This window comes from Anolis sagrei, chromosome 8, assembly GCF_037176765.1.
Source record: "Anolis sagrei isolate rAnoSag1 chromosome 8, rAnoSag1.mat, whole genome shotgun sequence".
Classification (NCBI taxonomy): Eukaryota; Metazoa; Chordata; class Lepidosauria; order Squamata; family Dactyloidae; genus Anolis; species Anolis sagrei.
Window position 1 is genome coordinate 31,705,656 of NC_090028.1, and position 288,358 is coordinate 31,994,013.

Genomic DNA, 288,358 nt, shown 5'->3' on the forward strand with positions numbered 1-288,358 from the left:
GGAACTCCCTGCCCCAGAGTGTGGTGGAGGCTCCTTCTTTGGAGGCTTTTAAGCATAGGCTGGATGGTCATCTGTCGGGGGTGATTTGAATGCGATTTTCCTGCTTCATGGCAGGGGGTTGGACTGGGTGGCCCACGAGGTTTCTTCCAACAATGATTATATGGTAAGATGTACAGATGGCCCTCCACGTTTGCAGTTTTGGTTTTGCAGAAGTAATTATTTATGGATTTGATTAAAAATGTTCTTTGAATCTCTAGGTCCTCTAGTGAGCCAAAGGCTGTCTATTACTGACAGTTCCAAGAGCCAGTAATTGAGTAACAGACTATTCTTCAGGGGCTGAGAAGGATGAAGTGTGAGATGTACAGGCCTTTCACATTTGTGATTTTCACTTCTTGCAGATATTATTGTCATGTATTTGATTTAAAATGTTCTCTATAGCAATCTCCAGGTCCTCTAGTGTGCTAAAAGTTGCCCATTTCTGACAAATCATTTCCAGGGACCTATAGTTGACTAGTAGTTAGCCTATTGTCCATGGTTGAGAAGGATGTTGATATGAAGAATGGTGAGATGTACAATCGGTCCTCTCCATTCGTGGCTTTGACTTTTATGGATTTAATTATTCATGGATTTGATTAACAGCATTCTCTGTATGAATCTTTAGGTCTTATAGTGAGCTAAAGGTTGCCTGTTTCTGACAATTTAGTTTCAGGAGCTATAGTTGAGTAGAAGTTAGCCTATTCTTCAAGGACTGAGAAGGATGAAGTGTCAGATGTACAGTCACTCTTCCACAGTTGTGGTTTTGACTTTTTGCAGATTTAATTTTTCATGGATTTGATTTAAAATGTTCTCTATAGCAATCTCTAGGTCCTCTAGTGAGTAAAGTCTGCCCATTTCCAATACAAATCAGTTCCAAAGACCTGTAGTTGACTAGTAGTTAGCCTATTCATCAAGGGTTGAGAAGGATGTTGACATGAAGTATGGTGAGATGTACAGTTGGCCCTCTCCATTTGTGGCTTTGATTAAAAAGGTTCTCTGTATGAATCTTTAGGTCCTCTAGTGAGCCAAAGCTTGCCCATTTCTGACAATTCAGTTTCAAGAGCCATGGTTGAGTAGAAGTTAGGGTTCATCAATAATGATGAAGTGTGGTGAGATGTACAGTCACCCTTCCACATTTGTGGCTTTGACTTTTTGCTGATTTAATTTTTCATGGATTTGATTTAAAATGTTCTCTATAGCAATCTCTAGTGAACTAAAGGTTGCTCATTTCTGACATAAATCAGTTCCAAGGACCTATAGTTGAGTAGTAGTTAGCCTATTCGTCAAAGGTTGAGATGTTGATGTGAAGTATAGTGAGATGTACAGTTGGTCCTCTCCATTTATGGCTTGGACTTTTGTGGATTTAATTATTTATGGATTTGATTTAAAAAGGTTCTCTCTTAAGAATCTCTAGATCCTCTACTATGGTTCTATAGTCAACACCCTCTAATTATGTCAGAGGACCTAGAGATGTCTAGAAGTAACATCTCTCTCTCTAGGTCCTCCAATCTGATTCTATGGTCAGTCTTCAGTGGAAGTCATCCATAGCTTCATACTAGAAGACTCAGAAACTCCCAGAGAGCTTAAAACAATCATGGCTTTTCAATTGTGGGGGGTCCAATGCCCCTAACCCCAGCAAATGTGGAAGGCTGACTACATCTACTCTTCTAGCCAAGTGCAGAGAGATAATGGTCTACACAGCCTGGGTCAAAATGTCCCTTTCCCAAAACTACGTTTTTGAAAAACATATTTCTCTGTGGTGCATCTTCCTGGTTAAAGAGATAACTACTCCTTTCGCTAGGAGCAATGTGTTTGCAAAAGGCGATAAAAGTTTCTACATATTCAGTTGACCACATTTATTGCCAGGTTTCATCTCTGAAGCACAGACATTCAGAGACATTTTTGCTTAATCATTACTTGCTAGAGCCTTTTGCTCTCAATTATGTTTACCCTGCTGTATAATGTTAAAAAAACATTCAGTTTGGTCCATCTTCTCCACGTTTCAGGAACGTTATGCACATTTTACTCTTTATACTGACACAGTTGAAGACATCAGAGGACCTTCTTGGTGGTTCCACCTACTTCTGGTGGAAAAGGATAGCATTTAAACTAGATTTTGGCCTTGACTGATGCAGAAGACGTTGCACCGTTTCCTCATTTGTTGTGTTTTAAATGCCCTTGGTGCTGTTTTTAACAATTGGTTTCAATATTGGTTTCAGTTGCGGGTTTAGTCTATGATGGAAACCACTTTGGACCCCTTTTTGGAGATGAGTAGGATGCAAATAAACTATAACCAGTTTCCAAGTTACATCTGACTTACAAATGACTCATAGTTAAGAATCAGGACAACAGGAAGTGAGTGAAATCTACCCCTCAGAAGGGAAATTCACTCCTGGAAGAGTTGTTATCATGGGGGAAAGCGGTCTCCATTGAAGCTTTCTCCAATCCATGTTCCCACAACAAGCTATTTTTTTTCCAATTATCACAAGGACAGAAAGTGAGCTGAAATCTTCTGAACAGGGGCACAGACAGAAATACAAACATGACGGGTCAGGGGTGTTAACCCTTCCCTATGCTATCCAGAGCTATATATATAGCTGGAGTTATACTTTAAAATGCACCTATTCCGACTTAAAAACAAATTCAACTTAAGAATAAACCTACAGAACCTATCTTGCACATTACTTGGGGACGACCTGTATTTTGTATAGTTTCTGTATGCCAGTGTTTCTCAACTGGGGGTCGGAACCCCAGGGGGGGTTACTGTAGGGTGTCAGAGGGGTCACCAAATACCATCAGAAAACAAGAGTATTTTCAGTTGGTAATGGGAGTTCTGTGTGGGAAGTTTGGCCCAATTCTAGGATTGGTGGGGTTCAGAATGCTCTTGATTGTAGGTGGACTATAAATCCCAGAAACTACAACTCCCAAATGTCAAGGTATATTTTCCCCAAACTCCATTATGGTCACATTTAGGCATATTGGGTATTTGTGCCAAGCTTGGTCCAGATCCATCATTGTTTGAGTCCACAGTACTCTCTGGATGTGGGTGAACTACAACTCCAAAATTCAAGGTCAGTGCCCACCAAACCGTTCCAGTATTTTCAGTTGGTCATGGGAATTCTGTGTGCCAAGTTTGGTTCAATTCCATCGTTGGCGAAGTTCAGAAGGCTCTTTGATTGTAGGTGATCTATAAATCCCAGAAACTACAACTCCCAAATGTCAAGATCTATTTCCCCCAAACTCCACCAGTGTTCGCATTTGGGCATATTGAGTATCCGTGCCAGGTTTGGTCCAGATCCATCAATGAGTTGACAGTGCTCTCTGGATGTAGTTGAACTACAATTCCAAAACTCAATTTCAATTCCCTCCAAAACCTTCCAATATTTTCTTTTGGTCATGGGAGTTCTGTGTGCCAAGTTTGGTTCAATTCCATCGTTGGTGGAGTTCAGAATGCTCTTTGATTGTAGGTAAACTATAAATCCCAGCAACTACATCTCCCAAATGACAAAACCAATCTCCCCAACCCCACCAGTATTCAAATTTGGGGTATCGGGTATCTGTGCAAATTTAGTCCAGCGAATTAAAATACATCCTGCATATCGGATATTTACATTACAATTCATAACGGTAGCAAAATGAAATAGCAACGATAATAATGTTATGGTTTGTGGTCACCATAACATAAGGAACTGTATTAAGGGGTCGCGGCATTAGGAAGGTTGAGGAACACTGCTGTATGCTAACAGCCAACCTGCAAGGTGGGAATCTGCAGAGACAAGAATTTCTTATTCCCGAAGTAGCAATAAAACAACTCCTAAATTATGAAGCTGCTATGCATGGCAGACAATGGCACACATAGAAAACCATAGTTGAACAGCTTTCGGTTTCCCACTAGCTGGATTGGCAAATAGTTACATTGCAGTGAAGAAGTTGCACAAATCTTTTGACTGTATTGCCAAGCAATGGCCAGTGAACTAACAGGACTGTTAGAAATATCATTTTGTCAAAGGGAAGTAGTTTTGCAGTGTTTGGGCAGCATCCCTTCACCTTGACCTTGATATCGAGCTCTTTTGGGGGGGTCTTCCCAGCGGGGAAGATCCCTGGAGATCGCGAAAGGGATCTTTGACCTTGGTGAGCTGCCAGCAAAAGCCAATCCAAAGCGCAAAATATTAAGAATTAATCCCACCAGAGGCTGAAGAGGTATCCAGTGACCGAAGCGTTTATTTAGCGATTCAGCTGAAAAGGATGCATTACAGGGATATTTCCTCTATAAGCATACAGTACAGTGAATTTCAGGCATATTTATACAGGCAAAACAAAGAAATCCGGGTTTGAATCCCCCGCCCGCCTCCTGTCAGTTCCTTCTGTCCTGATTGGTCGGCTCCGGAACAGCTGGGAGGAGGCTTGGCCGCTGGTCCCACCCTCCCTCCAATCGCCGGCCGCTGTTGCCTCCAGAGGGCCAATCAGAGCCCTCGGAGCGCCTCCAGAGATTGTCCAATCAGCGGCCAGGAGGCGGGCTCTAGTTTGACAGCGCAGAGGGGCGGAATGCCTGGGAGGCGTCTGCCAGCTGATGGAACACCTTTTGTCTCTTCACGGCAGGGAGGCGGATGGGGAGAACAAGGGATTTCCTGGGTCCTGATAAAAGATGTGTATAGGCAAAAAGGGTGGCTATGGGTGGTGTCTGGATCTTCAACCTTGTGGGCAAAGAGGTCCTTTGTCACAAGGGAGCATGCACAAACACCGTAATTGATGCAATCAGTCTGTTTTTCCGGGCTTTTGGCTGACAAAATCTCTGACTTTTGTTTGTCTGAACTCTGAAAAACAAAGCCATAGATTTGCCAGTATTTTCCATGCAATGTCAATATGAATGGAGCTTCTTCCAAGGAAATTGGATTCCTTAAACTGTAATCCCCAGGTCACATACTCTTTTGTAGGGCAAAGTTCAAGAGGGGAAAGGCAAGGAAGGGGGTGAGGGTACATCTTGTTTCATTTCATTACATATAGTTCATATACATTCTTCATAAACCTTCATAAGCTCATAGATTTCATAAAAAGGGTCCCCATCCCACCCCCATCCCAGTAAAGTTTATTAGAAAACCACAGCAATTGATGGAGATAAGCAGCAGAGTTCCTGAGGTATGATCCTTTGCAACAAGGGCATGCACCCACAGGCGGGGGCCATGCTTCCCAAGCGGCTTGGCTTTTGGAGTTCATGGAGGAAGTCCGTGATGCTAGGGCACCAAGTCAGTCAGAGAAGGCAGAAAAAGTCCGTAAAGAGTCCACAAGTGGTGGAGAGTGGGGCAATGTCCTTTGGGGGAACTGCATTTCCCTGATCAGGGGCCAGGGTCCAGTGCACAAGCCAGAGAATTCACAGAGAGGAAACAGGAACCCAGTTAGGTGTGCTGGGTCAGGGAGCAGCAGAATCCATTTTCCGGCCCTTGGCGAACTACAAATACTTGGGGGGGGGGGGGGATGCTCTGCATCAACCTGAAAGCTTTTTAGCTTCCCTCTTGGAGACAGTTTCGACAACAGCAAATGAAACAAAAATCAAACTAAACTAACCCTGATTTATTAAATCCCAGGCCAAATTTGGCTTGTAAGAAATCCTAAATGTGGGAAGAAATGGTAGTAGGCACATGGGGAAGGGTGCTGACTACAAAACCCCTCCAGATTTGTCGACATCTGGTTTCACGCCCCTTTAGCCGCTTTCTCTCTCCCTCCAGAACAGACCATTTGTTAAACACATTAGTGACCAAATTTGTTTCTTTGTGTTGATTTTGCTCAGTCTGAGGAAGCTGATCCATTTATTGGCTTGGTGATACAAATATTTATTAGTATACTAGCTGTACCCGCTATGTGTTGCTGTGGCCAACCTTCCCTCTCTCTTTCTCTTCTTTCTTTCTTTTCTTCCTTCCCTCCCTGTCTCCTTCCTTCCTTCTCTTCTTCTTCCTTTCCATCCCCACCTTTTCTTTCCCTTCCTCTTTCTCCCTTTCCTTCCTTCTCTACCTATTCTTGGACTGCAACTCCCAGCAGTCCTCCTGATTGATCTACCTACCTATCTCCATCTAATCTGTCTATCTGGAGGATTGCTGGGAATTGCAGTCCAGGAATAGGAAATTGGAAATATGCAGGGATTGGGATGCTCTCAAAAAGATCCAAGGAGAAGAAAGCTTGCATCTTGGAAGCAATGCATTTGGATTATCCTCCTCTTCTAAAGGGCCTTGTCTAGGGGATGCTGGGAGCTGTAGTCCGGAAGAGAGTGTGGATATGCTATTGTGTGTTTTGTTTGCCGGGGGGAAGTCATTTTTGCACTTGCGCTGTAGCATCTTTTTGCTTTTTTGACTTTTAAAGTCCCTTCCACTGTGTTTTTCAGTGTTTTTATGAGTGATGGTCACTCATTGGCCTGATAGGTGTATTGTGTCCAAATTTAGTGTCAATTTGTCCAGTGCTTTTTGAGTTATGTTAATCCCACAAACGAACATTACATTTTTATTTATATAGACTAGCTGTACCCGCCACGCGTTGCTGTGGCCAACCTTCCCTCCCTTTTTCTCTCCTTCCTTCCCTCTTTCCTTCCTTTCCTCTTTTTCTTTCCCTATTTCTCTTCTTTCTTCCATCTCTACCTGTTTCGTTCCTCCCTTTCTTTGCTCTTTGGTTACATCCTTTCTTCTCTCCTTCCCTCCTTCCCTCCTTCCTTCCTCCCTTCCTCCCTTCTCTATCTTTCGTTCCTTCTCTCCTTCCTTGCTTCTCTAACTTTCTTTCTTCTTTCCCTCCCTCCTTCTCTCCCCCTTTCCCTCCCTCCTTCCTTCCCTCTTTCCCTTCTTCTCTTGTTACTTCTTGACTGTCCCTTCCATTTAATATTGTATTTATATCTTACATAGAAAGAAGGGAAGGAAGAAGGAAGGAAGGAGGGACAGGAAGGAAGGAAAAAGGAAGGGAGAGAGGGAAGGAGGGAAAGAAGGGAAGGAAAAGAAAGGAGGAGGGACAGGAAGGAAGCAAGGAAGGAAGGAAGGAAGGAAAGAGAAGGAAGGAAGAAGAAAGGAAGGAGAGAAAAGAAAGGAGGGGAATGAAGAAAGGAGGGAGGGAAGGAAATGAAGGGGAAGGAAATGAAGAAAGGGAAAGAAGGAGGAAAGGGAGGGAGGAAGGGAGGAAAAGAAGGAAAGGAAGGAAAGAAAAAAGGAAGGAGGGACAGGAAGAAACGGAAGGAGGGAAAGAAGGGAAGGAAGGAAGGAAGGAAGGAAGGAAGGAAGGAAGGAAGGAAGGAAGGAAGGAAGGAAGGAAGGGAGGGAGGGAGGGAGGGAGGGAAGGGAGAAAAGAAGTGAAGGGAGTGAGGGAGAGAAGGAAGCTCCTTCACTCAAGCACCATCGACCTTCCTCGCCTCCTCCTCTTCCTCTTCCTCCTCGTTTAGGTTGTGGGGTTCTCCATGGGATTGCTGGCTGCTGCTAGATCCGCTCAGCTGAGAGTGGCTGTCATTGGTCCCATTAGTGCCCAGAGCAACCTGCGGAACTCCCTGCTGCAGGTCGCAGTTGTCATCAATTTACAAAAAGGGGAGGAGGGCTTTGTTTTGGGTTCGATAACAGACACACCCTAAATGAAATGAATTTGAAACTACGCTCGACTCCATTGACTGCCATTTATCTTTGCTTATTAAAACAGGCTTCCAGTTATATCAACGAAAAACATAGCTGATGAATCTAATGATTATTTATAGTGCAAACATTTGTGACAAAAACGGAGCCTTCAATAAACCTTCCAAAGGTTTTTGAGCATCTTGCCAGTGTGTCCTGAAACAAACCCATTTGTGATCTCAGCAGCATTCCAGTATTTTTAACTCATTTCCTTCGCTCTATAAATCTTGTAATCTAATCCAGCCCAGTTCACATTTCTTTCACCCACACAAGGAAGAACCTTAGATATTTCTCCCCTCTTCAACTTCCTGCATTTCTCCTCCTTCGCAGCCATTCGGACTATCACCAGGTGTTTTTTCCTTACCATTGTGAGCAAGGCTTACTTATATAGTCCTTTGCTTTTCATTAAATTATGCAAGCCTTGTGTCTGTTGCTACACAGCCCTATCTTTATTAGGTTAATTGCACCGGGAAATGGCAGGTGAGCGTGTACCAGCGATACACGGCGTGAAGATAAGAGCTGTATTTTTAGGCATTGCCATCTCTTCTATGCTTCTCATTTACCCAAATGTACCAAATCTCCATGGACACTAAGCGAGACTATATATACTATCGTGGCTGCATTGCTTGGGCATTCTAGGTTTATTAGAACACAAGCAGGGAGAGCCCGTTTGGACCGGTGGTCTGAACGTTGTCATGACTTGAAGTCACTGTTCTGTCGCACGCTGGGCCTGTAAAGAATTGTCTTTAGAACAGGACGTGCAACCTTTGCCCAGCAGGAAGCCAGGGGGCCCAAGGAGAAGTTCTCAGAGGTTTTCCACCACAAATGATCTTTAGATGGCTTGTGAAATATAACAAAGTCTTTTATTAATGAACAATCAAACAGAAACTTCTCTTGTTTGAGTCCCACTAGTGGTGAGAAAAGCGGTATAGAAATACTGTAAATAAATAAATTGTCTTCAGAAGGATAAACAAATGATTTCAGGCTTTTATGCAACTGGTAGCTTCCTAAACTTGCCCACGAAGGACAGGCAACTGTCTTCAATAACTTCTTCTTTACTTTAAATGGAAAATCCCCTTTTTAACTTCTCCCAGGCTGACTGTAATCTAATCCTTACTGATGTGGGCTCCACTACCGGGTCGAACTGCTTTTCGAACGCCGAGTGGACCTACCAGTAAAAGCTTAGATGTTCTCCAGCTGGAGTTCTTTGGTCTTTAGGGCTGTTTCCCTGGAAATCTTTGGAGACTCTTAAGACTGTTCTCCCCCAGAAGGTCTTAAGGGTTGAAGCTTTTGTACAGGGGAAGCTTGCACACGTCCTGTACATTAGTTTTCCTTGCTGAGACTAACTAAAAATGGCTCCCTTCCCTTCCCAATCACCCTGAGCAAGGGGCAGGACCAAAACTTAACGATGATGGACAGGTGACTTGCCCTATGAATGCAACCGAAGGAAGGCACCTATCTGCAGAGTCCCTGAAACCCAGTGCTGCAAGCAAACATTTAATACAAAGCAAATAAGTTTGGAGCTCCTGGTACAGCCGTACCAGAACAGTCACGCAATAGCACTCTTCAGTTATCCCAAGTATGTCATCGGCATAGGCCCTTAGCTTATAATCTTGACCTTGTAATCTTGCACCTTGAATTTCTTTATCTTCCCTTATTCTATCTAGTAGTATTTCAAGGCTTAATATAAATATGAGAGGTAATATAGGACATCCCTGTCTCGTCCCTTTCTGAATATTTATTGATTCTGTTTCTTGATGGTTAACAATAATTTTAGCTTTTTGGGATGTCTGACTTGGCCACGGTGGCCCATGCTCTGGTTACATCCTGAATAGACTACTGCAACGCTCTCTACGTGGGGCTACCTTTGAAAACCTCCCAGAAGCTCCAATTAGTCCAGCAGTCGGCGGCCAGGTTGTTAACTGGAGCTCCGCACAGGGAGCGTTCCACTCTTCTGTTGCGCCAGCTCCACTGGCTGCCGATTAGCTTCCGGACACAATTCAAAGTGCTGGTTTTAACCTTTAAAGTCCTGAACGGTTTTGGCCCAGATTACCTGTCCGAACGTATCTCCTGCTATGAACCATCACGAAGCTTAAGGTCATCAGGAGTGGCCCTGCTCTCGATCCCACCACTCTTGCAAACGCGGTTGGTGGGGACAGGAGACAGTGCCTTCTCGACAGTGGCCCCCCGTCTGTGGAATTCTCTCTCTAAGGATATCAGGTTGGCCACCTCCCTCCTGTCCTTTAGAAGACAACTGAAGACCTGGCTCTGGGGCCAGGCGTTCGATTAGAGGCCAGCGGCAATAGGAAAAGGAAATTTGGATTTTGCAACATGGATTCTCCTGCCTTGGCTTGGTTTTTACTGGCACATTAATCTATTAATTTATTGTTAAATTTTACTGATGATGTACAATGTTTTAAAATGATTTTATTGTGAATTGTAATTTTTATGGTATTTATGCTGTTAGCATCCTCTGATGCTCATGTGAGGCCGCACTGAGTTCCCCCTGTGGGGAGAAGGACAGGATATAAATATATGAAATAAATAAATAATAAATTTCGTATATTGCGCCAATTATGTTTTTGAAACAGTGTCCCATGTTCATCTCCCTTATCAAAGTTTTAATAAAGTTCCAATTTACGTTATCGAATGCCTTCTCGGCATCTAAGGCCAATAACATTACTTTCTTTTGGTTTTTCATTTCATAATATTCTATTAAATCAATGATTGTTATTACGTTCTTTTTGATATCTATTGGGTAGAAACCCTGTCTGTTCTTCTTTTATTCTTTTACTCAATATTTTTTCAGTCTTTCTGCCATTATATAACCAAATATTTTATAATCTATATTTAGTAATGATATTGGCATATAATTCTTTGTTTTTTTCTGGATCTGTATTTTCTGTATGTATAATGCAGATATTCGACTCTTTCCATGATTTAGGTATTACGTTTTTCCCTCTGATTTCATTCATTATTCTTTTTAAGTAGGGTATTAGTTCTCGTTGAAATGTTTTGTAATATGCCGCCGAAAGTCTGTCTGGTCTGGTTGCCTTGTCTGATTTTAGATCCTTTATTGCTCTTTCAATTTCCTGTTCTGATATTTCCTTGTTTAGCTCTTCTCTTTGATCATCTGAAATTCTTTGTATTTGTTTTTCTCCTAAGTATTTAAATATTGATTCTTCTTCAATATCGTCTTCCTTATATAATTTTTTGAAAAATCCCCTGAATTGGTTTTTTATATCTTCACCTAACATGTATGTTCTTTCGCCCTCCTTCAATTTAGTTGTATATGTTGCTTCTCTTTTTTTCTTCAATTTATTTGATAACTATCTTCCGAGTTTATTTGCGTTCTCAAAAGGAACTTGTTTCATAAATTTTAATTGTCTTCCCTTATCTTCTAATCTTTTGAAGAGGCATTTCTTACTATGCAATAGAGCAGCGTTTCGCAACCTGGGGATTGGGACTCCTGGGAGTGGGGGGTCGCGACGGGGATGTCAGAGGGATCACCAAAGACCATCAGAAAACCTATATTTCTGACTAGCCGTCCCCTGCCACGTGTTGCTGTGGTCGTCTGTGTATATGTGTTTTGCGTGTGTTTATGTGTGTGGATGTATTTGTATATATGTGCGTTTGTGTATATGTGTGTATGTGTGTGGTTTTGTGCATGTACTGTAATTTTTTGGCTTTTAAGTTCCTTCCACTGTGTTTTTCAGTGTTTTTATGAGTGATAGGCACTCGTTGGCCTGAAAAGTGTATTGTGTTCAAATGTGGTGTCAATTGGTCCAATGGTTTTTGAGTTATGTTAATCCCACAAACGAACATTACATTTTTATTTATATAGACTAGCCATCCCCTGCCACGCCGTGCTGTGGCTGTCTGGTGATCTGGAAAATAAAGTAATGGTTTTTAATATATGTAATTCCTTTATGCTTGTGGATAAACAGTATTTCTTGTTATTTCTTTGTCAGTGTTGATGTGGAGATTGACTGGTTTGCCTACCCTGGAACATGCAACATATCATTGTTCTTCTTTAGGGGTCCCTTTCAAATCTATGATACTATATCTGTGTGTGTGTGTGAATCATATATGTCTCTATCTATATCTATGGCTGGATGGCTCTTTGTCAGAAGGGTTTTGATTACATTTTCTTGCGCGGGTGAAGAAAGTTGGACTGGATGGCCTTAAGTATTTTCTGTTGGTCATGGGGGTTCTGTGTGGGATGTTTGCCCAATTCTGTTGTTGTTGGGGTTCAGAATGCTCTTTGATTGTAGGTGAACTATAAATCCCAGTAACTACAACTCCCAAATGTCAGGGTCTATTTCCCCCAAACTCCATCTGTGTTCATATTTGGGCATATGGAAAATTTGTGCCAAGTTTGCCAGTCATCATTGTTTGAGTCCAAAGTGCTCTCTGGATGCAGGTGAACTACAACTCCCAAACTCAAGGTCAATGCATACCAAACCTTCTAGTGTTTTCTGTTAGTCATGGGAATTCTGTGTCCCAAGATTGATTCAATTCCATCATTGGTGGAGTTCAGAATGTTCTTTGATTGTATTCGTGTAGAGTTTGGTCCAGATCCATCATTGTTTGGATCCACAGTGATCTCTGGATGTAGGTGAACTATAACTCCAAAACCAAAGGACACTGCCCACCAAACCCTTCCAGTATTTTCTGTTGGTCATGGGAGAACTGTGTGCCAGGTTTGGTTCAATTCCATCGGTGGGGTTCAGAATGCTCTTTGATTGTAGGTGAATTATAAATCCCAACAACTACAACTCCCAAATGACAAAATCAATTTTTTTGAGTGAAGGACATACATTGGGTTGTTAGGTGTCTTGTGTCCAAATTTGGTGTCAATTTGTCCAGTGGTTTTTGAGTTCTGTTAATCCCACAAACGAAGATTATATTTTTATTTATATAGATGGTCTTAAGAACCCCTTTGGCAGAGAAAGCTGACAATCTCTCTGCCTGTTCTTCCTTTTTGGAAATGGACAGCAAATCCTCCCACCAAATGTCCTCCTCTTGCTGTGATAGGCCAGCCTCTCAGTCAAGGGGAGGGCTGTTTCTGACACTCAAAGCGGAGAGGAGAGAGCAGGCGTGCTCTGCGCATGGCAGCGTGGTGCATATGTGCTGGTGACGGAGAGTGTGCGAGGTGGGCAGGAGGCTCGTGCTAACAAGTCCCTTCCAAATGACACAATCAACTCCACCACTATTCTTTTGAGATAAGAAGATAATCTGGGATTAAAAGTTCATCTGGGATCAGATCCTAGGACATAGGGGAGTCTAGATCCAGCCTACACTGCCATTTAAAATCTAGATTATCTGCTTTGAACTGGATTATATGGCAGTGTAGGCTCATATAATCTGGACTATCTGATTGAATAATTTAGATTATATGGCAGTGTTGATCCAGCCTCATATAATCCAGTTAAAATCAGATAATGTGGACAATCTGACTTGATCACCTGGATTATATGGCAGTGTAGATCCAGTGAAGTCAAAAGGAGTAGCCAAGTTTGGGAACGGTGCTCAACCTTCTTCCTTCTGATGACGCGAATTGTAGCCATGAAAGTTTACACAACAATCCGGGACCACAATACCCTTTGTGTTTTGTTTTGGGACAACAAAACCATTTGATTACCCATCTCTAAACACAATATTTCCTGGAGTGCATTGTTTTATGACATTTTCCCCATTGACAAAAGTCGAGAGCCAGTGCGACATCCTGGTTTGAATGGTGGACTATGAATTGGTTACAGTGTCATTTGTTTATTTTATTATTCTTCCTCTCTCTCAATATAGGGACTCAGGATGACATTGGAGAGCAAGGCCTGACTCCCTGCTCAGCCTTGGGAACCCACTGGATTACCTTTCTAATGCCGTGATCCCTTAATACAGTTCCTCATTTTGTGGTGACCTCCAACCACAACATTATTTTTGTTGCTACTCCATAACTGTAATTTTGCTACTGTTATGAATTGTAATGTAAATATCTGATATGCAGGATGTATTTTCATTCACTGGACCAAATATGGCACAAATACCCAATGTGCCCAAATTTGAATACTGGCAGGATTGGTAGTTGCTGGGATGTATAGTTCACTCACAATCAAAGAGCATCCTGAACTCCACCAACAATGGAGCACTGTGGATTCAAACAATGATGGATGTGAACCAAACTTGGCACGGATACTCAACATTCCGAAATGTGAACGCTGGTCGAGTTTGGGGAAAATAGACGTTATTTACTTATTTATTTATTTTATTTAAAACTTTTATATGCCGACCTTCTCTAAACTCCGTAGAGGGACTCAGACCGGCTCACAACAGAATTCTATAATAACAATACAATATAAAAACATCATACAATAACAACAAGTTAAAAATACATATAGATTAGATATACCAATAAGCCAAATCGCCAAGATAAAATCATGTCCAATTCAGTCCATGTGTGTGATCGATAACTTTGTTCTGTAGCAGGTCTCAGCCATTACTCTGGGAATACTTCCTTCCATAGCCAGGATTTCACCAGCCTCCTGAAGGACAGGAGGGAGGGGGCAGATCTGTTCTCAATCGGGAGAGAGTTCCATAGCCAAGGGGCCACCATGGAAAAGGCCCTGTCTCTCGCCCCCACCAGATGCGATTGCGAAAGTGGCGGGACTGAGAGCAGGACCCGACCTGAAGATCTTAATTGTCTTGATGGTTTATAGGGGAGAATACGTGACATTTGGGAGTTGTTGCTGGGATGTATAGTTCACCTACAATCTGAACTCCACCAATGATGGAATTGAAACAAGCTTGGCACACAGAACTCCCATGGCCAACAGAAAATACTGGAAGAGTTTGGTGGGCATTGACCATGAGTTTTGGAGTTCTAGTTCACCTACATCCAGAAAGCACTGTGGACTTTAACAATGATGGCTCTGGACCAAACTTGGTACAAACACTCAATATGCCCAAATGTGAACACTGGTGGAGTTTGGGGGAAAATAGACCTTGACATTTGGAAATTGTAGTTGCTGGGATTTGTAGTTCACCTACCATCAAAGAGCATTCTAAACCCCACCAATGATATAATTTGGCCAAACTTCTCACACAGAAGCCTATGCCTTGAAAGGACTTGCTGGCATGAGCCTCCCTCCTGCCTCACATGCCTTTTACATGCGCACCATGCTGCCATGTGCCGAGCACACCTGCTCTCCCCTCCTCGCTTGGAGTCTCTGCTGTGATTGGAGGCTGGCCAATCACAGCAGAAGAGGGCTTTTGGTGGGAGGATTCACCATCTGTTTCCAAAAAAGGAAGAGAAGGACAGACGGAGGGATCTTCAGCCTTCCGAAAGGGGTTCCTAAGACCATCAGAAATATATGTTTTCTTATGATCTTTAGTGACCCCTCTGAACCCTCCTCACAACTCCCAGGTTGAGAAACGTTGCCTTAAGGAGTCACACTCTCTCAGCCTTTCAACTAATCTTGCTAAGAAAACCCTGTGACAGGGGTCCCTTCTGCACTGCCATATAAAATCAGATTATCTGCTTTGAACTGGATTATATGGCAGTGTAGACTCATATAATCCCATTCAAACAGATAATCTGGATTATTTGCTTTGATAATCTGGTATATAAAATAGTGTAGAAGTGGCCAGAGTCACCTTAGGCTCACCGTAAGCCAGAAACAAAAGCACACCACAGCAGCACATCTTCAGAAGAGTCATTTCCTGCTTGTGAAATAGAGGAAGCTTGTTACTTTTAGTTGCACAAACAGCTAAATTTAAGGGGAAAACCTGCCTGACTAATCAAGCCTAGCTTTTTAGCCAGTTAAGCATTCTGTAGACAATTAAGCTAATAGTTTTAACTAAACTGCTTGATCTTTCTGGACTAGATTCCCCAAATGAATTGCAAAAATCCTAATTATTCTGAAGGTACCAGATTCAGTCTGAACTTAGAAACTAAGTAGGGTCAGGCTTGCAGTTATTGGAAAGATTGCTAATGATTTCCAGGTGTGAATGAAGTTGAGGAGGAATTTAAAAGGGTCTGGCCCTGAAGGAGAGACCCTGCGGACCCACCAAAGAGGGCTCGCTACAATGGTGAGCAAAGAGAAGCCACAAATTAAAAGATTTCCCTAAGTTCCCAAAAGAATCACAAAGGTTGAAGGAAGCGCCACCGAGTTGATTTTATTGCGATCCAGCTGGAAAGGATGCAAAGCAGCAGTATTTTGTCAAGCTGAGCATAAAGTGTACACAAATAAAGGCCTTTTATACATAAAACAGAGCTTTCTGGTTTGAATTTCCTGCTCCCTGCCCCTCTGCCAGCTCGACAGTGATTGGCTGGTGCTCTACAGCTGGGATGAGGCTTGGCCACCTCCTGAGCACCTGAGCCAATCGCTGAGCTTCTGCCGCCTCAGTGTCCTGATGAATCAGGAGAGAGGGAGGCAGGACGAGGGGGAAACAATGCATTCTTGAGTGGATTATGGAGATATGACATGTCCAAGTGGCCAGCAAGTAGATAATTTGTGGGTTGTGTTTCTTCATCAGCTTCCCTATGCCGTCAGTGGTTCCCTTGATGTATGGCAAGAACACTTTTCCTCTGGGTGGATCTTTATCTTGACTCTCGTGGCTTGTTCTTGGCCTTGCAGCTCTTTTGATGTCTGTGGTGGAGTCTCCATTGGCCTGTAGAGACCAGGTGCTGTTGGTATAATTCAGAGAACAGCAAAGGCAAGCCTTCTAAAACCTTGCCAAGCAAACCCTAGGGTCACCACAAACTGGAGTTTCCCATTCCCTTGCTCCTGTATGCAGTCAGCCATGTTTTACGACAGTTCTCTCCATAGGTTATTGGGCACTGTTTTGAGCTTAAATTATTGTTATTTACTGATTTATTTATTTATGACATTTATATACCCCAAGTCCCTTCAGGGAGATGAAGGCAAGGTACAAAAATAAAGTTGTTGTTGTTGTTATCATTTAGATCAAATTTATTTAGGCTGAAGATTTAAATGTAAGTTGTACAAATGTGACCTCACAAATCCTTCTGGCTTAGTATTCCCCTTAGGCCTAACTAATATAAGGAGAGCCAGCATGGTATGTAGTCTGAATATTGGAATATCTGCAGCTTTGAAACTCAGAGGAGTCTTTTTCTGAATATCTCGCACCTTTTCATAAGCCGTGCCTGATTGATGGTGTTGTTGTACCTATTGAGCTGTGTTGGCGGTTGGCCTCTTCTTAAGGCTATTTTTGGGTTGTAGGAAACAAGGCAGTGATGAAAGAATTATACTTATTTATAGAGTGTTGTAGAGCCGGTGTGGTGGTTTGCGCATTGGACTACGGCTCCAGAGACAAAGCAAAATCCATTTCAACAAAACAAAATGAATGCCATCCTTTAGAATTGGGTCACATTTCCAAGACATCTAATTGGGCATGTGCAAATACAAGCAGCCTGCAAATTGCAAACAAGATAGGTTCTGTCAAAGGTTTTCATTTATTAATTATGTATTTGTATTGTCGAAGGCTTTCATGGCTGGAATCACTCAGTTCTTGTGGGTTTTTTCGGGCTATATGGCCATGTTCTGGAGGCATTTCTCCTGACGTTTCGCCTGCATCTATGGCAAGCATCCTCAGAGGTAGTGAGGTCTGTTGGAACTGGGGAAAAGGGGGGTTTATATATCTGTGGAATGACCAGGGTGAGACAAAGGGTTTTTGTAAGTTGGGCTAGGTGTGAATCTTTCAACTGACCACCTTGATTAGCATACAATGGGCTGACTGTGCCTGGAGCAAACTCTTCTTGAAAGGTGATTAGATGTCCCTGCCTATTTTTCTCTCTGCTGTTTTTGCTGTTGCAATTTTAGAATTTTTTAATACTGGTAGCTAGATTTTGTTCATTTTCATGGTTTCTTCCTTTCTGTTGAAATTGTCCACATGTTTATGTCATTTGATGCCATAACAATATACAGTTAAAACATTTAAAACAAATTTGTAAAATCCATACCATAAAACCATTTAAAACACATAAAACCAATGCCTTCACTGTTAATCTTGTTCTCCAAAATCATTGTTTGAGCTGTCCCACAATTCAGTATCACATACAAGTTCCTCGTAGTTCCGTGTTTGTCTATTGTACTGCATTTCCAAAGGCTTGCTTGAAAAGCTAGGTTTTTACATTTTTCCAGAGGTCAGGAGGGAGAGGGGTGATCTAATATCCCTAGTGAGGGAGTTCCACAGCCAAGAGGCCACCACTGAGAAGGCCTGATCTCTTGTCCCCACCAGCCACAATTACGAAGAAGGCGGGATTGAGAGTGGGGCCTCCCCAGCCGATCCTAAGCTCCTAGATGGTTCTGTCAGGTAAGTTGGGCTGGAACCATTTAGAGCAGTGGTTCTCAACCTGAGATCCCCAGATGTTTTTGACCTTCAACTCTCAGAAATCCTAACAGCTGCTAAACTGGCTGGGATTTCTGGGAATTGTAGGCCAAAAACATCTGGGGACCCCAGGTTGAGAACCACTGATTTAGAGCTTTATAGGCTAAAGCCAGGACTTTGAATTGTGTCCGATAGCAAACTGGAGCTAAGTTCAGACTGAATCTGGTGCCTTCAGGGTAATTAGGAATTCTATGGAGCTGACGCAACAGAGGAGTTGTATGCTCCCTGAACGCTGTTCCAGTGAGCAACCTGGCTGACGCCCACTGGACCATTTGAAGCTTCCAAACAGTCTTCAAGGCAACCTCATGTAGAGCGCGTTGAAGTAGTCTATACGGAATGTAACCAGAGTGTGGACTACCATGGCCAAGTAAGACTTCCCAAGGTACAGGTGCAACTGATGCACAAGTTTTACCTGTGCTCCCCTAGCCACCACTGAAATCAGGGGTTCTGGGCTCAGCAGTGAGTCCAGAAGAACTCCCAAGCTGCAAACCTGTATCTTCAGGAGAGTGTAACCTCATCCAGCACCTGCTGTAGCCCGATGCCCTGTTTGGCCTTCAAACTGACCAGGAGTACCTCTGTCTTGTCTGGATTCATTCCATTTGTTTGCCCTCATCCAGACCGTCTCAGCTGTCAAGCTTAGTAGCAGGTGGAAAAGAGTGATAGAGTTGAAAGTCATTTGCATACAGGTGACATCAAACCCTGAAACTCTGGATGATTATGGCTGGAATCACTGGGTTGCTGTGAGTTTTCTGGGCTGTATACAGCCCAGAAAATTCACAGCAATCCAAGATAGGTTCTGCAGGTTTGTTCTTGTTGGGTGACAAAGGCCCTCCTCATAAATGTACAGTAGAGTAACTTAGCAGCAGCAGCGTGACTCAGCACCAGTAGCCCAAAGTGATAAAAAGAATCCTTCCATTGTAAATCTGAGCAACTACAACTCCCAAATGACAAAATCAATCCCCTCAACTCAACCAAAATCAATCCCCTCCACTCAACCTCACCAATATGCAAATTGGGGCGTATCGGGTTTTTGTGCCCAATTTTGTCCAGTGAATGAAAATACATCCTGCGTATCAGATATTTACATGACGATTCAGAACAGTAACAAATGTACAGTTATGAAGTAGCAACAAAAATAATGTTATGGTTGGGGGTCACCACAGCATGAGGAAATGTATTAAGGTCTCCTAGCATTAGGAAGGCTGAGAACCACTGTTCTAAGTGGTGTCAAACTGCATTCATGCCAAAGTGTTGATGCAGGGAGTCTCTACTTTCATCCCAACTCTGCCCAAAGGCTCCAAAAACCCAAACGCGCCCTTGGGCAGCATTTTAGAGAGTCCTCTCTCCCCAGGATTGTTCAGGGATGCAACCCAGCCTTCCTTGCCCTCTGTTTCACTCGATTGTGGGCTTGGAAAGGCTCTCTTTGGGCGAGGCGGGGTTTCCTCGACGCCCCGCCCGGGAACCACCTGCTCGCCTTTTGCAGGGAAGACGGCAGCAACTCCAGCTCTTTTTGGCTTTTCTGCGGCCGCCTTTGCGCAAAAGCTGCCGGAGGCTCCCCTTGTACTGGGGAGGCGAGGCTGGAGGACAGATTAGGGGGGACCCCTTGGAAGGGTTTCCCCTTGGACCCCGTTCCCCCCAAACAAACCCGAAGCCAGGAGACGGAGAGAAAGGAAGCAAGGAGCAAGCTCTCCTCCGGAGGTGAGTCTAGCTCGCAGGATTCGTGCGTCCGAGGGCGCATCGGTCTCCGCGGTAGAAATAACGCCCTTCGAGGCCACTTCCAAGCCAGGGTTCAAGGCTATGGCATCCTGGGATTCGTAGTTTGCAGTGCCAACACTCTGGGGAAGAGAAGCCTTTGGAGATCTACATCTCCTCCACGTTTGGAGACGCCAGAAGAGCCAAAAAAGTCGGCAGGAGATGCGCAATGCCCTGACTTTGGAGAGGAGAGCGCCTCCAAAGATAGATTTGGATCTATAGCAGCGTTTCTCAACCTGGGGTGTGGGGAGGGGGGGCGGTCACCAGAGCCCATCAGGAAAAACAGTATTTTCTGTTGGTCATGGGGGTTCTGCGTGGGGTTCAGAATGCTTTTGATTATAGGTGAATTATAAATCCCAGCAACTACAACTCCCAAATGTCAACGTCTATTTCCCCCAAACTCCACCAGTGTACACATTTGGGCATATTGAGTATTTATGCTAAGTTTGGTCCAGATCCATCATCGTTCGAGTCCACAGTGCTCTCTTGATGTAGGTGAACTACAACTCCAAAATTCAAGGTCAATGCCCACCAAACCCTTCCAGTATTTTCTATTGGTCATGGGAGTACTGTGTGCCAAGATTGATTAAATTCCATCATTGTTGGAGATCAGAATGTTCTTTGATTGTAGGTGAACTACAACTCCAAAACTCAAGGTCAGTGCTCACCAAACCCTTCCAGTATTTTCTGTTGGTCATGGGAGTTCAGTGTGCCAAGTTTCGTTCAATTCCATCGTTGGTGGAGTTCAGAATGCTCTTTAAATGTAGGTGAACTATAAATCACAGCAGCAGCAACTCCCAAATGTCAAGGTCTATTTTCCCCCAAATCCACCAGCATTCACATTTGGGCATATTGAGTACCCATGCCAAGTTTGGTCCACATTAATCATTAAGTTCTTGTGGGTTTTTTCGGGCTATATGGCCATGTTCTAGAGGCATTTCTCCTGACGTTTCGCCTACATCTATGGCAAGCATCCTCAGAGGTGAGGTCTGTTGGAACTGGGAATAACGGTTTATATATCTGTGGAATGACCAGGGTGAGACAAAGGGCTAGAACATGGCCATATAGCCCGAAAAAACCCCACAAGAACTTAGTGATTCCAGCCATGAAAGCCTTCTACAACACATTAATCATTGTTTGAGTCCACAGTGCTCTCTGGATGTAGGTGAACTACAACTCCAAAACTCTTAAGTCAGTGCTCACCAAATCCTTCCAATACTTTCTGTTGGTCATGGGAGTTCTATGTGCCAAGTTTGGTTCAATTCCATTGTTGGTGGAGTTCAGAATTCTCTTTGATTGTACGTGAACTATAAAACCCAGCAACCACAACTCCCAAATGACAAAACCAATTCCCACCCAACCTCACCAGTATTCAAATTTGGGTGTATCGAGTATTTGTGCCAAATTTAGTCCAGTGAATAGTCCTGCATATCAGATATTTACATGACGATTCAGAGCAAAATTACAGTTATGAAGTAGCAACGAAAATAATTGTATGGTTGGGGATCACCACAACATGACGAACTGTATTTAGGCGTCGCAGCATTAGGAAGATGGAGACACACTGATTTATAGTATATGTTGTCAAAGGCTTTCATGGCCGGAACTACTGGCTTGCTGTGAGTTTTTCAGGCTGTATGGCCATGTTCCAGAAGCATTCTCTCCAGACGTGTCACCCAGATCTATGCAGGTACCCTCAGAAGTTGTGAGGTTTGTTGGAAACTAGGCAAGTGAGGTTTATATATCTGTGGAATGATGTCCACGGCAGGAGAAAGAACTCTTGTCTGCTTGAGGCAGGTGTGAATGTTGCAGTTGGCCACCTTGATTAGCACTGAATGGCCTTGCAGCTTCAAAGCCTGGTTGGTTGCTGCCTGGGGGATTCTTTTGTTGGGAGTTGTTAGCTTGCCCTCACAACCTCTGAGGATGCCTGCCATAGATGTGGATGAAACTTCAGGAGAGAATGCTTCTGGAACATGGCCATACAGCCTGGAAAACTTACAGCAACCCAGTGATTCTGGCCCTGAAAGCCTTCGACAACACATTGCCATTTCTTCAATACTGGGAGAAAGAACTCTTGTCCCTTTTGAGGCAAGTGTGAATGTTGCCATTGGCAACCTTGATTAGCATTGAATGGCCTTGCAGCTTCAGAACCTGGCTGCTTCCTGGCTGGGGGAATCCTTTGTTGGGAAGTGTTAGCTGATGGTGGCACAATGGGTTAACTGTTAAACCCTTGTGCTGGCAGGACTGCTGGCTGACAGGTCAGCGGTTCGAATCTGGAAAGAGTGGGTTGAGCTCCCTTTGTCAGCTCCAGCTTCCCATGAGGGAAGCCTCCCACAGGATGGTAAAACATCAAACATCTGGGTGTCCCCTGGGCAACGTCTTTGCAGACAACCAATTCTCTCACACCAGAAGCAACTTGCAGTTTCTCAAGTCGCTCCTGACTTGAAAATAATAATAATAATAATTATAATTATTATTATTATTATTATTATGTTCGTGTCAGGAGCGACTTGAGAAACTGCAAGTCGCTTCTGGTGTGAGAGAAATAATAATAATAATAATAATTATTATTATTATTTAGAGACTCTTGGCCATCTATTGGGAGGGCTTGGATGGTGCCTTCCTGCCTGGCAGGAGGTCTATTCTCTCACACCAGAAGCGACTTGCAGTTTCTCAAAGTCGCTCCTGACATGAAAAAAAAAAGCTGGCCCTGATTGTTTCTTGTCAACAACAAAATCCTTTAGGGAGGTGACTTTTTGGAATGACATCTCCCTGCTGAATAGGTGTTTTGAGAAAAAAACCTTCTCAAGTATTGTTTCTCCAGTGTGATATTTGTATGCCACAGTAGGTCCCTTTCTGAATCTCTCCCTCTCTCTCTGGCATTTCCCTCCTCCACCAAAGTGAAGGTGGAACGCCTCTTCTGTAAGGCACTGTGTGAAACCAGCCCTCTTTATATAGGCTCCTCTTATAATTAATCTCCTTTTAGCTCACACTCCAGTCTTCCTGTGGTTAAGACTGATTTTAAAGCATTTCTTTTCCATGGAACAACCAGGTTTTTAAAGACTGTGCTCTTAGGCTTTGACAGAGTGGATCACAGAGTGTTTCCTCCATCTCAACTTGCATAGAATTATAGTCCTTAAGGTCTTTAGGGCAGCATTTCTCAACCTGGGGGTTGGGACCCCTAGAGGGGTTGTGAGGGGGTGTTAGAGGGGTCACCAAAGACTATCAGAAAATATAGTATTTGCTGTTGGTCATGGGGGTTCTGTGGGCGAAGTTTGGCCCAATTCTATCATTGGTGGGGTTCAGAATGTTCTTTGATTGTAGGGGAACTATAAATCCCAGCAACTACAACTCCCAAATGCCAAGGTCTACTTTCCCCAAACTCCACCAGTGTTCACATTTGGGCATATTGCGTATTCATGCCAAGTTTAATCCAGATCTTTTATCTGTGTTCATATTTGGGCGTATTGAGTGCTTGTACCAAGTTTGATCCAGATCAATCAGTTTGCATCCACAGTGCTCTCTGGATATAGGTGAACTACAACTCCAAAACTTTAGGTCTAAGCCCATCAGACCCTTCCACCATTTTCTGTTGGTCATGGGAGTTCTGTGTGCCAAGTTGAATTTAGTTCCATCGTTGGTGGAGTTCAGAATGTTCTTTGATTGTAGATGAACTATAAATCCCAGCAACTACAACTCCCAAATGTCAAGGTCTATTTTCCTTAAACTCCACAAGTGTTCACATTTGGGCATATTAAGTATTAGTGCCGAGTTTGATCCAGATCAATCAGTTTGAGTCCACAGTGCTCTCTGGATATAGGTGAACTACAACTCCAAAACTTTAGGTCAAAGCCCATCAAATGCTTCCAGCATTTTCTGTTGGTCATGGGAGTTCTGTGTGCCAAGTTTAATTTAATTCCATCATTGGTGGAGTTCAGAATGTTCTTTGATTGTAGGTGAGCTATAAATTCCAGCAACTACAACTCCCAATGACAAAATCAACCCTTTTCTGACCCCATCAAACTGTGTGCCAAGTTTAGTTCAATTCCATCATTGGTGGAGTTCAAAATGTTCTTTGATTGTAGATGAACTTTCAGTCCCAGCAACTACAACTCCCAAATGTCAAGTTCTATTTCCCCCAAACTCCACCAGTGTTCACATTTGGGAATATTGAGTATTTGTGCCAAGTTTCTTCCAGATGAAGCATAGTTTGAGTCCACAGTGCTCGCTAGATATAGACAAACTACAACTCCAAAACTCAAGTCAATGCCACCAAACCCTTTCAGTATTTTCAGTTGGTCATGGAAGTTCTGTGTGCCAAGTTTAGTTCAATTCCATCATTGGTGGAGTTCAGAATGCTCTTTGATTGCAGGTGAACTGTAAATCCCAGTAACTACAACTCCCAAATGACAAAATGACAAAATCAACCCCCAACTCCAGCAGTATTCAAATTTGGGTGTATCGGGTATTTGTGCCAAATTTGGTCCAGTGAATGAAAATACATCCTGCATATCAGATATTTACATTATGATTCATAACAGTAACAAAATTACAATTACGAAGTAGCAACAAATATAATTTTATGGGTGGGGGTCACCACAACATGAGGAACTGTATTAAGGGGTCGCGGCAAAATGATTCGTTGATTATTTTGCACAGTTTAGGTTTGGGTGACACACCTACACACTGCAGCTGACACACTAATATGTCACGACACACAGTTTGGAAAGCTCTGAAAGAAGGTGTGGTGCCTGGAGGGGAGGAATCGGGGTCAACTCCAGGGCGGAATAGTCTCAATTCTGTAGATTTATTTTGCTGGTGTCGACAATTCCTAGATAGAATAAGATATCTACTAGGATAGGGCTGTGAATAACAGTAAGGAGTTGGAGTTCTGTATTAGGCAGAAAAAATGAAATGCAGAGATACAGAAAGGGGAACGCATGGCTAGAGAGCAGTACATGTGAAAAAGATCATGAGCCAAAAATGTGATGTGGTGGCAAAAAAGGCCAATGGGATTTTGGCCTGCATGAATAGGAGTCTAGTGTCTAGATCAGTGGTTCTCAATCTGGGTCCCCAGATGTTTTTGGCCTACAATTCCCAGAAATCCCAGCCAGTTTATCAGCTGTTATTATTTCTGGAAGTTGAAGGCCAAAAACATCTGGGGACCCCAAGTTGAGAACCACTGATCTAGATCTAGGGAAGTCATGCTAGCCCTCTATTCTGCCTTGGTTAGACCACACCTGGAATATTGTGTCCAATTCTGGGCACCACAATTGAAGAGAGATATTGACAAGCTGGACTGTGTCCAGAGGAGGGCGACTAAAATGATCAAGGATCTGGAGAACAAGCCCTATGAGGAGCGGTTGAAAGAGCTGGGCATGTTTAGCCTACAGAAGAGAAGGCTGAGATGAGACATGATGAGGGCCATGTATAAATACGTGAGAGGAAATCATAGGGAGTAGGGAGCAAGCTTGTTTTCTGCTTCCCTGGAGACTAGGACGCGGAACAATGGCTTCAAACTGCAAGAAAGGAGATTCCATCTGAACATGAGGAAGAACTTCCTGACTGTGAGAGCTGTTCATCAGTGGAACTCTCTGCCCCAGAGTGTGGTAGAGGCTCCTTTTTTGGAAGCTTTTAAACAGAGGCTGGATGGACATCTGTTGGGGGTGCTTTGAATGCAATTTTCCTGCTTCTTGGAAGAATGGGGTTGGACTGGATGGCCCATGAGGTCTCTTCCAACTCTAGGATTCTATGATTCTATATCTCAGAGCCAAGATGAACATTACTCTTCTGGCTCATCCTCTCACCAGGGTTGATGTAAGATTCAGCTGACTATCTGTCAGACTTATATTTTAGGAAATGGGAAGAGATACTGGGTCAGGAAAAAAAAACTTCCATTTCAGTAGTCTGAATGGGTTTCAGTGACTTATTAAAAACACAAGTAAAAAACAGAAAAACAAGGCTAAATTGTCTGAAAGGACATCTCTTTTCTCAGTTAATCAAAAGATCCTAGATCGATGAATTCACTACATCAGACTCTGTTCTCAGACAGTATTTCCAATGCATCAGGATTGTGGAATGCGTGGTTCACCAAATCCCGACAGACTGGAAATTGCATCAATCTCCACAGACTAGAGTTTGACTCAGTTCTTTACCACTGGCTGTGCTGGTTAGGCTGATGGGACCTGAAGTCCACACACATCTGGAGAGCCAAATGTTCCCCACCTCTAAATGTCTACTACTGTGTTTCTCAACCTTCCTAATGCCGTGACTCCTTAATACAGTTCTTCATGTTGTGCTGACCCTCAACCATAACATTATTTTCGTTACTACTCCAAAACTGTAATTTTGCTACTGTTATGAATCGTAATGTAAATATCTGATATGCAGGATGTATTTTCATTCACTGGACCAAATTTGGCACAAATATCCGACACTCCCACATTTGAATACTCGTGGGGTTGCAGAGGGATTGATTTTGTCATTTGGGAGTTGTAGTTGCTGGGATTTATACTTCATCTACAATCAAAGAGCTTTCTGAACTCCACCAATGATGGAATTGAACCAAACTTGGCGCACATAACTCCCATGACCAACAGAAAATACTGGGAGGGTTTGGTGGGCATTGACCTTGAGTTTTGGAGTTGTAGTTTGCCTTCATCCAGAAAGCTCTGCAGACTGAAACAATGATGGATCTGGACCAAACTTGGCACAAATGTTCAACATGCCCAAATATGGACACTGGTGGAATTTTGGGAAGATGGACCTTGACATTTGGGAGTTGTAGTTGCTGGGATGTATAGTTCACCTACAATCAAAGAGCATTCTGAACTCCACCAATGATGGCATTGAACCAAACTTGGCGCACAGAACTCCTATGGAAACAGAAAATACTGGAAGGGTTTGGTGGGCATTGGCCTTGAGTTTTGGAATTGTAGTTTGCCTACTTCCAGAATGCACTGCAGACTGAAACAATGATGAATCTGGACCAAACTTGGCACAAATGTTCAACATGCCCAAATATGGACTCTGGTGGAATTTGGTGGAAATGGACCTTGACATTTGGGAGTTGTAGTTGCTGAGATTTATAGTTCACCTACAATCAAAGAGCATTCTGAATCCCACCAACGATAGAATTGGGCCAGAGTTCCCACGCAGAACCCTCATGACCAACAGGACATACTATTTTCTGATGGTCTTTGGTGACCCCTCTGATACCCCCTTGCAACCCCCCCACGGGTGGCGATCCGCAGTCTGAGAAACGATGCTCTACAGATTGACAACGAATTCCAGTTTTAACACGTGATACTTCCTTTTATCTCTTCTGAGTCTCCAACAATTCAAAGCATGATCTTAGATGCTATTTTCGTGAGAGAAGAAAATCCCCTTTTTTTCTTGGCAATGTATTTGTTGAGCAATGCAACTCTGAAAGTGGGGCAGGAAAGGAACTCGCCCAAATTGTTCACATAACTCCCTGAAGGACAAATGTGGCAACCCATCCTCCACTTTGTATTGTGAGAGGAGAAAGTGAAAACTCTGTTTAGTCACTGAAAAAATATAAATATGTAGAACGAGACACTCTTCCTCTCTCTGTTTACATGTATTTCTCCAGGAATGTAAGGGAGTAGACCGTTTGGGGGCATTGCATCTGTTGGCCAATCTGTGCTATAATCTATTCAGTGTGTTGCTTTCATTTCCCCTTTTCAAATTCATTTCCTTTTGGTGCACTTGCTTCTGCATTTTGTGAGCCTTTTGCGATTATTACGAGGGACTCAAAACAACAGAATGGAAAATAGGAAGAAAAACATATGCACATTTCTGTTAAAAAGCAGAGAGGAAAAAAGAAGCGGGATCACTGGCTAATACACATTTTGGTGCCTCAAATGTTATGCCTGATTCTGGGTATATTCTTGCAGGGAGGGGTCAACCCTCCTGTTTAAGGAGCTCCACTGGCTGCCGTTCATTTTCCGGTCCCAATTCAAGGTGCAGGTTCTTACCTACAAAGCCCTGAATGGTTTGGGACCCGCCTACCTGCGTGACCGCATTACTGTGTACGAACCCACACGATCTCTCCGATCATCTGGAGAGGCCCTGCTCACGCTCCCACCTCCTTCGCAGGCGCGATTGGTGGGGACGAGGGAGAGGGACTTCTCGGTGGTGGCCCCTCAACTCTGGAATTCACTCCCCAAGGATATCAGACATGCCCCAACGCTGGCAGTCTTTAGGAGGAGCCTGAAAACGTGGTTGTTCCAGTATACCTTCCCAGACTAAGGAAAAGTCTTAGCAATTATGTCCTCAAATGCACTTTAATATTGATTTAGGATTGTCTGCGCGCCCTCATCTTTCTCTGAAAACCCTATCCTAGATCACCTCCTCGCTCATGTCCAGCACTTTTAATTTTAATTATTACATTTGGCCTGGCCATAGGTTTTTAAATGCTGTATGTTACTATTGTTATTGTTTATTGTGTATTTTTGTTTTTGAGTTTTATTTTATTTTAATTGTTGTATTGATTATTTGTTATTGCCTTTGTTTATTGATGTGCTGTGGGCTTGGCCTCATGTAAACCGCACCGAGTCCCTTGGGGAGATGGTAGCGGGGTACAAATAAAGTTTTATTATTATTTATTATTATATTTGACCAGCAGATTCCAAAAATGGCACCAGTTCTCCTCCTTCAGCTCTAAGTTTTGAGACAGAGAACATATGTCATCATCTGACATAAAGGCCTTCAACAAGGTCCCCCGTGACCTTCTGGCAAACAAACTAGTCCTATGTGGGCTAGGCAAAACTATGGTTAGATGGGTTTGTAATTGGTTAAGTAAACGAGCCCAAAGAGTGATTCTCCTCAATGCTTCCTCTACATCCTGGAAAGAAGTGACGAATGGTGTGCCATAAGCAGGTTTCCGTCCTGGGCCCAATCCTGTTCAGGATCTTGATTGATGATTTAGATCAGGAGTCCTCAAACTAAGGCCTGGGGGCCGGATACGGCCCTCCCAGGTCATTTACCCAGCCCTTGCTCAGGGTCAACTTAAGTCTGAAATGACTTGAAAGCACACAGCAATAACAACAACAGCAATCCTATCTCATCACTGAAAAGCAGACCCACACTTCCCATTGAAATACTAAAAAGTTTATGTTTCTTAAAATTGTGCAGTTTAACTATTGTATTGTTTTAAGTGTTTTTGCACAACAAATAAGATATATGTAATGTGCGTAGGAATTCATTCATATTTTTTTCAAACTATAATCCGGCCCTCCAACAGTTTGAGGGACTGTGACCTCTGTTTAAAAAGTTTGAGGACCCCTGATTTAGATGGTTAGAAGGCATAATCATCAAGTTTGCAAACGACACCAAATTGAGAGGGAGAGCCAATACGTCAAAAGACAGGAGCAGAATTCAAAACGATCTTAATAGATTAGAGAGATGATTGGCCAAAACTAACAAAAGGAAGTTCAACAGGGACAAACGCCAGATACTCCACAGAAAAAATGAAAGGCAAAGATACAGAATGGGGTATGCATGGCTCAACAGCAGTACGTGTGAAAAAGATCTTGGAGTCCTCATGGAGAGGAAGGTGAACATGAGCCAACAATGTCATGCGACAGCAAAAAAAGCCAGTGGGATTTTGGCCTGCATCAATAGGAGTCTAGTGTTCTGAACGGTTTGAGACCCGTCTACCTTCGTGACCGCATTTCTGTGTACGAATCCACACGATCTCTTTGATCATCTGGAGAGGCTCTGCTCTCTCTCCCGCCCCCTTCTCAGGCGTGATTGGTGGGGACGAGGGAGAGGGTCTTCTCTGTGGTGGCCCCCCGACTCTGGAACTCACTCCCCAAGGATATCAGACAAGCCCCCACATTGGCAGTCTTTAGGAGGAGCCTAAAAATGTGGCTGTTCCAGTGTGCCTTCCCAGAATAAGGAAACAATGCCCTGCTCTGACCAGTTCCCTGCAAAATGTCCTCAGAAGCACTTTACTATCTGTTGGGTTGGTCTCCCTACACTATCTTTTAAAACCTCCTGCTTAGAGACATCCTACCTCTGTTCACACCCAGTGTTTATTTTAAAAATGTTAATTTATTACATCTGGCCCGGCCATAAGGTTTTAAATTCTCTGTGTTATTGTTTATATGTATGTTATATTAATTGTATTGTTTTATTTGTTTATAGCTTTGTTGTTTTTACTGATGTGTTGTTGGGCTTGGCCTCATGTAAGCCGTCCCGAGTCCCCTTGGGGAGATGGTGGTGGGATATAAATAAAGTTTTATTATTATTATTAGTGTCTAGATCCAGGGAAGTCATGCTACTCCTCTATTCTGCCTTGGTCAGACTTGAATCACACTGTGTCCAATTCTGGGCACCACAATTGAATGGAGATGTTGACAAGTTGGAATGTATCCATAGGAGGGCAACTAAAATGATCAAGGGTATGAAGAACAAGCCCTATGAGGAGTGGCTTAAAGAGCTGGGCGTGTTTAGCCTGCAGAAGAGAAGGCTGAGAGGAGACATGGTGAGGGCCATGTATAAATATGTGAGGGGAAGTCATAGGGAGGAGGGAGCAGGCTTGTTTTCTGCTGTGCTTGAGACTAGGACATGGAACATCGGCTTCAAGCTACAGGAAAGGAGATTCCATCTGAACATTAGAAAGAACTTCCTAACTGTGAGAGCTGTTGAGCAGTGGAACTCTCTGCCCCTGAGTGTAGTGGAGGCTCCTTCATTGGAGTCTGTGTGGCGATCTGTCGGGGGTGCTTTGAATGAGATTTTCTGCTTCTTGGCAGAATGGGGTTGGACAGGATGGCCATGATAACCATATCTAAGAAACAAGAGTTGTTGCGGTCTATCCAATGCAATTTTATGAACCAGCGCCCCAAATAACATTAGAAATAGGTCTAAAAGTTTTATTTTGTTGGGCTTTATTGTAGCATCATGATTTGTCTCTTTAGTCCTGATCCACGTAATTTTCTAAGGATTGCCTTGGAAAGTGTTTTTTTTTTTTTTTTTTTTGTCGTGTCAGGAGCAACCGCTCCTGTTGTGAGAGAATTGGCCGTCTGCAAGGACGTTGCCAGGGGACGCCCGGATGATTTCTGATGTTTTGCCATCCTTGTGGGAGGCTTCTCTCTTGTCCCCGCATGAGGAACTGGAGCCGATAGAGGGAGCTCATCCGCCTCTCCCGGGATTCGAACCTGCGGTCTTCAGTCCTGCCAGCACAGGGCTTTAACCCACTGCGCCACCGGGGACTCCTCTTGAAAAGCGGTCATCCAGACTTATATTAGATCTGCATTATTTTGCATTTTGGAAATATCGTTCTAAACAAAAATGAGTGCGTACTTTGTTTTATGGCCTTATCTATGAGGGTTTTCAGAGTCTGGCTCATTGCGTCTTACTGGAGCCTCTGTAGCTCAGAGAAGTCTTTTTTTGAACATCTTGCACCTTCTTATAAGCCATGTCTGATTGATGGTGTTGTTCCTTTTGAGCTGTGTTGGCGATCAGTCTCTTCTTAAGACTATTTTTGGGTCTATTTTTGGGACTATTTTGGGATCTCAAATTCTGGGGTGGGACGTAGAGGGAGATACGTTTGGACAGATACGCAGGACCAGAACCTTAAAGGGTTTTGTAGGTCAAAACCAGCACCTTGAATTGTGCTCGGAATTGAACCGGCAGCCAGTGTAGCTGACACAGCAGGGGGGTGGTATGCTCCCTGTATGTCGCTCCAGTAAGCAATCTGGCTGCTGCTCACTGGACCAGTTGGAGTTTCCGAACAGTCTTCAAGGGCAACCCCACGTAGAGTGCGTTGTTGTTGTTCATTCGTTCAGTCGTCTCCGACTCTTCGTGACCTCATGGACCAGCCCACGCCAGAGCTCCCTGTCGGCCGTTACCACCCCCAGCTCCCTCAAGGTCAGTCCAGTCACTTCAAGGATGCCATCCATCCATCTTGCCCTTGGTCGGCCCCTCTTCCTTTTGCCTTCCACTTTCCCCAGCATAATTGTCTTCTCTAGGCTTTCCTGTCTCCTCATTATGTGACCAAAGTACTTCAACTTTGTCTCTAGTATCTTTCCCTCCAGTGAGCAGTCGGGCTTTATTTCCTGGAGGATGGACTGGTTGGATCTTCTCGCAGTCCAAGGCACTCTCAGAACTTTCCTCCAACACCACAGCTCAAAAGCATCGATCTTCCTTCGCTCAGCCTTCCCTAAGGTCCAGCTCTCACATCCGTAGGTTACTACAGGGAATACCATGGCTTTGACTAGGCGGATCTTTGTTGCCAGTCTGATGTCTCTACTCTTTACTATTTTATCGAGATTGGACATTGCTCTCCTCCCAAGAAGTAAGCGTCTTCTGATTTCCTGGCCACAGTCTGCATCTGCAGTAATCTTTGCACCTAGAAATACAAAATCTGTCATGGCCTCCACGGTTTCTCCCTCTATTTTCCAGTTGTCAATCATTCTTGTTGCCATAATCTTGGTTTTTTTGACGTTTAGCTGCAACCCGGCTTTTGCGCTTTCTTCTTTCACCTTGATTAGAAGGCTCCTCAGCTCCTCCTCGCTTTCGGCCATCAGAGTGGTGTCATCTGCATATCTGAGGTTGTTAATGTTTCTTCCAGCAATTTTCACCCCAGCTTTGCATTCATCCAGCCCCGCACATCGCATGATGTGTTCTGCATACAAGTTAAAAAGGTTGGGTGAGAGGATGCAGCCTTGCCGGACGCCTTTCCCAATCTTGAACCAGGCTGTTGTTCCGTGGTCAGTTCTTACTGTTGCTACTTGGTCCTTGTACAGATTCCTCAGGAGAGAGACAAGGTGGCTTGGTATGCCCATCCCACTAAGAACTTTCCACAATTTATTATGATCCACACAGTCAAAGGCTTTAGAATAGTGAATGAAGCAGAAGTAGATGTTTTTCTGAAACTCCCTGCCTTTCTCCATTATCCAGCGGATATTGGCAATCTGGTCTCTCGTTCCTCTACCTTTTCTAAGCCCAGCTTGAGCATCTGGCAACTCTCGCTCCATGTATTGCTGGAGTCTTCCTTGCAGGATCTTGAGCATTACCTTACTGGCATGAGAAATAAGGGCCACTGTACGGAAGTTTGAGCAGTCTTTCGCATTTCCCTTTTTTGGTATGGGGATATAAGTTGATTTTTTCCAGTCTGATGGCCATTCTTGTGTTTTCCATATTTGCTGGCAAATGGCATGCATCACCTTGACAGCATCATCTTTTAAGATTTTAAACAGTTCAGCTGGGATCCCGTCGTCTCCTGCTGCCTTGTTGTTAGCAATGCTTCTTAAGGCCCATTCAACCTCACTCCTCAGGATGTCTGGTTCTAATTCATTCACCACACCGTCAAAACTATCCTCAATATTATTATCCTTCCTCTACAGATTTTCCGTATAGTCTCGCCACCTTCTCTTGATCTCTTCAGCTTCTGTTAGGTCCCTGCCATCTTTGTTTCTTATCATACCAATTTTTGCCTGAAATTTACCTCCAATGTTTCTAATTTTCTGGAAGAGGTCTCTTGTCCTTCCTATTCTGTTGTCTTCTTCCACTTCCATGCATTGCTTATTTAAAAATAGTTCCTTATCTCTTCTGGCTAACCTCTGGAATTGCGCATTTAACTGGGCATATCTCCCCTTATCCCTGTTTCCTTTTGCTTTCATCCTTTCTTGGGCTGCTTCCAGTGTCTCAGCAGACAACCATTTTGCCTTCTTGGTTTTCTTTTTCTTTGGGACGTACTTTGTTGCCGCCTCCTGAACAATGTCTCGGACTTCTGTCCATAGTTCTTCTGGGACTCTGTTTACTAAATCTAGTCCTTCAAATCTGTTCTTCACTTCCACTGTATATTCGCTAGGAATGTTAGTGAGATCATATCTAACTGGTCTGTGTATTTTCCCTGATCTCTTTAGTTTTATTCTAAATTGGGCAATAAGAAGTTCGTGATCTGAGCTACAGTCAGCCCCAGGTCTGCGTTGCAGTAGTCTATATGGGATGTAACAAGAGCGTGGACCACTGTAGCCAGATCAGACTTCCCAAGGTACGGGCGCAACTGGTGCACAAGTTTTAATTGTGCAAAAGCTCTCCCGGCCACCGCTGAGACCTCGGGTTTCAGGCTCAGTGATGAGTCCAGGATCACTCCCAAGCTGAAAACCTGAGTCTTCAGGGGGAGTGTAACCCCATCCAGCACAGGCTGTAACTCTATACCCTGTTTGGCCTTACGACTGACCAGTAGGACCTCTGTCTTGTCTGGATTCAGTTTCAATTTGTTAGCTCTCATCCAGTCCGACACAGCAACTAAACACCAATTCAAGGTCTGGACAGCCTCCTTGGTGACAGGTGAGAAGGAGTGACAGATCTGGACATCATCTGCGTAGATTTAGGACAGTGTGTATAGTGGGATGGGAAACATGGGATTCTCCAGATAGCCTTTATTGCAGGTCCCATCATCCCCTAGACAGCAAAGAGGACCATATTATCCCCATCCCAGCATATGCAGATAGTATGCACGTTCATCTAGTCAACTGTCTCTGCTCAGAGAAGCCACACTTGGGTGCAGTTTCCTGTGTGCATGCAGTACATGAAAGAGTCCTCATATAGTTGAAGCCCTTTTTCTGTACGTGGGAGTATAGGCTACGCAGGGAAACCGCTCTCGCCTACCATAATTTTCTTTGTACAAGCTCTTAAATGAAAACCTCATAGAGCAAGACATTGGCCTTGTAGGCAAATAAAGTCAACGTTAAGCTAGATGGACAAGTATTGCGTGATTCACACCGATGTGTTCGGTGTATGAGAAATGACACATAACAGGACAAGCTTCACCCAGGAAGTCGGCCTGGAGAAGAGGATGTCGTTCTTGCCAGAACTCGTTTCTGAATATGAGTCGTGACCTCCAGTTGACACATTTGTGCGTAAAATTGTGCAAACAGCATATGTCAATGTGGATGATGGTGATGTACTTCTCCGGAATGAGATGAGATCTGGAAATAGGCGGAGAGGATATCTGGATGGGCTTGCAGAGGGCTTTGGGGAGCTGTCGTGAGAAGGAAACACCTCTGCTTTGCAAATTATCTGCAGCAAGATCGGCTTGTCCGCTTCCTTTGCTGCTGCTACTTCTCATTCCTTTTAGAAAGTGGATTTGGGTGCAAAGTGTCCAGCGTGCAGAAAGCAATTGTGTTCCTGTTTCTGAATATGACAGCTGCAAATAACATGCTGCATATACTCATGTATAAGCCGAGAGGCTGAATACCTCCTTAGGAATCTGTAAGTCCTTCGATGCACTTCTGCGCAAGTTGCCATACAGTTGTGTTGGAAAACCTACATAAGAGACAGTAATTTCTTTGTGTATTTTCACTTTAATTGGGATCCATGTCTCCAACCCCAGCAAATGTGGCAGGCTGGCTGTAGTTTTATTTATTGATTTACCATATTTGTACCCCGCCCTTCTCACCCAAGGGGGACTCAGAGTGGCCTTACACATCACCATTAATTCAATGCCATCAAAACAATATATGAGGGGTATTTTTTAAGTAAGGTCCGTTTGAACATAAGTACACAATGAAAGTTTATTTCAAAAAAGTAAATTTATTTTCAGAAAGTACATACTTCACTCTATTTTTGCCAAATTTGTTCAAACACTTATCATATCTCTGAACCAATTTTAAAATACCCTCTTCATAAAAACATGCCGCCTGCTCCGATAACCAAGAGTTCACTGTAATCAAAGAAGGGCGACCGGAGCGGTCCTCATCATGGACGTTGTCACGGCCATCTTTGAATTGTTGTACCCACTTACGCACTTTGCTTTCACTCATAACAGTATCACCGTACACTTCACAAATCTGTCGATGAATTTCTGCAGCAGGCAGGTTCCTCGCTGACAAAAACCGTATCACTGAGTGAACCTCACATGCGGAGGGTGAGTTGATAGTCTTAAACCTTTTTAAAGCACAGAACAGAACCGTACAGGTTAGTTACAGAGCGGAAACTGAGCACAGTTGTTCCCGAGGCATGCTGGTACACGACGCACGTGCTCGTTGCGGTATGCGCGTGAACTACTAGTGTCTACAACAAAACAGACCTTACTTAAAAAATACCCCTCGTACAATCAAAACAAGCATTTACATTAAAACCAAATAATTAAAACATCTAAACATTACACCGGAGCCCCCGGTGGCACAGTGGGTTAAAGCACTGAGCTGCTGAGCTTGTTGACCGAAAGGTTGCAGGTTCGAACCAGGGGAGCAGCATGAGCTTCCGCTGTCAGCCCCAGCTTCTGCCAACCTAGCAATTCGAAAACATGCAAATGTGAGTAGATCAATAGGTACCACGCCGGTGGGAAGGTAACTTTGCTCCATTCAGTCATGCCGGACACATGACCTTGGAGGTGTCAATGGACAACGGCGGCTCTTTGGCTTACAAATGGAGATGAGCACCAACCCCCAGAGTTGGACACGACTGGACTTAGTGTCAGAGGAAACGTAGGGAATGTGTTCCTTCTCTGGTTTAAAACTGGCTTCTCTGTTTTGACCTGGGACCAGAAGTGGGGAAAAGCTGAATCATTTCCAACTCACTTCCTGAGTCCAAGGCTTTGCCCAAAAAGGGGAGATTGGAAACTGGTTGAAAGTTCAATTGAGTGGGATCTAGTGATGGTTTTGTGTTGGTTTGATAAATTGGTTACACTTCTGTACATTCTATACACCCAAGTATTTCTTTGGGTGTTGAAGTAATTGTACATTATTAAATTGACACCACTCTAACTTCCATGGGAATTGCAGTTTTGCAAGGCCTTTACCCTCCTTTGCCTCACCAAGCTCATTTCTATTTGTGTTTTGCCAATCTTCCAGTGATCTTACTTTCTTCTTCAGGTCAGATTCAGAGAGAGAGAGAGAGTAACTGGCTTAAGATGAGTTTCATGATTCAGTCGGGATCTCCCGGTTTCTGTTAAATTAATAATTATCCCTCTTTCAAAAGTGTTTATGAGGTGAGGATAACTTAATTACTTTGGAAATTTCCCTTGCAGCTTAGACAGCTCTTTGTTTAGGGAAAGGGACTTGCCCAAGTCATAGCATCACACTTTAGTTAAGTGGAATTGAGTGGAAACGTACTCTGTTGAACTTATTTGTGTCTATGGGTGCATTTGCACTCGAGATTTAATGCAGTGTGACACCCCTTTGACTGCTATGGTTCAGTACCTGGGACTTGTAGTTTGGTGAGGCATCAGGACTCTTTGCCAGATTAGGTAAAAGTACAGCTCACACGATTCCATAGCCTGGCAATTAAAATAGTGTCAAACTACATTAATTCTACAGTGTAGACCAGTGTTTCTCAACCTGGGGGTCGGGACCTTGGGAGGGTTGTGAGGGGGTTTCAGAGGGATTGTCAAAGACCACCAGAAAACATGTATTTCTGATAGTTTTAGGAACCCCTTTGGTAGAGAAGGCTGAAGATCTCTCCAACTGTCCTACTCTTCGTTTTTGGAAACAGACGGCGAATCCTCACACTAAAAGTCCTTGTACGCTGTGAATGGCCACCCTCTCAGCCTGCTTCTCAGCCAAGGGGAGGGCTGTTTCTGAGACTCCAAGTGGAGAGGGGAGAGCATTCATGCTCAATGTATGGCAGTGTTGTGCGCATATGTGGACGAGGGAGAGTGTGTGAGGCTGGAGGGAGACTCATGCCATTGTGTCCCTTCAAGGCATGGGGGTTCTGTGTGGGAAGTTTGGCCCAATTTTATCATTGGTAGGGTTCAGAATGCTCTTTGATTGTAGGTGAACTATAAATCCCAGCAACTACAACTCCCAAATGACAAAATCAACCCCTCACAACCCCATCAGTATTCAAATTTGGGAGTATTGGATATTTTTGCCGAATTTGGTCCAGTGAATGAAAATACATCCTGCATATAATAATAATAATAATAATAATAATAATAATAATAATAATATTTTTTTTGTCGTGTCAGGAGTGACTTGAGAAATTGCAAGTCACTTCTGCTGTGAGAGAATTGGCCATCTGCAAGGACGTTGCCCAGGGGACGCCCAGGTGATTTCATAGAATCAAAGAGTTGGAAGAGACCTCCTGGGCCATCCAGTCCAACTCCCTGCCAAGAAGCAGGAATATTGCATTCAAATCACCCCTGACAGATGGCCATCCAGCCTCTGTTTAAAAGCTTCCAAAGAAGGAGCCTCCACCACACTCCGGGGCAGAGAGTTCCACTGCTGAACGGCTCTCACAGTCAGGAAGTTCTTCCTCATGTTCAGATGGAATCTCCTCTCTTGTAGTTTGAAGTTTTTTTTTATCATCCTTGTGGGAGGCTTCTTTCATGTCCCTGCATGAGAAGCTGGAGCTGATAGAGGGAGCTCATCCACCTCTCCCCGGATTTGAACCTACAACCTGTCGGTCTTCAGTCCTGCCGGCACAGGTTTTACCCACTGCGCCACCGGGGGCTCATAATAATAATAATAATAATAATAATAATAATAATAATAATCAAACTTTATTTATACCCCGCCACCATCTCCCCAAAGGGGACTCAGGGCAGCTTACATGTGGCCAAGCCCAGTAGTGCATTACAACAAAATAAAACCAAAAACACAAAACAAACAACGCATCGAAGAGATCGGGCAGGTTTATGGAAGGAGATACGGTCATAAAGGTAGGTGGTTTCCAAACCATTTAGGGCTTTATAGGTGATGACCTGTACCTTGAATTGGGACCGGAAAATAAACGGTAACCAATGGAGCTCCTTAAACAGGGGATATTTACATTATGATTCATAACAGGAGCAAAATTACAGTTGTGAAGTAGCAACGGAAATAATTTTATGGTTGGGGGTTACTACAACATGAGGAACTGTATTAAGGGGGTCACAGCATTAGAAAGGTCAAGAAATACTGGTGTAGATGCATCTTATAGTACGGTTTGTTTCAGGTCAGGGTTTGGGGGAAATCAGAAATGTTCTGTTCTTTCTTTGTCTCCCCTAAGATATTTTAGTTCCGCTTTGGCTTTGATATGAAACCATAGACCTTCAGGCCAGTGACGAAGGCATCATTTGCCATTGTTTCCATGTTCCTCGCTGGTGTTCTCATGCCTTCTCTTTTCCTTTTCGTAATGCCTTACCTCACTTGCTGATTTACCCGGAGTTTCTTTGGAGCTAATTGTGAGGAGTTTGTCAAAAGCCCTTTGAAAGCTTGAATAAATTACTCCAGCTGGTTCTCTTTATCCTTTGCTTCAACTGGCATTTTAGTAGATGGGAGATATTTTTTCCCCATTGTGTGAGACCTTAATGGATTCTCTCCCCCCACCCGCTTCTGTGTGTGTTTGCGTGGAAAAAAAGCCTACTAAATTCACTGTAGCTTACTTACTTCCAAGTAAATGTGTCTAGGATTGTAAGCCAAATTAAATGTGTGGCATTTCCTCCTTTTTAGAACAACCACGTCTTGTGGTTTTGGTCCTGGTAGGATTGTTCTCTTCCAAATTGTACATAGGAGGAAAACAAGCAAAGGAGGGCAGCTGCTGCGACTTTTCTTGAATGTGTTGACCTCCATAATATGGTACAACTGTTGAATGAAAATTAATGCCTCCACCTTTGTAACTCCTCAACAGATGGCAGTACTGATATGTGGCAGGTACTGGCTTGTTCAGTAGACTGTCCTCTACAGTTCCATTGTGGCGGGAAGCTTTAGCATTGAATGGTTGTGTTGTTAAAGTGTGAAGCATGGAACCCTTCACAGATGGTCGGTCAACGCGACTTATGCGATGTGCATTCATTGAATTCTTGACAGCAGAAGGTGTCACCCCGAAGGAGATTCATCAGAGAATGCAAGCTGTTTATGGTGATCGTGTTGATGTGAGTATTGTGCGTCGTTGAAGTAAGTTTAAAGATGTTGAGGTGGGAACATCTGAGTTGCGTGACAAACAAAGAGTTGGATGTCCTGTGACAGCAACCACCGAGTTTCACAAGCAAAAGGTTGACAGATTGATTCAGGATGACTGCCATATCACTCAGAGAAAAAAATCAAGCATAATCGGCATTTCACAAGAACGTGTGGGTCACATTATTGCTTTGCTTGGCTATCGGAAGATCTGTGCACGATGGGTACCCAGGATGCTGACACCTGAAATTAAAGCGCACAGATCTCACCACCGTACGACATCCTCCATACAGTCCAGATTTAGCACTGTCTGACTTCTGTTCCCGATAATGAAAGAAGATCTGCGGGGACATCATTATGCTTCTGATGAAGACATTGAGAGAACTGTGAGACGCTGGTTGCAGAAACAGTGTCAACTTCTTCCATGACGGCTTCAGAAAACTTGTTCATCATTGACAGAAATGTATCCAATTGTCTGGTGTTGATGTGGAAAAGTGAATAGTGGTAATTAAAGAGCACATTCTAAGGATTAATTCTGCATTTGATTTATTAAAATATTCCCATCCAAACCCAAGTAACAAAGGTGGAGGCATTACTTTCATTCAACCCTCGTATATAAACTCAATAATAAGTCAACTACAATTGTAAGTGAAAGTTTGGATTTTGAAAGTCATTCCACAGAGAGGGAAAGGTGGAGATAGTAGAAGGAGTTGATGCTTCTATGGGTTCTCATGGGCCAGACTAAGCTCTGCTATTTTGCTGCTCAATTCAGGGATGTTTTTTTCCCCTTGGATATTTATTTATTGTGTCAGAAGCAAATTGAGGCTATGGTTATAATGTATTTAAAAACACAAACAAAGTTAAAAACATGGCATTATGCTAGATTTCCTTTGACCAGAAGCTGACAACTTGGAGAGCCTCTGGTGTCACTATGAGAAGGTCCTCCATTGTGCATATGGCAGAGCTCAGGTTGCATTAGGTAAGTGATCTGTGGTTTACTCTTCTCCACACTTGCATGTTGTGGACTCCACTTTGTAGCCCCATTTCTTAGTGTGGCTCTGCATCTCATGGTGCATAGAGCACAGTCTGTTCAAGTCACCCAGTCTTCTGTATGGTAATATTATGAGTTGCTTTGTGTCTCAATCTTCATCGCTATGATACTTTGTCTTGCTGATGGGAAGCTTCCCACTGGAGTGGAAATAATCTGTCGGACAGATGGCAAGCTATTTAACCTCAGCAGACTGAAAGCCAAAATCAAGGTTACAACAACATCTGTTATAGAACTCCAGTATGCTGATGACAACGTCATCTGTGCGCATTCAGAAGAAGACCTACAAGCCACTCTAAACACCTTCACAGAAGCATACAAGAAGCTTGGCCTTTCATTAAACATCAAGAAAACCAGAGTGCTCTTCCAGCAGTCACTGGCCAAGCCCTCTCCAACACCAGAAATACAGCTTAATGGTGTAACATTAGAAAATGTTGACCATTTCCGCTACCTTGGCAGCCACCTCTCCACCAAAGTCAACATTGACACTGAAATTCAACACCGCCTGAGCTCTACGAGTGCAGCATTTTTCCAAATGAAGCAGAGAATGTTTGAGGACCGGGACATCCGTAGGGATACCAAGGGGCTTGTTTATAAAGCTATTGTCCTCCCAACCCTGCTATATGCCTGAGAGACATGGACAGTCTACAGATACCACATGCAACTTCTGGAACGATTCCATCAGTGCTGCCTTTGGAAAATCCTGCAAATCTCTTGGGAAGACAAGCAGACAATGTCAGCATGCTGGAAGAAGCAAAGACCATCAACATTGAAGTGATGGTCCTCTGCCATCAACTCCGCTGGACCGGCCACATTGTCCAGATGCCTGACCACCATCTCCCAAAGCAGTTGCTCTACTCTGAACTCAAGAATGGAAAACCAAATGTTGAAGGACAGGAAAAGAGAATTAAAGACAGGCTCAAAGCCAACCTTAAAAACTCTGGGATAGACACTGAGAACTAGGAAGCCCTGGCCCTTGAGCGCTCCAGGTGACCAGCAGTACTGCAGAATTTGAAGAGGCACAAAAGGAGGACGAAAGAGAGAAATGTGCCAAGAGGAAGGTGCATCAAGCCAACCCCGACCAGGACCACCTTTCACCTGGAAACTGATGCCCTCACTGCGGGAGAAGATGCATATCAAGAATAGGGCTCCACAGTCACCTATGGACCCACCACCAGGACACCAATCTTGGAGGACCATCATCCTTGGACTATGAGGGATTGCCTAAGTAAGTAAGTAAGTCTTGATCAAGAGGTAAACATGATATAGTAGTAGTAGTAATAGTAGTAATAATAATAATAGCCGGTCCCCACCATCGCAAAGATTTTTGCAAACCAAGTTTAACTAAAGTGCAGCAGTGCCTGCAGGCAAACTGGTTTATCCAAGAAACCTCAATCATTTGTTTTCAAACATAGACTTAATCCTCTCTTGGCTGTTAGCCAGGTTGGATCGGCCAGCTATTTTATAAGCTGGTTTTACTGTTTGGTGACTAAAGATAAACACATTTGCTAAGGTTACGAAAAGATAAAGGTTTGCCAAAGCTTCTCTCGGCAACAAGTGAGAGTGCAGAAGCTTAATTGGTCTGTCTACTGGTGAGCTCATTCTGTTTAGTTGTGTTTCTATTTTGACTTTTTCCTTATGGGCTCAAGATGGCTTAGGAAAAAGAGAAATGTTTTACGGTTCTAGAGACATGATACTAAAAAGAAATAATGAGGATGGCAGAGAAAAACGAAGACGGGAAAAAAAGCCCAGTATCCTTTGTTGGAACAGCGTTTACTTGGTGTTACATTGAAGTTTCATGTTTGACTTTTAAATTAATTAGATTCCTTCCACCACTTTATTCCAAGCTTCAGGGCAGGTCACAACCATTGCACAAGTCTTCTGTTTAGTAACAAACTTTTATTACTCCCTTAGTTGTTTTTACACAATAGAAAGACTTAAGAATAAGAAAAAAAAAACAAGACTGCATTTGTATTGCCACAGATATCGATTCTCTGATTAATAAGGATCATGGTGGTTTCTTGATATGGAACTATAACTCCCAGCATCCAAGATCAATTCCCTCCAAACCCCACCAGTACTTAAAGTTGGTCATGTTCAGTATGAGTGCCAAGTTTGGTCAAGATGTGTCGTTGGTGGGAGTCACAGGGTTCTCTGGATGCAGGGTGAACTATAATTCCCAAAATCCAGAGTCAATTTTGTTGCACTCAAGTGGGTTTCGGTCAGGTCCAATGCAGAAGACACAATAACATTGCACCCAGGCAAGAGGAAAATGAACAGAATTTTTTTTCTCTTATCAGCAGAGATAAAACATAAACTTGTAGTATTGCAAACAAAACAAACAGTGCAACAAACTTACATAGTCCTTGTAAGCAATACAGAATAAGGCTTCTTCAACTTCCTCCAATTGAGAGAGCAGTACAAATGGTTGAGCAAAATGCCTGAACAAAGGCTCCTCAGAGCAAAAGCTGAACTGTATTCTAAAATCCATACAGTTATACCCCACCGGGTGTAGCCCAAACTTACTAGTTGACCTACATTAGCAGCTGCACATAATAATCAACAGTATAAGGCAGCGTTTCTCAACCTGGGGGTCGGGACCCCTGGAGGGGTCACAAGGGGGTGTCAGAAGGGTCAGCAAAGACCATCAGAAAACACAGTTCTGTGTGGGAAGTTTAGCCTAATTCTATCATTAGTTGAGTTTGGAATTTGATTGTAGGTGAACTATAAATCCCAGCAACTATAACTCCCAAATGTATTTTCCCCAAAATCAACCAATGTTCACATTTGGGCATATTGAGTATTTGTGCCAAGTTTGGTCCAGATCCATCATTGTTTGAGTCCATAGTGTTCTCTGAATGTCAGTGAACTACAACTCCAGAACTCAAGGTCAATGCCCACCAAAACCTTTTAGTATTTTCTTTTGTTCATGGGAGTTCTGTGCGCCAGGTTTGGTTCAATTCCATCACTGGTGGAGTTTAGAATGCTCTTTGACTGTAGGTCAACTATAAATCCCAACAACTATATCTCCCAAATCACAAAATCAATCTCCCTGCAACCTCACAAGTATTCAAATTTGGGTCTATTGGGTATTTGTGCCAAATTTGGTCCAGTGAATGAAAATACATCCTCAGATCAGATATTTACATGGCGATTCATAACAGTAGCAAAATGACCGTTATGAAGTTGCAACGAAAATAACGTTATGGTTGGGGGTCACCACAACATAAGGAACTGCATTAAGGGGTTACGGCATTCGGAAGGTTGAGAACCACTGGTATGAGGTTTTCTTTAACACACACACATACTTGATCCTGTTACAACTTACTATAACAAACTCTCCCCACACCCATCCAGTGTTTTCTGTTGGTTATGGGGTGTTTGTGTGTGAGGTTTGATCCAGATGCGTCATTGGTGGGAGTCACAGTGCTTTCCGGAAGTCGGAGCCGTCTTGGAAAATGCCCACAAACATAGATACATACAAGGTACCCACCCATCCATTCACATACATGCAAATATATCTCCTTTAGCCTCTCAGCTAGCCTCTCAGCCAAGGGGAGGGCTGTTTCTGAGACTCCAAGTGGGGAGGGGAGAGCAGGCGTGCTTGGAACATCTGTGGTCAAGGAAGAGCGTATGAGGCTGGAGGGAGGCTTACTCCAATGAGTCTCTTCAAGGCATGGGGGTTCTGTGTGGGAAGTTTGGCCCAATTCTATTGTTGGTGGGGTTCAAAATGCTTTTTGTAGGTGAATTATAAATCCCAGCAACTACAACCTCCAAATGTCAAACTCTATTTCCCACAAATTCCACCAGTGTTCACATTTGGGCATATTGAGTATTTGTGTCAAGGTTGGTTCATATCCATCATTGTTTGAGTCCACAATGCTCTCTGGATGTAGGTGAACTACAACTCCAAAACTCAACATCAGTGCTCACCAAAGCCTTCCAGTATTTTCTGTTGGTCATGGAAGTTCTGTGTGCCAAGTTCGGTTCAATTCCATCATTGGTGGAGTTCAGAATGTTCTTTGATTGTAGGTGAACTAGAAATCCCAGCAACTACAACTCCCACATATAGAGATAGAGAAATAGATCGATTTGCGAATTAATACATGCAGAAAATGCACTGAGTTTAGATGAAAGTGTAGAAGCTTGGTGTGTGTTTACTAAATCTTTAAGCCACTCATTCTTTGCAAGTGATACAACTAGCTAACTAGCCAAGAATGTAGTGCTACCTGATTTTATGTAATGAGTCTTGTGCAGTTTAGTTGTTAATATGTAGCATTCTCCTGGTCTTTCTGGGGGAAAGAAGTTTAAATCGGTTTTGATCTGGAGTGAATAATATCGCTCAGTTTGGAGACCTGTTTTTTCCACCTCATCCAGAAACTACTGTAGTTTACAATTCTTTCCTACTGTTGTAGTTAATTCAAAAGCCTTGCAAAATGATGTGGATTTCGTTTGTTTTCCCTGCAGCTAAGGTTTGTGTCCTAATTTGGGGAGAAAAGGGGTGTCTTTCCTTCCCAAATTGTATTCCTATTATGGGATTGTAGGCTTCCCATCTCCTTTATTTTTGAGAAAATAAAGGAGATGGCTAGTTGATAACATTATTCAACTTTCTTGAATGGTATCCTGTCTAGACAAATGAAGAAAAAGTATTTGTTGGCTGGACTACATTCCACGGATACTTTTTTCATGCAGTTGTTCCTGGATACACTCCGTGATAACATAATAACAATGTTAAACTTCAAATAGGGAGCCTGTGTTTTGTGGAAGCCAGTAAGATGTGCACATGTTGTGTTCTTTGAGGCTGTTGTGGGTACTATCACAAAATTGTTATCAATGGGACTTGTAACCAGTCCTAAAATGGGTTGCTGAGAGCTTTCTGGGCTGTTTGGCCATGTACCAGAAGCATTATCTCCTGACGTTTCGCCCACATCTATGGCAGGCATCCTCAGAGGTTGTGAGGTTTGTTGGAAACAAGGCAAGTGAGGTTTATATATATGTGGAATGTCCAGGGTGGGAGAAAGAATTCTTGGCTGTTGGAGGTAGGTGTGAATACTGCAATCACCTTTATTAGCATTGAATAGCCTTGCAGCTTAAAGGCTTGGCTGCTTCCTGCCTGGGGGGACCCTTTCTTAGTAGTTGTTAACTGGCCGTGATTGTTTCTTATCTGGATTTCCCTTGTTTTTGAGTGTTGTTCTTTTCTTTACTGTTATGATTTTAGAGTTTTTAAAATACTGGTAGCCAGATTTTGTTCATTTTCATGGTTTCCTGTTGAAATTGTCCACATGCTTGTGGATTTCAATGGCTTCTCTGTGTAGTCTGACATGGTGGTTGTGAGAGTGGTCCAGCATTTCTGTGCTCTCAAATAATATGCTGTGTCCAGGTTGGTTCATCAGGTGCTCTGCTATGGCTGACTTCTCTGGTTGACTTATGCCTTTCATATTCCTTGATTTGTGTCTGGGCAATGCTGCTGCGTTTGGTGGTCCTTCTGTAGTCTTGTCCACAGCTGGATGGTATATGGTAGACTCCTGCAGAAGTGAGAGGATCCTTCTTGTCCTTTCCTGAATGTAGCATTTGTTGGAATTTCTTAGTGGGTCTGTAGATAGTTTGTAGGTTGTGTTTTTTCATCAGTTTCCCTATGCGGTCTGTAGTTCCCTTGAGGTAGGGTAAGAACACTTTTCCCCTGGTGGATCTTTGTCTTGACTTTCTTGGGTTGTTTTTGGTCTTGCAGCTCTTCTGATGTTTGTGGTGGAGTCTCCATTGGCCTGTAGAGCCTGGTCTTAAATGGTGACTGTGGCTTTTGTGTTTCGATGTGCCTTCAATTTTCCTGTTAATTTGTGATGACACCATTAATTTCATAGGTTTTTCTTTGGCAAGGAACCCTCCAAGATGGTTTTGCTAGTTCATTCTTCTGAAATATAGCCTACAGCATCCAAGAACTAACCTGTTAACTATCGAGATCAGACTGGATCTGGTGCCTTTAGGACAGCTTTTCTCAACTTGGGGGGTTGCCAGGGGGTTTCAGAGGAACTCCTTTGACAGAAAAGACTGAATATCTCTCCACCTGTCCTTCTCTTTCTTTTTGGAAACAGGTGAAGAATCCTCCCAGCAAAAGCCCTCCTCCACTGTGATTGGTTGGTCTCTTTGCCGGCCTCCCAGCCAAGGGGGGGGGGGGGGGCTGTTTCTGAGACTCCCAGTGGGAAGGAGAGAGCAGGTGTGCTCGGCGCATGGTAGCATGGTGCGCATGTGTGGGCTTGGGAGAGCATGCGAGGCTGGAGGGGGGCTCGCGCCAGTGAGTCCCTTCAATGCATTGTGTGGGAAGTTTGACCCAATACTACAACTCCCAAATGTCAAGGTCTATTTTTCCCAAACTCCAGCAGTGTGCACATTTGAGCATGTTGAGTATTTGTGCCAGGTTTGGTCCAGATCCATCATTGTTTGAGTCCACAGCGCTCTTTAGATGTAGGTGAACTACAACTCCAAAACTCACGGTCAATGCCCACCAAACCCTTCTGTTGGCCATGAGAGTTCTGTGTGCCAAGTTTGGTTCAATTCCATTGGTGGTGTTCAGAGTGCTCTTTGATTGTAGGTGAACTATGAATCCCAGAACTACAACTCCCAAATGACAAAATAACCCCCCCCCCCCCAAGCCTGCCTGTTTTCAAATTTGGGTGTATTGGGTATTTGTGTCAAATTTGGTCCAGTGAATGAAAATACATCCTGCATCTCAGATATTTACATTACAATTCATAACAATAGCAAAATGACAGTTGTGAAGTAGCCATGAAAATATTGGTATGGTTGGGGGTCACCACTGATATCGAGCACCACCACATGGGGAACTATATTAAGGGGTCGTGGCATTAAGAAGGTTGAGAAACACCGCACTACACCTCCATTATAAGTTAGTTGTCTTTCTTTTTTGGAGTTTTTGTAATTTTTAGAAAGACAGGAAACAATTTCATAGAATCATAGAATCATAGAATCAAAGAGTTGGAAGAGACCTCCTGGGCCATCCAGTCCAACCCCCTGCCAAGAAGCAGGAATATTGCATCCAAATCACCCCTGACAGATGGCCATCCAGCCTCTGTTTAAAAGCTTCCAAAGAAGGAGCCTCCACCACACTCCGGGGCAGAGAGTTCCACTGCTGAACGGCTCTCACAGTCAGGAAGTTCTTCCTCATGTTCAGATGGAATCTCCTCTCTTGTAGTTTGAAGCCATTGTTCCGCGTCCTAGTCTCCAGGAAAGCAGAAAACAAGCTTACTCCCTCCTCTCTGTGGCTTCCTCTCACATATTTATACATGGCTATCATATCCCCTCTCAGCCTTCTCTTCTTCAGGCTAAACATGCCCAGCTCCTTTAGCCGCTCCTCATAGGGCTTGTTCTCCAGACCTTTTATCATTTTAGTTGCCCTCATCTGGACACATTCCAGCTTGTCAATATCTCTCTTGAATTGTCGTGCCCAGAATTGGACACAATATTCCAGGTGTGGTCTAACCAAAGCGGAATAGAGCATAGGGAGCATGACTTCCCTAGATCTAGACACTATGCTCCTATTGATGCAGGCCAGAATCCCATTGGCTTTTTTTGCCGCCACATCACATTGTTGGCTCGTGTTTAATTTGTTGTCCACGAGGACTCCAAGATCTTTTTCACACGTACTGCTCTCGAGCCAGGCATCCCCCATTCTGTATCTTTGCATTTCATTTTTTCTGCCAAAGTGGAGTATCTTGCATTTGTCACTGTTGAACTTCATTTTGTTAATTTTGGCCCATCTCTCTAATCTGTCAAGATCGTTTTGAATTCTGCTCCTGTCCTCTGGAGTATTGGCTATCCCTCCCAATTTGGTGTCGTCTGCAAACTTGATGATCCTGCCTTCTAGCCCTTCATCTAATTTGTGTACAATATTTGTCCCTAACCTTTAGTTATTCTGCTTCTAAATACGAATCTCTCTCTCAAAAGTGGTTTGGCATCTGTGTTCATTTTGGAAACGCCTCGGGAGTTTCCTCTTTCAATGCATCCTCAACAGGCTTAATTTCCTATCTTATTGCAGAATCAACATCCATTTGTTACTGTTGGCATTGCTTCTGCCCGAGTGCATCATCATTAACTTAGCCGACAAAAAGAGAAAGAGATGCCTCTCTCCTACATTTGCCCAAGCGACGTCATCACTCTTTAGAAAAGCAGTGAATTAAAAAAAAATCCTGCAATTCGCAGAGGGAGGCGCGGGAGTCACGACTCTGCTTAGAATTAGCAGCAGCTTCTGTTGTGAGAGCAAGTATTTCAATGCTTTTCTGTGCGCTCTCTTAAGCAACATTTGTCTGTGTTTGCTTTTGCATAAAGGAAGGAAAAAGGCATTATGATACTTGTGTAACACAGAGAATAGGCTTTGTCGAACACACCTGAGTCCAAGTTGCAGGCAGGGCACAATCCCTGCAAAAGGGGGAAACCATGAATGATTATCTGTTATTTTTTGGGTTGTTGTAGGTTTTTTCGGGCTGTATGGCCATGGTCTAGAGGCATTCTCTCCTGACGTTTCACCTACATCTATGGCAAGCATCCTCAGAGGTAGCGAGGTCTGTTGGAACTAGGAAAAAGGGTTTATATATCTGTGGAATGACCAGGGTGAGACAAAGGACTCTTGTCTGCTGGAGCTAGGTGTGAATGTTTCAACTGACCACCTTGATTAGCATACAATGGGCTGACTGTGCCTGGAGCAAACTTTTGTTGAGAGGTAAATGGATGTCCCTGCCTGCTTCCTTTCTATTGTTGTGCTGTTGCAATTTTAGAGTTTTTTTAATACTGCCGGCCACATGACCTTGGAGGTGGCTATGGACAACGCCTGCTCTTTAGCTTAGAAATGGCGATGAGAATCACCCACTAGACTTAATGTCAAGGGGAAACCTTTACCTTTTGCCTTAAGGTATGCACACAAACAAACCCACAATCCAGGTGAAAAGATACTTCAGTTTATCCATAAACCTGGTGGATTCTAATAGGTAAAGTAATATAGGAATCTTGTTCTAAGTTGGATCTTTCCCCCTGTCTTAACTAAAAGAATGGGCATCATATGGTTCTCTAGATCAATGTTTCTCAACCTGGGAGTCAGGGCCCCTGGGGGGGGTCACGAGAGGGTGTCAGAGGGGTCTCCAAAGACTATCAGAAAACACAGTATCTTCTGTTGATCATGGGGGTTCTGTGTGGGAAGTTTGGCCCAATTCTGTCCTCGGTGGGGTTCATAATGCTCTGTGATTGTAGGTGAACTATAAATCCCAGCAACGACAACTCCCAAATGTCAAGTCTATTTTCCCCAAATTCCACCAGTGTTCACATTTGGGTATATTGAGTATTAGTGCCAAGTTTGGTCCAGATTCATTATTGTTTGAGTCCACAGTGCTCTCTGGATGTAAGTGAACTACAACTCCAAAACTCAAGGTCAACGGCCACCAAAACCTTCCTATGTTTTCTGTTGCGCATATGTGCCAAGTTTGGTTCAATTCCATCATTGGTGGAATTCAGAATGATTTTTGATCATAGGTGAACTGTAAACCTCAGCAACTACAACTCCCAAATGACAAAATCAATCTCCCCCAACCCCACCAGTATTCCAATTTGGGCTTTTCGGGTATTTGTGCCAAATTTGGTCCAGTGAATGAAAATACATCCTGCAAATCAGATATTTACATTGCAATTCCTAACAGTAGCAAAATTACAGTTGTGAAGTAGCAACAAAAATATTTTTTATTCTTGGGGGTCACCACAACATGAAGAATTGTATTAAGGGGTCGCGGCATTACAAAGGCTGAGAACCACTGCTCTAGATGTTGTTATTGCACTGCAACTCCCAGCAAGCCTAGACAGAAGTGAGGAATGAAGGGAGTTGTAGCCCAATGCATTTAGATTGCTGGGATTGCGCCCCTTGGTATATACAGAGATAGAAGAAGGTTGCTTTTGGTGGCTTTTAGTGACTGTGGCATTGCAATCATTGCTTTCTAGTGCTTTTCCCTCTCCCTCCCCCTTGCCCGCTTCTTGGCTTTGGCCTGCCGGCTTCTCAAGTATCATGCCTTGAGGATAAGCTTTATGAACAGATTAATTAACATAATCTGCCAAAGGAGAGCCAAGAAAAATAAATTACTAAGGCGCTTGAGGAGCTGTCCAGATAATTGGACTCGAACTCCAAAGGGTTGACCCTCCTTAAGATGTCTGTGTGCGATATCATGACATATTAGCGGTGTTTTAATGTTGCAGTTCAAGGGCGAATGGCACATAAGCGCAACTTGGCATCCATCCAGGGCCACACATGAACAGCTTGCTTGTGCCCCTGGGGCACATCTCTCCTTGTTGCTGCGTCAGACTTTGGAGCAGAAATTGGAGAGAAGGGGGAAAGGGCTATGTGCCTCTTAAATCCAATTGCTGTCCAAACTGTAGTAGAATCACTGAAGCAAGTACGGAATCTAATCGAAGTGCAATTGAATCAACACTTATTTAAATCCCAATTATTCGTTTGCTTTGGGTATTCTTTTGCCAACATAATATCTTTTAAGATATATACTGTTTTTATGATATAGTGAAATAGTAAAAGCATGTTGCATTAAGTTTACTCGCTTTTAATTGCTGCATTTCAAGATGGTAGGGGATCAGAATGCTCTTTGATTGTAGGTTAACTGATTGGTGAACTTTGATTGTAGGTGAACTATAAATCCCAGCAATTACAACTCCCAAATGTCAAGGTCTATTTTCCCCAAACTCTACCAGTGTTCACATTTGGACATATTGAGTATTCGTGCCAACTTTGGTCCAGATCCATCACTGTTTGAGTCCACACTGCTTTCTGGATGTAGGTGAACTACAATTCCCAAACTAATTTTCAATGTCCACCAAACCCTTCCGGTATTTTCTGCTGTCATGAGAGTTCTGCGTGCCAAGTTTGGTTCAATTCCATCATTGGTGGAGTTCAGAATGCTCTTTGATTTTAGGTGAACTATATATCCTAGCAACTACAACTCCCAAATGTCAAGGTCTGTTTTCCCCAAACTCCACCAGTATTCACTTTTGGGCATATTGAGTATTTGTGCCACGTTTGGTCCAGATCCATCATTGTTTGTGTCCACAGTGCTGACTGGATGTAGGTGAAGTACAACTCCAAAGCTCAAGGCCAGTGCCCACCAAACCCTTCCAGTATTTTCTGTTGTTCATGGGAGTCCTGTGTGCCAAGTTTGGTTCAATTCCATCATTGGTGGAGTTCAGAATGCTCTTTGATTGTAGGTGAACTATAAATCCCAGCATCTACAACTCCCAAATGACAATATCAATCTCCTCCTAACTCCACCAGTATTCAAATTCGGGCATATCGGGCATTTGGGCATATCTGGTATTTGTGCCAAATTTGTTCCAGTGAATGAAAATACATCCTGTACATTACTGTAGCAAAATTGGGATGTTGTAGGTTTTTTCGGGCTATATGACCATGTTCTAGAGGCATTCATGGCCATATAGCCCCAAAAAAACCTACAACAACCCAGTGATTCCGGCCATGAAAGCCTTCGACAATACAGTAGCCAAATTAAAGTTATGAAGTAGTAACGAAAATCATGTTATGGTTGAGGGTCACCACAACATGAGGAACTGTATTCAGGGTTGCGGCATTAGGAAGGTTGAGAACCACTGCGCTAGGTGTTCATGTGTGCCTGTTTACACAGAAGTTAGCCCTGTTATATTCAGGACTACAGCACTTGCGTTCAGTTAAGCGTGCCAAGGATTGCAGCCCTAATACAAGTGACGGCGGAGTTTATGTTTGGTTGTGCCTAGTATACAAACACGTCCCTTGATTGTGGCTGTCGTTCCTGTCATCCGTTCTCTATAAATGACTTTGGTGAGCGTGGAAAGCAACCTTGGCGGAAGAGAGGCGAGGTAGAGGCCTTTGTTACGCAACGCCTCCAATGTTCTGCAGTCGGAACGAAATTGGCCCCTAGGCTGTTGCTACGGAAATGGGTCCCTGTGGTTTGTGCTGCGTGCAGGAGGGGATGGTGTGCTTTTCAAACTCAAAAGATGCATTTTAAAAGGGCTTTCGCATTGCTTTCTTTTTCTGGCACTCTCCCACTCAGAAGCAGCAAGGGGCAAAACATTGCCGAATTAGGTTTTTTTTTCTGGTTGGAAAAATTGCTGTTTTGGGGTTTTTTGGCTCCATGGAATCATAGAATCATAGAATCAAAGAGTTGGAAGAGACCTCATGGGCCATCCAGTCCAACCCTCTGCCAAGAAGCAGGTATATTGCATTCAAATCACCCCTGACAGATGGCCATCCAGCCTCTGTTTAAAAGCTTCCAAAGAAGGAGCCTCCACCACACTCCAGGGCAGAGAGTTCCATTGCTGAACGGCTCTCACAGTCAGGAAGTTCTTCCTCATGTTCAGATGGAATCTCCTCTCTTGTAGTTTGAAGCCATTGTTCTGTGTCCTAGTCTCCAGGGAAGCAGAAAACAAGCTTGCTCCCTCCTCCCTGTGGCTTCCTCTCACATATTTATACATGGCTATCATATCTCCTCTCAGCCTTCTCTTCTTCAGGCTAAACATGCCCAGCTCCTTAAGCCGCTCCTCATAGGGCTTGTTCTCCAGACCTTTTATAGGCACAGCATATGCAGGGTATGCAACTCACAACATGTTTTCCTCTTTCAAATGCCCTGCAATTCATGGCCTTGCCATAAGTCCATAGCCAATTGGAAGGCCATTGTATTATATGTGCTACTTTTAACAATAGTGATACTATTGTATTGTTGAAGGCTTTCATGGCTGGAATCACTAGGTTTTTGTGGGTTTTTTCGGGCTATAGGGCCATGTTCTAGAGGCATTTCTCCTGACGTTTCGCCTGCATCTATGGCAAGCATCCTCAGAGGTAGTGAGGTCTGTTGGAATTAGGACAATGGGTTTATATATCTGTGGAATGGCTGGGGTGGGGCAAAGAGCTCTTCTCTGCTGGAGCTAGGTGTGAATGTTTCAACTGACCACCTTCATTAGCATTTGAAGGCCTGGCTGAGCCTGGGAAAATCTTTTGTTGAGAGGTGTTAAGATGTGCCTGGTTGTTTCCTCTCTGCTGTTTTGCTGTTGTAATTTTAGAGTTTTTTTAATACTGGTAGCCAGATTTTGTTCATTTTCATGGTCTCTTCCTTTCTGTTGAAATTGTCCACATGCTTGTGGATTTCAATGATTCTCTGTGTAGTCTGACATGGTGGTTGTTGGTGTGGTCCAGCATTATGGTCCTCAAATAATATGCTGTGTCCAGGCTGGTTCATCAGGTGCTCTGCTATGGCTGACTTCTCTGGTTGAAGGAGTCTGCAGTGCCTTTCATGTTCCTTGATGCGTGTTTGGGCAATGCTGCTGCGTTTGGTGGTCCCTATGTAGACTTGTCCACAGCTGCATGGTATACGGTAGACTCCTGCAGAGGTGAGAGGATCCCTCTTGTCCTTTGCTGAACGTAGCATGAGGATGCTTGCCATAGATGCAGGCGAAACGTCAGGAGAAATGCCTCTAGAACATGGCCCTATAGCCCGAAAAAACCCACGAGAACCTAGTGATACTATTGTTGATATTGTAATACTTTAACAATATAGTAAATGTAAAGGCTTTTCCCTGACATTAAGTCCAGTCGTGTCCGAATTTGGGGGTGGTGCTCATCTCCATTTTTAAGCCGAAGAGCTGGTGTTGTCCATAGACACCTCCAGGGTCATGTGGCCGACATGATTGCATGGAGTCAGAGGCGGCCCTAGGTAATTTTCAACTGTAAGCAAACAGTATTTTGCCCCCTCCCCCCCCCCAAACCAATCACTGATATATATTTTCTGTTCGTAGTGGGAGTTCTGTGTGCCATATTTGGTTCAATTCCATCATTGGTGGAGTTCAGAATGCTCTTTGATTGTAGGTGAACTATACATCCCAGTAACTACAACTCACATATGTCAAGGTCTATTTCCCCCCAAGAGCGACTCAAGAGCGCCCCTGGGCAAAATCAATTGTACTGCAAATGCTTGCTTTGCGTAATGGGTTGAGCCGCCCCTGCATGGAGTGCCATTACCTTCCCGCTGGAGCTGGAAATTGATCTACTCAAATTCGTATGTTTTCCAACTGCTAGGTTGGCAGAAGCTAGAGTTAACAGCAGGAGCTCAGGCTTTTCCCCAGATTCGAACCTGTGCCTCTTTGGTTAGCAAGTTCAGCAGCTCAGCGATTTAACCCACTGCACCACAGGGATTCCATATATAATACTAATGTTGTGCTATATTAAGTATAATACTTTAACAATATAGTAATATATAATACTAATATTGTGCTGTGCTAGTAATATAATATATTGTATATACATATATACAATATCATATTGATAATAATATTATAATGTAGTACAATCTATATAAATAAAAATGTAATGTTCGTTTGTGGGATTAATAGAACTCAAAAACCACTGGACGAATTGACACCAAATTTGGACACAAGACAGCTAACAGCCCAATGTATGTCCTTCACTCAAAAAAATTGATTTTGTCATTTGGGAGTTGTAGTTGCTGGGATTTATAGTTCACCTACAATCAAAGAGCATTCTGAACCCCACCAACGATGGAATTGAACCAAACTTGGCACACAGTTTTCCCATGCCCAACAGAAAATATTGGAAGGGTTTGGTTTTGGAGTTGTAGTTCACCTACACCCAGAGATCACTGTGGACTCAAACAATGATGGATCTGGACCAAACTTGGCACGAATATTCAATATGCCCAAAAGTGAATACTGGTGGAGTTTGGGGAAAATAGAATCTTGACATTTGGGAGCTGTAGTTGCTGGGATTTATAGTTCACCTAAAATCAAAGAGCATTCTGAACTTCACCAATGATGGAATTAAACCAAATTTGGCATGCACAACTCTCATGACTGAAGAAAATACTGGAAGGGTTTGGTGGGCATTGAAATTGAGTTTGGGAATTGTAGTTCACCTTCATCCAGAGAGAAGTGTAGACTCAAACAATGATGGATCTGGACCAAATCTTGACATTTGGGAGTTGTAGTTGCTGGGATTTTTAATTCACCTACAATCACAGAGCATTCTGAACCCCACCAACATAGAATTGGGCCAAACCTCCCACACAGAACCCCCATTGGGATGGCTAGTTGATAATAATATTGTAATACAATATAATACTGTAATGCAATATAAACTGTAATGATGTAATGTTTTTATTGTACTGAGTTATACTATTTTAATATGTAATTATTTGTATTTGCTGTTTTTATATGATTGTATTTGATATGCACTGTAAACCGACCTGAGTCCCTCGTCGAGGTTGAGAAGGCCGGTATAGAAAACCTCTAAATAAATAAATAATACTAATAATAATACAATATAGCAATTGTATATTATAAAGCACATGTAAAATTACTAATAATATTGCAGTTTAGTGGTGTAGTACAATATAATGATATATAATACTAATGCTATGCTAATACTAATACTAATGATATATAATAATAATGATATATACTAATGATATATAATACTAATGCTAATACTAATACTAATGCAATGCTAATAATATAATATATTGTATGTACATATCGTTTGTAAGCCTCTTTGAGAAGGACGGGATATAAATGTCATAAATAAATAAATAAATAATAGTGACCATGATTCTTTTGTTTGGACAATAACCTTCCCTGTCCTCGAAGCTTTGGAGAGAACGCCTTGCCCACTTTGGGTTGGAAATAGCATTTGGCTTGCGGTGACGTATTGGTTTGTTCGGCCACCAGTTCTACTTACTTCCGTAATGACATTAAAAACCATTATGGGCATCTGGAATAAAATTGCAGCACAAATAATGTTGAACGGAGCTAACAAATGTGAGGCTGGATAATTCCTGACCAATTAAAAAAAAACACACACAAATCAGTAGTTGATACTGTTACTGATTTAAGAGGGATGGTTCTTCCGTGCTTTAGGTGGCAGATGGAAGGAAATTGGGACGGTTGGCACCACATCTGCATTGCCATTGCTTTCCTGCTTTCCATTGAATACAGGCAGTCCCCAAGTTGCAAACATCCAAATTATGAACGACTCATCGATACAAACAGGGGTGAGACAATAGGAAGTGAGAGAAATCGACCCTCGGAAGGGAAATTCACTCCTGGAAGAGTTATTATCATGGGGAAAAGGTGTCTCAGCTCAATCTTGAGCACCAATCCATGTTTCCACAACAAGCCAGATTTTTCAAAATCCAATTCTCACAGGGACTAAGAGTGAGGAGAAACCTTCTCAACAAATAGCAAAGAAAACTTTTACGTGATGTGTTAGTTCCCTTAGACCAGTGTTTCTCAACCTTTCCAATGCCACGACCCCTTAAAACCCCTTTCTCATGTTATGGTGACCCCTAACCATAAAATTAGTTTCGTTGCTACTTCATAACTCATTTTGCTGATGTTATGAATAGTAACAGATTGGGGCAAGGGATTGATTTTGTCCTGTGGGAGTTGTAATTGCTGGGATTTATAGTTCACCTACAATCAAAGAGCATTCTGAACTCCACCAGCAATGGAATTGAACTAAACATGGCACACAGAACTCCTGTGACCAACAGAAAATACTGGAAGGGTTTGGTGGGCATTGACCTTGAGTTTTGGAGTTATAGTTCACCTATATCCGGAGACCACTGTGGACTCAAACAATGATGGATCTGGACCAAATTTGGCATGAATACTCAATATGCCCAAATGTGAACACTGGCGGAGTCTGGGGAAAATAGGCATTGACATTTGGGAGTTGTAGTTGCTGGGATTTATAGTTCACCTACAATCAAAGAGCATTCCGAACTCCACCAACGATGGAACTGAATCAAACCTGGCACACAGAATTCCCATGACCAAGAGAAAATACTGTGTTTTCTGGTGGTCTTTGGTGACCCCTCTGACACCCCCTCGCGACCCCTCCAGGGGTCCTGACCACTAGGTCAGAAACACTGCCTTAGACCAACGTTTCTCTACCTAGGGGTCAGGACCCCTGGGGAGGTCATAAGGGGGGTTTCAGAAGGGTCACCAAAGGCCATCAGAAAACCCACATTTCTGATGGTCTTAGGAACACCTTTGGCAGAGAAGGCTGAAGATCTCCCTGCCTGCCCTTCTCTTCCTTTTTGGAAACAGACGACGAATCCTCCCACCAAAAGCTCTCCTCCACTGTGATTGGCCAGCCTCTCGGCCAAGTGTAGGGCTGTTTCTGAGATTCCAAGTGGAGAGGGGAGAGCAGGTGTACTTGGCACATGGTTGAGTGGGGCACGTGTGGGCAAGGGAGAGTGTTCGAGGCAGGAGGAAGGCTTTTGCCAGTGAGTCTCTTCAAGGTATGGGGGTTCTGTGTGGGAGGTTTGGCCCAATTCTATCATTGGCGGGGTTCAGAATGTTCTTCAATTTTAGGTGAACAATACATTCCAGCAACTACAACTCCTAAATGTCAAGGTCTGTTTTCCCCCAAATCCACCAGTGTTCACATTTGTGCATATTGGGTATTAGTGCCAAGTTTGGTCCACATCCATCATTGTTTGAGGCTACAGTGCTCTTTGGATGTAGGTGAACTACAACTCCAAAACTCAAGGTCAATGCCCACCAAACATTTCCAGTATTTTCTGTTGGTCATGAGAGTTCTGTGTACCAAGTTTGGTTCAGTTCCATTGTTGGTGGAGTTCAGAATGTTCTTTGATTGTAGGTGAACTACAATTCCAAGCTCAAGGTCAATACCTACCAAACCCTTCCAGTATTTTCTGTTGGTCATGGAGTTCTGTGTGCCAAGTTTGGTTCAATTGCATGATTGGTGGAGTTCAGAATGCTCTTTGATTGTGGGTGAACTATAAATCCCAGAAACTACAATTCCCAAATGACAAAATCAATCCCCCCAACCCCATCGATATTCAAATTTGGGCATGTTGGGTATTGGTGCCAAATTTGGTTCAGTGAATGAAAATACAGCCTGCATATCAGATATTTACATTAAGATTCGTAACAGTAGCAAAATTACTGTTATGAAGTAGCAATGAAAATAATTTTATGGTTCTCACTACAACACGAGAAACTATATTAAGGGGTCGTGGCATTAGGAAGGTGAGAACCACTGGGTTAAACCCTTGTGCCAGCTGAACTGTTGACCTGAAGGTCGGTGATTTGAATCTGCAAGATGGAGTGAGCTCCCATTTGTTAGCTCTAGCTTCCCATTTGAGACATGTGAGAAGCCACCCACAGGTAAAACATCCGGGCATTCCTTGGGCAACATCCTTGCAGACAGCCAATTATCTTACACCAGAAGCAACTTGCAGCTGCCATGAGTCAAGAGATGATGATACGATTTCTGTTTTGCCCTAAACATGAAGAAACATTTACCTCTCATTTAGCTCTGTCCAAAGCAGAGAGTTTTTTTTAAAAAAAAGCCTTCCTGTTTAGAAATCTTAGGATTCCTTTAGCTAATCAGATATGAAATCTATCTCGATTCAGCTTGACTTGCTTTGAATGCCTGAGGTGCCAGTGATTTAAAACAAATAGTCCAATTGTAGGAAGTTTATGTTCACCAAACATTAGCCAGTAGTGACCTCATGTCAGTAAACAGATTGTGATCTTATTATCCAGAAGGCAGCCAAAGTGATTTTACTGTCTGTGAATGAACGTGGAGGAGGTGTTCCTTAAGGCATCAGCAGGAAAAATAATTAACAACACATTGCAAAAATTACTCTTTGGACTACAACTCAAGATCCCACAGACAGCTAGGCCAGTTGTCATGCAGATTTGGAAGAATGTTGAGAGATATAAGACCAAGCAATATTTATTTTGATTTATTTTGTATAATTTACCATAAAATAAAAGTATATATGAATATATTCTCAAAAAATCTCCCAGATTTGCATAACTACTGGGTTGGCTAATAATAATAATAATAATTTATAGAGATAATCTCCTGTTTGTTAACTCTAGATTTGAACCCAGTACCTATCTAAGAATTGTACATCAAACATAACCAAAAGCTTTTGTGATATTCACTTAAAGAAACCACTACGCATTTCTACCAGAAGAGTTTAAGCCTGTTAAATAAATATTTTGTTATAGTTAACACATTACAACAGCCTGTGTGTGAACGTCATTGGTATTTAAACCCTCTGAGAAAAATAAACACCATAGTAACACAGAAAGGTGTTACTAAGTATCCTCTCCACACATATAACACAGCCTGAATACTAAACAATAAGGTGGCAGCGTACCCCAATTGAAGAAACAGTTACAAAACCTCTCAGATCAGACATCATTAAAATATATCTATACACAGTTATATCTTTCCCTGTCTAATAAATTCAAATTATTTAAAATCTTCTCTACTACCCTTCCTTTCCTGGGGTAGTCCTTATAGTCACATATACAATCTAAGAGCATTCTGAATCCCACCAACGATAGAACTGGGCCAAACTTCCCACACAGCAACCCCATGTCCAACAGAAAATACTGTGTGTTCTGATGATCTTTGGTGACCCCTCTGAGTCCCCCTCATGACCCTCCCACTGTTATAGGCTATTCAGACCAGCATGTCAGTGCTTCTGATATTGTAGAACAAGAGGCCCAAAGCAGCATTATAAGGAAAAGGCCACCTCTTCGTTGAGGACGCTGTGTTTGGAAATGTAAAATAGGTCAGTCGAAACTTAAAAGTATAATTGAGGTATTGATTTGTACTGTGTTGAGATCAGTCGCAAGTTTGCCTCTGACTGGAGAAAATCTATCTGTGGGGGCATAATGAGGAGCCTGGTGATCGGGAACGGATCGTACATTGTGAGCTTGTGAAAGGCACAAATTATAACTGACTCCTTCACTGGTGCGATTGCCTCCATTGCCCCCTTGGTTATGAAAAATCAGCCTTACGAAAAGTCATTCTGTTCTTGTTGGAAGCAAATGGTGAAGTTAGCAAGTTGAAGAGTGTGGAACTTAAGCTCAGCAATCTTGTCTTGGTGTTAACTTGAGATACTTGGTAGGGCACTTTGGCAGTTCATTGCAGGTCAACACAACTGTGACCAAAGTAGTTCTTGAGCCACTTTGAGTCTGGAAGAAACTACCCTGAGATGTGCTCCACCACGCTATTGTGGGGTATCTGCTCACAGTAAACCAACATGGTGTAGTGGTTTGAGCTTTGGAGGAAGACTATGAAGACCAGGGTTCAATCTTCACTTGGGCATGGAGTGCAGTCTCTCCACTTCAGAAGGAAGAATTACAAATTTTTAGGTTAATTTCTTGACTAAAATGTCCAGACATCTGCATGTGTGTTTGTATGCATATACATATGTATATTTATATGTATATGAATATGCATATGTGTATATATATTACGGTCAATGACCAGCACTAAAAAAAATGAACAGTATATGCCAATATGAGGAGTCCCAGTGCTTAACTTGCTGATCAAAAGGTCACAGGTTTGAATCTAGGGAGTGACGTGAGCTCCTGCTGTTAGCCCCAGCTTCAGCCAACCTAGCAGTTCAAAACCATGCAAATGTGAGTAGATCAATACGTATTGCTCTGATGGGAAGTTAACAGCACTCTATGCAGTCATGCCAGCCACATGACCTTGGAGGTGTCTATGGACAACACCGGCTCTTCAGCTTAGAAATGGAGATGAACACCAACCCCCAGAGTTGGACACAACTGGACTTAATGTTAGGGGAAAATCTTGACTTTTTAACTTCTGCCAGTACAACACCAACATAGTATAAAAACCCTGCCACCCTTGCAGTAAATGCCAGAGATACAGCTTAATGGTGTAACATTAAAAAAAGTTGACCCTTTCCGCTACCTTGGCAGCCACCTCTCCACCAAAGTCAACATCGACACTGAAATACAACACCGCCTGAGCTCTGCAAGTGCAGCATTTTTAAGAATGAAGCAGAGAGTGTTTGAGGACTGGGACATCCATAAAGATACCAAGGTGATTGTTTATAAAGCTATTGTCTTCCCAACCCTGCTATATGACTGCAAAACGTGGACTGTCTACAGATGCCACATGCAATTCCTAGAACAATTCCATCAGCGCTGCCTCTGGAAAATCCTGCAAATCTCTTGGGAAGACAAGCAGACAAATGTCAGCATGCTGGAAGAAGCAAAGACCACCAGCATTGAAGCGATGCTCCTCCGCCATCAACTCCCTGGACCGGCCACGTTATCTGGATGCCTGACCACCGTCTCCCAAAGCCGTTGCTCTACTCCGAACTCAAGAATGGAAAACGGAATGTTGAAGGACAGGAAAAGAGATTTAAAGACAGGAAAAGAAAATTAAAGACGGGCTCAAAGCCAACCTTAAAAACTCTGGCATAGACACTGAGAACTGGGAAGGCCTGGCCCTTGAGTGCTCTAACTTGAGGTCAGTTGTGACCAGCAGTGCTGTAGAATTTGAAGAGGCACGAATGGAGGGTGAAAGAGAGAAACGTGCCAAGAGGAAGGTGCGTCAAGCCAACCCTGACCGGGACCGCCTTCCACTTGGAAATCAATGTCCTCACTGTGGGAGAAGATGCAGATCAAGAATAGGGCTCCACAGTCACCTACGGATCCACCACCAGAACACCGAACTTGGAGGACCATCATCCTCGGACTATGAGGGATCGCCTAAGTAAGTAAGAAGACTTAATGTCAGGGGAAAACCTTTACCTTTTAACTTATACCAATACGACACCAACATAGTAGTAAAAACCCTGGCAGTCTTGCAGTAAATGCAAGGGAATTCTGTTTTTAGCTCCTTCACAAGCAATGCATCGGTCTTGTTCTACAAACTTTCCAGTCCTGAGTTCATTCCTTGTCAGGTCATTGGGATGACAACTTCTTGTGAAACAGGAAACATGTACCATCATGAATCTCCTCTGATAACAAATGAGTGCTGTTTGTTTTTTGTGCCGCGAAGCTCTCTTTCCTGTCAAATCACCTTTCTCCCCCTTCCTCATCTGAAATATACCTCTCAATTTGTATCCCAGTTGGCATACAAATACAATAGCGAGGCTAATTATGGGCTGTCAACATTATCTTCTAGCAAGTAGATACTAGAAAAATGTGAAATGTTGCACGGAAGTTAAGTCTTTCTTTCCCCTGTTTTTTCTTTCTTTCTCTCTTTAAATATTTTAGCCCAGGAAGTCACTTGATTTGAAAAACAACAACTAGAAATACAATGCATGCCATACATGAATGTGAAATACTTAATGCAAAAGCATACTTTTACCAAAACCTATCACTAACGCAAGTATAATTGTTCACGGACAAGTATTAACATTAATACATTGGTACAACGTAGCAGCCAGGCTCCTTACTGGAGCAACACTATAGGGAGCATACAACGCCCCTATTAAAACAGCTTCATTGGCTGCTGATAAGTTGCTGAGCCAAATTCAAGATGCAGGCAATGACCTATAAAGCCCAAAACAATTCGGGCCCCACCTATCTCCGCGATCACATCTCCTTCTATGAACCGGCGAGACCTCTAAGATCTTCTGGGGAGGTCCTCCTTTCACTCCCACCACCGCTGGTGGGGACAAGAGAGAGGGCCTTCTCGGTGGTGGCCCCCCACCTCTGGAACGCCCTTCCAAGGGAAATAAGACAGGCCCTATCCCTCCTCTCCTTTCGTAAGAGCTTGAAGACCTGGTGGTTTCAACAAGCCTTTGAGAATGACCAATTCTAGTCCAGCCCCAAACATTGCTAAACAAAATACAATACTCCCGCCCTGGTCATTCCACAGATATATAAACCCATTTTCCTAGTTCCAACAGACCTCACTACCTCTGAGGATGCTTGTCATAGATGCAGGTGAAACGTCAGGAGAGAATGCCTCTAGAACATGGCCATATAGTCTGAAAAAACCTACAAAAACCCATTGTTAAATATGGCCTTGTACTTCTTATCTATTACCCCATTCATTGTTGTGACTTACCTGGAACCACAGACTGATAGTGTTGTGACTCAAATGGGGTCTCAGAGTGACTCTGACGAGGATGATGGGATTCAGGTTCACAATCAGGTTCAAAATGTTCCTGTTGTAGACAATGAGGAACAGGGTGTGCAAGTTCAATTTCCCACAGCAGGGAATGATGTTTTTGATACTGAAACTAGCTAGATTCAAATTGACTCAGAAAAGGAGGACAGTTCTCAGTCTGATAGTAGGCAGGAAGGCCACCAGGCTGACATTAACGAGCAGCCTGACCTTGACGAAACGGAAATCTTAGATCGGGCTGACCGTTTGGAATTCAGAGTTCGAAGGAGTGTGAGAATAGCCAACAAGAAGGAGATCAGAGGCCAAAGAAATGCTTTCATGTATTGCAAAGGGTATTAAGCAGTGCGTTTGTAAACAAACCTTTATCAGAGCAACTTCTCGCTCAACCAAGCAGCTTGTGCTCGTTTTTCCTGTGTCCATGGTCTTGGGATTTTGTCATGTTCTCATGGGACTTTGTTTCATTGGTGCCATTTGGAATTCTGCTTTACAGTGCTATGTTTTATTGATCTTTGGAACATTGTTTGCTTTTTAAACTTTTCATCTTTACTTTTTAATAAACTACAAAAATTTGAGTCTGTGTACCGTTCTGTGCAGACGGCCGGTCAATGCAACTTAAGCAACGTGCAGTCATTGAATTCTTGACAGCAGAAGGTGTCACCCCAAAGGGGATTCATCAGAGAATGTAAGGTGATTGTGTTGATGTACTCAGTGTCATTGGGCGAGTAAGTTTAAAGATGTTGAGGTGGGAACATCTGACTTACGTGACAAACAAAGAATTGGATGTCCTGTGACAGCAACCACCGAGTTTCACAAGCAAAAGGTTGACAGATTGATTCAGGATGATCGTCGTATCACTTAGAGAAAAATTTCAAGCATAATCAGCATTTCACAAAAATGCATGGGTCACGTTATTGCTTTGCTATCAGAAGATTTGTGCATGATGGGTTGCGGAAACAGAGTGCCGACTTCTTCCATGACAGCTTCAGAAAACTTGTTGATCGTTGGCAGAAATGTAACCAATTGTCTGGTGATGATGTGAAAAAGTGAATAGTGGTGGTTAAAGAACACAGGATTATTTCTAAGGATTATTTCACAGGATTATTTCTAAGGATTATTTCTGCGTTTGATGTATTAAAATATTCCCATCCAAACCCAAGTAACGAAGGTGGAGGCATTACTTTTCATTCAACCCTCGTAGTTTATGTTTAAAGTGCAAAGAACTTGGAATGAAGGGGTTTTTGAAGGCCCCAAGTCCTGTGGTGTTGGTTCCATAGAGCAGGATCTGCAAACATAGCACCAATATTGTTCGGAAAAGGCTACAGGTCTCTTCTCCCCATCCTGAGGTCCTGGCAAGACTCCTTGTGTTCGAAATTAAACAAGAAGTTCATTCCTGGCCACAGCGATCTTGGTTCTGCATGTGGTAAGCAGGCGATTGATGGGGCGCTTGGAAAAGATTATGAAAGAGGGCCATGGAGGGTCAAATTCAGCATGAGGCATGTTCCCAAGACAGTGGATAAATATCTGGTGTGATAAATGTGGGCTGGAAATCAAATTAAAACTTGTGGAGTATTGTATTTTGTTTGACAAACATACAAGGCACTTGGTGGGGTGTTTGCCATAAGGAAAGAAGACTTTTTCAACAGAAGGATCAGCAATATACTGGAGTGTGGCTGCTCCTTCTGGTGCATATCGTCTGTGAGATAAAATGGCTAGATGCAGCCTGTGGATGAGAGACCTCCATGTCCCCTGCCACCGATAGCCCTGCTCAAGTCTTGCAGAGAAAGTCATAGGGAGGAGGTAGCAAACTTATTTTCTGCTGCCCTGAAGACTAGGACTTGCCATGTCCGGGGTTCGCGGTCAGGCCCTCAATTGGTTCAACTCATTTCTCCGGAACCGGAGCCAACGTGTGGAGTACATGGATCAAGTCACTGATAGATCCCCCCTCCTATGTGGGGTCCCCCAAGGTGCAATTCTCTCTCCTCTTCAACACCACGTTAGACCCCTTGCTAGTTTGGCTCGGAGTTTCGGCCTGGACTGCGACCAATATATGGACGATACCCAAACCCTACGCCTGGAGCCTGGAGCAACGTCAATTCCATACAATTTCACCCTATGTCTGGAAGCTCTGTCGAACTGGCTACATGCTAGCAGACTGAAGGTGAACCTGGAAAAAACTGAGATTCTCTGACATGGCTGCCCGGCAGGTCTGACTCATCCGTTACCCACCTTCGATGGTGCCGCCCTATCTCCATTGACCACTGTCAAGAGTTTAAGTGTTGTCCTGGATTCGCAGATGACAATGGAAGCTCAGGTCGCTGCTGCCAGCAACAGGCCTTTTTCCATCTACGACAAGCAAGGAAACTGGCTCCCTACCTATCTGACGAGGCTCTGGCAGCTGTCATCCATGCCACGGTCACGTCTAGGCTGGACTATTGCAATGCCCTGTATGTTGGCCTTCCGATGTCTACGACCCGAAAGCTCCATATTGTTCAGAATGCGGCAGCCAGGTTACCCTTAAGAACGCCCATGAAATGCCATATAACACCATTGCTGCAACATTTATGTTGGCTTCCAACTGAGTACCGTGGCGTCATGTTAGTTCTGACCTTTAAAATTCTTTATGGCCAGGGTCCATCGTACCTTAGGGACTGTCTCTCTTTCTCCCATCATCGGAAGTTGCAACAACCAGCCCAATACAACTTACTCTATATACCGGGTCCTAGAGAAGTGCACTTGGAAAGTACCAGACGCAGGGCTTTTTCTATTTCTGCCCCTGCCTTATGGAATTCCTTGCCACCCTATATGAGAGCCACGCGTGACTTAGGGCCTTTTACTCTAGCACTTAAGACCTGGCTTTTTACTAGAGCATTCAATCTCTGTTAATTTTTAAATTCTGTATGTATGCATTTTATCTTTTATAATAAAGCTGTAAATCGCCTAGAGCATTCTCGGATGGAGGGCGATTAATAAGTAATTAAATATGATGATGATGACGACGTAGAGCAATGGCTTCAAACTACAAGAAATGAGATTCCATCTGAACATTAGGAAGAACTTCCTGACTGTGAGAGCTGTTCAGCAGTGGAACTCTCTGCCCCAGAGTGTGGTAGAGGCTCTTTCTTTGGAGGCTTTTAAACAGAGGCTGAATGGCCATCTGTCGGGGGTGCTTTGAATGCAATACTCCTGCTTCTTGGCAGGGGGTTCGACTGGATGGCCCATGAGGTCTCTTCCAACTCTTTGTTTCTATGTTTCTATGAATACCCCACTATGTATCTCTAGGCTTTCCATCCTGGGTGCTTTGAAAAAGTAACTTTCCCAATTCAGTGCATACTCAGGTGTATGAGAAAGGGGTAGGGATGGGAAGGGGCGGAGAATCCCTCTCCCAAAACAGAGTCAGGACATCCTTTCCTTTCATCTTTTCCGTTTGGGTGTTGACAAGGAGCCTTTGGGGCAACTCAAATAAGGCATTGTAAGAAGATCAAAACGAATTGTTGAAGGTCAGTAAGACTTTGCTTTAATCAAATGTCAAAACATTTCACCAAGTCTGGGCAACTCCCTGTACAGTCTAGCCTTGTCCTGCTTTGCTATAAATAGCTGATGTGTGGGCTTCTATAGCTCAAGAAAGTCATAATAAAAGTTATACCTCTGCCTATTAGGAGCACTTCGGGTTTTGTTTCCAGATTTCTTGTAAGTTTAGCACTCCTCTTTCTATTGAATTCAATGCTGGTACCACCCACAGCCTAGAGTTCTTGATATTTGTGCACCTGTGCATAGTTTTATCCTTGGATTCATTTGAACAGGTATTGACTTAACACCTGGCCTTGTGTCAAGCTCAGGGATCAATACAATCCAGTGATGTTATCAACTCTTTGGTTCTTTGTAAGGCAAGTGTAATTTTATGCCTTCCTATAAAATAAAAGAATGCTCAAACTTTTGTACAGCAACACTTATTTCAAATGCTAGTAAGGCAGTGCTCAAAATCCTGCAAGAAGGCGTGTTACTTTCTTATTTAGGTGATCCCTCGTAGTCTTCCAAGATGGGTGTACTGGAGATGGGTCCGTAGGTGACTGTGGAGCCCTATTTTTGATCTGCATCTTTTCCCACAGTGATGGCATTGGTTTCCAGGTGGAAGGCAGTCTTGGTTAGGATTGGCTTGATGCACCTTCCTCTTGGCACGTTTCTCTCTTTCACCCTCCATTCGTGCCTCTTCAAATTCTGCAGCACTTTTGGTCACAGCTGACCTCTAGCTGGAGCGCTCAAGGGCCAGGAAAAGAGATTTAAAGATGGGCTCAAAGCCAACCTTAAAAACTCTGGCATAGACACTGAGAACTGGGAAGCCCTGGCCCTTGAGCATTCCAGCTGGAGGTCAGCTGTGACCAGCAGTGCTGCAGAATTTGAAGAGTCACGAATGGAGGGTGAAAGAGAGAAATGTGCCAAGAGGAAGGCACATCAAGCCAACCCGTGAACGGGACCGCCTTCCACCTGGAAACCAATGCCCTCACCGTGGGAGAAGATGCAGATCAAGAATAGGGCTCCACAGTCACCTACGGACCCACCGCCAGGATACTACACTTAGAGGACCATCATCCTCGGACTACGAGGGATCGTCTAAGTAAGTAAGTAAAGTAAGTAATGTACATTAGAAGAGTTTCTTCATTCTTATCAAATTCTACCTTTGTAGAATTTTTTAAGGGGTATTTTTTAAGTAAGGTCCGTTTTGTTGTAGACACTAGTAGTTCGCGCGCATACCGCAACGAGCGTGTACGTTGTGTATCGGCATGCCTCGGGAACAACTGTGCTCAGTTTCCGCTCTGTAGCTAACCTGTACAGTTCTGTTCTGTGCTTTAAAAATGTTTAAGACTATCAACTCTCATTCCGCACGTGAGGTTCGCTCAGTGATATGGTTTTTGTCCGCAAGGAACCTGCCTGCTGCAGAAATTCATCAACAGATTTGTGAAGTGTATGGTGATACTGTTATGAGTGAAAGCAAAGTGCGTAAGTGGGTACGACAATTCAAAGATGGCCATGACAACGTCCATGATGAGGACCACTCCGGTCGCCCTTCTTTGATTACAGATCATTTGGTGGCTTCAGTTGAAGCGAGGATTCGCGAAGAGGGCATTTTAAAATTGGTTCAGAGGTATGATAAGTGTTTGAACAAACTTGGCAACTATGCCGAAAAATAGAGTGAAGTATGTACTTTCTGAAAATAAATTTACTTTTTTGAAATAAACTTTCAAACGGACCTTACTTAAAAAATACCCCTCATACGTTTCCGGTCAAATTTGGTATGATTTGTTTAAGATTTTTTGGGTTTCCTCGTGAATTCTATTCCAATACTTCTTCGCTTTCTTACACGTCCACCACATATGGTAGAACGATCCTTCCTGGAAATCCCATTTCCAACATTTGGATTGCATCTTTTTTTAATTATTAATTTGGCCTAATTAAGACAAGGGAAGAGACTTTAATAGAAAATGCAAAAAGGACAAAGAAATGGAAAATGAGATGGAATATGAAGGCTCATAAGAGAGAAAAAGACGGCATTACAAATCACCAGAAAAAAATGGCTTAAGGAAGAAAATGACAATGGAGAAAAGACAAGCCCTGACTAACTTGGAGGAGACCCAGGAAGACGAAGAAGAAGAGGAAGAGGAAAAAGCCTCCAGATTTTCTTGAGATTCTTTTTTCTAAACAATTCAGTGGGGATAGAGATTGGAAAACAAGGGAGCCATGCTTCTAGCGTGAAGCTTTTGAAATACCCCAATACAAAAACCTACGTGCAATTGTCGTTCCCCCTTTTTTGTCCACTGACTCCCTTTTTAAAGAAAAGCTTCTCCTGGTAGAATATATTTAAAAGCCATTATCAGAAAACTGCAGCTCATTCAGCTATTGTTAATTCCTTCTAGCTTAATGGTGTTGTCACCATGGAAGTAATGCTACGTCGGATACTTGCATTTTCCAGTCTGATATTATTATTTTTTCTACATTTTCAAGGCTTTCGAGCATCACGCTTCATGCTTGGCATAGCTGTGTTGGCGTAGGATGTCTCCACTGTCCTATTTTTATGTCTTTGAGTGATGCATGCATTTCTGCAGAGATCTGCATACTTAATGTATATAATGACTCCTGTATGTAACTCTGCAGAGATGCATTGTACTTCATTATTATCCACTAGCCGTCCCCTGCCAAGTGTTGCTGTGGCCCAGTCTGCTGATCTAGAAAATAAAGTACCGCAAAAGTGTTGGTTTCTAATATATGTAATTTCTTTATGCTTGTGGGTAAACAGTATTTCTTGTTGTTTGTTGTTTTATGTAGGGATTGTCTGGTTTGCCTACTCTGGAACATGCAACATATAATTGTGCTTCTTTAGGGGTCCCTTTCAAATCTATGATACAATATCTCTCTGTGTGTGAATCATATCTATCTATCTATATCTATGGCTGGATGGCTCTCTGTCAGGAGGGTTTTGTTTATGTTTTCTTGCCCTGGTGAAGGGAGTTGGACCGGATGGCTTTGAGTATTTTCTGTTGGTCATGGGGATTCTGTGTGGGAAGTTTGCCTCAATTCTGTCTTTGGGGGAGGTTCAGGATGCTCTTTGATTGTAGGTGAACTATAAATCCCAGTAACTACAACTCCCAAATGTCAAGGTCTAATTTCCCCAAACTCCACCAGTGTTCACATTTGGGCATATTGAATATTCATGCCAAGTTTTGTCCAGATCCATCATAGTTTGAGTCCACAGTGTTCTCTGGATGTAGGTGTACTACAACTTCCAAACTCAAGGTCAATGCCCACCAAACCTTTCTAGTGTTTTCTGTTGGTCATGGGAGTCCTGTGTGTCATGTTTGGTTCTATTCCATTATTGGTGGAGTTCAGAATGCTCTTTGATTGTGGGTTAACTCTAAATCCCAGTAACTACAACTCCCAAATGTCAAGGTCTAATTTCCCCAAACTCCATCTGTTTTCCTAGTTGGACATATGGAATATTCATGCCAAGTTTGGTCCAGATCCATCATTGTTTGAGTCCACAGTGCTCTCTGGATGTAGGTGTACTACAACTCCCAGACTCAAGGTCAATGCCCACCAAACCCTTCTAGTGTTTTCTGTTGGTCATGGGAGTCCTGTGTGTCTTCCATGACCAACAGAATTCAATTCCAATTCCATTGGTTCAATTCCATCATTGGCGGAATTCAGAATGCTCTTTGACTGTAAGTTAACTCTAAATCCCAGCAACTACAACTCCCAAATGAGAAACTCAATTTTTTGTAATGATGGTCACTCCTTGGGTTAGTAGGTATCATTTGGCTAAATTTGGTGATAATTCATCCAATGGCTAAATTTGGGGGCAATTCGAACATAATATTTTTATTTATATAGATAGCAGGTGGAATCTGGTTTTAATATTATGATTGATACTATTAATATCATCAACCGCTTTGAGTCACCAAGGGCTGAGAAAAGTGGTATATAAATGAAGTAAATAAAAATAAATAAATAAATCGTGGTTTAGACTGCATTCCTATAGATGGCTAACTAGGGGTACGTCTCATGGAAGTCGATACTGTTCTGTTTACAATCCTGTAAACACTTACTTTAGACTAAGACCCATTGAACACATTGGGGTTGAGTTCCAGGTGTATAATAATGGCTTATAATAACTTTTTAGGGTACATTTCAGAAAAAGCTATGTAAAATGTAACCTATGTCTTTAAATGTAACTTTAAGGGATTTTGCAGAAGCCCTGAACTCTTATGGCCCTTATAGGTTCAGCACCTTGGATAGTTCAAAACCAAGAGTGGATTCATTGCCTCGCAGGCTGACACTTCTTTGAAACAGTTGTTTTGACAGATGTGGGTAGATGGTCAACTTAGAGCAGTGTTTCTCAACCTGGAGGTCATGAGGAGGGTGTCAGAGGGGTCACCAAAGACCATAAGAAAACACAGTATTTTCTGTTGATCATGAGGGTTCTGTGTGGGAAGTCTGGCCCAATTCATTGGTGGGGTTCATAATGCTCTTTGGTTGTAGGAGAACTATAAATCCCAGCAACTAAAGCACCCAAATGGCAATGTCTATTTTCCCCAAACTCCACCAGTGTTCACATTTGAGAATATTATTTGTGACAACTTTGGTCCAGATCCATCATTGTTTGAGTCCACAGTGCTGTTTGGATGTAGGTGAAGAACAACTTCAAAACTCAATGTCAATATCCATCAAACCCTTCCAGTATTTTTTGTTGGTCATGGGAGTTCTGTGTGGGAAGTTTGGCCCAATTCTATCATTGGTGGTGTTCAGAATGCTCTTTGATTGTAGGTGAACTATCCCAGCAACTACAGCTCCCAAATGACAAGGTCTATTTCCCCCAAATTCCACCAGTGTCCACATTTGGGCATATTGTGTATTCGTGACAACTTTGGTCCAGGTTTGAGTCTACAGTGCTCTCTGGATGTAGGTGAATTACAATTCCAAAACTCAAGGTCAATGCCCATCAATCCCTGCCAGTATTTTCTGTTGGCCATGGGAGTTCTGTGTGCCAAGTTTGGTTCCATCCCATTATTGATGAAGTTTAGAATGATCTTTGTTTGTAGATTAACTATAAATCTTAGCAACTGGCAACTATAAATCTGTTATTATTCATAACAGTAGCAAAATTACAGTTGTGAAGTAGCAACAAAAATAATTTTAAGGTTGGGATCACCACAACATGAGGAACTGAATTAAGGGGTCACAACATTAGGAATGTTGAGATCCATTGACTTAGAGGTCCAGAAGATTCAACACTTAAAGAGTTTTTGGATTAGGTGACATCTCGAATGTGTCTGTCAATGTGCCTTGTAATCCTGTTGACTTATGGCAACTCCATGAACTCCATAGCGTTTTCCTAAGCAGATAACTGAGCCTTCAAAATTGCCAGCTGGCATTTTTCTACTATATTAAGAGATTGCATTCCCATGTTGACTGCAAAGGTAGGGAAAGAGTCATCCAGTGTCAGCAGGGAAATATGGGCTTTTAATTTATTTTGTGTCAAAAGCATTGCATAAAATAGTTTATCTAAAACTGATAAATGTGAGTAGATCAATAGGTACTGCTCTGGTGGGAAGGTAACGGCGCTCCGTGTAGTCATGCCAGCCACATGACCTATGAGGTGTCTATGGACGACGCCGGCTCTTCAGCTTAGAAATGGAGATGAGCACCACACCCCAGAGTCAGACACGACTGGACTTAATGTCTGGGGAAAACCTTTACCTTTACCTAAAACTGTTAAAATAAAGGGATCACAAGCTGCTAGATAGTTTTAGACCAAAAATGAGCAACAGCATCCGCCGTCTGTAGCTTCAAACAATTCTTTCTCTGTGCATGAGGCAGGGCATTGTGGGCAGGCATACAGATGCGGAGTTGTTCTGCTTCACAGTCAGACAAGGAGGACGATTCTTCTAAGTAATGCCATTTTGCCAGGTTGTTTTTTGATCTGCCCACTCCACTTCTGAGTCTGCTCAGGGACTTCCAGGTTGCCCTTGCTTGGTTTGCGCCTGGAGGAAGACCCTCATGGGGGGCTATCCAGTTGGAATTGCCAGATTTTGCTGCCCACTGGGATATTTTTGCTGTTGCTGGAGGAACATTAGAATCATAGAATCAAAGAGTTGGAAGAGACCTCATGGGCCATCCAGTCCAACCCCCTGCCAAGAAGCAGGAATATTGCATTCAAATCACCCTTGACAGATGGCCATCCAGCCTCTGTTTAAAAGCTTCCAAAGAAGGCGCCTCCACCACACTCCGGGGCAGAGAGTTCCACTGTTGAAGAGTGGTGGTTCTCATGAAACTTTTCCTTGATTTGAGTCTACTGGGAGGAGGCTGGTAGCCATGCAGTGGGTGGCTTTCACAATGTTCAAGCTTATTTCTCTCACAGTTAGCAGCAACTTCCCATCGCACATCAGGGTGAGCAAGGCGAGCTAGCTTGTAGTCTATCAACAGGTGTAGGTTTAAGACATCCTGTGTTGTTCCACATGTCTCATTCACCCGCTTCGTGTGGGCAGATTTATGCCAGACGGGGCAGGCATACTCAGTTGAGAAAGACAAGTCCAGGGCTGATGTTCTTATTAATTTTGGGTCTGCATCCCGGGTGCTATTAGTAAGTTTCTGCAGGATGCTATTTCATGCCAGTACTTTGTGCTTGATGTTTGCACAGTGTTTCCTAAATGTTAGCCTTTGGTCTAAGGTGATGCTGAGATATTTAGGGTGACAACAGTGTTCAAGCTCTTGGCTTCCCAGGTAACCTTCAGTTTCCTGTTGGCTTCACAATTACATAGATGGAAAGCACACACTTGTGTCTTGGTAGGGTTAGGCTTCAGGTTGTTATCTTTGCAGTAGCTGGATAAATCTTTCAGGGCAATCGTAAGTTGGTTTTAAACTGTTTCAAAGTCTTTTGCTTGTGTTGTTAGGCCAAGGTCATCAGCATATACAAAGTTCTTTGTAAGTGGTGGTTGTGGCTGATCGTTAGTAAAGATGTTAAACAAGGTTGGTGCAAGAATGGTGCTTTGAGGTAGACCAGTGGTTCTCAACCTGTGGGTCCCCAGATGTTTTGGACTTCAACTCCCAGAAATCCTAACAGCTGGTAACTTGGCTGGGATTTCTGGGAGTTGTAGTCCAAAACACCTGAGGATCGACAGGTTGAGAACCAATGAGGAAGACCTTTCTTTTGCCTCCTCCATCTAATCTTCCTGCCCTGAAACTCTTAGTTGCATGGCATCCCTGCATGGAATTCCTGCTTGCCATAAATGAATCAGGACCTCATTAAACCCAAAGCTGTCCTAATATTTCCTCTACCCTTTCGGGTTAATCTACATAAATATAGAAGTCCAATAATGTGCATCTGCTTGTCTGTTGGTACCACAAACACTGTTGTTAGGTGAAGTGGCCCTTTGTGGTATCACTGGACTGGCTGTTGCTAGGTAAAGTACCCCTCTGTGATGTCACTGGACTGACTGTGGAAGGATTGACTTCCTAGGTGAAGGACTTACTTGCTAGATCCGTGTTTCTCAACCTTCCTAGTGCCGCGACACCTTAATACAGTTCCTCATGTTGTGGCGACCCTCAATCATAAAATTATTTTAGTTGCTACTTCATAACTGTAATTTTGCTACTATTTTGAATTGTAATGTAAATATCCGGCATGCAGGATGTATTTTCATTCACTGGACTAAACTGAGCACAAATACCCAATACACCCAAATCTGAATACTGGTGGGGTGCAATTTATTTTGTCATTTGGGAGTTGCTGGGATTTATAGTTGCCATCCAAACAATGATGGATCAGAACCAAACTTGACACAAATCCTCAATATGCCCAAATGTGAACACTGGTGGAGTTTGGGGAAAATAGACATTGACATTTGGGAGTTGTAGTTGCTGGGATTTAAAGTTCACCTACAATCAAAGACCACTCTGAACTCCACCAATGATGGAATTGAACCAAACTTGGCACACAGAACTCCCATGACCAAGAGAAAATACTGGAAGGGTTTTGGTGGGCATTGACCTTGAGTTTTGGAGTTGTAGTCACCTACATCCAGAGAGCACTGTGGACTCAAACAATGATGTATCAGAACCAAACTTGGCACGAATCCTCAATATGCCCAAATGTGAACACTGGTGGAGTTTGGGGAAAATAGACCTTGACATCTGGGAGTTGTAGTTGCTGGGATTTATAGTTCACCTACAATCAAAGAGCATTTTGAACTCCACCAATGATGGAACTGAACCAAACTTGGCACACAGAACTTCCATGACCAGGAGAAAATACTGGGAGGGTTTTGGTGGGCACTGACCTTGAGTTTTGGAGTTGTAGTTCACCTACATCTAGAAAGTACTGTGGACACAAACAATGATGGATCTGGTGCTTTGAATGCAATTTTCCTGCTTCTTGGCAGGGGGTTGTACTGGATGGCCTATGAGGGTTCCTCCAACGCTATGATTATATGAAAGCAAAGAGGCAGCGGCTGTTCTGGTACCTGGGCAACAGTCAGTATATATGCTACTATAGTATACCAGTTACAACATTGCAGATGAATAATGGTTAGTTAACAATCGTTTGGTTACCGCAGTGTCAAACCATATGTTGTTACACTAAGAACATAATGTCAAAGGGAGGTTTGTGGGTTCTTCTCCTGTGCGAAGAGGCTGGCTTCTTCCCTCCTACAATGTTTACCTTGGGTCTGCGGAACGTACACTTCTTTTTAAGCACACTTGCTAGGGAAGTCTTTTTTGTTGTTGTTTAACATCACCCTCTGTCTTCTTTTTTTGCTCTTTCCCTGTACAGTTTTGCCCCGCAGAGCACTCCCCTAAGCGAATTGCTGACAGCTCCTGAAGGAGACGTTTGAATGAATCAGGCAAAACAGCCCAGTGGCCTCCCTCCTGTCAACAGCACAAATAGCAATCAAGTCTTGCAAAAACATGTGCAGAGCTGTTGATGAGTAGCACATGGCTTTGGAGAGGAGGAAGAGGAGGAGGAGCAGGAGGGCGGAGGGCGCTGCTCTTCCAATTTACAGCAAGATCCCGAAGGACTTCATGCTTATAAGACGAGAGAGATGCTAAGGCAGAAGCCGGCTCCACAGATGTGGCCAAAGCAGGAAGATCCGGCAGCCGATTGACCGGTGGTGCTAGCCTTTGCTTCTTGGAACGGCACAGATCTGCTTAGACAAAAAAAGAGCCCGATCCACAAGCAAAACAGGACTTAAAATGCCAGCTAAGGGCAAATACTTCTTCAACGATAGCGAAGGCTGCAAGCTGGCCGACCCTTTGTATGAGAAGTACCGCTATTCGAGTCAGCAGCACCCGCTCCTATTCTTCCTGCTCTTCATTGCAATTGCCTACTGCATGACCCTCCTCATCGTGGTCCTTAGCTACAATGTGAGTATACAGCGCAAGGCTTTTATTTATTTATATACTAGCTTGGGGAGTCAGCAGTGCCCAGGTTATTAGAAGAGGGCATTGTTTAGGTTCTTGTGGGTTTTTTCGGGCTATAGAGCCATGTTCTAGAGGCATTTCTCCTGACGTTTCGCCTGCATCTATGGCAAGCATCCTCAGAGGTAGTGACACCCTCACTACCTCTGAGGATGCTTGCCATAGATGCAGGCGAAACGTCACGAGCAATGCCTCTAGAACATGGCTCTATAGCCCGAAAAAAACCCACAAGAACCTAGTGATTCCAGCCATGAAAGCCTTTGATAGGGCATTGTTTGTTTTGGAGTATTTGATATAATAATAATAATAATAATAATAATAATAATCATCATCATCATCATCATCTATATAGGAGCTCCCGGTGGCTCAGTGGGTTAAACCCCTGTGCCGGCAGGACTGAAGACTGACAGGTCGCAGGTTCGAATCGGGGAAGAGGCGGATGAGTTCCCTCTATCAGCTCCAGCTCCTCATGCAGGGACATGAGAGAAGCCTCCCACAAGGATGATAAAAACATCAAATCATCCAGGCGTCCCCTGGGCAACGTCCTTGCAGACGGCCAATTCTCTCACACCAGGAGTCACTCCTGACACGACCAAAAAAAAAATAAATCATCTATATAAATAAAAATGTAGTGTTCGTTTGTGGTATTAACATAACTCAAAAAACACTGGACAAATTGACACCAAATTTGGACACAAGACACCTACTAACCCAAGGAATGACCATCACTCAAAAAATTGATTTTGCCATTTTGGAGTTGTAGTTGCTGGGATTTATAGTTCACCTACAATCAAAGAGCATTCCGAACCCTACCAATGATGAAATTGAACCAAACTTGGCACTTAGAACTTCCATGACCAACAAAAAATACTGGAAGGTTTTGGTGGGCATTGACCCTGAGTTTGGGAGATGTAGTTCATCTACATCCAGAGAGCACTGTGGACTCAAACAATGATGGATCTGGCCCAAACTTGGCACGGATATTCCATATGCCCAAATATGAACACAGATGGAGTTTGGGGAAAATAGACCTTGATATTTGGGAGTTGTAGTTACTGGGATGTATAGTTCATGTACAATCAAAGAGCATTCTGAACCCAACTAACAACAGATTTGGGGCAAACTTATCACACAGAATCCCCACGACCAATGGAAAATACTCAAGGCCATCCAATCCAACTCCCTTCACCAGGGCAAGAAAACATAATCAAAGCCCTCCTGACAAAGAGCCATCCAGCCATAGTTGTAGATAGATAGATAGATAGATAGATAGATATGATTCACACCTACACAGATATAGCATCATAGATTAGAAAGAGACCCCTAAAGAAGGGCAATTATATTTTGCATGTTTCAGAGTAGGCAAACCAGACAGTCTCCGCTTTCTCATTACTTTTCCCGATCACCAGAGTGGGCCACAGCAACGCGTGGCAGGATATTATTTATATCCCACCACCATATCCCCAAAGGGGATTCGGGGTGGCTAACATGAGGCCGAGCCCAAAAAACAATACAGCAAAATAAAATACAGAATGCAGACAACAAAAATCACATCAGAATAAAATACATACAGTAGCAAAATAAAATAAACAAAGCAAATTAACACATTATAAAATTGAACAAAATGGCAGGCCAAATGGACGAGGTAAAATGATAAAGCCCTGGATGAGGTAGGAAAGAAAATATATAATTGAGGGGAGCTCTAAAAGAGTAAACAGTGGGGTAGGCTTTCAGTATAGGACGGGGGAAAGTGCATCATAGGGGCAACACTATAGATGGAGCAAACAGAAATGGGATAAATGGTCACTCTCCAAAGGCACATCGGTAGAGCCAAGTTTTCAAATTTTTCTTGAAGGCTGCTAAGATGGGTAATTATCGGGTTGGTAATGTGTAACACTATTTATTAGGAAAAAGTCAGTCTTTACTTTTGTTTTTTTATGAATGCTCCCATTGGAAAAAGCATTTGTGTGCTCATTTAAGTGAACTACAATTCCCAAAATCATGTGTTTGTCCTCCCAAAAACCTGCCTGCATCCAAAGTTGATCATGCTGGATCTGTGTTTGGTCCAGATCTGATGTTGGCTGAGTTCAGGATGAACTACAACTCCCAGATCCTAGGTCAATCACCCCCAAAGCAAACCTGTATGCACAGTTGGCCATGTTGGATGTGGGTGCCAAGTTTGGTCCAGATCCGAAGTCAGCTGGGTTCGGTGCTCTCTGGATAAGGGTGAACTACAACTCCCAGAGACAAGGTCAATCACCCCCAAACCACTGTGCACCTGTACGCACAGTCATGTTGGTTCTGTGTGCCCACTTTGGTCCAGATCTGATGTCGGTTCAGTGCTCTCTGGGTAAGGGTGAACTACAACTCTCAGAGCCAAGGCCAATCACCCCCAAATCCCTGTGCACCTGTACACAGTTGGCCATATTGGGTCTGTGTGCCCAGTTTGGTCCAGATCTGATGTTGGCTGGGTTCCATGCTCTCTGGATAAGGCCGAACTATGTCTCCCAGAGCCAAGGTCAATCATCTCCAAACCCCTGGGCATCGATATGCACAGTTGGTCATGTTGGGTCTATCTTCCCACTTTGGTCCAGATCTGATGTTGGCTGAGTTCACCTCAAACCCCTGTGTGCCTGTGTGCACACTTGGCCATGTTGGGTCTGTGTGCTCAGTTTGGTCCAGATCCAATGTTGATTGAGTTCAGTGCTCTCAGGATAAGGGTGAACTACAACTTCCAGAGCCAAGGTAAATCACCCGCAAACCCCTGGGCATCTATATGCACAGTTGGTCATGTTGGGTCTATGTGCCCACTTTGGTCCAGATCTGATGTTGGTTAATTGCTCTCTGGGTAAGGGTGAACTACAACTCCCAGAGCAATGGTCAGTCACCCCCAAACCCCTGTGTGCCTGTGTGTACAGTTGGCCATGTTGGGTCTGTGTGCTCAGTTTGGTCCAGATCCGATGTCAGTTGAGTTCTGTGCTCTCAGGATAAGGGTGAACTACAACTCCCAGAGCCAAGGTCAAGCACCCCCAAACCCCTTTGTGCCTGTATGCACAGTTGGCCAGTTGGGTGCTTGCCATAGATGCAGGCGAAACGTCAGTAGAGAATGCTTCTAGAATATGTCCGCATAGCCCGAAAAACCTACAACGCACTTTCAGAGTTGTTCTTTGATAGTGGTATGACATATGCTATTCACACAAAAAGCTCCCAGGGTTTGATTTTGGGCATCTTCAGAGAGAAAGATCATGTAGTACGTGGTCCTTATTGTTCATGTGTGCCTTCAAGTTGTTTATGGCTTTTGGCAACTCCAAGGTGAACCTATCACAGGGCTTTCGTGGCATGATTTGCTCAGATGGGGTTTGCCTTTGCCTTCCTCCAGCACTGAGGGAGTGGGACTTGTCCAAAGTCAACCACCCCAAAACTGAACTTCAGACTTTCTGTTGGGATTAGAAGGACATTTTGCCTGAGATCCTGGAGAACAGCTTTTGGTCAGAAGAAAACAATATAGATCAGGACCTACTGGTAGATCTTTGTGATAGGTCGGTAGGGATTTCTGACTCATAGTTATTTAACAATCATAACTCCAAAGTCACTCATACCTTAAGTTGGTGGTATTGAAATAATAATAATAACAAATAATATTAATTATTATATTATATTATAGTAATATTAATAATTATTATTATGTTGAAGGAAACATGAGTTTGGTTTCAAATTGAAGCATTTTGAGGTACTTTCAGTTCTTTGGGTCACTTCTTATGATTATTTAAGTCTAAATCAGCATTGCTCAACCTGGGGGTTGGGACCCCGGGGGGGGGGGGGTTGCAATGGGGGTGTCAGGGAGCCGCAAAAGACCATCAGAAAGCACAATACATTCTGTTGGTCCTGGGAGTTCTGTGTGGGGAGTTTGGCCCAATTCTATCATTGGTGGGGTTCAGAATGTTATTTGATTGTAGGTGAACTATAAATCCCAGCAACTCAAACTCCCAAATGTCAAGGTGTGTTTTCCCCCAAATTCACCACTGTTCACATTTGGGCATATTGAGTATTTGTACCAAGTTTGGTCCAGATCCATCATAATTTGAGTCCACAGTGCTCTCTAGATGTAGGTGAACTACAACTCCAAAACTCAAGGTCAATGTCCACCAAAACCCTTCCAGTATTTTCTCTTGGTCATGGGAGTTCTGTGTCCCAGGTTTGGTTCAGTTCCATCATTGGTGGAGTTCAGAATGCTCTTTGATTGTAGGTGAACTATAAATCCCAGCAACTACAACTCCCAAATGACAAAACCAATCCCCCACCCCCCACAACCCCACCAGTATTCAAATTTGGGCGTATTGGGTATTTGTGCCAATTTTTTTCCAGTTAATGAAAATACATCCTGCATATCAGAAACTTACATTACGATTAATAACAGTAGCAAAATTACTGTTACGAAGTAGCAACAAAAATAATGTGATGGTTGGGGGTCACCACAACATGAGCAACTGTATTAAGTGGTCGCGGCAATAGGAAGGTTGAGAAACACTGGTCTAAATGTATAATTTTTGATTGATGAGTAAATGCATGCACCAACTCACAAAAGAAAAGAGAGAGCTGTTCAGTCACCTTTCCATGTTCCTAATATTTACCAGGTTCAGGTAGATCCAAAATTGCAGATTGCTTAGGGTCAACTTCATGACTATTTCCCTTTTGCTTTCCCTTTCACAGGACCCTCGCGATCACCTTGCCTTTGTCATTACAGTGAGCGTTGCTCTCATGATCTTTATCATCATGTATGTACTGGTTTACATTGAATACTTCTTTTGGTGCCAGCTGAAGCTGTTTGCTATTGTGATTTGGATCTGCTTGCTGGCCATTGGATACGTGTCTATTTTTGGCAAGAGACATACGACTCAACTTTCGGCATGGGAACAGGTATTTGCCCCATCTCTTCATCTTTATCTCAGTCCTTCCTTTCAATGTATTGTAGATGACAACATTCTCTAACTTGGTGTCCTTAAGGTGTTTGGGACTATCTATCTTACCATCTCTGACCATAAATCCAAAACCAGTCTGGAGAACGTGATATCTATGTCACCCCAACCTTATTTGATCCTTCATCCTACCTGAGATGAAGGATCAAATTCTGCCTGTCTCCAACTTGGTGTCCTCAAGGTGTCTGGAACTATCTACCCTACCATCTCTGACCATTAGTCCAAAACCAGACTGGAGAATGTGGTATTTATGTTCACCCCAACCTTATTTGATCCTTCATCCTACGTGAGATGGATTCTGCCTGTCTCCAACTTGGTGTCCTCAAGGTGTTGGATACTATCTGTCCTACCATTTCTGACCATTAGTCCAAAACCAGGCTGGAGAATGTGGTATCTATGTTCATCCCAATCTTATTCGATCCTTCATCTTACGTGAGATGGATTCTGCCTGTCTCCAATTGCTGAGAAAGGCGGGATATAAATATGGTAAATAAATAAATAGATACATGAGATGGATTATGTCTGTCTCCAACGTGGTGTCCTCAAGGTGTTTGAGACTATCTATCCTACCATCTCTGACCATAAATCCAAAACCAGGCTGGAGAATGTGGTATCTATGTTCACCCCGACCTTATTCGATCCTTCATCCTACATGAGATGGATTCTGCCTGTCTCCAACTTGGTGTCCTCAAGGTGTTGGATACTATCTGTCCTACCATTTCTGACCATTAGTCCAAAACCAGGCTGGAGAATGTGGTATCTATGTTCATCCCAATCTTATTCGATCCTTCATCTTACGTGAGATGGATTCTGCCTGTCTCCAACTTGCTGAGAAAGGCGGGATATAAATATGGTAAATAAATAAATAGATACATGAGATGGATTCTGTCTGTCTCCAACTTGGTGTCCTCAAGGTGTTTGAGACTATCTATCCTACCACCTCTGACCATAAATCCAAAACCAGGCTGGAGAATATGGTATCTATGTTCACCCCAACCTTATTCGATCCTTCATCCTACATGAGATGGATTCTGCCTGTCTCCAACTTGATGTCCTCAAGGTGTTTGAGACTATCTATCCTACCATTTCTGACCATAAGTCCAAAACCAGTCTGGAGAATGTGGTATCTATGTTCACCCCAACCTTATTTGATCCTTCATCCTAGATGAGATAGATTCTTCTTGTCTCCATCTCTATATCCATCCCATATTCGATGGATTCTGAAATGGAGAGAGACAGAAAGTTATGCAAGAATCTGAGTTCAATGGCTGGCAAATTGGAATTCATCTTCAAGTTTCCAGTCTTAAGATGGACATTCTGATAGCTTCCCATAATTTTTCTATCTCTGCTGTGCTTATTTAAACTCATTTTCAAATCTATCCACCATGTTTAAAAGAATGGAAAAATGGCTTCCTATTTAAGGCTGACTGCCTCTCCCTAGATGCTGCTCATTATGCAAATGAGCCTGGCTAATCACCTGCAGGGTGGGGAATCATTTAATTATGACATCAATTTGCAAAACTAATAGTTCTTTGATTGTGGGCAATTAGGGGCAGCATAGAGAGTTGCAGCTGTGGGTGTGCCTTAGAGGAATGATATTCAAGCTAGAGAGAGAGAAGGCCTACGTGGTATGGATGGGAAGAATATGCGCAATGCCCCTGTGTGTGTAGGTTTGCATGTGACTGAACTTGATGATTTGGTCTCTCTGGCTTAGAAACAGGTATCATCACAAAAGGTGTAAAATGGGACATATTAAAACACGAGGAAGTAAGCGTAAGAGGGAGTTCCTCTTGCAGTATGTTCCGAATGAAGCAGAGAGTGTTTGAGGATTAGGACATCCGTAGGGATACCAAGGTGCCTGTTTTTAAAGCTATTGTCTCCCAACCTTGCTATACGCCTGCGAGACGTGGACAGTCTACAGACATCACATGCAACTCCTAGAACGATTCCATCAGCGCTGCCTCTAAAAAATCCTACAAATCTCTTGGGAAGACAAGCGGACAAATGTCAGCTTGCTGGGAGAAGCAAAGACCACCAGCATTGAAGCAATGGTCCTCCACCATCAACTCCGCTGGACCAGCCACGTTGTCCGAATGCCCAACCACTGTCTCCCAAAGCAGTTGCTCTACTCCGAACTCAAGAATGGAAAATGGAATGTTGGTAGACAGGAAAAGAGATTTGAAGATGGACTCAAAGCCAACCTTAAAAACTCTGACATAGACACTGAGAACTGGGAAGCCCTGGCCCTTGAGCGCTCCAGCTGGAGGTCAGCTGTGACCAGCAGTGCTGTCGAATTTGAAGAGGCATGAATGGAGGGCGGAAGAGAGAAACATGCCAAGAGGAAGGCATGTCAAGCCAACCCCGACCAGGACCACTTTCCACCTGGAAACCAATGCCCTCACTGCAGGAGAAGATGCAGATCAAGAATACAGCTCCACAATCACCTACGGACCCACTGCCAGTACACTGATCTTGGAAGACAATCCTACTCGGTCAACAAGGGATTGCCTAAGGAAGGATGTTTGAACAAAAACGTATGCAATTATACGCATTATACAAAAACGCATGCAATTATAACGATCAGAACATTCTGCATTACTATTACAAGGACAACTATATTTTAATCTATAGTAGCACCTCTACTTTTGCAAGGGTTGGGGTGCAAGATCCCTGCAAAAGAGGAAAAACATGAGAGAACAGCTGTCTGGGAATCTCTAAGTCCTCCAAGGCAATTTTATGGCCAACTTCTGCCAGAAGCTATCCATGGAATCATTCTAGAGCACCTAGAAATTCCTAGAGATGTGTCCTCACTAGACATTTGTAGGGCCTCTAGGGTGACTCTATGGACCTTGGGAGGAGCTAAATATTTCTAAGGAAAGTATTAATCAAATCCACCATAGACTTTTTCTGGAAGATCTAGACAGTTTGAGAGAGAATATAGAAATCAAATTACTTAAATCCACCTTCCTAATGTCACAACTCCTTAATACAGGTCCTCATGTTGTGGTGACTCCCAACTGTAAAATTATTGGGTTGTTGTAGATTTTTTTGGGCTATATCGCCATGTTCTAGAACATGGCCATACAGCCTGAAAAAACCTACAACAACCCAGTGATTCCAGCCATGAAAGCCTTCGACAATACGTTGTAAAATTATTTTCATTGGTACTGTTATGAATCGTAATGTAAATATCTGATATGCAGGATGTATTTTCATTCACTGGACCAAATTTGGCACAAATATACGATATGCCCAAATTTGAATACTGGTGGCGTTGGGGGTGTGTGTGTTGATTTTGTTATTTGGGAGTTGTAGTTGCTGAGATTTATAGTTAACCTACGATCAACTAGCATTCTGAACTCCATCAATGGTGGAATTGAACCAAACTTGGCAGACAGAACTCCCATGACCAACAAAAAATAACATACCGTTAACTGCAGTAGGTAGGACTGGAAGTCACAAAGGAACAGCTCTATTTAGTCTTTCGTCACTAGTCTCTTACCTCATAGTTTTAATTCATTTCCTATGAACAGTTCTGTCACCTAGCTAGATAGTTTTAAGATCAACATCTACTCATAGGTAAGTCTGGATTTCTCTCTCTCTTTCTCTCTCTCTCTCTCTCTCTATATATATATACTAGCTATACCTGCCACACGTTGCTGTGGCCAGCCTTCCCTCCCTCTTTCTCTCTTTCTCTCCTTCCTTCCCTTTTTTCTTTCCTTCTATACTTCCTTCCTTCTCTTCCTCTTCCCCTCCTTCCCCTCCTTTTTCTTTCCTTTCTCTCTCTCTTCCTTTTCTACTTATTCTTGGACTGCAACTCCCAGCAGTCCTCCTAATTGATCTATCTATCTATCTACCTACCCAATCTCCATCTAATCTATCCATCTGGAGGATTGCTGGGAATTGCAGTCCAGGAATAGGAAATTGGAAATATGCAGTGATTTGGGATGCTCTCAAAGAAATCTAAAGAGAAGAAAGCTTGCAGCTTGAAAGCAGTGCATTTGGATCACCCTCCTCTCCTAAAGGGCCTCATCTAGGTGATACCGGGAGCTGTAGTCTGGAAAAGAGTGTGAATATGCTATTGTGTGTTTTGTTTGCCAGTGAAGTTGTTTTTTTGCGCATGCACTGTAGTGTCTTTTTGCTTTTTTGGCTTTTAAGCCACTTCTGCCGTGTTTTTCAGTCTTTTTGTGAGTGATGGTCACTCATTGGCCTGATAGGTGTATTGTGTCCAAATTTGGTGTCAATTCGTCCAGTGCTTTTTGAGTTATGTTAATCCCACAAACTAACATTACATCTCTTTTATTTATATAGACTAGCTATCCCCTACCACGCTTTGCTGTGGCCCAGTCTCATGAGCTGAAAAATAAAGTAACGAGGAAGTGTTGGTCTCTAATATATATAATGTCTTGATGCTTGTAGCTTGTTCTTTCTTTGTCATTGTTGATGTGGAGATTGACTGGTTTGCCCACTCTGGAACATGCAACAAATAATTGTCCTTCTTTAGGGGTCCCTTCCAAACCATTGATACTATATCTGTGTGTGTGTGAATCATATCTATCTATCTATCTCTATGGCTGGATGGCTCTTTGTCAGGAGGGCTTTGATTACATTTTCTTGCCCTGGTGAAGGGAGTTGGACTGGATGGCCTTAAGTATTTTCTGCTGGTCATGGGGGTTCTGTGTGGGAAGTTTGCCCCAATTCCCTCATTGGTGGGGTTCAGAATGCTCTTTGATTGTAGGTGAACTATAAATCCCATTAACTACAACTCCCAAATGTCAAGGTCTTTTTCCCCCAAATTCCATCTCTGTTCATTTTGAGCATTTGGAATATTCAAGCCAAGTTTGGTCCGGACCCATCATTATTTGAGCCTGCAGTGCTCTCTGGATGTAGGTGAACTACAACTCCCAAACTCAAGATCAATGCCCACCAAACCCAGTATTCTGTTTGTCATTGGAGTTCTGTGTGCCAAGATTGGTTCAATTCCATCATTGATGGAGTTCAGAATGCTCTTTGATTTTAGGTGAACTATAAATCCCAGCAACTACAACTCCCAAATGACAAAAAAAATGAGTGATGGTCACTCCTCGGGTTAGTAGGTGTCTTGTGGCCAAATTTGGCGGCAATTCGTCCAGTGGTTTTTGAGTTATGTTAATCCCACAAACGAACATTACATTTTTATAGATATAGATGCATATCAGATATTCACATTATGATTCATAACAGTAGCAAAATGACAGTTATGAAGTAGCAACGAAAATAATGATAATAAAGAAACATTAGAAAAGAAGAATGGAAGGAAATTTGGTTGAAAAGATTAAAATATTCTTATGCGGTAGATCTTAGAGAAAACTGGGTCAAGATATCACAAAGGTGGTACATGACCCCCCAAAAATTAGGCAAAATCTATAACAACACGTCCACCACATGTTGGAAATGTAGGCGTAAAGAAGGGTCATTCTTCCACATGTGGTGGACGTGTGACAAAGCCAAAAATTTTTGGAGGATAATTCATAAAGAAACCCAAAACATGTTAAAAATACAGTTACCCTTGAAACCGGAGATATTTTTGTTAGGAATGTATGACAGAAACCTGGATAAGGACAAGGATAAATTATTATTCCTGGCGCTCACAGCAGCAAGAATGTGTTACGCCAAGATGTGGAGACAAGAAGAGATCCCAGAGGAAGATGATTGGGTTATAAAAATATTAGATATCAGGAACCTGGACAAATTAACCTTCTTGCTGCTGAAAAATAAAGAAATCAAAAGAAACGAAACAGACTGGAGTGAAGTCACGGAATATTTAAAAAAGAAATAGTAATATGAGAAAAATAAATTAAGACTGAAGCACGATAAAAAGAGGGAAGGAAGAAAAATATGATCATCAAGTTTGCAGACGACACCAAATTGGGAGGGATAGCCAATAGTCCAGAGGACAGGAGCAGAATTCAAAACGATCTTGACAGATTAGAGAGATGGGCCAAAACTAACAAAATGAAGTTCAACAGTGACAAATGCAAGATACTCCACTTTGGCAGAAAAAATGAAATGCAAAGATACAGAATGGGGGACGCCTGGCTCGAGAGCAGTACGTGTGAAAAAGATCTTGGAGTCCTCGTGGGGAACAAGTTAAACATGTGGCAGCAAAAAAAGCCAATGGGATTTTGGCCTGCATCAATAGGAGCATAGTGTCTAGATCTAAGGAAGTAATGCTACCCCTCTATTCTGCTTTGGTTAGACCACACCTGGAATATTGTGTCCAATTCTGGGCACCACAATTCAAGAGAGATATTGACAAGCTGGAATGTGTCCAGAGGAGGGTGACTAAAATGATCAAGGGTCTGGAGAACAAGCCCTATGAGGAGCGGCTTAGGGAACTGGGCATGTTTAGCCTGAAGAAGAGAGGGCTGAGAGGAGATATGATAGCCATGTATAAATATGTGAGAGGAAGCCACAGGGAGGAGGGAGCAAGCTTGTTTTCTGCTTCCTTGGAGACTAGGACGTGGAACAATGGCTTCAAACTACAAGAGAGGAGATTCCATCTGAACATGAGGAAGAACTTCCTGACTGTGAGAGCCGTTCAGCAGTGGAACTCTCTGCCCCGGAGTGTGGTGGAGGCTCGTTCTTTGGAAGCTTTTAAGCAGAGGCTGGATGGCCATCTGTCAGGGGTGATTTGAATGCAATATTCCTGCTTCTTGGCAGGGGGTTGGACTGGATGGCCCATGAGGTCTCTTCCAACTTCCAGGAAGCATCTTTTCTTTTCTTTCTTTCTTTTTAAAAAATATTTTTAATTTTAATTTTAATTTTTCTTTATTACTATTATTATTTTTCTCACCTTTTTTTCTATTTTTTTTCTTCACATCGGTGAAGCTGGTGTCTTTCTTTCTCTTTGCTTGTTTGTTTTATGAAAACTCTAATAAAGATATTTTTTTTAAAAAAAGAAAATAATGATATGGTTGGGGGTCACCACAACATGAGGAACTGTATTAAGGGGTCGCGGCATTAGGAAGGTTGAGAAACACTGCTCCAGGTTCTTCATTCTACTTCTCTAGTTATCAGTAGATCTTCCATCAAGATTCTGAGATCAACCATTTATATATTTATTTATTTATTTGCTTTATTTCTATACCGCATTTTTCAGCCCAAACAGGCGACTCAATGCGGTTTACAAGGTACAAGTTATCACAACACTGTCAGTGCAGTTAAAAACGCAACAAATGCAACAACAAAATCAACAACATTTTTATTTACTTTGCTTGTATACCGCAGTTTCTCAGCCCGTAGGCGACTCAACGCGGTTCACAGCATAGCAAAAACAGTCATAACAAAATAGCAGAACGATTTAAAAACCATGAAAGCACAATATACAATAATGGCACATCAACAACAACACAACAACGTCTCGTAACTAAAATCGTGATCCAATTCGTCGTCTATAATTCCGTTCCTATACATCAATCAACAACAATTAACAAGAACAAACATAACGCCTCAGTGAAATCAGATCCGTTCTCATAATCCTTGTGCCATTCCTATGTTCCATTTACCGTCTTCCTATGTTCAGTTGCACTGTTTAACCAAACGCTTGTTCATAAAGCCAAGTCTTGACCTTTCTCCGAAACGCCAGCAACGAAGGTGCCTGTCTGATGTCTACCGGTAAGGCATTCCATAGCCGAGGGGCCACCACTGAGAAGGCCCTGTCTCTCGTCCCCGCCAGACGCGCCTGTGACGCAGGCGGGATCGAGAGCAGGACCTCCCCAGACGATCTTAATGTTCTAGTCGGTTCATAGGTGGAGATGCGTTCGGAGAGGTAAGTGGGGCCAGAACCGTTTAGGGCTTTATAGGCTAAAGCCAGCACCTTGAATTATAAGCTAGATATATGTCTTATTTTATATTGTTTTCGGAGTACTGCTTCTTTTATAACTTCTCCTGATCTCTTGAAACTTTTCTCATGACTGTCAACAATATCCAAATGCTCTCCTTCCTTCTTTTTCAGGTGCCATTTTTTCTGTTCATCATCTTCACCGCTTACACCATGTTACCTTTTGGAATGAGAGATGCCATAATCGTCAGCACTATTACGGCATTGTCGCATATTATAGTCCTGAGCATTGCTTTAGTGGAACGCAACAAGCAAAGTCAAGTGACCCTTATTTGTCAGGTAAGGCCATAAAATAATAAAAAGTTGGCCAATGACTGTAATGACCAGTTAATTTATTAGCACTTCTAAGAAAAGATTCATGAACCATGACCCATTTTTTATCTAGAGCAGACATGTTGAATCCATTGAATTTCCTTAAGTGTTGATTTATTCAATTCCAATTGAGTCAGTAAGTGTGATTCTGAATATAACCTTGTCCTGAATATTACAGAAAATACATTTCACTTCTTAAGAACAGAGGGAAATGGCTTCTTCTAGAACAGTGTTTTTCAACCTGGGGGTTGGGACACCTGGGGGGTTTGGTGTCAGAAGGGTCACCAAAGACCATCAGAAAACACAGTATTTTCTGTTGATTTCTGTGGGAAGTTTGGCCCAATTCTGTCATTGGTGGGGCTCAGAATGCAGAATGCTCTTTGATTGTAGGAGAACTATAAATCCCAGCAACTACATCTCCCAAATTTCAAGGTCTATTTCCACCAAACTCCACCAGTGTTCACATTTGGGCATATTGAGTATTTGTGCTAAGTTTGGTCCAGATCCATTATTGTTTGAGTCCACAGTGATCTCTGGATGAAGGTGAACTACAACTTCAAAAGTCAAGGTCAATGCCCACCAAACCCTTCCAGTATTTTTTATTGGTCATGGGAGTTCTGTGTGCCAAATTTGGTTCAATTTCATCATTGATGGAGTTCAGAATGCTCTTTGATTGTAGGTTAACTATTAATCCCAGCAACTGGCAACTATAAATCCCAGCAACTCCCAAATGAAAAAATCAGTCCCACCCTACCCTACCAATACTCAGATTTGAGCGTATTGGGAATTTTATTAATTTTTATATAGATTACAACAAAAGAGTGAGAACAATAAAGTATAGGAAAGTTAGGAAATAAAGAAAAAAAAAGAGAAAAAAGGAGAAACACAAAATTTACCAAAATCCCAAATAACCCCTAAAAAAAAATTCTACAAAAATACACAAAAAACACAAAAAACACAAAAAAGAAAAAAAAAAGAAAAAAAAGATGACTTCCATTCCATCTTCTTGGATCATATCTTCTTAATATTCAAAAATATAAAATAAGTTCAAAAAGAAATTGTCTCTCTTGTTTCTTATTTTCCCAAATTGTCCAGATATTCATGGAGATTATCCCAATTCGTTCTTCTTAGTATCATACCTGTATTGGGTATTTGTGCCAAATTGGGTCCAGTGAATGAAAATACATCCTGCATATCAGATATTTACATTACGATTCATAACATGAGCAAAATTACAGTTATGAAAGCAGCAAAAAAATAATTTTATGGTTGGGGGTCACCACAACATGAGGAACTGTATTAAGGGGCTGTGGCATTAGGAAGGTTGAGATCCACTGTTCTAGAATGACAAGTCTTTTTCTTCTGTTTTGTCAATATGAATTTTTTTGTTGATTTAATTGACCAAAATGCAAGAGAATTCATTCACCTTTTAAAAATGGTTAAGCTAACAAGAACAGCTTCTCTCATGTGTGTGTGTATATATATATACACACACACACATACATATACATACACACACTAGTTGCCCCCTGCAACACATTGCTGTGGCACAGTCTGTGTATATGTGCTTTGTGTGTATGTTACTTACTTACTTACTTAGGCGATCCCTTGTTGTCCGAGTAGGATAATCCTTCAGGGTGGGTCCGTAGGTGACTATGGAGCCCTATTCTTGATCTGCATCATCTCCCGCAGTGAGTGCATTGGTTTCCAGGTGGAAGGCGGTCCCAGTTTGGGTTGGCTTGACGCGCCTTCCTCTTGGCACGTTTCTCTCTTTCACCCTCCATTCGTGCCTCTTCAAATTCTGCAGCACTGCTGGTCACAGCTGACCTCCAGCCGGAGCGTTCAAGGGCCAGGGCCTCCCAGTTCTCAGTGTCTATGCCAGGGATTTTAAGGTTGGCTTTGAGCCCATCTTTGAGTCTCGTTTCCTGCCCACCAACATTACGTTTTCCAATCTTGAGTTCAAAGTACAGCAACTGCTTTGGGAGATGGTGGTCGGGCATCCGGACAATGTGGCCAGTCCAGAGAGTTGATGGCGGAGGACCATCACTTCAATACTGGTGGTCTTTGCTTCTTCCAGCACGCTGATGTTTGTCCGCTTGTCTTCCCAAGTGTGTGTATATATTTGTGTATATGTGTGTTTGCATTTATATATGTGGTTCTGTGCATGCGTTTTAATGTAATTTTTGTTTTTTGGCCTTTTAAGCCTCTTCTGCTGTGTTTTTCAGTGTTTTTATGTGTGATGGTCACTCGTTGGCCTGATAGGTATATTGGGTCCAAATTTGGTGTCAATTTATCCAGTGGTTTTTGAGTTATGTTAATCCAACAAACAAACATTACATTTTTTATCTATATAGATATATAGATATATATCAATATGAAATTTTATGTTGATATATATAATATATATAACAATATTTTACACACACACACATACAATGAAAATAAGGACATTGTGGGAACTGGCTGTTTCCCATTTGGAAACTTCTTAGCAAATCTTAGATAAATCTTTTATCAAGCCATGTAACAAACTTCAGAGGAAGTCAAGCTATAAAAGGAGTTTGGTTGTGTCCATGAAAAGGCACATACTGCTGGATTGGATCATAGCTATTGACATTGCTTGGTTGAACCAACTGATTAGCCTTTGTTTGCAGAGGAGAACCTTGTTTAGGGGAAGAAATGAAGAGGGGAAAAAGGTGAGGAAGGCATTCACATTCTGAATTTGTGCAGAGAGATATTAAGTTAAAGCAGTATTTCCTGACGGCGAAGCCTAAGCCCTCCTCTGCAGTGATATAACTTGTGCTAAATTCCAGAGAAAATATTTGGCTTTCTGTGGGAAGGGTTGGGTGTGTTCCTAAATTCCTTGGAAAACGGGGGGAAAAGAACTTCCCATGGTTTTGTAAGCGGGAAGGCTGTCCACATCTTGCACCACGCCAGTGGATTTTCACAATTGTTTGGCAGGGATCGGTGGCCTAGACATGCAGTCTTTAAAATCTGATAAACATCTCCATGCACAGTGGCAGAGCCTCCCTGATTCGGGATGCACATCGTTTCGACATTTGCGTCACGTCTGGGGAGTGAGGTAACACTCTTCCTTCCCCCAAATGAAGGCTTCTTGGTCCAGCTGAGGCAAGCCCTTTCTTTTATTAACGCTTTGCTTTCCTTCCATTCTTGGAAACCTCTCATAACTTACAAGGAAAGTTTTGACTCTCATGTTGGACAACCAGCACATTCTGTGAAGCATCTCCTCTATGTTGACATGTTCCTGTTTCACCTTGACTTGCATTAGATTCATTTCAGTGTTTTAAAATCCTACTATGATCCTTGGCAGATCATGGAGAAATATAATATTGTATTGTCGAAGGCTTTCATGGCTGGAATCATTAGGTTCTTGTGGGTTTTTTCGGGCTATAGGGCCATGTTCTAGAGGCATTTCTCCTGACGTTTCGCCTGCATCTATGGCAAGCATCCTCAGAGGTAGTGAGGTCTGTTGGGATTAGGACAATGGGTTTATATATCTGTGGAATGGCTGGAGTGGGGCAAAGAGCTTTTCTCTGCTGGAGCTAGGTGTGAATGTTTCAACTGACCACCTTCATTAGCATTTGAAGGCCTGGCTGAGCCTGGGAAAATCTTTTGTTGAGAGGTGTTGAGAGGTGAAAAAGAAAATGAAAGAAGACTGACTTTTCTAGATGTCCTAGTTATCCGCAAACCAGATCAACAATTGGGTCACACCGTCTACAGAAAACCCACACACACAGATAGATATCTACATAAAAACTCCAACCATCGCCCAAGTAAAAAAAGAAGCACCATTAAAGCCTTGGCAGAACATGCAAAAAGAATCTGCAAAGCCCACCTCCTCCAAGGAGAAATGAACCACCTCAACTGGGCTCTCCAAGCCAATGGAGACTCCACCTCAGATATCAGAAGAGCTGCAAGCCCGAGAACAAGCCATGAGAGTCAAGACAAAGATCCACCCAGAGGAAAGGTGTTCTTGCCATACATCAAGGGACCCACTGACTGCATTGGGAAGTTGATGAGGAAACACAACATACAAACTATCTACAGACCCACCAAGAAAATCCAACAAATGCTACGTTCAGCAAAGGACAAGAGGGATCCTCTCACCTCTGCAGGAGTCTACCGTATACCATGCAGCTGTGGACAAGTCTACAGAGGGACCACCAAACGCAGCTTTGCCCAGACACAAATCAAGGAACATGAAAGGCACTGCAGACTGCTTCAACCAGAGAAGTCAGCCATAGCAGAGCACCTGATGAACCAGCCTGGACACAGCATATTATTTGAGAACACAGAAATGCTGGACCACTCCAACAACCACCATGTCAGACTACACAGAGAAGCCATTGAAATCCACAAGCATGTGGACAATTTCAACAGAAAGGAAGAGACCATGAAAATGAACAAAATCTGGCTACCAGTATTAAAAAACTCTAAAATTACAACAGCAAAACAGCAGAGAGGAAACAACCAGGCACATCTTAACACCTCTCAACAAAAGATTTTCCCAGGCTCAGCCAGGCCTTCAAATGCTAATGAAGGTGGTCAGTTGAAACATTCACACCTAGCTTCAGCAGAGAAAAGCTCTTTGCCCCACCCCAGTCATTCCACAGATATATAAACCCATTGTCCTAATTCCAACAGACCTCACTACCTCTGCTTGACATAGATGCAGGCGAAACGTCAGGAGAAATGCCTCTAGAACATGGCCCTATAGCCCGAAAAAAACCACAAGAACCTAAATATAATATTGAAATATACTGGAGGTACTGACCATAGTCATGTGATGATGTTGCCCATTGTTACGAGGGTTGAATGAAAAGTAATGCCTCCACCTTCGTAACTCCTCAACAGATGACAGGACTTGTATGTGGCAGGTACTGGCTTGTTCAGTAGTCTCTCCCCTACAGTTCAATTTCAGCAGGAAGCCTTAGCATTGAACAGTTGTTTTGTTAAAGTGCAAAGTGTGGAACCCTGAACAGACGGTCGGTCAATGCGACTTAAGCAACGTGCAGTCATTGAATTCTTGACAGCAGAAGGTGTCACCCCAAAAAAGATTCATCAGAGAATGCAAGCTTTTTATGGTGATTGTGTTGATGTGAGTACTGTGCGTCGTTTGGGCGAGTAAGTTTAAAGATGTTGAGGTGGGAACATCTGAGTTGCGTGACAAACAAAGAGATGGACATCCTGTGACAACAACCATTGAGTTTCACAAGCAAAAGGTTGACAGATTGATTCAGGACGATTGTCGTATCACTCAGAGAGAAATTTCAAGCATTTCACAAGAACGTGTGGGTCACATTATTGGTTTGCTTGGCTATCGGAAGATCTGTGCACGATGGGTTGTGGAAACAGTGTCGACTTCTTCTGTGACGGCTTCAGAAAACTTGTTCATTTTTGGCAGAAATGTATCCAATTGTCCTATGATTATGTGGAAAAGTGAATAGTGGTAGTTAAAGAGCACATTCTAAGGATTATTTCTGCATTTGATTTATTAAAATATTCCTGTCCAAACCCAAGTAACGAAGATGGAGGCATTACTTTTCACTCAATCCTCGTATTCAACCCAGGTGGTGCGATACCAGCTAAACAGTGTAATTTCTCCAGTGGTGTGGGGCGCAGGCACCCGTGATAATACGGCATGTCTCATTAAGAGCCACATCCACTGTTTTAGCATGGTGTGATGTGTTCCACACTGGGCATGCATACTCAGCAGCAGAGTAGCAAAGCGTTAGGGCAGATGTCTTCACTGTGACTGGTTGTGATCCCCAGGTTGTGCCAGTCAGCTTTCGTATGATATTATTTCTAGCACCCACGTTTTGCTTGATATTCAGGCAGTGCTTCTTGTAGGTCAAAGCACGGTCCAGAGTAACTCCCAGGTACTTGGGTGTGCTGCAAAGTTCCAGTGGGATTCCTTCCCAGGTGATCCTCAGATCTCAGGATGCTTGTCTGTTCTTAAGATGAAAAGAACATGTCTGTGTTTAAATGGGTTAGGAATCAGCTGGTTTCCCCTGTAATAGGCAGTAAGAGCACCTAGAGCTTTGGAGAGCTTCTGTTCAACCATCTCAAAACTCCCTGCTTGAGCAGTAATGGCATGATCATCAACATAGATGAAACTCTCTGTCCCTTCTGGCAGTGGCTGGTCAGCTGTGTAGATGTTGAACATGGATGGAGCAAGCACGCTCCCCTGAGGCAGGCCGTTCTTCTGTTTCCGCCATCTGCTTCTTTGGCCCTGGAACTCAACAAAAAAGCTCCTGTTTTGTTGCAGATTTCCTATGAGGCGGGTGAGGTGGCAATCCTTTGTGATATTATACATTTTACTCAGGAGGAGGTGGTGGTTTACAGTATCATAAGCCGCTGACAGGTCTATGAAGTATCACAGTAAAGGGTCAGCACTAGGTGAAGCGTAAACAAGGGGAAAACAGATAGAACCCATTCACACAAATGTGAACGGGTTCAGAACTGAACACTTTCTACATGTTTTCTTTGCGTCGTTAGTCATAATCTGCAAAGAAATTGGATCTGAATGCGGCCCTCTGCTTTGGGATGGATTTCAAAAGCTGGAGGATGATGCCATGTGCTCTTTTAATTTAAAGCCAATACATCACCCGACCACTAATTGCATGTACTCATTTGTTTCAAAAGTTTTCTCCAGCCCATTGTGTAGTCATTTGGGGATTTAGAGGAAACTCCGGATCAAATGAAATGAAATATTTTCCTTTCTAGTTTCTAGTAACCACAGATTTACTCAGCCTTACATCACCCCTGCAGAGCAAAATGGGTGGATAGAAAAAACAAATGTTGGAGTTGTTCAGTTTTTCCCCTCTCCCCAGTTGTTACAAACTTCAGTGGGATTTTACTTGACAGTATGAATGGCCTGGAGTTTCCCCCATTCTCCTTTCAAATGTTCTGACAAGAGCCAGAACGTGTATATTTTTGTACTCAGGTTCAGCTGAAATATCATTAAAGGCACTTAACCATGGTTTGGTATTGTTTCTGGGTTATAAATCCCACCATCCTTAGCCAAGAATGAGATGGAGAGTTTGATGGAGTTCAGAATGCTCTTTGCTTGTAGGTGAACTATAAATCCCAGAAACTACAACTCCCAAATGACAAAATCATAATTTTTGAGTGATGGTCACTACTTGTGCTGTGAGATGTTTTGTTGCCAAATTTGGTGTGATTTCGTTCATTGGTTCTTTTGTTTTTAAGGTACTCTTTATGCACAGAGCATTTTTATATATATAGATAGATTATCCTTCATGTAATTTATACTCTGCCTTTCTACTGAACCAAATTGAAAACAATGCACTGGCTATACCGGTTCACAATTTTCTGGTCTATTAGTAGTTTATACACAACTGTTATGCTTGGAAACAGTGGTTGTACTTTTTATGTCCCTTCTGATTTGGGAAGACAATGTTTTCCATGTTCTTGTTGCTTTAGACAAATTGGTAACACAGAGAAAAATATTATTGGAATATGTCATTTGCTTTTCTACCTGAGGTGTTAGGTACACATTGCATCTCCACCTGCATGCACTTCACAAGTTGATTTCTCATGGCCAGCTCCAGCTTGCTAATATGTGTTGCTAATATGTGCGGCCCTTTCCAAAGCTCATTTTTGACTTGTAGGCACTTGACCAGAGCAAATGGAGTCAGTTAATTATTCCGCCCCCTGCTCAGCAAGCTTTCAACTTGGCAAACACAATCTTTTTCGTAATTTTTAAATGACACTTGTGTTTGCACCAGAGCGTCAAAGTAAGTACGCTCTGTGTTCGCAAAGTCTTGTTGAAAGAGAAATAGACATTGCACTGAGAAGATGGGGTTATTGGTTGGAAATGAGCTGAAAAATGTTGAAAAATTAGGATCAATCAAATGCGGTGTCCCAAAAGTCTCCATACAGAGGAAAATTAACCAACTCATATATTAGGTTCTTGTAGGTTTTTTCAGGCTATAGGGCCATGTTCTAGAGGCATTTCTCCTGACGTTTCGCCTGCATCTATGGCAAGCATCCTCAGAGGTAGTGAGGTCTCTTCTTGTTCATACAGGACAGAGGAAATGGCAGCAAGGAATACACATTTTTCTTGACTCCAGACCTCTGGATGGACCAGGTCTCATATTTTATGAAGGCTGGCTATAAAAGGAAAGGTTGAACAGATGCCAGTGAGACCATCATGAAACCTTATCTCTAACCCAGTTCTGTTGTCACACACAATGTTCCTTATTTCCAATGTGAAATAATCCCACCATCAGCCTTCATAAAATATGAGACCTGGTCCATCCAGAGGTCTGGAGTCAAGAAAAATGTGTATTCCTTGCTGCCATCTCCTCTGTCCTGTATGAACAAGAAGAGACCTCACTACCTCTGAGGATGCTTGCCATAGATGCAGGCGAAACGTCAGGAGAAATGCCTCTAGAACATGGCCCTATAGCCCGAAAAAACCTACAAGAACCTAGTGATTCCAGCCATGAAAGCCTTCGACAACTCATATTATATTATATTATATTATATTATATTATATTATATTATATTATATTATAAGGAGTCACGGTTGTGCAGCGGGTTAAACTGCTAAGCTGCAGAACTTGCTGATCGGAAGGTCAGTGGTTCAAATTTGTGGACAGGGTGAGCTCCTGTTGTAGGCCCCAGCTTCTGCTAACCATCATTGTTTGAGTCCACAGTGCTCCCTGGATGTAGGTGAACTACAACTCCAAAACTCCAAAACTCAAGGTCAGTGCCCACCAAACCCTTCTAGTGTTTTCTGTTGGTCATGGCAGTTCTGTGTGCCAAGTTTGCCAAGTTTGGTTCAATTCCATCGTTGGTGGAGTTCAGAATGCTCTTTGATTATAGGTGAACTATAAATCCCAGAAACTCCAACTCCCAAATGACAAAATTATAATTTTTTGAGTGATGGTCACTCCTTGTGTTGTGAGACGTTTTGTTGCCAAATTTGGTGTGATTTCATTCATTGGTTCTTTTGTTTTTAAGGTACTCATTATGCACAGAGCATATATATATATATATATATATATTGTAAGGAGTCACAGTTGTGCAGTGGGTTAAACTGCTACGCTGCAGAGCTTGCTGATCGGAAGGTCAGTGGTTCGAATTTGTAGACAGGGTGAGCTCCTGTTGTAGGCCCCAGCTTCTGCCAACCTAGCAGTTTGAAAACATGCAAATGTTAGTAGGTCAGTAGGTACTGCTTCTGCAGGAAGGTAACTGCGCTCCATGCAGCCATGCTGGCCACATGACCTAGGAGTGTCTATGGAAAATGCCAACTCATCGGCTTAGAATTGATGAGCACCACCTTTCAGAGTCGGACATGACTAGGCTTAATGTCAAGGGGGAACCTTTAATATTTATCATATACTAGCCATCCCCTGCAACGCGTTGCTGTGGCCCACATGGGGGTTCTGAATCGGCGGTTTGGCCCAATTCTATCATTTTTGGTATTCAGAATGCTCTGTGATTGTAGGTGAACTATAAATCCCCACAACTACAACTCCCAAATGTCAAGATTCTATTACCCCCAAACTCCACCAGTGTTCATATTTGGGCATATTGAGTATTCATGTAGAGTTTGGTCCAGATCCATCATTGTTTGAGTCCACAGTGCTCTCTGGATGTAGGTGAACTACAACTCCCAAACTCAAGGTCAATGCCCACCAAACTTTTCCAGTATTTTCTGTTGGTCATGGGAGGCCTGTGTGCCAAGTTTGGTTCAATTTCATCATTGGTGGAGTTCAGAATGCTCTTTGATTATAGGTGAACTATAAATCCCAGCAACTACAACTCCCAAATGAGAACATCATAATTTTTGGAGTGATGGTCACTCCTTGTGCTGTGAGACATTTTGTTGCCAAATTTGGTGTGATTTCATTCATTGATTCTTTTGTTTTTAGGTACTCATTGCACACAGAGCATTTATATATATATATAGATTACATTGTACAAAATAAATTCTTGGTATATTTGTTTTTCGGCCTGTTCCTTGGGTTATTTAGGGTACTGATTAAGAGAATTGCATTGGATATGCCGCTTCATGTCTAGTTTCTTAGATAGGGTTATCATGACTTTCTGTGGGTGAGCAGATGGTGACTAGTAGGTGGCATATGTTCTGTTTCTCAATACTAGAGCTGATAAGGGGAAATTGGTGCCGTTTTTGGAATCAGCAGGTCAAATGTACTCAAAAACAGGGCTAACATTTGAGGCACCAAAATGTGTGTTGGCCAGTGTTTCTATATTATATTACAATTTTTAATATTTGTATATTACAATATATAATTTAACAATTACAATATAAATTATATCGTCTATATAAATAAAAATGTAATGTTCGTTTGTGGGATTAACATAACTCAAAAACCACTGGATGAATTGACACCAAATTTGGACACTATATCCTTAACAGATCAACAAATTACCAACAGGAAAGGAAGGAGGGAAAGAGGGAGTGAAGGAAGGAGGGAAAGAAGGAGAGAAAGAGGGAGGGGGAAAAAGAAGGAAAGAGAGAAGGAAGGATGGAAGCAAAAAGCGAAGGAAGGAAGGAAGGAAAGAGGTAGAGAAGGGAGGAGAGAATGAAAGAAGAAAAGGGAAGGAAGGAGGGAAAGAAGGCGAGAAAGAGGGAGGGAAGAAAAGAAGGAAAGAGAGAAGGAAGGATGGAAGCAACAAGCGAAGGAGGGAAGAAAAGAGGTAGAGAAGGAAGGAAGGAGAGAAGGAAAGAAAAGAGGGAAAGAAGGAAAGAGGGAGCGAAGGAAGGAGCGATAGAAGGAGAGAAAGAGGGAGGGAAGAAAAGAAGGAAAGAGAGAAGGAAGGATGGAAGCAAAAAGCGAAGGAAGGAAGGAAGGAAAGAGGTAGAGAAGGGAGGAGAGAATGAAAGAAGAAAAGGGAAGGATGGAGGGAAAGAGGGAGCGAAGGAAGGAGGGAAAGAAGGAGAGAAAGAGGGAGGGAAGGTTGGCCACAGCAATGCATGGATACAGCTAGTATTTTAATATTAATATGGTTTAAAATTTTAATACTTTCAGATATACAACACATAGAGAATATTTTGTAAGGAATATTTTCTAAATAAAGGTTATTTTCACTACGATTTTCCATTTTCCCTTTTCTTGGTGACCTTTGGGACTCCTTATAGAGATGGTAGTTTGGATCTGTATCAAGGCAAGACTAAATTGAGAAAACCCCAAATGTACAGAATTGGGAGAGATACAATACAATACAACACTAAACCCAGATTTCTGCTCTTATTTCTCTCTCTGGTTGTGTCAATTGTTTGGCACAGTAGAAATACTGTACATTGAGATATGTGAAAGAACGTATCTCTAGGAATCGCAACGTCTCCCACTTTGAATTTATGGTCAACTTCCTGCAGAAATCGATCAGTGAGTTGCACTGGTGGACTTTGAGATTCCTAGAGAACATACAAATCGACCCTTCAAGGCATAGAGCCCTAAAGGAGAAACAAAGCAAGACTTCCCATCCATGAATGTCATCGGATAAACACAACAAGCACCACCATTCAGTCAAATTTGGATGGTGTTTATTGTTCTGGCCAAGGGGGAAAAAAGCCTCGTTGATTTACAAGGTTGTGATTTTTTGGGGGGATATTTTCTGTATTTCTTTAGGTGCTGGCCAATGTTTTTATTTTCCTGTGCGGTAGCTTGATGGGGGCATTTCATAAGCACCAGATGCAGGATGCTTCGTGGGACTTGTACCGATATACATTGAAATGCATCCAAGTCCAAATGAAACTGAAGATTGAAAAGAGGCAACAAGTAAGTGGATGAGTCTATTTATTTATTTACAGCATTTATATGTATGTATGTATTTATTTATTTACAGTATTTATATTCCGCGCTTCTCACCCCGCAGGGGACTCAGGGTAGATTACAATGTACATATACATGGCAAACATTCAATGCCATACACAACATATATAGACAGACACAGAAGCATTCCAGCTTTTCTTGTGGGTATTCTGGCAACCAGGGGAGTTGTCCCTCACCAACCATTTCTGACACTGATGAAGTACTTCCTCATTCTTTGCATGCTTGCTGGAGATTTTTATGGCCTTGTAAATTAGTTAAATTTACCTCCCTGCATAAGCGGTACCTAAATTTTGTACTTGACAGATGCAACTGTCTTTCGGGCTGCAAAGGTCAACAGTAAGCTACACAAAATTGGTCGGAAGCTCACTCTGACCTGCCCTGGCTTTGAATTCATGACCTTTCAGTCAGTAGTGTTCTTAATGCAGCTGCGCCACAGTCCCGGTGTAATATTCTGCCTTTCTCACACTGAAGGGGACTCAGGGATGGATCACAGAATGCATACACGGCAAACATTCAGTGCCGTCAAACAGATAACAGATAGAGGTATATGTTGGCATTTCCCCCAACTTCGGCATCCTGGAGGCTGTGATCGATTCCGGCCACAGGAGGGTGCTGCCACTCCATCCTCTATGACAAAGACCCCTTGATCACAGACTTCCTCCTTTCTTTGATTGCAGGCATTTTCTGATATTTCCTTTTTATGGTGTCGTAAAATACCTCCCCGCTTAAGCAGTGCCTAATTTCTCTACTCACAGCTTACAGCTGTTTTCTAATTGCTTAGGTGGATAGTAAGCTGGGCTGAAGATCAGGTGCTCACCCCAACCTGGGCTTCGACCTGCCAACCTTTCTATTGATGTGATCTATTGCTGTTGGCGATTAACCAACTGTGCTAAAGCCCAGCCCTTACTTTTATTTTACTTACTTTGGTTACACCTTTTAATGCTTTTTAAAAATAAATAAATAAATGAATAAATACATTTTCAATAAAATTGGAAGGAATGCCATCTTATTCTTTGCACTCATTATTTTAGCTACCTGATTTTGATCCATTTTGAATGATATTCCGAACCCATATATATTCATCACGAAATTTGTTGAAATAAGAGTGAAATAATTCAACAGTTTCAAAATACAACCATATCGAGATAAAACAAAACCATTAATTAAATCAATTTAAAATACAACCAAAGATTTAAAAAAAATATTCAAAATATGATATAGGGTTCCGCATTTCAACCATTTCCAGTCTTTGACAAAACTTGTTGGATAGTCTGTAGGGACGATATCATTGCTGGATTATTGTATAACATACCTGTAGCCTAGGAATTAATTCTTTGAAGTTGTATGATCCTTTTATTTATATTACTCAGAATCCCCTCCTTTTTCTTAGGAAAGCTTGCTTCTGTCCATACTGCCAGCTCATATTTCCATGGGAATGAAGTTAGCTATCATCGAACGGCTAAAAGAAACCAACGACAGGAAGAAGCATGACAACAATTTCCATAGTCTTTATGTCAAAAGGCACCAGAACGTCAGGTGAGCTGTAACTCGTGGTTCCCAAAACTGTTCTTTCTATGGTGCCAATGTTCTAGATGTGCCTTATTTTGCTCTTTTGGTGGATTATTCTGCTTCCTTGTGTTGATTTTGGAAAAATGCTTTGCCTTACATCTTTTCCAAACAAATCCACGAGTAGCTTCCACTTTATGGACTTCCTTGTTTACTTGATTCCATTTTAAGTTGCTTTCAAATGGACTTCAAAGATTTTGTTTTATGTTTCAGTCTGCTTTCATTTTTAGTGCTGACTCAAAATGTCAACACTCTTCCTGCTCTCGTTCTGTTTCGTCTGATCTAAATGCAGATATTTTAAATATTAATTTAATAATAATAATAATAATAATAATAATAATAATAATAATATACTTTATTTATATTCTGCTCTATCTTCCCCCGAGGGAACTCGGGGCTGAGTACAGAACACATATATGGCAAACATTCAATGCCATTATACAATTAACAAGGACAGACAATACATAAACAGAGGCAAAGGCTTTCCCATCTTTTTCCATCTCTGGCATCTGGAGGCTGTGCTCGACTCCGGCCACAGGAGGTGCTGTTGCTCCATCTTTCATGCTGAGGAGCTTTGTTGTCTCTAGATCAGAGGCGGCCCTAGGTAATTTTCAATGGGAAGCAAACAGTATTTCCCCCCCCCCCCCCAAACCAATCACTGATATATATATCTCCTGTTCGTCGTGGGAGTTCTGTGTGCCATATTTGGTTCAATTCCATCATTGGTGGAGTTCAGAATGCTCTTTGATTTTAGGTGAACTATACATATGTAACTACATATGTAACTACAACTCACATATGTCAAGGTCTATTTTCCCCCAAGAGTGCCTCAAGAGCGCCCCTGGGCAAAATCAACTATACTGCAAATGCTTACTTTGCGTAATGGGTTGAGCCGCCCCTGCTCTAGATATCCTCCCAATCATCATCATCATCATCATCATCATCATCATCATCATCATCTTTAATTACTTATTAATCGCCCTCCATCCGAGATGCTCTAGGTGATTTATATGCTAAATTGTAAAAGATAGAAATACATACATACAGAAATTAATGATTAACATAGATCAAATGCTCTAGTGAAAAGCCAGGTCTTAAGTGCTAGAGTAAAAGGCCCTAAATCACACATGGCTCTCATATAGGGAGGCAAGGAATTCCATAAGGCAGGGGCAGAAATAGAAAAAGCCCAACTACATCTGGTTCTGTCTAAGTGCACTTCTCTAGGACCCCGTATATAGAGTAAGTCACGTTGGGCTGGTCGTTGTGACCTTCGATGCTGGGAGAAGGAGAGGCGGTCCCTAAGGTACGATGGACCCTGGCCGTAAAGAATTTTAAAGGTCAGAACTAGCATCTTATACAGACCATGGTAATCAGTTGGAAGCCAATGTAAGTGCTGTAGCACTGGTGTTACATGGCATTTCATGGGCGTTCTTGTGAGTAACCTGGCTGCTGCATTCTGAACAATACAGAGCTTTCGTGTCGTAGACGTCGGAAGGCCAATATACAAGGCGTTGCAATAGTCTAGCCTAGATGTGACCGTGGCATGGATGACTGTTGCTGAGTCACTGGTTGTTGCACTCCAGAACAGGAATACCCTCTGGCTTTAAACACCACACGTTGAATAGGAAAAAACAATCCTTTTATTGAGGATAAGTAAAAAGCAGCAAAGTAAAAAGCACTTTGAAGAAATAGGTAAATCCAATTAGAAAAAGAAGCAGAATAGGAGTTGTCCATGTCCTTGCATGGGATGGGTATTATTTTTGGTAATTCTCAGCATGTTTGAAAGAGACAACTCTCTGAATAAAGAAATGAACTGTAAAATTATGTTTTATTGATTTTTATTTCCATGTTTAGCATCCTGTATGCGGACATTGTCGGATTCACACGACTGGCCAGCGACTGCTCTCCCAAAGAGCTGGTGGTCATGTTAAATGAACTTTTTGGAAAATTTGATCAAATTGCAAAAGTGAGTAGCTTCTTTTCTGTCATTTAATTGTCCAAAGAATAAATGTTTATACAGTAGAGTCTCGCTTATCCAGCCTTCACACATCCAACGTTCTGTATTATCCAATGCAGTTTGCTTCCCGCTCAGATCCATAGCTGTTTCAATACGTTGCGATGTTTTGGTGTTAAATTCGTAAATACAGTAATTACTAGGCTGGTTTATTTAACCAAAAAAGATTAAAACTCGTTTCGGATGCAGGGGGTGGTGGTGGTTCGATTCTAAAGTCAATTCTGATTTTCACAAAAAATGTTCAAAACATTTTGAAATTTCTGAGACTTCCGAATCCTTCCTTAATGGTTTGAAAGTGTTATTTCCTGTTTCATTGGGTGGTCTTTACTTTGAAAGGGAGGAGAGGGGGGAAGCAAAGGAAGGAAATTCACCCACTCCTGTTTAAAACATTTCCCAGGCTCGAGACAGAAGCGAGGGGAGAGGAGAGGGAGGAAATTCCTCCATTCCGTTTTAAAATGCTTCCCAGGCTCGAGACAGAAGCGAGGGGAGAGGAGAGGGAGGAAATTCATCCACTCTGGTTTAAAATGGATTCCCAGGCTTAAGTCGAGGCCAGGGAGCAGAAGCGGGGAAACGCTGAATCATTTCCGACTCACTTCCTGCTTCGTAACAGAAATGGCAGAAAAAGCTTCGGAAGGGCAAAGGGACTTCCGGTTTCCTTAAAAACTTTAAAATCGCTTCAAAAAGCAAATCTTTCCAAATTTATTCCAAATTACGAAGATTCCGACCGAACCTAACCATGCCCAGTAATTACTACATAACGTTACCATATATTGAACTGTTTTTTCTGACGATTTGTTGTAAAACGTGAGGTTTTGGTGCTTCGTTTGTAAAATCATAATGTAATTTGATTTTTTCCTTAATCCCACTTTATTAACCAACATTTTTGCTTATCCAATGTTTTGCCGGCCCATTTATGTTGGATAAGCGAGACTCTAAATGTTTATACAGTAGAGTCTCACTTATCCAGCCTTCACACATCCAATGTTCTGTATTATCCAATGCAGATTGCATCCATAGCTGTTTCAATATGTTGTGATGTTTTGGTGTTAAATTCGTAAATACAGTAATTACTAGGCTTGTTTGATAAAAAAAAAAATGATTCAAATGATTCAAAACTCGGCTATGGAACACCCTCCCTAAGGAAATTAGATTGCCCCCTCCCTCCTAACATTTTTTTAAAAAGTTAAAACCTGTTTTTTTGAGCAAGCATTTGCAAATGCAGTGTAATAGGCTAATTTAGATCCACTGAACGATTGGATGATGCGACTGGAAAATAATTTTAGTAATGAGATGCTGAGGACTGTATTTTATTGTTTTTATATGGTTTATATTATATGTTATTGTTTTAATTGTATTTTATGTTGTTGGGGGCATTGAATTATGCCGACTGTAAACCGCCTTGAGTCGCCTTCGGGCAGAGAAAGGCGGTGTACAAATACAGCAAATAAATAAATAAATAAATAAATAAATAAATAAATAAATATTATTATTTCACACAGAATGGAGCAACAAAAAATATTGTTTTATTTATTATTTATTTATCGTGTCAGGAGCAAAGCAAACCAGTTGTGTTGCATTAAAAAACAGACAGACAAAACACAAAATTTGCAGACTTGGTATTCTGTTAAATGTCCTTTGACCAGTATCTGGCCACTTGGAGTGCTTCTGGTGTTGCTGTAAGAAGGTCCTCCATTGTGCATGTGGCAGGGCTCAGGGTGCATTGTAGACAGTGGTCTGTGGTTTGCTCTTCTCCACACTCGCATGTCATGGATTCCACTTTGTGGCCCAAATTTCTTAAGGTTGGCTCTGCATCTCATGGTTCCAGAGCTTAGTCTGTTCGGCAACTTCCAAGTCGCCCAGTTCTATGTGCCCAGGAGGGAGTCTCTCATTTGGAATCAGCCATTGATTTGAGCCTGCCACTTTTGGACTCTTGCTTGCTGAGGTGTTCCAACAAGTGTCTCTGTAGATCTTAGAAAACTATTTCTTGATTTAAGTCGTTGGCGTGCTGGCTGTATCAACCCAGAATCCAACAGCATACCCACAAGCATTATGAAATTACATATATTAGAAACTATCCCTTTCTTTTTTTTTTCTTTTCCATTTAACCAGACTGGACCACAGCAACGCATGTGGTCCAGTCTGTTTAAATGGATAGTATAGATATATACTATGGTTAAATGGATAGTATAGATATATAATTGGTTAAATGGATAGTATAGATATATAATTGGTCTCATTCAATTGTCTATTTAATGATTCATTGGACATTTGAGAATTGGAAGCTGCAAGAAAGGATTTGCAGACTGGTTCCGATATCAATCAGATTTTCCGTTCCAGGCTTTGCATGGCTGTCATCCAACTTTTGCAACTGAAGAATCCTTGCTCAACTGTTCCAAGATTCTCTCCTTTCTGCCCTTGTCTCCACCAGTTCCTTAAAAGATGGATGGAGAACTGCTGATTCAGACACACTCAAGATGACTGATGTGTTTGTTCTGCAGGCTTAAACCATATGATTCCCGTCATTTAAGAAACCTCTCCGCTAATTTATATTTACACTGTCTTCTGATGACTCACGTTCTGTTTTTGTTTTGCAGGAAAACGAATGCATGCGGATAAAAATTTTGGGAGACTGTTATTATTGCGTTTCGGGCTTACCCGTGTCTTTGCCAGTGCATGCCAAGAACTGTGTGAAAATGGGCCTTGACATGTGTGAAGCTATCAAGTATGTACTTTTAAAAGAAATGTTGTCAAAGACAAGAAAATAAAATTTTCTAAGTTGTGGAGTTGATGCAGTTTGACATCACTTACACTACCATGGCTCAATGCTATGGAACAGTTATGGACAAACTTGGGTTCTCCAGGTGTTTTGGACTTCAACTCCTACAATTCCTAACAGCCCCAGGCCCTTTCCTTCCCCCCCCCTCATATTTCCATATCCTTGAGTTAGTTAATATGGTTTCAAACTGCATCAACTCTACAGAGGAGATGTACTCTTAAGTTTTAAGCGTTGTTGTGCTATTGTTAATGCTTACTGCTTGTTTTTTTGTTTAAGAGTTTCATTTTATTGTTTTGTATTGCTGTTGTTGTTGTTTTGCTGATGTATTGTGGGCTCGGCCTCATGTAAGCCGCACCGAGTCCCTTGGGGAGATGGTAGCGGGGTACAAATAAAGTTTTTATTATTATTATTATTATTATTATTATTATTATTATTATTATTTTCAACTTGTGAACCACACATTATGAAAAGCAATGTCATAACCAAATGGAAGTAGAATCCAATGATGTGTTGTCAAAGGCTCTCATGGCCAGAATCACTGGGTTGTTGTGTGTTTTCTGGGCTGTCTGGCCATGTTCCAGAAGCATTCTTTCCTGACATTTTGCCTGCATCTGTGGCAGGCATCCTCAGAGGTTGTGAGGTCTGTTGGAAACTAGGAAAATGGGGTTTATATATCTGTAGAATGTCCAGGGTGGGGAAAAAGAGCTCTTGTCTGTTTGAGGTAGGTGTGAATGTAGCAACTGGCCACCACGTTGTTTGATGGAGCCCATCACACAACGCGGGTTTAAGGAATTTCACCATTTCTAAAGTTGTTTTTTTCTGATGATTCTTAAGTCTCTTGTCAATCGACTTCATTTTTAATTCCCCGCATAGAGGCGGATAAAATTGTCAATAATAATAATAATAATAATAATAATAATAATAGCAGCAACAACAACAATAAACTTTATTTGTACCCCGCCACCATCTCCCCAATGGGGACTCAGAGCGGCTTACATGGGGCCAAGCCTGAACAACAATCACAATAAAGAACGACCGAACGCAAACTGAAAACACAAACAAAAAACAATAAACGACATCATAATTACAAAAAAAACATATGAATATACAACAATATAAAATTACACTAAACACAAACGCAGTGTCAATGGGTGGGCCACATGTAATAGTTAAGAGAAGAACTAATTAAAACTGGTTAAAACTGGTTTATTTCACCTTTCTTTTGGGACTGAGGAAGAAGGAATGATAATTTATATCTTGTTGTTATCAATTTAAATTCAATAGAGTTACTTTTCAAGTTGAGATGTATCTGTACCTATAAAGAGAAAATATAATATACGAGAGTTGAATGAAAAGTAATGCCTCCACCTTGGTAACTGCTCAGCAGATGGCAGTACTTGTATGCGGCAGGTACTGGCTTGTTCAGTAGACTCTCCTCTACAGTTCCATTTTGGTGGGAAGCCTTAGCATTGAACAGTTGTGATGTTAAAGTGCGAAGTATGGAACCCTATGCAGACAGTCAGTCAATGTGACTTAAGCAACGTGCAATCATTGAATTCTTGACAGCAGAAGGTGTCAACTCAACATCTTTAAGCTTACTCACCCAATGACGCAGAGTACTTATATCAACACAATCACCATAAACAGCTTGCATTCTCTGATGAATCTCTTTTGGGGTAACACCTAGAATTCAATGACTGCACGTTGCTTAAATCACATTGACCAACCCTCTGCGCAGGGTTCCATACTTCACACTTTAACAACACAACCGTTCAATGCTAAGTTCCCACCCAAATGGAACTGTAGAGGTCTACTGAACAAGCCAGTACCTGCCACATACCAGTACTGCTATCTGTTGAGGAGTTACGAAGGTGGAGGCATTACTGTTTATTCAACCTTTGTATAATAATATAGAATAGAAGAAATCTCGTTTAATGACCTTGCATTAAAAAGTACTTCATTGAGAACAAACATAGAGGATTTCCTCAAATAAAAGAAAGTGGAAGGAAACTGTGGGAAGAGAATGATATCTCCTGTATGATGGGAAGGCAAATGAATAATTTAAAAAGAAAGCTGGAAAAAAGTGATTTGGGGTATGAAAACCATTTCTTCAATTTCCAAATGGGGTGTTGCAAAGCTTAAGGGAAAAAACAACAATCCCCAATGCCTTATTTATCATGTGGGATGAAGTCCTTACTTAGATGTCCATTTATATCGCCTTCTGAATTGTTTTGCAGACAAGTGAGAGAAGCCACAGGTGTCGATATCAACATGCGAGTGGGCATTCATTCCGGGAATGTGCTCTGTGGTGTGATAGGGCTTCGGAAATGGCAGTACGACGTCTGGTCCCATGATGTCTCCTTGGCCAACCGCATGGAATCTGCGGGCGTTCCCGGGTAAGCTCGTTCACATCTTGTGCCGTGGTTTCCATTACATCACTGGGTGAGATCATCCACAATCTCCGTGTTTTGATTATAAATTATGAAAGTATAGAAGCAAACTGTTGACTGGTATAAACTCTATCAGTGTCTGAGTACTTCTGTTGCGTAGACCTGGTTCAGATGCCCATTAAGGTCCTGTCTTAGGCTTGTGTGCTTTCTCTCCCCTTGTTGTGTTCGGATTCTTGCTCTTCACACTTCCTGGTTCATAACTGCCATAGCTGTTGCAATATCCAAATTAGATAAGATACTGCCCACTGGTTCAATCTAGGATTGGATACTGTGGTTTGAACTTGCTTTTCAGGATGCATCTTCTCAGGATGCTGTTGCGTTATTTGTTTTTGTTTTTCTACCATTATTTTTATTCAAGGGAACAAAAATACAAACATACAAGCAAACAGATACAGAAAAAAAGAGTTATGGAAAGTGGCACCCAACCAACAAACACAAAAGAAAAAGAAATTATTTTTTCTTGATACATAAAACTACGAGACTACAACAACTCGTCGACTACAACAACTAAACAGGATTCTACCTAAACCAATGGAGTGTTAATAAAAGTAGAAGGGTGGAGATATATATATATATATATCCCCACATACACACATACAATAGAAATAGTTGCTCCCATCTTTGCTGTAGGAAAATATAAACAAATCCCAGGTTTCTCTGTCAATTTCCCCATCTCAGATAATTAACTCATCTTCATCAGCCATTCTTCTTGTGTTGAGGTAGCTAGTTCTTTCCATTTGTGCGCATAGACAAATCTTGCTGTAGTAATCATGTATAGCAATAGTCTTGCTGTGTTATTTCTGAGCCGGCACTCCCACTGGCTCAAATGGGGTAAACCCTTGTGCCAGCAGGACACTGCTGACCAAAAGGTTGGCGGTTAGAATCCTGGTGAGCGGGGTGAGCTCCCGTCTGTCTGCTTCAGCTTCTCATGCGGGGACATGAGAGAAGCCTCCCACAGGATGGTAAAACATCCAGGCATCCCCTGGGCAACGTCTTTGCAGACGGTCAATTCTCTCACACCAGAAGCGACTTGCAGTTTCTCAAGTTGTTCCTGACACGAAAAAAATTCTAATTTGGGTGAAAGTGTTGCAAGTAGAGTCTTTTGGATTGTGCACAGCTCTTTCAGGAATCAGAGCTGTTGTATTTAAAAACAAACAAATAAACAAACTTGGAATGGATATCGCACCATACCGTAGATTCCAACTGATCTATTTTGCTTGCTGTTTATGTTAGCAAAAGCCTTGCCAGCAAAACGAGTCGTGTGACCTTAAAACTGTAAAGACTTGGCGAGGACGTTTATTGTTAGTCATTTTTATGATTTGCCGGGATTGTTTGTTCCTTGCCAATAGATGAGCTTATTAGTGTTGGAAATGCAAGGATGATGGATGCATATACCGAGATTGTATTGTGTAACCATTGCTTACTTTCAGATTTCACAGAATGCTATAGTTTCCTAAACCTTGCTTTCAGACTTCTAGCAGTGTATCTACACAGTGGAATTAATGCCGTTTGACACCACTTAATGCTATGCAATCATGGGATTTGTCGTTCTTTGAGGCACCAGCACTCTTTGGAAGAGAAAACTAAAGAACGTATAAAACTCATCTAGTTTCACTATACTTCTCTATATCTTCATATCTTAAATTTCTTAGACAAATTACATTTACTTAAGACATTTTTCTTGGATTTCAAAGAAGGGCTGCAGGTTCCTTTTGTGCTTCTAAAGAGCTTTTTGAACCTGATATTAGATAAATACTCTTCTTTGATTCTGAAAGTTAGCTTCCTTGTAGATATGTAGTACATAAGTCATGCAAACTAATTGGCTAGATGTTAGTTTAATAGCTAATTAATAACTTTGTATAAATATGTTATAAATCAATGGTTCTCAACTTTCCTAATGCCCCAACCTCTTAATACAGTTCATGTTGCGTTGACCCTCTAACCATAAAATTATTTTCATTGCTTCTTCATAACTGTAATTTTGCTGCTGTTATGAATCACAATGTAAATGTCTGATATGCAGGATGTATTTTCAATCACTGGATCAAATTTGGCACAAATACCCGATATTTATTTATTTATCGTGTCATCAGCAACCATTGTATTACAATTCTAACAGAGCAAAACAAACACAGAGATTAAAAAGAAAAAGAAAAAGAAAAAAAAAACCACACAGATTTTGTAAATTTGGTATTTGGTTAAATGTCCTTTGACCAGTATCTGGCCACTTGGAGTGCCTCTGGGGTTGCCGCAAGAAGGTCCTCCATCGTGCATGTGGCAGGGCTCAGGGTGCATTGCAGCAGGTGGTCAGTGGTTTGTTCTTCTCCGCACTCGCATGCCGAGGATTCCACCCTGTAGCCCCATTTCTTAAGATTGGCTCTGCATCTCGTGGTGCCAGAGCGCAATCTGTTCAGCGCCTTCCAAGTCGCCCAGTCTTCTGAGTGCCCAGGGGGGAGTCTCTCATCTGGTATCACCCATGAATTGAGGTGCTGGGTTTGGGCCTGCCACTTTTGGACTTTCGCTTGCTGGGGTGTTCCAGCGAGTGTCTCTGTAGTTCTAAGAAAACTATGTCTTGATTTAAGTCGTTGACGTGCTGGCTGATACCCAAACAGGGGATGAGCTGGAGATGTCTCTGCCTTGGTCCTTTCACTATTGGCTGCTACTTCCCGGCGGATGTCAGGTGGTGCAATACCGGCTAAGCAGTGTAATTTCTCCAGTGGTGTGGGTCGCAGACACCCCGTGATAATGCGGCATGTCTCATTAAGAGCCACATCCACTGTTTTAGTGTGATGAGATGTGTTCCACACTGGGCATGCATACTCAGCAGCAGAGTAGCATAGCGCAAGGGCAGATGTCTTCACTGTGTCTGGTTGTGATCCCCAGGTTGTGCCAGTCAGCTTTCGTATGATGTTGTTTCTAGCGCCCACTTTTTGTTTGATGTTCAGGCAGTGCTTCTTGTAGGTCAGAGCACGGTCCAAAGTGACTCCCAGGTATTTGGGTGCGCTGCAATGCTCCAGTGGGATTAATACCCGATATGCCCAAATTTGAATGCTGGTAGGGTTGGGGGATTGATTTTGTAATTTGGGATTTATAATTCACCTACAATCAAAGAGCATTCTGCACCCCACCAACGATGGAATTGAATCAAACTTGGCACACAGAACTCCCATGAACAACATAAAATACTGGAAGGGTTTGGTGGGCATTGACCTTGAATTTTGGAGTTGTAGTTCACCTGCATCCAGAGAGCACTGTGGACTCAAACAATGATGGATCTGGATCAAACTTGGCATGAATATTCAATATACCCAAATGTGAACATTGGTGGAGTTTGGGGGAAATATACCTTGACATTTGGGAGTTGTAGTTGCTGGGATTTATAGTTCACCTACAATCAAAGAGCATTCTGATCCCCACCAATGATAGAATTGGGCCAAACATCCCACACAGAACCCCCTTGACCAACAGAAAATACTGTGTTTTCTGATGGTCTTTGGCGACCCTTCTGACACACCCTCATGACCCCCCTGGGTCCCAACCCCCAGCTTGAGAAACACTGTTATAAATGGTTTAGCATGCATAATACAGTAAAACAAGATTGCTAACTTTTCTGCTTGTAAGTGTGGCTTAGTTTGCAGGATAGATCGTTTTAATTAATTGTTTTAGCTGACAGCAATGGATTGATTTGGAAGACGACATGAACTGGCGAACTGTTTTAATGTATTTATAATTAGAGCCCCCATTGGTGGAGTGGGTTAAAGCGCTGAGTTGCTGAGCCTGTTGACCAAACGATCGCAGGTTCGAATCCGGGGAGTGGCATGAGCTTCCACTGTCAGCCCCAGCTTCTGCCAACCTAGCAGTTTGAAAACATTTGGGCTTTCTACTTTTGTGGTTCTGGCTTTTGAGGATGTGATTATGTACGGATTTGATTTACATTTTTCTCTCTAGGAATCTCTAGGTTTCAAATACAATTTTATGTTCAGTTTCCACTTGGGCTCCCTGCTGGCGCAGCGGGTTAAACCACTGAGCTGCTGAACTTGCTGACCGAAAGGTTGGTGATTCAAATCCAGGGAGTGGGGTGAGCTCCCACTCTTAGCCCCAGATTCTGCCAACCTAGGAGTTTGAAAACATGCAAATGTGAGTAGATCAATAGATACCACTCCAGCAGGAAGGTAATGGCGCTCCATGCAGTCATGCTGGCCACATGACCTTGGAGGTGTCTATGAACAACACTGGCTCTTTGGCTTAGAAATGGAGATGAGCACCACACCCCAGAGTTGGACACGACTGGACTTAATGTCAGGGGAAAACCTTTACCTTTTTAAAGTGTATATTATGCATTGTTTTTATAGTTCGGCACCAAATGGTGCCTGTTGGTAGCCGTTCTGAGTTCCTCTTCAGAGGTGAAAAGGACGGGATAGAAATGCTCCTAATAATAATAATAATAATAATAATAATAGTTTTCTTTAGCAGAGCAGACTTAATGATGAGAAGATACTGGGAAGTTATCTGCAAACAAAGTGGCGGGGGCGGAATATACTGTATGTGGCTTTGGGGTGTATTTTTGAAGTGTTTGTGTTTCGAAATTGCGGCCAGAGGAACTCTTGCAAGACCCGCCAGCTGAGCAAATGCGTGGATGGCCATGTGTTGTGTAATGCACATAGAGATTGCTCTCAAGAGCTTCCAGACCATTTAAAGAGCCATTCATTGCTTTGTTTGAAGTGTGTGTGAAAGGGAAGAGAGAGAGGGAAGAGGACATTCTGAATGCATTTGAATTAATGGAGATAGCCTTTTTGGCACATTCGCCGGTTGTCCTTGAAAACCAGGAAAGCAATTAGCAGAGGACTGAGTATTTGAAATAAATGAACCTCAGGTCAGTTTGCCTGTAATAAATGAACCTCTGTATGTATGGTGGCGGGGCATCTATTTAACATTAATTTGCATTAAATTTGGGAGCTGTGTTGTGTGCCACTACACAGCGACAATCTTTTCAAAATAAACTGCGCTCTTAGTATCCATTTGGGGTGTTGCGCATAGCGTGTTTCAGTCAGGTCCAATGCAGAAGACACAAAAACATTGCACACAGGCAAGAGGAAAAAAGAACTGAAAAACTTTATTCTTATCAGCAGAGTTAAAACATAAACTTGCAATGTTGCAAACAAAAACAAACAGTGCAGCAAACTGACATAGTCCTTGTAAGTAATACAAAATAAGGCTTCTTCATCTTCATCTAAATGAGAGAGAAGTAGAAATGGTTGAGCAAAATGCCTGAGCAAAGGCTCCTCAAAGCAAAACTGAACTGTATTCTAAAACCCATACAGTTATACTCCACCGGATGTGGTCCAAACTTACTAGTTGACCTACATTAGCAGCTGCACACAATAATCAACAGTATAAGGTTTTCGTTAACACACACACATACTTGATCGTGTTACAACTTACTGTAACATGGGGTACACTCTTTTGAGACCAAAATCAATGGATGCTCAAGTCCCATGATCTACAGTGGCAGAGTAAAATGATGTCCCTTGTATAAAATGGCAAAGTTCGTAATTGGTGGAATCCATGGATGCAAAATCTGTGGATATGGAGGGCCGACTGTAATACTAATACTATCCGGAATGTACGTAATGTATTATTATTATTATTATTATTATTATTATTAATAATAATAATAATAATAATATAGGGCATTTGTTTTATAAAGGAGAAGTCAGCTGGCAACTGTTTAAAAGTATAGGTAAAGGTGAAGGTTTTCCCCTGACATTAGGTCCAGTCATAGAATCATAGAATCATAGAGTTGGAAGAGACCTCATGGGCCATCCAGTCCAACCCCATTCTGCCAAGAAGCAGGAATATTGCATTCTAAGCACCCCTGACAGATGGCCATCCAGTCTCTGTTTAAAAGCTTCCAAAGAAGGAGCCTCCACCACACTCCGGGGTAGAGAGTTCCTCTGCTGAACAGCTCTCACAGTCAGGAAGTTCTTCCTCATGTCTGATTGTGTGGGTGGGTGCTCATCTTCATTTCTAAGCCAAAGAGCCGGTGTTGTCCGTAGACACCTCCAAGGTCATGTGGCCAGCATGACTGCATGGAGCACCCTTACCTTCCCACCCGAACGGTACCTATTGATCTACTCAAATTTGCATGTTTTTGAACTGCTAGGTTAGCAGAAACTGGGGCTAACAGCAGGAACTCACATCACTCCCCGGAATTGAACCTGCGACCTTTTGGTCAACAAATTCAGCAGCTCAGTGGTTTAACCCACCGTGCCACCACTAAGAGTTTTACGCCTCTTATCCAGATCCAGCAAATCCTATCTTTTGTTCTTAAAATATAGGGCAAGATGTATTGAGGGCTTATGGGTTCCATATAGTCGGTGCAGTGAACCTTGGAGGTCCCTTTCTGAATGTAAAATAAATTATCCAAAGTGATACATCCTTTCAAGTTTATGTTTAAAGGTATGGGTATCATTTATAAAGTAAACAGTTTTGAAGATTAAGTAAAATATAGAGTCAGCAGGATCGAATAAAGACATTGTCTAAGATAATAAGTTAGTATGTCTTTAAGGTGGGAGATGTGGAGTGCATTATAACTTTTAATTCTAAATTATTATTTTTCTTAGGTTGGGGGAGGCGTGAGGAATGAGTTTTAATAAGTGTATGGACAATACAACTGACATTTAGATCATTTAGATCCTCAGCTGGAAAGCCAGTGGCTAGCTAAAATCCAAAAAATCCCAAATCCAAAACACTTCTGGTCCCAAATATTTTGGATAAAGGGATAACCGGTATTAAGGGTTGAAAATAAGCAAAGTTCTCCTGGCAAGATCCTGCTTCTCGGCTGCCAAGGTGCAAAGCTGTTGAGAAGCCAGAGACCAGTCGACAACATCTATTGAGATGGAAATGAACCAGTGACCTTTCTGCCCGCATTTAAATCTTTTGTCCCTCTTTTCCAGCCGTGTACACATCACTGAAGCCACACTCAATCACCTGGGCAAAGCCTATGAGGTGGAAGAAGGCAACGGACCCCTCCGAGACCCATATCTGGCAACCATGGATATCAAAACGTACTTGGTGGTCGATCCAAGGGTAGGACTGCTTTCCTCCTAAACAAATATAGAGCAGCATGCAAGAAAAGGTCTCTATCTAAAAAGAGAGTATTGCAGACTCCATTCTTGTTTGGTGATGCTGCTGTCCTCTTCCCATCAGCGGCAATAAAACATTAGCAAACAGCATGGCATCTGCGAGCAAAGTGGAATACAAGAAGGATGGGGTAGAAGTGTGTGTGTATATATATATACCGGGGAATTGTGTCTCTTTTCGGAATCCTAGCAACAATGTGGTTTCTTGTCGGGAAATATTTTTATAGTTTATCCCATTTTACATCCTGTTTTCCCGTCAGTGATGTCAATGATGGCTTGGCTGGTTCCCTGTCCGTTATTATTATTATTATTATTATTATTATTAGAAACACAACAAGATGAGTCCACAGCAGACACTCTGCTGGCTGTTGCATTGGATCACACATCGGACACTTGCCAATTGTCTAGGACTATGTGATGTATTGGCGAATAATGCGTGCAGATCCCAGTAAGGTGGCCTTTTGCAGCTGACAGATGGTAATCTTGTCAGCGCTGATTGTTTTTAAGTGCAGGCCAAGGTCTTTAGGCACTGCACCCAGTGTGCCGATCATCATCATAATCATCATCATTAGATACATAACAAGTTTAGTACACAGCAAACAAGATCACTATGCTGGCTTTTATATTTGATCACACGTTGGACACCACTTCCAAAGTGTCTTGGACTGTGTGATATATCAGTGAATAGCGTGTGCAGATCTGAGTAGGGTGGTCTTTTGCAGCTGACAGATGGTAATTGCCAACAATTTGCCAATAGTTTTTACTAGTGCAGGCCATGGTCTTTAGGCACTGCACCCAGTGTGCCGATCATCATCATCATCATCATCATCATGATCATCATCAGAAGATACATAACAAGATTTCCCCCCAAATGCCACCAGTGTTCATGTGTGGGTATATATAGTACTCCCGCCAAGTTTGGTTCAGATCCATCATTGTTTGAGTCCACAGTGCTTTCTGGATGTAGAGGAACTACAACTCCAAAACTCAAGGTCAATGCCCACCAAACCCTTCCATTATTTTCTGTTGGTCATGGGAGTTCCATGTTCCAATTTTTGTTCAATTTCATCATTTGGTGGGGTTCAGAATGCTCTTTGATGGTAGGTGAACTACAAATCCCAGCAACTACAACTCCCAAATGTCAAGGTCTATTTCCCCCAAACTCCACCAGTGTTCACATTTGGCCATATTGAGTATTTGTGCCAAGTTGGTTCCAGATCCATCATTGTTTGAGTCCACAGTGCTCTCTGGATGTAGGGTAACTACAACTCCCAAACTCAAGGTCAATGCCCACCAAACCCTTCCAGTATTTTCTGTTGGGCATGAGAGTTCTGTGTTCCAAGTTTGGTTCAATTCCATCATTGGTGGAGTTCAGAATTCTCTTTGATTGTAGGTGAACTATAAATCCCAGCAACTACAGCTCCCAAATGTCAAGGTGTATTTTCCTCAAACACCACCAGTGTCCACATCTGGGCATATTGAGTATTCATGACAGGTTTGGTCCAGATCCATCATTGTTTGAGTCCACAGTGCTCTCTGGATGTAGGTAAACTACAAATCCAAAACCTTGACATTTGGATGTTGTCTTTGCTGGGATTTGCAGTTCACCTACTATCAAAGAGCATTCTGAACCCCCCCCCCCCCAATGATGTAATTCAAATGCTGAAATGCAAACATTGGTGGAGTTTGGGGAAAACAGGCCTTGACATTTTAGAGTTGTAGTTGCTGGGATTTATAGTTCACCTACAATCAAAGAGCATTCTGAACTCCACCAACGATAGAATTGGGCCAAACTTCCCACACAGAACCCCCATGACCAACAGAAAATACTGGGTTTTGTGATGGTCTTTGGTGACCCCTCTGACGCACACTTGTGGGCCCCCCAAGGGTCCGACCCCCTGGTTGAGAAACGCTGCTGTAGATTCATAGTTGAGCCATTCACCAAAATTTAAAAAATTGCAATCTTAGTCTGAATAATAGTACCTTGTAACCGAGCTGAATAAGTACAAATGCTTGATTTTAGTCCCATGATCTACTGATTTGGTTTATTTTGCACAGTTGTTTGTTTATTGACCCAGGTATGATGATGGTAATGATTTGGAAACAAAAATGGGGGCATCATAATATTAGGAATTGGGATGCAGCAAGGAGTGGGGAAAAAAAGATAGCGACCTTGCCTGACAGAGAATTAATTATGTGTTTGGAAGGCGGGGACTTGTATAACAAGGCGAAAATGCATTAGATATTCAGCTGCGTGAGCCACAGAGCCACGAAACAATGGCTTTCAGAGTTCGGTCTCCAAGGAACCCTTCAAGTATCTCGAAAGGGCTGTGTGTTCTTTAACTGGATGTAATTAAAAGAATACGCTTTACGCCTCCCACGTCTTGTCTTAAGTGCAGCTCTGTTTGGAGGGAAGAAGTGATTAGGAAAAGAAATGGCACTCTGGAGCAATCCGGCTTTCTTTTCTTGGCACCGGAACGGAAGTGTGTTTTGTTTTCCACCTATTTCTCTAGTGAGACTGGAGACCTACCATCTGCATTAGCACCTTATTGCTTTACGCACCCCGTCATTATAGGTTATTAAAATCAGTTGACAACATGCGGATTTCAAAGGGATAGCAGCAGACGTCATTGTTGATTGTGTGGCGCACTTGCTTTGCCTGGAGATCTAGGTTCGAGACTCGATATTTTGTGGTTGGAAGAACCAAAACAACACCACTTTGATTCTTGTTTAAGAGAGGAAAGCGAGATGATGACGACGACAAGAGTAGCACAACAATAAGAAAAACACATGTTTTTGAGAAGTCAGAAACATCAAATACACACACAGGAGTGCAGGGTTTTTCTGAATGAAGCAGAGAGTGTTTGAGGATCGGGACATCCGTAGGGATACCAAGGTGTCTGTTTATAAAGCTATTGTCCTCCCAACCCTGCTATATGCCTGCGAGACGTGGACTGTCTATAGATGTCACATGCAAATCCTAGAACGATTCCATCAGCGCCGCCTCCAGAAAATCCTGCAAATCTCTTGGGAAGACAAGTGTACAAATGTAAGTTTGCGGGAAGAAGCAAAGACTACCAGCATTGAAGCGGTGATCCTCTGTCATCAACTCCACTGGACCGGCCACGTTGTCCAGATGCCCAACCACTGTCTCCCAAAGCAGTTGCTTTGCTCCGAACTTAAGAACGGAAAACGGAATGTTGGGCAGGAAAAGAGATATAAAGATGGGCTCAAAGCCAACCTTAAAAACTCTGGCATAGACAAAGCCTTGGCTTTTGAGCGCTGCAGATGGAGGTCAGCTGTGAGCAGCAGTGCTGTAGAATTTGAAGAGACATGAATGGAGGGCAAAAGAGAGAAACGTGCCAAGAGGAAGGTGTGTCAAGCCAACCCCAACCGGGTCCGTCTTCCACCTGGAAACCAATGTCCTCACTACGGAAGATCATACAGATCAAGAATAGGGCTCCACAGTCACCTACGAACCCACCGCTATTACGCCAATCTTGGAAGACAATCCTACTCGGACAATGAGGGATTGCCTAAGTAAGGAACGAGGAAAATAATATTGTTGTTGTTTATTTTTTCAGTCATTTTTTACTCTTTGTGACCTCATGGACCAGCCCACGCCAGAGTTCCCTGACAGCTGTTGTCGCCCCTAGCTCCTTCAAGGTCAAGCCAGTCACTTCAAGAATACCATCCATCCATCTTACCCTTGGTCGTCCCCTCTTCCTTTTTCCTTCCTTTTTCCCAGCATCATTCTCTTCTCCAAGCTTTCCTGTCTTCTCATTATGTGGCCAAAGCACTTCATCTTTGCCTCTAATATCCTTCCCTCCAGTGAGCAGTTAGGTTTATTTCCAGGAGGATTGACTGGTTTGATCTTCTTTTAGTCCAAGGCACTCTCAGAATTTTCCTCCATCACCACAATTCAGAAGTGTCTAGTTTCCTTCACTCAGCCTTCCTTATGGTCGAGCTCTCACATCCATCCTAAAAATATATATCATAGAATTATAGAATCATTGAGTTGGAAGAGACCTTGTGGGTCATCCAGTCCAACCCCCTGTCAAGAAGAAGGATAATAGTGTTCAAAGCATCCCCGACAGATGGCCATCCAGCCTCTTTGTAAAAGCCTCCATAGAAGGAGCCTCCACCACAATTTGGGTTCAGAGTTCCACTGCTGAACAGCTCTCACAGTCAGAAAGTTCTTCCTAATGTTCAGGTGGAATCTCCTTTCCTGTATTTTGAAGCCATTGCTCCGTGTCCTAGTCTCCAGGGCAGCAGAAAACAAGCTTGCTCCCTTCTCCCTATGACTTCCTCTCACATATTTATACATGGCTATCATGTCTCCTCTCAGCCTTCTCTTCTTCAGGCTAAACATGCCCAGATCTTTAAGCCACTCCTCATAGGGCTTGTTCTCCAGACCCTTGATCATTTTAGTTGCCCTCCTCTGGACACATTCCAGCTTGTCAATATCTCTCTTCAATTGTGGTGCCCAGAATTGGACACAGTATTCCAGATGTGGTCTAACCAAGGCAGAATAGAGCATGGGGAGCATGACTTCCCTGGATCTAGACACCAGACTCCTAGTGATGCAGGCCAAAATCCCATTGGCTTTTTTAGCTGCAGCTATATGGTGGAAATATTCAGAGATAAGGAGATAATTTATTGAAAACCTTATTGAACACCTTACAGATAAATAACCTTCAGCCTCTTCTTGTTCACCAAGGTCCTCCAAGATCCCATTGTATACTGAAACAGACTGACACAGATGCATCTTCTTTTTACAAATAACAACAACCAAAGATATTGTCTGCAGCACTCATACATTCCTACAAGAGCTACTTAAGTGGTTCTTACACAAAAGAACTTATCAACCTTGTCCTCATTAAAAGGCACAGGGACACATGGCTGATCCGAGCAGACAAGGCCAGGTAGACAAAGCAACAGTCGGGTTTGGTTCAGACACGATATGCCAGAGTCCTAAATCTGGACTTGCTGGAATTGAAGCATAGTCTTGCGTGTAGACTTACTTTAGGTTGAATCTACTTTGTTGAATTAATGGAGTTTGACATCAATTTAACAACAACAACTCTTCTCCATCTTCTCCCTTCTCATCTTCAATTCCTCTTCCTCTTTTTCGTTTTCCTCTTCCTCCTCCTATTCCTCCTCCTCCTCCTCTTCTTCCTCTCCTCCTTCTACCTCCTCCTCTATCCCGCTTTCCTCTCTTAAACAAAACTCAAACTCATATGGTTCAATGCTATGGAATCATAAGTACACCAGTTTAACAACAACTCTTCTTCACCTCATCCCTCCTCATCTTCAATTCCTCCTCCTCTTTTTCGTTTTCCTCCTCTTCCTATCCTTCTCCTTCTCCTCCTCCTCCTCCTCCTCCTCCTCCTCCTCCTCCTCCGCCTCCTCCTCCTCCTCCTCCTCCCTCCTCCTCCTCCTCCTCCTCCTCCTCCTCCTCCTCCTCCTCCTCCGCCTCCTCCTTCTACCTCCTCCTCCTCTATCCTGCTTTCCTCTCTTAAACAAAACTCAAACTCATATGGTTCAATGCTATGGAATCATAAGGGCACCAGTTTGACAAAAACAACTCTTCTTCATCTTTTCCCTCCTCATCTTCAATTCCTCCTCCTCTTTTCATTTTCCTCCTCCTCCTATCCTCCTCCTCCTCCTCCTCCTCCTCCTTCTTCTTCTTTGTGTTCTTCTTCCTCTCCTTCTTCTACCTCCTCTTCTATCCTGCTCCTCTCTTAAACAAAACTCAAAACTCATATGGTTCAATGCTATGGAATCATGGGTACCATAGCACCGAGCCATAGCAGTTAAAGTGGTGCCAAATTCCTTTAATTGTACAGCGTTGACACATTCCCAAGTAGACTTCGATCTGCTTTCTCCGTCATTGAATTGTGACGTAGCGTGGCCTTCGCTTGTCCATCAATGCTGAATTTCCAAATCTCTGTCTTTGGTTTGCAGTCCAAGCAGCGTATCTCCAACAACCATGTCACCCACAGCCGGGTACAGGACGGCTTGAAGATGCGGGCGTCCGTCCGGATGTCGAGGTATTTGGAGTCTTGGGGGGCAGCGCGTCCTTTTGCACACCTGAACCACAGAGAGAGTGTGAGCAGCGAGACCTCAGCACCAAACAGGAGGCGGAGGAAGGTATGGCATAGTATGCGGTATTCATTCATTCATTCATTCATTCATTTATATTATTTTATTTACAGCATTTTTATCCCGCCCTTCTCAACCCCCGAAGGGGGAATCAGAGCGACTAACACAGGCAGCAATTCGATACCATAATATCAATAAATACCAATATAAAATGATAAATACATAAAAGTTAAAAACAGTAACAATTAATTAAATAATCACACAATCACCTAATCACATATCCGTTTCCAATTATCATAACAGTCATCAGGTCTAGTTCCATGTTCAAAGTGCTGCTGCGACCACTAGCTGAAAGTCTGATTCCACAACCACAATTTTAGGTTTTTTTTTGAAGGAAAAGAGGAAGGATGCTGATCTAATCTCAAATTCCACAAGTGGGGGGGTCACCACCGAGAAGGCTCTGGCCCTTGTCCCCACAAGACATGTTTGCGAGGCCGGTGGGACCGAGGGCAGGGCCTCGCCGGCAGATCTTAGACTATGAGGTGGAACGTACAGAGAGATACATTCGGATAAGTAAGCTGGGCCGTAACCGTATAGGGCTTTATAGGCCAAGACCAGCACTTTGAATTGTTCTCAGAAGTGGACCGGCAGCCAGTGGAGCTGACATAACAGGGTTGTGGTGTGTTCCCTGTATGGCGCTCCAGTGAGTAATCTGGCTGCCGCTTGTTGGACTAGTTGGAGTTTCCGAACAGTCTTCAAAGGCAATCCCATGTAGAGTGCATTGCAGTAATCTATTCGGGATGTAACCAGAGCGTGGACCACTGTGGCCAAGTCAGACTTCCCAAGGTACGAGCGCAGCTGGTGCACAAGCTTTAACTGTGCAAAAGCTCCCCTGGCCACCGCCAAAACATTTCATTAGACCCCATCTACACTGCCAGATTATCTGCTTTGAACTGGATTATATGGCAGTGTAGACTCATATAATCCGGTTCAAAGCACATAATCTGGGTCAGCTGCTTTAATAATCTGGATAATATGGCAGTTTAGATCCATCCCTAATCTGATCTATTTTAATAGTAACTCTCAAACAACCAGAAGTTACATTTATCCAGCATATACCAATCCCCCGAGAGTCTACTGTATATCCATTCGCCTTTACATTGACCCATTTTATCTGTAAGAAAAAGTCATATAAATGAAGATATTTCCTTGTTCTTTTCAAAACATAATTCCAAAAACCTTCATCCTTTATTGGAAGCCAGGAAGAGTTCAATAAGTATTGATACAACTTATCAATAACCATAATGGTAGGAATAAAGTCACCAAATCCATTAATCCATCAATTTTATGTACATATTTAAGAGAAAAAAACCAATGAATTGTTTAATATTCAAACATGTATTTTTCTTTCTTCCAAAGGAGATAGCACTGCAGTTGGCAAGTCGTCAGAGAGCCTCCGAGAGGTACGTCTTCTCTTGACTTTTCCTACGCTCTTCAGATCCACTTTAATTGTGTTCATTTATTGTATGCTCTCCATGTTTCCCTCTGTGAGGTTAACAAGGGAGACAATCCCACGTATGCACATAATAAATCATAGCAAAGATTAGTGTGATAACAAAATTGAAAACAAAACCTCCAGAAAGGCTTCATAGGTTCTGAAAGAGAGCTGCTTTTACTGAGTCATTAGGCAATCCATCGTTGTCCGAGTAGGATAGCCTTCCAAGATTGGTGTCCTGGTGGTGGATCCGTAGGTGACTGTGGAGCCCTATTCTTGATCTGCATCTTCTCCCGCAGTGAGGGCATTGGTTTCCAGGTGGAAGGCGGTCCCAGTCGGGGTTGGCTTGACGCGCCTTCCTCCTGGCATGTTTCTCTCTTACACCCTCCACTTGTGCCTCCTCGAATTCTGCAGCACTGCTGGCCACAGCTGACCTCCAGCTGGAGCGCTCACAGGCCAGGGCTTTCCAGTTCTCAGTGTCTATGCCAGAGATTTTAAGGTTGGCTTTGAGGCCATCTTTAAATCTCTTTTCCTGTCCACCAGTGTTCAGTTTTCCAGTCCAGCAGAGTTGATGGCAGAGGACCATCGCTTCAATGCTGGTGGTCTTTGCTCCTTCCAGCTGACGTTTGTCCGCTTGTCTTCCCAAGAGATTTGCAGGATTTTCCGGATGGAATCGTTCCAGGAGTTGCATGTGACGTCTGTAGACAGTCCACATTTCGCAGGCATATCACAGGGTTGGGAGGACAATAACTTTATAGACAAGCACCTTGGTATCCCTACGGATGTCCCGGTCCTCAAACACTCTCTGCTTCATTCGGAAAAATGCTGCACTTGCACAGCACTGCGAGTGCTTTTGCTAGACATCTAATGGATTAATAGAAAAAGTAAGGCAAACGGTTGTGGCATCTTTTGATGTCAGGGACAATAAGACCTTTTGTAGCATCTCATCAAGTATCTTGTGAGTAAGAAGCACACAAAAAAGTTTTTCTAAGGATAGATTGGATAGATAGGATTATGAGGGTGATGGCATTGGGTGGATCTACACTGTCGAATGAATGCAATTTGGTACCACTTTCACTGCCGTGATTCAATGCTACATGGAACCTTGGGAGTTGTAGTTTTACAAGGATTTTAGGCTTCTCTGCTCAAGAGCACTGGAGCCTCACTAAGCTACAAATCTCACAACCCCATGGCATTCAGCCATGGCAGCAAAAGAGGTATCAAACTGCATTAATTCTGCAGTGTAGATGTACCCATTATCCATTTTCCAACTGTTGCTTTGGAGTCAGCCAAAATATTGGGAAAGAAATCTATTAGTAAATGTTTTCGTGTCAGGAGTGACTTGAGAAACTGCAAGTTGCTTCTGGTGTGAGAGAATAGGCTGTCTGCAAGGACGTTGCCCTGGGGATGCACGGATGTTTTGATGTTATACCATCCTTGTGGGAGGCTTCTCTCATGTCCCCACACAAGGAGCTGAAGCTGACAGAGGGAACTCATCTGTAATCTCCCTGGGTTCGAACCTCTGACCTGTCGGTCTTCAGTCCTGCCGGCACAAGGGTTTGACCCATTGCACCACCGGGGGCTCCTTATTAGTGTATAACAACAGCCTTGTTGTTGTTGTTGTTGTTGTTGTTGTTAGAAACACAATAAGATGAGTCCACAGCAGACAAGATCACTCTGCTGGCTGTTGTATTGGATCACACGTTGGACACTTCCCAAGTGTCTAGAATACTTATTATTGTTATTGTTATTGTTATTATTAGTGTATAACAACAGCCTTGTGATTGATATCATTGCTACAGATTCATTTGATAACTATTATATCAGATTCCTCTTTCTCTCTCTGCTTCCGTGTGTTAGTCTGGATGGATCTAGGCAAGAACATGTGTGTCCTCCTTCCGTTATAAACTATAAGTGAGTTTTCTTTCCTCTTTTTACTTCTTTGCATTTGCTTTCACTGTTCTATCAAACAACTGAGATTTCCTTCCTTCTACATTTATTTCCCTCTTTCCCTCTGTTTTGCCATTTTCTTTGGGTTCGAAATGAGACCCGCTCATCACATATAACCAAACTGTTATTTGTTTTGTGGGTGCATCTACACTGTAGATTTAATTCAATTTGACACTATTTGGAGCGCCATGCCTCAATGCTATGGAATCATGAAAGTTTTGAAAGGTCTTTAGAGAAGTCTGCAATGTATTATTTTGGGTTTTGTGTGTGTGTGTGTGTGTGTCAGGAGCGACTTGAGAAACTGCAATTCATTATTATTTTAACATTTTTAATATTTTAATTGTATTGTTGATTGTTTCATTATGATGATACCGTATGGTGTTTGCGAAGCTGCCCTGAGTCCCCCCATCGGGGTTGAGAAGGGCGGGGTATAAATATAGGAAATAAATAAATAAATACATACATACGTACATAATTCTGGCATGAGAGAATTGTCTGTCTGCAAGGATGTTGCCCAGAGAACACCCAGATGTTTGATGTTTTTACCATCCTGTCGGAGGCTTCTCTCATGTTCCTGCATGGGAAGCTGGAGCTGACAGATGGAGCCCAACCTGCTCTCCCAGGATTCGAACCGCTGACCTATTGGTCATCAGTCCTACTGGCACAGGGGTGCAACCTGTTGTGCCACTGGGTGATCCTAATGTATTGTTGCAAAATGGGATGTTTCTGGTCTGGGCATCAAGCAACTCTGCCATTTTTTGGGATGCTCCATTTGTATCCCTTTACTAGGCTTGTGCATTTCAACGAAACCTCGATCTGTTTCTGCTGGCTGGATTCCGGTAGACCCCTGTATCCATTTTCGCATGCCTCCTGAAAATATGCGGGTAGCCAGATAGCCGTTTTCGGTCCGCAGTCAAAAAATACGGCTAGATCCTGCCCATTAGCGGCAATGGGGAACTTATGAGGCTCCCTTTTCCATTCCTAGGACGCTTTTTTTTCTTCTCTTCAAGGGAGCCTGGGTTTCAGTAATGGGGTTAAGGAGGCAGACACAGCTGGCGTAAGACACGTCAAGGCATTTTTCTATTCCAATTGGCCCAACAGGCAGGGCTCAGAGAGAAAGCCCATGTGAGCAGCATGCGGCAGCCTTTTTGCGCGCCACATGATGCCAAATAGTGGAGTAGGAACCATGATCGGCTTCCATGTGGTCCCGTAATGGATGAAAAATGTGACAGCTGGACCCTTGCTGTGATGGATATCTGAGGCGAGGGAGAGATTATTTCCTCTTTAAAAACCTCTTTGCTGCCTTATACTGATTCGGTTTCTTCTTTTATATTGGCAGGGACTTTCTGTGTGCTGTTAAACCTTTGTACTTTATATCGCAGGCAATGAAATACTCTTGTGTATAACGAAGTAACACAGCTTATTTATAACTTCTGGCTCCAACGCTTGTGGTTACATTTGTGTTTTGTTGCATAGAGTAGCAATTTCACTACAATATCCAACCAAGTTGAATAAGCCAGATTGGCCAAAGGGAACTCACCACTCCGAATCTGTGCACAAGCCTATCTAGTATATATTATATTATACCTGAACCATATTTGGGCAGTTTTTGTATGTCTTAGAACCTATTCTTTTTTGACAACAAATAAATGTCTTTTAAATGCTCCATGATAATTAATGTCCTGTATTTAGTGATTGCTCAGTTTTTCTAATATTTTCCAATCTGCTTTTAAAAGGAATACCTCTCAGAAAGGAAGAATGGAAGAAGACATTCATGAGAAAATGTTGTCAACCATCGAAGGACTCAGCTCAGCCAAGTAAGATACAGAATGGGGGACAATGCCTGGCTCGAGAGCAGTACATGTGAAAAAACTCTTGGAGTTCTCGTGGACAGCAAGTGAAACATGAGCCAACAATGTCATGTGGCGGCAAAAAAAGCCAATGGGATTTTGGCCTGCATCAATAGGATTCTAGTGTCTAGATCCAGGGAAGTCATGCTACCCGTGTTCTATTCTGCCTTGGTTAGACCACACCTGGAATATTGTGTCCAATTCTGGGCACCACAATTGAAGAGAGATATTGACAAGCTGGAATGTGTCCAGAGGAGGGCGACTAAAATGATCAAGGGTCTGGAGAACAAGCCCTATGAGGAGCGGCTTAAAGAGCTGGGCATGTTAGCCTGAAGAAGAGAAGGATGAGAGGAGATATGATAGCCATGTATAAATATGTGAGAGGAAGTCACAGGGAGGAGGGAGCCAGCTTGTTTTCTGCTGCCCTGGAGACTAGGACGCAGTGGAACAATGGCTTCAAACTACAAGAAAGGAGATTCCATCTGAACATCAGGAAGCACTTCCTGACTGTGAGAGCCGTTCAGCAGTGGAACTCTCTGACCCAGAGTGTGGTGGAGGCTCCTCCTTTGGAACCTTTTAAACAGAGGCTGGATGGCCATCTGTCAGGGGTGCTTTGAACACTATTTTCCTTCTTTTTGGCAGGGGGTTGGACTGGATGGCCCATGAGGTCTATGATTCTATGAATCTGTGTAAGACCACAGTATCTTTCTGGGGTGCCTCATGGGAATGGGACATGGAGGCACTATCCTGCAGTGGCTCCGGTCCTTCTTAGAGGGTCTCTCCAGAAGATGTTGCTGGGGGATTCCTGCTCGGCCCCACAGGCTTTGTCCTGTGGGATTCCACAGGGGTCAGTATTGTCCCGCATGTTGTTTAACATCTACATGAAGCCACTGGGAGAGATCATTCAGAATTTTGGAGTTCGATGCCATCTGTATGCAGATGACGTCCAACTCTAATACTTCTTTCCACCTACTGCTAAGGAGGCTATCCAAGTTCTGAACCGGTGACTGTCTGGATGAGGGCGAACACATTGAAATGGAATCCAGACAAGACAGAGATACTCCTAGTCAGTTGAAAGGCTGAAGAGGGTATAGGGTTATAGCCTGTGTTGGATGGGGTCACACTCTCCCTGAAGACACAAGTTCTCAACTTGGGAATTCTCTGGGATTCATCACTGGACCTGGAACCTCAGGTTTCAGCACTGGCCAGGGGAGCTTTTGCATATGTAAAACTTGTGCGCCAGCTGCGCCCATAGCTTGAGAAACCAGACTTGGCTATGGTTGTCTACACTCTTGTTACATCTCGAATAGACTACTACAATGCGCTTTATGTGGTGCTACCTTTGAAGACTGTTCAGAAGTTTCAAGTAGTACAATGGTGGCAGCCAGATTGCTCAACGTGGCAGCATACAGGGGACACACAACCCCGCTGCTGTGTCAGTTCTACTGGCTGCTAGTCTGCTACTGAGCACAATTCAAAGTGCTGGCTTTAGCCTAGAAGGCCCTAAATGATTCTGGCCCAGAACTGTCTGAACGTATCTCCTCCTTGGAACCAGCTCAGAGGTTAAGATCTGCTGGGGAGGTCTTGCTCTCAGTCCTGCCTCCTTTGCAGGTGCAGCTAACAGGGGCAAAGGACAGGGCCTTCTCAGTGGTGGCCCCTCAGCTATGGAACTTCCTCCCTAGCAGCATTTGATCAGCTTCCTACCTCCTGGTTTTCAGAAAGAAATTAAAACCTGGATCTGGAAGGAGGTATTCGGAGAGTAGTACAGTGACATTGCAGTATACAACCACAGAGCTAATATATACAAATCAGTTTGGACTATGATTGGTGCTGTGTTTTGAACAGTAATTTAATGTATTTACAGTAGAGTCTCGCTTATCTGACATAAACAGGCCGGCAGAATATCGGATAAACGAAAATGTGGAATAATACAGAGTTGGAGAGCACTCCTTTAATTGAAGGGGAAATGCTGGAGGAAAAGGGGGACGTTGAATAAGAGCATCGGATAAGACGGAATGTTGGATAAGAGAAGGTCGGATAAGCGAGACTCTACTATATATGTTTTATTTTCTGATTTTAATGTTTAATGTAGTGTGTATTTGTATGCTTTGATGTTTAATGTGGCATTGAATTATTGCCAAACCGGAAGCCGTTCTGAGTCCTGTAGACCCTCAAGTTGGGTTGGTGATACAAGTGAAAGAAGCGGATATATTTTGCATTGCAAAATTCTGTATGAGGATATGACCCAAATTACCAAAATTAGCCAATTTTGCAATATATTTGTCCTGTCTTTGTTCTTCAATGTAGACCATGGTGCAGCGACAAAGATGACTTCCATGGACTCTGCGGGTTTTTTGTCGACATGGGACTTGAGAAAGAGGTTAGTAAGGGGGGAACAAGACCTTTTGGGGATGCTTTAAGTACCGAAACATGTTTCTTGGGGACGTTCATAGCAAAATGAAGTTCTACAGGGACAAATGCAAAATACTCCACTTAGGCAAAAAAAAAAAAATGAAATGCAAAGGTACAGAATGGGGGACGATGCCTGGCTCGAGAGCAGTACATGTGAAAAAGATCTTGGAGTCCTCGTGGAGAACAAGTTAAACATGAGCCAACAATGTGATGCAGCGGCAAAAAAAGCCAAAGGGATTTTGGCCTGCATCAATAGGAGCCTAGTGTCTAGATCCAGGGAAGTCATGCTCCCCATGCTCTATTCTGCCTTGGTTGGACCACACCTGGAATATTGTGTCCAATTCTAGGCACCACAATTCAAGAGAGATATTGACAAGCTGGAATGTGTCCAGAGGAGAGCGACTAAAATAATCAGGGGTCTGGAGAACAAGCCCTATGAGGAGCGGCTTAAAGAGCTGGGCATGTTTAGCCTGAAGAAGAGAAGGCTGAGAGGAAACATGTATAAATATGTGAGAGGAAGTCATAGGGAGGAGGGAGCGAACTTGTTTTCTGCTGCCTTGGAGAGTAGGACGCGGAACAATGGATTCAAACTACAAGAAAGGAGATTCCACCTGAACATTAGGAAGAACTTCCTGACTGTGAGAGCTGTTCAGCAGTGGAACTCTCTGCCTCGTAGTGTCGTGAAGGCTCCTTCTTTGGAGGCTTTTAAACAGAAGCTGGATGGTCATTCAAATTTGCTTTGAATGCAATTTTCCTTCTTCTTGGCAGAATGGGGTTGGACTGGATGGCCCATGAGGTCTCTTCCAACTCTATGATCCTATGATTAGCTCATCCTGTTTTTGCTTTCCTTTAAACGCCTCCAGACACTGATTTGGGATGGTTTATTTTCCTGAAACCTTCCCTGCAAACAGAGTACAACAAGCAGGGGAACAGTACAAATTTTATATATTCCCTACAGGGAAAAAGAGCTGATATCTGTTTATATCTACCTGTTAGTCACTGTTAGACACTTACAATCTTTACATAGATATAGACAGCTATGTGTAACGTTTATATGAAGTATATGTTTGTGTTGGCAATGTACAAATCCCAATTGTGCTGATGTTTTTCTTTTAGTACCGCACAATTCCTATTCCCAAGCTGAAGGGTTACTTTGCCTGTGCTGGCATCGTATTGCTGTGCATGTTCCTGGTTCAAATAAGCATAACAACAAAGTAAGTGTGAAGTTTTGTGTTTGCTGGTCTATTTTGCTGTGCACAAATGCAACAAGGGGATTCAACTAGCTTTAAGGATAGAAATTCATTCGGTTCTAGTGCTGAGATGTCTGCCCTCCCAAGTACATTGCACATTGAAAGAGGAAAATATGTAAATAAATTATATATTTTTTATCTGACAGAACGTCTCTTTAGGAATTTCTAAGTCCTATGGTCACCTTCCAGTGGAAGTAAAGGTTCCTCTGATATTAAGTCTAGTCATGTCCGACTCTGGGGGTTGGTGCTCAGCTCCATTTCTAAGCTGAAGAGCCAGCGTTGTCTGTAGACACCTCCAAGGTCATGTGGCCAGCATTACCTTCCCACCTAAGTGGTACCTATTGATCTACTCACATTTGCATGTTTTCAAACTGCTAGGTTGGCAGAAGCTGGGGCTAACAGTGGGAGCTCACCCCACTCCCTGGATTTGAATCACCAACCTTTCGGTCGGCAACTTCAGCAGCTCAGTGGTTTAACCCGCTGCACCAGCAGGGAGCCCAAGTGGAAACTGAACATTAAATTGCATTGGAAACCTAGAGATTCCTAGAGAGAAAAATGTATATCGTACATAATCACATTCTCAAAAGTCAGAACCACAAAAGTAGAAAGCCAAATTTTGTTCTTTTATTTTCGTCTAGATCAGTGTTTCTCAACCTGGGAATAGGGACCTCTGGCGGAGTTGTGAGGGTGTATCAGAGGGGTCAACAAAGACCATAAGAAAACACGGTATTTTCTGTTGGTCATGGAGGTTTTGTGTGAGAAGTTTGGCCCAATAATATCATTGGTGGAGTTCAGAATGCTCTTTGATTGCAGGTGAACTATAAATCCCAGCAACTACAACTCCCAAATGCCAAGGCCTATTTTCCCCAAACGCCATTGGTATTCCTATTTGGGCATATTGAGTATCTCTGCCAAGTTTGGTCCAGATCCATCTTTGTTTGAGTCCACAGTGCTCTCTGGGTGTAGATGAACTACAACTCCAAAATTCAAGGTCAATGCCCACCAAACCCTTGTAGTCTTTTTTGTTGGTCATGGGAGTCCTGTGTGCCAAGTTTGTTTCAATTCCATCGTTGGTGGAGTTCAGAATGTTCTTTGCTTGTAGGTGAATTTTAAATCCCAGAAACTACAACTCCCAAATGACAAAATCAATAACCCTCCCCAACCCCACCTGTATTCAAATTTGAGTGTATTGGGTATTTGTGCCAAATTTGGTCCAGTGAATGAAAATACATCCTGCATATCAGATATTTACATGGCAATGCATAACAGTAGCGAAATTACTGTTATGAATTATCAACAAAAATAATGGGGGTCACCACAACATGATGAACTGTATTAAGGGGTCGTGGCATTAGGAAGGTTGAGAAACACTGGTCTAGATATAGACATGCATCAGTAATAATACGATCCTGACTATATGCGGCTGGACACATGTAACTGAAGGAAGTAATTGCAAACCATTGTGCTCATAGGATATTCATACCTTGGTATCCTAAGCCACCAGTTTAGCTAATGACAGTTGAATGGGATGGCTTGAAAAGAACATTGGAGAGAATATTAGGATTCATGATTTGGCAAAGTGTTGTCAAATTAAGTTTGGATATTAGGCACAAAAAGCTGTGGCGCATGACTTGACAAAGAGAAATAGTATCTCCCTCTGAGGATTCATGACAACTAAATCATGAATAACATTTTTCCATAATGTTGATTTGTCTCTGTTTCCGTCCCCTTGTTTCTGCCCCTTTATCTCTTTCAGAACATCAAGTAGTTTAGGGATTTCATTTGGAGTTGTCGCTGTCATAATGGGGCTCATTTTGAGTGTTTGCTTTGCTGACGACTGTTGGGTAAGTTGGAGACGAAAACGGTACACAAATCCTTTAAAGTCATGCCCCCCCCCCCCGTAGGAACTCAGATGCCTTAAAGAGCCAGACACAAGAATGTAATCAAAACAACAGTGTATTAAGTCAAAGTAAATAAGCCTCAGAGACACTTACTTCAGTGCCTCTGGTCAAAACTCATAGTTTGTAGCAATTTGAAGCTAGAAAAACAAATTTAGAAAATAAACCGGATTAAACTGGCAAAAAATCCGGATTAAACAAGAGTTCTAGCAAAATGCCCCAAAAACACACAGTTCAAAGATAAAGAGCCCAAACAAAAAGCCTTGAAGAGAAGCCGTCATCCAAAAACAGTCCAAAGTCGAAGAAGTCCCAGTTGAAGATACCAGAATCCAGAAGGCAGCGTCGTTGTCAGAAACAGTCCGAGGTCAAGTAGAGGGGAAATCCGCACTTACGAGAATCCAAGCCGGTCGGTACATGAAGAACACAGCAACCTGCAGTTCCAGGACCCAAGTCCAACAAGAGAAGCGACAGGACCCAAGGCACAAAACCAACACTTTGCCTACTGCAAAGTTCTATCACTCCAGTGCCTTCATTTATCTTACAACTCACCATCCATTGATGAGTTGCCCTCCACCCCTTCCTCATCGCTGTCAACTGGCTTAGCTTCTACAGCTGAACGCCAACGCCCATCTCTCCAACTCTTCCACCTTTTGTCAAGACTTAGATCACCCCACGATTCCATGGTATCATCAGCTTGCCAATCCCCTCAAGAAAATCCCTCAAAGGTGTCACTGGACGTGGGCTGCGTGCACACATTCCCGATCTCCTGAACTTGTGTCCAGTCCAGTGGTTCCTCTTCATCCTCACTACTCCCAGACCCATTACTTCCAGTAAAGCCCATGAAATCCTCTTCCTCAGTGGGAGCAGTAGGTATGTCCCGGATCCTCTTTCTTTGTTGCTCCTCGTCTGACTCTTTTTCCCGAGTAGTCCTCTTAAAACCTCTACTCCCATCTCCTTCCTCCTCACTCATTTCACTGCCAGAGAAACCTTCGAAGGATTCCTCGTCTGTGGGTGACATAGGTATCTCCTGGATTCTCTTCTTTTGCTGCTTTTCATCTAACACCTGGGCACCTCGTTTCCCTCTACTACTCCTACTATCAGTTGTAACATTACCAGCAGACACTACTACAATACCCCCCCCCCCCCTATTCTGCCTTGGTCAGACCATACCTGGAATAATGTGTCCAATTCTGGGCACCACAGTTGAAGAGAGATATTGACAAGCTGGAATGTGTCCAGAGGAGGGCGACTAAAATGATCAAGGGTCTGGAGAACAAGCCCTCTGAGGAGTGGCTTAAAGAGCTGGGCATGTTTAGCCTGAGGAAGAGAAGGCTGAGAGGAGACATGATAGCCATGTATAAATACGTGAGAGGAAGTCACAGAGAGGAGGGAGCCAGCTTGTTTTCTGCTGCCCTAGAGACTAGGACATGGAACAATGACTTCAAACTACAAGAAACAAGATTCCATCTGAACATTAGGAAGAACTTCCTGACTGTGAGAGCTATTCAGCAGTGGAACTCTCTGCCCCGGAGTGTGGTGGAGGCTCCTTCTTTGGAAGCTTTTAAACAGAGGCTGGATGGCCATCTGTCAGGGGTGATTTGAATGCAATATTCCTGCTTTTTGGCAGAATGGGGTTGGACTGGATGGTCTATGAGGTCTCTTCCAACTCTATGATTCTATGATTCAGCCCCCCAGGTGTTTTGGACTTCAACTCCCACAATTCCTAGCAGCCAGTAAATTGGCCCGTGTTAAAGATACTGTGTGTTCAATACATCTTGCTAACCTTTGACTTTTCCCCTTCTTCAGAGATGCTGCTCAAAACAGTGGCCTCCGGTGCGTTACCTTCGAACATTATCGCAGAAAGTTGAGACGATGCCGTTCGTCAGGCTTCCACTGGCCACCATTGCAATAGGCTCTCTGTTGATCATCGCTGTGTTTAATTTGGTAATTCCTTTTCCCCGAGTTATTTCATTTAAATCAGGATCCAGGATTATTATTGTTTATTATTATTTGCGGTATTTGTATAGTGCCCGTCCCAACCCTGAAGGGTCGGTTCACAGAGTTGGCAACAATTCAATGCCATCAATAAAAAATATATACGAGGGTTGAATGAAAAGTAATGCCTCAACCTTCGTAACTCTTCAACAGATGGCAGTACTGGTATCCTCTACAGTTCCATTTTGGTGGGAAGCATTAGCATTGAACGGTTGTGTTGCTAAAGTGCGAAGTATGGAACCCTGTGCAGACGGTCGGTCAATGCGACTTAAGCAGCGTGCAGTCATTGCGACTTAAGCAATGTGCAGTCATTGAATTCTTGACAGCAGAAGGTGTCACCCCAAAGGAGATTCATCAGAGAATGCAAGCTGTTTATGGTGATTGTGTTGATGTGAGTATTGTGCGCCGTTGGGCAAGTAAGTTTAAAGATGTTGAGGTGGGAACATCTGACTTGAGTGACAAACAGAGTTGGACGTCCTGTGACAGCAACCACCGAGTTTCACAAGCAAAAGGTTGACAGGATGATTCTTGTATCACTCCGAGAGAAATTTCAAGCATAATTGGCATTTCACAAGGAAGTGGGCCACATTATTGCTTTGCTTGGCTATCGAAAGATCTGCGCACTATGGGTTGCGGAAACAGTGTCGACTTTTTCCTTGACGGCTTCAGAAAACTTGTTCATTGTTGTCAGAAATGTATCCAATTGTTGTGATTATGTTGAAAAGTGAATAGTGGTGGTTAAAGAGCACATTCTAAGGATTGTTTCTGCGTTTGATTTATTAAAATTTTCCCATCAGCAACCCATCGTGCACAGATCTTCCGATAGCCAAGCAAAGCAATAATGTGAGCCACACGTTCTTGTGAAGTGCCGATTATGCTTGAAATTTCTCTCTGAGTGATATGACGATTTTCCTGAATCAATCTGTCAACTTTTTGCTTGTGAAACTCGGTGGTTGCTGTCACAGGACATCCAACTCTTTGTTTATCACGCAAGTCAGATGTTCCCACCTCAACATCTTTAAACTTACCCAATGACACACAATACTCACATCAACACAATCACCTTAAACAGCTTGCACTCTCTGATGAATCTCCTTTGGGGTGACACCTTCTGCTGTCAAGAATTCAATGACTGCACATTGCTTAAGTCACATTGACTGAACATCTGCACAGGGTTCCATACTTCGCACTTTAACAACACAACCATTCAATGGTAAGGCTTCCCGCCAAAATGGAACTGTAGAGGAGAGTCTCCTGAACAAGCCAGTACCTGCCACATACCAGTATTGCCATCTATTGAGGAGTTACGAAAGTGGAGGCATTACTTTTCATTCAACCCTCGTATAACATATAAAACAAAGTTTAAGCTCAAAACAGCGCCCAGTTGCAAACCTTTGGAACTAGACATTCTCAAAAGGGAACAATGTGGGCAGTCTCCTGTGTTCAGGTTTCACATCCTACAACACTTCACCTACACAGCTGGCATGGAGCCCCGTCAAAAGTAGACGTGTGTCATGAGATGAGATCCAGCGGCTCTGTGCCAGTTGCATCAGTGAAGTGTGGTAGGAAGGGAATTTCTTTAATGTGCTGAAGTCCAAAGTTGTAGCTAACCTTTTCATACACACAAGCAACTCCTGGACTGTAATGGTATTACTTATCACAAGTTGCCTAATGAGTGTGTTAATAACATATTTAGCACCAGTGTGACAAGTAACTGCAAATGGACAGCAAATTGAGTAATAGTTTTTAGTCCTTTTCAAATGTTACCGCTAAGAATATTACGCCTATTATCCTGATCCAGCAAATCCTATCTTACGTTCTGAAAATATAGGGCAAGATGTATTGGGGGCTGGTGGGTTCCATATTGTTGGGGCAGTGAACCTTGGAGGTACCTTTCTGAATGTAAAATAAATTATCCAAAGTGATACACCCTTTTAGGTTTAGAATAATAGCTGAATTTATTTATTTACGACATTTATATGCCGCCCTTCTCACCCCGAAGGGGACTCAGAGCGGCTTACAAGATATAAATACATACAACATATTATATTATTAGCATAGTACAATATCAGTATTAAATATTAGTATATTGTACTAAAGCAGATTCACTCTTGCACCAACATGGAAGCTGTTAGACACTATTAGCAGTGCCTTGCTAATCGTGGCTAACAGTTTCCATGTTGGTGCAAGATTATTATTTTTTAAATCATGTCAGATGCAACTTGAGAAACAGCAAGTTGCTTCTGGTATGAAGGAATTGGCCACCTGCAAGGATGTTGCACAGGGGACAGACACCCAGATGTTTTGCCATCCTGTGGGAGGCTTCTCTCATGTCCCTGCTGACAGGGACATGAGAGATGGGAGCTCACCCCTGTCTTGCTGATTTGAACCTCAGCCTTCAGGTCAGCAGTTCAGCCGGCACAAGGGTTTAACTCATTGTGCCACTGCGACTCCTACAAGAGTGCAAGAGTGAATCCAAAAGAATTATGACTCCAATGAAAGGCAGTTACCTGGTTGTCAAAATGGATTTTAAGGTGACATTGGACCAACTTTGCTGCCATCTGGGACATGCAGCCACAAAAACAACTCCGACTGTTGTTTACCAAAGTGTTCTTGCAGTAGATATCCATTCAGGCAACAGGAAAGTGTGTCGCCATGGCTCCCTGCCAAACCTTGGCAATGAAGTCGGTACCATCTTGCAAAATGGGTTTTTTTTTTGTTGTGTCAGGAGTGACTTGAGAAACTGCAAGTCGCTTCTGGTGTGAGAGAATTGGCCATCTGCAAGGACGTTGCCTAGGGGATGCCTGGATGATTTGATGTTGTTATCATCCTTGTGGGAGGATTCTCTCATGTCCCCGCATGAGGAGCTGGAGCTGATAGAGGGAGCTCATCCGCCTCTCCCTGGATTCGAACCTGCGACCTGTCGGTCTTCAATCCTGCCGGCACAGGGGTTTAATCCATAGTTACTTCACCTTGGCTGTCCTTGAGAACCCAATCTAACGTACCCCATAGTGCTGCTTAGCAAAAGACATCAACAACACGCATTGCAGTTGTGAAGTGTGGTGGTTTGGTTTGTACTTGAGCAGAAGTGTATATTTGATCCAATTTTAAATAATATTTTTTTTAAAAAAAACTTGGGTTTACGGAGTATTTTGCATGCGCTCTCTTTGAGTATTCCCTGAACTACTCAGCCTTCCCGGTTCGGCTGCTTTTTAAATAGTTAAGATTGGTCCCTCTTGTCCTTTGTAATGAAGTTGCCATGTATATGGAATTCTGACAATGACTTCTCTAACTTGTTTTTAATGTTTTCCTTAGCCTGCACGCCAGCCCCATGACAACTGTACTACACCACTTACTATCCAAGTGAGTAAAAAACCAAACCAAATCCTTGTTTGCTTTCATTTTAGAGCAGAAACTTACCGTATTTTCAGAATCCCACTTCAAAATGCAACATAATATTTTGATTGTTTGACACACTTGGATCGTGAAAGACCACAAAGGCCATCCAGCCCAATCCGCTTCTATGCAGGAAAACACAACCAAAGCACCCCCCAACAGATGACCACTGAGCTTCTTGCTATCTAGCTTTCCCATTTTCTTTCTCTGTTTTCCCACAAATTCCTTTTTAAAAAAAAAAAAATTGTTGTTGTCATTATTATTATTATTATTATTATTATTATTATTATTATAAACACAACAAGATGAGTCCATAATAGACAAGATCACTCTGCTGGCTGTTGTATTGGATCACACATCAGACACTTCTCAAGTGTCTAGGATTGTGTGATGTGTCGGCGAATAATGCATGCAGATCCCAGTAAGGTGGCCTTCTGCAGCTGACAGATGGTAATTTTGTCAGCGCCAATTATTATTATTATTATTATTATTATTATTATTATTATTATATACACAACAAGATCAGTACACAGTAAACAAGCTCACTATGCATTGTCGAAGGCTTTCATGGTTGGAATCACTGGGTTGTATGGCCATGTTCTAGAAGCATTGTCTCCAGGAATTTTGCCTCCATCTGTGGCAGATATCTTCAGAGGTTGTGAGGTCACTATGCTGGCTTTTGTATTTGATCACACGTTGGACACTTCCCAAGTGTCTAGGACTGTGTAATGTATTGATGAATAATGTGTGCAGATCCCAGTAGGGTGGCCTTTTGCAGCTGGCAGGTGGTGATTTTGTCAGTGCTGATTGTTTTTAAGTGCAGGACAAGGTCTTTAGGCACTGCACCCAGTGTGCCAATCACCACTGGGACCACCTTGACTGGCTTGTGCCAGAGTCTTTGCAGTTCTGTCTTAAAATCCTCATAAGTAGTAGTAGTAGTTGTTGTTCTAACGCAAAACACAGCATGACACAGCATTATTATTATTATTATTATTATTATTATTATTATTATTATTATTATTTTACTGACACAAAACAACAGTATGTCACAGCAAATGAGATCTATATGCTGAAATTCGTATCACAAAATCACAAGTCGAACACTTCCCAAGCGTCTAGGACTGTGTGTATTATTATTATTAGGAAACAAGATCACCATGCTGGCTTTTGTATTTGATCACACATTGGACACTTCCCAAGTGTCTAGAACTGTGTGATGTGCATATCCAAGTAGGATGGCATTTTGTAGCTGACAGATGGTAATTTTGTCAGTTACGATTGTTTTTAAGTGCAAGCCAAGGTCTTTAGGCACTGCATCCAGTGTGCTGATCACCTCTAGGACCACCTTTACTGGCCTCCTCCTCCTCTTCTTTGTATCCTGTGTTATCTCTTAAAATCTCGGTGGAATCCAGATTGGCTGATGTTGATAGGAACTGAAGTTCAACAAGATTTGGAGGGAGATGCCATTCATGCTACTAACCATGGCCTCAAACAGTGTATTCTGCACATTACCTAACTTAGCATATTTAAATTGCGCCCAAATGATGTATTCATTATGGCTAGGGCTTTTTAAAATTGCATTTTACTTTTTTATTATATGCCACTGATCCCACCCATAAGGCAATTTATTTGTCATGTCAGGGTAACCAGTCAATTGTATTACATTTCTAACAGAACAAAACAAACAAACAAACAAACAAACAAACAAACAGACAAAACACAAAATTTGCGAGTTTGGTAGTTGATTAAATGTCCTTTGACCAGTATCTGGCCACTTGGAGTGCCTCTGGTGTTGCTGCAAGAAGGTCCTCCATTTTGCATGTGGCAGGGCTCAGGTTGCATTGCAGCAGGTGGTCTGTAGTTTACTCTTCTCCATACTCGCATGTCGTGGATTCCACTTTGTGGCCCCATTTCTTAAGATTGGCTCTGCATCTCGTGGTGCCAGAGCGCAGTCTGTTCAGCGCCTTCCAAGTCTTCTGTGTGCCCAGGGGGGAATCTCTCATTTGGTATCAGCCATTGGTTGAGGTTCTGGGTTTGAGCCTGCCACTTCTGGACTCTTGCTTGCTGAGGTGTTCCAGCGAGTGTCTCTGTAGATCTTAGAAAACTATTTCTAGATTTAAATCATTGATGTGCTGGCTGATACCCAAACAAGAGATTAGCTGGAGATGTATCTGCCTTGGTCCTTTCACTATTGGCTGCTACTTCCCAGTGGATGTCAGGTGGTGCAATACCAGCTAAGCAGTGTAATTTCTCCAGTGGTGTAGGGCGCAGACACCCTGTGATAATGCGGCATGTCTCATTAAGAGCCACATCTACTGTTTTAGTGTGGTGAGATGTGTTCCACACTGGGCATGTGTCAATAACGAATGGAATTGGTGCCAGAAAGACAGCCATCCTTGAGCTTCCCTGATCTGAAAGCTGTACAGCCAGCCCTCCATATCCACTGATCCCCGCATCCATGGATTCAATCATCTGTGGCTCGAAAATATGGTTTAAAATTCTAAAAAGCACACCTTGAATTTGCCATTTTATATGAAGGGCACCATTTTACTCCACTGTTGTATATAATGGGATGTGAGTGTCCATGGGTTTTGTTATCCACAGGGAGTCTTGGAACCAAATCCAGCAGATACCATGAGCTCACCGTACTAAGTTCATATCTGGTTTGCATTTGCACAAGCCAATCACTAAAGAGTACAGTTCATGAATAATTTCACATTGTTGGGTCCCATTCCACCAAATAAATATTTTTTTTGCTTCTCCCTCCATCCTGACAAAACAGATGGAGACAAATAGCTCTTCTGCAAATGACACCGTATGCAGCAAAGAAGCTATGACCTATTCGGTAAGTAAAGCTGAACAATAACACACTATATATCTATATAAATAAAAATGTAATGTTCGTTTGTGGGGTTAACTGAACTCCAAAACCACTGGATGGATTGACACCAAATTTGGACACAACCCAATGTATGTCCTTCACTAAAAAAAATTGATTTTGTCATTTGGAAGTTATAGTTGCTGGGATTTATAGTTCCCCTACAATCAAAGAGCATTCTGAACTCCAGCAATGATGGAATTGAACCAATCTTGGCACACAGAACTCCCATGACAAACAGAGAATACTGGAAGAGTTTGGTGAGCATTGACCTTGAGTTTTGGAGTAGTAGTTCACCTACATCCAGAGAGCACTGTGGACTCAAACAGTGATGGATCTGGACCAAACTCTACACGAAGTAGGTGAACTACAACTCCAAAACTCAAGGTCAATGCCCACCAAACCCTTCTAGTATTTTCTGTTGATCATGAGAGTTCTGTGTTCCAAGTTTGGTTCCATTCCATTGTTGGTGGAGTTCAGAATGCTCTTTGATTGTAGGTGAACTATAAATCCCAGAAACTACAACTCCCAAATGACAAAATCAATCTCCCCAACCCCACCAGTATTCAAATTTGGGCGTACCGGGTATTTGTGCCAAATTTGGTCCAGTGAATGAAAATACATCCTGCATATCAGATATTTACATTATGATTCATAACAGCAGCAAAATTACAGTTGTGAAGTGACAACAAAAATAAGTTTATGTTTGGGGGTCACCACAACATGAGGAAGTGTATTAAGGGGTCGCGGCATTAGGAAAGTAGAGAAACACTGGTATATCAAAATATTTCAAAATCCAAAAATGTCCAAGAGCCAAACTTTTCTGATCCCGTGGATTTAGATAAGGGACAGTCAACCTCTAATATAATGGTCACCTTCTGCAACCAGCATCCCTGGTTGTTTTCACTATAATAGATAACTAAAGATTATATTCTATGTATTGGAAAGTGGATTGGAATTCATGAAAGCTTGTGCCTATACAAACATTTTTCTTTAAGAGTGCCAAAGAAGTTTGCTGAAAATTACTTAAACTCTTCTGTTCCAGTATTATACCTACTGCTGCCTCCTGGGTTTCATTGCGTGCTCCGTCTTCCTCCGCATGAGTTTTGAACTCAAGCTTATGCTTTTGTCAGGAGCGGTCATCGGCTATTTCATTGTATTTAATGCCAGACACACATGGAGCACCAACCACAGCAATTCCACCACAAGGTAGGAGATCTTGTTTCCATAAGCTCATGCTCTGTAAGCTCATGGTAAGCTGAGTGTAATTGTAGACTGCAATGCTTGGGATTAACCTTTCCTTTGAGAAGAAAAACTTCCATCAGACAAAAGCTGATTCTGGAATGTGGTGACATTTTAAATCTACACGAGGAAAATTCCTTTCACCACCAAAAATGCTGCAATAATGGCTTTTCTAAGACCAGCAATTCCGTTTGTGCCACAGCTTCCTATCAGGTTGCGTTTTATGATATCATTAGGCAAATCTTTCTTTCCCATTTAAGGATCTTGAAACGTTTTGTCATTTTCTGTTGAAAAGAACAGACTTCCTTTACAGAGTTTGGATAAGTTAATCTTTCCCAACACAACTCATTGTATCTCACAGCTGCATTCGACACAGTGAATCGCAATGCTCTCTGGACCATCCTCCAAAAGATCAGGTGGCCTTACAAATTGGTGAACATCCTGCTGCTTCTCCATGATGGCATGATGGCAACAGTCTTGGACAGCAATGGCTCCCAAAGTGACCCATTTAAGGTGGAATCAGGTGCCAAACAGGGACATGTTATTGTCCCAACCTTATTTTCCATCTTCATCGCTATGATACTTCATCTTGTTGACGGGAAGCTTCCCACCAGAATAGAAATCATCTATCAGACAGATGGCAAGCTGTTTAACCTCAGCAGACTGAAAGCCAGAACCAAGGCTACAATAACATCTGTTATAGAACTCAATATGCTCATGGCAACATTGTCTGTGCGCATTCAGAAGAAGACCTACAAGCCACTCTAAACACCTTTGCAGAAGCATACGAGAAGCTCAACCTGTCATTGAACATCGAGAAAACCAAAGTGTTCTTTGAACAGTCACCAGGCAAACCCTCTCCAATGCCAGCTTAATGGTGTAACATTAGAAAATGTTGACCATTTCCGCTATCTTGGCAGCCACCTCTCCACAAAAGTCAACATTTACTCTGAAATACAAGACTGCCTGAGCTCTGCGAGTGCAGCATTTTCCCAAATGAAGCAGAGAGAATTTGAGGACCGGGACTTCCATAGGGATACCAAGGTGCTTGTTTATAAAGCTATTGTCCTCTGAACCCTGCTATACACCTGTGCAGACGTGACATGCAACTCCTGGAAGGATTCCATCAGCGCTGTCTCTGAAAAATCTTGCAAATCTCCTGGGAAGACAGACAGACAAACATCAGCGTGCTGGAAGAAGCAAAGACCACCAGCATTGAAGTGATGGTCCTCCGCCATCAACTCCGCTGAACTGGCCACATTGTCCAAATGCCCGAATACTGTCTCCCAAAGCAGTTGCTCTACTCCAAACTCAAGAATGGAAAACAGAATGTTGGTGGGCAGGAAAAGAGTTTTAAAGATGGGCTCAAAGCCAACCTTAAAAACTCTGGCATAGACACTGAGAACTGGGACGCTCTGACCCTCAAGCGCTCCAGATGGAGGTCAGCTGTGACCAGAAGTGCTGTAGAATTTGAAGAGGCATGAATGGAAGGTGAAAGAGAGAAACGTGCCAAGAGGAAGGCGCATCAAGCCAACCCTGACCAGGACCTCCTTCCACCTGGAAACCAATGCCCTCACTGTGGGAGAAGATGCAGATCAAGAATAGGGCTCCACAGTCACCTACGGACCCACCACCAGTACACCGATCTTGGAAGACAATCCTACTCAGACAAGGAGGGATAATCTAAATAAGTAAAGTAAGTATCTCATAGCTAGAAGGGGCAATAGTCGTGGTGGTTGGGATTTCCTGGAAATTGCAGTCCAAAATAGTCATATTTTCAAGCTTCCAATTATATTCCTGGGGATTTACCTGTATGTTATTATTCTGCTTTCATTCTAGGTTTTTCATGAAAGATCCCACAATAATGACAAATTTATACTTGGCCCTGTTTTACATAACTTTGGTTCTGCTCTCAAAACAGGTATGTTTTGTTGTAGTGTCCTTGTACATCTGTGACCTCTGTAATGCTTTCTTAATTAATCTGCATTGTGTTTTCTTCCTTTCCCAACATGCATTTTTAATTAATTGTTTTTCTTATCAGATATGGAAGAAGGGGTTCCCTCCTTGACACTGTTCCATAATTCTTTTCCAGTGCTTAGAAGCAACTAATTACTGAAGTGGATGCATGTTGCTGTTTGGACTTTAGTACAGTTTCCTTTTAGACCTCAATGGAGGTGGATGCAGTTTGTCTCCTTTCAGACTTGAGTTATACAGTTTGGACTATATCTATATGCTTAAAGACATTGGACTATAGACTAATATACTGAATATATACAAGAAGATTGTTAGTAAAGCTGAGATGTTATTTTTAAAGAAGACTACTTTGTTTTGTCCCTTGAGTTCATATTTTAACTAAACGTTTTTAAGGGAGTGTATATCTTTTTGGGTAACTTCAACTACAAAGAAACAACCATCCTCTGCTAACCAAATATATATTTTTGTAGTGGTATGTCTTTATCCTTGGCAGTTTAAAGACAGGGTTCTTCAGTTTAAGAGCTGAGTTACCTGTGTGCCATTACATGAATGCTTGTGAATATCACTTGTTCAAAGAGTTGACTTCTAACAAGATCTTGCTTTTCTTGACTAGTGGTTTTCAAAAGGTGGTCTCCACATGTTCATGGGGATTAACATTTGCCAAATGTATTGACATGTTTACCTTTTCAATACAACAACAACAATTTTTATTGATTAGCCAGTTGGCCTTATCAAAAACAGTGTAGACACAACATACATCTAGTCTTCTTTAAATAAAATACAAATATACAGGTAGCCATAGATACCTGTATTTCAATAAGATTATGGTGCACTTATTTCCAATAAGTTACGGAATTTCAATAGATATAATTCAATTTCATTGGTAAATGAGTATCTCCATTTCATCTCTCCGTATAAGGAGCTCCGGTGGCACAGTGGGTTAAACCCTTGCGCCGGCAGGACTGAAGACCAACAGGTTGCAGGTTCAAATCTGGGGAGAACATGGATGAGCTCCCTCTGTCAGCTCCGGATCCCCATGCGAGGACATTATTATTAATTACTAGCCATCCCCTGCCACGCGTTGCTGTGGCCCATATGGGAGTTCTGTGTGGGAGATTTCACCCAATTCTATCGCTGGTGAGGTTCAGAATGCTCTGTGATTATAGGTGAACTATAAATCCCAGCAACTACGACTTCCCAATGTCAAGATTCTATTTTCCCCAAACTCCACCAGTGTTAACATTTGGGCATATGGAGTATTCTTGTAGAGTTTGGTCCAGATCCATCATTGTTTGAGTGCACAGTGATCTCTGGATGTAGTTGAACTACAACTCCAAAACCAATGGACACTGCCCGCCAAACCCTTCCAGTATTTTCTGTTGGTCATGGGAGAACTGTGTGCCAAGTTTGGTTCAATTCCATCGTTGGTGGAGTTCAGAATGCTCTTTGGTTGTTGGTGAACTATAAATCTCAGCAACTACAACTCCCAAATGACAAAATCAATTTTTTGAGTGAAGGACATACATTGAGTTCTTAGGTGTCTTGTGTCCAAATTTGGTGTCAATTCATCCAATGGTTTTTGAGTTGTGTGAATCCCACAAACGAACATTACATTTTTATTTATATAGATTTATTATTATTATTATTATTATTATTATTATTATTATTATTAAACTTTATTTGTAGCCCACAATACAACAATAAAACATAGCAACAGTAATACAACAATGAATAAACCCATAAACAGAAAATAGTAATAAACATTAACAATAACACAACGACGTTTAAAAACCTATGACAGGGCCAGATGTACTAATTAAATTAAAAAAAAATAATGCTGGGCGTGACCAGGTGACATATAAACAGGATAGAAATTTTGGAGAGGGATAGGGCATGCAGACAATCCTAAATCACTACTAAAGTTATTTATTTATTTATTTATTTATTTTTTATTTATTTATTTACGACATTTATATGCCGCCCTTCTCACCCCGAAGGGGACTCAGAGCGGCTTACATACAATATATTATTAACATAGTACAATATCCGTTTTAAATATTGCTATATTGCACTATATCAATTATACTGTAATATTATTAGTAATATTACATGTAATATAAATATATAATTATAATATCATATTATTATTAGTAGTATTATATTGCATTACATTACAATATTATAAATGATTATAATATTATAATAACATGTTAAGGGACATATTGCTGGGAATTTCCTTAATCTGGGAAGGCACACTAGAACAACCACATTTTCAGGCTCCTCCTAAAGGCTGCCAATGTTGGAGCATGTCTGATGTCCCTGGGGAGTGAGTTCCAGAGTCGAGGGGCCACCACCGAGAAGGCCCTGTCCCTCGTCCCCGCCAATCGTGCTTGCGATGGAGGCGGGAGCGCGAGCAGGGCCTCTCCAGATGATCGAAGAGATCACGTGAGTTCGTATACAGTGATGCGGTCACGCAGGTAGGCGGGTCCCAAACAGTTTAGGGCTTTGTAGGTAAGCACCTGCACCTTGAATTGGGACCGGAACATGAATGGCAGCCAATGGAGCTCCTTAAACAGGAGGGTTGACCGCTCCCTGACATGAGAGAAGCCTCCCACAAGGATGGTAAACCATCAAAACATCCTGGGCAACATGCTTGCAGACAGGCAATTCACTCACACCAGAATCAACTTGCAGTTTCTCAAGTTGCTCCTGACATGAAAAAAAAAACTTATCCTCATTTCATCATTGCTTCCTTGATTGTATTTATAACTGCAACATGGAAACTAAGTGGTTGTTTATGACATAGGTGCATTTCATGACTCCTTTGCTTGGTTGCAGATAGACTATTACTGTCGGCTGGACTGCCTCCAGAAGAATAAATTTAAAAAAGAGCACGAGTCTTTTGAAACCATGGAGAACGTCAACAGGCTGCTGCTGGAAAACGTCCTTCCGGCCCATGTCGCTGCCCACTTTATTGGGGACAACAAGTTAAACGAGGTGCGGAAGAATTACAACGACATCATTGCACTGCATTTGTTCCTTGGGAAGTGTTTGCATTCTGGTTTTTTAAGAGACCACATTATGGGGCTGTTCTTCACCTCTCTCAACTCTCAGGACACTGAAAAGCAACCATTATGAAGCCAAAGCACTAGGATCCAAACTACTAATAGCAGATAAGTGTAGATTGCCATGTAGCATATATACTCGTGTATAAGTCAGTCTCACGTATAAGTCGAGGGTAGGTTTAAGGATCAAAAAGTATGGATTTTTGGATAAATGAGGGTTCTTTCATGGAGAGGGGAAAGTCATTCAAAAAGGCCATGTTCAGTGCTTCTTCCTTAAATGACCAGGATAAGCCAGTGATTCTCAACCTTCCTAATGCTGCGACCCCTTAATGTAGTTCCTCATGTTGTGGTGACCCCCAACCATAACATTATTTTAGTTTATACTCAAAGCACACAGCGCATACTCTCCATACTAAAGTGTAAGAAGGCAGAAAAAGCTTGCAGTAGAAAAGTATCCATTTTAAACAACCATCAGAATGAGAGCAGAAATAGTGAGAAGAGAACAAAAAGATATGAGGGTTGAATGAAAAGTAATGCCTCCACCTTTGTTACTTGGGTTTGGATGGGAATATTTTAATAAATCAAATGCATAAATAATCCTTAGAATGTGCTCTTTAACTACCACTATTCACTTTTCAACATAATCACCAGACAATTGGATACATTTCTGTCAGTGATGAACAAGTTTTCTGAAGCTGTCACGGAACAAGTCAACACTCTGTTTCCGAAACTAGCATCTCACAGTTCTCTCAATGTCTTCATCAGAAGCATAATGATGTCCCCGCAGATCTTCTTTCATTATCAGGAACAGATGAAGTCACACAGTGCTAAATCTGGACTGTATGGAGGATGTCATACAGTGGTGAGATCCACTCTCTGAAGTTTCAAGCCTGTGCACTTTCATTTCAACCATTAGCATCCTGGGTACCCATCGTGCACAGATCTTCTGATAGCCAAGCAAAGCAATAACATGACCCATATGTTCTTGTGAAATGCCAATTATGCTTGAAATTTCTCTCTGGGTGATACGACAATCATCCTGGATCAATCTGTCAACCTTTTGCTTGTGAAACTCAGTGGTTGCTGTCACAGGACGTCCAACTCTTTGTTTGTCACGCAAGTCAGATGATCCCACCTCAAAATTTTTAAACTTTCTTGCCCAATGACGCACAGTACTCACATCAACACAATCACCATAAACAGCTTGCATTCTCTGATAGATCTCCTTACTGGTGACACCTTCTGCTGTCAAGAATTCAATGACTGCACGTTGCTTAAGTCGCATTGACCAACGGTCTACGCAGGGTTCCATACTTCACACTTTAACAACACAGGCATTCAATGCTAAGGCTTCCCGCCAAATGGAACTGTAGAGGAGAGTCTACTGAACAAGCCAGTACCTACCAAATACCAGTACTGCCATCTGTTGAGGAGTTACGGTGGGGGCATTACTTTTCATTCAACCCTCATACATTCCCAGCTGTCATACAGGGAAACTCTTAGTCTATACTAAGCTAACTAAACTCTTCCTCATTGAGGACTGGAGACTTGGGCAGAGTGGGGTTGAATCCCAACATATATTACAGTCTTCTGACCAAAATGTTCTCCTTGCATGCCATATGTGAAGAAATTTGAATGTATGTGGTTTTAGTATCTGTTGGTATCCTCCTAAATTGCATGAGGTTGTGTTAAAGGAAAAGGAATGGTTCTGAGGAGCAATATTATGAAAGTCTTCTTGCATTTTCTGCAGGATTGGTACCACCAGTCCTACGACTGTGTGTGTGTGATGTTTGCATCAGTCCCCGACTTCAAAGTATTCTACACCGAATGTGACGTCAACAAAGAAGGCCTGGAGTGCCTTCGGCTTCTCAACGAAATCATTGCCGACTTCGATGAGGTATTTCTCAGCTTGTGTTGGTTTAGTTTTGGGAGGCTTTGTACTTTGGATCTTGCAGTAGAGTGAAGGAAACTCTTCCCATATTGTGCAAATTCTATAGAAATTAACCTGATTCCAAAGCCTATATTGCGACATTGCCTTTGTTAGACCAGTTAAAAACACAAAACTCTTTGTTCAGGTTTTTGAAACACACATTTCTTCATCAGCCAAAGATTTAAAAGCATGTAGCGACAAGAGGATGGAGGCCAGGTGCAGATAGAAGTGAAAGACATTGAAAGTTGTTTTTATTATTATTATTGTGTAGCTTCTGGACTCAGTAGAATGGATTAAATCTTATGATATTTCCTTTCTGTTTTGTACTTGGGTAGCTATAGAAATTACGAAATTTGCTGGGAAAGTCAGCTCTGTTTGAAGATTTCCAGAAGCCCTTCCTCTACATTATCTTTTTTTTTTTTTTGGTGGAAAACCTGGACTCTATTCTTTATATACAAAATCTTAGCCTGACTTGACATTTTGACACAACGTTGCATTCCAATACATGCATGTTTTTATAGTAAAATGAAATTTCGACCCAACATTGCATTCGAATATATGCATGTATTTAGATTAAAACCACCTTGAGTCGCCTCTGGGCTAAGAAAGGCAGTATACAAATGCAATAAATAAATAAATATAGACAAAGTGGAATCTGTGTTGCCCAATGCAACCACTCACAGCCTAGCTTTCATTTTACCTCAGCAGTTTAAGAAATTAAAACCAAGCTCTAGCAACCAATCACTGTAAAGCTTTCCTTTTACCTCAGTAGTAAAAGAAATAACAACCTATCACAGACCAGCTTTCGTTTTACCTCAGCAGAAGAAGAAATAACAACTAATCACAATGCAGCTTTCCTTTTACCTCAGCAGTATAAGAAAAACCAATAAATCACATGGCAGTTGTCATTTCACCTTAACAATATGAATGAATGAATTGTTTATCGTACTAGCCATAGGCCATGACATCAGTAATACACTAACTTTATAAACACTTTCCAATATAAACCTTAAAATGTAACAAGAATTAAAACTAAAATAAGTTCTTTAAAATCATGAAAGCAGAAACATGACAATAACAGTGTCTGCTTTGTGTCATTCCAAACCGTTTCCATTTCTGACCCCCAGTATGGATTTTGCTACTTTGGCTCTGATCTTTTGGGCTGCGATTGCGAATTTGGCAACCTTTAGTGTTATATTTTTAGAATGATCTGCTAGCAAGTCGCAGATCACCGCAGATTGTTGCCATGATGCCCTTTCTTCCAAGAGTGATCCTAGGAGATTTTTCCTAGGGTCATTGTACAAGGGGCAACGTAGCAAATAGTGTGTTAGGTCTTCTATTTCCCCTGTGCCACAAATGCAAAGTCGTTGGGCATGGGGGATCCCTCTGTATCTTCCCTCTAGCCAGTTTGATGGCATCCTTAACAATATAAGAAATGAAAGCTGAGGTATGATTGGTTCCTACTGGCAAACCACTCATACCGATTGACATGGCATTTGAGTACAAACAATTTCAATTTCCAATGCACCTTGTGTTCACTATGACTATAAATAATAGCACAGGGGAAATCTTTGCAAGTGTGCAGTTTGAATTTAGAAAACAATTGCTTTCTACAATTTACTTATATGTCGCATGCTCCAGAGTTGGTAAACCATTAGATCCTTAGGTTTATGCAGAAAATAGACAAACCATAAATATAGTTGATCCACTAGCTTTACAATAAAAAAACCCCTTTTTCTTTCTTTTCCTTTCATTCCACATAGACACAGCAATGCAAGGCAGGGTATTGAACTGAATGATGTATTTTCTTGGTGAATCTACGTTCGCAACAATAAATCAAAGAGAGAACGCTCTTTGATTTATTTACTCATTCATTTCATATCAGACGGAGCCAAATTGAGGCTTGGTTGGGTTTAGCTAGTAAGATATAAAAGTCGCAGAGCAACAGTATGGTGTGAATAACATTTTTACCCCATTTCCAAACAGCTCCTGCTGAAACCTAAATTCAGTGGTGTTGAAAAAATAAAAACAATTGGGAGTACATACATGGCTGCCTCTGGGCTCTGTGTTTCACCAGGACAAGAGAATAATCTGGTAAGTTTGCTGGTCACTGGGATGTTTGTCTGGGTCTTGCCATGTACCTAGAGATTGGCTACTTTGATTTGTTCAATTTTCCCCCTATAATCCTGTGGTGCAAAAAGTAGCTGAATGTTTCTGTAATTCCATAATGCTATGGTTTCCTTAATACTTCCCTTCCATGTTGTGTTTGTAGGATCAAGAAAGGCAACACGCTCAAATTGGCATCATGGTGGAATTTGCCATGGCGTTGATGACGAAACTGGATGGCATCAACAGGCATTCGTTCAACAATTTCCGGCTCCGAGTTGGTAAGCTGGTCTTTTCCCATTTGCAGTTTTGACTTTGGTAGATTTGGTTATTGACTAATTTGAGTTAAAATGTTCTTTCTAGGATTCTCTATATCAGCTTCCTCCAGTCATGTCAGAGCACCTAATGTTGCTAGAGAGAATGCCTCTCCGGGGATCTCTAGTTCCTCCAACACAATTCTGTTTTGTAGAATTTACACAAAGCTAGATCTGAAGCAGCGTTTCTCAACCTGGGGGTCGGGACCCTTGGAAGGACCATGAGGGGGGGTGTCAAAGGGGTCGCCAAAGACCATCAGAAACCACAGTATTTTCTGTTGGTCATGAGGGTTCTGTGTAGGAAGTTTGGCCCAGTTCTATCATTGGTGGGGTTCAGAATGCTCTTTGATTGTAGGTGAAGTATAAATCTCAGCAACTACAACTCCCAAATGTTGTAGTTGCTGAGATCTATTTTCCCCAGACTCCACCAGTGTGGGCATATTGAGTATTTGTGCCAAGTTTGGTCCAGATCCATCATTGTTTGAGTCCACAGTGCTCTCTGGATGTAGGTAAACTACAACTCCAAAACTCAAGGTCAATGCCCACCGAACCCTTCCAGTATTTTCTACTGGTCATGGGAATTCTGTGTGCCAAATTTGGTTCAATTCCATCACTGGTGGAGCTAAGAATGCTCTTTGATTGTAGGTGAACTATAAATCCTGGCAACTGCAACTCCCAAATGACAAAAATCAATCCCCAACCCCACCAGTATTCAAATTTGCGCCCAATTTGGTCCAGTGAATGAAAATATATCCTGCATATCAGATATTTACATTACAATTTATAACAATAGCAAAATTAAGAAATATAAATGAAAATAATGTTATGGTTTGGGGTCACCACAACTTGAGGAACTGTATTAAGGGGTCGCGGCATTAGGAAGGTTGAGAAACACTGCTCTAAAGGGAGGGATTTTATAGCAACATCACACAAAGAGTTTTCAAAGAATTGTCGGAAGTCCACATCTGGAGATGTATCTCCAAGATGTAGCTGCAGAAGTCTTCTGGTACAGTCCTTGCAAACCTAACCTTTCAGTGTGGAACTTCTCTCAAGATGTCCTTTTCCATATAGAGGAAGTACTAGAGACATGTCCAGTTACTTTCAGCTATTTTTCTATAATAACCACTCACATGGGTCTTCTGGGGGTCTTCAGGAAATCCCTGAGAAGGATGTTATTGCTGTGGGCCCAGCTGAAGGAAAATAGGTCCATGTGTCTCTCCTGCTCCGTATCACATACAGATAGGTCATCTCCTGCTATTACTCCATACATAATCTGGTGAACAGTGGCTTCCAAACACTTAGGCTTTCTTCCTCTTCTTGTTCATCCAGGTATAAACCATGGGCCTGTGGTCGCTGGTGTCATTGGTGCTCGCAAACCTCAGTATGATATCTGGGGAAACACTGTCAATGTTGCCAGCAGAATGGAGAGTACTGGAGAACTGGGGAAAATCCAGGTAATTTAAAAATTTTTTGAACTATTTGGTTTCTAAAAAGAAGTTTCTACAGTTATAATGCAAAACTGCCACATGTAGGTGACTGGCATTTCTTTGCAGTATATCAGGGACAATGGGCCCATGGTGGTGCAGCAGGTTAAACCCGCTAAGCTACAGAACTTGCTGTAAACGGGCCAGGCGCGGTGGCTCCGCCCCTTGGCCCACCTGCGGATTGGGGAGAGGAGGCGGGTGGAGCGCCGGGGGATCAGGAAAGGGAGCCGGTCATGGGAAAGGGATCGAACGCAGAGAACGATTGAGCGCCGGCTCTGCTCACGCACCCGGTGGCCGGGTGGAGCAGGAACGAGAGGGGCTAGGCGAGGCTCAAGGGCCCGGCCCCTTCGGGAAGAGGATCGCCCGGCAGCGAGGCAAGAAAGCCGAGGCTCCCCCCGGACTGCGAGGGCTGTTGTGAGCTGAGGGGGCGCTCCTCAAGTGGCAATCGAGGGGCATTTACAGAGGCGTCTCTGTGCCCCTGGCAGAAAAAGTGTTCTGCGACCGCTTACTTCGCGTAATGGACCGCTTACTTCGCCCCTGGGTGCAGATTATTACCTATGAAGCCCGATACACTTCAGGTCCAACCTATCTTCAAGACTGCATCTCTTTCTATGAACTGGCATGGGCTCTGAGATCGACAGGTTCAAATCCGAGGGACGAGAGACGGGGCCTTCTCTGTGGTGCCTCCTGGCTCTGGAATACCCTCCCAAAAGAGAATAGATTAGGCCCCACCCTTCAATCCTTCCACTCCAACCTGAAAACATGGATGTTCAGACGGGCCTTTGACCTTGAGTAGGCTGAATGGACCCATATGAAGCTGACACTTGGCACCTTCTGAATTGACGACAGTTCATTTTATCTACCTTTATTTTAAAATTGTATTATTTTGATTTTATGCTACATGTGTTGACGGGGGTTGTTGTTATAATTTTATGTGACTTGTTTTATACTTTTGTATTCTTTTTACCTGTTGTATGTCATATGTGCCTGGAGTGCCTTGTGAGCCGCCCCGAGTCCTTTCGGGTTGATGGTGGCGGGATATAAAGATTATTATTATTATTAGAAACACAACAAGATGAGTCCACATCAAACAAGATAACTCTGCTGGCTGTTGTATTGGATCACACGTGGATACTTCCCAAGTGTCTAGGACTGTGTGATGTATCGGTGAATAATGCGTGCAGATCCTAGTAAGGTGGCCTTCTGCAGCTGGCAGATGGTAGTCTTGTCAGCGCCGATTGTGTTTAAGTGCAGGCCAAGTGAATAATGTGTGCAGATCCGAGTAGGGTGGCCTTTTGCAGCTGACAGATGGTAATTGCCAATAATTTGCCAAGGTCTTTAGGCACTGCACCCAGTGTACCGATCACCACTGGGACCAGCTTTACTGGCTTGTGCCAGAGTCTCTGCAGTTATTATTATTATTATTATTATTATTATTATTATTATTATTATTATTATTTTATTGACACTAAAGCACAGTATGTCACAGCAAACAAGATCTATATACTGGATTTTATATCAAAAAATCACAAGTTGAACACTTCCCAGGCTTCTAGGACTGTGTGTTGTTGTTGTTGTTATTATTATTATTATTTGAAACACATCAAGATGAGTCCACAGCAGACACTCTGCTGGCCGTTGTATTGGATCACACATCGGACACTGTGTGATGTATCGGCGAATAATGCATGCAGATCCCAGTAAGGTGGCCTTTTGCAGCTGGCAGAGGGTAATTTTGTCAGCACCGATTGTGTTTAAGTGCAGACCAAGGGCTTTAGGCACTGCACCCAGTGTGCCAATCACCACTGGGACACCAATAAAGGTGGTCCCAGTGGTGATCGGCACACTGTAGTTCCATCTTTAAATCCTCATATCGTGTAAGCTTTTCCAGTTGTTTCTCTTCAATCTTGCTATCGCCTGGGATTGCAACATCGACAATCCATACTTGGTTTTTTAACATGATTGTGAGGTCAGGAGTACTGTGCTCCAAAACTCTGTCTGTCTGAATTCGGAAGTCCTAGAGTAGATTGATGTGTTCATTTTCTGGAACGTTTTTCAGGTTTGTGATCCCACCAGTTCTTTGTCGCAGGCAGATGGGATTTGTGGCACAAGTTCCAATTAATCATCTGAGCAACGGTGTTATGCCTCTGCTTGTAGTCTGTCTGCATTATTATTATTAATAATAAGTGCCATAGTTGAGAAGTAGGATATCTCACTGATAAAACCAAGCCCTTATTCCAAATATCCTGTGTTGTTTCTCTGCACCCCTTCCTTCTTACAGGTTACAGAAGAGACCTGCAAAATCCTCGAGAGCTTGGGCTATGCCTGCGAGTGCCGGGGACTCATTAACGTCAAGGGAAAGGGAGAATTGTTGACCTACTTCGTGTGCACTGATACAGCCAAATCCCAGGCGCTTTGATCTAAACCAACAGCTTTCTGAGAAGTCTTGCTGGGGTTGTTGTCCTTGTTGTTTAAGAAAACAACAGCTTCCCTCCTGTGAAGCCCGAAGATCTTGCCTCTGTATGTAAAGGAGCTTATTCCAAATGTTTGTGAATTACCTGATGGAGGCACTGCTTTGCAGTGAGAGGGAGAGGCACAGGAGGCTGTTTCGAAGAGTTTGAAAACAATCCCATCCAGAGAAATGCGAGACTCGGAGAGGCGCCTTTTTGTGTTTTTCTTTCACGGATTCTCATTTGAACAGATTGCCTTGTTAACGTGTTCTACTGCCTCATCCATGGTCAGATCTAGTCACAGTATTGCACTTGTCAGAGAGATTTGACTATATACTGAACTGCACTGCCTTAAGTGTAAAACAGGACTGGAAATGCTGCAAGGAGAAATATCTATATATATTTTTAATATAACTGGAGATGGAATTTGGGACATTCTGCGCATTAGATGTGTATGCTCTACCAATGAGCATATGTGCATCTCTGAATTCTGTACTGGATCTCTGCCTAGAAGCCACTTTTAATACCGGAAGCGTTGCACTGCCAGTAGTTCCTACAACCCAGGATTTTCACTCTGCATCTTCAATCTTTACTTTTACTGCTTCTTCAAGAAATGGTGCAAGGATGGAGCTTCACCAATTTGATGCATGTTTTAATTTGGGGAGTTTTCTTCCCTGGGCTTTGGAGCATTTGCGATGTCGGCTCTTGAATGTGCTTTTAATTTGGATAGTGTTTCCTCGTTTCCCTTCTTCTTGTACTGTCATTATTTGCTCTTCTCAAAGTGCCCTTTTCCCATGCTACAGCAGTGTGTGAAATATCGGCATTGTGTGTGTGTTCATTTAAATTCAGATTCTTTTCCTGGGCAACTCTGTTTGAGGAACATCTTATATAAAGTGCAGGCAGCTATAGCTACGGAAGTTGAATGAAAAGTAATGCCTCCACTGGGTTGTTGTAGGTTTTTTTGGGTTATATGGCCATGTTGGGATTCTCTCCTGACGTTTTGCCTGCATCTATGGCAAGCATCCTCAGAGGTAGTGAGGTCTCACTACCTCTGAGGATGCTTGCCATAGATGCAGGCAAAACGTCAGGAGATAATGCCTCTAGAACATGGCCATATAGCTCGAAAAAACCTACAACAACCCAGTGATTCCGGCCATGAAAGCCTTCGACAATATAATGCCTCCACTTTCATAACTCCTCAACAGATGGCAGTACTGGTATGCGGCAGGTAGTGGCTTGTTCAGTAGACTCTCCTCTACAGTTCCATTTTGCCAGGAAGCCTTAGCATTGAACAATTGTGTTCTTAAAGTGCAAAGTATGGAACCCTGCGCAGATGGTCAGTCAATGCGACTTAAGCAATGTGCAGTCATTGAATTCTTGACAACAGAAGGAAATTCATCAGAGAATGCAAGCTGTTTATTTGGATTATGTTGATGTGAGTACTGTGCGTCACTGGGCGAGTAAGTTTAAAGATGTTGAGGTGACACCTTCTGCTGTCAAGAATTCAATGACTACACGTTGCTTAAGTCACATTGACCGACCATCTGCCCAGGGTTCCATACTTCACACTTTAACAACACAACCGTTCAATGCTACGGCTTCCCGGCAAAATGGAACTGTAGATGAGAGTCTACTGAACAAGCCAGTACCTGCCGCATACCAGTTCTACCATCTGTTGAGGAGTTACGAAGGTGGAGGCATTACTTTTCATTGAACCGTCATACACTAAAGGAATAGGACCTTGGCTTTCCATACCAGCTTGGAGCACTGGGTGATGTACAATCCCAAAGTGTTTGGTGGCACTTGGACAAAGACGTCATGCAGTTTTCAGTGTCTTTTTCCAACTCTCCTGGAGCAGAGACCTTTCTTGTTATGTTCCTCTAAATCAGTGGTCCCCAACCTTTTTTTGACCAGGGACCACTTTGATCAGGGACCACTCTCCAACATTAGTACCAAAAGGGTTACGAATCGGGTTTTGGTCAACTTTAGATTTGGGTTGTTGTGTTTCTTCCAGGCTGTATGGCCATGTCATAGAATCATAGAATCATAGAATCAAAAGTTGGAAGAGACCTCATGGGCCATCCAGTCCAACCCCCTGCCAAGAAGCAGGAATATTGCATTCAAAGCACCCCTGACAGATGGCCATCCAGCCTCTGTTTAAAAGCTTCCAAAGAAGGAGCCTCCACCACACTCCGGGGCAGAGAGTTCCACTGCTGAACGGCTCTCACAGTAAGGAAGTTCTTCCTCATGTTCAGATGGAATCTCCTCTCTTGTAGTTTGAAGCCATTGTTCCGCGTCCTAGTCTCCAGGGAAGCAGAAAACAAGCTTGCTCCCTCCTCCCTGTGGCTTCCTCTCACATATTTATGCATAGCTATTATATCCCCTCTCAGCCTTCTCTTCTTCAGGCTAAACATGCCCAGCTCGTTAAGCCGCTCCTCATAGGGCTTGTTCTCCAGACCTTTTATCATTTTAGTCGCTCTCCTCTGGACACATTCCTCACAGCCTCTGAGGATGCCTGCCATAGATGCAGGCAAAACGTCAGGAGAGAATGCTTCTGGAACATGGCCATACACCATGGAAAAAACACAACCCAGTGATTCCGGCCATGAAAGCCTTCAACAAAACTTTAGATTTGGTTTGATCATTTGGGGTGCTGATTCATAAAATTGCATTGAATAGACTACATCAGCTCTAGCTTCTAATACAGAACATATGCCATCCAGTAGTCATCATCTGCTTGCTCACAGAAAACCATATTTAATACTCTAGAGCTGATGTGGTAGTAGTAATCTTTTGTGGGTAGTCAGCCTCTCCCTTCCCAATATCCTTATTGCCTTGGCACTATATGAGGGTTTTGCTCTTGTTGCGGCATGGTTTCGAGGAAACGGTGTAATAATGATAAGGCCACGGATCATGTCTTCGTTCTTGTGGATTACTAAGTGGCTGAGGGGAGAAAAGAAGAGGTTGCAAGGTCTGAAAGGGAGGTTTATGTATCTGTGGAAGGTCCAGGGTGGGAGAAAGAACTCTTGTCTGTTGGGGGCATGTGGGAATTTCCAATTAATCACCTAGATTAGCATTGAATGGCCTTGCAGCTTCAAGGCCTGGCTGATTCCTGCTTGGGGGAATCCTTTGTTAGGAAGTGTTAGCTGGCCCTGAGTGTTTCCTGCCTGTCTTAAATTCCCCTGTTTTCAGAGTGTTGTTCTTTATTTTCTGTCCTAATTTTAATTTTTAAAAAAATACTAGTACGCAGATTTTGTTCATTTTCATGTTTTCCTCCTTTCTGTTGAAATTGTCCAATGGCTTCTCTGTGTAGTCAAACATGGTGGATTTTATGGGAAGAAAAAAAACCCCAATTTGCCTTGCATCAAAGTACTCTGTATCCTGAAGCCTCAATTTCATTTCCACTCATTGGTTGTATTTTACTTTAATGGCGCTCTTTGCAGTCATGCCGGCCACATGCCCGTGGAGGTGTCTACGGACAACGCCGGCTCTTCAGCTTAGAAATGGAGATGAGCACCACACCCCAGTGTCGGACATGACTGGACTTCATGTCAGAGGAAAACCTTTACCTTTACCTTGAGCAAATGTCTACAAACGTAACGGAGCAGCGCTAGCACTTACAAACCTTTGCTCTGAAATCCAGCTAATGGCATCACTTCCAAGACTTTCCCCACATTTGAGGGCTGTGATTTGTAGCTTTCTAAAAAACGTCCTTTAGAGTACGTTCAAAGTTTGTTTTCAATATGCTTTGCCCTGGATGCATTCCTGTTGTGTTTGTTATAATTACTATGTAATTAACCTATACCTGGAGGCATAGATGCCTGTGTTTCATGACAGGAACAAATCTTTTCTAGGGTGGTCTCACGGTCCGATTTTAGGAAAGCCTTGACATAATAGGAAGTAGCAAGGGAGACTAGTCCTGGATAGTATTACAATAAAACGTATGTTTTTGTTCTATCTGCAAAGTTGATGTGAATTATTATATATATCGCTTTCTGTTCTTATTTTACTGTGCATTTGTTACATGGTTGTTTTTTTTCAAAAAAAAATAAATAAATTGCAAAGTGAGAAGGCTTTGTTTGAAAGGGTTCATGTGACCTATAACTTGTATATATTGATGACAGAAACTGAAAAATAGGAAATTAATATTTAAGGCTGTTTCTGTTCACATTATGTACTTATGGGGGTCATGCGTCTTAAGTTAATTTCTTCCCTTTTTTAAACTTGAGTTTGATGGATTAAACATTTAGGATGTTTTTTTATGCTTGTTATTATTTTATAGCATCCAGACCTTCTTGGACTGGATGGCCCAAGAGGTCTCTTCCAACTCTATGATTCTAATTCAGTGGCACTTAAAACATTTCATATAATCCTAGAGTTGGAAGAGACCTCGTAGGCCATCCAGTCCAACCCACTGCCAAGAAGCAGGAAAATCTCATTCAAAGCACTCCCCCCCCCCCGACAGATGGCCATCCAGCCTCTGCTTAAAAGCCTCAAAAGAAGGAGCCTCTACCACACTCTGGGGCAGAGAGTTCCACTGCTGAACAGCTCTCACAATCAGGAAGTTCTTCCTAATGTTCAGATGGAATTTCCTTTCTTGTAGTTTGAAGCCATTGCTCCGCGTCCTAGTCTCTAGGGAAGCAGAAACCAAGTTCGCTCCCTCCTCCCTATGACTTCCTCTCACATATTTATACATGGCTATCATGTCTCCTCTCAGCCTTCTCTTCTTCAGGCTAAACATGCCCAGCTCTTTAAGCCGCTCCTCATAGGGCTTGTTCTTCCTTATCGAAGGAAGGCCTTCCTGAAATCCAGATACGCTACACCCACGGCGTTCCCTGCATCTACCCAGCTTATAACTCTACCAAAAAGTAAAAAAAGAAAGAAAAAAGCTTGTGACTCTATTTGAACATGTTATTTGGCATTTGCTCATAATAGACCACTTCCCGCAAAAGCTTGTGTCAAATAAAACTCATTCAGAGCTTCTCACCAGTAAAATAACAGCAATTTGATATTAAAGTTTTTTTAATTAAGAATTCAAATTTGACAACACTCCCCTAACATGTAAGTATACAAAGAATGCCCCAAGAGAACATTAATTGAAACACAAATTGAACTACACACACACCAAAAAAACCCCACCTTTAAAATGACAAGAAGAATTATGTAGCAACTGGTTCACATTCATTTCCAACGAGAACGACAGCTTTTGGAGATTCTGCCACAGCTGAAGGGGGGAAAGGGTTTGAAAAGGTATTAGAATCACAGAGTTGGAAGACCAGAAGGACCACCCAATCCAATCCCTTTCTGCCATGTAGGAAAACACAATCAAAGCATTCCCGGCAGATGGTCATTCTGTTTTTCGTACTGCACTTACCTGTTAAATCAACCAAACGCTCTGTGTTCTCTGGCAAAGGGATAGAAATGCCCATCGCTTTGCGGATTCCGTACGTGCTCACAATGTCACCCGGAGCCACTTGCTGCGTCAGCTCTTTGAGGTTAGTGGTCACTCTCTCCGCTGGAAGAGTTGCAACAAGACATTCAGCATAATTGTTATGGGGCTTATCTGCACTCTGCTTATGTATGGAGGCAAGACAGGACTCGCCATAGTCATAGTAAGGGTAAAGTGAAAGCATGAAACACATCACACCACATTACATTGGGAAACACACATTTTGCTGCCTTGAATATTAGCCTTGTTTCTGGACATATTTTACCTGGGGTTTCCAAAAATGGCATCAGTTTCCCTCTAACATGCACCATCTACCAGTCGGCATCTGCTTTCCCATATAAAACAATGATAACCGTATCTAAGAAACTAGAGGTGATGCGGTCTAAACATATTGTTTTTGTGATTAATTACTATGATTTAATTATGTTAAATCTGTAACAATGAAAATACATCCTGCATATGAGATATTTACATTACGATTCCTAACAGTAGCAAAATTACAGTTATAAAGTAGCAACAAAAATAATTTTATGGTTGGGGGTCACCACAACATGGGGAACTGTATTAAAGGGTCGCCGCATTAGGAAGGTGGAGAAACATGTCCTAGAGCAAAGCACCAACAGATAGCATCATATATTAGAAACAAAGAACTAATTTGAAGATGAAAAAGGCCATCCCATAGTTCTTAAACTAAGACCTGTAGAATGAAAGCATAGAAGATTGCCTTTTCCTTTCAAATATTACAAGATTTATAGTACAGACCTATGCTCAGAAGCAAGCTGCACTGAGTTTAATGTGTTTTACTCCATAGTACAGGTTGCAATCCTGGGAGCTATACTTACCCAAATTCATCTCCTTGTAAGATGGGCCTAAGAGGCAAACCATGTTCGGAGGGGGTTTGGTGCTCAGGCGTTCATTCTGCGCATCCTGGAGCTCCCTCAGCAACTTTGTGGTTTCATCGAGTTTTCTCTGGAAGACTTCTGCTTCTGTTTACATAATAAAAACCAAGTTGCAGGAAGGTGGAACAGCAATAAGGGCTTTCCAATCTGATGGCTTGCCCTGTGGGCTCTGCTCACCTTCGGAGTCAAACTCCTCCACAGGCATCACAAAATTGGTGACTGAACTCAGCGCCGTCAGCCTCTCCTTATTGAGACAGGAGTCGAGTCTGTTGGCAGCTTCTGCTTCCACAATCTGTAGAGGGCAGCAAATGCTTAAAAACCAGCACGATTAATTCTGACAAAATAATTTTTAACAAAACTGCAATTTGCAACCCTTTTCCTTCTGCCAAGGGAGATATATAAATATTATTGGTTGCTTAATGCAGTGAGGTTGTTTCTGAGCACCACAATGATTCCTTACAGCATGTGTGTGAAAAGGCCTGTGGGCTGAATCCGACCCACCATGTCATTTTATGTGACCCTCCAGATGCTGGACTACAATTCCTGTATTCATCATTAGATAATGTAGTCAAAATAAGTTCTTTCTGCAATACAAACTGGGACAGGTTTGCACTCAGAACTGCTAATCACTGCAAGTAAAATCTGAATATGGGTACCTTGTGCAAGTTCTTCCTCGCTGCCTTTGTTTGTACAGGGTGCAGCAGCATAACTTCTTTTTTTCAAAACTTAATAAAACCCATTGTATGAATCAGGACTTTTTTTTTATAATGTAGATGCATACCTAAAGTTTTGTTTTACGTAGTTTTGAAGATCAAATGAGGTAGGTGACGTCCCCCATTCTCCATACACCGAGTAAACCGATTTCTGGCGTTTGTCATTACCCTTGCCAGCATAGCAGGCATTATCTTGGCAATTTCTTCCTGGATGTTGGTCTTCAAATCTTGTAGGGTCCTTGAACAGTTCACACAAACACAGGATTTCAAAAAACCCCATAGAAAAAAATCACATGGGGCCAAATCTGGAGGGGGGCCAGCCACTCCAAATCCCCCCAATTGAGTTGAGGCGCTCTGGGAAGTGTTCCCTCAAAACAGGCATCGATGCTCTTGAAGTGTGTGCAGTTGCACCGTCTTGTTGGAACCAAATGTCCCCTAAGTCCAACCCATCTAGCCATGGGAAAAAAATCCTGTAACATGTTTACATACCGGTCCGAATTCACTGTCACTGCGACTTCATTTTTCTCAAAGAACCAGGGACCAATAATTCCAGCTGAGGAAATGGCACACCACACTGTGATTTTAGGTGAATGCAAAGGCCTTGGATGTAATTCTCGAGGATTGTTGTCAGCCCAGTCGCGCATGTTTTGTCTGTTGACGGATCCACACAAATGAAAATGGGCTAAAAACCAATAGCGTCCTCAGGAACGACTTCGAGAAGAACCTCACACGCGTTCCTCCGAGAATTAAAGTCATGTTCACAAAGTTCCAGCACAATTGCCATCTTGTAAGGATGGAAATGAAGATCATCATGAAGAACTCTCCTCACAGAACAATCAGAAAGTCCAAGGGCAGGCACATGTTTGCGTGCACAACGCTGTGGTGATCGCAACATTGAAGCTCTCCCTGCCTCCATGTTCTCAGATGATCTAATGGGCCGAGGGACTCCAGTTCTTTGTCTTGTCGCACTTGCAATTTGTCTGAATGTAGTGACCCACGTCACAATTGATTTCCGGTCCGAGACAGGGGCCAATAGGGCTAAATTAAAGCGAACCCGAAAGGCACGCTGGGTTGCGATCACAGAACATCTGCTCGAAAAGTAGGCCTCAACGGCAAAAGCACGCTCCTCACTGTTCCAACGTATGATGGCAACTGAAGTGTGTCAGGACAAAACGTCACATTCCCGCCTCTCGAACGAGACCACTAGCGCTCTGCTATGTCTTCAACCGACTGAACGGCGCACATTTTTAAAAAGGAAGTTATGCTGCCGCACCCTGTACTATTGGATAAGTTGTTACTATAAACAAGTGTAGTATTTTATTAGACTCTTTGTACCCTGTCCTTCAGCAGACTACTGAAATCACTTACAAATAGTTAAATTGTCCATTCCTTGCTTTGAGGTATATGAGCTTTATAGAAAGATAGAGATCAGCATTAACTAAATAACATTCAGAACATCTGACTGACATAATGGTAAAGAAGATAAGGATTTTTAAAAATATGACAAGCTGATTTTTCTTTTGTCCCATGAAAGAAAGGTTAAACTGAATACGGACAGAGATGATGAATATGGAAAGATTAACCAATATAATGACAACATACCAACAAAGAAGGAAACTACAAATAGACTGAACAATGGTTAAAGAATAGTTGTTGTAGGTTTTTTCGGGCTATATGGCCATATTCTGGAGGCAATTTTTTTCCTGACGTTTTGCCTGCATCTATGGCAAGCATCCTCAGAGGTAGCGAGGTCTGGATGCTTGCCATAGATGCAGGCGAAACGTCAGGAGAAAAATTGCCTCCAGAACATGGCCATATAACCCGAAAAAACCTACAACAACCCAGTGATTCCGGCCATGAAAGCCTTCGACAATACAGTTAAAGAATATCTTAGAAAAGAAAATATTAAAATATTGATCTAATCAGGCTACAGGTAACCTGAGTAGAAAACTTTCGATATAAAAATGTGCCGTTTAGGAACAAAAACTACAGTTAAGAATGGTTCAGTGGAGAAAATTCTAGGAAAAAAACCCCAACATTAAGTATAGTATAAATTTACTTTTGGACAACATCACCAACATGTAGTAGGAAGTCAAACTGTAAATAATAATAATAATTATTATTATTATTTATTTATACCCCGCTCCATCTCCCCCAGGGGGACTCGGTGCGGCTTACATGAGGCCACACCCATCAATACAGTAAACACAATATAACACAAAAGCACAACAAAAACAAAACATAAAATACAAAACCAATATAATAAGCAACACAGCAAAATCAAATCAAAACAGTAAAAACACAGAGGATTAGACTGGGCAGGACCAAATTCAATGATAAAATTTTAAAACACAGGGAGATAGGAAAATATAAATAAAGAATGGACTCTATGTGCATGTAACCAACTTTTTTTAAAATTTTATTTTGAGCTTTATATTTTTTCTTTATTTTATTTTTAAATTATTTTCTTCTTCTTTCCTTCTCTCCTCTTCTTTTTCCCACTTTCCTAACCAATTTACCATGTTCACCCACTTTCCTTGTTATTATATACCCTTAACAAAACTTTATTGCAAAAAAAGAGGAAGATTAAAATAGATGCTATTCCTTTCTAATGCTGCACAACAAAAGATAACTAGTCTAGTTATGTGTAAGATTTGGTACTTATGATCTAGTGAAAAACATCACTGTAACCCGCTTGCTTCCAACCCTTTCACTGCCTAAAATTGACCTTACAAGTGTGTTACCTCTACGTCCTTGGAGGCATCAGCCCTTGCCCGCTGGTCTTCAGCTTCCTCTACAGGTTGTAACTGAAAAAGGACCAAACAAAGTTAAGAGATCTATATCTAGGTCTATATCTATGTATATAATAAAACAAAGCATCCATCCATCCATCCATCCATCCATCTATCTATCTATGGATTTAGGTTTGTATGCATTTTCCAAGATGGTTCCCACAATCCAGAGAGACCTCTGACTCCCACCAGCAATGAATCTGGACCAAACTTGCCACGCAGGCCCTCCAAGATCAACTTTAAGTACTGGCAGAGTTTGGGAGGGGTGAAATGAACCAGGATGGTGGGAGTTATAGTTCACCCACATCCACAAAGAACGGTGAGCCCCATCGATGATGGAAATGAACAAAAGGTAGCAAACATAACCATCACGACCAACTAACTACTGGTGCGGTTTGGGTGCAATGACAGACAATGATGGGAGTTGTAATTTACCCACATCCTTATGCATTTTCAAATGGGATAATTCATCTCTGGGTACCTTAGCTAATATCTATATCTATATCTATCTCAGTGGTTCTCAACCTGGGGTCCCCAGATGTTTTTGGCCTTCAACTCCCAGAAATCCTAACAGCTGGTAAACTGGCTGGGATTTCTGGGAGTTGTAGGCCAAAAGCATCTGGGGACCCCAGGTTGAGAACCACTCTATACACATAATGAAATGTGTATGTGTCGGAGGTGTCCGCTTACACAGACAGCCTTGTGCCATCACAAACAGTTTCAACCCACAGTGCTCAGGAGCTACCAAAAGCACCCCCTTTCCAAGGACATTGCAAGTTATAGCGGGCACCATGAACATGCAGGCCAAACCCTGCCAATGCCCTCCCCAAACAGCATACTGCCACCACCCAAGTGAAGGCTTTCATTTGGAGACAATTTCATCCTAGAAGTTCTGTTTTTTTCCCTCCAGAATGGACATCCCAGGGTTCCTTTCTCTTTCCATTGGTATGGAATTTGCATGACCCCACCCACCGCCTCTCCCTTAACCCTTTTCTACCTTTTCCTATGGCAAATACAGCAAACAGAAATTGATTAGCAACTGAACAAGAGGCTTGCTTTACCATGATTTATAGGAGTTGTAGTTCAACTACATCCAGAGATGACTGTGAACCCAACTCTGGACCAAACTTGCCACGGGTGATGGGACTTGCAGTACCCTTCACTCACTTCCAGAGGCCACTGTAACCCCCATGAATGAGGGACCTGGATCAAACCGAACTTGACACAGAGAAGCCCCATGACCAAATGAGGGGTTTGTGGGAATGAATCTTGATTTTGGGAGCTGTCATTCATCTGCATCCAGCGATACTGTGACCCCCACCGACAATGGACTGAGACCAAATTTGGCACAGAGAAGCCCCATGACCAACTGAACATACAATGCCTTTTTCAAATAATCCTGTCACTACCAGGTCCTCAAGCTAGTCTATATAAATAAAAATGTAATGTTCGATTGGGAGATTAATATAACTAAAAAACCACTGGACAAATCGACACCAAATTTGAACACAATACACCTATCAGGCCAATTAGTGACCATCACTCATAAAAACACTGAAAAATACAGCAGAAGGGACTTAAAAAGCCATAAACCAAAAAATTACATTACAATGCATGTGCAAAATCACATATATACGGAAACACACAAAACACATATACACAGACTGGGCCACAGCAATGCATGGCAGGGAACAGCTAGTATCTAATAAAAGTAGGAGGAGGTGAGGTATGACTTAAAGCAAGCTGAAACACATGGGTGAAATGCAAGGCTCAATGTACAGATTTTCAGATGTCCAACAAAGCAGTAGTGAACAAGGGGAGGTTTTTCTTCACCATCACACAATTACACCCTCAGTGCCATTATTCAAAATCCTACTTGCACAAGAGTCTCACCATCTCTAATTCTCTGAGGGAACGCGAATGCCTTCCTTGAGTCAAGACGTCCAGCAAGCTGTCAGCCATGATGTAAGGGTATTCCTGCGACTTGGCCAAGAATTCATTCATGCTAAGGATCAAAGGAACAGAATGACATGTTAAGCGATGTACAATAAACCATCGACTTGAGTGGCAATGGTGGAAAAACTTTGATAGGGCATTTGGCTCAGATCCCTTTGGATTTGGCCATTTCTTTGTCAATTAAACTCTCACTGGCTGCCAAATCACAGTTTTCATGCCAGGAGCAGCCAGCTTCATTAAGCAAAGAGCTGAGATTTTTCCATTCTCAACACCAACTTTTTATTTATTTACCACACTTGTACCCCACCCTTCTCACCCCAAAGAGGACTCAAGGTACCCTCACAAAGACAAACTTCAATGCCGTGTGTGTGTGTGTGTGTGTGTGTATATGTATATATATATATATATATATAGTAAAGAAACAACTGCATTAAAATCAACCCAATTAAAAACATAAACATTAAAACATCAGTTAAAATCACAAAATCCAAATCATATTCCAGGGCCAATCTGAGTCCAGGGCCTCTCCTAATGATTTTAGTCTTCAGGGTGGATCATAGGAGGAGATACGTTTGGATAGGTAAGCTGGGCCGGAATCATTTAAGGCTTTATAGGCTAAAGCCAGCACTTTGAAGCCAGCACTCTGAATTTGTATCGGTAGCAGACCGGCAACCAGTGGAGCTGACGTAACGGGGGTTGTATGCTCCCTGTACACCACTCTGGTGAGCAATCTGGCTGCCAGCCGTTGGATCAATTGAAGCTTCCGAACAGTATTCAAAGGCAACCCCACACAGAATGCATTGCAGTAGTCTATTTGGGATGTAACCAGAGCGTGGACCATGGTGGCTAAGTCTGACTTCCCAAGGTATGGGCACAGCTGGTGTATAAGTTTTAATTGTGCAAATGCTTCCCTGGACACCGCCAAATCCTGGGGTTCCAGGCTTAGCGAGTCCAGGAGATCTCCCAAGCTGTGAACCTGCCTCTTCAGGGGGAGTGTACCCCCATCCAATATAGGATGTAGCCTATACCCCGTTTGGCCTTGCTACTGCCCAGGAGTACCGCTGTTTTGTCTGGATTCAATTTCAATTTGTTTGTCCTCATCCAGACCATCACAGCTGCCAAGCACTGGTTCAGGACCTGAACAGCCTCTTAGTAGGAGGTGGAAAGAAGTGATAAGAGTTGAACAACATCTACGTACATATGACAGCAGTTCCAGTGGCTTCATGTAGATGTTAAACAACATGGGGGACAGTACTGAACCCTGTGGGACCTCACAGGTCGATAGCTGTGAGGCCAAGCAGGTGTTCCCCAACAACACCTTCTGGGAATGACCCTCCAGGAAGGATTGGAGCCACTGGAAAACAGCACCTCTGAGACCTATTTCGTGAGGCATCCCAGAAGGATACCATGGTCTACGGCAGGGGTCCTCAAACTTTTTAAACAGAGGGCCAGGTTACAGTCCCTCAAACTGTTGGAGGGCCGGATTATAATTTGAAAAAAGAAGAAGAATGAATTCCTATGCACACTGCACATATCTTATTTGTAGTGCAAAAAACATTTAAAAACCAAACAATAATTAAAACGATGAACAATTTTAACAAATATAAACTTATTAGTATTTCAATGGGAAGTGTGGGCCTGCTTTTGAGATAGCGTTGTTGTTGTTGTGTGCTTTCAAGTCGTTTCAATCTTAGCGAGCGATGACCGGGTAAATGACCTTGGAGGGCCGTATCCGGCCCCCGGGCCTTAGTTTGAGGACCCCTGGTCTACGGTATCGGTCACTGAGAAATCCAGGAAAACCAACATGGACACACTCGCCCTGTCCAGTTCCCGGCGTAGATCATCTACTAAGGCGACCAAGGCTGTTTCAGTTCCATGATGCAGCCTAAAGCCAGACTGTGTTGGATCCAGGTAATCCGTTTCCTTCAAGAACACTTGGAATTGCAAAGTCACCAGGTGTTCCAAGACTTTGTCCAAAAAGGGGAAATTGGAAACTGGTCAAAAGTTGTTCAATTGAGTGGTGTCCAGTGATGTTTATTTCAACAGCAGTTTTATTACAGCCTTTTATAGGCTGGCTGGAATCTTGCCTTACTATAAAGAGGCATTAACCACCACTTTCACCTACTCTGCCAAATCCCCTCTGGCCTCCTTTATCAGCCAGGATGGGCAGGGGTCTAGGATGCATGCAGTTGCCCTCGCTTCTCCAAGGATCATGTCCACATCCTCAGGCTGCACTAATTGAAATGAATCCATCAAAACCAGACAAGCAGGTGCTCGCGTTACATCCTCAGAAACTACCTTACATATTTGCTGGACACAGAATGATTTTTTTAAAAATAAAAAACTTATTTAACCTGAGGGAATAACTTGTTAATATATACAGTTCCAGCATATCTCTATAGTCAAGAAGCTGACTAAAGTGTCATAACAGAGGAGAGATTCCCAGAGCTCATATTAATCGAATTCTCAACCATCAACTGTACTAAAAAACAAACATAAAAAAACCCAAAACTTTCCTCTCCATTACTATTGCTGTTGATAGTAATAGGATATTACTTTTTATCTAGTTAAGAAAACTTCTGCAAGCTTCTGCAAACATCAGCTGAGCAACTGATTTAAGAACCAAAGATACGTCTAGCTCATTTGCTCAATACTTACTTAAAACCGCCTTGGTTCGAGTCTTCTCCATAAGTGGAGTAGATCAGATCTGAATCATCCTTGCTGATATTGGCAAAGGTGGAATCGTAAGCCGGAGCGTAAGTGCTGAAGGGCCCATAGTTCAAGTACATCACTAATGAAAAAGAAAGAGGACAGGGAAACCCCCAAATCAGCTTTAAGGTACGGGTTCTGTACTCACTGATCTTTACCACTTGCTTATTGGAAGAAAAGGCCTGTTTTTTACGACCCCGTTTCTTTATGAGATTCTCCCTCACATTAATAATAATAATAATAATAATAATAATTTATTTGTACCCCACTACCATCTCCCCAAGGAACCCGGTGCGGCTTACATAAGGTCATCAATAAACAAAGCAATAACAAAACAATCAAAGCAATACAATTAATATAAATCACATAACAAAAATAAACAATAAATCAACAGTAACACGCAAGCATTTAAAACCAATGGCCGGGCCAAATGTAATAGATTAAAATTAAAAATAATGCTGGACATGAACAAGGTAGGATATAACTGGGATAGAATTTTCAATAAACTGCTCAATTCCTATCTCACACTGAGTTTTTAGTATTTTATTGTCACTGTGATTGTGAATGATTTTGTATTGTATTTTTATATTGCTTACTGTACTCATATGTTTTATGTATTTTATGTATTTCACTGTGCTGTTGTTTTGTGCTTTGGTTTTTATTTTATTGTAATATGCTGTTGGGCTTGGCCTCATGTAAGCCACCCCGAGTCCCCATTGGAGAGATGGTGGCGGGGTATAAATAAAGATGATGATGATATTATTATTATTATTATTATTATTATTATTATTATTATTAAAGATGTTTCTGCTTTCCTAGGAAGAGGAAAGGAGCTGTTCTTCCAATTACACTTGTCTCAGAGGAAGATAGAAAGCAAACTCTGGCTTTTGTTTAAGAGATAAGACAAAGGTTTTGGAGTTACAGCATGCTCTCAGTTGAGAGGAGAAACTATGACTGGGTCTACACAGTTTGCTTTAATTGCCATGGCTCAATGCTTTCAAATCCAGGGATTTGTAGTTTGGTCAGGCATCAGCTGTCAGATTCTGGAAGATCTTGGAATTAAAATGAAGCTCACAACAATAAAAAGCTACTTATTCACATATGTGGTGGGAATGTTCTGAAATTTAAAAAATTCTGGCAAATGATACAAGGAAAAATTCAAGAGATATTCCAGATAAAAATTCAAATTAATAATGATTTGCTTCTATGGGGAGTGTTGGATCATCCGAGTATAAAAACTAATTGCCAGGAGTCATTTAAGGTAACAATAAGAGCAGCACATGCGGTGATCGCTAGATGATGGAAAGACAAATCGAAATGGACATTAAGTAATTGGAATGATTATATATGATCAAGTGCTGTTGGATATTATGGGAATTATGACTAAGCAAGCAACAAGAATGGACAAAGAAAAAGTCATTACAAAGAGATGGAAGGCCTACTTCAACTGGGTGAAAAATGGAGGAGCCAACGATCACATCAAAGAAAAAAAAACAAAGACTCTACCAGTAGCTGGATCTGCAAGATTAGAAATATACTCTTGTTGAGGAGGGAGGGTGGGTGGGAAAAAATATGATCTACACCAGTGTAAATTAGCATGATATTTTTAATATCTGTTGAATTACTCAGGATTTATATGTGTAACATGTGGAATTTGACTTATTGATTTGTGTTTATAACATAATAAAATGTTGGTTTTTTTTTTTAAAAAAACAACAACAACGACAACAATAAAACGCTGGAGACAAGTAGTTTATTCCTTCTTTCCAGAATCCTCAAAAGACAGTTCTAAAGTTTTCCAGCGCAAACCTCCTGTATATATCAGTCCCAACTCCCATCCGCCCCCTAGTGGCCAAACTCTGTGCCCACAGTCTGTTAACTGCAGTTTTAATTTCTCTCACAAAACAGACGCTTTATCTACCCTAACTTCCCCAACTGTTTCCAGCCTCCCCCCACCCCTCTCTTATTTATAACAACCAAATCAGCCAGTCCCAGGCTGATACAGTAAGACTGACACCAGGTCTTTTTGGTAGAGAAGGCTAAAAACCTTGTAAAACTATGACACCAATGATGATGCAACATATTTTAAGGCTGATTTTTAAACTTTGAACCACAGCCGAACATATCAAAGGTTTTCTCTGATGTTCTCTTAATCTGAAACAAGACATCTATTTCAGAATTAAGGGGAAATAAGTAACTGCATTTGTATTCTGCCTGCACTTAAAGGCTGTGTAGGTTTTGTGATACTCACATCTTTGGAATTTGTCGCCTATGGATGCATAGGAAAATACTCCCAAATACCTTTTTATTTTGTTTTTCTTCCTGGTTCTTTTTGGCATTTTTAGCAGAGAGACCCTGGACCATGCCCTGACCTACAAGAAGCACTGCCTGAATATCAAGCAAAAAGTGGGTGCTAGAAACAATATCATACGAAAGCTGGCTGGCACAACCTGGGGATCACAACCAGACACAGTGAAGACATCTGCCCTTGTGCTATGCTACTCTGCATATCTCACCATGCTAAAACATATCTCACCATGCTAAAACAGTGGGTGTAGCTATTAATGAGACATGCCGCATTATCACGGGGTGCCTGCGCCCTACACCACTGGAGAAATGACACTGCTTAGCCAGTATTGCACCACCTGACATCCCCCGGGAAGTAGCAACCAATAGTGAAAGGACCAAGGCAGTGACATCTCCAGCCCATCCCTTGTTTGGGTATCAGCCAGCACGTCAACGACTTAAATCAAGAAATAGTTTCCTAAGATCTACAGAGACACTCGCTGGAACACCTCAGCAAGCAAGAGTCCAAAAGTGGCAGGTTCAAACCCAGAACCTCAATCAGTGGCTGATACCAAATGAGAGACCCCCCTGGGCACATGAAAACCTGGGCGACTTGGAAGGCGCTGAACAGACTGCACTCTGGCACCACGAGATGCAGAGCCAGCCTTAAGAAATGGGGCCACAAAGTGGAATCCACGACATGCGAGTGTGGAGAAGAGCAAACTACAGACCATCTGCTGCAATGCAACCTGAGCCCTGCCACATGCACAATGGAGGACCTTCTTATAGTAACACCAGAGGCACTCCAAGTGGCCAGATACTGGTCAAAGGACATTTAATCAACTACCAAGCTTGCAAACTTTGTGTGTTGTTTGTTTGTTTGTTAAAAATGCAGTACAACTATTTGGTTTTCTCCTGACACGATAAATAAATAATAGCAGGGAGAAGCAGCAGGTTTTACCTGGAGTAACTTTGTTCCTTTTGTCCTCTTTGAAGCCTTGCAATGTGTTTACACCAGACTGAAGTCTTCCGGCTGTCGCACCGAGCCTCAGTGACGGATGGCTCAGGTCTATGACGCAAGAAAAGGTAGAAACAAGAAAAAGTGATACAACTCAAAATTCGAAATGCAAAACATTCCAAGATTTTAGGTCACGATTCAGACATTGTTTTGAACTTCAGTGGGTTGATTTCTTTCCCCCCAATAAGGAACACATTAAGTGGAAACACAGATTGGAAACAGATGGATGAACCATGGGAATTGTAAGGACAAACTCATGATGAGCATGACACAGCCTCCAGAGACCTTTTCAGCGTCTCGTCTAAGTGCAGAGAATCCACTGGCAATACACGCCAATGACAGAAAAGTTGGTTAAAATTAGTCATTCCAAGCCTCACCCCCTGCGTTATTTTCTGCCGGATTAAGAAGTCCCAGGGTGGTTGTGCCATCAGGTTTTCTCCGTTCAAACTCGCACTGAAATAAAAGATCAAGCCATTAAAACAAGGTCTCTGGTGCCCAGCCTGCAAAGCGAGAACAACACTGAGCCATGCATAATTTAGTAGCCTCTTTTGCTCATCACTTCAATTAATGGTTATTATGAGACTTGATATAGATTCTTAATGATATTAAGCCAGTGCTACATCAAACCAAAGGGACTTAAATGTCTTCCATTTCAAGGTTTCTCTTATCATACACCCCCCCCCCCCCCCCGGTCTATTTACCTGGCCGTTAGCAGGACGTTTTGTCAATTTCCCTCCTGATTCTTTAATGATGCGTTCAATCAGTTCTTGTTCCTTCTCTAAATTATTATTCCTTATTTTTTCTTCAAGTAGATCTTTTTCTTTCCTAAAAGGGAAAAAAGGAGAAAAGGCCCATATACTATATTTACTCGAGTATAAGCCAACCAGAAAATAAGCTGAGGCACCTAATTATACCACCAAAAGCTGGGAAAACGTATTAACTCAAGTATAAGCCAAGGGCGGGAAATGCAGCAGCTACTGGTAAATTTCAAAATAAAAATAGGTACCAATATAATTACATTAATTGAGGTTAAATGTTTTTGAATATTTACATAAAACCGTAATTTAAGATAAGGATATCCAACTATGATTAAACCATTATTCTAACCCTCTTCAATGTAAATGTGCTTACATATCCTTCCAATAATAATAAAGAGAGTAAAATAATAAATGTAATAAGAAAAACAATAATAGAGTAAAATAGAGCCTTTGGGCTGAAATGGGTGGGATAAAAAAGATGTAAATAATAAATAAATAAATAAATGTAATAATAATAATAATAAATAGAGGAATAATAATAGAGCAAAATAATAAATGTAATAACAATAGAGAAAAATAATAAATGTAATAAAGAGTAAAATAATGTAACAAATGTAGTAGTAATAATAATAAATAGAGTAAAATAATAAATGTAATCAAATAATAATCATAACAGAGTAAAATAATTGACTCGATTATAAGCCGAGGGGGGCTTTTTAAGCCAAAAAGGGCTGAAAAACTCGGCTTATACTTGAGTGTATATGATATTTATCATGCCCAACTGATTAACCATTATTCTATCCTTCTTCAATGTAAATGGGCTTATGTATCCTTCGAATAATTATAGATTAAAATAATAATTGTAATAACAATAAGACTACAATAATGTAAATATAATAACAAAAATAAAATTATAAATGTAATAGAGTAAAATAATACATGTAATAAGAACATAAATAATAAATGCAATAATAACAATAATAGAGTAAAATAATATACCAAATGTAATAATAATAGAGTAAAATAATAAATGCAATAAAGCAAATTAATAAATGCAATAGCAACAATAGAGTAAAATAATGTACCAAATGTAGCAATAATAATAGAGTAAAATAATAAATGAAGTAATAGTACAGTAAAATAACAAATGTAATAATAATAGAGTAAAATAATGTACCAAATGTAATAATAATAATAAATAGAGTAAAATAATAAATGTTATATAATGATAATGATAATAATAATAATAATAATAATAATTAACCTTGAGTTGAGTATAAGTCGAGTGAGGCTTTTTCAGCCAAAAAAAGAGCTGAAAAACTAAGCTTATATTCAAGTACATACGGTACATATGATTGTGCTCATTCTTGGCCTATAAGACCACCAATAGAAATGGAGCACTGATAAATCAAAAATGTATGTATTTTTTAAAAAAATGATAAACACCAACATGTTCTCCATAGTTTAAAACAGGAAATGCACATTTAGTATTGAAGTGGACATAAACTGAAACATCTATTTGGCAAATCTAGCTAGAAAGAGATAAATTATTATATTTCCTTTTACACATGAACTTCTGATTCTCCTCCCATGTTCATTTTCTGTTTTGTAACCTAAGCCATTTGTATTAGTTATGATGTTCTGCAGTCAAGCGCATACTGTTTCTGTACAGGGAAGTTTTATATAAAAATATTACAAACAACAATTTCCCTCCCATGAATTTGCTGAACCCCCTTTTCTAAGCATATAGATAAGTAACTGTCAACAGTCTAGAGCAGGCATGGGCAAACTTCAGCCCTCCCTCCAGGTGTTTTGGACTTCAACTCCCACAATTGCCAGCAGCCTCAGGCCCATTCCTTTTCCCCCTCAGCCGCTTAAGCGGCTGAGGGGGAAAAGGAAAGGGCCTGAGGCTGTTGGCAATTGTGGGAGTTGAAGTCCAAAACACCTGGAGAGAGGGCGCCGAAGTTTGCCCATGCCTGGCCTAGAGTCATGTGCTCCAGTTTGGCACAAATGAAAAAAAATACTTAGGCCTTCTAGAATAATCACTTTTTATGCTCTTTGGTGGGACTTTTAAAGGCTCGAAGGTCTACGTTCATGGAGTTGGCTTCTTTTCCGAGTCCGTTGCCATTTTCTCCCCCAGACTGTAGATCGGATTTATCTTTCTGCTTCCGGGCTTTCTGAAGGTCTGCCATGAAGTCGATGCTTTGCTTCAAACTCTGAATTCTTTCCTAAAGAAAGCAAAACACAAGAGAGTCCAAAATGTCTCATTTGATCCCTACCCCACACTTGAAAAGCTGTCCAAACAGAGTGGGCATGAGTGAATGAAATGCCGTCTTTTTAGGTCACAAAAACAGCTTGGATATGTTACTATTTGGACTTTTGTTGTTTATTCATTCAGTTGCTTCCGATTCTTTGTGACCTCATGGACCAGCCCACGCCAGAGCTCCCTGTTAGCCGTGGCAACTCCCAGCTTCTTCAATGTCGAGCCAGTCATTTCAAAGAGAACATCCATCCATCTTGCCCTTGGTCGGCCCTTCTTCCTTTTTCCTTCCATTCTCCCCAGCATCATTGTCTTCTCCAAGCTTTTCTGTCTTCTCATGATGTGTCCAAAGTACTTCTTTGCCTCTAATATGCTTCTCACAGTGAGCAGTTGGACATTGTTTCCTGGAGTATGGACTGGCTGGATCTTCTTGCGGTCCAAGGCACTCTCTTGATTTTTCTCCAGCACCACAGTTCAAAACCATCTCTCTTCCTTCCCACAGCCTTCCTTATGGTCCAACTCTCACATCCATAGGTTACTATGCGAAATACCATTGCTTTAACTATGTGGGCCTTCGTTGCCAGTGTGATGTCTCTACTCTTCACTATTTTATCAAGATTGGTCATTGCTCTCCTCCCAAGAAGTAAGTGTCTTCTGATTTCCAGGCTGCAGTCTGTGTCTGCAGTCATCTTTGCACCTAGAAATACAAAGTCTGTCACTGACTCCATGTTTTCTCCCTCTATTTGCCAGTTATCAATCAGTCTGGTTGCCATTCTCTTGTATTTTTTATGTTTAACTGCAATCCAGCTTTTGCACTTTTTTCCACTTTGGTTAGAAGGCTTCTCTGTTCCTTCTCACTTTCAGCCATCAAAGTGGTATCATCTGCATATCTAAGCTTGTTAATGTTTCTTCCAGCAATTTTAACTCCAGCCTTGGATTCATCAAGCCCTGCACATCGCATACATCCATACAAGTTGAATAGGACGGGTGAGAGTATACAGCCCTGCTGAACTCCTTTCCCAATCTTGAACCAGTCTGCTGTTCCATGGTCTGTTCTTAACTGTTGCTACTTGGTCGTTATACAGATTCCTTAGGAGACAGGCAAGGTTGCTTGGTATCCCCATACCACCAAGAACTTGCCACAATTTATTATGATCCACATAGTTAAAAGCTTTAGAACAGTCAATAAAACAGAAATATATGTTTTTCTGAAACTCCCTGCCTTCCTCTATTATTTGTTCTGCTGCCTTTTCTAAACCCAGCGTGTATGTCTGCCAACTCTCGGTCCATGTATTGCTGGAGTCTACCTTGCAGGATCTTGAGCATTACCTTACTGGCATGCGAAATAAGTGCCACTGTATGAAAGTTTGAGCATTCTTTAGTGCTTCCCTTTTTTGGTATGGGGATATAAGTTGATTTTTTTCCCAATCTGATGGCCATTTTTGTGTTTTCCATATTTGCTGGCATATGGCATGCATCACCTTTACTATTTGGACTGCAACTCCCAAAATCCTCCTGCAAACACATACTGCAGTCTGTTTCGGAGCTCAGTTTCCCAAAGTAACTCTTCCATACTCAGAGAAAGAGAGAGAGGGCAAAGACGGAGAGGAAGAAGAGACAAATGTATGGTAATTAATCGGGGAGTCTGAAACAGTGTAGCAATAAAGTTGCTTCAAATTAAAGCTTTGTACTAATTTGCAAAAGCTACACTGTTTCCTTTAATGCAACAATTCAATCTTGCTCTGACAATGTATCACCAAACTAATGTTATAACAAAGATACTCAGATGTGAATAAACTGACCCCAGCTGCATATATTATTTACGATTCTTGAAGGAAAGATCACCAATAGTCAATAATTTATACTTCTCTATAACATCCAAGATAATTATTAAGGGACAATAGTAATAATAATAATAATAATAATAATACTTTATTTGTACCCCGCTACCATCTCCCCAAGGGACTCGGTGCGTCTTACATGAGGCCAAGCCCATAATACATCAATAAACAAAGCAAAACAAAACAATCAAAGCAATACAATTAATATAAGTCACATAACAAAAAATAAAGAATAAATCACAGTAACACACAAGCATTTAAAACCAATGGCAGGGCCAATTGTAATATATTAAAATTAAAAATAATGTTGGGCATGAACAAGATAGGATATAACTGGGATAGAATTTTCAAGGAGGGACAAATATCTTAATATTAACAATGATTAATTATTTCAATGTTAAAGACAAAAAGTATGATCTTACAACATAATTTGACAGCATTCTTCCAAAACGTTTTCCCACTGTAGCAGAGTTACCTGGCTGAGTATTTTCATTCCTGAATGCAAGAGCTTTTTCGCAGCCTTGTAATAAATGGTCTCTGGTTTGTTATAGATCATAGCATTAGTACACATCAGCCTGAAACTGTCCTGTATCAATAGGGGACAAAACATAAGACATATGATCAGAGATTTCAGGGATGCTAGGATATATGTCTATCTCTTCACGTGAAATTTTAATTAAGTAGAAGGCAGCTAGTGTTTAGAAAAAGAAACTCAATGTTTGCAATTCTTCTCCTTGACCAGAATAAGGATGCTGACATGACTGGATCATGTTAAAACAGCAGGGGTTTCAAAACTATTCGTCTTAACAACCTTCTTCTCCAGTTTCTTAAAAGTTTCATATCAAGTTCTTGTCTAGTTTCCTAATAGGATTCCCAAGGTCCAATCCAGGGCCACTGACTGACATTTTTAAGACCTCAAAGGCAGATAGAGCTTTTTCAGAACTGTCTTTTTCTACCTCTAACTACAATCTGATTTATTACAGTAGATGCAACCGAAGGAGAGGCAAAAGGAGTCGCTGGAGTAATGGAGAAAGAGGCCCTTTACGACTTTCTGAGCTGCCTCTAAGCGCTTAAGAATGACAGGCCAAACCTCCAGGTGGGATTTCGTAGCCTTTTCCTGAGGCATTAGCTTGCAGAGCACTAGGCCAGCAGCGGTTGACATGTTTTGGAGATGACAGATTTGATCTGAGGCCAAAGACGCTTATGACAGACATCTGACTTCTTACACTTTGGTATTAATGCCCCGATAAAGGCAAGGCTCATCACAGACAGCTCTCCCGGGAGATCACAGGGTTGTTTTTGTCAGGTTGGAAACAGCAATAAAGGAAGCATACAGGTCTTATGTTTCTCTTTAAGACATACAAATAGTAGGGTCGGGTGGGGTGAGGGTGAGATTGGAATGTAAAAGACAGCAAGGTGACAAGTTGGATTTGGTAAACTCCTAAACTGGCTTAAAAAACCAAACTAACTCAAAACATGATGAGTATTTGTTCCAACAATCCAATTGTTTCAGGAATTAAACAACTGTGCCAAGTAGTGGTTTGAGCAAAATATTACCGGGACTGTGGCGAAGCTGGCTGGGAGTCAGCTGCACTAAGATCACTACTGACCGAAAGGTCATGAGTTCGAAGCCAGCCCGGGTCAGCTTCCGACCAATTTGTGTAGCTTGTTGTCGACCTTTGCAGCCCGAAAGACAGTTGAATCTGTCAAGTAGGAAAATTTAGGTACCGCTTATGTGGTCAGGCTAATTTAACTAATTTACGAGGCCATAAATATCTCCAGCAAGTACGCAAAGAATGAGGAAGTACTTCATCAGTGTCACAAATGGACGGTGAAGCGACAGCTCCCCTGGTGGCCAGAATGCCCTCATGAAAAGGCTGGAATGTTAAATGGCCTCTGAGTGTCTGTCTATATATGTTGTGTGTCTATGGCATTGAATGTGTGCCATGTATATGTACATTGCAATCCGCCCTGAGTCCCCTGCGGGGTGAGAAGGGCGGAATATAAATACTGTAAATAAACAAATAAATAAATAAATAAAGACTCTGGAGGCCAGGGTTCAAATGGCTGCTCAGTCCTGGAAACTCAATGGATGACTTTAGGCAAGCCACATTCTCCTAGCCTCAGAAAAAGGCCATGGCACAAATATATACTTGATTAAGAAGTATATAAAAAGGATATAGAGGTCTTAGTAGACCAAAGACTAAACTTGTGCCAACAGTGTGAAGCTACAGGCAAAGCAGGCAATGTAAACCTAGGCTGTATCAATAGTAGGGTGTCTGGATTTAGGGGAAGTAATAGTACTATTCTCTTCTGATACAGACCATATCTGGAATATTATGCCCAGTTCTGAGTTAGAGGGATATTTGCAAGATGGGATATGTTCACAGGAGACCAAGTTTAGGAAGCCAAGCCTTATAAGGAATGACTTTGAAAGCTTGGAGAAGAGACTACAGATGCCCCATTTACCCTGCCAAATAATGCAATTTCAGAATCTAGTTTAACTGCATTGAACTGGATGATATGGCAGTGTAGAATCATATAATCTAGTTCAATGTACCTAGTCTGGGTTTTGGAATTGCATTATATGGCAGGGAAGATCCAGCCAAAGACAGCCTTTCTCTGCATAAATCTTTCCAAGACAACTCTGTATCTTGGAGTTAACATAAATCAGAAACAAAGACACAAAAACAATGTAACAAGCGCAAGAGACATGCAAGGGAAGTAAACATTTTCCATCTCCCTACATATTTAGTTTTCTCCTAAATTCAATTGTCAAATAAATAAAAAAAAAACCAAACAACACTGCATACTTTTGTGACTGCAGTCTATGTAGGACACAGAGCAATGGAATCAAACTATCAAAAAAGACATTCCACCTCAACACTAGGATGAAATTCTTGATGGTAATTCATGATGGTAGAAATTCTTGATGGTAGAGTTTCCAAGCATTTGAGCAGCAGAAACAGCGTTAACAATGAGAACGACTTATTGGATTGACAATGGACTGACCTGGACGATGACTTGAACTTGCATAATTTTAACTGTATGTTTAATATGTGATATTTTAATGATTGTTTTAAATGTAAATGGTTTTTATAATTGGTTTTTTTTGGGGGGGGGGCATCTAATGGTTGCCGATTGTGAAGCCATCTGACCCCAGGGTGAGATACAAATGTGCAAAATAAATAAATATATAAATAGAGTTTTGTTTGGCCACTAGGGGGTGGATGGGAGTCGGGGTGGATATATACAGGAGGTTTGTGCTGGAAAACTTTAGAACTGTCTTTTTAGGATTCTGGAAAGAAGGAATAAACCACTTGTCTCCAGTGTTTTATTGTTGTGAGCTTGATTTTTAACTCTGAGATCTTCTAGAGGTTGAAGAGCCAGGTGGGTTTGGATTCTGTATTTCCACCAGGCAGGGGGATTGGACTAGATGGCCTTTGGTGTCTCTTCCAGCTCTGTGTTTCTATGTAGAAGCTATTTAAACCCACTAACTAAATGATTACTTTTTGTTTCCCTGACAAATTAATAACTAAGTTCTCTTCATATGCCTTCTTTTACAAACCTAGTTTTGTTTCAGAACATCAAGCCCTCTCAAAATATGTTCTGGCTGTTCAGTCTCTCCCCTCCTGACACACGTGTATCGGCAGATAGGCACACTTTCTTTCAAACACCTTGCAAGTTAACATTAAAAAGCGCCTATTGAAGACACTCAAAGGCTTCCTTTAAAGAAGCTCAATGGAAAACTCTTAAAGCCAGATGTGCCCATTTTTGATTCTGTGTGTTCATAAACTATGAAAGTTCAGCCCAAGATGAATAAAATATTTTTTCTTAAAAAAAAACCCTGTGGAATGCAATTGCTAGTACCAGCAAGTGTCAATGTTTAATCCCCTCTCTGCAGTTGAAATATAAATTAAAAGCACCTTTAGTTCTTCTATGGACTGGTAACCATTGTTCTTGATCTTCTCTTTCATGGTACTAAAATCCATTGGGCGTTTAATGATCATGGAGTAGCCGGGAGCAATAAAGTCAGTCACAGGAAATGAAAAGAAAGCATTTGGATCTTTTCTGTTAAGAAATGAAAAGAACAGCCCTTTATGTTCCGTTTCTATAACAAAGAACAGACAGAGTTTAGTATTAAATAGGAGAGAAGACTCCCGACTTGAAAGGAACCAGGAAACTGAGCTGAGACAAGAGATAGTTTTTGCCCTAATCCAATCTTGCATTTCTTTAAAGTTGGTGGGATGCTGCCTAGAAGCATCTTTGCCCGCCAGGCCCAGCTTTGGCTGGGATGTTATTGTTAAAATGTGTTTGATAGCTGTAAATCAAACCACAGCTATCACATTTCCCTGCTTCTCCTTCAAACTCAAAAGGCACATTACAATATCAATGATGGGGAAGTTTATTGCATGAGGCCATCGAACAGTTACAAAATAGTATTTTCACCTTCAAGCAAGATCCCAATAGCATTCCCAAAATTACAAGGAGAGCTAATATGGATATACTATATAATAGCAAGAATCTTCCAATACCGGCAGCCCAAACCTCAGAAAACGGAAGCTAAAACAAGATGAGAGGTATCAGTTCATCCTCAGTCCAAACCAAATATGTTTGTAGGATTGTATATGCTCAGGAAGAGGCCTCCAAGCTTATATACCATATATACTCGAGTATAAGCTGACCCAAATATAAGCCGAGGCACCTAATTTTACCACAAAAATCTGAGAAAACATATTGACTCAAGTATAAGCCGAGGGTGGGAAATGCAGCAGCTACTGGTAAATATCAAAATAAAAATAGATACCAATAAATTTACATTAATTGAGGCATCGGTAGGTTACATGTTTTTGAATATTTACTGTATTTCAAAGAAAACCAGTAAACTAGCTCTGTAAGTGGAAAAATAGGCTCAACAAAAACAATATGGTATCAATAATAATAATAATAATAAGAAGAATAAACTTCATTTGTATCCTGCCCTATCTCCCCATAAGGACTCAGGCCGGCTTCCAACATAGTAACAGGCAAACATTCAATGCCTATATAAACAATGTAGAGATAAATACAGATCTATAATTATATATACTAATTTAACATATGCATTTCTCCCTGCAAAGTTTGCAAATCCTCTCTCTCTATATATGTGCATTTCCCTCCTGCAATATTTGCAAGCCCTATATATCTATGTTTATATTTATCTAGACATCTCTTCCTCTCTCTGTGAATGTGCATTTTCCCTGCAATATTTGCAAGCCCTATATATCTATATTCCTATCTATCTAGACGTGTCTATATGTATTTGTGTGTGCATTTCCCCCTGTAATATTTGCAAGCCTTATATATCTATATTCATATATCTAAACATCTCTCTCTCTATAGATAATTAAATCCAAATAGGATTTGCAAAGACTTGCAAACATGTGAGGGAAAAATTCATATATAAATACACACACACATATATAAACACGGAGATATACAGATATATAGGTACTTCTATATATTTATTGATATCTATATCTATATAGGATTTGCAGAGACTTGCAAACATGTGAGGGGAAAATTCATTTATATATAGATACAGATATACAGGTACATAGAAATTTCTGGATATATAGATGTATATAGGATTTGCAAAGATCTGCAAACATATGAAGGGAGATTCATATATAAAATTAATGTATATAGATAGATACAGATATATAGGTACATAGGAACTGCAAAGGCTTGGAGGGGGAAATGCCTATATATCGTAGGAGAGATTAGCAAATATTTCAGGGGAAAATGCTTTTATAGGATTAATGGATTAACTTGCGAGGACCTCTCTCCCCCTTCTTTCCCTTTTCAAAACATTCCAGCCTGGGAGGAGAAGCAGAGCAGAAGCAGAAAAGAAAACACGCTGTTTAGGGAGGGGAAGATGAGAGAGAAATATATCATATATTGCAAGCAATGGCCTCCAGGCTCCACTGCTGGCTTGACCCCATTATAAGCCGAGGGAGGCTTTTTCAGCCCATAAAAAGATCTGAAAAACTTGGCTTATTGATGAGTATATACGGTAAATCAAACTGTATTAACAGGCTGGAAAAATGAGAAGCGATTTTGGACCAAGTGCTTAAACAACAATTGGTTTTGTTAAAATGAAGGCGTGCTTCAACCAGTGGTTATTCTCTTCCATGCTTTGAAATGACATAACTCCTTCAAAAATAATATTTAGCAAAGCTTTGTATATTCCATGTTCAGAATAATAATTATTTAGAGGGCTACAACAGCTCCCTTTAGAATAGCTCTTGCAGTTATCTCCAATTAGGAAACACAATCCCTCCAATACAGGATAAAAACAGGCCACAAAATAATAAATACTACACTCAAAAAATGTTATACTCACTTACTTGAGATCCCATAAAATATATATAACATCCCATGTTTTATAGTTTATTAGTGAAACACAGTCCGATTATCAGTAACTTTCTACAGAAGTGTTTCTCAACCTTCCTAATGCCGCGACCACTTAATACAAGTTCTTCATGTTGTGGTGACCCCCAACCATAAAATTATTTTCGTTGCTACTTAACAACTGTAATTTTGCTACTGTTATCAATCATCATATAAATATCTGATATGCAGGATGTATTTTATACAAATATGCGCTATGTACAAATTTGAATACTGCTGGGGTTGGGGGGGAGGGAATAACTGATTTTGTCATTTGGGAATTGTAGTTCCTGGGATTTATATTTAACCTACAATCAAAGAGCATTCTGACCTCCACCAATGAGGGAACTGAACCAAACTTGGCACATAGAACTCCCATGATCAAGAGAAAATACTGGAAAGGATTGGTGGGCATTGACCTTGAGTTTTGAAGTTGTAGTTCACCTACATCCAGAGAGCACTGTGGACTCAAACAATGATGGATCTGGACCAAACTTGGCATGGATACTCAATATACCAAAATGTGAACACTGGTGGAGTTTGGGGGGGGGGGGGGGGTAATAGACCTTGACATTTGGAAGTTGTAGTTGCTGGGATTTATAGTTCACCTACAAACAAAGAGCATTCTGAACCCTACCAACAATAGAATTGGGCCAAATTTCCAACATGGAACCCTCATGACCCTCTGATGGTCTTTGATGACCCCTCTGATGGTTTTTGGTGACCCCTCTGACCCCCCCCCCCTGACCCCCCAGGTTGAGAAACACTGTTCTACAGCCTCTGTAAGAAAGCTCTATTTTTTTTAAAACAATGATAGCTGTTATTAAATGAAGTTGACACTGAAAGCACATAGATTTTGTATTATTATTAAAAAGTACGTTGATATTAGCATGTCAACACAGTACATTTGTAAAGAAAGCTCCAACTTAGAAAGACACTTATTCAAGTATTACATGCTTAGCATGCCTTGCCAGCAGTATCCCAAAGTCTTACCTCTGCAGCTGTCTGACAAGTTGGTTCAAAGCTTCTTGAAGTGGTGTTTGCTCCACTTCTAGGACAAAGATAAAGATGACAGAAGAAATAAACGACCCAAGTGAAAGAACTTCTAAATCACACTTGACAGTGCTGTGGGTTCATATAACATCTTAACAACTTTTTCAACTATGGAAGGTTGGGATAATACAACAAGCAAGAGATTTACCCTTTTCCATGTGAGGAGGAAGACCTGCCCTCATGAAAGTCCTGTCTACTCCACCTTTTGTTTCTAACAGTGCTAAAATGTATTTTTCTTCTTCTCTTCCCTGACTTTGTTAGGGAAGTTAGTAGGTCAATTATTATGTACAGCAGCTCTCATACATAGTAGTCCCATATGTTACTGGATTATAACTCCCAGAATCCCCCTGATGGCCATGTTGGATGGGGCCTCTGGGAACTGAAGTCCAACATTACCAACAGAGCCAAGATTGAGAATCAGTGGTCAAACTTTAACTCAAAGCATTGGAAGACATGATGCAGTGGCAGCAGGACTGAAGACTAACAGATCAGAGGTTCGAATCTGGGGAGAGCACAGATGAGCTCTGTCTGTCAGCTCCAGCTTCCCATGCAGGGACATGAGAGAAGCCTCCCACAAGGATTGTAAAAACATCTGGGCATCCCCTGGGCAACGTCCTTGCAGACGGCCAGTTCCCACACCAGAAGCAACTTGCTGTTTCTCAAGTCGCTCCTGACACACATTTTAAAAAAGGAAGACTTGAGCCCTAGTACAATTGATATCTGGGCTCTTGGTGCTTTCCCTTTTCTAATTCATTGTCAAGATCTATTTGCCATCTTTACACTTCGATAACAATGCACTAAATCAACATTACCGGTCGAGAATAATGCAAACAAATATTTCAAAACACAACAGACTTTTGTTTTACCTTCCTGTTTTGCTAAACTGCTTGCCAGTGGTTTGTCCAAAGATATATCCAGCCTTATAGGTTTCAGGTCTCTTTCGCCTTCGTTTTCGCCATGGTCCCTATCTCGTTTCTTTTTATCTTCCTGAGGACAGAAACAAATGACCCATATTGTTCTGCTAAACAGTTGTAAGTTTCTGGCAGTAAATTTCTTCTTTGAAGTGGAACTTAATTATGAGAATGTGGAACATCTTATATAGTATACACTATGGAGATGATTTTTTTTTAACGTGTTGTCTCCACCTACTGGAAGATGCACTAAATCAAGACATTATTTATGATATTTAACAAAGGCCTTGGATCCACAGAAAGGTGTTTTACAGCAAGTCAAAGCTATTTTTCTTTTTAACCAAGCATTAACCTAGATAGAGTTGGGAGAGACCCCAAAGGCCATCTAGTCCAACCCCCTTGCCATGCAAAAATATACAACTAAATTAGTCCTGAAAGATGCTCACCCAGTCTCTGTTTAAAGATGTCTAGAGATGGGGGAAATCTATTAAGAGTCATCAAAGAGATCTTACAATAAAAATAAATGTATCCTAATCTTTAGAGATAATTTCTTTTTTTGTAATACGAATCCATTTGTTCATGTCTGGAGCAACAGAAAACAAGGTTGACGTTCTTCTCATCCCCAGTTGACTAAACAAGGGATCTTTAGCATGCAAAGAGGGTACATTCAGTCCCCAATATCCACAGACTTCACTATCTATGTAAGGTAAGGGCAAACCCATGCGCGCGGGGGGGGGGGGGGTGGATGCGACCCCTTAGGCTCTTTTATGAGGCCCTCCTCTCTTTCACCATCCTATCCTTCCTTCCCTCTTTCCTTCCTCCCCTCCCTCTTTCTCCCCCCCTCCTTCCCTTCCACCCTTTTGTTCTTCCCTCTGCCCTCCTTCCTCCCCTCTCTCTTTCTCCTCCCTTCCCTTTTATCTTTCCTTCCTCCTCCGTTTCCTCACTCCCTCTCTCCTTCCATTGTCTTCCACCTTCCTTTTCTCCTTTTCTTACTCCCTCCCTTCTTCCTTTCTTCCTTGGAATGTTTAGCTGGGAGAAGAGAAGGTAGAGAGGGAACATGAGAACCATGATTCATGATTTAAAAGGAGGAGAGGGAAAACAGACTTTCTGCTCCTCTAGAGACCAGGGCACAAGGGAGCAATGGTTTCAAATGGAAGGGAAAGAGTGGGTTGCTGTAGGTTTTTCGGGCTATATGGCCATGTTCTCCTGATGTTTCACCTGCATCTATGGCAAGCACCCTCAGAGGTTGTGAGGTCTGTTGGAGCTAGGAAAATTGGGTAAATATATCTGTGGAATGTCCAGGGTGGAATGTCCAGGGTATATATATCTGTGGAATGTCCAGGTCTGTTGGAGCTAGGTGTGAATGTTTCAAGTGGCTACCTTGATTAGCATTTGATGGCCTGGCAGTTGTTTGGTGTGGCTTGTTAGTGCCTGGATGCGGGCAAAACGTCAGGAGAGAATGCTTCTAGAACATGGCCATATAGCCCGAAAAACCTACAACAACCCAGTGATTCCATCCATGAAAGCCTTTGACAATACATTGAAGGAAAAGAGATTTAAGCTTTAAGGGGACGAGGAGCAGGGCCTTCTTGGCTGTGGCCCCCCGCCTATGGAACACACTCCCAAAGGAGGTATGATCTGCTCCCTCACTCCTGACCTTTAGAAAAAAAATTAAAATCACAGTTCTGAGACCAGGCCTTCGGACAACAGATGTATGCAGCTTTTAGTGGGACAAGGACTGGAACGGCGACTCAATTGATGAGATTGTTTTATGGTTTTAATAACTGTTTTGATATCTGGTGATGTACTGTTTTTAATATGATTTATGTTTAAAGTGTGGTTTTACTATTGTAATAGTAAGGCATTGAATTTTTGCCATTATCTATGTGTAAACCGCTTTGAGTCCCCCTCAGGGTGAGAAAAGCAGTATATAAACACTGTAAATAAATAAATACATTTGACTGGAAAGATTGGGAAGAACTTCCTGAGAGTAAGAGCTGTTGGAGAGTGGCATAGGCTGCCTGGGAGTGTGGTGGAGTCTCCTTCTCTGGAGACTTTTCCGCAGAGGCTGTCTATCAGGAGTGCTTTGATTGTGCCTTCTTGCATGGCAGGGGGTTGGACTGGATGGCCCTTGGGGGTCTCTTCCATCTCTAGAATTCTATAGTAGGCAATATGGAGTCTAATGGATACACTTTTTCTCTCCTGTCCACCATCCCATCCTGACCAAGACCAACCCTTTTGGGATCCAAACGTTTCCCATCTTTCCATCACTTCCTGCCTCTGAAAGAGAAGAGGAAAGAGAGAGGAGGAAAGGGCAAGGAAGGAACTTGGAGAAAACCCCCTTTCCTGATCTGCCCACACTGCTCCAGCCCATCATGCAGCCCCCAAGTTAGAAGGTTTGCCCATTCCCTTATCCATGGCTTGAAAATTTCTCCCCTTTTGCCATTTTATATAACAGAAGCATCTCACAATACATCCTAGTCTTTACTTCATATTCAAGGACTGCCTCAATGACTGTCCTATCCAAGCACACAAGGAACAGCTATTTAAATCTACCTTGACTTTTCTCTTCCTTTTTTCCTTTTCCTCTCCAGGGGCTTGCTTTTCTGCTTTTTTCCTCTTTTTCCTTTTCTTGTCTTTGTGTTTTTCGTCTTTATCTTCATAGTGGGATGGGTCATGCACTGTGCTTTGAGTAGAAAGTTCTGCGACTTCATTACCTCCCACTTTTAAGACAAGCTTTAAGGGTTTTTCTACATATTCTTGAAAAAAAGAGACAAAACATGACACCTACATAAGTTTTGAAAGTAACTTCAAATACCGCTCCTTCAGATATTGTTGGACAGATAAAAGTTGCAGTGTAACAATGTCTGGATGGCCACAGACCCTCTCTGCTTTTGTTAATGTTATCAGTATTTAATTATTTGATAGGTGAGGGACCCAGTGGTGCAGCGGGTTAAACTGCTGCTCCAACAAATGTTGGAAATGTGGGAAAGAAAAGGGTACATTCTACCACACATGGTGGACTTGCAGTAAAGTAAAAAATTACTGGAAACAGATCCATGTATATCTTGAAAAAATGTTAAACACCTCGAGCCGTGAGGAGAGGCGGACAAGAAATATATATGTGTGTGTATAGAGTATAATTAATAAACTACTATAAGAATGATAATAATAATAGAATAAATATACATAAATATATATGATAATAAATATCACTTTGAGATTGTGTTCTTTGTCAAGAATGATAGATATATTTAGTAGGCTCTTTGTAACACACACATATAAATAACTATAAACTATCATAATAATATAAATATATAATAAATAATAATATAATTAAATTAATATAATAAATATCAGGACACTTTGAGGTTGTGTTCCTTGTAAAGAAAGATATATATATTTAAAAGGCCCTATAACACACACACAAACATATATGCACACACATACATGCTATTTTAAGATAAATATATGTAATAAATACTATAATAAATAATAAATATAAATAATATATGATGATATAAATAATAATAAATATCAGGACACTTTGAGGCTGTATTCCTTGTAAAGAAAGATATATATATTTATAAGGTTATATGTGTGTGTGTGTGTGTGTGTAGTACAATTCATAAACTATAATAATAATAATAATAATATAATGTAATATAATAATAAATATAAATAATAATAATAATAAGTATCAGGACACTTTGATGTTGTATTCATTGTGTGTGTGTGTGTGGGGGGGGGTTCTATTATATATATAGAGAGAGGGGGGAGTGCAATTAATAAACTATAATATGAATAATGAATAATATAATATAAATAATATGGTAATAAATGTAAATAATAATAAGGATCAAGACACTTTGAGGTTGTGTTCCTTGTAAAGATATTATATATATATATATATATATATATATATATATATGGTTCTATTATATATATTTAGTACAATTAATAAACTATAATAATGATGAATAATATAATATACAATATCGGGACACTTTGAGGTTGTATTCCTTGTCAAGAAAGATATATATATTTAGAAGGTTCTAATATATATATATATATAGAGAGAGAGAGAGAGCGAGAGAGAGAGAGTACAATTAATCAACTATAATAATGAATAATATAATATAACTAATATTATATAATAATACATATAAATAATAAGGATCAGGACACTTTGAGGTTGTGTTCCTTGTCAAGAAAGATATATATATTTAGAAGGTTCTATTATATATATATATATATAGAGAGAGAGAGAGAGAGAGAGAGAGTACAATTAATAAACTATAATAATAATGAATAATATAATATAAATCATATAATGATAAATATAAATAATAAGGATCAGGTTTGTGGTTGTGTTCCTTGTCAAAGATATACATATTTGGAAGGTTCTAATATATATATATATAGAGAGAGAGAGAGAGAGAGAGGGAGAGGGAGAGAACAATTAAGAAACTATAATCATGAATAATGAATAATATAATATAACTAATATAATATAATAATAAATATAAATAATAATAAGGATCAGGTACTTTGAGATTGTGTTCCTTGTCAAGAAAGATATATATATAGAGGGGGGGGGGGAAGGTTCTATTACATATATATATATATAGAGAGAGAGAGAGAGAGTACAATTAATAAACTATAATAATAATGAATAATATAATATTAATAATATAATATAATAATAAATATAAATAATAAGGATCAGGACACTTTGAGGTTGTGTTCCTTGTCAAGAAAGATATATATATATTTAGAAGGTTCTATTATATATATATATATATATACATACATACATATATATATAGAGAGAGAGAGAGTACAATTAATAAACTATAATAATAATGAATAATATAATATAAATCATATAATGATAAATATAAATAATAAGGATCAGGTTTGAGGTTGTGTTCCTTGTCAAAGATATACATATTTGGAAGGTTCTAATATATATATATATATATATATAGAGAGAGAGAGAGAACAATTAAGAAACTATAATAATCATGAATAATGAATAATATAATATAACTAATATAATATAATAATAAATATAAATAATAATAAGGATCAGGTACTTTGAGATTGTGTTCCTTGTCAAGAAAGATATATATATATAGAGAGAGGGGGGGGGAGGTTCTATTACATATATATATATAGAGAGAGAGAGACCAAACAATTAAGAAACTATAATAATAATGAATAATATTAATAATAAATGTAAATAATAAGGATCAGGACACTTTGAGGTTGTGTTCCTTGTCAATATGTGTGTGTGTGTGTGTGTATGAAGGTACTATATATATATATATATATATATATATATTACAATTAATAAACTATAATAATAATGAATAATATAATATAAATAATACAATATAATAATAAATATAAATAATAATAAGGATTAGGACACTTTCAGGTTGTGTTCCTTGTCAAGAAAGATATATATATTTAGAAGGTTCTATTACATATATATATATATAGAGAGAGAGAGAGAGAGAGAGTACAATTAATAAACTATAATAATAATGAATAATATAATATAAATAATATAATATAATAATAAATATATATATACACTTTGAGGTTGTGTCCCTTGTCAAGAAAGATAAGATAGATCATAGATATATATTATAATAAATTAGTTAGAATGACAATGGTGCTTCCCTCCCTGCCGCCTTCCCTTCACACACGCAAGCACACACTCATCCACATGAAAACAACATCCCTGAGGAGACCTTCATCCGGGTACTTCTCCGCCTTGTGCTTCTTGTGCTTCTTGCCCATGGTCCCCAGTCAGGCCGGACTGGCCTTGGTCTCGCTCCTAGCCCCGCCCCTAGCCAAGTCTCGCGAGAGGAAAGGCAAAGGGGCGGGGAAGGCAGCGCGAGGGAGCGGGGAGGAGGCAGAACGTAGAGCTTTTCTCGTCGCTTAGCAGAAGACTCATCGAGAGGACTTCCGGGTTCTCTTTGGTTCAAGATGGGGAATCTCTCCTAAGTTAGTTATCTATTTATATCAGAGAAGCCACTGAAATCCACAAGCATGTGGACAATTTCAACAGAAAGGAGGAAACCATGAAAATGAACAAAATCTGGCTACCAGTATTGAAAAAAAAACAACAACTCTAAAATCAGAACAGCACAACAACAGAGAGGAAACAAACAAGGGCATCTAATCACCTCTCAACAAAAGATTGCTCCAGGCACTGCCAGGCCATCAAATGCTAATCAAGGTGTTTATTTATTTATTTATCTATCGTGTCATCAGCAACCATACCGTTGTATTACATTTCTAACAGAACAAAAAATACACACAGATTTAAAAAAAAAACAAAACACAGATTTTGCAAACTTGGTAGTTGGTTAAATGTCCTTTGACCAGTGTCTGACCAATGTGCCCAGGGGGGAGTCTCTCATCTGGTATCACCCATGGATTGAGGTGCTGGGTTTGGGCCTGCCACTTTTGGACTCTCGCTTGCTGAGGTGTTCCAGCGAGTGTCTCTGTAGATCTAAGAAAACTATGTCTTGATTTAAGTCGTTGACGTGCTGGCTGATACCCAAACAGGGAATGAGCTGGAGATGTCTCTGCCTCGGTCCCACCTTCCTCGCAGATGCGTTTGGTGAGGACGGCAGGGCCTTCTCAGTGGTGGCCCCTCAGCTATGGAACGCCCTTCCCAGGGATATAAGATTGGCTCCTTCCCTTCTGACATTCCGCAAAATGGTTAAATGGCTCTTCAAACAAGCTTTTTCTACTGCATAATTAGACGTGAACAAGGTGGTCAGTTGAAACATTTACACCTAGTTCCAGCAGACAAAAGTCCTTTGTCCCACCCTGGTCATTCCACAGATATATAAACCCTTTTTCCTAGTTCCAACAGACCTTACTACCTCTGAGGATGCTTGCTACAGATGGAGGTGAAACGTCAGGAGAGAATGCCTCTAGACCATGGCCATATAGCCCCCAAAAAACTACAACAACCCAGTGATTCCGGCCATGAAAGCCTTCGACAATATATTTATATCTCGCTTTATGTCTCCATACGGAGACTCAAAGCAGCTCACAATCGAAAACATTACAACTTAAAATATACAACAATAAATGATTATATATTATCTGTAATATTAAATTTTATATATTAGCATTATTATAATACATTATACATTATTATATATTATCTGTAGTATTTTATTTTATATATTAGTATTATATTACAATATTATGATATTGTATTATTAGTATGATATTTTTCTATGATTATGAATATTACATGTATACATAATATATTATTAGCATAGCACAATATTAGTATTATATAGTATTACATTGTACCATACACTGTACTGCTATATTATTAGTAATATCACATGTAATATATAATATACAATTATTATTATGTATCATTATTTTGTGTTATATTATTATACCACAATGTATCTAATACACAATCAGTATATTATACAATAGTGTAAATATCTGTGTGTGTGTGAATCATATATATCTATATCTATGGCTGGATGCCTTGAACTGTATTATATGGGCAGTGTAGACTCAGGCTCCTTCTGCACTGCCATATAATGCAGATTGTCAAGGCAGATAACCCAGATTATGTGGATTATATGAGTCTACACTGCTAGATAATCCAAAGCAGATAATCTGGATTTTATATGGCAGTGTAGAACAGGACTATGACTGGATCTACAAAATCCAGATTATCTTCTTTGAATTGGATTATAGGGCAGTGTAGATCCAGCCCAAATTATTTCTGAGGCGCCATCTGCGCCACAATACAATGTCTACACTGCCATATAATGCAGATTCTCAAGGCGGATAACCCAGACTATCTGCTTTGAACTGGATTATATGAGTCTACACTGCCAGATAATCAAGTTCAAAGCAGATATTCTGGATTTTATATGGCAGTGTAGAACGGGCCTATGGCTGGATCTACAAAAATACAGATTATCTCATTTGAACTGGAGTATATGGCAGTGTAGACTGAGATAATCCAGTTCAAAGCAGATAATCTGGATTATAGGGCAGTGTGGATCCAGCCCAAATTATTTCTGAGGTGCCATCTGCACCACAATATAATGTACTTCAACTGCATTTTGAAACTGCATTATGTGGCAATGGAGATGGATCCTTGCACCCTTTACACTGGTTTTCTTTCTCATTCTCTAATGCAGTGCCATCTCTTATCTCTCTCCACCTTTTCACTTTTTTCCTCCTCCCTGCTGCCACCACCTTCTCTCTCCTCCCTCTTCAGTCCTTGCCACCTTCTTTCTTTCTTTCTTTCTTTCTTTCTTTCTTTCTTTCTTTCTTTCTCTTCTTCTCTCACTCTGTTTGACACAGTGCCATTCTTCTTCTCCGGCTTTCCTGTGCCACCCGCCTCTTTCCCTCTTTTCTCCCCTTCTCTCTCCCTGAGCTTTTTTCCAGAGAGCAAGAGATCCATTGATGGTTCTTCTCAGAAGTCTGAACCGGTGGCTTCTCGGAGAGCTTTTGAAACAAAGCCGGGGAGGACCACCATTGTTGGTGCACAACGTGGCAGTGGCGCTTTCTACAGTCGTGCAGGATCCGTGGGCCACACACAGGGCCTGGCACCGGCTCCTTTGGAGTGGAAGAGCGGCTCACCTGTGTGACAACACAGGTGGCAGTCACGAAGACTTCGAGGATGCCTCTCCATTTCACCTGGAAAGTGCGACTTAGCAGGGAGTCCAGCCGTAGTAACAACTGCAGCAGGAGTTTTAGTTGAGGACCAACCATGAAATAATGAGGCTAGATCAGGCATGGGTATCATGCCAGCACGTCAACAACTTAAATCCAGACAGTTTTCTAAGATCTACAGAGACACTCGCTGGAACGCCTCAGCAAGCGAGAGTCCAAAAGTGGCAGGCTCAAATGAAATTGAACCGAACTTGGCATACAAAACTCCCATGACCAATAGAAAATATTGAAAGAGTTTGGTGGGCATTGACCTTGAGTTTGGGAGTTGTAGTTCACCTACATCTAGAGAGCACTGTGGACTCAAACAATGATAGATCTGGACCAAACTTGGCACAGATCCTCAATATGCCCAAATGTGAACACTGGTGGAGTTTGGGGAAATGATACTTGATATTTGGGAGTTGTAGCTGCTGGGATTTATAGTTCACTTACAATCAAAGAGTATTATGAACCCCGCCAACGATAGAATTGGGCCAAACTTTCCACACAGAACCCCCATGACCAACAGAAAATACTGTGTTTTCTGATGGTCTTAGGTGACCCCTCTGACACCCCCTTGCGACCCCTCCAGGGGTCCCGACCCTCAGGTTGAGAAACACTTCTATAGGTTACATGCCAATTTACAACTCAGAACTGAGAACGGTTTTGATTTGACAGATGATGAAGTGGTGTGAGGTTTGAGAATGGACCCAGTGGAATACAAAGCAGTCATCAAGTTCCTTTACTTGAAAGTCTGCACACCAAAGGAGATATTCGATGAGATGAAAGAGGCTGATGGCGATGGTTCTCCATCATATGATGCAGTCAAGAACTGATATTGTCTATTCAAATGTGGACAGACTTCGGTGGAAACAGCTCCAATTCCAGGGCGACCACATTCAGCTATTGATGAACACATCAATCAGCAAGTGGAGGTCACCCTTTTGGAAAATTGCCGCGTAACCATTCGCCACCTAGCCCAAAATGTCAAGAGTAGTGTGGGGTCTGTGGAAAAAATAATCAAAGACCATCTTTACATGCATAAGGTATCCACTCACTTGATCCCCTGGCTGCACACACTTTTCCAGAAGCAGGAATGAGTTGAATGCTCTCAGACTCTATTGATGATGTGTCATGGAACCCAGGAGGACTTTTTTCAACAGACTGATCACACAGGGTGAAAGCTGGGTCCATCACTATGAATGATCCTGAAACTAGAGTCCAGTCGATGCAATGGAAGTATCATGACTCATTGCCTCCAAAGAAGGTACGTGCCCAACTCTCAGCAGGCAAGGTCATGCTCACAGTATTTTGGGACCAGCATGAAGTAGGATTGATCAATTTCCTAGCAAAGGATATCATGATCACTGGGGCATACTATGCTTCACTGTTGCGGAAATTGCAAAAGGCCATCAAAACCAAGGGAAGTAGCATGCTTACAAAAGGTGTCCACCTTCTGCAAGACAATGCGCAAGTTCACAAATGGAAGCATGCTCCCCTGGCTCTGAAATTCTACCGCTTCCCCCTTATTCAACCCGCCTCGCACTATTGGACTTCCACCTCTTTCCAACACTGAAGTTCTTTTTGAAAAGCAAGTGTTTTTCAGATGATGAGACTGATTTCTGAAGTCACAAGGTGGTTTTTGGAGCAACCTGTTGACTTCTACAAGCGAGGTATTTACAGTTGCTTAAAATAATGGGAGAAGTGTGTGCCCCTATATGGCACTTTGGAGAGAAGGACTCATAACTGTGCCAAGTTTCATTGCTCTCAGTCCACAGGAAGTCGGTCAGGGGAAAACTTTAGCTCTAAGACTTTTCTATCCCTTTGTATTTACTTGTTCGTTGCACTTCTTTCCTGCCATTTCTTCAAGGGACACAAAGTGGCACTCTTCAAACTTCGGTAATGTTTGAATCTGGATCTTTCAGTCCAGTCCAATGTCACAAATATGGAGGGTCATACCGTAACTAGTTGCTGGTGCTTTTAATGCATCGATGTTGGTCTTTTTGCTATATTTAGACATTTTTTTCATAGAACATTTTAAAAAATTCCGTTGTGATGCTATGTGACTATTTTCTGTTTGGGTTGTTCTAGGTTTTTTCGGGCTATATGGCCATGTCCTAGAGGCATTGCCTCCTGATATTTCGCCTGCATCTATGGCAAGCATCCTCAGAGATAGTGAGGTCAGTTGGAACTAGGAAAGTGGGTTTATATATCTGTGGAATGACCAGGGTGGGACAAAGAACTCTTGTCTGTTGGAGCTAGGTGTGAATGTTTCAACTGACCACCTTGAATAGCATTTGATGGCCTGGCAGTGCCTGGGGCAATCTTTTGTTGAGAGGTGATTAGATGTCCCTGATTGTTTCCTCTCTGTTGTTTTGTTGTTGTAATTTTAGAGTTTTTAAATACTGTTTAGCCAGATTTTGTTCATTTCCATGGTTTCCTCCTTTCTGTTGAAATTGTCCATATGCTTATGGATTTCAATGGCTTCTCTGTATTTTCTGTTTTCAATGTTTTGGCAAAAAGGTGAGATACCCATCAAAACAAAGAAATGAATGAAAAATGTTACTTAAGATCCCAGATGTAAACATTGGAATTCTTGGAGTGTCCCCCAAAAAATGAAATCTTGCTTTCCATTTTGAAAGCGCATCAGTTTCCTTTCAACCCGACCAATGTCTGCATTTCATGTGGCAAAAATCTATACATTTTTAATATCTGCAGGTGACAGCTAACATGGGCCTTTCTCTGTTTGTCAAGGCTGGGGACTTTGTTTGAGTCCAAATCCTGGATTGATGGAAAAGTCACATTAAAAAGCACGATGCGCTCAAGCACCAGAGGGCAGTTTCTTGTTGCCTCTTCCCTGCATCAAACTCAACTTGATAGAAGAGGTGGCTAAGATCACGCATTGATTTTTTCCCTGTTTTGTTTAGAACAAGTGCCTATTGATCTATAGGACTTGGAAACTGGCACATCTCTGAGAAGGGAAACGTGCACCAAGGTGCTCAATGTCCAGGGGGTGGCCTATTTTTTGCAGAGGATGTGACATGCATTTCAGGAAATTTGCTCTTGAATCTGAAAGATCCTGGTACCCCTGCTAAGTGGCACTTTTCAGGAGAAACTAAAAGGCATCCTTGAAGTCCCCGCAGCCGCCACCTGCGCCGTCATACAGGTGAGCTGCTAGTCAGTTTAAAAGGAATGGGTGCAGAGGGGAAAAATATATAGGAAGCACCAGGGCCGTAGCCAGAAAAAAAATTCGGGAGGGGTTGAAATTTTCGGGGGGGGGGGGTTGAAATTGGGGGGGGGGGTTGAAACCTACCTCCTAGCTCATGCTGAAGCAAAGAGCACAGCAGGGGGCAGAGCAGAATTCAATAGCCTGCAGCTCCACCCCTGTCAACCACCTCCACCAAGTCTGGCCTCCTTAATGAGAGCATTCAACACCCCCCCCCCCAAACTCGGTTGCTTCACTACATCAGCTATTGCTGCAAGTAATGACAGTGTGAATAAATTGTCAATATTTGCCTGAGATAGTGCTTGCAGTTCTGGAGGGACTCTTGATTTTTTGCATCTCATAGACTTAGCATGGGGATTTTGTTAACCAGTTAAAATTCATGAGTAAACCAGGTTTTTTTAAAAAATCTGAAACATTTCGGGGGGAGTTTGAACCCCTAAAACCACCCCCTCGCTACAGGCCTGGGAAGCACCTATCCAAAGAAGGCAATTGGCTTTTTCTGGGAGACTGAAGAGGGATTGAAAGCAATTTGAGATTATTGGTGGGGGAAAGGGGCTAGACAGATGTTGATCCCTATCAGTGGCAGGTTTTTGGGAGAGAAAGCTAAAAAATCACTCTATACCAGTGTTTCTCTACCTGGAGGTTGGGACCCCTGGGTGGGTTGCCAGGGGGTGCCAGAGGGGTCACCAAAGACCATCAGAAAACACAGTATTTTCTATTGGTCATGGGGGTTCTGTGTGGAAAATTTGGCCCAATTCTATCGTTGGTGGGGTTCATAATACTCTTTGATTGTAAGTGAACTATACATCCCAGCAGCTACAACTCCCAAATGTCAAGTATCATTTCCCCAAACTCCACCAGTGTTCACATTTTGGGCACATATTGAGGATCTGTGCCAAGTTTGGTCCAGATCCATCATTGTTTGAGTCCACAGTGCTCTCTAGATGTAGGTGAACTACAACTCCCAAACTCAAGGTCAATGCCCACCAAACTCTTCCAATATTTTCTATTGGTCATGGGAGTTCAATATGCCAAGTTTTGTTCAATTCCATTGTTGGTGGAGTTCAGAATGCTTTTGATTGTAGGTGAAGCCCAGTAACTATAACTCCCAAATGACAAAATCAACCCCATCAGTATTCAAATTTGGACATATTAGGTATTTGTGCCAAATTTGCTCCAGTGAATGAAAACACATCCTGCATACTGGATATTTACATTCTGATTCATAACAGGAGCAAAATTACAGTTATGAAGTAGCAACAAAATTAATGTTATGGTTGGGGGTCACCACAACATGAGAAACTGTATTTAGGGGTCGCGGCATTGGGAAGGTTGAGAAACACTGACCTATAGAGACTTATATCATGACACATGTGCAGTTTCATCATCCTGTGATAATTAGAAGTGGGTCAAAAGAAATCTTTAATGAACGCCCCTCGTAGATACTAAAAAAAGGAAAGTCCTAACATATCTTCCAACAATATCAATTTGGCATTGAGAGTAATGATTAATCCTCTGTCATCCCATGTTTCCAGCAGCATTAAATATCTGCGTGGAGGGGCCTCCAAAGAGAGCTAGTGCCTCATCAATATACAAATCCCAGGATGCTATTGCATAGAGCCATGAGAGTTATTGTGGTATCAAACTGCATCAGTTCTACAATGTAGATACAAGGTATTGTTGAAGGCTTTCATGGCTGGAATCACTAGGTTCTTGTGGGTTTTTTCGGGCTATAGGACCATGTTCTAGAGGCATTTCTCCTGACGTTTCGCCTGCATCTATGCCAAGCATCCTCAGGGGTAGTGAGGTCTGTTGGAAATAGGACAATGGGTTTATATATCTGTGGAATGGCTGGGGTGAGGCAAAGAGCTCTTCTCTGCTGGAGCTAGGTGTGAATGTTTCAACTGACCACCTTCATTAGCATTTGAAGGCCTGGCTGAGCCTGGGAAAATCTTTTGTTGAGAGGTGATTAGATGTCCTTGTTTGTTTCCTCTCTGCTGTTTTGCTGTTGTAATTTTAGAGTTTTTTAATACTGGTAGCCAGATTTTGTTCATTTTCATGGTCTCTTCCTTTCTGTTGAAATTGTCCACATGCTTGTGGATTTCAATGGCTTCTCTGTGTAGTCTGACATTTTGGTTGTTGGTGTGGTCCAGCATTTCTGTGTTCTCAAATAATATGCTGTATCCAGGTGCTCTGCTATGGCTGACTTCTCTGGTTGAAGTCAGATATATAAACCCATTGTCCTAATTCCAACAGACCTCACTACCTCTGAGGATGCTTGCCATAGATGCAGGCGAAACGTCAGGAGAAATGCCTCTAGAACATGGCCCTATAGCCCGAAAAAACCCACAAGAACCTAATGAAGATACACTTGGAGTTCCTCAAATAAGAAAACATAGATTTTCCCTCTCTGACTAGGAATTGGAAATTATAAACAAGTGTAAAACACAGTATTAAAACAAGTTGGAGGACATGCACCAAAGGGATATAATAAACAGGATTTAATGACTGGACAGCCATTTGAGGCAGTGACATTACATATCGACACGTTTCTTGTTTTTGTGTAACTTTTCTTAATATTTACCCCTCTCCAACATATCTCATGTGAAGAATAAAATTGCTCATATTAAGACGATGCTAAAAGGACGGGAGCAGCCGGCTTCCCATCTTCTCATGCCAGCCTCCACTTGGTGGAGTAATATGCAAAGGAAAATAGACTTCTCATGTTCGGCTCTTGCGCCTTAATGAAATGTGGATTTCTATTTCAGATAACATAACTTTGCCGGATCATTTAATAACACTGGAACTTGTTAAGAGCTCAGCTAAGATGCTGGATTATTAAATAAAGCAGGAAGATATTTTCCCCCAAACAGCAGGGCTCCTCTGGAGTCGTTGGCCTTGATTTTATCTCATGATAAGTTATTGCCAAGGTTGATATTTCATTACGGGAAATTACGTTAGTTTTGAAAAGGCTGAAAAGAGACTAATGCTCCAAAAAACGCCCCCAACCCCAAACACTTTCTTTAATCTGTTGTTTGCTTATAACTAAAGTCCCATCTACACTGCCATATACAATCCAGATCAACTGATTTGAATAGGATTATATGGCAGTGTGGACTTATATAATCCAGTTCAAAGCAGATAATGTGGATAGCTAACACTGTAACATCCTGCAGCATGGATGCCTTCAAAGGGCAGTTGCTTTTGGAGAAGATTGAGCACAACAAATGCTAGAATCTCTGGGAATAGTTCTGAAGAAATAGAGGGAGAGAGTTCATCTACATTATAGAATTAATGCAATTTGACGCCACTATAGAACTGCCATGGGTCAAGGCTATGAAATCATGGGAGTTGTAGTTTTGCAAGGTCTTTTGCCTTCTTTGCCAAAGAGCGCCAGTTCCTTGACCAAACTTCTTCTGTTGGTAAAAAGGATCACCTATCTATCTACATATATACAATGGTTCTGATAGTTGTCTGGCTTGGGAAATGGCTGGAGGAACCTTAGCCATGGTCCCCTTTCTCAAGGGATTATTCAAACAGGGTAATGGAGATGTGGCTGCATTTAAGTTACATTTTGATACATATATTTGGAAACAGTTTATCCACCTCATATGAGGAACTGATACAGTACATAAAAGATACAAGTTACACAAAATCATTAAATCGATACAATTGATTAAGGGGTTAATAATTGATAGAATTTGTAGGGTACAGCTGCTGCTAGGTCCATTTCAGAGCTTCAAATGCTTTGGAATTTCACAGATCTGGAACTCCAGAAAAATTATATATATATATATATATATATATATATATATATATATATGCTCATCTGTCCGAATGGATCTCCCTCTACGTCCCGCCTCGGAGTTTAAGATCTTCTGGGGAGGCCCTGCTCTCAGCCCTGCCTCTATCACAAGCGAGATTGGCGGGGAAGAGGAGCAGGGCCTTCTCGGTGGTGGCCCCTCACCTATGGAATTCACTCCCCAGGGAAATTAGAGCAGCGACATCCCTCCTTTCCTTTAGAAGGAAATTAAAAACATGGATTTGGGACCAGGCGTTTGGGCAATCTGGCAGATGAATAAAGGACTATGATGACTGATAGGAATAGATAATGTAGAACGAAATATGGACTCTGAGTTGGCGAACGCTGAGCTTGAGATTGGTTTATCAACAGTGATATATATTAGGTTCTTGTGGGTTTTTTCGGGCTATAGGGCCATGTTCTAGAGGCATTTCTCCTGACGTTTTGCCTGCATCTATGGCAAGCATCCTCAGAAGTAGTGAGGTCTGTTGGAAATAGGACAATGGGTTTATATATCTGTGGAATGGCTGGGGTGGGGCAAAGAGCTCTTCTCTGCTGGAGCTAGGTGTGAATGTTTCAGCTGATCACCTTCATTAGCATTTGAAGGCCTGCCCGAGCCTGGGAAAACCCAGCTGAAACATTCACACCTAGCTCTAGCAGAGAAGAGCTCTTTGCCCCACCCCAGCCATTCCACAGATATATAAACCCATTGTCCTATTTCCAACAGACCTCACTACCTCTGAGGATGCTTGCCATAGATGCAGGCGAAACGTCAGGAGAAATGCCTCTAGAACATGGCCCTATAGCCCAAAAAAACCCACAAGAACCTAGTGATTCCAGCCATGAAAGCCTTCGACAATACATGTGATATATATTGATTGTTTTAACTGTCTTAATTGTTTTAATTGCTGTTTTACACGTTTATTGTATTATTGTGTAGGCATCGAATTGTGCCTTTTTGTAAGTTGCCCTGAGTCCCCCCCTCGGGGGTTGAGAAGGGTGGGGTAGAAGTACACGAAATAAATAAATAAATAATAGTCTCTTGATGAGCTGTACATCTTTTTTGGGGCGGAAATGTGGCACGATAACAGTTTCAGTGATTTGGGCCCACTTTTCCCCATTAAAACAAAAGGATCTAGGAATTTGGGGGATTTCCTAGAAGAGTCCCAGAAAGATTTTGGTGCTCAATGCCTCCCAATGGCACACTCTTCCTGTCACTACAGCCAAGGGAGAAGTTGATGTCTCCAATCCGTAGGACAATGCTGTTGTCATCACATGGGATTTTTTTTTTTTTACAAAGACTAGGGGGAGAAGGGAGGGAAAGATCATTACAAATGCTCAGCTCTGGCAAAGCCTCCTTCGACAGCCTCAGAGCTTAGTTGTGTTGATTTCTGCGACTAGGAGGGCAGCCCAGAGCAGGGAAAGGGCAGCGAGAGGCGGCTTTGCCGGCGAGGCCAAGATCAGAAGAGCGCCAGGAATGAAAGCCATGGGAAGAGAGCAGAATGAGAGTAGAAATATCTTCAGTGCATCCTCATAATGATCGCTGCTCCACGTTTAATATTCCCCCCCCCCTCTGTCTTTGACACTGAAAGAAGCAGAGGGTATTTTTTCTTCCCTCCCTAAGCATATGGGAATTCTGCTCTTTTTGACTGTTGAAGAGGCAAAGAACACTTTGCACTGAATGCACACAACATGTTATTATCACAAGGTTCATGTAGCAGGTCATGTTTTTGGAGGACTCAAGTGGCCATGATTATGGCCCCATCTACACTATGGTGGGAAGTGGTGTGAGTTTCCGCTGTCAGCCCCAGCTTCTGCCAACCTAGCAGTTGAAAAACACGCAAATGTGAATAGATCAATAGGTACCGCTCCAGCGGGAAGGTAACGGTGCTCCATGCAGTCATGTTGGCCACATGACCTTGGCGGTGTCTATGGACAACACCGGCTCTTCAGCTTAGAAATGGAGATGAACACCACACCCCAGAGTTGGAAACGACTGGAATTAATGTCAGGGGAAAAACTTTATCTTACACTATGGCAGTGTAGACTCATATAATCCAGTTCAATGCAGTTAATCTGCATTCTGAAAGTTCATTACATGGCAGTATACATCCAGCCCCATATAATCCAGTTCAATGCATTCTAAAACTGCATTATATGGCAGTGTAGATGGGGCCCATATTCGCTTGAGGCTGGATCTACACTACCATATAATCCAGATTATCACACCAGATAATCCATATTATGTACTCTGAATTTGATTATTTAAAGATGGATATACACTGACCTATATCCCAGTATCTGATTCCAGATTATCTACTTATCCCAGATTATCTGGCAGTGTAGACTCAGGCCCCTTCTATACTGCCACATAATCCAGGTTATCAAATCAGATAATCCACATTATCATGCGGCCCTCCAAGGTCATTTACCCGGCCCTCGCTCTGGGTCAACCTAAGTATGAAACTACTTGAAAGCACACAATAACAACAACAATTCTACCTCACCAACCAAAAAAGCAGGCCTATACTTTCCATTGAAATACTAATAAGTTTATATTTGTTAAAATTGTTCTTAATTTTAATAATTGTTTTGTTTTAAAATGTTTTTTGCACTACAAATAAGATATTTGCAGTGTGCATAGGAATTCATTCATGTTTTTTTCAAATTATAATCCGGCCCGCCAACAGTTTGAGAGACTGTGACCTGGCCCTCTGTTTAAAAGGTTTGTGGACCCCTGGTATAGATCCAGCCTGAGGGCCCTTCCACACAGCCATATAACCCAGAATATCAAGGCAGAAAATCCCACAATATCTGCTTTGAACTGGGTTATCTGAGTCCACACTGCCATATATTCCAGTTCAAAGCAGACAATGTGGGATTTTATTCAGCTGTGTGGAAGAGGCCTGAGTCTACATTGCCATATAATCCAGTTTAGAGTAATTAATCCGCATTCTGAAACTGTATTATATGGCAGTGTAGACGGAGCCCATATTTGCTTGAGGCTGGATCTACACCACTGTATAATCCAGATCATCAAAGCAGATAATCTGGAATTTATATGGCAGTGTTGCTCCAACTTGAGAGAGAGAGAGTTCTGGTGGAGATGTCCAAAAATAAATTTATTTATGTCTTTGTTGATATCTTCGTTCCATATTGGGAACAAGGGGGATAGCTCACAGCAAGTAAACAGATTGAAAACAGGTACAGTTAAACAAGTACAGAAGTACAGAGGTTAACACACAGTTAAACAGAGACAGTCCCTTCTTCACCAGCCCCAAATCTGTTGGAATTAAAAAAAGTCTTTGGGTACATCTGTCCTGTAAAATGAATGCAGTTTGACAGCACTTTAACTGCCTTGACTCAATACTATAGAATCATGGGAGTTGGAGTTTGGGGAGATGCCAGCACCCTTTGGCAGAGAAGGCGAAAGTTTTAGTAAAACTACAACTTGCACGAATCCATAGCATTGAGCCACAGCAATTAGTGGAGTGTCAAACTGCATTAATTCTACAGTGTAGCCTCCCCCTTTGGTTGTCTTCCAAATCATCCCAGAGTTTTGGCTTTTTTAGAACTTCTGTCCATACCTGCTTTCCCCGCCTCCCCATCTTGCATGTTCCTAATGTCATGTGTGAATGCATCTTTGCACATGGCTATGTACGCACGTATGTATGTGTGCAGGTGTCTACTGTCTGAAACATTAGAAAACAATGCACAGATTTTGCAAATAGGAAACGCCATTCCTCTCAGAGACCAAAAAAAATTAAAATGCACATAGCCATGTGCATATTTGCACATGGCTATGTATGTATTTACATATGTATGTATGCGTGCAGGTATGTGCCACCTGAAACATTAGAAAATAATGCACGGATTTTACAAATAAGAAGCACCATTCCTCTCCGAGACCAAAAAAATAAAAAAATAAAATTCACATAGCCATGTGCATCTTCTCACGTGGCTATGTATGTATGTGTGCAGGTGTGTGCCACTTGAAACATTAGAAAACAATGCATGGATTCTTCAAAAAGGAAGTGCCGCTCCTCTCTGAGACCAAAAAAAAAAAATGTACATAGCCATGTGAATCTTCGCACATGGTTATGTATGTATGTATGTATGTATGTATGTGTGCAGGTATGTGCCACCTGAAACATTAGAAAACAATGCATGGATTCTGCAAATAGGAAGCACCATTCTTCTCCAAGACCAAAAAAATAAAATGCACATAGCTATGTCCATCATAGCCATGTGCATCATTTATGTATGTATGTATGTATGCAGGTATGTACCACCTGAAACATTAGAAAACAATGCATGGATTCTGCAAATAGGAAGCACCGTTCCTCTCTGAGACCAAAAGAATAAAATGCATACAGCCATGTATATCTTTGCACATGGCTATGTATGTATTTATGTACGTACTAGCCATCTCCTGCCATGCATTGCTGTGGTCCAGTCTGTGTATATGGGTTTTGTGTGTGTGTATATGTGTATATATGTCTGTTTGTGTATATATGTGGTTTTGTGCATGTAATGTATTTCTTTTGGGGTTTTTTGGCTTTTAAAGTCTCTTCTGCTGTGTTTTCCAGCGTTTTTATGAGTGATGGTCACTCGTTGGCCTGAGAGGTGCATTGTGTCCAAATTTGGTGTCAATTTGTCCAGTGGTTTTTGAGTTATGCTAATCCCACAAACGAACATTACATTGGGTTGTTGTAGGTTTTTCCGGGCTATATGGCCATGTTCTGGAGGCAATTTTTCTCCTGACGTTTCGCCTGCATCTATGGCAAGCATCCTCAGAGGTAGTGAGGTATAAAGAACACTACATTTTTATTTATATAGATGTATGTGTGCAGGTGGGTGCCACCTGAAACATTAGAAAACATTGCACGGATTCTGCAAATAGGAAGCGCCGTTCCTCTCCGAGACCACAAAAAAATTAGAAAAAAACAGAGAAAGCTTCAGAAATTCCAAATGAAGTGTTTAATTATATAATTACCAAACAGACTGCCTCGGGTTAAATTCATTAGCGTTTCACTGGATTGCTTTCACCGTGGCTCCCGAGTTCCTCCTTTGCTTCTGCTAATGGAAACTTGTCGAAGCAGATTGCGGCAATCAGGTGCCCCTCCTGGTCCCTTTTTGATTTGATTTGATATTATTATATTATTATTTTTGGCGATTGCCTAGGTGTTCTTGTGACTTTTTTTCTCCCTCTCCCCCTTCTCTCTTTCTCTCTCTTTTTTCCTTTTTTTTTTTTTTTCCTTTTTGGAGGGTGACACATGAAAGACAAAACCCCAAATCAACAAACCTGCCAGCCGGCCATTGTTGCCTTTGAAGAAACTGTTTCAATCACTTTGCGTTGTCTTTATGTCAGTTTGCCAGATGGCTTGGGTCTTTTTCTGAGGTCCTGTACCAACGGGACTTACAGAGCACTGTTAAAGCTTCAAAGCCGCTTTTTAATCTTCCTGAACATCACAGGGGCTGCGAAAGTGACTTGGGCTCCCTGAAGTCTTTCCTACAAAAGAGGCCAAGCAGGCCTGGAAATGAAAGCCAGATAAAGGGATTGCCGGAATAAGAAACAGAGGGAAAAGAGCAGTAGTTAGTCTTTCTTGTAGCCTTTCAAAAGAAATTCTAAGACAAATTATGGCTCTGGGTGTATTTTTTTCCCCCTTCTCCTCCTCCTCCTTCTCCAAAAGGAGTGATGCAAGGGAAAGAGAATATTTTGACCCTAAGAACCCTTAACCTTGTAGGAAGAAAGGGACGCTAAAAACAATAAGCCGTCTTTCTCTCTGTCTTAAACATCTTGCATAATTATCGAACAAAGGCAAGACAGGGCTACGTTCTCCACTTACCTTGCCGGCAGCGGTGTTAATAATGAGGTCTCGGTTTTGATTTTAGGGGATGTGGTGGTTTCTTTAAAAAGACACCTCTTCCCTCGTTCTGTCTGCATCGCCGCTATATCAGCCATTGCTGGCATTGGATGGTGGTTGTATTTATTCAATTTGAAGATGTAGACCAGGGGTCCTCAAACTTTTTAAACAGAGGGCCAGGTCACAGTCCCTCAAACTGTTGGAGGACTGGATTATAATTTGAAAAAGAAAATGAATGAATTCCCATGCACACTGCACATACCTTATTTGTAGTGCAAAATCCACTTAAAAACAACACAATAATTAAAATTAAGAACAATTTTAACAAATATAAACTTATTAGTATTTCAATAGGAAGTGTGGGCCTGCTTTTGGCTAATGAGATAAGATTGTTGTTGTTGTTGTTGTTTGCTTTCAAGTCATTCCAGACTTAGGTTGACCCTGAGTGCGGGCCGGGTAAGTGCCCTTGGAGGGCCGTATCTGGCCCTTGGGCCTTAGTTCTCTATGTGGGGTTGCCTTTGAAGACTGCTCGGAAGCTTCAAATGGTCTAGCGTTCGGCAGCCAGGTTGCTAACAGGAGCAGCACTCAGGGAGCATACAACTCCTCTGTTGCGCCAGCTCCACTGGCTGCCAGTTTGCTACCGGGCACAATTCAAAGTGCTGGCGTTAGCCTATAAAACCCTAAACAGTTCTGGCCCTACTTACCTCTCCGAACGCATCTCCTCCTATGAACCAACCAGGACACTAAGATCATCTGGGGAGGCCCTGCTCTCTGTCCCACCTGCATCACAGGGGTGCTTGGCAGGGATGAGAGACAGGGCCTTCTCAGTGGTGGCCCCTCAGCTGTGGAACACCCTGCCTGCAGATATCAGATCGGCCCTCTCCCTGCTGGCGTTTCGGAGGAAAATGAAGACCTGGCTGTTCGAACAAGCATTTGATTAAACAGTGTAATTGAACATAGGAATACGGAATAATGGATGATGAGACTGGATTCTGATTTTACTGTTGAGGCGCTAATGATTGTTATACGGATGTTTAATGATTTATGTTACAAATTTTTTAATTGCCCTATACTTGTCTCGTGATGTTTTGTATCGATGCTGTTCACTGCTTTGAGTCACCTGAGGGCTGAGAAAAGCGGTATATAAATAAAGTAAATAAATATTAATAAAATAATAGTTTGAAGACCCCTGATGTAGACCTTCCTCCTGGAGATGAAAAGCTGCCTGTTTGTGCCTCCCCAAAAAGCATTAACTGTTGTATGTCAGCCTGTTTAGCCTGTGATTGTGTGTCACAATGCCAAGGCTCTGCCTTATTCAGGTAGAGATGAATCAAACAAATACCCAGTTTGTATCAAGCGGTTTAATTAAAACAGCACTTACTTTCTGACTGTTTTAATAGTCCAAACTATAAAACATAAAGATTGCACTCCGACACAGAATATAAAACAAAATCAGCAAACACTGTTGCAGGTTCAAGATAACTCTGTAGGTTGGTGTAAGTTTTTAGGCAGTCTGGCCATGTTCCCGAAGCATTTTCTCCTGACGTTTTGCCTGCATCTATGGCAGGCATCTTCAGAGGTTGTGAGGTCTGTTGGAAACTAGGAAAATGGAAAACTACCATGTCAAACTACACAGAGAAGCCTACCTACCTCTAACAGACAAGAGTTCTTTCTCCCACCCTAGACATTCCACAGATATATAAACCCCAATTTTCCTCCCAATTTAACAGATAAGACGTATGTAACCGAGGTCCTTCTACACTGCCCTATAGTCCAGATTATCAAAGCAGGCAATCCATATTATCTGCTTTGAATTGCATTATGTAACAACAACAACAACAACAACAACAACACACTTTATTTATATTTTGCTTTACCTCCCTGGAGGGACTGAAAGCGGATTACAGTTTTACATATATAAGGAAAACATTCATGCCTTTTTACACAATAAACAATGACATACAATACACATAGAGAGATAAAGGCCATTTCCTTCCATTTCCAGCATCTGGATGTGATGCTCAACTCCGGCCATGGGGAGGTGCTTTTGTTCCATTTTGCCATGCCAAGGAGCCTGTTGCCTATAGACATCTCTGATTGTGTTGCCTGCATGTCTGCACATCTGCATGTGGCGTCCTTTTACTTCCCTACTGAGGTGGTACCTATTGATCTATTTGCATTACATGCTTTCGTACTGCTAGGTAAGCAGAAGCATGGCTGACAGCTGGGAGCTCATCCTGACTCATGGCTTTGAACTGCTAACCCTTTGGTCAGATTTCCTACAGGTAGCAGTTTAACCTGTTGCACTACTGTGGCCCCTATGAGTCTGCACTGTCATATAATCCCATTCAAATGAGATAATCTGGATTTTATAGGGCAGTGTAGAAGGGGCCTGAGCCACATCAGAGTGTGGTCAAATGATGGGACCATTTGAGGATGAAAGCTATGAGGAAGACACACATTTCTTAGCGGAGAAAGCCTAGATTGTATGTACTGAGCAGTGATGTGCATTGGGTACCTTCATCCGTTTCGTGTCCTGGCTTTCAGTGGGGTCCCCGATCCATATTGACTGAGCCTCCCAAAATCTGGAGGCCAGATACTTGTTTTCTGTTTTTGGTGCCAAAAGTACCATTTTCTTTCAGCCCATTATTGGGGGATGGGGACTTCACCCATAGGCCCAAAGCACCTGGGCTATGGGTGCAATCTTTGGGCCTATGCGCCTGGACCTGGCAGGGCTTGCAGCCAAGCGCCGAGTAAGGAGTGCCGAGTAAGGAGTGCCCAAAGCCTACACCTGTAGGCCCAAAGCGCTGGAGTGCCTGTAGCTTACTCAGAGCTTCGCTGCAGGCCCTGCCAAGCATCGGCGCTTTGGTACGCCGATGGCCTGTGTGCGTGGTAATCAATCTGAAAACCAGGGTTGGAGCCGGTACCTGCTCCTGCCTGCCTTTCGTATCAAGTTTATTTTAGTTTCGGGGGGGGGGGGGGGGCTTCCCATTTTGTGCTGTCTAAATGAAAGGAATAAAATGGAAACATGAATCAAATGGATAAGATACATTTTGGGCCCATGACTAGTATTGAGTTTAGGAAAGACTGGGAATATATATGTAAATATATACATGAAAGAATGGGTCTACTAGGAAAGGCAAAACAGCATTGTTCTCTTCTTCCTTCGCTTCTCCCTTCTGTGGAATTGAATGAAAACTCATTTTGCTCTTTGAACTCTTTTTGTTGCAATCGAAGAACACTGAGACTGCAGGGAGGAGGAGAGAGAAACCAGGACATTTAAAAAGTATCCCATAAAGTGGGATGGCAGAAGATTAAGTAGGATGAATGGAGGGTGTGAAATGTTGAAAAGCAGGACAATAAGCAGGAAAGGGTTTTGGAAGCAAACAAATAGATCTTTAGCTGATGGCAGAAGCATCCAGCATGGAAAACCTCCTCATTCTTTATGGCAGATGACGCAACCGAGAATGGCTTCCTCCAGAACACAACCCCCTTGGATTCACTAGGCTTTGATATAACAAACACAGCTATGCCTTGCAGTGTAAAGCCTGGGGCAGTTTGTACCGAAGGAGGCAATTTCTCTGATGTCTCCCTGGGAGCTTGAAGTCCCAGCCCCACCACCCTTTGGCCAATGCATATCTTCTCTCTTGGCCAGCCTTAACTCGAATTTGTTCCCCTTTCTCTTTCATTTCTCTGGGTGGTCCTTGGGCTTTTGATGGGAGAGACACCTTGTTTGACAGCCGGGTTGACAGGAGGTGATCCGACTTCCTGAAGCCACAGATCCTGTAAACCTATTTGTTCAGCCGGCGCTGTTTTTCTATAAGTTGCAGTTGCTAAGTGAGGAGAAGACTTCTTTGATGTACGAGCATTGAATCTGCAGCCGAGATAAAAGGGCTCCGTCCTTGTTCCTCCCATGCCAAAATATGATGAAGTTCTAAGTGTCTTTGCCAGACAAATCTTATTCAGGAAACTTACCTCATCCTGTCCTGAAAGCCATGTTGTCAACTGGATTAGTTACCCTTCCTTCACATGCTCCAACAATCTGTTTGAAGCCACAAAGTCATCGCAGCTGAAGAATGAGTAACGCAAGGCGGAGAGCTCTCCTTCCATCCCAGCCATTGCATGCCGGTGACTCCAGTTCCTCAACAGTGCTGTGAATCTGCTCCAAATTTCAGTCTGGATTTGATTACAGCAGCATTTCTCAACCTGGGGGTCACAAGGGGGTTTTCAGAAGGGTCAACAAAGACCATCAGAAAACATATATTTCTGATGGTCTTAGGAAATCCTTTGACAGAGAAGGCTGAAGATCTCTCTGCCTGTCCTTCTCTTTCTTTTTGGAAACAGATGGCTAATCCTCCCACCAAAAGCCCACCTGCTGTGATTGGCCCCCCTCTCAGCTCTTAGGGAAGGGGAGGCTGTTTCTGAAACTCTGGGTGGTGAGGGGAGAGCAGGCATGCTTGGCACATGTGCGGAAGAGGAAGAGTGTGTGAGGCTGGAGGGAGGCTCACGCAAGGCGGAGGGGGGAGGGTGTTGTGTGGTAAGTTTGGCCCAATCCTTGTTGCACTCCAGAACAGGAATAACCCTCTGACTTTAAAACACCACACGTCAAATAGGAAAACAATCCTTTTTTATTGAAGATAAGTGAAAACAGCCAGGTTAAAATATGCTTTAAGAAAATAGATGAGTCCAATAAGGTAGGAAGATAAGCAGGAACAAAATATTCCAAGGTAGGGTTCAGCAACATTCAAAAGTAACAATAACAACAAAACTTTATTTATATACCCCTCTATCTCCCCAAGGGGACTCAGAGTGGTTTCCAAGTAACATAAACAATACATACAAAAAGAATGGCATAAACATAACATTAACAAGACAATATAAGCATTAAAACCATAATAGCACATATATTTAAAATAATCCTGCCTGATCAAGGCAGTTTAAAAGGCTGGGCTGGGCTACTGCGATTTTAGAGGGCCTGGGAAATCAGGTAGAATCTATGGCTGTACATTTCCAGGGCCTAACAGAAGAGAGTGACCTGGGTAATTGGTAGAAGAAGATATGGCCAATTTCAACAGTATCTGGGGCAGAGCTAGAACTAGTCGTTCTCAAAGGTTTGTTTAAACCACCAAGTCTTCAGGCTCTTACGAAAGGAGGGGAGGGATGGGGCCTGTCTTATTTCTCTAGGAAGGGTGTTCCAGAGGTGAGGGGCCACCACCGAGAAGGCTCTCTCTCTCGTCCCCACCAACCGTGCTTGTGACGGTGGTGGGAGCGAAAGGAGGGCCTCCCCGGAAGATCTTAAAGTTCATGCCGGTTCATAGAGGGAGATGCGATTGCTAAGATAGGCCCAAACCGTTTAGGGCTTTATAGGTCATAACCTGTACCAGATCCAGACTTTTGTAATACAATCCAAGATACCAGGAAAACAATAATGCACAGCATGGGTATATAAGCACAAGAGACAAAGAGTAAAACTATGAACAAGAAATCCTTAACATGAATCTTCCAAGCCAGGCTTCCATAGGACAAGAACAAGGACTTTGCAGGATTCTGAAATGATGCTTCATCTGACTATATTTTCCCCGGTGGAAACTTTATATCCCTCCGTTAGGCTAATCCCAGCACCCAGAAACTGGTTTCGTTTACTTTGACTTCCCTCTCCCCCTTATCTCTCGAAGCCTAGCAGACCGACAAAGACCTTGACTGAGCTGTCTGTTTGTTCACTATCTATCTGCTCATTAGTTTCTCCAGGTGCCAAGTTGTTTTCAAGCCCCAAATCCTGGGAAGTCTCTGAGTCAGGGAGTAAACTATCATCCTTATATCCTTTAGGAACATTCTCATGGGAAACTACACTTTGAATTGGTGTCCTTATGTCATTCTCTGCATTAATATCATTGACCAGACCATTGCCATCTTAGCCCTCAGTGACATCATTCCCCACACCTAAAGCACCTTGATCATCTTGAAACACAATCTCAGCCTGAACTCCAACAATTCTATAGTTGGGGGTTCAGAATGCTCTTTGATTGTAAATCCCTCTCTCCCTCCTGGCCTTCAAATGACAAAATAACCACCCCTCCAACCACACCAATCTTCAAATTTGGGCGTATCAGGTATTAGTACCAAATTTGGTCCAGTGAATGAAAATACATCCTGCATATCAGATATTTTCATTACGATTCATAACAGTAGCAACATTACAGTTATGAAGTAGCAACTAAAATAATTTTATGGTTGGGGGTCACCACAACATGAAGAACTGTATTAAAGGGGTCGCGGCATTAGGAAGGTTGAGAAACACTGTATTAGAGGTATACAATGGGCTGAACATATTGCAGAGAGAGGACTCAGCACCATGGATAGCTCCTTTGGCATTCAACCCAAAACACAGATTCACTGCTCCATTGATATTGAAGTCACCATTGACTTCTAGGTTAGGGGCACAGGACCCCCGTGAATGGGAAAAACAGTGAATTGTTCGGGTTGCTGTGTGCTTTCTGGGCTGCCTGGCCATGTTCCAGAAGCATTCCCTCCTGACATTTAGCCCACAGCTATGGCAGGCATCCTCAGAGGTTGTGAAGTCAGTTGGAATCTAGGCAAGTGAGGTTTATATATCTGTGGAATGTCCAGGGTGGGAGAAAGAACTCTTATCTGTCTGAGACAGGTGTGAATGTTGCAATTGGCCACCTTGATTACCATTGAATGGCCTTGTAGCTCCAAAGCTATAAGTGAATTATTTAATTGTATTATCGTGCATTGTTTTATTGTATTTCTATGCATTATCTATTTTATTGTGATGTTTGTTTTGGTTTTATTTTGTTGTAATGTACTATTGGGCTCGGCCTCATGTAAGCTGACCCGAGTCCCCTTTGGGGAGGTGGTGGCAGGATATAAAAAGATTATTATTATTATTATTAATAATAATAATAATTAGGAATTTCTATTAGCACAATTCTACGATCCGTTTCCACTGGCACTGGCTGACAAAGAGTCATAAAATCCAGGTAATAAAATTTCAACTCCATTAGTAACAGAAAAAAGTATCCTGGGTGAGCCTACCTGTCAGTTTCAAGACACCGAATTTCTCAAAAACTGCTTTGATGTTTATACCAGGCTTGAAAGGAGCTTTCCAAGGTGTACAAAGTCACCCCCAATGGCTTCAGCACCTTGGATAGCTCCTTTAATATTTGTCCAGGGATGAATGGGTAGTTCATAGCATGGTCTTCTAAAGCAAGAGTCTTGGTTTAGGTTTCAGACACACTCACAGACCTTTCTTAGGTTGGAAACAATTAACTCAAAGCTCTCCTAGATCAGGGGAGCTAAGGCACGGCAGTCAATCAGACAAAATCCTCATAGCATTCTTGCCTTTGTGGGTCTATTTGCAAGGAAGAGAGAAGTCTGTGAGTCAAGCAGTGTTGTCAGCCAGTTTGAAGGTTTGAGAATCAAGCAGTGGGTCCAATGGTCAGTTTCAGGAATCTAGAGCAGGAATGTAAGAAAGCCAAGAAAGAGCTGGAAATCAGACAATTGTTTCCAGCAGGTTAGAACGGTCTCTTAAATTGATTGTAGCCAGCCGCCCATCACAAAGAGTGCTTCCCCTGCTGTTTGGCAAGGAGCTTCATAGAACGTTTTTGTTCTGCTCACATCTTTGTTTGCCAGGGCTTGGAAGCCAAGCTTCTTCCTCTAATTGTTCCAGGTGCTTTGATGGTGCTTGTGCTGGATCAACTTCAGGTGAGACTGAGTCCTCCAGAGAAGGAGATCAGCCATACGCCAAAGCAGTGTATACCACTGCGTAACAGATCCTACAACCAAGAAGTTCTTTCTAATGTATTGTCGAAGGCTTTCATGGCTGGAATCACTGGGCTGTTGTAGGTTTTTTCGGGCTATATGACCATGTTCTAGAGGCATTCTCTCCTGACGTTTTGCCTGCATCTATGGCAAGCATCCTCAGAGGTAGCAAGGTCTGTTGGAACACTCACTTCCTCTGAGGATGCTTGCCATAGATCAGTGGTTCTCAACCTGGGGTCCCCAGATGTTTTTGGCCTTCAACTCCCAGAAATCCTAACAGCTGGTAAACTGGCTGGGATTTCTAGGAGTTGTAGGCCAAAACACCTGGGGACCCACAGGTTGAGAACCACTGCCATAGATGCAGTAGAAACGTCAGGAGAGAATGCTTCTAGAACAGTGTTTCTCAACCTTCCTAATGCCGCGACCCCTTAATCCAGTTCCTCATGTTGTGTTGACCCCCAACCATAACGTTATTTTCGTTGCGACTTCACAACTGTAATTTTACTACTGTTATGAATTGTCATGTAAATATCTGATATGCACAATGTATTTTCATTCACTGGACCAAATTTGGCACAAATATCCAATACGCCCAAATTTGAATACTGGTGGGGTTGCGGGAGATCGATTTTGTCATTTGGGAGTTGTAGTTGCTGGGATTTATAGTTCACCTATGATAAAATTGCATTCTGAACTCCACCAATGATGGAATTGAACCAAACTTGGCACACAGAACTCCTACAACCAACAGAACATACTGGAAGGGTTTGGTGGGTATTGACCTTGAGTTTGGGAGCTGTAGTTCACCTACATCTAGAGAGCACTGTGGACTCAAACAATGATGGATCTGGACCAAACTTGGCATGAATACTCAATATACCCAAATAGGAACACAGATGGAGTTTGGGGAAAATAGACCTTGGCATTTGGGATTTGTAGTTGCTGGGATTTATAAAAGAGCATTCTGAACCCCACCAATGACAGAATTAGGCCAAACTTCTCAGACATAACCCTCATGACCAACAGAAATTACTATGTTTTCTGATGATCTTTGGCAACCCCTCTGAAACCCCGAGGATGTCAGAAAAAGAACCAGAGATTTATTTATTTATTTATTTCATACATTTCTACCCCGCCCTTCTCCCCATAAGGGGACTCAGGGCGGCCTCACTTAAGCATCAAATGATGCTAACAACATCTACACCATAAAATTACAATTAAAACAGTAAAATCATTTTAAAAACATTATACAAAATCATCAATACATTCATTTAAGAATACATTAACCTATCCAAGGAGAGATAAATATGGCTATTTGCATAATGAACAGCCAACCCATTTTTTGACAATTGTGTCCAAATTGGTTTACCATTTCATTGAGTAACATACCGTATATAATATATCATATATACTCAAGTATAAGCCGACCCGAAAATAAACAGAAGAACCTAATTTTACTGCAAAAAACTGGGAAAAATGTATTGACTCGAGTATAAGTGAAGGGTGGGAAATGCAGCAGCTATTGGTAAATTTCAAAATAAAAATAAATACCAATATAATTACATTAATTGAGGTTAAATGTTTTTGAATATTTACATAAAACCGTAATTTAAGATAAGGCTATCCAACTCTGGTTAAACCATTATTCTAACCTTCTTCAGTGTAAATGTGCTTACATATCCTTCCAATTATAATAATAAAGAGAGTAAAATAATAAATGTAATAATACTAATAAATAGAGAAATAATAATAAATAGAGTAAAAGAATAAATGTAATAATAATAAAGAGTAAAATAATAAATGCAATAATAAATAAAAGAGAAAAATAATAAATGTAATAAAAATAATAGAGTAAAATAATGTACCAAATGTAGTAGTATAGTAGTAATAATAAATAATAGAGTAAAATAATAAATGTAATCAAATAATAACCATTGTTGTTGTTCATCCGTTCAGTCGTTTCCGACTCCCCGTGACCTCATGGACCAGCCCACGCCATAATAACCATAACAGAGTAAAATAATAAATAACTTTGACTCAATTATAAGCCGAGGGGGGCTTTTACAGCCAAAAAAGAGCTGAAAAACTTGGCTTATACTTGAGTATATATGGTAATTATCAGAAAGTGGGTACCCAAGTTACTTTGGCATTCCAGAAATTCTCCTCCTTCCTTGTCTCCTTTTAGTAATCTATTCCCTCCACCCTACATGGGCGGGATAAAAATGACGTAAATAATAAATAAATAAATAAAATGTAATAATAATAATAAATAGAGCAGTGGCTCTCAACGTTCCTAATGCCTTGACCCCTTCATACAGTTCCTCATGTTGTGGTGACCACCAGCCATTAAATTATTTTCATTACTACTTCATAATTGTAATTTTGCTACTGTTATGTAAATACCTGATATGCAGGATGTATTCTTACTGGAGTGTTATGGGAGGATTGATTTTGTCATTTGGGAGTTGTAGTTGCTGGGATTTATAGTTCACCTACATTCAAAGAGCATTCTGAACTCTACCAACGATGGAATTGGACCAAACTTGGCACACAGAACTCCCATGACCAACGGAAAATACTGGAAGGGTTTGGTGGACATTGACCTTGAGTTTGGGAGTTGTAGTTTGCCTACACCCAGAGAGCACTGTGGATTCAAACAATGATGGATCTGGATCAAACTTGGCACGAATATTCAATATGTCCAAATGTGAACACTGGTTAATTTCGAGGAAAATAGACCTTGACATTTGGGAGTTGTAGTTGCTGGGATTTATAGTTCACCTACAACCAAAGAGCATTCAGAAGCTCACCAACCATAGAATTAGGCCAAACTTCCCACACAGAACTCTCATGAAAATACTGTCTGTGTTGGTCTTTGGTGACCCCTCTGACACCCCCTCGTGACCCCTCCAGGGGTCCCGACCCCCAGGTTGAGAAACACCGAAATAGAGGAATAATAATAAATAGAGTGAAATAATAAATGTAATAACAATAGAGAAAAATAATAAAGGTAATAAAAAGTAAAATAATGTAACAAATGCAGTAGTAATAATAAATAAATAAATAAAATAATAAATGTAATCAAATAATAATCATAACAGAGTAAAATAATAAATAAACTTGACTCGATTAGAAGCCAAGGGGGGCCTCTTCAGCCAAATAAGGGATAAAAACCATTCATGTGTTTGTTCTGTTCTAACCTGATAATGCTGGAAAAGCTCAGAACCCAAACAGCTGAAACTCCAGCTGACCCCAAAGACAAAGATATTGCGATGCTTCATGGAGCGCCTTTCCACCGCCGCACATTTCTCTCCTTTCACCAAAAAACTCGGCTTATACTTGGGTATATATGGTAATTATCAGAAAGTGGGTACCCAAGTTATTTTGGCATTCCAGAATTTCTCCTCCTTCCTTGTCTCCTTTTAGTAATCTATTCCCTCCGCCCTACATGGGCGGGATAAAAATGATGTAAATAATAACTAAATAAATAAAATGTAATAATAATAATAATAATAATAATAATAATAATAATAATAGTAAAATAATAAATGTAATAATAGAGAAAAATAATAAAGGTAATAAAGAGTAAAATAATGTAACAAATGTAGTAGTAGTAATAATAAATAGAATAAAATAATAAATGTAATCAAATAATAACCATTGTTGTTGTCAGGGCCGTAGCCAGAAAAAAATTTCGGGGAGGGTTGAAAATTTGGGGGGGGGGGTTAAAATTTCGGGGAGGGTTGAAAATTTTTGGGGGGTGGGTGGGGTTGAAACCTGCCTCCTAGCTCACGCTGAAGCAAAGAGCACAGCAGGGGGCAGAGCAACCTTCAATAGCCTGCAGCTCCCCTGTCAACCACCTCCACCAAGTCTGGCCCCCAACTTGGTTGCTTCACTACATCGGCTATTGCTGCAAGTAATGACAGTGTGAATAAATTGTCAATATTTGCTTGAGATAGTGCTTACAGTTCTGGAGGGACTCTTAATTTTTTGCATCTCATAGACTTAGTATGGGGATTTGGTTAACCAGTTAAAATTCATGAGTAAACCAGGTTTTTTAAAAAAATCTGAAACATTTCGGGGGGGGGGGGGTTTGAACCCCTAAAACCACCCCCTCGCTACAGGCCTGGTTGTTGTTCATCCGTTCAGTCATTTCCGATGCCCCGTGACCTCATGGACCAGCCCACGCCATAATAACCATAACAGAGTAAAATAATAAATAAACTTGACTCGATTATAAGCCGAGGGGGGCTTTTTCAGCCAAAAAAGGGCTGAAAACCCAGCTTATACTTGAGTATATATGGTATTTATCAGAAAGTGGGTACCCAAGTTACTTTGGCACTCCAGAAATTCTCCTCCTTCCTTGTCTCCTTTTAGTAATCTATTCTCCCCGCCCTACATCGATGATATGGATTTAATATACAGTCTGCTTTTGATAATTAGCACCAACCCAGGTTATTAACTCACAAAAGAAACCAGTGTATATTGACTTCCATGCCTCAATCCCAAATGTAGGTCATACCGAATAATTTCCAGTCCCTGACTGACAAAGTTTCAAGGGAAAGTTGGATGGGGAGGAGGCCTGGAAGAAAGAAACATACACAATAACTTGGCTTTGACCTTGCACTCTTCAAAAAGGAAGTTACTTCTGAGCCGCAAACATCAAAAAGAATAAATAATTGTTTTTCTTTTTTGTTGTTATGATATGGATCATCTAAGCAGTTAGTGGTAAGCAAGCTGCCTTTGATATGGTTTAGATGCCCTGGTGCTTGGCCCTCTATTTATGTCAGCGTGTTCCTGTTCCCACACCGGGAAAGTAGAATCCCTTGATTAAATTCATATTTGTTTTAATCTTTCCCCGTGTCTGATCTCAGGCTCAAAGATTCTAATGAAAAAAGTAATGCTTCCTGCTGGGTTTAGTGCTGATGTCAGCCATTCATGTGTTTGTTCTGTTCTAACCTGATAATGCTGGAAAAGCTCAGAACCCAAACAGCTGAAACTCCAGCTGACTCCAAAGACAAAGATATTGCGATGCTTCATGGAGCGCCTTTCCACCGCCGCACATTTCTCTCCTTTCACCAAAAAAGGAAACTTTTTGTGCTTGGAAAGAAAGGAGAAAGAGAAAAGACCCAGATAAACAACTATTTATGAAATACCAACCGGCCACAACAGGGAGTTTAATGAATCTGACCTCTCGGTGTAATTTTGCATGCAAGCCGGAGGAGCGAAAAGGAAAGCAACCCAATGGGTATTTTTTTAAAAAGGAATGATAAAGGGGAGGAAGGTGTGATTAATTATAATGCTTCTCTTTTGAAATATTTATGCAAATATAGATTCCCACCCTCACCCCCCCCCCAGGAGCATTTGAGTTGTTTTGTGTGTGTGCTTATGTTGAGTAGAAGTAACTGGGACTGTGGCACAGCTGGCTGAGAGTCAGCTGCATTAAGATCACTACTGACTGAAAGATCATGAGCTTGAAGCCAGCCTGGGTTGGAGTGAGCTTCTGACCAATTTGTGTAGCCTGCTTTCGACCTTTGCAGCTTGAAAGACAGTTGCATTTAGTTACTGCGTATGCGGGGAGGACAATTTAAGTAATTTACGACACCATAAAAATCTCCAGCAAGCATGCAAAGAATGAGGAAGTACTTCATCACTGTCACAAATGGACAGTGAAGCAACAGCTCCCCTGGTGGCCAAAATACCCTCATCAAAGAGCTGTAATGTTAAATAACCTCTGTGTGTCTGTCTATATATGTTGTGTGTGTCTATGGCATTGAATGTTTGTCATGTATATGTTCATTTTAATCCACCCTATGTCCTCTATGTGGAGGCCAATTTAAGTAATTTACAAAACCATAACAATCTCCAGCAAGCATGCAAAGACTGAGGAAGTACTTAATCAGTGTCACAAATGGATGGTGAAGCGAAAGCTCCCCTGGTGGCCAGAATACCCTCATCAAAGAGCTGTAATGTTAAATAGCCTTTGTGTGTCTGTCTATATATGTTGTGTGTCTATGGCATTGAATGTTTGCCATGTATATGTTCATTTTAATCCACCCTATGTCATCTGTGGGGATGCTGGGAACCACTGATCGATATTGTAGTGCAGCAAGTTAAATTGCTGAGCTGCTGAACTTGCTGACCAAAAGGTTGGCTGTTCAAATCCTGGGAGTAGGGTGAGCTCCTGCTGTTAGGTTCAGATTCTGCCAACCTAGCAGTTCAAAAACTTGCAAATGTGAGTAGATCAATAGGCACCGCCTTGGGGGGAAGGTAATGGTGCACCATGCAGTCATGCCAGCCACATGACCCTGGAGGTGTCTACAGACAAAGCCGGCTCTTTGGCTTAGAAATGGAGATGAGCAACAACCTCCAGAGATGGACATGACTGGACTTAATGTCAGGGGAAACCTTTACCTTTACTACACTGTATAGTGAATGGAGCTTGACACTACTTTAACTGCCATGACTCAGTGCTATGGAGTCTGGGAAGCTGTAGTTTGACGAGTCTTCAGCACTCTTTAGCATAGAAGGTAGGAGCCCCAGGTGTTTCAGAGGGTTAAACCCCTGTGCTGGCAGGTCACAGGTTCGAATCTGGGGAGAGTGTGGGTGAGCTCCCTGTATCAGCTCCAGCTCCTCATGCGAGGACATGAGAGAAGCCTCCCACAAGGATGGTAAAACATCAAAGCATCCGGGCATCCCCTTGGTAACGTCCTTGCAGACGGCCAATTCTCTCACACCAGAAGCGACTTGCCATTTCTCAAATTGCTCCTGACACGACCAAAAAAAAAAGAAGGTTAAAAATCTTGTAAAACTACAATTCATGTGATTCCACAGCATGGAGCCATGACACTCAAAAGTGGTGCCAAACTGTATTCATTCTACAGTGCAGATGCACACTTTGCCAAGAAAAATCTCTGCAAACTCTAAGCCTTGTGATGTTATTAAGTCCTTCTGCTCCTTAAATCCCAGGTCTCTTGTCTTATAGTTGCAAAGGAATTCCTTGTTTTATCTAACCTTTTTTTGTGATGGAGAGGAGTCACGTCTCTCTTTTCTTCCCTCTAAACAAACCCCTAAATCAGAGCCTTGTTCTTTGGGGCGAGATTACCATTTGGAGAAGAAGGAATGAGAGGAACGGCGCTCATGAAAGAAGTTGACTTAAACGATTTTGCAGGGTTTTTCTTCCTGCAGAGACAAACATTCACCTCGGAAATTGGAGCAGGAAATGTAGACTAGCGTCTCTCTTGACAAGCAGAACTCCCCAACAGACCCGAACATAATACTGCCGGGAACAAGAAGAAAGGCTCAGCGGAGAAACTGAAGCACAGGCCGCTAATGTTTCTTGGCAGACATGTCTGCTCTTACAAGTGGGCGCATAGGCAAGTTGAGATTATGGGCTGTGTCTTCCTAAGATGGTGGATGGTGGCGGCGGCGGAGGGGTTGAGACGGGTAGGATATCGCGCAAGCCTGATAGCAAATAATAGGATTTATACTTGTATCTCTCACTCGGTGCTTTGAAAACGTATCTTTGCAAGGGAAGAAATGCTGAGCTATACAGAATTTAATCGGATGATGCCAACATAAACTCTTTCCCCTTATCCCTTGTGTTAAGCTGGAGGTCAGAACAGTCGGGGGCGTTTTTCCTCTTCTGCTTGGCACCAGCAAGAACATTTGGAGGCACACAAAAGGAGGTTAGCTAGTCTAGACAGTGGCTTCTTTCTGAAACTGGTATCATAGATTTATTTTGTGTCGAAAGCATTGCATAAATTAGTATAAAACCGATAAAAATAGAAGGAGTGCAGGTGGCTAAATATCTTTTGACCAAAAACGGGCAACAGCAATGGCATTGTCTGTAGCCTCGACACCAAAGTACAACACCGCCTGAGCTCTGCGAGCGCAGCATTTTTCCGAATGAAGCAGAGAGTGTTTGAGGACCGGGACATCCGTAGGGATACCAAGGTGCTTGTCTATAAAGCTATTGTTCTCCCAACCCTGCTGTATGCCTGTGAGACGTGGACTGTCTACAGATGTCACATGCAACTCCTGGAACGATTCCATCAGCGCTGCCTCCGGAAAATCCTGCAAATCTCTTGGGAAGACAGGCGGACAAACGTCAGCGTGCTGGAAGAAGCAAAGACCACCAGCATTGAAGCGATGGTCCTCTGCCAGCGATGGTCCTCTGGACCAGCCACGTTGTCCGGATGCCTGACCACCGTCTCCCAAAGCAGTTGCTCTACTCCAAACTCAAGAATGGAAAATGGAATGTTGGTGGACAGGAAAAGAGATTTAAAGATGGGCTCAAAGCCAACCTTAAAAACTCTAGCATAGACACTGAGAACTGGGAAGCCCTAGCCTTTGACCGCTCCAGCTGGAGGTCAGCTGTGACCAGCAGTGCTGCAGAATTTGAAGACGCACGAATGGAGGGCGAAAGGGAGAAGTGTGCCAAGAGGAAGGTGTGCCAAGCCAACCCCGACCGAGACCGCCTTCCACCTGGAAACCAATGCCCTCACTGCGGAAGAAGATGCAGAGCAAGAATAGAGCTCCACAGCCACATACAGACCCACAAGAATACTGGAAGACAATCCTCCTCGGAAAACGAGGGATCACCTAAGTAAGTAAGTAAGTAAGTAAGTAAGCCTCCAACAATTCTTCCTCTGTACATGAGGCAGGGCATAGTGGACAAGCATACAGATGTGGAGTTGTCTGTTCTGCTCCACAGTCACACAAGGTGTGGGATTCTTTTAGGTAGTGCCATTTTGTCAGGTTGCCTTTTGATCTGCCCACTCCACTTCTGAGTCTGTTCAGGGCCTTCCAAGATGCCCATTCTTGGTTTGCCCCTGGAGGAAGACCCTCTCTTGTGGGGTGCCATCTAGTTGGGGTTTCCTGGTTTAGCAGCCCAGAGGAATATCCTTGCTGTTGCTGGGGGGACATCAAGAGGAGTGGTAGTTCTCATAAAGCTTTTCCTTGATTTGAGTCACATTTTGCAGCAACTTCCTATTGCACATCAGGGGGAGGGGGCAATGGCAAAACACGACAGCAGATGGGCAAGATGATTTTCCTACTTCAGTGGTGCCTCCCATTGTTCTTGCAAGTGGAGCTGATTCGAAGAACTCCACCATGTGTGGTCCTAATTTGGCCAGACTCATCCATACCTTGGTATCTGACATTTTGATACACCAAATAAATGTATTTATTATTTATTTAGAACATTTGTATCCCGTCCTATTCTCGACCTTCAAAGAGGGACTCAGGGCGGTTTCCAACAATATAAAAACACCAATAAAATACACAATTACATAAAATGATAGTAAATATACAATTAAAAACAGTTCGCCAGGTTTAAAACATGCTCCAAGTCACTCCAAAAAATGTGGTCCATACAATCTCATCTAAGCCAATAAAAACCATCTATTCTGTGAATACTTGCTCCCACAGCCAAGTCTTAAATGTCTTGCAAAAGTCAGGAGGGAAGGGGCGGATCTAACCTCTTTAGGGAGGGAGTTCCACAGCTGAGGGGCCACCACGGAGAAGGCCCTGTCTCTCATCCCCACCAAACCTTACTGCGGGACTGAGAGCAGGGCCTCCCCAGATGATCTTAAAGTCCTTGATAGTTCATAGGGAAGGACATGTTCGGACAGGTAAAGTGGGCCAGAGCTGTCTCTTATTTTCAAGGTCATACCATCATTGCGTACGGCAAGGCTGCATACTCTCACCCAACCTTTTTAACTTGTATGCAGAACACATCATGCGATGTGCGGGGCTTGATGAATGCAAAGCTGGGGTAAAAATTCCTGGAAGAAACATTAACAACCTCAGATATGCAGATGACACCACTCTGGTGGCCAAAAGCGAGGAGGAGCTGAGGAGCCTTCTAATCAAGGTGAAAGAAGAAAGCGCAAAAGCCGGGTTGCAGCTAAACGTCAAAAAAACCAAGATTATGGCAACAAGAATGATTGACAACTGGGAAATAGAGGGAGAAAATGTGGAGGCCGTGACAGACTTTGTATTTCTAGGTGCAAAGATTACTGCAGATGCAGACTGTGGCCAGGAAATCAGAAGACGCTTACTTCTTGGGAGGAGAGCAATGTCCAGTCTCAATAAAATAGTAAAGAGTAGAGACATCAGACTGGCAACAAAGATCCATTGCCTAGTCAAAGCCATGGTATTCCCTGTAGTAACCTACGGATGTGAGAGCTGGACCTTAGGGAAGGCTGAGCAAAGGAAGAGAGATGCTTTTGAGCTGTGGTGTTGGAGGAAAGTTCTGAGAGTGCCTTGGACTGCGAGAAGATCCAACCAGTCCATCCTCAAGGAAATAAAGCCCGAATGCTCATTGGAGGGAAGGATACTAGAGACAAAGTTGAAGTACTTTGGTCACATCATGAGGAGGCAGCAAAGCCTAGAGAAGACAATGATGCTGGGGAAAGTGGAAGGCAAAAGGAAGAGGGGCCGACCAAGGGCAAGATGGATGGACGGCATCCTTGAAGTGACTGGACTGATCTTGAAGGAGCTGGGGGTGGTGACGGCCGACAGGGAGCTCTCGCATGGACTGGTCCATGAGGTCACGAAGAGTCGGAGACGACTGAATGAATGAACAACAACAACCATCATTGCACATTTCAGGACATTGGAGCAGAGGTGATTAATGCATATGTTGTTTGGTAAATCCAGCTCTATTTGCTGGTCTTCAGCAAGTGTCACACATAAAGGATTCAGCTGCTGGCGCACAATTGGATAGATTTATGGTGCACTGCAGACAGCTTCCCTTCCCTTTCTCTTTGCTGAAAGGCTTAGAGTGCACTTTCTCATTGCACACACACACATTTTAACATAAAAGTTTGCTCTTCACATTCCTTGAAACTCTTTTCAAAGAGAGTGTGTGTATAATATATATATCTATATCTACGCATGCACAGCCACCCGCAAGAAATCTTACAAAATCTCTAAAGTTGGTTTCTAAAGCCAGATCAAATAGTTTTTGACATTTGCTATCTAGCCTTTAAAAGATGTACTATAGATGGCGGTAGTTTCTTTCCCTGGTTGATTTGCTGTCGATAAAGAGCTAACCTGTACCTGTCGTCATAAACACAAGAGGAGCAGATTGCGGGAGCCAACATCCTGGAGAGAAACACATTCCTTTAAATGTTAATCCATTGGCTTAACTTTTTGTGCCTCTTTATTCTTTTCGGAAACTGGGACCTGGCATAAATTGAATTCCTTTTCCAAAGTCTTTGAGAGAAAGAGAGAGGGTGATGGTGGGGAGGGAATGTTTCTGATCTGATCTTTTCTCTGCCCAGACATTTGTCATAATGCTGGTGACAGATGCGAGACCCGTCGTCAAAGATTTGGACAGGCCGTTTGAACAATTCGAGGTGTCAGCTTCAGGTGACTCTGGAGTGTCAGATCCTTGGCTGGTGCTCTCACAACCGCATTTGGGTCCACAGCATGAATTTAGAGTCCTTGTATTTTGAGTTGGGAATCAGATTGGTGCAAGAATTGTGTCTGATCCCTGGCTGAGAGAAGAGTGTCAGGCATCTGCTTTTGATGATGATGATGATGATGATAATAATAATAATAATAATAATAATAATAATGTATTGTCAAAGGCTTTCATGGCTGGAATCACTCAGTTCTTGTGGGTTTTTTTGGGCTATATGGCCATGTTCTAGAGGCATTTCTCCTGACGTTTCGCCTGCATCTATGGCAAGCATCCTCAGGACCTCACCTCTGAGGATGCTTGCCATAGATGCAGGCGAAATGCCTCTAGAACATGGCCATATAGCCTGAAAAAACCCACAAGAACTGAATAATAATAATAATAATCCTTTATTTATACCCCGCTACCATCTCCCGAAGGACTCGGTGCGGCTTACAAGAGGCCGAGCCCAAATACATCAGTAAAACACAACAACAATACAATAATAAAAAACTCATAAACAAAGCAAAAACATTAACAATAACACATTAAAACCTGTGGCAGTGCCAAATGTAATACTTAAAATCTTTAAAAATGTTGGACATGATCAGGTGGAATAGGATAGATATTTTAGGGATAGGTGGGGCATGCAGGCAATTCTAGATCTCTAGTAAAGTGCATTAGGGACATATTGCTTGGAGTTTCCTTATTCTGGGAAGGCACACTGGTACAATCACGTTTTCAAGCTCCTACTAAAGACTGCCAACATTGGGGCATGCCTGATATCCTTGGGGAGTGAGTTCCAGAGTCGAGGGACCACCACCGAGAAGGCCCTGTCCCTCATCCCCACCAATCATGCTTGCGATGCAGGTGGGATCGCGAGTAGGGCCTCTCCAGATGATCAAAGGCTTGTCCAGAGCATCAACAGTATATTTGAAGGACATCTCTGGAAAATTTATTTTTTTTGGACTGCGGTGCCTAGAAATCTCATATCCTCAAATAGTTCCAATTAATCAATTGCCTTCCCACTTTTCAACCTGGTATCAAAATATCGGTTTTTTCTCTCTCTCCTCCTTTCTCCTTTTGTTCTCTTGCCTTTCCCAGGAGGCTCAGGCAAAAGCAAACTAATGCAGTCTCTCCTAGTTTATGTGTTCTTCTCATTCGTAACTTTGCCCATAACCATGTCTTTATTCTCTTTCTAAAGGACAGGACTTTACTTAGGCGATACGTCATTGGCCGAGTAAGAGAGTCTTTCAGTATGAGTGTTCTGGTGGGTGCGTAGGTGACTGTGGAACCCTATTCTTTTTTTAAAAATAATTTTTTTATTGTGCATTTTAATATTCACTGTGGAGCCCTATTCTTGATCTGCATCTTGTCCCACAGTGAGGGCATTGGTTTCCAGGTGGAAGGTGGTCTCGTTCGGGGTTGGCTTGATGTGCCTTCCTCTTGGCACGTTTCTCTCTTTCACCCTACATTCGTGCCTCTTCAAATTCTGCAGCACTGCTGGTCACAGCTGACCAGCTGGAGTGCTCAAGGGCCAGGGCTTCTCAGTTTTCAGTGTCTATACCAGAGTTTTTAAGGTTGGCTTTGAGCCCATCTTTAAATCTCTTTTCCTGTCCACTGTTTTCCGTTCTTGAGTTCGGAGTAGAGCAACTGCTTTGGGAGACGGTGGTCGGGCATCCGGACAATGTGGCCGGTCCAGCAGAGCTGATGGCAGAGGACCATCACTTCAATGCTGGTGGTCTTTGCTGCTTCTAGCATGCTGACATTTGACCGCTTGTCTTCCCAAGAGATCTGCAGGATTTTCCGGAGGCAGCGCTGATGGAATTGTTCCAGGAGTTGCATGTGACGTCTGTAGACAGTCCACATCTCGTAGGCGTATAGCAGGGTTGGGAGGGCACAGGAAGGAGGGCACTGATCTAATCTCACTGGGGAGAGAGTTCCAGAGTCAAGGAGCTACCACTGAGAAGGCCCTGTCTCTCATCCCCACCAACCGTACTTGCAAAACAGGTGGGAGTGAGAGCAGGGCTTCCCTAGATGATCTTAATCTCTGAGATGGTTCATAGAGGGAGGTGGAACAACAACAAGTTTTTAAACTATTTTTTTAAAAAATACATTACAACTGTACCCTAAATTCACTCCTGATATGATAAAAAATAAATAATCAAGTGCCTTTTAAACTTCTTCATGTGAAGTGAGGAGAAAACATTAATGGCACAATTCATACGATCTCTCCGTCTCCCTCTTGGAGAGCCTTTCCTAAACATTTAATAAATCCCCTGTCAGGTGATGAAGATGTTTTTTTGCTGGGAGGTCTTCACAAAAGAAACATTGATTCCAAGTGGCCTTTTATTTAAGGGGGGGGGGGATAGACTACCTTTCGCACTTAATTATTCCTGACACTTTGCCCATCATATTGTAATGAGCTCCTTCAGAGGAAATGAAAACAGCTTGCCCCTTTGAAAGTAGAGACGGAGCTATTTTTTTTTTGGGTGTCTTTGTTATCACAACACAAGCTGTTTTTTTGCTTCCTCAAAGGACACCTCGCTGTACAATAGAGGAAACATCAAGAATTAGGTTAGACAGCATCAATCTCACATGAAAAAGAAGCATCCCTTTAAACGCATCCAGTCATTCTTTAGGAGGAAAAAAGGAGAAAGGGGGGAAAACACAGAAGTTTGAAGGATTTGGAAATTTTAGCCTTTTCCTCACCGAGGGCCTGTTTTTGTGCACAGATGTGATAGTGAAGAACTGAACCTCAGATATTTTTTTTAAAGATAACGGTCTAATTGTGAACAAGGAGGCTTGAATTAACTCAATTCATTTGGGAGGTCTTTTGATAATTCCCTATATTAGCAGGGTCTGAAACATTTTATGGTTCCCTACTCATTTCAAAATATGTATCCGCCTTTGATCGTTTCACGATGCTAAGGATAAATTGCAGATTAATTACTGGCTGCTTTGAGACGCTCTTTGTAGACGTCTACGCCAGTTTTCCAGAACCACTGGTAGAATTTATATTTTAAGGCTGTGCAAATAAAGCCATTTATAGTTGCAGTAATTACCATAATATTGCTAAACATGGAAGGATGAGAGATTTGGTTGTGAAGGGTTGATGCAGAGGAGGAGATAAGCATCTCATTTGATGCTCCTTCTATTAAAGGGCAACAAAATCTCAAACAGTTGGATTTGTATTGTTGAAGGCTTTCATAGCCAGAATCACTGGGTTGTTGTAGATCTTTCAGGCTGTATGGCCATGTCCTAGAAGCATTCTCTCCTGACATTTTGCCTGCATCTATGGCAGGCATCCTCAGAGTTGTGACCTCACAACCTTAGCAATTTAAACCCACTGCACCACCGGGGGCTCCATATATAATACTAATATTGTGTTGTATTGAGTATATTGTAATACAGCAGAGCCTTTTGCAATCTCTACCATCGGGGGTAGCAAGCAGTTTATTGAAGGTAATAAAAGCCAAAGCAATAAAAATAATCCATAATAAAAAGGTAAATCCAATTGATTAGGAAGAAAAAAAAGGAGCAATTAGTCCAAAACAAATAGTCCAAGGAAGTCCATGAAGCTAGAGGCTTGATTTCAAAGGCAAAATAACAGCAAAAGCACTTAAAACAGGAATCAAACAAACACAAAGGTCCAGGAGGAACTTGGCATGAAGAACTTATTGTGAATCCAATGTTGCTTCATCTGAAGCTAGATACAGTGCTTGACACTTATATCTCTAGTTTGTTTCCCAAACAGTTAAGAACAGATTTTTCCTTAATTTTGGTTTGACTTCTAGCTTCTGCTCTAATCTGGCTGAGTGCCTTAATTTCTGATTTGTTTGTCTTTGCTGACTAAAAGCATTTCTTCTGTTCAAGGCTTCATTAAAATTTGCACCTGGAGATAACTGACCAGAGGACTGCGGCGCAGAGCCTTTCTGAGGCTCGAGACCTTGAGAATCCCTTTGCAGCAATAGAGGCCTCTCTAACCCATCAACTGAACTGCATTCAGGCACCACATCTCTAAAACCAGGCTCAGGAAACAGACCATCATCCCCATTCCCTTCAGGAACATCAGGAACCCTAACCCTAACCCATTTCCACCAGAGGAATCAACTTGAACATGCCATTCCCATCATCCAAGGCAGCCTGATCATCAGACACAATGTCATGTATTATTTTCTGCAGTTGATGGTGGTTGGTGATGGAAGGGTTAATGTAAGTATTAGTTCTAAAGGGTTGAGTAATCTGTAAGTAAGAGTTCATGGGTGAAAGCAATTAAGGGCGGAGTTATACAAGAGATAGGTTGCAGCTGGGTGTTTTTGGATATAAGGATCGAGCCTTGGAGCTGATCTTTGGGAGAAAAGTATTGTGTTATTTTTGTGGTAGATGCTGCTGATTTTCCCCCAGGTTTGTGGATATTTGGTGTCCTGACCTGTCTCCTGAACCTTTGGAATCTTGGAACCTTGAATCTTTGGACCGGCTTTTGACTATGGTATAGACCAGGGGTCCTCAAACTATGGCCTGGGGGCCGGATACGGCCCTCCAACGTCATTTACCCGGCCCTCGCTCAGGATCAACCTTAGTCTGAAATGATTGGAAAACACACAACAACAACAACAACAATCCTATATCATTAGCCAAAAGCAGGCCCACACTTCCCATCGAAATGCTAATTTTATATTTGTTAATTTTTTCTTCATTTTAATTATTGTGTTGTTTTTAAGTGTTTTTTGCACTACAAATAAGATATGTGCAGTGTGCATAGGAATTCATTCATGTCCCCCCCCCTTTTTTTCAAATTATAATCCAGCCCTCCAACAGTTTGAGGGACTGTGGCCTGTCCCTCTGTTTAAAAAGTTTGAGGACCCCTGGTATAGACTCTTGATCCCTGGACGTTGTTTATTGAACTCTTGGTGTTTGACCACTGGACTGGACCTTTTGACTACGGAGTTATCTTGAACCTGCAACAGTGTTTGCTGTTTTTGTTTTATATTAAGTGGCTGAGTGCAATCTTTATGTTTTATATTTTGGACTATTAAAACAGCCAGAAAGTAAGTGCTGTTTTAATTAAATTGTTTTATACAAACTGATTTGTTTGGTTCATCTCTGCCTAAATATTGGCAGAGCCCTGGCATCGTGACATTGTGAAAATTAAAATAACCTTGGGAGACAGCCGAAAAAATAAAAGGTAAGTGGTTCAAATTCAGATTTCTCTCTCTCTCTCTCTCTCTCTCTCTCTCTCTCTCTCTCTCTCTCTCTCTCCCCCCCCCCCCCCCCAGTTTTTCTGCATGGTTCAAAACTGCTTCGGAAGTCAAAATTCAGAAGTTTTTTCCGACTTTCAGGCTCTTCCAAATGAACCTATCCAACCCTGGAAGACACAATGATGGGGGATAAATTAAGGAAGCAGATTCAATGCTAGCATCTGTTGTGTCCATGACATGCATCTTACGCACTTGATTTTGTACTGTTATTAAAGAAAAATAGATTGTTGCCTTGTCATTTTTGTTGTTATGATCCATTTGAACATAAACATACACAGACACACCTGTTCCAGTAAGGGGGCACTTCCATTTTAGGTCTGTCGAACAGATGAATCTTCTTGTGTGAAAAAAAAAACTCCAGAGAATGTGCTTGAAAACAGTTTCCAGAATGGAAGACCTCAGCAGTGCATACAATGTGCTAATTAAAGCACTCATTCGGGGGTTCATATTCTTTAAGCGCCATTGTCCTCTGCTTGAATGTGCTTCATAGGCTTTTAATTGAATAATGATGTACTGTCGGCGGCGAGTGAACCCTGCTCCTCCCCAGCTCTCCCCGAGCAACGTGGCTTTCTTTCAACTTGAAGTGACCAACATGTTGACAAAAGAACCTATTTATCTCACGGTGGCCTAGATAATTCGAGTGTTTGCTGAGTCAGGCAGTGCATTCCAACCCCTCTTTATTTCTGTTTGCTTTGCAGACACCCATGAATTGTGCGGATTTGAGGACCGGCATTGTTCAGCCTTTGTGGGAAGCCCTCCTGCCCTGGTGGCTTCGTTTAAGAGTGTCTGCAGTTAATATATTTGCAGAAGGCATCTATTATATCTGAAACTCTCTGGCACACACAAATGCATGCCTTGTTTATGTGGAATCCTGGAATTGTTTGTTTAGTTAAATGCCATGCATGTCATTCAGCCACATCTTGGAAAAATCATTCCCCATCCTTGTCAGAAACCACTGGCAAAGAGGTATCTGAGCCATCAATGTCCAAGTGTGCCATTGTGGATCCCACTCAATGTTGTGAGAAGTCTTCTTCAGGGTTGGGTGCATCTAAACAATCAGCCATCATTCAACAACTGGGCTTCCAAGGTACAATCGAGGTGTATCCACTATCAACCCCTGGACATCTATATAAATAAAAATGTAATGTTCGTTTGTGGGATTAAAAGAACTCAAAAACCAGTGGGCTAATGGACACCAAATTTGGACAGCATACACCTAACAGCCCAATGTATGTCCTTCAGGAAAAAAAGATTTTGTCATTTGGGAGTTGTAGTATCTGGGATTTATAGTTCACCTACAATCAAAGAGCATTCTGAACTCCACCAATGATGGCATTGAACCAAACGTGGTACACAGGACTCCCATGACCAACAGAAAACACCTTGGCACAAATATTCCATATGCCCAAATATGAACACAGATGGAATTTGGGGGAACTAGACCTTGACATTTGGTTGTTGTAGTTACTGGGATTCATAGTTCACCTACAATCAAAGAGCAGTATAGCTGATTTTGCCCAGGGGCGTTCTTGAGGCGATCTTGGGGAAAAATAGACCATGACATATGTGAGTTGTAGTTACTGGGATGTATAGTTTACCTACAATCAAAGAGCATTCTGAACCCAACCTACAGAATTGGGGCAAACTTTCCACACAGAACCCCCATGACCAACAGAAAATACTTAAGCCCATCCAGTCAGGGGCGGCTCAACCCATTACACAAAGTAAGCATTTGCAGTATAGTTGATTTTGCACAGGGGCGCTCTTGAGGCGCTCTTGGGGGAAAATAGACCTTGACATATGCGAGTTGTAGTTACTGAGATGTATAGTTGACTTACAATCAAAGAGCATTCTGAACTCCACCAGTGATGGAATTGAACCATATATGGCACACAGAACTCCCACGACGAACAGAAAATATATGTATATCAGTGATTGGTTGGGGGGCACCAAAATACTGTTTGCTTATTGTTGAAAATTACCTAGGGCTGCCTCTGCATCCAGTCCAACTCTCTTCACCAGGTCAAGAAAATGTAATCAAAGCCTTCCTGACAAAGAGTCATCCAGTCATAGATATAGATAGATATATATGATTCACACACACAGCGAGATATATAGTTTCATAGATTTGAAAGGGACCCCTAAAGAAGGACAATTATATGTTGCATGTTCCAGAGTGGGCAAACCAGACAATCTCCACATCAACACTGACAAAGAAACAGCAAGAAATACAGTTTACCCAAAAGCATAAAGACATTACATATATTAGAAACCAACACTTTCTCATTACTTCATTTTCCAGATCACCAGACTGGGCCACAGCAACACGTGGCAGGGGACGGCTAGTATAATATAATATAGAAACATTTCTTGGGGCTCCACAAGAAACTTTTGCTTCAAAAAGGGTTCTGTGGTTGAAAATGTTTGAGAACCCCTTCTCTAGAGAGATGAGGACATGGAGCAATCGATTCAAACTACAACAAAAAACAAAGACGCTATTATACCTAAATATCTGGAAGAATTTCCTAAGGTTAAGAGTTGTTCAACAATGGAATATGCTTCCATGGAACGTGGTGGAGTCTCCTTCTTTGGAGGTCTTGAAACCGCCATCTGCTGGGAGTGTATTGGTTGAGTAGTCTTGCATGGCAGAATGAAGTTGGACTGCATGACCCTTGGGGTCTTTTCCAGCCAGGGCTGTAGCCAGAAATAAATTTTGGGAGGGGTTGAAAATTTCGGGGGGGGGGGGGGGGGTTGAAAATTTCACGGGGGGGGGGGAGTGAAACCTGCCTCCTAGCTCATGCTGAAGCAAAGAGCACAGCAGGGGGCAGAGCAGCCTTCAATAGCCTGCAGCTCCACCCCTGTCAACCACCTCCACCAAGTCTGGCCTCCTTAATGAGAATATTCAACACACACAATGACAGTAATAATAATAATAATAATAATAATAATAATAATAATCATCATCATCATCATCATCATCATCATCCTTTATTTGTACCCCGCTACCATCTCCCGGAGGACTCGGTGCAGCTTACAAGAGGCCGAGCCTAAATACAACAGTAAAAACAACAACAACAATACAGCAAAATAACTCAAAAACAAGGCAATAACATTAACAACACACCATGACGCAATTTAAATCTGTGGCAGGGCCAAATGTAATAATTAAAATTAAAAAGTGCTGGCATGACCAGGTGAAAAGGGTAGGTGTTTGGAGGGGGATGGGCATGCAGTTATCCTGGCTGGGGCTTGCTTGATGTCTTTAGGGAGAAAGTTCCAGAGTCGAGGGGCCACCACCGAGAAAGCCCTATCCCTCGTCCCCGCCAATTGCACTTGCGATGCAGGGCCTCTCCAGATGAATGAAGAGATCATATGGGTTCGTACACAGAGATGCGGTCACGCAGGTAGGCGGGTCCCAAACAGTGTGAATAAATTGTCAATATTTGCCTGAGATAGTGCTTGCAGTTCTGGAGGGACTCTTAATTTTTTGCATCTCATAGACTTAGCATGGGGATTTGGTTAACCAGTTAAAATTCATGAATAAACCAGTTTTTTTAAAAAAATCTGAAACATTTCGGGGGGGGAGTGGGGGGGGGGTTGAACCCCTACCCCCCCCCCTCGCTACAGGCCTGCTTCCAGCTCTGTGATTCTAGTAGCAGACTTATAATGCTATTCATTGGCATTATAAGTCTGAAGAATCTCTCCTAGATCTACAAGGGACCATTTACCTGTCTCCATGGGTTTAAAACAGATGATCTTTAGGTACCTATTGACCTTCCCAGATTCCACGAGCATACATTTTCTGGGACACAAACATCGAGCTAATAGCCAAGTTAATTTTATCTTGCAGGAACATTGGTAGCTATAAAATGCAAACTATTCACTGCTAAAAATAGAAAACAGGTGGCGATTGTGCAAAGAGCTGTAAGCACCAAGACAGCTGTACTTTTCTCCCAGCTATCCTTGCACTCTTCGTCAATAAGCAACAAACATTGTGTATGTATTTCTGCACCATTTCCACAATACTTTGCTTATCCATACAAAGCCAAGGCAATAACTCAACTAAGCAGAAGGTAATGAAAGCGAATCTGTGGAATCTGAGGAAATTTTGTGGTTTCCATGCATATTCTGAGACTATTGAGATATATTTTCCACTGCGGCCTCCCATGTCCCTAGAACAGTGGTTCTCAACCTTCCTAGTGCCGTGGCCCCTTAATATAGTTCCTCATGTTGTGGTGACCCCCAACCATAAAATTATTTTAGTTGCTACTTCATAACTGTAATTTTGCTCCTGTTATGAATCCTTATGTAAACATCTGATATTCAGGATGTATTTTCATTCACTGAATTAAATTTGGCACATAAACACAATACACCTAAATTTGAGTACTAGTTGGGTCATTTGGGAGTTGTAGTTGCTGGGATTTATAGTTCACCTACAATCAAAGAGCATTCTGAACTCCACCAATGATAGAAATGAAACAAACTTGGTTCACAGAACTCCCATGACCAACAGAAAATACTGGAAGGGTTTGTTGGGCATTGACCTTGAGTTTGGGAGCTGTAGTTCACCTACATCCAGAGAGCACTGTTGATTCAAACAATGATGGCCCAGAACTGTTTAGGGATTTATAGGCTAAAGCCAGCACTTTGAATTATGCTCAGTAGCAAACCGGCAGCCAGTGGAGCTGGGTCAGCAAGGGGGTTGTATGCTCCCTGTGTGTCACTCCAGTTAGAAACCTGGCTGCCATGCATTGGACTACTTAAAGCTACCAAACAGCCTTCAAAGGGAACCCCACATAGAGTGTGTTGCAGTAGTCTATTCGAGATAGTATCCAGCCATCACTTTGCTTGTATTCCATTTTCAAAAGCCTTGGTAGAAAAGGAAGGTGTTAACCGACTCTGGAACGCCCTCCCAAAAGATCTCAGACAGGCCCTACATTGGCAGTCTTCAGAAAGAATTTGAAGACCTGGCTATTCCGATGTGCCTTCTCAGATTAGGAATCTCCAATACCAAGTCCTAGAAGCACTTTAGTAGAATTAAGATTGCCGCACTCTGCACACTGCACTTACTTATAATCCTGCATACCTCCTGCCACATCAGCACTTTTAATCTTGTACCCATTACTCTGGCCCGGCCCAGTTTTATAGTGTCTTGATATATTGTTTTATTGTTGTTGTTCATACTGCTTAACTGTTTTTATTTTGCTTTAGGTATTGTATTGTTGTATTGTGTTTTGAGGCCTTGGCCTATGTAAGCCGCATCGAGTCCTTCTGGAGATGCTAGCGGGGTACAAATAAAATAAAATAAAATAATAATAATAATAATAATAATAATAACCTGCTGGCCGAAGGACAATAAAGAAATCGCTGTCCTCACTTCCCTGGGAGGGAGTTCGGAGCTTGGGGGCAGCCACAAAGAAGGCCTTATCCACACTGCAGCAGTCTAGCCTAGTTTCTCTGAGTCTAGTACAAATGTGTAACATCAGCCTCTCTCATCCCTTCAGAAGCTGTTCTCTGTTGTGGAAAAATAGGAGGATTGAGCAGTGTCTTTTTAGCTTCTTTGGGTTCCTTTGTTTAAGCTCCTTATCTTTCTGAATGCTTGATTCGTATTTATAGCCAGACACGGCCGCATGGCCTGTGTGTATCTTAATTATACTTGAGTACACTGACAAATGCCTTTTAGACAGTGTTCCTTGTTGCCATGACCTCGGGTCAATTCTTCTACGCATGATGGATGCCTATCCTCTTTGATCATATACATTCCAGGGCTGGAAAAGCCTATTGGCAGCACAGGTTTTGACTCTTCCCAAGTTCTTTGTGACTCTGATGTTTGTGGGACTCCTCTTTTCCTTTTGTGGCCAAATTTTGGGACATGCCCACTGGAAAGAAACAAAATCTAGGAGTTAGTTCTTCCTGAGAGAACATGTCCTATAGAAAAAGCCACCAGTCTCTGAATCTTTGAATAGACCTCTATGTTCTAGAGCAGTGGTTCTCAGAAGCTTTGGACTTCAGCTCTCAGAGTTTTGGGCTGTTGTCCATGTTGACTGGGTGTTGGAGTTCAGCCTGTGATTGTGTTTCAAGATCAAGGTGCTTTAGATGTGGGGAATGATGTCAATGAGGGTCATGATGGCGATGGTCTGGTCAATGATATTAATGCAGAGAATGACATAGAGACACCGGTTCAAAGTGTAGTTTCCCAAGAGAATGTTCCTACAGGGTATAGGGATGATAGTTTACTCCCTGAATTGCTTCCAGAGAGTTCCCAGGATTTGGGGTTTAAAAACAACTTGGCACCTGGAGAAACTAATGAGCATATAGACAGGCGGGTAGAAATTAGCCAAAACAGACAGCTTGGCCAAGGCCTTCGCTGTTTTGCCAGGCTTCGAGAGATAAGGATGAGAGGCATTCAGGGAAAATGAAACCAATTTCTGAGTGCTTGGAATAGCTTAACAAGGAGATATAAAGTTCCAACCATGGGAAATATAATCAGATGAAGCATCATTGATGGGGTTCAGACTGCTCTTTGGTTGTAGGAGAACTATAAATCCCAGCAACTCCCAAATCCCGTGGTCTGTTTTCCCCAAACTCCACCACTGTTCACATTTGAGCATATTGAGTATTCGTGCCAAGTTTGGTCCACATCCACCATTGTTTGAGTCCACAGTGCTCTCTAGATGTAGGTGAACTATAACTCCCAAGCTCAAGGTCAATGCCCACCTAACCCTTCCAGTATTTTCTGTTGGTCATGGGAGTTCTGTGTGCTAAGTTTAGTTCAATTCTATCGTTGATGGAGTTCAGAATGCTCTTTGATTGTAGGTGAACTATAAATCCCAGCGACTACAACTCCCAAATGACAAAATCAATCCGCCCCCCAACCCCACCAGTATTCAAATTTTGGTGAATCAGGTATTTGTGCCAAATTTGGTCCAGTGAATGAAAATACATCTTGCATATCAGATATTTACATGATGATTCATAACAGTAGCAAAATTATAGTTATGAAGTAGCAACAAAAATAATGTTATGGTTGGGGGTCACCACAACATAAGGAAATATATTAAGGGGTCATGGCATTAGGAAGGTTGAGAACCACTGATGTAGAGGGATGATTGTATTTCAGATGCAGTTATGGATTCTCTCTGGTTGAACTTTCATGTCCAACCAGTGACATCTTTTGACCAGAACATGTTGTCCCTGATACCTCCAACCAAAGTTCTGCTTTAGGTCATTCCTTGATTGCTTCCCAAATCCACGTCTCCCTATCCAGCCGCTGTGTGCTGAATTCCTAATCCCAACCAATAAAGCCGCTGCCTGTCGCAGCTTTCCTTTCTCTGTGTTTTTGTTTCCGAGGGTTATTTTTTCAAAATGTCATTACTTTTCAAACACATTCATGCTTCTTAAATCACTTCACAGAGAGAGATTTTTTTAAAAAAAAGGAAAAGAAAGGAACAGTGGTCTGGTAACTTATTCCCCGCGACTATTAATGCTCACTTTTTTGGGGAGATCCAAATCCTCCGACATAAAGGCTTCCTCCAGAACACGAGGCATTAAAATATGAAGCTTGCACACAGATGTGCACACACACACAAACACACTCACAGACACAGATAATCTAAAATGGCTAAAGCAACGACGTTATTTATTAGCCGTACCAAGAAACACCGTAAAGCATTCCCTGCGTTCAGCAAATTGCACCGACTAATGCCGTATCTAGTTACCTGAGTGCTGGAGGTACATAGCCTGGCCTTGCCAAGAAAAGCAACCCATAATACTTCTAAGAATTTTAACTGTAGGATATAAAATCTGTGGTTTCTGCTTGTTCTTGGCAACGACATGAGAGTGAAAACCAGATACAAAAGTAAATAGAAGGAGCTGATTCTGCGGATGCTGCCGCTGTTGTTCTCTGCGGGCTGGCTGTTGTTTTTCGCACTGATGAAAGCTGAAATGCGGTATCATTAAGAAACTAGGGGTTGCATAATAATTCTGACACTATTTACTGAGAAAAAAAAGGAAGATGAAAGGGAGAATCTCTTGCACAGTGAACTTTTGAATTGTTCCATGCGGAGGCCGGAGTGAACTACAGCTTGTGAAATGAGAACCAAGGAGTGCCTTCGGGATAATGAAAGAACGTAGAAAAGGCTGGTGGTGCTAAGCCAAGGAATTTTTCTATTTCAGCTTTGTAACTTCAGTGTGTGTCCATGCAAACTTTGGGGTAGGAAGAAGTTGAGGTGGATGCATGTTGCTGTTTGGACTTTAGTAGGGAAGTGTGACTTAGGGACTTCAGAGAGTGCAACTGTACCTAAAGACTATGGACAATTAATTAAGAATGATATCCTGTGTATCATTCTGTTACATTCTATCCGTAAACCTACATCCTATCCATAACTGAACTTTAATAAGAAATATGCCTGTATGGTGAATTAATACAAGATGTTTGTGAGTAAATGTGAGTTTCAAAGAAGACATTGTTTTTTTGTCTCTGAGTGCATATTTTAAACTAAGAGGTTTCAAGGGAGAGTATATGTTTTGGGCAACTGTAACTCCAATTTCAACTTCAAAGAAACATTTTAAAACTCTGCTCGCCAAATATATATATTTTATGCAGTGGCATGTCTTTGTCCCTGGCAGTTCAAAGACATGGTTTATCAGTTGAACAGCCGAGTTACCTGTGTGCCATTACATTAATGCTTGTGAACATCACTCTTTCAAAGGATTGACTTCTAACAAGGTCATACCTTTCCTTGACTTTGTTGTTGTTCATTCGTTCAGTCGTCTCCAACTCTTCGTGACCTCATGGACCAGCCCACGCCAGAGCTCCCTGTCGGCCGTCACCACCCCCAGCTCCTTCAAGGTCAGTCCAGTCACTTCAAGGATGCCATCCATCCATCTTGCCCTTGGTCGGCCCCTCTTCCTTTTACCTTCCACTTTCCCCAGCATAACTGTCTTCTCTAGGCTTTGCTGTCTCCTCATGATGTGGCCAAAGTACTTCAACTTTGTCTCTAGTATCCTTCCCTCCAGTGAGCAGCCGGGCTTTATTTCCTGGAGGATGGACTGGTTGGATCTTCTCGCAGTCCAAGGCACTCTCAGAACTTTCCTCCAACACCACAGCTCAAAAGCATCAATCTTCCTTCGCTCAGCCTTCCCTAAGGTCCATCTCTCACATCCATAGGTGACTACAGGGAATACCATGGCTTTGACTAGGCGGATCTTTGTTGCCAGTCTGATGTCTCTACTCTTTACTATTTTATCGAGACTGGACATTGCTCTCCTCCCAAGAAGTAAGCGTCTTCTGATTTCCTGGCCACAGTCTGCATCTGCAGTAATCTTTGCACCTAGAAATACAAAGTCTGTCACGGCCTCCACATTTTCCCCCTCTATTTTCCAGTTGTCATTCATTCTTGTATCATTCATTTCCTTGACTAGTGGTTTTCAAAAGGTGGTCTCCAGATATTCATGGAGATTCACATTTGCCAAATGAATATGACTTCATTTTGTCCTTTTCAAAAAGGTTATGATTACCATCCCCCCCCCCCCCCCCACACAAAAAACCAGGACCTTAATATTGTAAGTCCATTTGGTCCAACCCATGAAGGAAGCCCATCCATCCTCTATTTTATCCTGGTTGGGTTATTCCCAGTGACATCTGGTTCACCACCCTAAGATGGTGGTGGTTGTAGGTCCTTCTTATATTCTTGATGACTGGTGGCAGACCCTCTGCAAACAGGTGGCCCGCATATTCCCCCATGTCAGACTTCGGCAGCCCGCTCTTGTGTTTGCTCCCTGAGCCTGCGCCAGGAGGAAGACAAGCCGCCGCTCTGCATTTGTTCAAATGTCTAGTGTCAGTGTTTGTTTTATTAAGATGGGTGAAATAATACCAATGCGTCTGAAAGCACGGGACGCTGGAAAAGGCTAAGTAAGCATGCATCGGGTTAAGAAATGCGGCAAGCTGCTTATGAAAGCAAACTGTTCTTTTGATTTTTAAACCTTTCACCTTGTGCCTTTCTTTGAATGATGCCATTCAGAGAAGGAAACCTAATCCTCCCATAGTTTATCCATGCTCAGTTGCCTGCCAACTCCACTGCTGCTAACAAAGAGGAAATTACCTTTATATCTGTGCTCTCCTAACATCCTAGACAACTATTTTTGTATTACAATATGAATTTTGTCACCTTCCACTGATAAATCTCTAAAGTGCCATCCTTGACCAGAATGGAAAGTCCTACTTCTGAAGCTTGCTTTACAAGGTGAAGATCAGGACAAGAGGTCAGAAGACAATAGCATAGCATTTCTCAACCTGGGGGTCGGGACCTCTGGAGGGGTCGCAAAGGGGTTTTAGAGGGGTCGCGAAAGAGCATCAGAAAACACATATTTCTGATAGTCTTAGGAACCCCTTTGGCAGCAACTACAACTCCCAAATGACAAAATCAATTCCCCCTCCCCCCAATCCCACAAGTATTCAAATTTGGGCATATCAGATATTTGTGCCAAATTTGGTCCAAATCCATAGTTGTTTTGGATTCACAGTTCTCTCTGGAGGTAGGTGAACTACATCTCCCCGAAATCACTATCAGTTTCTCCCAGATCCTTCCAGTATTTTCTGATGGTCGCGGGGGTTCTGTGCGGGAAGTTTGGCCCAATTCTATTGTTGGTGGGATTCAAGGGGCTCTATGATTGTAGGTGAACTATTAACCCCAATAACTACAACTCCCAAATGTCAAGGTCTGTTTTCCCCAAACCCCACCAGTGTTCCCATTTCGTTATATTAAGTATTCGTGCCAAATTTGGTCCGGATCCATAGTTGTTTGGGTTCACAGTTCTCTCCGGAGATAAGTGAACGACATCTCCCTGAAATCACTATCAATTCCTCCCAGATCCCTCCAGTATTTTCTGTTGGTCATGGGGGTTCTGTGCAGGAAGTTTGGCCCAATTCTATTGTTGGTTGGGTTCAAGGGGCTCTTTGATTGTAGGTGAACTATAAATCCCAATAACTCCCAAATGTCAAGGTCTGTTTTCCCCAAACCCCACCAGTGTTCACATTTCGTTATATTGAGTATTCGTGCCAAATTTGGTCTGGATCCATAGTTGTTTGGGTTCACAGTTCTCTCTGGAGGTAAGTGAACGACAGCTCCCCGAAATCACTATCAATTCCTCCCAGATCTCTCCAGTATTTTCTGTTGGTCATGGGGGTTCTGTTCGGGAAGTTTGGCCCAATTCTATTGTTGGTGGGGTTCAAGGGGCTCTTTGATTGTAGGTGAACTATAAATCCCAATAACTCCCAAATGTCAAGGTCTATTTTCCCCAAACTCCAACAGTGTTCACATTGAGTATTCATGTCAAGTTTGGTCCGGATCACAGTACTCTCTGGATGTAGGTGAACTGCAATTTCAAAATTCAAAGTCCATGCTCATCAAACTCTTGCAATATTTTCTGTTGGTCAGGGAGTTCTGTGTGCCAAGCTTGGTTCAATTCCATCATTAGTGGAGTTCAGAATGCTCTTTGATTATAGGTGAACTATGAATCCCTACAACTCCCAAATGACACAATCAATCCCCCCCAACCCCACCAGTATTCAAATTTGTGCATATTGGGTGTTTGTGCCAAATTTGCTCCAGTGAATGAAGATACACCCTGCATATCAGATATTTACATCACAATTCATGACAGTAGCAAAATTACAGTTATGAAGTAGCAACGAAAATAATTTTATGGTTCAGGGTCACCACAACATGAGGAACTGTATTAACTAAGGTGTCGTGGCATTAGGGAGGTTGAGAAACTGCAATAGAGGAATCTACACTGTAGAATTAATGCAGTTTGATACCACTTTATCTGCCATGGCTCAATGCTATGGAATTCTGGGAGTTGTAATTTGGTGGCCCACCAGCACTCTTGGTCAGACAAGGCTTGTAAAATTGCAATTCTCAGGATTCCACAGCATTGAGCCACAGTAGTTAAAGTGGTGTCAAATTGTGTTAATTCTACACTGTAGATGCATCCTAAGTCAGGGTTGATTTACCAGGATTGCCTGGTGCCCTAGAGTTCTGTGGGAGGTTGTTATGAGTCCCACAGGAGCTTGTGACTGAAAAACAAAACATCTTTTGAATTGTAGATATAATATTTTGTAATGCAATTGTTCCATGGGGCTTGAACATTTTTTCAAGTTTCCGTTGAATACAAAAAGGTCAAAAGAGGTTGGATTCAGTCGATGGATACGATCAACCTGTTGCGTGATCCACTGGTAGAAGCATGATCATTATTATGCTCTGCACTCTTTTCTATAGATTTTCATGTATGCTTTCGGTTTTTGTGACATATCTTAAAGTCTTCTTGAAGCAGGTAGAATTGTTCGGGATGAATGAATTCCTGGTTCATGTCAAGATCTCACCATGTCTTTGAGACTCTAGAAGTAGGTTGTGGCTTTGTGAACACGATACACAAGACTTTAGCACCAGCCAATCTATCAGCATGGACTGTGATTCCCAATATAAGACCAAATATTTCTTCTGATCTAGCTGTTCAAGTCTCTATCTATCCATCCATCCACCCATCCATCCATCCATCTATCCATCCATCCATGTATTATGGTGTAATGTGTGGCACCCAAGATGTCTAACATGCCCCAGGCAAAAATGCGTAAACACAATGCTTGCATTTCAAAAATGAAGATAGTATGCCAATTGCTTGAGCTCATTTGATCATAAGAGACAGGCAGGCCAAACAGCTATTAAATATTTCTCATTTTCCATTCACTAAAGTTGCTTTTGATCTGTTAATCCAAAATTTATAAAGTTAGGAGATAAGCAAGCATTATCAAAATCATTTTTTTTCTTTTCTCTCTTTCATCCCGCTTTGGGTCAATTCAAAATAGTCTATGAAGCAAAGCAAATGTAACAACCAACTTTGATCTATCTCTATCTTCTCTATCGATCAATCGATCGATTGTATCTATCATCCATCTATCTATCTATCTATCTATCTATCTATATCTATCTATCATCTATCTATTTATCATCCATCTATTTATCATCTGTCTGTCTATCTATCTATCTATCTATCTATTGCATCTATCTCTTCTATTATCATCTATCGTATCTATCATCTATCATATCTATCATCTATCTATCTATCTATCTATCTATCATCCATCTATCACCGTCTGTCTGTCTATCTGTCTGTCTGTCTATCTCTCTCTCTGTCATATCTATCTCTTCTATTATTAGCATCTATTTATTGTATATCTACCTCTGTTATAATCTATCTAGCTATCGTATCTATCTACCATCTATCTATCGTATATCTCTATCTATCTATTGTAAATCTCTTCTATTATCATCTATCGTATCTATCATCATATCTCTCTCTCTATCATATCTATCTCTTCTGTTATTATCATCTATTTATTGTATATCTGGCTCTGTTATAATCTATCATATCTATCTATCATCTATTGTATATCTCTATCTATCTATCTATCTATCATCCATCTATCATCTATCTATTATCTATCATCCATCCATCCAACTATATAACATATCTATCTATCATCCGTTTATCCATCCATCCATCATCTATTTATCCATCCATCTATCCATCCATCTATATATCATATCTATCTATCATCCGTTTATGTATTGTACACATCTATCTATCTATCTATCTATCTATCTATCTATCTATCTCTTCTATTATCATCTATCTATCTATCTATCTATCTATCAATCAATCATATCTATCCTATCTTCTATCTATCTATCTATCTATCTATCTATTGTATCTATCTATCTATCTATCTATCTATCTATCTATCTATCTATCTATCTCTCTTTTATTATCACCTATCATCCATCCATCCATCCATCCATCCATCCATCCATCTATCTATTCTATCTATCTATCTATATCTATCTATCTATCTATCTATCTATCTATCTCTTTTATTATCACCTATCATCTATCTCTATCTATCTATCTATCTATCTATCTATCTATCTATCTATCTATTGTATCTATCTATCCTATCCTATCCTATCCTATTCTATCTCTCTCTCTCTCTCTCTCTCGTCTCTTTTATTATCACCTATCATCCATCCATCTATCTATCTATCTATCTATCTATCTATTTCTTCTATTATCTACCTACCAACCTACCTACCAATGTGACTCCTTTTGCTGATTATACGCTACAAACTCACTTTTTGTTAAGCCCACCTGTACATTCAAGTCTGGTTCCTCGAATGATTCACACTTTCCTTTTTAAAAGCTTGTCTTCCATTTGCATTCACAGTGTTTTGCTTTTGCCTCTTTAACTCTCTTTCTTGGGGATGTGGATGGCAGGCTGGAGCCAGTGAAGGGGGGCCCTTCCTTCCTTTGAAGCCCTGATGAGGAGAAGGCCTCTTTTGTCTGCCGAAAGCCTTAAGGCAGATCTAAAGTGAGCAAAGGAAGCCAGAAAGGTTTGAGGCTTGTTAAATGTCACCCAAATGGCTCTCTTTATGCATTGAAATATCATTCCTCTCCTCTTATAGGAAAATGAATCGCATTACCACTAAAGGAAGCAAGAGTCTTTGTTGGAGGAGACTGGGAGTCTACTGCTTAACAAGACACTTTTAATTCCTCCCACCCCCCAACTCCACTTTTGACAAGGTTTTTGACCTATTCCTGCCCCATGTTAGAACTCTGATAGCAGAGCTTGGACAAGCATAATAAAGATGTGCCACTGGTTATAGTCCTTGGTTGGTCCAAAAGATTTTTAAACAGTTTCAAACATTCATGGAATATGGAGAACCAGATGTGCTTGTTTGATGCAGCTTGATGTGAATTTGGCTGCAGCAGTTACCACTTTTGCAAGGAAAGTGAATCTGGGTTGTTGTCAGGTTTTTTGGGCTGCATGGCCATGTTCCAGTAGCCTTCTCTCCTGATGTTTTATCTGTATCTGTGGCAAGATGAGAGTCAAAACCTTGGGAGCATACAGCCTCCACTCTGCAAAACTTCCCTTGTATGGTCTCCCATGTCAGACTTTAGCCGTGATCCATAAGTCACCAAACAGGGAATGAACGACAGCACAGTTGGCTTTTAAATATACTGAAACTGGGAGGAATATCTTTTTTTATTGGCGCAGGTCATTGGGTTATCATACGAAAGCTGACTGGCACAACCTGGGGATCACAACCAGACACAGTGAAGACATCTGCCCTTGTGCTATGCTACTCTGCTGTTGAGTATGCATGCCCAGTGTGGAACACATCTCATCACACTAAAACAGTGGATGTGGCTCTTAATGAGACATGCCGCATTATCACGGGGTGTCTGCGCCCTACACTGCTGGAGAAATTACACTGTCTAGTCAGTATTGCACCACCTGACATCTGCAGGGAAGTAGCAGCCAATAGTGAGAGGCAGTGACATCTGCAGCTCATCCCTTGTTTGGGTATCAGCCAGCACGTCAATGACTTAAATCAAGAAATAATTTTCTAAGATCTACAGAGACACTTGTTGGAACACCTCAGCAAGCAAGAGTCCAAAGGTGGCAGGCTCAAACCCAGAACCTCAACCAATGGTTGATACCAAATGAGAGACTCCCCCCTGGGCACACAGAAGACTGGGCGACTTGGAAGGCACTGAACAGACTGCGCTCTGCCACCACGAGATGCAGAGCCAGCCTTAAAGAAATGGGGCCACAAAGTGGAATCCACGACATGCGAGTGTGGAGAAGAGCAAACCACTGACCACCTGCTGCAATGCAACCTGAGCCCGGCTACATGCACAATGGAGGACCTTCTTGCAGCAACACCAGAGGGACTCCAAGTGGCCAGATACTGGTCAAAGGGCATTTAATCAACTACCAAGTTTGCAAACTCTGTGTTTTTTCATCTGTTTGTGATGCAGAGCATCTTCCCCCCCAAGTATTTGTAGTTCACCAAGGGCCGGAAAATGGATTCTGCTGCTTCCTGACCCAGCACCCATAACTGGGTTCCTGTTTCCTCTCTGTGAATTCTCTGGCTTGTGCACTGGACCCTGGCCCCTGATCAGGGAAATGCAGTTCCCCCAAAGGACATTGCCCCACTCTCCACCATTTGTGGACTCTTTGCGGACTTTTCTGCCCTTTCTGATTGACTTGGTGCCCTGGCATCACGGGCTTCCTCCATGAACTCAAAAACCAAGCCGCTTGGGGAGAAGGAGCTCCCCGCCTGTGTGTGCATGCTCTCGTTGCAAGGGATCAAACCTCAAGAACTCTGATGAATTGCTTTTGCCAATTGTTGTTGCTTCTAATAAACTTTGCTGGGATGGGGATGGGGATGGGATGGGGACCCCCTTTATGAAATCTGTGAGCTTATGAAAGTTTATGAAGAATGTACATGATATGGAAAGATATGAAATCTATGAAATGTACCCTGACCCTCTCCCCCACCTTTTCTCCCTCTGAACTTTACCCTACTAAAGTATGTGACCAGGGGATTACAGTTAAGGAAATCCAATTTCCTTGGAAGGAACTCCATTCATATTGACATTGCATGGAAAATACTGGCAAATCTATGGCTTTGTTTTTCAGAGTTCAGACAAACAAAAGCCAGAGATTTTGTCAGCCAAAAGCCCGGAAAAACAGACTGATTACACCAATTGTGGTGTTTGTGCATGCTCCCTTGTGACAAAGGATCTCTTTGCCCACAAGGTTGAAGATCCAGACACCACCCATAGCCACCCTTTTTGCCTATACACATCTTTTATCAGGACCCAGGAAATCCCTTGTTCTCCCCATCCGCCTCCCTGCCGTGAAGAGATAAAAGGTGTTCCATCAGCTGGCAGACGCCTCCCAGGCATTCCGCCCCTCTGCGCTGTCAAACTAGAGCCCGCCTCCTGGCCGCTGATTGGACAATCTCTGGAGGCGCTCCGAGGGCTCTGATTGGCCCTCTGGAGGCAACAGCGGCCGGCGATTGGAGGGAGGGTGGGACCAGCGGCCAAGCCTCCTCCCAGCTGTTCCAGAGCCGGCCAACCAGGACAGAGGGGACTGACAGGAGGCGGGCGGGAGATTCAAGCCAGGATTCCTTTGTTCTGTCTGTATAAATATGCCTGAAAATCACTGTACTGTATGCTTACTTGAGGATTCATCCCTGTAATGCATCCTTTTCAGCTGAATCGCTAAATAAACGCTTCGGTCACTGGATACCTCTTCAGCCTCTGGTGGGATTAATTCTTAATATTTTTGCGCTTTGGATTGGCTTTTGCTGGCAGCTCACCAAGGTCAAAGATCCCTTTCGCGATCTCCAGGGATCTTCCCCGCTGGGAAGACCCTCCCAAAAGAGCTCGATATCATTTGGCTTTCCACGAAGGGACTCTGCTTGAGGTCCAGACTAAATTATAGCCTAAATTTTCAAGCAGGCGCCTTGGTCTGATTCTTTGGGCCAGCAGCAAAGGAGGAACGGCTTGGGAAAAGAGGCGCCTCTCTTAATTTGGACTCTCCTTCTTGACAAAACTACAAATTCTCCCGCAGCCATTTCCTCCCAAGCTCTGACCTAGAGTTTCGGCACAAAGGAGCGCCAGGGAAGCCTTGATCCAAGGACTTCCTGGAAGAGGAGTGACCGACGCGGAAGGGGGGAAGAAAACGTCCGGACGGGTAAGAAGCCAACCGCGGGCTGCCTTGGCTGTCAGGTGGGAGGGGATTCTAGGTTTTCTGAACCAGCTTCGGAGTCGGCCCACTGGGGAGGGATTCTCTAGGTCTCGGTAACAAATTCCTGGCGGGAGGTAGCGAACATCCACGTTTGAGGTCCAGAATAGCAACTCAGCTCGCTTTTGCGGCCTTGGCTGGAGCTACGCTGGAAAGGGAGCCCTTCCCTTTCGGACTGCCTAGCTGCCAAGGGCTGATCGCCTCGGGCTCTCCTGCTAGGGGACCGTTCAGGCTCTAGCCTGCCAGCGGTTGGGGGGGCTACCCTGATTAGCCACTTCAGTGTGGGGCTACCAGGAGAGATAGGCGCATGTTATTCTGGGATCAAACGTCCTGCTTCATCAGAAACATCTTTTGGGAAGATACTGGCGGAATGGGGCAGGGTTGCGTCGCCGACGCAGGCCAGTAGGGTAAAAATCGCATGGAGAGGTGGCCCTCCGGGCCCTCAGCAGGTGGAGTTTCGTGGCCCCTCATGGCAGTCGGATCGCTGTGAGGGGGCCAAGAGGGCCGAAACCGCCTTTGCCTCATGCTTTTTTACCATGTGCCGGTGGGAGGCGGAAGGGGGGTAGCTGCGACCAACTCCGACCATGCAAGGGGAAGGTTACAGAGCCCCAACCCCCAGGAAACCCCCTCCAGACCCCTTCACCCTCTCCCTTTGGAAGAAATTGCTTGTTCCCCTACCATCCCATTCCCATTTCCCTTTACCCAATCTCCCTGACTCCTTCCTTCCCTTCCCAACCCCTCCATTTCCCTATTCCCTCATTCATATGCCCCTCTGTCTGTTTGTTTTTTTTTTTTTTCCACTGCTCCTTGAGGAAATGATCAGGGAAATTCTTTGCTCTCCTCCTCTCCTGCTTCCTCCTGTGCCACCTTTTTCCTTCCTTCAGATGGAAAAGGGAGGCATTGCTCATTCCCCCCTTCACCAAGCTACTACATCCCTTTCTTTCAAAAGCTGAATCTTCAGTGCCTGTTTATTTATAATAAACAGTGTTTCCCCTCACCAGGAGAGACCCTGCCACTGATGTGACTCAGCTGCCTTGCAAAAGTCTCTCTCTCTCTGGTTTCCCTGACCCAAGAACTCTCTTCCTCTCCCCTTCTCTTCTGTGCAACTACAAAACCCATTTTCAGGGGCAGTCACCAATGTCCCTGCCTTTCCTTTGTTTTCTCTTCACTCTCCAACCCCCCTTTTTTGCTTTCAAACCCCTCCTCCCTCTCTCCTCTTGCAAACAAAGGGAGGCGTAAGTGGAGGGGGACCTTTTTCCTGCTCCTGTTTCCTTTTGCCAAGTAAAGTTTGCTGGGTCTCTCTCTCTCTCTCTCTCTCTCTCTCTTCTCCCTCCCCTCCCATCTTCTAAGAAGCCAGCATTCTGTGAATTTTTTTTCCTCTATCCCAGAGAAATCCTGTTGCTCCCTCTTACCTCCTTCTCCAAAAACCTAAGGAAGGGATGTTCCAGAAGCATTCCCTCCTGACATTCCACCCACATCTATGGTTAAGTCTCTCTCTCACACACGCAGTCCCTCTGATGCTCTTTTCCTTCCTGGCCCTTCCTCCCTCCCCTTTCCCTGAGCGCATGTATGTGTATGTCTAAATTATCCCATTAACTGCCTTAAATATGAAGGGGGCGTCGAGGTCCAGGGGTCCCCTCTGCGCAGTGAAGAGCAACTGGTCGAACTGTGGGACCCATAATCCACTCCTGCCGCTGAGGACAACTACCTGGGTGAGGTGAACAATGGGAGGTCTGTGGACTTTCCTGTGTGGAACCCAGATGGCACGGGAGGATCACACAGAGAGCAGGACCAGACCCCATGCCGCCCAGAAGAGACAGCCCCCCCCTAGGGGCTGATCTGAGCCCCCACGGGGGAATGCCATCGCAGGAGGAGCAACCAGGATCCCACAGCAACTGCCATGAAGGAAGGAGGCCCTGCCCGTTCCAGAGGCTGTGCAGAGGAGTGACCCAAAAGGAGACCACTGACGCCCCCACTAGGTATGAAAGTTTTCTTTCCCTTTTGTTTCCCCACTAACTACCCTTGGGCTGGGAAAGGGGTGGGGGGGTGGGAGGGGGCTGTAAATCTTCTTTCTGACTGTCCTAGACTCTACCCCTGAGTCTCTGTGATGATGGAGAGCCGGACCTGTCTGCGGTCACCAGGAGGCGCCACGCCAGAAGGAGTAGCCAGACTGTGCCCCATCTTCTCCCTCCCCCAAGCGCCAAGGGAGGAGCCAGCGCCCCCAGGAGGCCTGAGGACCACTGCCAGATGGGAGAATTCCACCATGTGCCATCCTTCTCCATTGGAAACTCACTCGGGACCCCTGAGTGCTCCATGCTGGCTGCCATCACAGACTCCATCATCCCCTGCCTCCACCGTCTTCTGCCACTGGTCTCTCCCACCCGGCTGGGTCCTGCTGTTGTTGCTTGAGTTGGGCCCCGAAATAATCAACCGAATACAATCTAATCAGTCTAGAAAGAGGCCCTGGATACTTGGGGGGAGTGTCGAGGCTTGAGGAAATGAGTGTAACCATTTCCCAGCCTCGAAGGGAGGATTTGATGCAGAGCATCTTCCCCCCCAAGTATTTGTAGTTCACCAAGGGCCGGAAAATGGATTCTGCTGCTTCCTGACCCAGCACCCATAACTGGGTTCCTGTTTCCTCTCTGTGAATTCTCTGGCTTGTGCACTGGACCCTGGCCCCTGATCAGGGAAATGCAGTTCCCCCAAAGGACATTGCCCCACTCTCCACCATTTGTGGACTCTTTGCGGACTTTTCTGCCCTTTCTGATTGACTTGGTGCCCTGGCATCACGGGCTTCCTCCATGAACTCAAAAACCAAGCCGCTTGGGGAGAAGGAGCTCCCCGCCTGTGTGTGCATGCTCTCGTTGCAAGGGATCAAACCTCAAGAACTCTGATGAATTGCTTTTGCCAATTGTTGTTGCTTCTAATAAACTTTGCTGGGATGGGGATGGGGATGGGATGGGGACCCCCTTTATGAAATCTGTGAGCTTATGAAAGTTTATGAAGAATGTACATGATATGGAAAGATATGAAATCTATGAAATGTACCCTGACCCTCTCCCCCACCTTTTCTCCCTCTGAACTTTACCCTACTAAAGTATGTGACCAGGGGATTACAGTTAAGGAAATCCAATTTCCTTGGAAGGAACTCCATTCATATTGACATTGCATGGAAAATACTGGCAAATCTATGGCTTTGTTTTTCAGAGTTCAGACAAACAAAAGCCAGAGATTTTGTCAGCCAAAAGCCCGGAAAAACAGACTGATTACACCAATTGTGGTGTTTGTGCATGCTCCCTTGTGACAAAGGATCTCTTTGCCCACAAGGTTGAAGATCCAGACACCACCCATAGCCACCCTTTTTGCCTATACACATCTTTTATCAGGACCCAGGAAATCCCTTGTTCTCCCCATCCGCCTCCCTGCCGTGAAGAGATAAAAGGTGTTCCATCAGCTGGCAGACGCCTCCCAGGCATTCCGCCCCTCTGCGCTGTCAAACTAGAGCCCGCCTCCTGGCCGCTGATTGGACAATCTCTGGAGGCGCTCCGAGGGCTCTGATTGGCCCTCTGGAGGCAACAGCGGCCGGCGATTGGAGGGAGGGTGGGACCAGCGGCCAAGCCTCCTCCCAGCTGTTCCAGAGCCGGCCAACCAGGACAGAGGGGACTGACAGGAGGCGGGCGGGAGATTCAAGCCAGGATTCCTTTGTTCTGTCTGTATAAATATGCCTGAAAATCACTGTACTGTATGCTTACTTGAGGATTCATCCCTGTAATGCATCCTTTTCAGCTGAATCGCTAAATAAACGCTTCGGTCACTGGATACCTCTTCAGCCTCTGGTGGGATTAATTCTTAATATTTTTGCGCTTTGGATTGGCTTTTGCTGGCAGCTCACCAAGGTCAAAGATCCCTTTCGCGATCTCCAGGGATCTTCCCCGCTGGGAAGACCCTCCCAAAAGAGCTCGATATCATTTGTTTGTTTTGTTCTGTTAGAAATGTAATACAATGGTCTGGTTGCCCCTGACACGATAAATAAATAAAATAAATATTGGATTATTTTTCCCTCCATCCAAGCCTTCCTTGCAGGGTTCTTGAGAAGGTAAATCAGAGGCTATTTTCCCAATTTCTGGAAGTTTGCAGTAAAAACAACAAGCCAGCAAGGTCGAGAGGGGCAAGGGACACACACAGGCACACACAAGACAGGACAGTGGGATTTTTATTTTTTTATTTATCATGTCAGGAGCAAGCCAAACAGTTGTATTGCATTTTTAAACAAACAAACAAACAAAACACAAAGTTTGCAAGCTTGGTAGTTGATTAAATGTCCTTTGACCAGTATCTGGCCACTTGGAGTGCCTCTGTTGTTACTATAAGAAGGTCCTCCATTGTGCATGTAGCAGGGCTCAGGTTGCATTGCAGCAAGTGGTCTGTAGTTTGCTCTTCTCCATACTCGCAGTGGGATGCTATCACTGTATATTAAATATTTCTTTGCTGCCACCAATTTATTATTAAGATTTCTTTTGCTGCCACCACTTGTCCTTGCTAGAATGTTCAAGAAGGCACACAAACACTTCACGTGAAATAAAACAAGAATAGGATGTTAATTTTGTTCTTGAACAGTGAAGATGTGTAGTAGTTTCAATAAATTGTCAGGCTTTACTTTTACAGAAAATGGTTTTATAACTTAAGAGTCTTAAAAACAGTGTTCCACACTCAGGAATACAAACAGGTCATTTTGAACCTTTTGAATCCTCTTTCCACCACAGCACTCTAACACTATAGAGGCTTACTATAATTCTTACTCTTTCTCCTTGAAGGCTTTAACTATTTTCCTCAAAGAGGTATCTTTCAAACAACAGCTCCCAAAACTCTTCCTTCCCCTTCAAATCTCCTAACTTAACTCTTCAAATTCCAAGCTCCAAAACTGACAAATCTCTGGTTGCATTAGTGCTTACTTTTCCTCTGGCTCCACCCGTTTCCAGTTGCTAAGCAACTCTCTCCAATTTCACCAGCCAATCAAACTGCACTTCCAGCTATGAAGCTGTCTGATCTCTCCTTAGCTTTTCCAAGCCAGGCCTATTACTACCTTTACACCAACCTTGCAAGGTAGGCTGTTCTGTCGCGCGCTGGGCTTGAAACGAATTGCCTTTAAAACAGGATGTGCAACTTTAGCCCAGCGGGAAGCCAGGGAGCCCAAAGAGAAATTCTTAAGAATTTTCACCATAAACAGTCTCTAGAGGGCTTGTAAAATATAACAAAGTCTTTTGTTGTTGTTCATTCGTTCAGTCGTCTCCGACTCTTTTTTATTGGTGAACAATCAACAGAAACTTCTTTTGTCTTCAAAAGGTTCAACAAATGCTTCCAGGCTTTTGTGCAACTGGTGGCTTCTAACTGTTACTTTTACTCTAAAGGAAAATCCCTTCCCAAACTCCTCCCAGGCTAACTGTGATCCTAAACCTAACTGATGTGTATCCACTACCGGGCTGAACTGCGTCTCAAAACCGAGTGGACCTACCAGTAGGCCTGTAGTCACTTAGCTGGAGTTCTTGATGTTTAAAGCTGTTTTTCCCTTCAAAATTCCTCAGAGCTTTATTTATTTATTTATTTACTTTATTTGTATACCGCTCTTCTCAGCCCTTAGGCGACTCAGAGCAGTTTACAACAGTTTAGATATACAGGATACAAAATCATTATGCATTTAAAAAATAAAAGCATCACAAGTCATTAACATCATTAACATCATTAACATCAGCATCAAAACATCAATATATCAATATAACAAATCCATCCGGTCTAGTCGGTGAAATCAGAATCCAAAGCTCGTTATCCATTATTCCGTGTTCCAATAATCAGTCAATCAATCACACTGCTTAGTCGAATGCCTGTTCAAACATCCAGGTCTTTACTTTCCTCCGGAATGCCAGCAAGGAGGGGGCCGATCTAATATCTGCAGGAAGGGCGTTCCACACCCGAGGGGCCACCACTGAGAAGGCCCTGTCTCTCGTCCCCGCCAGGCATGCTTGTGAAGCCGGCGGGATTGAGAGCAGGTCCTCCCCAGACTATCATGTCCTAACTGGTTCGTAGGAGGAGATGCATTGTGACAGGTAGGTCGGGCCAGAACCGTTTAGGGCTTTAAAGGCTTTAAAGGCTAAAGCCAGCACTTTGAATTGTGCCTGGTAGCAAATTGGCAGCCAGTGGAGCTGGCGCAGCAGAGGAGTGGTATGCTCCCTGAGTGCCGCTCATGTTAGCAACCTGGCTGCCGATCGTTGGACCATTTGAAGCTTCCCTGGGAATCTTTGGGAACCCTTTTGCTCTTAAGACTGTTCTCCCCCAGGAGGTCTTAAGGGTTGAAGCCTTTGTACAGGAGAAAGTCTGTACACGTCCTGTACATTGAGTTTCCTTACTGAGACTGGCTGAAAATGGCTCCCTTCCCTTCTCAATTGTCCTGAACAGGAGGCGGAACCAAATTTAACGATGATGGACAGGGGGCATGCCCTATAACTGCAAACTTTAACAGGAAGCCACCCTTCTGCAAAATCCCAAGCCATGGACTGCAAGCAAACACTTAATACAAGGCAAATAAAGTGGGAGCTTCTGGTACAGCTGTACCAGCACAGTAGGCTAATCTGTTACAAAGTTTAAGATGGGTATATAACAAATGTGGAGGCTGTGACAGACTTTGTATTTCTAAGTGCAAAGATTACTGCAGATGCAGACTGTGGCCAGGAAATGAGAAGACACTTACTTCTTGGGAGGAGAGCAGTTTCCAGTCTCGATAAAATTGTAAAGAGTAGAGACATCACACTGGCAACAAAGATCCGTCTAGTCAAAGCCATGGTATTCCCTGTAGTAACCTACGGATGTGAGAGCTGGACCTTAGGGAAGGCTGAGCGAAGGAAGATCGATGCTTTTGAGCTGTGGTGCTGGAGGAAAGTGCTGAGAGTGCCTTGGACTGCGAGAAGATCCAACCAGTCCATCCTCCAGGAAATAAAGCCCGACTGCTCACTGGAGGGAAAGATACTAGAGGCAAAGTTGAAATACTTTGGCCACATCATGAGGAGACAGCAAAGCCTGGAGAAGACAATTATGCTGGGGAAAGTAGAAGGTAAAAGGAAGAGGGGCCGACCAAGGGCAAGATAGATGGATGACATCCTTGAAGTGACTGGACTGACCTTGAAGGAGCTGGGGGTGGTGACGGCCAACAGGGAGCTCTGGCGTGGGCTGGTCCATGAGGTCACGAAGAGTCAGAAACGACTGAACGAATGAACAACAACAACATATAACAAACCAAGCAAGTAGCTAGTTGAAACAATGTTGATGTATAGACAAAAAAAAAAAATAGTGCAACTCCCTCTCTCACATTGCTCCCAAGTAGGGTAACCATCTTTTCATTGCTCCTAATAGGGAAACATTGCAGGTTTGGAAAGGTAAATCAGTTTCCTTACTTTTTCCTCCCCTTGAAACCCTTGGCACATGGGAGAAGTGGTTGTCATTATAAGGATGCGCGTTGTAGGTTATTTGTTTTTTTGTTGTGAACAATGCGATATTTGATTTGAAGGACTGAAATCTCTGAAGTTATATATAAACGCCGCGCGCTTTGATGGCATCCCTTTAATTACGTCCCGAAGACGGTGAAGGCAACGCTCAGGTAGCATTCAGTTGGTCAATCAATAACAGGGGCAATAGAATAGAAAACAAAAATACTTTTATCTCCAGGAAACCAGCTTCAAATCTATTCTGGATCAAAGTAACAAGGGTATCTCGTGTCTGTTAAAATGTCCCAAAGTAAGAACAGTCAGGCAGCTTCTTCCTTTGGTTTTTGCATATCACAGAAATCTATTCTGGGCGCGCTTTAATTCCATAGAAAATACACATGCCTTCGTTAACAGGCAGGCCACCCGAAATGACGGCGGCGGCGACGACACTCGAACATTGTCACATTTCTTTGCTTTGTGCTGGGTCTGTGAAGCTTTAAAAGAGCAATTTTAGAACAGCACATAACAGTGTATGGAATAAATTTGCTTTGGCGCTCATTAGGAGTTAAATTTATCCTCTGGAGAGAGAAAAAAAGACGGCCTTTGTGCTGGGTGCCGAGGAGGGATGGTGGGGTGGGGTCTCCTGCTCAACTGGAAGCATCCGGAATTTGATTGGAGGCAGAAAGAGGAATCCTTGCCCTACTTATTGAGGGCCCGCATTTGTCTCATCGAGGTCTTTTGCAAGGGACCATGGCCAAAAAATACAGAGCAATGCAAGACCTTGTTTGCATGCTTCAAGTCGTCTCCGGTTGCTTCTGGGTTGAGAGAATCGGCCGTCTACGAAGACGTTGCCCAGGGGACGCCCGGATGTCTTGCAATCCTGCGAGGAGGCTTCTCTCAAACCCAAACCCAGCACCTCAATTCATGGGTGATACCAGATGAGAGATTCCCCCCTGGGCACTCAGAAGACTGGGCGACTTGGAAGGCGCTGAACAGATTGCGCTCTGGCACCACGAGATGCAGAGCCAATCTTAAGAAATGGGGCTACAGGGTGGAATCCTCGGCATGCGAGTGCGGAGAAGAACAAACCACTGACCACCTGCTGCAATGCACCCTGAGCCCTGCCACATGCACGATGGAGGACCTTCTTGCAGCAACCCCAGAGGCACTCCAAGTGGCCAGATACTGGTCAAAGGACATTTAACCAAATACCAAATTTACAAAATCTGTGTGGTTTTTTTTCTTTTTCTTTTTCTTTTTAACCTCTGTGTTTGTTTTGCTCTGTTCGAATTGTAATACAATGGCTGCTGATGACACGATAAATAAATAATGCAAGACCTGTATCCGCAAGCAATATGTTCCCACACTTCAAATGGATAGGCAAAACTGGATTATAGCAAACCCTATTGAAACGAAGGACTTCTTGCTCAAAAATAACATAAAGTTATGGTGGAGGATGGTGCAGCTGGTTAGACTGCTGTGCTGCTGGTATGGGATTTAAGGTCGGGGAGTGGGGTGAGCTCTCATTGTTAGCTTCTGCCAACCGAGCAGTTTGAAAACATGCAAATGTGAGTAGATCAATAGGTACCGCTTTGGCAGGAAGGTAACAGTGCTCCATGCAGTCATGCCGGCCACATGACCTTGGAGATGTCTACGGACAACACCGTCTCTTCTGATCAGAAATTGAGAGGACACCACCCCCCGGAGTTGGACATGGCTAGAATTAATGTCAGGGAAAACCTTTACCTTTACTATGCTTGGGAACCTAGGAAATATGTGTTGTTGTTTATTCATTCAGTAATGTCCAACTCTTGGTGACCTTATTTTGCTCATTGATTAACTGACTTCTTGTAAATCACATTATTTCTTGACAATGGAAAGTACCAGACCCAAATAGCTCTTTGCCCCATATATGGCAATAGACACTTTGTCAGCTTTTTAGCCTTCTGCCTGAACTGTCTTGTGAAAGTTGTTGATTGAACACGTTTCTTAGGTGCTAACCACAAATGTTCCAGACAAGACGGATCCTTAGCGCAGTGGTTCTCAACGTTCCTAATGCCGCGATCCCATAATACAGTTCTTCACGTTGTAGTGACCCCCAGCCATTAAATTATTTTCATTACTACTTCATAATTGTAATTTTGCTACTGTTATGAATAGTTATGTAAATATTTGATATGCAGGATGTATTCTTACTGGAGTGTTATGGGAGGATTGATTTTGTCATTTGGAAGTTGTAGTTTCTGGGATTTATAGTTCACCTACATTCAAAGAGCATTCTGAACTCTACCAATGATGGAATTGGACCAAACTTGGCACACAGAACTCCCATGACCAACGGAAAATACTGGAAGGGTTTGGTGGGCATTGACCTTGAGTTTGGGAGTTGTAGTTTGCCTATGTTGGGGTTCAGCCTCCGTGTGAACCTGACCCTCTGCCTCCATGTGAACCTGACCCTGATTCTTTGATTGTATTTCCTGATGCAGCTGAACAGGCTACTGAACATGTAGTTTTCCCTGATGGTTTGGAAACTGTTGATTCTGAGGGCAGTGGCTGGGAAAGTGAAACTAAACATCCTGATGAGGATGTTTCAGAATCAAGCGGTGATAACTCTCCAGAGGAGTTAACACCTGCCTTTTTTAATTAGGATAGAAGAAGGCAGATTTGGGGAGACAGGAGTGACTCTCAGAGTCTGCGAAGGTCAAGTAGATTAAAGGAAAAGGAGGCTTCCAAGCCTGGAGGCGTGTCCCGAAACAGTTTCTTTAGTTTAAAGTGTCTTCCCCCGGGCCTGTCTGGTTAGATCAAGCATCGTTTAGACTGAGGCATTACCTTGGCTGAGTTCCCGTTTCCCATGGCCTGCATTCCCAGAGGCTTCTAGTTTCCAAGTACGGTTAGTGAGATACTAACAGGTTCCAGGTTTTTATAGTGTTGCTTTTGGAATTTTGATCTAGTTCAGAGATATTCTTGACTGCTGAATTTTACTGTGGCTTTTCGACTTTGCATTTTCCTCTATTTTGTAACCATTTTTCATCAATAAAAAAGGATTGTTTTTCCCACAGTCAAGTGTGGTGGATTTAATCTTATGGTCTTGTTTCCTGATCTGGGTTGCAACAGCCTACACCCAGAGAGTACTGTGGATTCAAACAATGATGGATCTGGATCAAATTTGGCACGAATATTCAATATGCCCAAATGTGAACACTGGTGAATTTCGAGGAAAACAGACCTTGACATTTGGGAGTTGTAGTTGCTGGGATTTATAGTTCACCTACAACCAAAGAGCATTCAGAAGCCCACCAACGATAGAATTAGGTCAAACTTCCCACACAGAACTCCCATGACCAACAGAAAATACTGTCTGTGATGGTCTTTGGCGACCACTCTGACACCCCCTCGCGACCCCTCCAGGGGTCCTGACCACCAGGTTGAAAACTACTGCCTTAGCGGAAGGTCATTTCTAAATACAGGGTGGGGGGTACATTTTAAACTTTGATTTCTATAGTTTTGTGAGTATTGCCCTATCATAATGGCCATCTGTTGGGAATGCTTTGTTGATACATCCCTGCATGATAGAATGGCATTGGACAGGATGGGGATGGACTATGACTCTATGACCATGGTGAAAGGTACATTGACATTGAGAAGGAATAAAAGCAGTGCTGAAATACACTTCAGGCTTTGGTATGTAGGCCTATATTGCCTTTTTTGCATTTACTGATCCCCAATCATAACCCCCCTGTTTACATTATGCAAATGGGCCCCATCTTCCTCCTTTTCCTCTCTCACACAGCTTGAGAGAGGATTGGTTCTCCCTTTCAACAAAAGTGGCTGGGAATCGAGGCTTCAATCTGTATTGGATGCCTGTGTGCCTTGGTACTCAAACGCAGAAAGGAAACAATATCGGTCTGCCCGTAGGAGGTTGCATTTGTAAATATACATTAGTTTGGAAGTAGAATGAGAGATAATAAAATATTCAAAAAGTCCCTTGCACAGCCAGGGAGCAGATTAATGATTCTGCATGTGGGATATAAATATATGTGATATGCACCATAAAATATAGATTTAGAACTGCTAGCTGGGGAATGTGGTAATGAAAGGCCAATCTTTGGCTTTCTATAAAACATACATCAGGGTTTTTTTTGTTTTTTTTTACAAGATTTGGGAGAAGTAGGTTTCCCCCTCTCTGTAATGTAAACTAACAATATGGACAGGTAGATCTTTTGCAGAGTGCATCAGATCCAAATTCGGCAGCGCAACAATATGTCAATCTGAAGAAATATGAACAGCATGCTTTTAAAAGACAAAAAAAAACTATTGGGAAAAGATACCAATAAATATTCCCCATTAGCATTTTCAATACGCATGGATTTTGCAGAGATGCAATATGAAATTGGCATTATAATTAAATCTAGTCCCCCCTTTTAAATATTCAGAGGAGTCTGTTAAATTTGAATGTGTTGGTGGCATTGCTGTTTCCATGCCTTCCAAAATTTGACAGATGAGAACTAGAAACATGTGGCTGGGCAACATCACAAAGTGCCTCAAATTTGAATGCAATATTCCTGCTTCTTGGAAGAATGGGGTTGGACTGGATGGCCCATGAGGTCTCTTCCAACTCTTTGAATCTATGATTCTATGAAATGTACCGTATATACTTGAGTATAAGCCAAGTTTTTCAGCCCTTTTTTAAAGGCTGAAAAAGCCCACCTCGGCTTATACTCGAGTCAAAGTTATTTATTATTTTACTCTGTTGTTGTTGTTATTATTATTATTATTATTATTATTATTCTTACTTTTATTATTTTACTCTATTTATTATTATTACTACTATTACATTTACATTATTTTACTCTATTTATTATTATTACATTTATTATTTTACTTTATTTGTAGTATTACTTTTATTATAACATTTACATTATTTTATTATATTTATTATTATTACATTTATTATTTTACTCTCATGATGATGATGTTTATTGTTTACATTATTTTACTCTATTATTATTACTATTACATTTATTATTTTACTCTATTATTATTTCATTTAATATTTTAACCTATTATTACTGTTATTATTACATATCCATTAGATTATTATTATTATTATTATTATTACCTTTATTATTTTACTCTATTATTGTTATTATAATATTTATTATTTTACTCTATTATTATTATAATTATTATTTTATTACATTTATTATTTTACTCCCATGATGATGTTTATTATATTTACATTATTTTACTCTGTTAAAATAATGTAAGATCCGCATAGTCAAAGCCATAGTATTCCCCGTAGTCGCCTACGGATGTGAGAGCTGGACCATAGGGAAGGCTGAGCGAAGGACGATCGATGCTTTTGAACTGTGGGGCTGGAGGAAAGTGCTGAGAGTGCCTTGGACTGCGAGAAGATCCAACCAGTCCATCCTCCAGGAAATAAAGCCCGACTGCTCATTGGAGGGAAGGAGACTAGAGACAAAGTTGAAGTACTTTGGCCACATCGTGAGGAGACAGCAAAGCAATTATGCTGGGGAAAGTGGAAGGTAAAAGGAAGACGGGCCGACCAAGGGCAAGATGGATGGATGGCATCCTTGAAGTGACTGGACTGACCTTGAAGGAACTGGGGGTGGTGACGGCCGACAGGGAGCTCTGGCGTGGACTGTTCCATGAGGTCATGAAGAGTCGGAGACGACCGAATGAATGAACAACAACAACAAAACTCTGTTATTATTATTATTACTACATTTATTATTTTACTCTATTATTATTTCATTTAATATTTTAACCTATTATTACTGTTATTATTACATTTCCATTAGATTATTATTATTATTATTATTATTATTATTATTACATTTATTATTTTACTCTCTTTATTATTATTGGAAGGACATGTAAGCACATTTACATTAAAGAAGGTTTAATCAGAGTTGGACAGTCTTATTTTAAATTACATTTTAATGTAAATATTCAAAAACATTTAACCTACGGGTGCCTCAATTAATGTAATTCTATTGGTATCTACTTTTATTTTGAAATGTACCAGTAGTTGCTGCATTTCCCATCCTTGGCTTATACTTGAGTGAATATGTTTTCCCATTTTTTTGTGGTAAAATTAGGTGCCATGGCTTATATTTGGGTCAGTTTATACTTGAGTATTTGTGTGTGTGTATGTTGTCCAGGCAAAAAGAGGACAGAAGATATTGATGAGGAAAAACACTCAAAACCACTTGTCATATTTGGTTTTTCTTTTAGTATCTCAGATTGTATATTCTGTGTTTCACTATCTATATAAATAAAAATGTAATGTTAATTTGTGGGATAACATAACTCAAGAATCACTGGACAAATTGACACGGAATTTGGACACAATGCACCTATCAGACAACAAGTGACCATCACTCATAAAAACACTGGAGAACATAGCAGAAGAGACTTAAAAAGCCAAAAACCAAAAAATACATTACAACACATGCACAAAATCACACAACCACAAATATAGACATATACACAAATATATACACACATATACATACACACACAAAACACATATACACAAACTGGGCCACAGCAACATGTGGCAGGGGACTGCTAGTGAGTAAATAGAATCTATTGTTTCGTTGTAGAATTTATCACTACGTGATGCCCATCATGATGGTCTTCCCTCTTCCCTCTCTATTGAAAGAGTTGAGTGCAAATTATGTTTGTACTCTGAACTCCTTTTGCAGCAACTGAAGTAAGCCGAAGACAAAGGTGGGAACTGGAAAGAGGCGAGAGAAAGTGGGACATTGTAAATGGAGTGTAGAATGTGGAATGGCAGAAAATGAATAGGGATTATCTCTGCCAAATTTGGAGTAGGAAGATATTGTTAGGTGAAAAGGAAATCGAATGTCGACTATCCAGGAATACATTTGTAGGGAACGAAAAAAGGAAAATATTCACATGCATAGATCCAAATTTCCTGAAAAAGTCCATGCAGCTACATTTTGCCTACAGAAAGGCAAAATGCATCCCCATGGGAAGAAAGAAAAGCAGGTAAGGAATATCCTCTCTGAGTTGTTGTAGGTTTTTTCGGGCTATATGTCCATGTTCTAGAGGCATTCTCTCCTGACATTTCACCTGCATCTATGGCAAGCATCCAAATATCCTCTCTCTTCTCTTGGGCGATTCCTCGTTGTCCGAGTTGGATTGTCTTCCAAGATCGGTGTATTGGTCCGTAGGTGACTGTGGAGCAATATTCTTGATCTGCATCTTCTCCTGCAGTGAGGGCATTGGTTTCCAGCTGGAAGGCGGTCTCGGTCGGAGTTGCCTTGATGCACCTTCCTCTTGGCATGTTTCTCTTTCGCCCTCCATTCGCGCCTCTTCAAATTATACAGCACTGGTCGTCACAGCTGACCTCCAACTGGAGCGCTCAAAGGCCAGGGCTTCCCTGGTCTTGGTATCTATGCCACAGTTTTTAAGGTTGGCTTTGAGCCCATCTTTAAATCTCTTTTCCTGCCCACCAACATTCTGTTTTCTGTTCTTGAGTTTGGAGTAGAGGAACCACTTTGGGAGACAGTGGTCAGGCATCCGGGCAACGTGCCAGTCCAGTGGAGGACCATCGTTTCAATGCTGGTGGTCTTTGCTTCTTCTAGCATGCTAACATGTGTCCGCTTGTCTTCCCAAGAGATTTGCAGGATTTTTCAGAGGCATCGCTGATGGAATCGTTCCAGGAGTTGCATGTGACGTTTGTAGACAGTCCACGTCCTACAGGCATATAGCAGGGTTGGGAGGACAATAGCTTTATAAACAAGCACCTTGGTATCCCTATGGATGTCCCGGTCTCAAGCACTCTGTGCTTCATTCGGAAAAATGCAGCACTTGAGAGCTCAGGCAGTGTTGTATTTCAGTGTCAATGTTGACTTTTGTGGAGAGGTAGATGTCAAGGTAACAGAAATGGTCAACATGTTCTAATGTTAAACCCTTAAGCTGTATTTCTGGCATTGGAGAGAGATTGGCTGGTGACTGCTGGAAGAGCACTTCGGTTTTCTCAATGTTCAATGATGTGCCAAGCTTCTCGTATGCTTCTGCGAAGGTGTTTAGAGTGGCTTGTAGGTCTTCTTCTGAATGCGCACAGATGACGTTGTAATCAGCATATTGGAGTTCTATAACAGACGTTATTGTAACCTTAGTTTTTGCTGAAAAGGACTTATCCAAAGGGTCGTACATACTCTTGGATGGGAGATGGTGGTCGGGCATCTGGACAACGTGCCAGTCCAGCAGAGGACCATCGCTTCAATGCTGGTGGTCATTGCTTCTTCTAGCACACTGATGTTTGTCCACTTGCCTTCCCAAGAGATTTGCAGGATTTTCCGGAGGCAGTGCTGATGGAATCGTCCCAGGAGTTGCATGTGACGTCTGTAGACAGTCCACGTTTTTCTGGCATATAGCAGGATTGGGAGGAGAACAGCTTTATAAACAAGCACCTTGGTATCCCTACGGATGTCCCAGTCCTCAAATACTCTCTGCTTTATTCGGAAAAATGCCACACTCACAGAGCTCAGGTGGTGTTGGAATATCCACTTTGATGGCGTCTCCAACCTTCCTCTGCTTTGTTCCATTTCTATACAATCTGATTACCAACAGATGTAAAGATGGTCCTTGAATACACACAACAAAGCCAGGGGAAGTGCTCCATTAAGAGGAGAAGTCAGATTTCCAGAGGATATTGGCTCTTCCAGAACAGAGGCCCTGCTGAGCAAGATATGCATTTTTAATAGCTTATTATCCCATCTCCTTTATTCCATATACAAACAGCAAGAAAAAAGACAGGATTAAAAGATTAGATTTGTCAAGTGGTTTTCCCCCCTCTTCCTCTTCACGTCTTTCCTCCCATTCAGTCGCCGTGTTATGAAACCAAGCCGCTGACCAAATGGCTGGGCTTCTTTCCCTCTGACAAGAAAAGACGTCTTCTCCATGCCCGCAATTGATTTTCACACTTCAAATCAAAGATTATTCAATCGTCCTCTCAAAATCGGGATGTACGTTTTCCAAGCTTTTTTTTTAAAAAAAATGTCCTTTACCCTAATTATACCATCACATGTCACAATTATCTCCCGAATTACACTAAACGCAAGAGGTCCTGCAGAGGTCAAAAGACACTTTGTCACTACTTCAATAAAGAATAGATTTTTTTTGTCGTGTCAGGAGAGACTGAGAATCTGCAAGTCGCTTCTGGTGTGAGAGAATTGGCCGTCTGCAAGGACGTTGCCCAGGGGATGCCTGGATGGTTTGATGTTTTATCATCCTTGTGGGAGGCTTGTCTCATGTCCCCACATGAGGAGCTGCAGCTGATAGAGGGAGCTCATCCACCTCTCCCCTGATTCGAACCTGCAACCTGTCGGTCTTCAGTCCTGCCGGCACAAGGCTTTAACCCACTGTGCCACCAGTTTAAATAGAATAGAATAAGATTTGATGAAACAAATTCTTATAAGGAGGTTGGGTTTTTTTGTTGTTGTTGTTGCTTTTCTCCCTTTTGTTGGTGTTGGGTTTCATCCCTGGACTGCACAAGTCTTTGTGTCATCAAGTTTCCAGTCCTCAATGAGTAGCTAGACTAGAGGCAGGGCCAAGCTCAGGGAATCCTTTCCCCCACATTCCTATGCATGTTTCCTAAAAGGCTTTGCCTGTTATCTTTCTTGCTAGCCACTATCTCTTCCCCCTTTGTTGACATAGTAATGCAATTCTGTGAGGGAATAGGCAAGCCATGCAGCCTCCACTCTCCACCATTGTTAGTTCTGCTTTTCTTTCTCCCCATGAGGATGCATTTTGCCTCTCTGTAGGCAAAATGTAGCTGCTTGGAGGTTTTTGTTTTTTTTTACCTTTTACCTTCTTTAGAAGATGAGATTCAGCAAGATACGAGGGGACTTCATTAAATATTTTATTTATTTATTTACTAGCCATTCCCTGCCATGCGTTGCTGTGGCCCAGTCTGGTGATCTGGAAAATAAAGTAATGGTTTCTAATACATGGAACGTCTTCGTGCTTGGTGGTAAACAGTATTTCTTGCTGTTTCTTCGTCAGTGTTGGTGTGGAAATTGTCTGGTTTGCTTACTCTGGAACATGCCAACATATAATTGTCATTTTTTAGGGGTCCCTTTCAAATCTATGATACTATATATCTCTCTGTGTGAATGATATCTATCTATATCTATGGCTGGATGGCTCTTTGTCAGGAGGGCTTTGATTACGTTTTTTTGCCCTGATGAAGGAAGTTGGACTGGATGGTCAAGTATGTTCTGTTGGTCATGGGGGTTCTGTGTGGGAAGTTTGCCTCAATTCTGTCATTGGTGGGGTTCAGAATGCCCTTTGATTGTAGGCGAACTATAAATCCCAGTAACTACAACTCTCAAATGTCAAGGTGCCCCCCCCCCCCCCCCACACACTCCATCTGTATTCACATTTGGGCATATGGACTATCCGTGCCAAGTTTGGTCCAGATCCATCATTGTTTGCGACCACAGTGCTCTCTGGATGTAGGTGAACTACAACTCCCAAACTCAAGGTCAATTCCCACCAAACCCTTCCAGTGTTTTCTGTTGGTCATGGGTGTCCTGTGTGCCACATTTGGTTCAGTTCCATCATTGGTGGTGTTCAGAGTGCTCTTTGATTGTAGTTGAACTATAAATCCCAGCAACTACAACTCCCAAATGACAAAATCAATTTTTTTGAGTGATGGTCACTCCTTGGGTTAGTAGGTATATTGTGGCCAAATTTTACAACAATTTGTCGAGTGATTTTTGAGTTATGTTAATCCCACAAACGAACATTACATTTTTATTTACATAGATTTATTTACTGTATTTGAATACTGCCTTTCTCAGCCCGTAGGTGACTCAAGGCAGTTAACAGGGCAAAATTCAATGCTTATAATGTCATAAATATAATTTAAAACATAAATATAATAAAAACTAAAGAATTCAGTAAAATATAAATTCATGGTGTCTCCTTGTTAAAAACGCTGTCCGGACTCATTGTCTAGTCGTTCCATTTTTCTATATCAGTTACTCTGCATTTGCAAATGCTTGTTCAAAAAGCCACGTCTTGACTTTTTTCCGGAATGTTAAAAGGGAAGTGGCCAATCTAATATCTATAGGAAGGGTGTTCCACAGCTGAGGGGCCACCACCAAGAAGGCCCTGTCTCTCGTCTCTGCCAAACGTACTTGTGATGAAGGCTGTAACGAGAGCAGGGCTTCCCCAGATGATCTTAAGGTCCTAGATGGTTCATAAGGGGAGATGCGTTCGGACATGTAAGTTGGCCAGAACTGTTTAGGGCTTTATGGGTTAAAGCCAGCACTTTGAATTGTGCCTGGTAGCAAACTACCAGTCAGTAGAGCTGGTGCAACAGAGGAATTGTATGCTCCCTGAATGCCGCTCCTGTTAGCAATCTGACTGCTGTTCGTTGGACCATTTGAAGCTTCCAGACAGTCTTCAAAGGCAACCCCACGTAGAGTGTGTTGTAGTAGTCTATATGGGATGCTTAATGCCTATCACATGGCTAGACACTTCTAATTGCAAGCATAGTGAAGTGCCATGCACTCTGTGTGCACTCCTGGCACAGTGTGCCCATTTTCAGTTCTTCGTTCAAGCATTTCCATTCTCGTCTGTCTATCTCAACAATGTCCCCGCCACCATATGCCCCACCTCGGCCCTGTCGCGCAGCTGGAAGCAGTATAAAGGGGGATCTCAAACAATCCGTTTGGATTGATGCTCTCAAAACATCCCCAGACATTGACATACGCATGTCATCCAAGCTGATTCATATCATCCTCCTGAGCGCTCAGGTATGATGCCTGTCAGCTGCTTCGCTGGGGGGCATGTTAGCGCTGGTGGCAAATGCATTTTGTTCTCCGACATCTAAGGCTTGGAATGACTTTGCAAAGTTTCATTAATTAAGCCTGGCAGCGCCCTTCTGAGTCAGACAAGGAATATCTAAATGCGACATTATGCGCGAGGCAAATGCAGCCACCTGTGGGACGAGGCATGACAGTCCTCCGACGCCGAGGAGGCAGCCCACACAGCACTAGCACTAATTAAGCAATTAGGAGCCATCCAAGTCGTTAGTCAGAGCACAGGCAGAAACAGGTGACGTGGGTGGGAACATGTGTCGCAACCTGGATCGTTTGATGGAGCCAGTCCTGTAACGTGGCACCGTTATCGTCAAGTTATCCTGCAGACTTAGCCGGTTCCATCATGGAACTCTCTCTCTTCGCTGTGACCAGCTTTGAAGGCATGCAATGGATTCTGAGAATGGGACCTTCCCTGAAACAAAGTAATAGAATCATAGAGCTGGAAGAGATCGTAAGAGTCATTCGGTTCAACCCCCAGCCATGCAGGAACACCCAATCAAAGCACTCTAGACAGATGGCCAACCAGCCTCTACAGCAGTGGTTCCCAACTTGTGGTCCATGGACTACCAGTGGGCCACAAGAATGAAAATATGGTCCACTGACTCACCATTACTACACTATTGTTTGGAGACCATGCGGCAACAAGCGGCTGGTCTCGCAAAACCCTCTTGTAGTGCTGAGGCAATGGGGATGTCAAGAGGACAAAGGCTGACTACCCACGAAAGATTACAACTCCCACATCAGCTATAGATTATTAAATATGGTTTTCTGTGGGCGAGCAGATGGTGACTACTGGATGACATATGTTCTGTATCAGAAATTAGAGCTGATGTGGTCTATCTTATTTATTTATTTATTTATTTACCACACTTTTATCCCGCCCTTTTTAGCCCAAAGGTGACTCAGGACAGCGTACAGACTGGCAACAATTAGATGCCGAACACACCTAAATACATTGTTTAAAACAGATTAAAACACATTTTATTAATTAAACCATGGTTTAAAACAATTAAACCATGTTCATTTCCATCGTTAAGCCATTCCATAAAATGCTGCACTTGCAGAGCATTTTATTAATTCATATAAAAACAATTAAACCATGTTCATTTCCATCGTTAAGCCGTTCCATAAAATGCTGCACTTGCAGAGCATTTTATTAATTCATATAAAAACAATTAAACCATGTTCATTTCCATCGTTAAGCCGTTCCATAAAATGCTGCACTTGCAGAGCATTTTATTAATTCATATAAAAACAATTAAACCATGTTCATTTCCATCGTTAAGCCGTTCCATAAAATGCTGCACTTGCAGAGCATTTTATTAATTCATATAAAAACAATTAAACCATGTTCATTTCCATCGTTAAGCCGTTCCATAAAATGCTGCACTTGCAGAGCATTTTATTAATTCATATAAAAATAATTAAACCATGTTCATTTTCATCGTTAAGCCGTTCCATAAAATGCTGCACTTGCAGAGCATTTTATTAATTCATATAAAAACAATTAAACCATGTTCATTTCCATCGTTAAGCCGTTCCATAAAATGCTGCACTTGCAGAGCATTTTATTAATTCATATAAAAACAATTAAACCATGTTCATTTCCATCGTTAAGCCGTTCCATAAAATGCTGCACTTGCAGAGCATTTTATTAATTCATATAAAAACAATTAAACCATGTTCATTTCCATCGTTAAGCCGTTCCATAAAATGCTGCACTTGCAGAGCATTTTATTAATTCATATAAAAACAATTAAACCATGTTCATTTTCATCGTTAAGCCGTTCCATAAAATGCTGCACTTGCAGAGCATTTTATTAATTCATATAAAAACAATTAAACCATGTTCATTTCCATCGTTAAGCCGTTCCATAAAATGCTGCACTTGCAGAGCATTTTATTAATTCATATAAAAACAATTAAACCATGTTCATTTCCATCGTTAAGCCGTTCCATAAAATGCTGCACTTGCAGAGCATTTTATTAATTCATATAAAAACAATTAAACCATGTTCATTTCCATCGTTAAGCCGTTCCATAAAATGCTGCACTTGCAGAGCATTTTATTAATTCATATAAAAACAATTAAACCATGTTCATTTCCATCGTTAAGCCGTTCCATAAAATGCTGCACTTGCAGAGCATTTTATTAATTCATATAAAAATAATTAAACCATGTTCATTTCCATCGCTAAGCCGTTCCATAAAATGCTGCACTTGCAGAGCATTTTATTAATTCATATAAAAATAATTAAACCATGTTCATTTCCATCGCTAAGCCGTTCCATAAAATGCTGCACTTGCAGAGCATTTTATTAATTCATATAAAAACAATTAAACCATGTTCATTTCCATCGTTAAGCCGTTCCATAAAATGCTGCACTTGCAGAGCTCAGGCGGTGTTGTATTCCAGTGTCAATGTTGACTTTTGTGGAGAGGTGGCTGCCAAGGTAGCGGAAATGGTCAACATTTTCTTAGGTTACACCATTAAGCTGTATTTCTGGCATTGCAGAGGGATTGGCTGGTGACTGCTGGAAGAGCACTTCGATTTTCTCGATGTTCGATGATGGGCCGAGCTTCTCATATGCTTCTGCGAAGGTGTTTAGAGTGGCTTGTAGGTCTTCTTCTGAATGTGCAGAGATGGTGTTGTCCTCAGCATACTGGGGTTCTATAACAGGTATTGTAACCATCATTTTGGCTTTCAGTCTGCTAAAAAGGACTTATCCAAAGGATCGTACCTACTCTTGAATGGCTCCCCTAAGGCTCAGAATATATCCTGGAAGAGATTCACCACCTCAATGATATGGAAGCCAACAGACTCAACCGCCTCTCAGTTTGAGAAGTTCAGCCTCAAGTTGTGAAACCAAAAGTCACATTATGAAGTTAGCAGGCTATATTTTTCTTGCACATAAGAACTGTTTCTTCATTATGCCGTCTCTATTCTGGGAGCCATTGTAGGCTTTCTTTCTTCTGAATACATTGCTCTTACCCATTGCCAATGAGAAAAGGGTGCTGTGCTATTAAATTATATATGGTCTCCTCACTGAAAAAGAAGAAGAAGATAAGAATTGCACCATCATTCTTCATGGCCGAGATGTTCGATTTCTACAGTGCAGAATTACTGTGTCTTAGGTACTTAAATGAGCATGAAAGAGATCCAGATCAGCGTCTGCCGCCAATAGAGATAGGAGATGCGGCATTCTATTTTTCATTATGTGGCAAATGGCTTGCTTTTCTATACGTCGGCCATATAGGAGATAAGCATAATTCCACATTGACATGTGAATAGCTCATTCATTGCTAGAGCCAGCAAAGAATCGACATCCGGCATTCCTCTAAAAGGATTCAGCTGGAGCTTTTGGGTACAGAACGAAGCATCGCTTGTACAGCTTGTATTCAGCAATGTTCCCAGTCAGCTATTATCTCTCGCATTGCAAATCATCTTCTGTTGTAAATAGGAATATTACTCTGCAACATTTACCATGCTGCAAGAGTTGGGATTTATGTGATGGAACTAGATCAGGGCGAGGGTTATTGTCACAATTTTGAATAATTGGGGTTGCTTTGTTTTAAAGCATCTCTGCTGCATTCAGCAACAGCAATGTACTGTTATAAATCGAGCATCCTTTATTTGGAATTCTGAAATCCAAGGCACTCTGAAATCCAAAATTATCCATGCAGGTGGCTGAAACAGTGGCACTTTTGCTTTCTGATGATTCAATGGACACAAACTTGCCTTCAAGCACACAAAATTAAGGACGTTCTTCACTATCCAGACCATTCTTACCTACAAGCCCTGAACGGTTTGGGACTCGTCTACCTACGTGACTGCATCTCTGTGTACGAACCCACACGATCTCTTTGATCATCTGGAGAGGCCATGCTCACGCTCCCACCTCCATCGCAGGCACGATTGGTGGGGATGAGGGAGAGGGCCTTCTCAGTGGTGGCCCCTCGACTCTGGAACTCGCTTCTCAAGGACATCCGGGAAGCCCCAACTCTGGCAATTTTTAGGAGGAGCCTGAAAACAAGGTTGTTCCAGTGTGCCTTTCCAGAATAATGAATTTCTCAGCAATATGCCCTCAAAATGCACTTTATTATTGATTTAGGATTGATTGATTTGCACGCCCTATCCCCTCCGAAAATTTCCATCCCAGTTATATCCTACCTTGCTCATGTCCAGCATTATTTTTTTAATTTTAAATTTTTACATTTGGCCCAGCCATAGGTTTTAAATGCTTGTTGTGTTACTGTACTGCTTTTATTTTATTTTATTTTATTTTTGTTTATGAGATGTATTTTAACTGTTTTTGTATTGTTTGTTGCTATTGTTTTATTATTGATGTGTTGTGGGCTCGGCCTCATGTAAGCTGCACCGAGTCCCTTGGGGAGATGGTAGCGGGGTATTAATAAAGATTATTATTATTATTATTATTATTATTATTATTATTCCTGAAATCCTGTTGGAAGGACACATCCTTTGGGTGTATCTACAATGTAAATCCCAGCAACTAAAACTCCAAATATCAAAGTATATTTTCCCCAAACTCTGCCAGTGTTCACCTTTGGGCATGTTGAGTATTTGTGACAAATTTGGTCCAGATCCATCATTGTTGGAGTCCACGGTGCTTTTTGGATGTAGATGAACTACAACTCCAACACTCAAGGCCAATGCTCACCAAACCCTTCCAGTATTTTCTGTTGGTCATGGGAGTTCTGTGTGCCAAGTTTGGTTCAATTCCATCATTGGTGGAGTTCAGAATGCTCTTTGATTGTAGGTTAACTGTAAATCCCGGCAACTGCAACTCCCAAATGACAAAATAACCCCCCTCCCCCCAACTACACCAGTATTCAAATGTGGGCGTATTGGATGTTTGTGCCAAATTTGGTCCAGTGAATGAGAATACATCCTGCATATCAGATATTTATATAATGATTCATAACAGTAGCAAAATTACAATTATCCAGTTCCAATCCAGTTCCGAGCACAATTCAAAGTGCTGGTGTTGACCTATAAAACCCTATATGGCTCCGGCCCAGCGTACCTGTCTGAACGTATCTCCTTCTACGTTCCGCCTAGGAATTTAAGATCTTCTGAGGACGCCCTGCTCTCGGCCCCACCTCTTTCACAAGTGAGGCTGGTGGGGACGAGGGACAGGGCCTTCTCGGTGGTGGCCCCCTGCCTGTGGAATTCACTCCCCGGGGAAATTAGATCATCGTCATCCCTCCTCTCTTTCAGAAGGAAGTTAAAAACATGGATATGGGACCAGGCCTTTGGGTAATCTGGCAGACTGACAAGGACAATGACGACTAGAGCTTTGGAAAGAATTATGATAATGCTGAATGGATTTACAGATTACAGAACTTGGCGAACGTTGGCCACCAGATTGGCTTTTCTTTTACTAGTTGTTATTGTATTAACTGAATGTTTTTTAACTATTTATAATTGTTGCTGTTATATATTTTACTATTTATAATTGTTGCTGTTATATATTTTACTATGTTGAATTGTTGGCATCCAGGCCCGTAGCCAGGATTTCGATTCGGGGGGGAGGGGGGCTGAGTTTGTTTCGGGGGGAGGGGGGGCTGAGTCTGAGTGAAAGAGGGTCTACTCCAGCAAACCTTTTGTATCATTACCCCAATACCCCCATGCATATGGGATATATTGAGTATGGTGATCAGATCATGATATGAATAAACATAACAGTTTAAATAATGTACCAGTAAGGCCTTTTCGCGGACCACCATGAGAATTTCGGGGGGGGGGGGTGCTGAAGCTACATGCTTGCTGGCATCGAATTGTACCGGTTGTAAGCCGCCCTGATTCCCCCCTAGAGGGTTGAGAAGGGTGGGGTAGAAGTGCTTGAAATAATAATAATAATAATAATAATAATAATAATAATAATAATAACAGTACCAAAATTACAGTTATGATGTAGCAGTGAAAATAATTTTATGGTTGGGTGTCACCACAACATGAGGAACTCTATTAAAGGATTGTGGCATTAGGAAGGTTGAGAAACATTGTTCTACAGTGTAGACATACCCAAAGAATGTGTCCTTCCAACAGGATTTCAGGAAGAATTTGTTGTGTAGAAGCGAATTTTAGCCAAGGTTGAGAACCACTGATCTAAGGTGACGTAGAGATATTTAGTATGGGAACAGTGCAGAATTATTATTATATTTATGACTGCACCAGCCTATCAACCTTCATGCCTGACATCCTTCCTGTGATATCTAATTCCAAAGGTTGACTTTAGAGGTTGGCTTCATGAATATGGTTCTTGTAGTATTTGTGCTGGTATGGCTGTACCAGGAGCTCCAACTTTATTTTCTTTCTGTTATCTGTTTTGCAGTCATAGGACAGGCCTCCTGTCCATCTTAATTAAGCTTTGGTTCCGCCCCTTGTTCAGGGTTCTGGGAGGGGAAAGGAACCATTTTAGTCAGTCTCACACAAGATAGCTAAGCTATGGGACATAGACCAGCTCGTCCCGTAGAAAAGCTTCCTTTCTCAATAACATCCGGGGAACAGAAACAAAATTCTAGGGAAAAGGTCTCAAGGCTCTGGCTGAAAGCTCACAGCCTCTCAGCCTCACGGCTATCAGAGGAAAAACAGCCCTGAAGTTTCAAAGAATTATCGGAGGGAGGACAGCATTTCAGATCCACTGAACTCCAGCTGAAATATTTTCAAGCCTCGGTTGGTAGGTCTACTTGATACCCAGACGCATTTGGAATCGGTAGTAGGACTCACACCAATGAGGCATAGATAATAGACAGCCTAGGAGAGGTTAAAAGGGGTTTTTTTTCCTACAGAGAAAGTTCAGTTAATCAAAGACAGGTACCAGTCCATTGAGGACTAGACTAAGAAGGCCTTGAAGTATTGTTTGAACCATTGAAGATTTGTGGTTTGTTCCATAATAAAGACTTTGTTGTATCATTAAAGACTCTAAAGACCATCACTTCAGAAAAATCCCTGGGAACCTCTCTTTGAGGCACCCCGGCTTCCCGCTGGGCTGAAAGTATACGTCCTATAGAAAAGTACAGCTGTTACAGGCCCAGCGCGCGACAGAACAGTATTCTCTTGAAACCAAATATTTGTAGGCGACAGTTGATGATAAAGCCATTTCCTTGAATCGTGGATCAGCCATTTTCTCCAACTGCATTACTCCTAGCATGGTAATGCTTTGGAATTAATAAAATATTTCCCAGAAGATCTCTTATTAAATGAGATCAAACCCAATGGCCTCAGCAATATTATAATGGGAATTAAAATGATAATTTCAACTACAGATATTCTATCCTTAAAAAAAAATGAAAAGAAAGAAAGCCAATTCCCTCTCATTGATATCCGAGAGTGAAAAGGGCTCTTTTTCGGTTTTTATGTTTTTGCCAGCCAAAGATTTAGCCTTTATTGTCATTCCTGAACATTAGCCTAAAGGTTTAATTCAAGTTGAATGTAGGAGAATACTTTTGTAGTCCTTCATTTACATGTATGCCAACAAGCTTAAATGCACTGCAACCTTGGAAGACTTTCAAAGGAAGCAATAATTCCTCTGAAATAGGTCTTTTGAAAGCTTTATCTTGTTCTTTCTCTTTTTGTTAATCTTGGGAACCCCTTAGCATGTCAAAGCAATTTTTCTAATGTCACATCTTCTCAACGTTACCATGAAAGCGCTTTAAAAAGATGATTTGAGAAAGAATAAATGTTGAATGAGCATTTATTAAAGGCCCGTTTATGCCCCATTTGCATTTTGACGATGTTTTTTTTTTGACGTGCAATGTTTGAAAAGGGAGCTAATTTGAAAGTCAATCTCATCTCCAAACAAACTACATGACAAGTGTGTTTACACTGATCTCCTTCCTTTGTGCCTTGATTAGAAAAGAGATTTCATTAGATTAAAGCTGTTTCGTTTTTTCTTAGAGACTTATTAGATCTAGCGGTTTTAAGAAAACACTATATTTTCCAGAAATTTGTTGGATAATCTTAAAATGTACTGACTCGAACACAGTTATAGCACTTGGGTTCCATCTACATTTCCATATCATGCAGTGACTGGATGTAGGATTCTACACTGGCATATAATCCAGTTCAATGCAGCTAAACTGCATTCTGAAAATGCATTATATGGCAGTGTAGACCCAGCCTGATAAACATTCATACTACGTTTATTATAATACTTTGAGCCTGTGTCATCTTACGCAGTTGTGGGAATTGAGGCGCAAAAGCTCTTTTGTGAAGAATTCTATTATAAAACTAGCCGTCCCCTGCCACGGGTTGCTGTGGCCCAGTCTGGTGATCTGGAAAATAAAGTAATGAGAAAGTGTTGGTTTCTAATATAAGTAATTTCTTTATGCTTGTGGGTAAACAATAGGCTTGGGCGGTTTCATTCGTTAATTTCGTAATTCGTTATTAATTCGTATTTAAATTAGCTTACTATCCAATACTGAGCCATGCAGGAGTAATTAAAAATCGAAACAATTTTTTCAATTTATTTCGTAATTGTTTCGTAATTGTTTTGTAATTATTTTCATATGTCTGGTGCAAGTTTTAGGGTTGTTGTTTGTTTTATCAGTGATAAAAAATAAATTATCACACCAACAGTCAACAACAGAGGGAGAGGGAAGCTTCAGAAGTTCCCCCTGTCCCATTTGTGTTGCAATCCAGAGCAGGGAACGAGGCCCTAAGATAACTATCCACCACACTTGGCTGTGAAAAACAATCCTTTTTTATTGAAGAAAAATGGTTACAAAATAAAGGAAAAATGCAAGTCAAAAGCCACAGCAAAATCAGCAAACATGAATTTAAATGGACAAAGCAAAACCAAAAGCCTCACTGGGAAATACTTGAATCTGTTAGCAATCCACTAACCGTACTTGATATCCTAGAAATCTTCCCAAACTATGGCCAGGGAACCGGGAGAACTGCCAAGGTCTTCATCAATTCTGAAACGATGCCTGAACTGAGGCAATCAGCCTGGCGTATTGCAATTAAAACTCAAGAATTGGTTCCGTGAACCGCCCTTCTGTTTTGAAGCCAATGTTTTTAATTCTTGAATTCGGGAGGATCGACGCAAACTGAGTGATTTACTTCTGTCTTCCCAAATTTGGCCCCTTCTGTTGTCATTACAGTTAACAGGTGCAGAAGGGAGGGAAAGTTTAAGGTCTCCCTCTGAAACATTCTCAGGAACACTGGTACTTTCATTTTCCAAATCTACAGAAGTTCCTTCCTCACTAATTTCAGGAACATTGGCATTTTCCAAACCTACAGCAGTTTCTTCCTCACTAATTTCAGGAGCATTGGCATCAAGAGGTACATTTTCATTAGCATCAGTAAATATATTTTCATTAGCATCAGGAGGAACAAACAGAGAATCAGGTTCAAGTTCAAACTCAGGCTGAACCCCAACAATTTGGAGGTTTTTTTTTAGCATATTGCGCAATTGCGTCCGCCATTAACGAATCGATTCGTAATTGTTTCGTAATTGTTCTGTAATTTTGCGAAATTTCGTATATTTCGAACTTTTTTAAAGAAAAATTTCGGAATTTTTTTTAAAAACGAAACGCAAAACCCCCCTAAAAACGAAACGAGTTTAGAACCAAATTTTTCCGTAGTTACCCAAGCCTAGTAAACAATATTTCTTGTTCTTTCTTTGCCACTGTTGATGTGGAGATTGTCTGGTTTGCCTACTCTGGAATATGCAACATATCATAGTTCTTCTTCAGGGGTCCCTTTCTAATCTATGATACTATATCTGTGTGTGTGAATCATATCTATCTATATCTATTGTTCCGTCTCCCAGGAGACTGGGTTTATTGCCCTTTTTGGTTGCTTGATTCAGCTGCCTTTGCCTTTCTTTTAGAAGCTGCTGCAGCTTTGCAAGTCCTGAAGTTGCAGCCAAAGGTGGGAAAAAGAGGAACCAGCCTGCAAACTCTTTGCAGTGATTGGCCTAGGGAGCAGTTCTTAGAGCCCGTCCTTCTTCCTGGGGAGAGTTTTCCTTCTTAGAATCTCCCTACCCTGTTCAGTTCCAAAGAAGCCTTTTGGATGTGCTGAGGGCCAAATAGAGCAGCCCAGAAAAAACCACAGCAAAAACTGTATTGTCGAAGGCTTTCATGGCAGGAATCACTCAGTTCTTGTGGGTTTTTTCAGGCTATATGGCTATGTTCTAGAGGCATTTCTCCTGACGTTTCGCCTGCATCTATGGCAAGCATCCTCAGAGGTGACCTCACCTCTGAGGATGCTTGCCATAGATGCAGGCGAAACGTCAGGAGAAATGCCTCTAGAACATGGCCATATAGCCCGAAAAAACCCACAAGAATACAGCAAAAACTATTGAGAATTAAGATAAGTACAATTGAGATAGTATAGTTAGGTAAGCTAAATTAACAACTATTGAGAATTAAGATAAGTTTAATTGAGAACTATTGAATGGAGAAGTATTGAGTTAAGTATAGTGAGATAAGTTTAATTGACTATTGAGAGAACAATTGTATTGAGTATTGAGAACAACTATTGAGAACAACTATTGAGAACAACTATTGAAATAAATATCCCCTTTGATGTTTAGACCTCGCAGTGGACTCCATTGCTGATTATCTCAATTTTCTCCAGAAAGCCCCAGAGGTTCGTCCAGACATAGGGACAGCACATCATAGTTTGTTTTATAAAGCATCTGGGTGTACCGGCACATCTATGGCTGGATGGCTCTTTGTCAGGAGGGCTTTGTTTACGTTTTCTTGCCCTGGTGAAGGGAGTTGGACTGGATGGCCTTAAGTATTTTCTATTGGTCATGGGGGTTCTGTGTGGGAATCTTTCCCCAATTCTGTCATCGGTGGGATTCAGAATGCTCCTTTATTGTAGGTGAACTATAAATCCCAGTAACTACAACTCCTAAACGCCATGGTTTATTTTCCCCAAACTCCATCTGTGTTCATATTTGGGCATATGGAATATTTGTGCCAAGTTTGGTCCAGATCCATCATTATTTGAGTCCACAGTGCTCTCTGGATGTAGGTGAACTACAACTCCCAAATTCAAGGCCAATGCCCACCAAACCTTTCCAGTTTTTTCTGTTGGTCATGGGAGCCCTGTGTGCTAGGTTTGGCCCAATTCCATCATTGGTGGAGTTCAGAATGCTCTTTGATTGTAGATAATAATAATAATAATAATAATAATAATAATAATAATAATAATAATCCTTTATTTGTACCCTGCTACCATCTCCTGAAGGAAGGACTCGGTGCGGCTTACAAGAGGCCGAGCCCAAATACAACAATAAAAACAGCAGCAACAACAACAACACAATAACTCAAAAAACAAAACAATAGCAAAGAATAACAATAACATTAACAACACCTAATGACGCAATTAAAAACAATGGCCAGGCCAAATGTAATAATTAGAATTAAAAATTAAAAGTGCTGGGCATGACACGGTGGGGTGTTTGGAGGGGGATGGGCATGCAGATATCCTGAATCTCTGATAAAGTGCGTTGGGACATAATGCTAGGAGTTTCCTTATTCTGGAAAGGCACACTGGAACAACCACGTTTTCAAGCTCCTCCTAAAGATTGCTAGCGACGGGGCCTGCCTGATGTCCTTAGGGAGAGATTTCCAGAGTTGAGGGGCCACCACCGAGAAGGCCCTATCCCTCGTCCCCACCAATCGCGCTTGTGATGCAGCTGGGATCGTGAGCAGGGCCTCTCCAGATGAATGAAGAGATCGTGTGGGTTCGTACACCGAGATGCGGTTAATTAATAGTTATAGATTAACTATAAACCCCAGCAACTACAACTCCTAAATAACAAAATCAATTTTTTGAGTGATGGTCACTCCTTGGGTTAGTAGGTGTCTTGTGGCCAAATTTGGCGGCAATTCATCCAGTGGTTTTTGTGTTATGTTAATCCCACAAACGAACATTACATTTTTATTTATATAGATTTACACCCTACGTTTTCTCTCCACAAAGGAGACGCAAAGTTGCTCCGTAGCTAAGTCTCTACAAAAGCCCGACTCAGCCGAATCCAAGCTGAGCCAATTCCGAGCAGAGCCAAGGGCAGGGAGCCATTTCTACTGGAAAGGATTCCCTGAAGAAAGGAAATTTGGGCACGTTGAACTCCAGGCTTAGATGCAGCAAACGCAGAAGTTGGAACAATTAGACTCAACTTGAACAACCGGGTTAAAGAGGAACTCATGTGCCAGAGGTTATTCGATTACAGAAACATTTTTTCCCTGTTTGAGTAGGTAGTTCTTGACCCTTTCAAGCATTGTGAAAGTACCCAGGTTTCCGAACAATAATGGGAGCAGGAAGAGCCTGAAAAAAGAGGTTGCTTACGAGGGCCGCGGGATTCAGATCATAACAAGATAACTCTGTTCAGATCCTTCTTTTCTGTCTTCCCGTCTGTCTTTTTTTTTCCTAAGTGGACTTCTGACACTGTTGGTCAGACAGAGTGCAACGCTTCAAGAACAAGCGTAAGATTTTGCTCATAGATCTTCCTTTGTTTGTGAACTTTTGGAATGAAGTCAGAGGACATTGAGAAAAGAGGATTTTGAAAATGGAACTGTTGAAAATGGCCCAAGAATAAAACTTTTGTACAGCTTTACTCTCCCTCCCCATCTCTTTCTTCTCCTTCTCCTCTTTCCCCTCCTCCTTTCCTCTTTTCTTCTCCCCCTTTCCTTCTTTTACGAATAAAAAGCAAAGCTTTTTAGACTTGCCCATTTCTGAGAGTAGATCGACATGTAAAATGTTCACTTGCTCTTCCTTGTAATATCAGATCTCGCTTAACTAAAATTTTGTTCCCAGTGGTAGGTACGAAATGTGCCTCTTTTGTGTTCCTTCAGATGTTCTTCAAGAAGATAGATTCGGCATCTACTTTTAGCAAGGTATGAAAATACCCAGCCTTAAATCTGATCCATAAAAAAACTGGATTTTGCACTGACTCTTAAAATGTCACAGAGAGGAGAAGTTTGCTGTGATTCACATATTGAAGTTTTGAATTAATTTGGGGAAGCTGGAGGATTCTGGGAACTATAGTCTCCCCATGAGAGTACATGGCTCCGGCCCAGCATACCTGTCCAAACGTATCTCCTTCTATGTCCTGCCTAGGAATTTAAGATTCAAAGTGCTGGCGTTGGCCTATAAAGCCCTAAACGGTTCCGGCCCAAGTTACCTATCCGATCGCATCTCTGCCTATGAACCCACTAGGACTTTGAGATCGTCCGGGGAGGCCCTGCTCTCGATCCCGCCTGCAACACAGGCACGGTTGGCGGGGATGAGAGATAGGGCCTTCTCGGTGGTGGCCCCTCGGCTGTGGAACGCCCTCCCCATGGACATCAGATCGGCCCCATCATTAATGGTATTCCGGAGAAAAGTGAAAACCTGGTTATTTGAACAGGTGTTTGAATAGACAGTGCAATGAATGTAATGAATATAGGAATGGACAACTGACGACGAATTTGGTTATGAGATGCCAGTAAATGGTTACCGTTGTTAATTGTATAGTGTATTATGATGCCAATTGTTTTAAAATTTTGTTGTTGCTAGCATTAAATTTTTGCTGTTCCTGTTAACTGCTGTGAGTCGCCTAAGGGCTGAGAACAGCGGTATACAAATAAAGTAAGTAAGTAAATAAATAAATCTTCTGGAGGGGCCCTGCTCTTGGCTCCGCCCTTGTCACAAACGAGACTGGTGGGGACGAGGGACAGGGCCTTCTCGGTGGTGGCCCCCCGCCTGTCGAACTCACTCTCTGGGGAAATTAGATCGTCGTCATCCCTCCTCTCTTTTAGAAGGAAATTAAAAACATGGATATGGGACCAGGCCTTTGGGTGATCTGGCAGATTGACAAGGAAAATGACGACAATGAGCTTTGGAAACGGACTATGATAAGCTGAATGGCTCACCAATTACGGAACTCGGCAAAACGATGGCCACCAAGCTGGCTTTTTCTATGCAATTTTATTGTAATAATTTAATGTTATAACTATTTATAATTACTGTGATATGTATTGTATTGTGTTTAAATGTAGGCATCGAATATGTGCCAGCTGGAAGCCGCCCTGAGTCCCCCCTCCAGGAGGTTGAGAAGGGCGGAGTAGAAATGCTCGAAATAAATAATAAATAATAAATGAGTAGCTTTCTTGCGTTGTGCTCAGCAGTGGTACCTCATCACAATACAGACCTGTTCTCCTAGCCTTTGATTCTTTCCAATGGGAGTATATAATCAGACTATCAGAAGCCAGACAGAGCAAATTTGTGTTCTTCTGCTCTCAACGGTCAATTTCACCTGGGATCCTGGGTCCAGTTTGGGGAGCGAGGTTTTGGGAACCAGAGAAATGGTATGGAAGCCAATCCCTATGAGAAGGAACTGGAGATGTTTAACTTGGAGAAAAGAAGGTTGAGAGGGGACATGATAGCCGCGTTTAAATATATTTGAAAGGATGTCTTGTTGCAGATGGAGCAGACTCATTTTTTGCTGCTCTGGAGACCAGGATGTAGAGGAATAGATTCAAATGGAAAGAAAAAAAAGATTCCATCTGAATATTAGGAAGAACATCCTGATGATAATAGATGATCAACAGTGGAATAGAGCTGCTGCCTTGGAATGTGGTGAAGCCTGCTTTTCTGGAGAGAGGTTGGATGGTCATCTTGTTGTCAAGCACAGAACCTCCCACCCCAAAATGTATAGTTTCCAAAGGACACTGAGCTGAAATGAAATAAAGCTGTACATACATCTGTTGCTGTACATTACATCTAATCTGCAGATTGAATAAAACCTCTGTCGTTTGCCCTCAACTGGTGAGCCCAAACTTCTTCCTGGGACTTTGGTGGTTAGTGGGCCTCACCAGGCACAGGCCTTCAGTATCTGCGATCCTTAGAAATCTAAATTGTGCCAGCTGCGCCTGTATTTTGAGAAGTCTGACTTGGCCACGGTAGTCCACACTTTGGTTACGTCCTGCATAGACTACTGCAATGTGCTCTACGTGGGGTTGCCTTTGAAGACTGTCTGGAAGCTTCAAATGGTCCAACAGATGGCAGACAGATTACTAACAGGAGTGGCACTCAGAGAGCATTAAACTCTTGTTGCGCCAGCTCTACTGGCTGCCAGTTTGCTACTGGGCACAATTCAAAGTGCTGGCTTTAGCCTATAAAGCCTTAAATGGTTCTGACCCAACTTACCTGTCCAAATGCATCTCCCCTTATGAACCTGCTAGGACTTTAAGATCGTCCGGGGAGGCCCTGCGTCACAAATACGTTTGGTGAGGATGAGGGACAGGGCCTTCTCAGTGGTGGCCCCCTCAGCTATGGAAAGCTCTTCTTAGGGACATTAGATCGCCCCCTCTCTCTTAACATTCTGGAAAAGAGTCAAGACCTGGCTGTTTGAGCAAGAGTTTGAAAGATGTAAAAGACATAGGAACTTGGAAAGATGTAAAAGACATAGGAATATATGTAAAAGACATAGGAACTTGGAACGACTGGATGATGAGATGGATAATGTTTTTAATTAGTAGATGTAAATGACTTCTGTTTTTATTACTTTTTTATGGTTTTATACTATATATTAATGTTTTTAATATTTTATGATGTTCTTGGGCATCAAATCGTTGCCTCTGTAAACTGCCCTGAGTTTCCTGAAGGCTGAGAAGGGCGGTATACAAATATAGTAAATAAATAAATGTCAACTTCAACCTGTCAATAGGGATTGGACTGGGTGTTTTTTTCATGGCAAGAGCTTGAACTGGATGGCCCTTGGATTTTCTTCCAACTCTGTCATTTAGGTGTTGAATTATCCTTCATTGGAGGTTTTTAAACAGAGATTGCATTGCCACCTGTCAGGCATGCTTTAGCAATTAAATTCCTGCAATGTCAGGGGGATGGACTGTATGACCCTTGGGGTCCCCTTTAGTTCTCTATATCCATGACTGTGATTCTATGGTTACCTCCCAAGCTGTTCCCTGAAGAGCTGGTTTGAATTTTTGACCTCGGGACCCCGTTCCTTTGGCTCTTCCACAGATGTGCAACCTCCTTTGGCATCTTAAACGGAGGGGCTTCTGTTTGCACTGTGTCCCTCTGAAACAAGAAACACACTTCCCACAGATCATTGACTGTTGGTTGTCTTTATACTTTATGCGCTCCTTGGGGCAAAAAGGCTCGTGTTTTATATACTTGTAAATGGCTGTGTTCACTAAAAGAACGAGCGGGAAAAATAATTAATGGAAAAAAATCATTATTTATAGAGCACCATAAATATACAGTACAACGCGTAACATTCCTGCCCTGAGGAAGTTATAGTGTGAAAAAAAAATCAGTGGAGGAATGCTGACTGAAAGAGTACAACTACTCCAGATGTGTGTATATGACTTTGAACTGTGGAACCAAGACTAGTGCAAGACAGGCTTCTTTTAACAGCAAATGGTTTAACAGCAAACCATAGGAACTTAATCTGTTTCTTTCCTAGTCATCATAGTTCACCATTTAAAGCTGTGTTAGATGGATCTCCAGATGTTTTGTGGACGATAGTACCCATAATTACATTAGTTTTCTGTTCAAATGGATCCTAGAGAAGGTCAGAGATAATAGCATTGTGTAGTGAAAGGAGATTCCACCTGAACATGAGGAAGAACTTCCTGACTGTGAGAGCTGTTCAGCAGTGGAACTCTCTGCCCCGGAGTGTGGTGGAGGCTCCTTCTTTGGAAACTTTTAAACAGAGGCTGGATGGCCATCTGTCAGGG

The 288,358-nt window shown here is 42.1% G+C and overlaps 2 protein-coding genes across 4 annotated transcripts; one reads left to right on the forward strand and one right to left on the reverse strand.

Annotated features, from left to right (window-relative positions):
* Positions 1-19,509: 19,509 nt before the first annotated feature.
* ADCY7 (adenylate cyclase 7) lies at positions 19,510-158,207 on the forward strand. Of its 3 annotated transcripts, none has more exons than XM_067471109.1 (28): positions 19,510-19,772; positions 76,055-76,644; positions 81,409-81,615; positions 89,671-89,835; positions 101,514-101,663; positions 103,108-103,253; positions 105,138-105,249; positions 107,892-108,019; positions 110,311-110,469; positions 117,480-117,612; positions 123,633-123,818; positions 125,190-125,233; positions 127,126-127,179; positions 128,952-129,032; positions 131,373-131,445; positions 132,594-132,691; positions 134,484-134,571; positions 136,432-136,569; positions 139,936-139,983; positions 142,799-142,861; positions 143,940-144,103; positions 145,976-146,057; positions 148,949-149,107; positions 150,926-151,072; positions 153,092-153,199; positions 153,378-153,492; positions 154,855-154,979; positions 157,291-158,207. In XM_067471109.1, exons 2-28 carry the CDS (start codon positions 76,474-76,476, stop codon positions 157,426-157,428), a joined length of 3,282 nt encoding a protein of 1,093 aa, XP_067327210.1. In that variant the 5' UTR covers positions 19,510-19,772; positions 76,055-76,473; the 3' UTR covers positions 157,429-158,207. The 3 variants fall into 3 exon arrangements, with proteins under 3 accessions (XP_067327210.1, XP_067327211.1, XP_060644130.2); XM_067471110.1 differs by having other exon boundaries at positions 76,068-76,644; XM_060788147.2 differs by lacking the exon at positions 127,126-127,179 and having other exon boundaries at positions 19,511-19,772.
* Positions 158,208-162,463: 4,256 nt separating this feature from the next.
* On the reverse strand, positions 162,464-194,406 carry BRD7 (bromodomain containing 7). The gene is made up of 17 exons (XM_067471111.1): positions 194,299-194,406; positions 191,093-191,295; positions 188,492-188,612; positions 187,566-187,623; positions 184,067-184,211; positions 180,616-180,726; positions 178,086-178,267; positions 175,983-176,106; positions 175,659-175,734; positions 175,225-175,332; positions 171,927-172,059; positions 169,206-169,317; positions 167,265-167,327; positions 163,985-164,099; positions 163,751-163,894; positions 162,834-162,974; positions 162,464-162,683 (listed from the first exon to the last, which is right to left on the reverse strand). Exons 1-17 carry the CDS (start codon positions 194,345-194,347, stop codon positions 162,619-162,621), a joined length of 1,950 nt encoding a protein of 649 aa, XP_067327212.1. The 5' UTR covers positions 194,348-194,406; the 3' UTR covers positions 162,464-162,618.
* Between the last annotated feature and the right edge of the window lie 93,952 nt (positions 194,407-288,358).

Coding starts and splice junctions, on each gene's coding strand:
- ADCY7 (XM_067471109.1), top strand. CDS start 76,474: ATGCCAGCTAAGGGCAAATACTTCTTCAACGATAGCGAAGGCTGCAAG. Junction 127,180..128,951: donor CCTTCCGTTATAAACTATAA/GTGAGTTTTCTT, acceptor TGCTTTTAAAAG/GAATACCTCTCAGAAAGGAA. Junction 131,446..132,593: donor ACATGGGACTTGAGAAAGAG/GTTAGTAAGGGG, acceptor TTTTTCTTTTAG/TACCGCACAATTCCTATTCC.
- BRD7 (XM_067471111.1), bottom strand. CDS start 194,347: ATGGGCAAGAAGCACAAGAAGCACAAGGCGGAGAAGTACCCGGATGAA. Junction 163,895..163,984: donor GGAGGAGTTTGACTCCGAAG/GTGAGCAGAGCC, acceptor TTATGTAAACAG/AAGCAGAAGTCTTCCAGAGA. Junction 162,684..162,833: donor GCGTTTGGTTGATTTAACAG/GTAAGTGCAGTA, acceptor TCCCCCCTTCAG/CTGTGGCAGAATCTCCAAAA.